The 243,793-nt window shown below is 40.7% G+C and overlaps 1 protein-coding gene across 12 annotated transcripts; it reads left to right on the forward strand.

Annotated features, from left to right (window-relative positions):
* The first annotated feature begins 31,920 nt into the window (after nucleotides 1-31,920).
* pard3bb (par-3 family cell polarity regulator beta b) lies at nucleotides 31,921-239,282 on the forward strand. 12 transcript variants are annotated; one of them, XM_037108816.1, is made up of 27 exons: nucleotides 31,921-32,904; nucleotides 33,156-33,386; nucleotides 44,910-45,011; nucleotides 73,612-73,765; nucleotides 80,161-80,255; nucleotides 88,215-88,285; nucleotides 95,191-95,274; nucleotides 96,631-96,756; nucleotides 100,967-101,225; nucleotides 102,817-102,925; nucleotides 104,235-104,374; nucleotides 104,554-104,682; nucleotides 118,801-118,989; nucleotides 120,094-120,252; nucleotides 123,649-123,802; nucleotides 128,840-128,945; nucleotides 129,604-129,740; nucleotides 134,620-134,664; nucleotides 145,462-145,677; nucleotides 148,571-148,811; nucleotides 160,132-160,242; nucleotides 160,651-160,995; nucleotides 181,503-181,620; nucleotides 217,732-217,808; nucleotides 237,720-237,935; nucleotides 238,195-238,305; nucleotides 238,443-239,282. In XM_037108816.1, exons 1-27 carry the CDS (start codon nucleotides 32,878-32,880, stop codon nucleotides 238,555-238,557), a joined length of 3,867 nt encoding a protein of 1,288 aa, XP_036964711.1. In that variant the 5' UTR covers nucleotides 31,921-32,877; the 3' UTR covers nucleotides 238,558-239,282. The 12 variants fall into 12 exon arrangements, with proteins under 12 accessions (XP_036964711.1, XP_036964710.1, XP_036964713.1 ...); XM_037108815.1 differs by having other exon boundaries at nucleotides 31,923-32,904; nucleotides 118,798-118,989; XM_037108818.1 differs by having other exon boundaries at nucleotides 31,924-32,904; nucleotides 118,798-118,989; nucleotides 238,195-238,338.
* The last annotated feature ends 4,511 nt before the right edge of the window (nucleotides 239,283-243,793 follow it).

A 243,793-nucleotide genomic window follows, 5' to 3' on the forward strand; every position in this document is an offset into this window, starting at 1 on the left:
TTTCAGGGCCGAGTAGTTTTTCAGTTCTATGTACACACACACAGGTGTGACGGCCCGACACACTCACAGTTTGACATTGCACAGCGCATGTGAGTGAGCACATGCAGATCGACACTCTCTGCTTCAGCAATCATGCGTGAATATTTGATACTGTTATTAAAAAGTCACAATGTGATTAAAAATATCTCACTCACTCAGATTTTATTTTAAGTCCAAAGACAAGAGACCATATTTACACGGCAGCCATTTCTCTCTGAGATCAGGCTCGGGGGGGTTTAAATGTTGTAGCGCTGTGTTTCCAGGATAATCTGACAAAGTGTTAACATTTCGGAGTGATCAGTAACTGAGAAGATCGTAAGGTGGAATTTGAGAAGGAACTTTGGGCTGCATGTCAAGGTAAAACGCTGTATATGATGACTTGTTGGTTAACAGCCTTCAACCACGTCTAGCAAATGTGACCTTTTTGTTGTGTTACGTGACACAATAGGAAAGGTGTAAATTAATTCTGAAATACCAACACACATCTTGAAAAACACTGGATGTAATCGAATGGTAACGTTAGCTAGGAAGTGGTTGAATGCTAATGTTTTACCCTGAAATGTGGCCCGATGTTCCACCAGTCTTTCATTATCCATCACCTTCTTAGTTACCGATTGACCAGATTCGCTTTCATCAGAACTTCATCCTAGCGTTTGGGCTTCCTATCCTGAGCGTGATGTCAGAGGAAAATGTCCGCTGTGTGAAAAATGTTCTGCAGAGCGCGTCTATGTTCAAACTTAAACATCTCATACCTCCAATATTGACGTTTCTAAAATACATGTAATATCAAAAGCGATCTTTTCCGAACCTTGGCCTCAAATAAAACTAAATTTGCAACACGCTGCCGTGTAAAGGTCCACCCTCTCTCCTGCCGAATGCAAAGATTTGTGAGTATTTTGTCACAAAAAGTGTGAATTATAGCTGACAGATTTAAGTCCAGTCAGATTTCCTAGTGAGAGTGTGTAGCCGGCTGCGCCATCCTGGTCTAATGCAGCAGACAGCTCAGGGGGAGAGAGGCATGCTGTGGCATTGTCTGGTCCATTTCACTTTCTAATGTTGCAATACTGTGGCACCATGAGGATTTCCTATGTGTCCTTTTGGGACATGTCTATATGTGTGAGAAGGCAAAGATGATAATGAGGAAACCTGTGTGTGAAAAGAGTAGGACTGATCGGACTGGTGAGGCGATCTGTTTTCACGGTGGCACAAAACTAGTAAAAAGGGAAGTCTGCAGCGAGATCAAGGCTCAGCAGACCGTCCACTTAAATCCCTTCAGCCCCCTGTAGGACGCCAGATAAGTGCACAGCAGGTCCAAATGTATGAGCAACCGATGTGTGATTGTAGAACACCTAATTCCAACATCACTGGCATTGATATACTGCTAAAGCTATATGCTATAGCTAGCTAGTTCACCTCTTTGACACCAGACAAAGAAAACCATCTCACTGACCTCACTTTGTGCATGAGGGCAATGCCATGTTGCAGCGGTGGACTCTGAGGGGGTAGGGGCAAAAAAACAGACCCAAGAGGGTATTGTATCACTCCCTATACGACACTCACCGTGTTTTCTCTATTGGAAAGGGACCTGAGAGGGCACCTTATCTTATTTTTACCACTGGAAGGAACCCAAGAGATCACAATCAAGTTTTCTCCACTGAGCGCCAACTGACAGAGCACTTGATATGTTTCCTTCCCTGGAAAAGTTGCACCTTGATGGCACTTCATCACATTTTCCCCAGTGATGGGGCATCCAAGAGGGCACTTGATCATATTTCTGCCATCCCTAAATAGTACCTGATCATGCTTTCTTCCCCAGGAAGACTCCCTAGAGAGAACTTTATCACATTTTCTCCACTGGAGGGCCATCCCAGGGGGCTCTCATACATCAAGTCCCACCAGGATATGTTTTCATGTTTTGCATACCAAAGGGAACTCCGGGGAAAAAACTCCCAATTTGAGTCCTGAGTTTAATCAAACGTTGACTCATTTGTGAGTTACATGACTTATGTAATGTTGCATAACTTCCGTAACTGAATTTATGATTTTTTTCATATCTGCCAAGTAGTTAAACTGGACCGAACTGCGACATTTTCAAAAACATTAATAGCCCAAAAGCTTTTTTTTAGCATGCTGTGTTTTAAAGGTGTAACCAGAAGCAGCATATTTATTACTGCTAACTTGACTGTACATGCAAAACTGGTGCCAGACCCGTAAGTAGAGCGTCGTAGCTTGAAGCATAAAATTCACAGACCAAAGCTGCCGTGTTTGATGAGTTGACGGCGAGAGCATGTCGGTTCTTTTGTGTGTGTTCTGGTCATAATAACCTAGTTCTGGATTATTAAACACAGACACACACAGGCATGCACACACACTTTCAGTCAGAATGATATTTGCCAATACATATTCACAATCTGGAAGACACACATGTGCACATACGGAGTGTGTGGGAAAGAGACGCAGAGCATGAATTTAATATCCTCCATTACTGAGGTTATATTTCACTGTGGAAAACAATAAATGCAACAAATTCTCAGCATTGTGAAATTCAAATATGTTATTCAGTATGTGTATATACTTACCGGTTAGTAGGCAGTCTTTTCCCGTATACCGTGAAATTCTTGACTCTGATTAGCTGGCAGGAGTCCATTCATTTCAAGTTACCAAACAGAATAATGAGAATCTTCTGACACAGGTGCTCTAGATGAACGCACAAGCCTTAAACTGACGGTAATAAAAGCAACAGTTTGGGTTCCAGCCGAGTTTGATGTGAGGAGTTTGTAAAATCAATTTCAAACCCGTGCGGCGCTCCCAAGAATCTGCATGTCCAAAATCGACTAATGTTGAGAGGAGGTCATAGAAAGGAAGGGAGGAACAGCGTTACCCACGATGACGCTGGTCACCTGTGGTTTTGAGGGACAGCTTCAGGGGAAGTAAGAAAATAAGCGTGAAAATGAGTGTGAGAGTTAAGAGAGGAGTGTCTCGGGGCCTCCTGTTCAGCAGGGCCCTCATCATTTCAGCTTGTTTTGTGTTCTGCCGGTGCATACAGCCAAACAAAGGTGCAATTAATCAAATGACGGCGGACTAATGACCACCCAGTGAACCCTGGAGCCTGGGGCCTGAGGGCAGTTGTCCACTTTGTCTGGTTCAGCCTTGTGTGTGTTCATATTTACCGCTGTGAAGGTTAATAATAATGTCTTGCATGCTGAATGCAGTGCTGTATTCTGTTCTCTTGTAATGTGCGTGATTTGGGAGCAATCAGTGAAATGAGTCTTTGTGTCCAATGGAACTAGACTGTCACCCACTGTGGATCACAATTGGAATGGATTGCAGAGGTGGAGAACCACCTGACACTGACAATTAAAATCACAAAACATGGACCTCATGTGGTCTTAAACTTTTCTGAATGGCCGAAAACAATGATTTAAAACAACAATATGTAGTAATTTGTGTTCTGTGCGATAGACGTAGACCAATTGTTGACCCTGGATGATTATATTCTGCATTTTCTGATTTCAAAAGTTCTATTTTGCCTCGGATGCCGAATCGTCTCAGACAATGTACGAAGCAAAACAGTCTTATCGGTAAGATGCCAGAATTGATAGCATGTAAACACTGAAAACTGCTAGTTCACATGAGGAGTCATATCAATCCCCCTTCAAACAGCAGCACATCACACAGAATCTATTTATTATTCTGGTTATTATTTAGACTTCTTCCCTAGCTGTAGACTCTATAGTTTAACTAAAGCACATCTGTATCTCTGGTATTATTCGGGTGCCGACTGTTTCTGACTCACACACTGTGAAAGTAACACGGATTGAGCTGACCTCCAGACTGCGCTCACAAACATTTGCTTCCCTTTGTGGAAAGACACAATGGGAAGATAAATGTTTCAAGAGAAAAAGGAGGGGGGAAAAAATCCCAGGGTCAGTGCATTTTCCAGCCCAAACTTGTTATATTCCCTGTTTCCATGACATGCAGAAGTGCTGTACAATAGCCTGAGTGCCTGCGGTATATTTTTAGTAAGAACAGGGCTGCAGGAATTGTGCCATGACCCGCTACACAGGACCAGTGCTCTTAGTCTCATGCAGCAGGAGGTACTCAGTGAGCTCTCGTGTGACTTCAGTGGCATGTGGTGGTCCAAAGTGTTTTACAGTAGCATGTGTGCTATAAATGAACCTGCATCTGCTAACTTTTCATTTGTTTTCATGCTTTTAGGAGTACTTTTCTGTCAGAAGCATACAGTACGTCCTCAATCTAAAAGCTCCGGCTGGTAAGATGGTGATACTGACGTTGTAGGCGTGCTATGTACATGTAGGTCGGGTCAGTCGTCATCTGAAAGCGCCAGTATTTGGCGAGCTGGGCAAACCTGAAGCGTCAGTATTTGAGGAGTCGGGAATAAGACGTAAAAATCAACTTTATCATCTTTAACTGGCAGGACCTTGAAGATGATACTGAATCAATATTCCAGGTCAACAAACACAATTAAAAAGTTAAATTAAATGAAAGAAGTTTCATTCTTCACTTCGCTTTATAGCGGGTGTTTGTGGGCTGCCGCGGTCTTCTCGCAAAAAAAAAAAAAACATTGTTACCCCCCTCCACACCGCTACAGTAAAAATTTCTGGGGAGAACCCTGTGTAGTTTTTTTGTTTTTTCTCCACAAACTTGCAACAACCACGGCTCTTGATCGCTAACGAAACACAGATACCACGTGACACCAACAAGGTTTTATTATTGGATGACAAATCTTGTTAGAATCCGTAATGAACCCTTGAGAATTCTTACACAGATTTAAACAAAACAATCATTTTCGGCCCAACAAACGTTTTTGTTGTTACCAATTTGACCTTTAATCACCGTTATCAGTCCATTATCCTGCAGGACTGTGCCGTAGATGCAGCAGTCAAAACATAGCAGCTTCCACAGCAGACATCTATTCCTTCAACTACATCCTCGAGCTTCGTTTAGGGGCATTTTTTTCAGACATTTCCATTCCCAGTGGGACATGAAATCCCTCTGGTGTGTTCTGGTTCTGCGCTGTGGATCTCTTCCCAGTTGTACCTGCCCAGAATACCTCCACAGGGAGGCGTCAAGGAGGCATCGTAATCTGGTTTTAACAGGCTTGTTTTAACCCAAAGATAACTTCTAGCTCTAGCTATGATTTCTTTGTTTGTAATGTGAATAAGGCTGCAGGCATAAAGTAAATAAAGCATTTATTACAATCATACTAAGATGGTATAGATAAATGAGTGTTAATTTTACTGTTAAGTGGACGAGCGTGGGTCAGAGTATAGGCGCACTCAGAAGCATCACAATAAAGCTACACAAACTGCAACCGTAGGGATACTCGTCGTCTTTGCTAATTAGCCCGGCGCTAAACTCTGCTAGTCACATGCCAACGCGAGAAGACAAAACATAATAAGGGCAAATAAAAAAGTTGTTTTTCCTTTTGTGCTTTTCACAGCTGAACAGATTAAGTGACACGTTCTTTCCTCGAGCGAGTTGACCGGTTTGTTGAACGTGTGATTAATTAGACAGATTGTGCACGGGAGTTTTTACTTTGATGGTGTTGATGATGCAGAACATGTACTGTACCGACAGATACATGTGATTGTTTTTACCTCCCCCCTCGTGAAAATATGTTTTCTGAATCCCTCAGGGGATTTTTACTTGTGTATGATTATTTTTGAAATGTTTATGTGTAGGACTATATGTGTGTGTGTTTGTGCTCCATCTTGTGTGTGTGTGTGTGTCTGTCAGACAGGCTCATTAGCTGGTGGAGTCACAGCGGTAGGTAGTGAGGGGGTCCACGGTCCCTCAAGAGAGAGCGGCTGAACATGTGTTTACTGTGAAGAAATGGTACAACAGGACAGGACACACAGCTGAAAACGACACACTCCGACACGTACGCGCACATCATACACATCATACACCTCTGCACACAAAGAAGCTCTGAGGAGCCGCACAAGCACATGTTTTAATCGAGCAGAGCTGACACGCAAGCTGTCTCTCTCACACGTACGATGCACAACCAAACCGACACGAACAGTCACAGTTAAACACTTTGGTTTGTATTCTCACCTTGAAGAATGCAAAATGATATAAACTGTGAGTTGTTAGCTGCTTTTGTTCGGGAAAATGTCCTTACATGCGGTCAGTGAGGCTTTCTTTGGAGATGGAAAGGCAGCGATCATAAGAATGAGGACAAGTTTCCACAGCAGGTAATGATCATGTAATTTGATTCCTAAACACATGTGGGGAGGGGAAGTGAAGCTCCAGACTTTTTCAGTTACAGAAAAAGCAACAAGCATTACAACAAGATCTCGATGTCCAGTGATGAACGTTTAAAATCTGCAAAGACGATGCAAAATCAATGTTGACGCTGGAAATGAAGGCAAGAATGGCAGCCATGACTGTTTGCCAAGCACCATTTGGACATGACGACTGATCGGACCAAGCTGGACCTGGACTTTTCCCGTTTGTGTCAGTCAGAAGATAAAAATCATACAGAGTGCAGAAGGGATGATGTATCTTTGTAGGCTAACCCAGAGGTTAGCATCGGCCTGGTTCCCTTGACAAAAAGCCCTATGGGACAGAAAATAAGCTCTGTGGTAAACACAAGTGTATGACACTTGCACATTTTGCTTGGCGATAAATTCAGCAAACGGCAACCCAATCACCAGGACAGATGTCAACTTTACATTTGTTTATGTTCAGATCTCTTGTCATGACACACGATTATACTCTGGTTAGTTTTAGACCCAAAAACACCCAGAAACTATCATGGTTTTGCTTAAAAAAGCCTCTTGTGGTTGCCACAAACATGGCGACTAGCTCGGTCGCCACAAACACAGCTGGCAATTTGCCTGACATCTCATGAAAAATATCCAACTTTTGTCGCCTCAAACATGGTTGGAAATGTCCCCAGGTCATCTTAAAACCATCTTACAGTCATCATAGTGCAGACTTAAAGTGCAGTCGCCCGTTTGGCACATCCCCTATAACCTGAACGAAACCTGCCACGAGAGCAGAAAGTTTCAAGGTTTAGTGCAAAACTCACGATGGACTTAATTACCACATTATCAGGCCACATAACTGTGAGGCTCATCACAATGAGGAGACAGTAAAATTAAAACTTTGTTAGCAATTTGAGATAATTAAAAGTCATGCATGCTGGGTCATGGCAAGAGCCAGTCCTTTGTGCTCTGATTGACTTAATTAGCTTTAAGTAGGAAATTACTCCTTCAATGAGATTGTGTGATTTCTGAGAGTGTGAGGAGAATGACTTAATCAAATGTAATCAGGACGGAATAATTAGGACTTCTCTACAGCATAACGATACAATGGAAAATTCTTTACAATGAGAAATGGGAAACTTATGGATCTGCAGATAGCTCTGAGGCTTGATTGAAGCCTCTAATGTGCAGGAATACGATATATAAGCCCTTTTAATCCACATCTTGAGCACTGTATCTGCAGGCTCTTGCGAAATTTGAGCCTTCCCCCAGATTTAAATCAAAGAAATGATTCTGAGGGTCCTGCTGCGGAGGCTCTTCCAACCGTTACTTCCAACAGGAACATACCCGCTGAGTCTATGAAGATGCGGCTTGTCGGGACTGGCAGGAACAGTGACTTCACGACAATGGAAGGCGCCAAATGTAGGTCTCTGTCTCCGAAACCCATTTCAACATCCTACCGGCGGGTAATGACAGCCACAGTTGCAGAGGAACAGTTGTCATGGGTACCCAGCCGACTAAAATAACTGCTGCTCTTTGTTCAAACACCTGTACCTCGACATCTCTCTTTTTTCTTTTGCTTTGTTTACTTTTTCTCAAGCATCCATCTTTAGACTTAACCCATCATCAGTTGGACTCACAAGCTGCCCTCCTCCTCCTCCTCCTCCTCCTCCTCCTCCCTTCCTCCCTCCTGCTTCTTCTTCTTCTAAATGTCTTCAACCTACAGCGAACTCTGCTTCCTCCCTTTGTTTCGTTTTTTTTCAGTCCCGACTTTTTTCCCTTTTGCAACTGTACCTCGCTCATCGAACTGGAGTCACCTATTTTTCTGAACACACATGCAGCGTGTACACACATTTTAAACACAGAAAACGGACACACACACTCACACACACACACGCACAAAGAGCACACACAGAGCACGCACAGTGCCAATCCACTTAACCAAACCACTCTCTTCCTGAAAACGGCTGATTTGAGCCCCCGCAGCCCCTAATCATCCAATCAGGGACAGAGCAATCTCCTCCCCACTGGGCCTATCAGAGCCCTTCGTTCAGGTTCCACTGTTCCCGCGGCGATGGCAAGACGGAGTCGTGTTCAGAGCGCCCTGCCACTCATTCTGGGCACGTTCAGAGGGGCTTTCCCTCGCAAGGACTTTGCAGTTCATCTCTGCAGTTCTCTGCGGCGCTCCGGACCGCTGTGAAAAGTGCACAGCGCCGGCGTCCGAGCAAGATCGCATATCTCCCATTTTGCCTTTTTTTCTTTTTTCTTTTTTTCGCTGCAAAGCTGAAGGCCACCAAAATATAGCCCTCACTAGAGTTACTCCATTATCTCTAGATGGATGGATAGATGACCTCGTTTGAGCTGAAAAAAGTTACCCGCCGAATATGAGGTTATTTTGGGAAACATAAATCACCTTGCAAAAAGAAAAGATGGAGTGAAAATTAAACTTTGTGAGCAATTTTTGGGTGCTCAAATGTAGTACACGCTGGGTCATGGCTACAGCCAGTCCTTTGTGCCTCTGATTGGCTTAATTAGCTTTTGAAGTAGGAAAATTACCCCTTCAATGAGATTGTGTGATTTCTGAGGGTGCGGGGAGAAAGACTTAATCAAATATAATCAGAACGGAATAATTAGGACTTTTTATCTGTGGCATAAAGTTCCGATATAATATGCTTTTTAATAAGAAATGCTCCAATTGCTGATGTATGGCGGCGAGATTACACTTTATACTTTATTCAAGCATGTAAATGAAGTGGTGCGTGCATTTGCATTTTTGATATCTCTCATCTTTACATTGTGCTCCTGGCTGCTTTTTAGTCCATCCCTTTAAAGAGCCGTCACCTTTTTCTACGCGAGCAGCATTGTGCGGACTATTCAATTTTAAGACCCGCTCAGGCAGTGTGATGGGCTTCAATAGCCGCCGCTGATTATGCCCGCGGATATCAAAGAGAGTCTGAGGGTGACGAGAGTCAGATGAATGGACGGGTGGAGGTAGCCCAAGAGGGAGATGGAGCTTTGCCTCCGACGGGAACAGAAGCAAAGTGCATTGTGCGGGTGGTTGAGGGGGTTGTCGTCACCGGTAATAGCGACCGCAAAATGTCTCTTTTGTGAGGGCTGATATTGGCGTCTGTTCATTTCGGTGTCATGAAAACAGCCTCTAACACGCTTCATGTGAAAGGGGGTAAAGAAAACGAGTGCGGGCTTTTAGAAAAAGCGGGAATGAGAAGGAGGGCAGGTGGAATTAGCTTTATATCCATCTCTCTGACGGTGAAAGGGGACATAATTAGAGAAAAAGCAATCTCCCTTCCATCTCTCTCTCTGTCTTTCTCTACCTGTACTTTCACTCAGCTCCCATCTCAATCACACTTTCTCTCTCTCTCTCTCTCTCTCTCTACCCATCTCTGATTTTCTCTTTTTCATGCTCCATAATGGCATATTGAGAAACCTCCATCCACCCTCATACCCATCCTCCTCTTCTCGTCCATTATCCCCCTTTTTGTCCTTTACTCTCCTCCCCCTCCTCCTCCTCCTCCTCCTCCTCTTCCTCCTCGTCCACTTCCTTCCCTTGTCCGCCCTGTCTCTCACTTTCCACTTCTCTCTATCTCATTACTCCAAGGGGGCCACCATGCTGTGATCCTGGCCATCGGTAATGGCTCATGGCCTCAGCGGATGGGAGATTGCAAATGTAGCACAGATGAAATATTAGGTGGTGACTGGGATTGTGTAAATCAATGGCTTATGAAGGCTGACCGGGCTCCCTCATCCCCCTCGTACAAGCACATCAGAGACTTGGCCTGTCCTTCCTATTATCTCCCGCTCCATAGGCGACCCTCACTTTCTTATTGTTGGTAAATCACTCCTCCTCTGTTCTTTCTCTGTCTCAGTTTACCATTAACATCCCGCTATTCCCTCCCTCATTGGATTTACAAACACACACACACACACCCTCACCCCTCTTCCTACCTCTATCTCCCCCTCACACTGTCCCCCCACCTCCCACCATTGATGGGATTTGATAATGAGGGGCCGTGACTTGGTCCTCATTTTTAGCCTCTTTCCTCTCCTCTTCCTCCTCCTCCTCCTCCTCCTCCCCCTCTTATCTGCCTCTCTGTGCAGCAGAAGGTAGATAATGGGGATCAGAGAGTGTGTGTCTCTTCCATTAAAGCCTCTGCAGGTTCATAAACCAAATCACAAATCAAACAAAAGTGCAGAGCTGGAGCAGGAAGGACTCCAGATTATGGCAGCCAAGTCTCCAAACAGCGTTTGGTAATGTCTCGATGAAAATAGTGACGGAATCATTAAAAAAAAAAAAAAAAACTACAAGGGGCTTGCAGAAGATTTTAATGTGGCTGTTGGAGGTCCAACAGTATTTTTGCACAGACTGCAGCTACATTTATGGACCAAATAACTGGAGCAAAGTTCAGCAAATAAGCATGTATTTAGTCTGCACACAATGTGTATATGCTGCCATTTATGATCAGCTGAGTCGCCAAGATAAAATGTTAGCAGTAACATGGTTAGTAAGCAAACACCATATTGACATTCCTGCAAAATGTGTCATATCCAATTCCATTCCATGTTTTTGACCTGACTGTCATGTCAGGAGGTGGAGAGGATGGTGGTGGAGTTACAGGCGAGTCACTGCCAACCCATGTTCAAGACTGCTTTTCAACATCTATAAGTGTGACACCACTTTATATTTTTAAGGAGACATTGGGACAATTCTCCTGTTGTATTTGTGGTGACAAAAAAAAGCTTTAAAGGTGCTATATGTAAGAATTAGCAACCTGCCAAATTTACTCTAAACAGCTCCAACTAACTGTTGCTAACGGTAGCTGCTGTTAGCTGGTAAGCTTAGTTAGCTGTGCAGCTATTGAGTGATCCTATTAGCCGACTCTACCTGATCCGAGGGCAGTGTTGGTGTTCTTTACATTCGGCATATCATCTGTTGAGATACAAATTCTTTGGGGGCTAGCTGGTTAGCATGCTAACTTCAATGGATGTCTCTGCAACCCAATGCATAGTTAAAGATAAATATATAAATATATTATTTATTCATTCATACATTGTTTAAAAGTTTTTGAACAAAAACTTTTTACGTATTGCACCATTAAGCCAAAATATGCTTTTTTCCTAAACCTAACCACATCATAAGCACAGTGTCATCAGGTAAATTGAACACTGAACCTGCAGAAATGTAAAGTTGCAACTTAGCTGCTGGAATGCAACATATGTCAAATATGTCAAAATGTGGCTCTGTCATGTACACATCAGAAAAAAACAACGTATGTGCAGTTACTAGCTAGTTAGCTACCAAGACATAATCAAACTAGTAGAGATTGTCTTTATGCTTGTTATATAGTTAAATCCCATCATAGACCTCCTTTTAAAGTGTGCCTCTCACCTCCGTTTTGGGGACCACGTAGTCCTGACATTACCTACCCTGAAGCGTGGGCATGGAAATCTGAGGGATAGGGCGAAATCAAATGCAGCCGTTTTTCATCTAATAAGCCCTGAATGGGAACCAAGCAAACGAGCAACATGTCAGAAAACACCAGCAATTAGTCTGGATGCTGTAGGCCACTCATGCTGAAGTTGGGTTAAACAACTCATTTAATAGAAATGAAAGAAATACTAAAAAAATTTAAATTCTGACTGACTTTGCTCTGCCTCTCTTTGGAAACCATGCAGTCATGGTTAATCATACAGTGGACTGTGCTCTGCATAGTGATGTAGTTGTGGAAATACACATATTGGGGTCACCAGAGTTCCTGTCTGTCCCCTTTTTTTAAATAACATGTTCAAATGCAGAATTGGTGGCTCACAGCATACAGTGATGTAGATGACTCGGGCTGGAAGGATGCTGGAGTGTGAAGCTCCTGCGCTCAACAAAACTACCTTTACACTATGGCAAAACTGATTGCTCGAAGGAGAGGGAACCACTTGTATGACTCCTAATATTCAGTAGTTTTGTAGCTCCTGCCAAACACATGCATCCATCACTGGGATTTGAATATTATAAGTTCGACAGTACCTGCCAGACAAGAGCCTCGCTCTTTGTTTGCTCGGGATGTTAGCGCTAAAGTGAAAGTGTTAATTTACAGTTAAATCAACCTCAACACCTTCTACAGCTGGTTCACAGTTAGAGCCTGACACTGGCAAAACACAGACTTTATAATTCAGTAAATTACTTTTAAACATTGGTAAACATTCAAAAGTATCTTCTTCCTTGTGCTAGCGTGTGTGTGTGTGTGTGTCTGTGTAGACTAAAATTAAACACCAAGATCATGTTTATGTTAACTGCTTTAACTTTATAATGTGATTTTTTAACACACACACACACACACACACACACACCCCCTTTCATAATATTCCCATTTCATTTCCAAGTAACAATCAATTATGTCCTTATCCTGAGGAGGCAAAACTCTAACAAACTCTGCGTAAATATAACGATGAAATGTCATTGGACGAAAATAACTTTGACTGTCGCGTTCTCAAATGTCACTGTATACTCAGATGAGTATTGCTCTGGTTTTGAATCGGGTATAAAAAGCCTCGATGCTTTGTGAAGCTAATAAGCCCCTGGTTCCCTGTCTTTATGAAAAGTGTTGCACTTTAGGCTATTCACAAAAATTCCAGGCGCATGTTATTATTGATTGCCTGGAAATGTCAAGAAAAAGGCTATTACGATTGCATCCGATGCTTCAGCGAAACACAAAGAGCCTGTAGCCAAGGAGAAATTTTCAAAAAACAGCTGATACGCCCTTTTTGAGTTCGATTTTTTTTGGATGGATGTCGATTCTTTCAACTGCGGTGGATCATTTCCTAGAAAATATTCATTTGAGTTTATCTCAGAAGCTTAGATAAACACCCCTTTTTTCTAGCTTGAGAGGGATGACGGTTATCTACAGCAGGTAATAGACCATCTAGGGATAAGTACCTCATACGACCCCACATCTAAAGACCCAAACGATCCCTTTAACGCTTCTGAAAACCACAGGTATGTCCAAGCTTGTACATGTCATAGGCTACGACTACATTGACATTTGTACAAAACCCGCCATATCATGCTCACATTATGTATTTATTAGCTGACTTTCACATCCTGGTGGAGTAAATGGTAAATGGTCTTGCATTTCTATAGTGCTTTTCCAGTCTTCTGACAGCTCAAGGCGCTTTACAACAGTTGTCACACACAGATTCATACAGTGATGGCAGAGGCTGCCACGCACAGTGCCAACATCAGGAGCAATTTGGGGCTCAGCAGGATACTTCGACATGCAGCCAGGGAGAGCCGATATTAGAACCAGTGACCCTCCGATTACTAGACGACCCGCTCTACATCCTGAGCTACAGTCATAGGTGTCATGGCTGCTAACATGCCTGCAACAACTGGACATTTTTGAGGAGCCCATGGGACGATCGTGCAGACTGAAACAGGTATTTAAGCCAAGCCATCATGTTTTCCTGACCAAGTGGCTTTTGTGCCTAAACCTAACCAGAGCTTAACAGCGTTGCATCAAGAAGAAGTTGAAAGTTGAACACCAAACAAAGTTGCAACACAGAGAAAGTTTTAACGTATCTGTGACGGCTGATGGGTTGCAGTATTTTAATTTTAGTCAGCTTTTAATTGCAGACTTTTGGCTCCGTCATGGTGGTGCTCCGCAAAACTTCCGAGGCTGTCAAACTGCATGAAGCGCTTTCTGATGCACCGCTGACGTTTAAAGCCTGGGACTTCATCAGTCATGTTGTATTCTTCATTTGACAGGAGCTCTAAAAGCAGGACTGAAACAAGCTCCCGGTAACATCCGCCCATCTCTGCTTTGAGAATACCTTCGGCGCGTATGATTTTAGCTCTGCTGTATTACACTGGGACTTCTTTTTTCTTTTGTCAGCTGAGAACGGGGATCAACATGTGAAACCATAAGGATCATCTTTAGAGATGTAATTATCACAGTGAGACAGATGTAGCCATTTTATGAGACACAGCTTTGCAAGCGTGTTGCACTGTTGCAGTGCTGTTAGGAGTCCCAGGAGGTCGCAACATCTGAGTCGCCGTCATACTTTCCAACGGCACAGTGTTCTCAGAAGTGATTAAATGAGTATGAATAGTTAATCCGGAGAAAAGTGCGGTGGAAACGCAGAGTTTTTAAAAGAAACACCTCTGCTGCACTGATCTCTCCCACCCTCCCATTTTGTCTCCCTCCATCATTCTCTGTCTTCTCTCTCTCCTCCTCTTTGTCTTCCAATCTCTCCCTCCCTCCCTTCCTGTCCCGAGTGTTCATTGCCACACTGAGCTTTCACAGGAATTTGAGCATGAATTAATAATTAGCAACAGCTGCTGTTTCTTGTGTGCGCGTCTTCATGTGTGTGTTTATGCGAGCGGCTCTGTGTGTGTGTGGCTTGGTGGATGCTAACTATTCTCGCGGGCTCACTGTCACCTCAATCACAGTTTCACACGCCGAGCAGTCTGCCAAACAGCAAGCACACACACACACACACACAGAAACACACACACACTCACACGTATCATGCACGCGTGCACATGCAAACTTAAGCGTCCAAATTCACATATATGCACGCCCACACAAGAATGCACATGACACTTGCATCCATCATCCCTCTCCACACACACACACACACACACACACACACTTTGTCCATGTATATTTTTCAGCCTCCTTGGCCCTCTTTCTTTTTTGTCCGCGTCCGTCTCTTCCCTTCTCCTCTATTTCTCTCTCTTTGTCCTCATTTGCTCAGCTGTTGGCTATGAATTATGTATTATATCCTTATGGAGTGAGAAAAGTTAGCTCGGGGCTATCATTCCCCACTTAACGATCATTAGTTGTGTCTTTGCACCAATTAGAGCTTGATGGCGAATCAGGTCCTATTCGCAGCCGTCCAACTCCTGCATAATGCAGCTCGTCGCACCTGTTACTGTTGCAGATTTAGTCGTGAAAATGACGGGCGAAACTGAACCGCAGAGTTTTGATTCACTTAGGGGCATCCGAGAATAACTGTTCTTGTCGAGATTTACTCTTGAGCTTTGTTGATGAAGTCTGGAACAAACGAAACAAAAAGAAAATAGCTACAGGTGAAGATGAGGGTGTCAACATATCTGTAAATATAGATGAGCTGCGATGAAGCTACGGGGGAAAACAAATTAGGAGATTCATCATTGCCTCTCTCACTATGTCTTGTCAGTAAGTTTCAGTTGCAAACATTCACAGGCTTCTCTAGTGGGGGAAATGGTCACCAACATCAACAGACAACTCAGCTCAAATGTATTAGTTTGTACAATTTTAAGCCACCACAGATGGTTTAAGGAATGGTCACGTCAGTCATTCCACAACTTTGGTCCTGACCATCTACTTGAACAGACGTTTGGTCGCTAATGGGCTTCACTGGTGACCCCTTGACTTTTTGCTCTAATGCTAAGATGAGATTGACTTCTGCAGCCTATTGTGAAATTTCACCAAAACTACTAGATAGAGCTGTCAAGAAAATCGGCACTGACAAGTTAGAATTTACCACCTGTTGAATTCAAACAAATAGAGGGCAGCATATCACTAAACTAACTGCTAACTGTAGCTGGCAACGGCTTGTAAGTTCAGTTAGCCATGCAGCTAGCAGTCAGGACTGGGAGTTAGGTGAACTGGGGGGAGTGTAATTAGACCGGGAGGAGTTGGGGCAAGACTAATAGCGTTGCAAAGTCAGTTGATATCTTTACAGTACAATACATAGAGGCCATAACGTCAAAACTGTCTCGTCATATTCTGTTGATACATTTAATTTTTGGATGTAATAAGATAAAACTCTTACACGTAGACCAAAACAAGATCATTTCCTAGCCCTGATCAATTGATTTTGTGCCTAACCCTAACCAGATCATAAGCACAGTGTCATCAACATGAAACAAAAACAAAAAAAAAACATTTAATCAGATGATTGGGTTGTGTCGGATGTACTTTTTGTTACGTTTTGATTCGCAAACGTTGGCATACGTGCTTGTACCAGAGGTGAATGCAGCCTTCTTGGTAAGTCATACATGCGTCACACATACGTATCACGTCATCCTCTTGGCTGCTCTCTTGTGTTTCATTTGGAGGAAGGTTGAGAACAATCATTCCAGGTGTGTCTAAATGAAAGGCTTTCGAACAAAGACAGCGATCGGGGGATCTTTGGTGGACAAATGCAACCAGTGCAAGAGTGTCACTCTTTGAAGTCTGTCAGAACAGGCTCAAACCAACCACTGCGGGGCCATGATATCCGTAACACCTAACACCTCTGTGATCCTGCGGTCATAGTCGAATAGCTTGTATGAGGCTTTCTGCTGCCGACATACATACTGATCCCTGCACAGGAGGCCTTCAGGAGTGTGTGGATACATTTCTAACCACCATGCCACCTCTCCAACTGTGAAAACAAGCTGTTCCCTTTGTCATTAAGCCTTTACAACAACCATTCTTCATTTTATTTTTCCAGCGTGTTGCCTCCTCCTCCTTCTCCTCTGTCCTCTCCCAGAACCCTCTCTCCTTCACCAGACGGCCTCTCTTGCCAGGGCCGGATTTTATTTTGCTGACTTCAAGGCAATTTGTGGGATAAATGTCATCCTTTCCATTATGCTAACATCGCTGCCCTTCTTGCCTTACGCTGCATAAAAACCCACGTTCACAGACACAGGCACACACTGACAAACACATCCAACGCTGGGTTTGTGTGAGCCCGTTCCCTCTTTGCACCCTGGCCAGCTGTACAGTGGGTGTCACCGCGGTGCCATGGTAACCAAGCATAACCCGAGACTCGCGTCTTGCCTGTGCTACTGACACAGTGCAGCGGAGAGTCCCTTTCTTCTCTGCTGGCCACGCAGTCCAGCATATTCCTTTTGAAACACGAATCACAGGAGAAGACTGTGATTCTGAATCATATCAAAGACACTTTACTGCTGCAACCATCTCATATTTCGTGATATACTACTGTGGGACTGTTTGCACGCAGCGGGGAATCCGCAGTGACAGTCCTCCGTCGTTAAAAGACAAATGCCATCCTCGCCTTTATGGCATCATCCTCCGAGCCGCTCTCCGTGTGTCCACGCCGTCCGCACTTCAGGCTTACAGGCTTAGGGGCTCAGCTCATTTCACACCAAACCCTCCAATGAAACCCCCTCTTCCGTCCTCTGGGCACAGAGGATAAAAAAGGTGGATGAAGGTGTGGAGGGAAGGGAGTAAGAAAAGGAAAATGTGAAGGAGGAAGGAGAGATTACGCAGCGTGACAAGATGCTGTGATTACAAGCTCACAGCGATGGAGATGAGATGAAGTAAAGGAGGGCTGGACGGAGAGAGAGAAAAAGCGATGGAGAGAAGAAGAGGTGGAACGAGGAGCGGAGGGTGAAAGAAAATGTAAACAGTCTGAAAGGTCACGGAGAGGCTAGAAATCGTTCCCCTGCGAAGACAAAAGGGGGAACAAACCCTCTTCAAAGGAAAAGACCTGATACTAAAACAACACACACGTAAGGCTTAGGTTTCCATCAGGCTTTGCGGGTGTTGTCATATCTCTCCTCGAGGAATCTAAAGCACATCTTGTTTATCTCTTATCTTTTTCACTCGTCTCTTATTTATCTGCTTCCTCGTACCCTGCTTCTTCTTCTTCTTCTCCCCGTTTGATTCCCCTCCCCGGGATTTATTTTACCGGGGATCAACAGAGCGTTACGTACGCCGAGAGGAAGTTCACCTCCGAGAAGGGGGAGCGAAATACAACAATATTTAAAAAGTCATAAACTCAGATTAACTGGGCAGAAAAGAGTTTAGCATGGAGATGAAAGGGCAGAGAGAGAGAGAGGAGGGGAGTGCGAGAAGACAAACAAGCAAGGGGGCTGTGGGAAACAAAGATGAGTAGAGATGAGGGAAGAAGAAAAGAAAAAAGGTCTTTGTTCTCCTTAGAAGCATGCACAGGTCATGTGAGCATGACTCCGGTGCAAGACCATCAAACACGCCAACACACAAGCAATCACACACGCTCACAAATAGAAGTGACGCCGGGGGCAGGTAGCTGCTAAACACTAATTTCAGGTCAAACTGGGGCTTTCTCTCTGGAAAAACATCCAGTTATCTGGTTAAAAAAAGATACTCAGTACTCAGTTCATGCAGTTCAATGCAGCTAGCAATGTACAGATTTGTACACTGGAGGGACAAAACAACCTCTCCATAAACGGATGACACAACACAGGAAGGCCAGCTCCTCAGGTCAAGACTCTGCTGTCCACGTACATCTGAAGAAGAAGAAAAAAACATTACTTTGGGGACGACAATGAGTAAACATCTTGGCTGTGGAAGACCGATGGTTTGAAAGAGGAGAAAAACAATCCATATATGTCAAACTGGAATGACCATCTTTGAACAGAGGAGGTGGCCTACGACATCACTTACCACCCACCTATAATGCTGTATTGAGCTCTCTCCCCAGACAGCCATTCACACCTGGGCTCACCTGGCCTTAGAATTCCACACAAAGGCTGGTTTGACCAACGACCGACATAAATCTGTAAGGACACTCCCACACAGAGAACTGAAGAAGCCCCACCTAGAACTAGAAAGCAAGCATGGATCTGTACAGAGGCAGTTTATGATGAATTCTAGTAGCTGTTGAAAAAAATGGCGATGCAAAACAGTAAAAACTAAACTGTGAGAATGAAGGTCTTGTGTGCCTGTTGCTGGTGGGTTGCACACCCTTTTGGGAGCAGTGATGCGTGTCGTTGTGGGAGCGGTAGGCCATCAAACTATTCAGTCTTTTAATGCCACACAATTTCTTTAAAAGTATAAGAAAGTTTGAACAGATGTGGAGCTACAGATTTCCTGTAAGAGGTCAATGATCTAAGATTAATGTTTGAATGATGCACACCATCATCCACTAAATGTTGAGGGGGAAATGTCAATTCAATTTGCTTTACAGAAAACACAGTACCTCTGTTTCTTCCAGAAGGTTAAAGGGTCAGACTCTCAGGGACGCTATTGATCGGACGGAGCATTAACATTCATGCTGATGTCTTTAAAATGCAGTACCTGTCAGTGGAGTATATGTCAGGAGGCTGAAGGCTGGAACACCAGCTCATGGGCTCAGAATTACAATAGACGAGTGGGACGACTTCTGCTGCGCCATCGTCATCGTCTGTACGACAGTCTGAAGAGCTGTTACAACATGGAACCTTTCTTTCTTTCTTTCTTTCTTTCTTTCTTTCTTTCTTTCTTTCTTTCCTTCCTTCTGTCATTCTTTCTTTCTTTCTTTCTTTTTTCCTTCCTCGTTGATATATTCCCTCCTTTCTTTCTTTCTTTCTTTCTTTCTTTCTGTCTGTCTGTCTGTCTGTCTGTCTGTCTGTCTGTCTTTCTTTCTTTCTTTTTTCCTTCCTTGTTGATGTATTCCCTCCTTTCTTTCCTTCCTTCTGTCATTCTGTCATTCTTTCTTCCTTTTTCCTTCCTTGTTGATGTATACCCTCCTTTCTTTCTTTCTTTCTTTCTTTCTTTCTTTCTTTCTTTCTCTTCTTGCTTGCCTTTTTTCATCACTGTGCTTTTGGAAGTGATTTAACGAAAATGACCCTTAGCCGTAATGAAAGGAAAGGAGGCGAAAAGAACAGGTTATCAAAAAAATGTGGTGAAAGCTTTGAAAGGTCAGTGTGTGTGTGTGTGTGTGTGTGTGTGTGTGTGTGTGTGCACGTGCGTGCACGGGTGTGTTTGTGTTTATGTGGCAGCTATCATACTTGAATGCCAAATAAAATAGACTTTTCTCTTTTCCTTTCTCCTTCTTTCATTCTTCTCACAATACACTACAATCCGTCTTTTTACACACTGTTACTCTGCCGCGCTCACAATTTCTTTTCCACTCTCCCTCTCTCGGCCCTGTGACCCGCTCCGACCGCGGCCCGTTGAAAATTCAATTTCGGAGTGCTGTGATGTCCACCTCCCTCCCTGCCCCCACTGTTACAGGCTAAGAAGTTCACTGACCAGCCGCCTCGACACTCCACACACACTCCAAACAGGAACCACAGAAGAAGAAGAAAAGAAGGAAATAATGAAAAAAAAGGAGTGTGAAGAAGAGGGATATGATTTCCTGTGGTTTCAGGAGCTCAACGCTCTCAGGACAATCATATATTATTCATTTTCACGAGGCACACAGTGATATCTCATACTCCGTTGGCTTCTATTTTGCCAAAGTGAAAAGAGGAATGGAATTTTATATGAGGGAGGACTATGAAAATATTGTTCCTAATAAATAGATCTGTCGGTGTTTTCTAAGCTAGCTGTGAACAGAGCATGAAGTCGAATACACAGTCCCACCCCCCGAAATAAATTCACTTCTTCTCACAGTCAGAACTGAATATTTTCACTTTCTTTTCATCTCTCCGAATCCTTTCTCTCCCTTTTGGGTGTCTCCGTCTTTTTTTTCTTCTTCTGTTTTCTTCCATTTCTATCTCAGTTTCTCTCTATTAACTTCACGTGCAGGTTCTGACTTTCTTTTCACCGTGCAGGATAGAAACATAACATTAACTCTGCAATGGCAGGCGTTGGATTGATTTAGACATTTAACGATGGCATAATCTGGTACGCACACACACACACACACACACACACACACACACAAGACGTCAGGTCTTCTTCTGTGGCTGTTTTTCAGGAAAACATTTATTTTGGAAGGACAGGAGCAAAGAGAAGCAGACTGTATATGAGGAAGTGTAGCAGACAATGACAGACCGACATTAAAGAGCTAAACACCATCTGCAAACTAAGACAGACTTCTCTACAAGGTATGAGCCAATTTGAGAAGCTGTGTCAAAGATGGAAATGTACCACAGAAGTGTGGAGGGAGCGTTTAATCTCAAGCTTGAAAAATCAAGTCAAATGCTTACAGTTTAGTCCTGAAGTCTTCTAGTCTTTTCTAGTAGGGTTAAGGATGAAGGAAGGTGGTATGTAACAGGTGACAGGTCGGGTAGAGACCTGAATCATATACTAATTTTAAACACATGAATAAACCACTGAATCAGTGCAAATTAACAGTCTTTACAAAGGCTGGAAGTCTTTGAATGAAAATGAAAATGAATGTTGAAACTTTTTCAGTGGTGGTTGAGACACACCCAGACTGATTTTCTTAGAAATGAGTTGGATAAATCCTAAATAAAACTGTAGTCACCATTGTCATAATGTCTGTTTACATCTTTGCATATTCTCTTGAGTGTGCGTTTATGCATTTCTTAATTTATTTATTTACAAAATGTGTCATCTCTTTACTATTTAACATAGTTTAGGGTAATTTTTGACCTGAAGACAAAAACCAAAACACTGAGCTGAAAGACATTAAATACTCCATCACGCACCAACGCTGAGGTGAACCTGCAGAGTCGGGTGATCACGAGCCTCCCCTTTCACGTTACATACAGACATTTAATCCATTGTCGATTCTGCATGCAGCTGAAATGATAATCAATAAGCACATACTGAGATGAGGCTAACTTACTTGTGTGTTTAACTTGTGCTTTTTAGGAAAAAACACGAGGCGCAGGCAGCAGTGCCTGCAGCAGCAGCAGCATCACTGTACACACTCCTGTCGACGATGCATGACTTGTCTTTTTTTTATTGTCCTCATCTTCAGCGGCGCACTTGAAAAGGGGAGCGTGCCATTTGCATACAGGAAGCGCACACAATGAAACGATTCTCTGCGAGCGCTGCCATCACTAAGACAGCTTAAGAGTTTGCACTCTTACAGTAGGTGGATAGCTGGAAGTGCACATACATATTATTCTCCAGCTTAGGGGCATGGACACATCGCATTCTGTGTAAAAAAAAAAAATTCTTTGAACTGCTCGGAGGATTAATCCAAAGCGAGAGTCTATGTCAATCTCCGCTATTATTCGCGATGACAATGTTAGGGAGAATAAAGGAGGCCAAGACATTTCCAATGAGCCGGCGTGTTTAACATAACAAAAGGGTGTTTTTCCCAGCATCTTATTCTGTTTTCTGAAAAACCTTGATTTCATTCAGGCAGTCAGTCAGTCAGTCCACTATCGTCTTCGCTTTTCATCGTCTTGTTGTTTAAGCCCCTCGTAAGCCCCCCATCTTTCTCTTACCCTTCAACATTTCTTTCTTTCCGTCTCTCTTTCTGCCCTTTTTTCCCCCCGTTATTTTTCCAGCCCTTTCTCATCTCTCTGTTTCTCACATTCCTCTCTGAGGATTTGCCCCAGACATAAAATGCTTGTATATGCAATTATTTATTTATTTGTTTCTCATTTGCATGAGGGCAGGGGCTGTGATAGTGTGTGTGTGTGTGTGTGTGTGTGTGTGTGTGTGGGCTGGATAAGAGAGGTCAGAGTATGAGGATGATGTAGTTATGGGTTTGCAATTAATGAATTTACATACGGTAATGGGGAATGTTTGGCTGGCAGAATGCTGCTCCCAGATGGGAACAAGTCTGACCTCTGACAAATGGACTGATCACAGAAGCAGAGGAAGAAGGAGGACGGAGGGAGGGAGGGAGGGAGAGAGACTGACCTCAGAGAAAACAGAACGATCCCCCACTTAATTTCACAGACACTCATTTACAGACGTTTTCATAAGAGAGAGAGCGCGGGGGGAAAGAGATTAAATTGCTTCATGCATTGATAATATCTTATATTTTGTATTAGAGGGAGACGGGACGGAGCCAAAGAGAGAAGAGAGGCAGGGAGATCGACGGACTGACCAATCTTCTGGGCGATCTCCTTAATTTCACAGACGCTCATTTACAGGCGTTTTCATACGAGAGAGAGAGAGATTAAATTGCTTCATGCATTGAAAATGTCATATTTTTTGTAAAAGAGGGAGGAAGGAGATGGAGGGCGTGAACCCGCTGGTCCTTTGGTCGGCAATTTCTCTGAATCCAATTCTCAGCTGGACCGTTTCCCCCGTTCTGTCGCCCTATTCATCAGCCCGCATCAAATTCTCACTGCACTGAAAAGGCAAATATAACCAACTGTATTGATTTAAAGGACCCAGCTGGTGATATTCAACATTTCTCTTACCACTCTTTGAATCCCGTGAAATGCTCAAATCCAGCGATGAATTGAATCAAACTAAGTATTGTCTGTGTCGACACAAAGCACTGCTCGAAAGGGGAATCCAGGTGATTTAGAAATGACCTCATTTCACCTCATTTCATTTGGCGCATTTGCACAACATAAGTGAGGTCTGTGTTTTAATCATGTTCACTGACAGTATCTGCTCTTCAGCACCCACATGGTTACTGGAGCTTAGAGTTGAACTGCCCACTTCCTTGATGTGTAACAAACATATTGAATACACATTTTCAGCTCATTTAGACCAAGTGACAGACGCTTGTGACTCTATTGTGTCTCTAGACATACCACGATCAGATTTCTTACTTGTTTGGTTGTTGAACAATGAAAGAAAGATGTTTCTGAAGAAATACAACCACAAATCATCCAAACGCTGACCAATATACTCACATGACATCCGCGTTTGGCAATATATGGCAGGCCATATGCGCCGGAATTTTAACATAACAATTTGCAAAGGAGTCAGATCGCAGACAAACTCCACAATCATTGCCAATAACTAAAGGTCCTCAGGTGGTTCTAGTCCAGTGAAAATAGGACTCCAGATATTAGTATTTTTCTTACCACTGGTTAAACAAACAGGATCTGATTCTTTAGCAAAAAGGTAAATCTCTGTAGGGATCTTATAATATTGTAAAACCTGTCAGAGGCAAAAACAAGATTTTCAACTTGGATGTAACTGTGACTTGAAGTGGCCCCTCAGAAATACATCGCAACTTCTGCATTCTATTTTGTGAGATTATCTATTGGACCTACTCCAAAACTTTTAGCAGCTATTAGTCATTTTCACATTATGTGATTATGTGAACACAGGGCTTCGGGTTTAAAAGTGCCGGGATTCCCCCTTTGAGGGAAATCACAATGTCACAGGAGAGGATTTGTGTAATTTGCTGAAATTTAGTTAAAGAAATCATCAAAAATGTTCATTACATGTCAGACGTTATCTCTGCTCGTGATCACAAAAGCTTTTTCAGTCGTCTTGGTTTCTTTTCCCCGTAGCTGTAAAATCATATCTGTTTGATTTGCATGATTACCCCGCACTTCCTTAATCCAATTCAAGCCAGCCTCTCCCCCAAAAACATGCCTCAAAAAGCCACTTTAACTCAATCCTGAGCCACTTTTCCTCTTGATTGTCGACTAACTGTGTATTTCTCGGAGTAAATTGCATAGAAATGAAATAAAGATCGGCTTCCAAGTTTTCGCTTCCCCAGCTGCGTCACGGTCCGCCTTGCAAGTTTGTTCTGTGACATCAGCGGTGAATGGAGCGATCGCAGTACAGTCACATGATAAGACACACACACACACACACACACGCCTCAATCCCCAATGCTAATAGGTTTCAGGAGCTGTCGGAATAATTCTCTGCTTGTTATACACACATAATTAGTTTTTCAAAGTAGCTTTTCCGTGAATATAGTATCAATTACCTCCTCTCTCTTCGCCATCCTCCTCGGAGACACGTGGATTTAGCGCGCTCACATTTTCTGACGTGACAGTGTGTTAATTGAGCCATTAGCCAGAGGTGTGTGTGTGTGTGTGTGTGTGTGTTTAAGTTCGGATCGTGGTATATGTGAGTGTGTGCGTCCTCCTCGCAGGTGTTTTGCTGTATTTTCTGTCTCTCATTAACACCTGCTGACAATACCAGACGAGAGAGGTGTCAAATAAAGAAACTGTCTCGTGTTTTTTCACTAGTTAGTCTATTTCTGTGCCGGAAGGGAAAGACTATGAATGTGTCTGTCACAGGGAGTGTAGAAAGGTGATATTAAAGAGGAGAAGAAGTGGCTTTTGACGAGTCAGAGCGTAAAATAAACAGGTTACACCGAGATCAGTTTGCTCTGATCTTGCTTAGCTTGACTAGCTGCTCCTCTTGTATGTTCCTCTGCTGTGCAATGAAGAAAATATCATCCAAATGTTTGGCAGCGTGTACCTACAGTAAACAGAGAAACACAGCGATGTTCATGGGAAACGATGCTCCTGACGTTCGCACTTCATGCTGCCCGTAATGTAAATACGAGTGAAATAGAAGTCTTCAGGGCTTTTGAGTCATCGCTGTTGTTCCCCTCCTTATTCAGCATTTTGAACCCCTCTCGAACGGAGGAGCTGTGTTTCCTCAAACTCTCTGTGGTGTTCACACCAAGAAATGTTTTCTCTTTCTCGTTTTTCTGTTTTCTTTTGCATCATTTTGCCGCTTCCCCTGTGGTGAAACTTAAGTCATTGTTTTATTTTACCCAAGTTTTTTCAAGTATCCAAGCCAAACACTGTGCCTTTTTTTTGTTTTTCTCCGGTCCATGAAACCTCTCCTTCACTGCTGCTATCTACTGAGGTTTACAGTCAGCCAGTGCCTCACAGGCCCCAGTCTTGATTCCCTCGTCAGTCAAGAAATTTGGGGTTATTTCTTTGTCTGTTGTTTTATGGCAACCTGGCTCCCTAAAGGATAAAATTCACCCAAAAATGAAAATTCAGTCATTATCTTTTGATGGAAGGCCGAGCCAAGTTTCTCCGCCCACAGCACATTTGCAGAACTTTACAGCAAAACACACCAACACACGTTTATCAGTGTTTGTGCCATCACCAATCAGTCATGTTTCTCTTCCTCGTTCATAGTCATTTCTGTAGCTAAACAACCGAAAATTACTGTATCCGATCTACGATGTTATGCACCTGCCCAGTGTATGTGAATGGGCATGGGATATGCTAAAACGCTTGCCTAGAGGGAGAATTTTAAATGAATAAGTTTCGGAAAACATCACGTATGTGTGGACCAGGCCCAAGTCTTGGGAAGCCCAGTGCTCCCAAACTGATTTGAAAAGACTTTATTTACACCGCTGACATGCAGTCGAGCTCATGCACGCACGTCAGACTGGGTGCACACTAATGCTTTTAGCTTGGCAGCTGAAGATTTTGGCTCTAAAATGGATGTAAATAGCGTATTTTCAAATCAATTTGGGATCTCGGGGCTTCTGGAGACCTGGATTACACCGGGGGAGCTGTACTGAGCCATTTTATGTTTTGTTCAAATTATTATTATTCTTTTAAGTCCCCGGCTACTTCAGTTGTTTAGGAGAATGCTGCCTTGGTCCAGGACCATTTTATAGACCAAGAAATTCACCCACCTCTCCATCGACATGGGGTAAAAACAAGATCTATAGATTAAACACTTTGGACTGTAAGTTAAAAGTAGTATTAGTTGTATCGCACAGATTTATTGAATTTATTGAGTCACAAGGAAAGGCTGAAAGTCATCGAATCCCTTTTAAATCACTTAATCTTTAATTCTTCTCAGATACAAAATATCGTCCAAGCCATTTCACAGCCGGCACATGAAAGCACAGGACAGATTTTTAAAAATTAAATGTAGATCCATTTCTGAATTAACAAAAAACAGGCACTACATCACAAACATAAACACGTTTAATTTGCTGTTGAGATTCATGGTGTTATCCTGTTTGAAACATCCATCCATCCATCTATAATAAGTCCAGGTTTCCCAGTGGTGCTATAAATGGTTTTTACTCTGCCCTGGATAGTGGGACGGCCAGTACATGACACATTGAAGATCTTTGCAGGGACAACGGATGATCGACGGGGGTACTATTACTAGTGTGTGTGTGTGTGTGTTAGAGCGTGTAGTGGAAGGTCTATTGACAGCCTGCTATTTTTTTCACTGTGGAGTGGGATACGGGGTGTGACTGCATGTGTGTCTGTGTGAGTATGGGGGGGCTGATGGTTTAGGGGTGTGGACTGATCGAAATCTCCCCGCTGACAAGTCCTAACATCGATCCATCTCTATCTGCGGCCAGCACAGGGCCCGACACACACACACACACACACACACACACACACACACACACACACACACACACACACACACACACACACACACACACGCACACACACACACACACACACATTCTCACAAGTCTGCAGGGTGCAGGAAAAATCTTTCAGTAACATATAACATGTTGAGCACCAGGCCATGTCATTCTGTCTGGGCTGGATTTATTTTGTTAATTTAATCTATTGATGAGGTGCGAGGTAGAAGTTATGTGAGCAGAATGCAGAGAAACAAATAAGCACAAAGCAAAAGTAAAAGCATTAACATGAAGAAGACAGTGATGGAGGATCACATGACGTGCATTCTTTATCCCACAAAAAGGCCATTTACTATGAAAGTTTATTCTTTCGTCGACCATTATTCAACGTCTGTAATGAATTTCAGGACCATCAAGGCTGAAGAAGTCTATGGGTTGTATGCACACGATGAAAAATGTGGTAGGAGGGACCATATGACTGAGATTAGTTGATGGCTTAACTATGAAGTCCTGGGTTGGAATCCTTAATATGACTTCACAATAAATGTTATATTTTTTACTGTGTGCAACTACAATAGATAATAGAAATAACAAAATAAAGTGACATTATCTGCTTAAAAAAATCTGCAAACAACATTGCAAACTTGTTAAGATTATAAATAATAATTGAATAGATAATATTAAATAACGTTCACTCTTTTCTCCTTAATATGGTTAAACTCAGGGATTTAGCATATAAAATACAGAATGATCTGTTAACTTCCAAACAACACTTGCCATATCAATCAGATAGAATATTATAAAGGTGAAAAGTACGTGTTAATTCACATGAGCCCTCTCTTTGTTCTGCCTGGAATGATTTGGAGGAAAAAGTGGGATTCACAGGCCTGAAGGATGGAGTTATATTATATTGGGGGGGAGCAGCTAGTGCTCTAATCCAGAGTGACAGTCTATGCAGTGATGCAGGTAAGATACATACTTGTGATTTAACACAGCCTTGGTTCTGTAAACAATGCAGATGAAAGCGTTGAGGCTAAATTGAAACAGTCAGGTTATGGGCTGTGAAGCAAAAAAATGAGCTGAAAGACACTAAAAGATTTTGTCAAAACTCAGTCTTGAACTGCGGTCACTGGCTTGGCAGCCTTCTTGGTTTGATTAGTTAATGTTGAAAAGTTGGGCTTCTTGGAGTTGTACAGAGCAGCAAACAGTACTGGACTGTACTTATTAGGCATACTATAATTATGTCGAGATGATATCTTACAGGCATATATCTGACTGTGTGTATTTGTGCTCAGCTGAGAACTGGCTGTAACTATGAATACAGAAAAAGAAAAAAAAAGCTACACGGTTGGATACAAACCCTAAAGAAGGGGGGGGTGTTACATTATGCCTAATGGCTGAACCGATTTTAAAAAATGTGTTTGTAGGTATTATTGTGAATGTGGCCCCCTGTTGTTTGGTGCCAGATGTGCCTCCCTCTGAATGATCCGAGGCTGCTTGGGGGGAATTTAGAAGACTGATGGATGATGCAAGTGGAAATAGGTATATGATTTTCTACATTATTATTCTGTGTTATTTCAGTAGCAGGGGGTGATGGAGAGGCTGCATGAAGGACAAATGATGATGTGTCCATGTAATTAAGTGCTTTCATGTACAGTAGGCACTGTATGTGTGCTCTGTGTGTGTGTGTGTGTGTGTGTGTGTGTGTGTGTGTGTGTGTGTGTGTTTCTCCATTGTGCATGTGTTACCCCGGCGTCTTATAATGTTCTCCTCTCTCCCACTGTGCACTTTCATTTTCCTCCTCTTTTTTCGCAAAGCAGAACATGTTCTCCCCCACATATTGATTTGTTTGCCGGGGTCTGGATGCACCTGGCCCAGCAGCAGGGTGCCATTCACATCCTAGCATGTTCGCCGTGGTTCATACCAGTTCATAATGGAGGAGGCGCGACGCCAGAACACTGCTGAAGTTAGGATTTTGCCATGTAGGGTGAGGAGAGGGAATGAGCAGCCATATGGATCAACTGGGCGAGGCCCGAATACAAGTGTGTGCGTCTCTGCGGGGGAAAAATTAAACCAAAGTGGAAGCTGTTTTTAGCAGCTGGGTTGAGATTGTGCGTAAGGGTTGGTGTTTATGTCATGCAGCGACTACTTTTTCAAAATTTCAAACTGCTTTCCAAAACCCCAACCCTGCGACATCTCTTTGTGCCTTAATCAAATCTTTACCTTACCCTTTTTTCCTTTGTAAAAAAATGTTGTTTTTCAACAGAAAGGACAGACAAATGAATAAATACGTCAGGTCTAAAAGAAGCATGTGCCTTTCTGGAGTTTGTAGGAATGTGCTGCTGGTTTTGTTGGTTGTCATTGGTAAGCAAGCTCAGAGACACTGCAGCTACGTCAGACAAATTTTCGGTGTGCCACAGTTGCCCCACTGGTAAACACACTGTCACTTCGGCTGTCGTAACTGTAGAGGCTGAAGAGGTCGGTGTGTTTGATCCATAACGAAGCCACAGAGTAGGAATGGAAGGGTGCTATTTCACCAGTCACTCAATAAGCTAACAATGTTTTCTGCCTAGTAAGTGAAGCAAATCTGCCATCCACTTGCATATTTTTCCAGCATTCATCTGATGGCTGGTGCTTATTTTGTGCCCTGTAAGTTATTATAATTTGTTATATTTAATTCAATTAGGTAACCTTCACAGTAACGGAAGAATTATTGTTGTTTGTTATGTTAGTCTTCTATTTATGATCTCGTGAAAACAAACACATCACATAATTTGTCTCTGTGGATTTGTCTTTTCACGTGCTGTTTCTTGGCTCCCTAGACATGGCAGAAGACTATATTTATCCACCGTTGTGTGGCTCAAACCTCAGTTGTAGGACTCTTTCACAGCAGACAGTCTGACTTATCATAGCAGGAAAAGCACAGGTGCCACTCACCACAGTTAAGGAGAGTTAACTGGTGCTGACAAGTCAACTGCGCTAGATTCTTTGAGATTATATTGGAGGATATTAAAACAGCTAAAACTCAGTCCCCTAATCTTAATTTAGTTTGTTTACTGTGAATTTTTACTGTTTATGACTGTAAATATTTCAAACATCTTCATTAGCATGATATACTTATTTATAGAATTATATGTCCAAAAATATGAAATCCAAAGAGACAAGTTATGTAAAAAGGGATTTTTTTAAAAAAAAGGTATTTTCCTGTTACTCTTCAACTCCCCGGTTAATTCAAACATTTCAAAATTCACATCTTATAAAATTATTCAAGCGTACGTCTAACTTTCAAACTTTCACCAAAGAAAGAAAGAAAGAAGAAGAAGAAGAAAAGAAATGCATGCATGCACAATGTTCCTCCTCCCATGGGGTTCATTAGTAGCAATGGAATTCAGTGACCCAGAAACTAAACCTAGCCCAAATCAATTAGCAGACATACACTTGCATTCATTTGAGCTGCTAATTACAAAACCAAACTCCACCTCTCGGGGAGGGGATTCCTCTTTGAAGATGAATCAGACTGTGAGAAGTCAAAATGTTTGGAAAATACAGTGTTTTGGCTGGCTGCTGAGCTGGTGTCAGCCAGATGTTTGGAGGTTCGGGAGATGCAAATTTGACTGTCTGCTGTATTAATATGGATCCTTTATAGCTTTGACGGTTATTTAATCCTAAGAATTGTGCCAAGTCTCGAGATTTAACAAAGGCAAAACAATTATTACTATTTATGGTAATTTAAAAAATAATTCAGTCAGTTTTGTGGCCTTTTTTTCCTGTAATTTTGCATGATTATTTTGTTTTTTTATGTCTAAGTTTTTGCGATTTTGCCTTTTAATAATGATGAGAAAACAAGCCAAACAGATAAACAAATTCATATAATATTATTGATGCATGAACGAAATTAGAACCCCAAAACTGAAGCAGCTGAATGGAATTTTTTTTTTTTTTTTTTTACTGTTTATAGTCAAAATCAAAATGTCTTCTTGGACAGTGTCTATATGCCCACTATTTGCCAAATGTGGTAGTTATTTGTGATATTATGATGACTGTAAACATGGCTACACTAAAGCTCAAATCCATATTTTCTTAACAATGGAATGTTGAAATGGCTGAATGTAACTTAAAATGGTCACTTGTGATTATTTTTCTGGGTTAGGGTTAGCAGCATCCTTGTTTTTTTTCAATCTGATAAAATACAGTAAATAAATTAAAAATTGTGCTACTCTGTCTCTGACGCAGCATGAATGCTTAAAAGTAACTAGTGACAGAATTTTGCAAATAACTGTAGAGAGTAAAAAGTACAGTATTAGCCCACAAAATGTATCAGAGTGGAGGTATAAAGTAGCAAAAAATGGAAATACTTAAGTATGTCAAAATCTCCCTGAAAGGGGCACTGTGTAGATTTAGACAGTAAATTCAAACTCTGAATTTTGACACTTTACGTATGTTATAACATTACTTTCATCAGATATCCTGTCAGTGCAGTTTGAGATTAGTGATTATATTATTCTGTTCTGTACATGTGACATCTATTGCATTTTGATTTTGGGGCTCTACAAATAAAATGTATTTGATTTTATGCATCAATGAATATATGAATAACACATTGTAACGCTCCTGGATTAGAGCCTCTTATCTCAAGTCTGTTTGTTTGTCACTACCAGCAACTTTTCATTGGATCTATTGACAATAATGAAAACATCAGCAGCTTTATCCTTTAACCTGCTGTGTGTGTGTGTGTGGCTTACTTCAGTCTACTTTGAGGGGTCTGCAGACTGGAAAAGAATAAAAGTTTTAGAAATACAAACACATTTACCATTAAAGTTATGAACTGATGGGGACTGTTCCTTCTTTGCCTGGTGGTCTGAGAATGAGGATCCATGACCTGCACGTTGTCCCTCTGCAGGCTTTCAGCCGACAGCAATTGGAGCACTTCCCCTTTAAGAAAGTGACAGTGAGCAGCGGTGGAGGAGCTGCTGGTCAGGAACTGGCCGGGAGGAGCGGACGGCTGTGGAGGAATCCCAAAAACTTTTTTTCCCCCCCAACACACTGTGGTCCGCTCGCTGCTTTTAACTTCGCCTCAAGCTCGTCCAGGAATTTACAAATAATAATAACAGTAATAAAATAAAGGCGACGTGGCTTCACTTGAGCGTGTCGGTGATGAAGTGGATGCTCGGAAGAAAAGGAAAACTTGCGAGAGGAAGGAAAAAAAAACCAAACAAACTCGCGGAGTGATGCCCGTGCGACTGCATCCCTCACTCCCTCCAAAGTTCAGCTAAGGTGGCTAACGTTAGCTTAGCGCGGGAGTCAGCTCGTAAAAAAAAACAAACTTTGGATAAACTTTTAACACACATGTCAAAACGAGTAGTAACAAGTCGCCCCGTGTAGCGCGGGGGTTACTTCACGCTCGTCCCTCGGCTTGTTAGCCCCTCAGCCCGGACCGGGTTTTTCCAGCATCAAGCTAACCATCTTTAGCCCTAACTGGAGCTAGCTCGACAAGGCTAGCCGTCTCGTGTCAAGTGGAGTCAAGTTAACGGTAACTAACTCTCAGGGGAGAGACTGTCATGACAACGGCTAACGGCTCTGCTCCAGCGTTCTAAAGGTCTGTCCGGAAACTGAAGTTTATACTGAAGTTATACATGGACGAACTGGAGTAGTGTGAACACTTGTTGGATGATGCCACTGGAGATGTGAGGTGATGAGGAAAAAGGGAGTGATGACCCAGGTGACTGTAGCATGAGGCAGTGTTAACAGAACTGGATGTAATTACTCGTTCTTTACTGTAACTTGGTGGGTAACTTAGTGATGGGACGGACAGACAGTAAACACACCCTGGCAGTCTGATTAAGGAGCTCTTTTGACTTTAAAAACACTTTGACAGGCTGTGTGACTTTTTAAATGAGTTGTCTTGAGTGATGTAAGTGTCTTTAACCTCAAGCCACCCACTATCATTTTTTATATATATTTTTTTTATTGTGGTCACATCCACTTGCCTCTTTGATCGAGTCTTTCTGGAGACTTCCTGCATTACCCCAGTCGCCTCCACATCCAGAGGGGCCCGGCGTCTTGGATGAAGCGGAAGGTGTTGTAATGAAGGTGACCGTGACATTTGGGCAGACAGGTGTGGTGGTGCCCTGCAAGGAGGGCTGGACCGTGAGGGACCTCATCCAGCAAGCCACGCAGAGATACAGAAAACTCCTGGAGCAGGTACAGATCATACATCTCAAACCGCACCTTTCTTCACAGTTGGCCTCGACTTTCTGACATGTTTTGGTTTGTCTGCTCCGAGGGTCAGGTATTATTATGAGTATCAGCTACAGCAATTCTTATTAACAACACTAGAGCCATAGAAGTTCATACTAGAGCATGTCCGATACTGGATTTTTGGGGCAGATGGCGACGCTGATACCAATTTTAGGACATAAATAGAGACAGGTTATCTGATTTTTTCATTTTGTTTTTGGTCCCCAAAAATAATGCAACACACGGTTATTTGACTGTTATTGCATACCCAGACACACGCCTGTATCCACCGCGATCCCAATGTCCTCAGTAGTAATATTGTAAATGCAGCTGTAGATATTACTGCTATTCTAACATTCACAAAATATATACATAAACACATTTTTTACAGTGATCCGGCAAATGTGGTTATGGAACACCTAAAGAGATATTTATGTAATGGAGACAGAAGAGTCACAGAGAAGGACTATGCTTTGAAAGTAGCTCCAAGCAGATAATATGGCAGGTACATCTCAATGTGCACTCACCTTCTAAATCCCCTACAAAACCCATGCTGGAAATCACTGTAGCTGTAGAGTCATGTTTAATTTTCATTGATACCAAATAGTTCAGTGTGCCGAAGAACATGAAGAAAGAACGTTAAACAAATGTGACTTTAACTCTTCTGAGGCTGTTTGACTTTTCAGTCATCAGTTAGCGACAATATTCATTTGTCAGAAGTAGTTTTGTAATAATGTGTGAAGATCTTTATGAACTCCTGAAAGAGGCAAGATAACTTTTTATGAAACAGCTCTTTCATAACATTTGAGATTTTTCCCTGAAGTCATAAAAGAATAATCGAAAGCTCTGTCATTTTTACACCATGAAAGGGGCCATATGATTTTCACATCTCAAAGTCTTGGGAAATTAGACAAAGCCATGGAGGTCCAGTTTTCCATTATTGCTGTATAAAAAATTAAAAGCATGTCTGATATGAGTTGTGATGGTGCAGACAGGAGCAGAAATGAGTCGTTTCCACTTTAGTTGTGAGTGTAAAATGCAAATGACTCCCTCTGGTGATTCCTTTATGACTGCTGTTGATTCCCCGGGCTGCTCTCAGGGCGGGAACCCTGTGACCCCCATCAGACGACCAAATCTTCTCAGTGACTCGCTTCATATTGGCTCCATTATTCAAAGAGCACACCAGTCATATAGATAGATGGCCGTGGTTGTGATTGAAGGGGAGATGTCGAAGCTGTGTGTGTGTGTGTGTGTGTGTGTGTGTGTGTGTGTGTGTGTGTGTGTTTGTGTTTGTCTGAGACAGACACAGAGACATCACTCAGTTTTTCCACCCTCCTCTTTATATCTCTCTCCCTACCTGTTTTGCCTCTTAATGTGCTTTGATCTACCTGTACATCAGCCCTCCCTGCCTTGTGTTCATATCATATATCATCCTCTTCTTCACACAAGTACATGGCCTCTTCACCTTCCACATCGCTCTCCACAAAGCTGGAAACCTCTGGCTTCCCTTTCATGTAAACTCTTATTCCTGTTTCAACACTTCCCCCTTCCTCCAGTTCTCTTTTCGTGAGATAACTCTGTTCCGCTAGAAGTAGAGATCAATAGCGTGCAATTTATTCATTTAAATCACAACTGCATTTGATAACAACTGCAGGAGCAGTGTACACTTCTTTTGTAGTCAATTACATTTTAAATCTTCTCACTTGTTTGTGTCACGAAATATAAACTGTGGTGATATTGCCTCTCTTTTTCTGACATTTAGTTGCTGCTGTAGTAGGTCAAACACAGGAAAAATTGATACTGCATTCCAATTTGGTGAGCTAGTTCCAGGGTCGTGTTGTGCATACTGGCTCACGTGCATTGCTTTCCTGAGACATGTGATGGAACAGAGCCATCATGAGTGAAATTTGTTCCACCTGCGCTCATCAGCTAGGCAAACACTTTGAAAACAGACGCTAGTTGTGATAACAACTTGGCGTAACTCTTGTTTACTCAATTTGCTTCTGCTAATTCACCGACAGATCCTGTGTACACTCGTGCTCCTCCTGCATTATAGAAAAAAGGGAGTCTATCTGGCTTTTCTTTCATGTGTCCAGTTCTGATGATCAGACTTTAACATCAATGTTCTGTTAGGTTACACGGTGCTTACAGTCACTGCTAATGATTAATTCTATTATCAACTTATCTGCTGATTATCTTCACTATGAATCAATAAATTGTTAGTCTATAAAATGTCAAACAAGTTGGAAAAAAAGTGCTCATCACCATTTGTCAGAGACCAAGTGATGACTTCAGATTCCTTCCTGTCCGACCAACAGTTCAAAACCCAATGTTTTTTTCTCCTACTGCAGATCCTCACATTTAGAAGACTGGATTTAATATTTTTCTTGAAAAATGACTGACATGATGAATTGATTATCAAAATAGTTCTTTTAGCAAATAATGGTTGGAACTCTACTTATGATTGCGCCATCACATGGTCAGTGGAGATGCAGAGTTATGTGGAGTTTACTAAAATAACAGATCGGACTGAGCAACGTTTAACAAGTCGCAACTTCTATCACCTACCTTTGAAATTGAAATAATAGTACAAAGAATATTGCTAACTGCCTACACAGGTGTTAATCTGGACAAATAGTTTGAGCCAGCCTGAACAACACTGATGTAAGAAATGCTGTTCTTGAGTTATTACAGTTTTGACTTACTAAGCAGGTAAGTTAAAGAAAAACATCAGGGGGATATACTTTATACTGCACTTTCTGAAGACAAATTATTTTTAATTCAGACTTAAGAAATAAGAAACAAAATATTAATAAGCACAATGCTGCAGTGATGTTTATATCAGCTCTAACAGCAGAGCAGCAGCATATGAGGTGTTGTTAATGTTCACTGAGAGGTAGAGTGAGTGCTCCAGGTGTTTTCCTTGAGCTACGATGTGTGCAATGATGCACCTCCCTGCTATATCGATTAGGCTTTGGAGTGTATAAATACTTTGTTTCTTGTATGCGTAAATGCAGTGGCTTGTTAAGCATATTCTCTCCCACGGCTCTTCTTCTTCTGTTTTATTTCGCTCTTCCTACTCTCTCCCACACCTTTGTCAGCATTTTGTAATCTCCTTTTGTAATTTCTGTTTTTACTTCTCCTTTTGCCATCATTGTCTTCCCACATTTTGATTGTTTTGGCCACTTTCTCCTCTCCTTTTTTATTGTTTAATACGCTCCTTTTGTTTGTGTTCACTTTTGTCTCCCCTTTTTACCTTCTTTGACTGCCTCCTCCTGAATTTCCTTCTCCTTTTCCTTTCTGGGATGTAGAATATGTATTTTCCTTAACTCCTCACCCGCTCCTCTCCCTTTTTTATTTGTTTCCGTGTATTTTTCTCACTCTCTTCCCATCACTCAGTCATTTTGATGCAACACTAATCTGTTGTAGCTGTGTAATTATGGCTGTTAATGTGTCCCAGGATTAGAAAAGGCAGGGCAGGATATGTGTGTGCTGTAGAGCAGTCCAGTCCCTAATCCTCCCTCCCAGTGCTAGGCAAATGATGTTTTTAAATTGTCACAGAGACAGCTCGCTGTCTGTACGTCTCTCCCTCTCTTCCCCTCCCCCGATCCGCTTCCTCCTAATCAGAAAGTATGCTGCTAATATTAAAAACATTTTTTTTTATCTTGTGTGTTCCTGTGTGCATCCATTGTAGCCAACTCATTCTTATCAGTTACTTTGCTGGCGTTCCCACAGCAGTGCTTAAGAGGCACTAACACTCAGAATAGGCATTAACATTACGTTTTAGTGAGGGGATCCTTGAGGTTTAGTCTTATGTTCAGTTTCAGAGAGGATTTGTTTTGTTTTTGTAGTTGCTTTGGTTTTTATTTTGAGTTTCACATTGATCACAGCCCAATTATTAGAATTTGTGTACCCCTTTGTGTTACCAAGCATGGAATCAAACCAGGGATAAAAGAGACACATGGGATAGGAAAATAAAAGACATCAAGAGAGAGCTGAGGATACACCAGACTTTCATCATACTAGTTCTGCATTAAAAAGTCTCTTCTAAGTATTTTGTAGACTCAGCTCATGTTAAGCCCAACAAACAGCTGGAAATTGTTCTCAGCGCTCCATAAAAATATCAAGTGGTGTCTTATTTACAAATGTTGAAATGCCATGGTCCCTTATTAGAAGTATCCAGTTGTGTCACACTTACAAATGTTGAAACAGAGGCTTAATCACTGGCAGCCTTCTGGTGTAGCTGTAACTCCACCACCATCACCTCCACCTCCTGGTAGTCAGGATAGTCGGCTCATATATATGTACTGTGAGCATGATAATACATACATGTATGTCAATCTGGTATGACACGTACAACGACATTTTGGCTGCCTGGTTACTTTTTAAAATGTATTTCTTATTGGCCAAAAATTGAGCTAAGGTTAATAACAATATCAATTTATAGATAATTAGAGGGCACTAGAACGAAAATGAATTTAGCTGGATTTAATATAGCCAATACCAACCTACTGAGGTGTGCCCTGGTACCTGGTTCCATTACAACCACTGAGACAGATTCTAGACACGTGTAGTAGTTAGTATGCAGAGTTTGGGGTTATGCTGTTGAAGGGAGTCAGTCAGTAGGCTTGTCACTCAGCAAGTGTTTGATTATGAGGTTAATTGCTATTCACCTCACTCATTAAATCAGGTAACATGCATCATATTCTGTAATATTTTGTTATAAAAATCAAGAGGCATAAACAGCTTGCTGACAGCTATAATATCGAGCTATCACTCTTGATGGATGAACAGGGAAGCAAGGCAGAAATTGTGGCATGGGAAAAGGAGAAATGATAGTATCTAATAGCAAGTAAAACAATAGTGCACAAGGTTCTTGTAAGGAGGTAACAGGGAGGAAATGAATGAACCTTCTGAAGTAATCAGAACAAAGATGATGAATGTAAAAAGGGAGATAAGTGGCATAGCAGGGTGAAGAGGAAGCATGGACAGAGAAAGAGACGAGAGGGAGGGGAGCGGAGGTCTGTTTTTGTGGGGAGTTGTCAGGAAGTTATCAGCTTGTTGACGGACCTCTTAATTACCTTTGGCAAAATAGACAAGTGTGTAGTTGTGTGTTTATGGATGCCTGTTTGTGTGGTTCAGGTTCAATCTGCTGTATTCTGTATACTATCAAACTGGACAATCACATCAGTGTATCGATGCATTATTTATGTTGAAAATGGAATAAATTGTGTTTCTCAAATATAAATATATTCAGTACATGTTTCTGTTATTGGACTCTGTCTCTATAAGCCTCCATGTTAGTGCTACGAGTTTCATGGTTGTGGTCCAAAAATGGACCACAGTATTGAAACAAGTACCATTTGTAAGGTTGTGTACACTTTCGTATGTTTGTACTTGCACATGTACATTGTAAGGTGGATGTGTAACAAAGGGTCCCAGCCTATGTGGGTGTGTGCTGTATTTTCATTAGCTAGGGAAAGGAATGCTGATGAGGCGTGGCCAAACAAGCTGATAAAACCGTAAAACATTCTGGCGTCATGCCAGAGCACAGGCAATTATTTCTGAGGAGGGGAGGGAGGAGAAGGGAGGAGACACGTGCCGCTGTGTTTGCAGACATACTGCAGGAATGTGTTTATGCAGCCTGATAACTATTCTATTCTATTCTATTCTATTCTATTCTATTCTATTCTATTCTATTAGTCCCAAACTGTCCCAAAATCTAAATGTTGTTTCTTTACTTTGTTATATTCATTTATAGTTGTTAGTTAAAAGTACATCTCTCAATCCTGCTGTGCGTTTACCTTCGTTAACTGTTAGCTCAGGCAGTGGACATCAGCTTCATTAGCTGTTAGCTCTGTTATCTCTGTTTGCTGCTAACAGGTAGCAACTAATTAGCTCTACTCTTTCTGTTTACAAAAACAGACTCACAATGTTGCATTGTCAAGGAAAATATAGGGTGTGTTCCCCATGGATAGTGAGTTTCCTGCCAACTTTTGGATTTGAAAGTGCCAACCAATTATAGTATTAATGTGACAGTAAGACATATAGCGCCAAAATGTCTTTTCTCCTTGAGGTTACCCAGGGAAGATCTATGTCTCCCTTTTAAGTTGTTCTATTCCATTCTATTCTTGCTTGCCATAGCTAAGCCATTATAATACAAGAATGAATGCCCTTATATACACATCATCCTGGCTGGTAAATGTAATCATTGATTAATTTGAATGTTTTACATGCCACTGTGGATTGCAGCTCATCAGACAGTGCTTAAAAAAACATTAACATTCATGAATTCTGACTGGTAGTTACTAACATTCCGATGAAATCTGACTTTGAACGATCAAGATACACTTTGCCTCATTAGATGAGTGAGAAATCGGCTTTTGCACAGCTTAAATTTGGCATGCTGAAATGTTAACATGGTGAGTAATGGTTGCCATGGCATTTCCTCCGGCAGTTTTCTTGTGTTGACTGTCAGAGAAGACAAGCTTTGTTACTGCGTGGTATCAAGATGGGTCAAGAGACAATCTCACTCGGATTCCGTTTTTTTTCCACTGCATCAGTACTCCCTGCCTCTATAAACCAATACGTCCCAGCATTAATGACATAACTGAATCAACGTATTACAGTATTCAGCTGCAAGTGTGGGCAGTGGATGGATGAATTTATAGAGGGAGCACAAGAGTTCATTAAAATGACCTACATCAGTATCATGTGATGTGACCAAGTCCATTTATTTGCACTGCCTGTATTCTTGACGACAGCATGCATACCAAACTCTTGTGTCAGTGCCCGAATAGAAAGGCCTACTGTTGAGAGATAAAGATTGGGGGAGAGGTGGGAGGTTAAACACATACCTAACACTGACAGATCTATATGGTGTTTTAACTCTGGTGGGATTTTTACCACAACTTCATAATAATTTCTAGATCATACCCTGAAAGTCAAGAACATAAAATTGCCCAATATTATCTGTAATAGTATCAGGCAAAAAGCTGTATTAAATGCTAATCCCCTTGATTTGAGATTATATCAGTGTGTTTACAACTCTTATCTTTAGTCCTACAATATCTAAATGTCCCTGTAGGTTCTTAAACTGCCAGACATGGAGGCATGGGGTTTCTGCAGTTCAGAAAAAATATGTAACACATTATCCCTGCACTCCCCCTGAATATCAGATTAGATCAGTGTGCTCACTGCTCTTATCTCTCCAGCTTTCCATTTCTCGTCTCTTTAGCTGTACGGCTTTCCTATTGTAAAATGAGATCAAAGATGGTTTTTGACCTAAAAACAAGCACAGGTCTCACATTCCTTCTATAATCAAGACTTTAATTTCAATTGTGATACATGTGTCCTGGCTTACATCTGCAGTGGCCAGTTTTAAATATCTCAAATAATCATTCACAAATTGATTAAGTGTTACAACTAAGGATAATTGTGAGAATTTGCTTGGAGAAGCTTGGAGAATTTTGCTCATCTGCCTGCTCATTGTCCTCACAAAGGTATTTTTGAGAAGTGTTTCCATTCTAAATGAAGGCAATTTGAAGGCACAGAGATACCATGACAACATCCTGAGGCCCATCGTTATGCCATTTATCCACACAAAATTCTTGGAAGCTGAAATTTTCCCAATTATGGCGTGCATACTCACCTGACTTTGAGTTTGTTTTACTGCTCTGGATTGGTTTGTACAACATGTTCTAAGTTACAACAACTGTGAAAAAGATGTGACCCACATTTCCATAGGCCACAGTTGACAATCTGATCAGCTCAATGCAAAAGAGATTTGTCACACAGCATGAGGCAAATGGTGGTCACATCACTAAAGATAGTGTCCTGAGTCATGTGAAGTCCATACTTCTGTGCCTAATAAATGTCTTGATGTCTTTATCCAAGGTATAACTGAATATATTAGGGTGACCTTTATGTGTGACCTTGGATCAGTTAGATCCAGTCACAACATTATTTTCAGAACAGTCAATAAAACAGTGCAACTTCAACTTCAAATAGCATCACTTTAACAGATGAGTTAAGCCAACAATTTTGCCTTAACTCCATGTCTGAATATGGCTTCTAATAACAGGGAATGCTGAAAGGCAAGCAGCTTTGCTTTTGTGATCGTATGACATCAAATGACCAACAAATTATGTTGTTTTCTCTTGATAAATTACTAATATGGTTTTAATAATTTCTAGTGCTTATGCGGGAGAACCACATAATAACAGAAGAAAAAGATTCACTCCAGCTCAAATAAAACATAAAACCCTGCACAGAGAGCTACATTACTAGCTAAGTGAGCAGAGCGAGCAAACTGCCCTGAGGCCCCGGATCTCCAGGGTATCTGAAAGCTCAGTGTTTACGATGTGTCATTTGGCCTTTTGTAATTTGATGAATTACTAATTTGTTTGGGACCCTGCACATCTAAAGCCGAATATTAACTGAAATGAAAAATGAAATGTATAGTCGGATGTGTGAACTGTACTGCAGGTCAGCAGGGGCCCCCAGGCACCCCGAGGGCAACCTTTACAGGATGAGGAAGGTGGGCTTTGTTGACATAAAAGATTAGCAAACTAATGAAAATGTCACCTTCATACTTCTCTGGAGCTGTGTTTTCTAAAAGAAGGTAAAACATGGAGTTAATCTTCTCTTTTTGTCAAGGCCTCAGTGAAGTTGTTTGTGCAGTGACTCACTGTTTTTATTTGCATGATGGACTAAGGACTTCCCATTAAACTAGCATAGACAACATGTTAAACTATTGTAACTCATCGAGTGGCAACACTGGTCTGTTATATGCAAAGCAGAGCAGCATTTTCCCTAGTAATAATTAAAAAAAGCCAAAAAAACATTCAGGTTGAACTGGAGTAAATATGCCCCAAAACTCTGACTGATAGTGCTCAAGGAAGATAAATGCTTTCCAAAAGAGAGAGAATAAACAATGTAATCACCATGTCTGAAAACCTCTCTCCCTCTCTCTCATACATCTGGCCTGGGTGTCGCCCAAGTCAGTGTTACAATGGAGTCATACAATGAATTCCAGCAGGGAGGGAGCGAGGGAGGGAGATACAATTTAACAGTATAAACACCCACAACGTCAGAGTCTTATGTCACAAAACCAACTACCATTCAACCATTACTGTTACACAATAGAAAAAGAAATGTGTTTTTCTATGGACCCAGGGTATGTTTTACTTGGGATAAACTCTTTATCTTGAGAACGCAAACAACCACGTTTGTTAGTTACGTGTCCATTTTATCAGCAGTTGCCAGGTGACAGAGAAGAATGACCAAACTCACTATCAAACTTTGTATGTTTTGCATAACACATACATATCTCAGTCGACTTATGAATGAGCTATGGTGTAATAGCAGTGTTTTTGCTATAGAATGAGCATGTCACACCATTTACTTTCTTGTAGCCTTACTACACAAATCATTTTAAACTGTTATTTGTTTTAAATCCTGCTTTCTGTGTTTTTTCCAACCCATTAGGGAAAGTTGGAAGAACAACTGGGACAGTCATGACATATTTTCAAAGCAGAACAACTGTGTAGTAATTCTTACCAAAGTCTTTTAACTGAAATATTTCACCAATTAAAGAACTTGCTATTCCAAGGTACCAAGGTTCAGTGGGTGGATGTGTCACAGTCTCTGAATGCACAGCAGGCCACAGATTCTAAAGATTATTTTTCTAACATATTATTTCAGTTTTGCTAGTTTGTTACAATTGCCTTGATATTGGAAAAAACAATTGTTTATCATCCCTTCATTTGTTAATATGATCCCCTCGCCAGGTGACATATTCCCAATTATCATCAAAAGCGTAAATTATTTAAAAGTAATTTATTGCTGTAGTGCCAGGTTTAGTGCAGGAACTGGTATTGACAGTGCGACTCAGTGATATCCAGGGACACAGAGCACCTTGCTCTGTCTTGCCCTCTCCCTGATGGGAGTTTTTGAGAGGCATTGACAAGCACCTGACCCTGAAAAAGTGATTTAATGGAGCAGCCCCATGTAACATTTTGAGTCATACCTCTCCTAAGGCTGTTTGTGTGTTTCTGTGTGTACTTGCGCGTGTGGATGTGAGTGTTGTCTCAATATGTTGTTCAACAACCAGCTCTATGTAGTCAGCTGTCCAGTGCAGTGTCGATGTCATTAATCACAGACCCAACACAGCGGAGAGCGGGTGTGAGGAGGGAGAGAGAAAGAGCCAGGCTGGAGTTGTAATCTGAACGAGGCACAGAGGGAAAAATGGGGAAGATCTAAGGAGGAAGGAAACAAAGAACAGGGCAGGGCTAGAGGGAGTGGGGAGGTGGAGATGTGGAGTTAAACAAGGAGAGGTATATATTGTAAATCAGGGGATAAGGAGGGAATGGGTGACCCGTCGGTAGGCACTGATTTTGTTTTTATAGTGAGTTTACAAATTATTGTATCAGAAAATCCAAAATGAATTTTTCTATTTGACTGTTTGGGAAATAGTCCTTGTAAGTGTTTGTTTATCATGTATCCACTGGGATGAATACAATCCCAAACTATGTTTTAAATGAACTGAAAATACCTTTCTCCTTTATGCATTTTCAATGATCCCCTCATCCGGCATGCCTTTTTTGTAAGAAATTCGAGAGCAATTTTTTTGTTTATATTTGTTGCAAATAATGGCATTTGAATGTTCCTTTTGCACTTGAAACCAGAACTGGACAATGCGACATTCACTCGCATGAACACAGGCACTCTGGCACTATTTTAGAGACCATGGCAAATTAAGTTGTGCGACTGTAAGGTGAAAAGTTTGACAACATAACAAATGAATGTGCAAAGTGATTCAACAGACAAAGAACCAGAGGAATCTGAACTAAGAACAACAATAAAATTTGTGAAGCCTTGGGCGGTGAAATACCCTGCCAGCTTCGAGCTGTACAGAAAATTATACTGCATGTACAGCATACACCTCAATAAGTGACACATTGATTACACTCCACTTGACAAGCTACACAGATGTTTTTTGCTCTTTAATGTCACATCTTATTAATCTGATGCTAAACTGCATAACATCTTAAATACTCAAAATATAAAGTGACTAAAAATTGCAGCCATATTTTAACTTTGGCAACTACTTTAAAAAGTTATTGTTGAACCCTGACTGAGGAAATCAGATGGTGCACTGTTGATGTGGAGGTGTAGACACAAGATAGAATATAAAGAGTGAGTAGACCTTTTCAAGTCGGTGAGGGTTTCCACCAGGCTGAATGATATCCATATTTCTGATTAAAAACATGCAACACACTCTGGATTGTTTATAAATTACAGTGAACCATTAACTTAATTAGAAGGTGATTTAATTAGAAGGGCCTTTATGGTGACTGACGCCTGCAGCCACCGTTAAAAGATCATTCAGATACATATGTGCGTATTCTGGGGATATTGGTCAGTAAGTGTAAGGTTTATTCCCATATAGTTGTTTATTCACATTACTTGTGTCTTATGTTACAGGAAGGAGATTTTCTGGTTCGGACTCATCATGTTGAATATTGTGATGGGGGTATTCTGGACCCAGATGACATACTCAGTGATCTGGTGGAGGACAAGGACAAGGTAAGAATGACTTAATCTGTTTGCTATTGCTTTAAATCTGAAAAAGTAATCGACAAAATTGGTGGGAGAGTTTTACGTTGTTTAATTCCACTTCCTTTAATATAAAAGAACAGAAACTCTGAACAAGGAATTCAGTGGTTTTATGTGACTTTAGGCTGTCCACAAACAGCCATGTCACATTTATCTTCTTAATTAATACCCGTGAAGTGAAACTAACTCGTGTGAGGTTAGACTTTAATAGCCTTTAATTAAAATGGCCTGTTTCCTGACTGACCAGCAGTAAGCAGAGTACACAGACACGCATGATGTGACTCACCAAATATCCGGCCAGGCAGTCCACAAAGGAAGAACAAGTGGTGGGCAGCTCTTGTTCTCTACACAGAGTCACAAAATCAACCATCTTTAACCCTTCCAACCTTTTGATATCTGTCACATAATGCACAAGATCCTTTTGATTTATACCTATTAATTAGTCTCATAACCCAGTGTGTGTGCATGTGCTCATACAAAAAAAGTGGGTATCTTTTGTGTGTGTTCCCACTCAAGAGTATTGAGCTGCAGTGGCCTATAAGCCACTCCTTGGATGGAATATTGCCTCACAAGCAAAATTCAAAGGGAAAAGGTTTTAACTTGCCTTCAGCGTTAGGCAGTGTCATTAGCAATTCACTTTTGGAGACTTAGCAAACTCAATCCATATATTCCCCATTCTTTTTTTCGTCAGTCCCCTGAGGAACGTGTCATTTTTCATTTTCCCCTTTGGAGAATCGACTTTTATTTCATATATTTCATTTCATAGACATCGGTCTACATTAAGGGCTTTTTGAACCATGACATAGGACCTTAGATGAGTCTTAAACTTTCTCTTGGTGCCTCTCGCACATTAAAACAGTATCAACATGTTTTAATGAGCCTGTGTCCTATGGTGTACTGAATATTTCATTTAGGTCACAGCTTAAAAAAAAGTTAAAGAGGAAGCTACTGGCTTGAAAATATAATGTACAGTATATTTCCCTGTCCTCGGCTCGTACTGTATGCCTTTAAGGGTGTATAAATACTGCAGGATGTGTTGGAGGTTCTCTGAACTAATTAAGAACAAAGTTGCATTAGTTGGCAGTTTCTCTCCGGGCTAAAAGAACCTTTGGGAAGTAGTGAAGTGATCCCTCTCTCTCGCTCTCTAAACAGGACTCAGGCCTCTGTTCAGATCCTGGCTTTTTGATCTTGTGGCCAAAATAACTTTCATAGCCCGAGTCTAGCAAAATTGAAGTGTTATCATTGGCGTTATTGCTTTGACCACGTTAACACAGACCTGCTGTAGTAATGTGTCGAATGAGAACTAAACAGATATCACATTTTGGAAATGTTTACATCCTTGATTGTTTTCTCTGCTGGATGAGTTTTTCCTGATGAGCTTTAAGTGTGTGTTGGGGGTTGTTACATGTCACACTAAGCTGCAGCCCAGCAGCACTATGACTCCTCTGTGACAGGAGTAATAACAGAGTCAGGAGACCAGGAACTGACCCAAGGGATTACTATTATGAGAGCCTGTTGCCATGGTTTTGTGGAGACTTGGAGAGCAGCATGCATTGGTCTGACTGGTGCAAATTTACCCTTTGCCACCCAAAAGTTCCACAGTGGAAGGAAACAGTGTTGTCTGGTATCTACACTACTGTCTGCTCACAATCTCACAATGCAGCACTCTGTATTTTATAGATGCCAATTAACAGTCGTGCGATGTAGTACGTTCCTGCTCTACACCTTTAAGGGTTTCCAGGGCAGTAGGGCAAAAAGTTGGCTCAAAGCCAAATGCCCCTGCTTCCAGAAGGTACTTACTTGTGCTGTTACTAATGAGATAAAGTGTTACAGACATGCCAGTAAAAGTTATTTATAGCCCTTTTCAGACATGCACACCTTTACTTTAATGTGGCAGCAGTTCAGCTGAGTCACCAGCATAAAATGGTTCTGCAAACCACTGATATGTTCACCTTTGTACATGTCATAGGCTACATACCATATTGACTTTTCTACATCATGTATCGGAAGATAAATGGGATGACGGTGCAGTTACAGGTGAGAAGGCTGTCAAGCCATTCACTGCAGTTTGATACTGAATTTCAATTTTCAAGCGTAACACTACTGGTGTCCATTTCTAGCCGGGTGTTTTAATAAGACCTTCAAGAACATCTTGTGCTTTGTTTGTGTTGACCCAAACAGATGATTTAAACCAAAACATGATTTTCCTAACCTCAACTAAGTGGGTTTTGTTCCTTAACCTAATCATATCATAAGCACAGCATTGTCTCAACCCAAAATAGAAAATTCAAGCCAAAAACATGTTAAGTTGCCACGTAAGGAAATTTTAGATCTGTGGTTTGCATTTTAACATGTTGAACTCATATGGCAATGTGTTCTGTGGTGGCTTTCCGTAAATGTCTCAGCAGCAGTCTCACTTGGTCAGACCTAGTAACATTTTTGCATCATATCCTTGCATCACTACACACAAATCTGAAACGAATGTTGTCAGATGATTGAAAGTGCTGTAGCAGTCTATGGTAAAACGTCCAGAGAGTAATGGAAATGTGCATCTTGTAACAATACCGCCTCCTCAGGTCATGTAATAAACAAATGATCTCAAGCTTCATATGCAAGGGGAAAACAGTCCCTTCACTCAGATTAGTTTGTGTCATTTAAAATGCATTTCAGTAGGTGTATCTGTAAATTGAAGTATCACTAGTAACACAGGATGTAGTTCAGCAATGACAGGGATTTTTTTCAATTTAGTAGTACATCCAGTCTGATGTTAGCAGGTTGCTAGTCGTTTGATTGATCAGATCGAATGTCTCTTTGGCAGTTACTCTCATTTAGTATGACTATTACGAGGTAGTAACAAATGTGGATCACAGCCAAGCTGACTGAGCTAAATGCTACTTTGTTCAGTGATGGTGGTGATTTGGTGTAGTCAGTTCACTTTGAACATTTTTTGAGGAAACATTAAGTTGTTATCAGAGAAGGGGAAGTACATCAGTCTGGCTTGAAGTAAAATGATCAGATAAGCGTTGGATCATTTGTATATTGGATCCAGACTTGAAGCTGGTTTAGCAGGTTTATGCATCGAGGGATGGGTTAAAATGACTGTCAGCCTAAGTTTGTGTGTGTGTAGGAGGGCTGTTTGTCTCTATGTTTTGAACGCTCTCCTCATATTCTCTCAAAAAGGATAGTAATGCTTTTTGTTAATATCCTTTGAATGCAGTGAAGCTGTACAAAACTAAAATACGTTTGCAAAAATGTAATATAAAAGCACACACATATTACAAAATACACATTTCAATACTGAGATCAAATAAAGTGCCACACAATCATTCCCCAAACACACATGCAGTGGGAGACACACACACAGAAAAATAAACCGCCCAGAATGATACCCAGAAACACACACTTCTGAGCACAGAGATTGCATATGAAATGAAAGTGTGAAATATTCATTGGATTCTGAAGCGAGGCTCTCATAGCATTACTGAGCTGAGATTAATAAATGGCTCATAATCCCAGATGAGTGTTTTACTGTAGGCAGACTCAGACTGCCTGGCTTTAGGTTTATAGCCACAAAGAAAACAGAGAAGATTTTTAAAGGTCTGCTGAAGACGAAGGTCAAAAAATACAGTTTCAAAAATCCACAGCTAAAATATACCCGAGTGAGACATTTTAAGATGAGAAGGCTTGAATTTATGAATGGTATGAGGAAAATCTGTACGTGTGTGCTGTTTAAATTGAGGGCGTGCCTGTATATCCCTGTATACTTGGTATACGTCAGTCTATCTAGGATAGACAGAAAAATGCTGTAGTGTATAAAAGTAATATGTCAGTATAAGGAAAACAACTATACCATTCAAAACAGCTTGAAGTGTTATGCCAGCAAACAAAAGGACAGCAGCACAGCATGTTTATACAACACTGTTATTTTGGGAAGCAAACTTACAATTATCTTATCCTTTGTTTAATGAGAGGACTCATGGTAATTTTATCTCTGTATCCTTTTTCTCTGTATTTCCAGAACAGAGCTTAACTCACAGACTACAAGTATCCAAAGTCAGGTTTAAAAAAATACATAATATTTCCAACATTAAGTCAGCATGTAAAATAATCATGATCTCAATATTGTCCAAAATTGTTGAACCAAGCAGCATAATCGTGCAGCCCTACTCTTACCTCAAGGAAAATGATACGACTATAGCAGGTGAAAAATATTGTGGAGAAAATAGTTTTGTGTGTGGTGTGCATGCAAGTTTACCTTTAGACCATCACCACCACCCACACCCCCACCTTTTTTCTCCATTACCCTAATGTCTCCCTTGCACGTTGTTTTTCAAACCTGCTCACAGCTTTATGCCAAAGAAAATGAAAAGTAAGCAGGAAGTATGGATTCCCATCAGCATTTTCTGTGTTGCTGGATGTGTAATTCCTAATGTATTTTTCCAATCTTGTAGGTATTGCAGAAACAGCCTCACAGAGACGAGGGTTTGTTTAAAAGGTTAGCTGGTAATGGAGTGAGAGGGGAGAAACACTGTTACCATGTGTGATATTGATGTTTGTTGTGGGACATTAATAACACATACTCTTGATGAAATGCACACACACACACACACACTCACACACACACAGCATGTGTCCCTTTGCACACATCAGTGTTAAACATAAGTATATTTTTTTCTAGTACGCATACACATGATGACAGCGAGCATCCATTTACGCTTTTCGCAACCCATACCGTGAGAATATTAGTATGCTGTCTGTGAATTTGTGTGTTCGTATGGAGTGTATTTGCTTCACACACACAGCAGGCTTCATGTTATCAAGTAATGTGAAGGAGACTAATTAAAAGCTTCCAATCATCACACACTGTGAAACTGCTTCAGTTGAACTTTGTCTTCTTAACGCTTACTTTAACACATTCATTTAAGTGGTCACTGACACAATACTCAGCAATAAATGTCTCTACTACCTTCATTAGTTTCAGGCAACAGATCTGTTAATAAGTGCTGTGGACAAAGTGACAAATAAATATCATAATATTGATATGTTTTTTTCATATATCTGATAGAAAAACTTTCCACTGTGGAAAGACACAAAGCTTCATGGGTAATGTGCCAGTCATTGTTAATCCCATTGATAGGTAAATTTAAATAGGTAGCCACACACACAGCGAACTTAGCAAACTGTTTGAATCACATCCTCACTGAGATTAATATACCTTAAGCCTTCAGCAGGTTTTCCTTTTGGTTCTGCTTCTAGCAAAATGGTAACATTCATGAGTGAATGAGCTGCGTTTACTTCAAAGGCATCCTTCCCACTGCATCAATATTCATGTTCGAGGATACACCATTTATTAGGATTAAAGATAGATCTTCTTATTAAATACTCGATCAGAAACAGTTTAGGGGAGCTTCATATATTCTTGTCATATTTTAATGATTGATACTGTACTGCACTGTAACTTTCTCGTATCCCTCCCTCGATCTGTGCATCAATAATGTCGTCACAGATTAATTTCTTATGCTAACTAATCTGGCATGAACATCAAGAAAGAAGGGACTGATCTCTGATTGTTCCTGTTGCTCTCCAGTGGGCACCTTCTCAGTGATGCTGAACTCAGTTAAGCCCAACAATCCCACAATAGTGCGATTTCCTGTAGAACTGTTTGTAAATTACCTTGTTAATCCTGTTAAAATGCTCTTTGAATTGATCAAAGTTGAAGTACGTCTGGCGATTATACTGTCTGGCTGGCTGATGAGACGAAACGACCTTAAAAAGTCTGACTTGGAGACGTTAAGATGGACAGTTGGTGGACTCGAGCCAACTCAGTGGGGAGTGCTGTGCGTGTGTGTGTGTGTGTGTCCAGTTTTCCAGTCAGCCAAAACCATTTGCTGGATAAGACAAAGAGGCCAACAGTTCATCTCTCAGTGTTATTAACATTTAATTAATGCTGCCATTTTCTTTCCGTCTTTACTTTCTTTTTTGTCAATCTGATTTCCTTCCTTCCTTTTTTTTTCCTGGCCCATGTTGCCATCACACTGGGGGGTAGGAGAGCACAGTGGGGACAGACAGACAACCAGACTGGCATTCATATAGACGGCCCCTGTGGTGTTGGCATACTGACCAAACAAGTAATATGGCTTTAAAATGTGAAAGAAGATAAACTTTATGTTTTATGATAATCTGACTTGGGGATTTATTCGGTTCTAAATAAAGTTATTTCATTTGGAACGTCTTACTCTATCCTAAATTTTAATCAAAGGTGAGAAATGGATCCAAAAATTGGCAGTTGTTCATATCTGAATATCTTTATTATTCTGTTTTGATTAAAAAAATCTCCTTTACCTCTTTAACAACTCTAATCCTCTCTTCGGAATGATTTAAACCTATATAATTAAAGCAGTTAAAGGTCACTACAATACCAGAATCATTATCAGAGAAGCCAAATCTCTAAAAATGAGGAAATTATTCGGAGCAAGTTCCTTGTTATAGGCCGACTCTTCTGTCCCTTCTTTGCTCTCTAATTCTGCAGTTTTCCTTCCCCATGATCATCAAAACTGTGCTGATCGCTGTGAATAACACAAGCTGCTGCTGCTAACAGATGCAGCTCTCTCAAACTTGCTAATTTGTTTCTGTCTCTGTGTCTAAGCGCTGCCTTTCTAACGTACAGCATGCATGCACATTAATGCTATATTTGCTCAGCGTGATGGTTCTTGCTACTAATCAATCAGTTAAGGGCTCACAAAAAATATTCATTTAGCAAGTGTAAGTGAGAACTGTTAACGACATCTACACACACATACACGAATAAACACACACACAGCAAAAGTAATTTGGCCGAGATAATGTATGTGTCGCATCATTTACGGATTGATTGCTGTCATCACTGAGCGTGTGAACTCGTTAAAAGCATTTACAACGGAGCTGGAATGTAATCGTTTAGGCATTCATCATTATGGATAGTTTTAGTTTAACTTTTTATAAGGCAATTAACTATGGTGCTAATGACACAGCTTCATTTGGTTGAAAACACATCTATGAAGTTCTAATACAGTTTTTTGTTTTGTATGGGAAGTATTTTAGCCAACTAATTTAATGTTTCAAGTGCTAGTATTTCGACATATTCCTCAGCTATGTATGCATATATATATTTCATTGTATCCTGGAGCGAGGATAAGCTTGAGAGTAGTATGATAATGGAAATGATGTGAACCAAAAAGCTAAATAAAGGAAAGAAGTAAAGGAGAGTAAACTGTAAGATTTGGAGTGGTAGGCTTGGGGAAATGTTGTTGCTCCGAGAGGCTTATTACATTGCAGTTTCACGCTTCAAGTCTGTTTTCTTCCATTTTATGTGCACATTTACACGCATGTATTGGACCCTGAGTGCTGCCAAAACACAGGTGACCTACACTCAGTGCTTTGTCTGATTGCGTCCTGCGTGGACACAGGGGCTGCTGCTGCTATGCTGATAACATGCTGTTCAAATTTTGCCTCCTGTGTCGGGGTGATGTCAGTTACCTCAGCAGGTATGCCTGGTTGAAGAAATGACTGACCTCTTTCTGGTATTGTAACAGAGGTATGAAATTTTACACAGTCAGCAGATATTGTTGAAGAGTGAAGAGAAGAAGGTTTTGAAAGGCCCTGTAAATGCATGAGACATATAAGAATGACCAGTGTTTTTGATTGAACTTGTCAAAAAATTGTATATACAACCCTGAGTCCAATTCAACAACATTTACGTGGTTGAAAAGGTAGTGAATCTCGCCCTTGTCTTACTTGTGAAAGACTGAGCCTTCTGAATGGAGTGTCACAATCCATCAATCCGATTTGTCGATGAAATGATTTACGATTTTACGTAAAAATATCGATCCACATCATCATGTCTGGATTATGCTATCATTTTGAAATTCCCCAGGTAGGTCTGCATCATCTTTTCTAACTAAGCACACCTCCTCCCTAAATGTTTTATCAGTGGTAGTGCCAGGCAGGTAGTGGCAAGCTGCCAAAAAAGATGATGAGGATATTTACTCCCCTCTCTGGAATAAATCATCAGTATGAAACTGCTACGTGTTCTTGTTGTTGAGTTGTGTTTTATGTGTGTCAGTGGAGTTAGTTTAAAGTAAACTTTATTACACATAGCTGCATCTAATTATTTACTTGGTGTTATTTTCTTTGTGGCCAAAAGCAAAAATGAAAGTGGTGGCAGCTTCTTCTGTAACTGATAAACGGGTATATGATATTGTCTCACCTAAATTTTTATTGAATCAAATGGTATATTGATAGACTTTGTGACAAATTACACTGTCATGCTTAATTATCAACTGCTGCCAATAAATCTGTTTACTTGTGGAATATTCTAAACAGGTGTTATCATGTTGCCTATATCAAAGCCATGGTAAGCACATATTTGTAAAAGTCAATGAAGGTTTTACTCTTTTGGAAATTGGGGTTGTGCATGTATGTTGTTTAAACAGTGACTAGATGGGTGAGCATAAACATGAGGAGTATAGAGATGAATGGATGAGCAATGAACACTGATAAGCAAGGATGGCTGAAGCAATGGAGTTCAGGTAAAGACAGAAATGCAAGAAAAGGAAAGCACCGGTAGAGATGGGGAGGGTGGGTTTTGGTATTCAAAGTACCAAAAGAGGCCCTTATGCAGTGAAAGTGAATAATAGAAAAAGCTTGTACTGTATCTGAGCCTGCTCTCCAGCTTTCAAACCTTTTTTCAGTTCTCCTCCTCCTCAACTCTTCATCCAGCTCTCCCACGACTCTACACGCCTGTCCTCTTGTTCTCTCTCCTGCCTTTTCTCTCTTTCTCCTTCTCTTTTCTTTCCCCTTTCCCCTACTCACCTGCCTCACTCTGTCATTTCGAGGAGCAAAACACGAGCTGGTGAGAATGAGGCAATTATGACCCTGTTGGAAGGGTTATTATGCATAATGCCCCATAATCCTCCTCTACAGTTTTCATCATAAATGACATGTACATTAAGTCAGTGCAGTATATATACGTGCTGACAGACACGTCCTGACATTGTGTGAAGAACACCAGCTTCAGCCACTCACAGACATACACGCACGCACACACACATGCACAAAGCTGTTTTTAAAGCATTGATTAGTAAAGATGGTGCAGTTGTAATGTGATTATTTATAGCTGCTTATTCTGGCATGACATGATAATGAAGACAATAGACACCAGACAGTATTTGATTGGATTCTACAGCATACTGTATAAGTTACACATTTGTGCATTGGGGTAGTTGATGATAATGTACTGCAGGGCTTTAAATGTGTGCGTGCGTGTTGCCGGTTAACACGTCGATATTAATTGAACCATGACCCAGATCAAAACAATTAGACATGAAAGGGATTTGGAAAAAAAAATACATGCAGACATATTGAGGAGCAGCAGTTTGTGTGCCTCTGACACAGTCCACATTTAATCACAACATTTTAATCCCAGGCAGTTTAACAAACCACGCAGACAGGCATCCAACAAATCTCTTTGTTCACCTTGAAGCTATGTCTTGAGCTTAATAATTACATTAGTTGTGTGTTAAGTATTTAATAAATGCTGATTATTTGTTTGTAGCCTTGCCAGTATCTTGAAGTCTTGCTGGCATTATTTTCCTGAGCAGCTTTTGATTCAGGTTTTGTTATAATACCAATTTTAGCATGCTGCTGCGGTTTTAAGTTTATGTTTACATGGAAAGCAAATAGTTGGCACCATATGTCTGTAATGGGCCCTTCTGTATTACTGTCTTCATATACTACTGAGAGTGTGTCCCTTCTTACCTCTTCTTTGAGTGGCTGCTTTGTTATCTCAAGCTCCTGGGGTTGACAGGGCTTGACCCCAGGCTTAGTCTATCTAATGAAAAGCTTTTCTATTCAAGTGTGTGTTCGAGTGGGTTCTCTGTTGATGTTTTATTTGGCCGGCACCTTTATTTTGCTTTGATTATAGATTACAGTTGAATGAAATGGAAAAAAAACACATCAGCCACTTGCAACTACGAGTCGATCTTAAAAGGGGCTTGTGTATGTGCCTGAACTTGAATCTCACCACCAGCTTTGAACTAAATAATGTTTTTTAAAATCTGCTTTGCTGATAGAAAAGAATATTATATACGTGTGCCGACTACATTCTGTGTTTTGTTTTTATTAATTTAGGATAAGAATGTTATTGTATTTTAAATAAGAGATAAGTGTTGGCAATCCTTTGAATGCATATTGTATTCTTAGTAACCATTTTATCTATGTAACTATTTTATTCTTTAAGAATATATCTTATTATCTTATATCATAGATCATAAGTGAGGGTGATGCTTCGCTGTTTTGTTATATCAAACATTGACATTAAAGTCTTAACTCATTAAATCAATAAAAATGTAGAGGCATGCTGCTTTTCTTTAAATGTATGTTTATTGGACCGTAAGTTTAATTGAGGTGTATAAACTACATGGAACTTGACTGGACCTATGAGTAATAAATGAATATGCATTGAAAATAGATGGTCAAAACACTCTCTCTGTCTGATTCTCTTTTTACAGGTTTTCCTAATCATATTTATCAGTAGATCTTTCAGGGCAACTAAATTCAGACATATTTACCTTTAAAAGTGTGCAGACATTGCAGCTTGCAAGGGTTAAGTGAATGAGCAGGAAGGACAAACATACACAGTATGACACATGCCCACACACACACACACACTATGGTCATGTTATACTAACAGTATTATAGCCACCTTTGCCCCTTCAGCCTTCCATATGAAGTGGCCAACATGGGGAGAATAATATTGACCTTCCACCAAAGAAAGCAGTGCTGCTTATTGCTTTCACACATAGCACTGGTTTTCTTTACTGGATTTCTCGGTGTGTAGGTGTGTGCATGGTGGGGAATGTGTGTATATGTCTTGTTTCTTGGGGTGTAGCCTTGGTTGCAATTGAAAAGGTGGGTATGTGTGAATTGTTTGCTGATCTTGGACTGTCTCTGAGAGGGTTATTCTGGTCATTTCAAACCTGGACCCTCTTTTTTACAGGTTTTGGTGTGTAAATGATTCATATTTACAGATGGTTTTGAAATCAGACTGGTAAATCATCTTAGCTGGTAGTGGTTAGATGGCTGTAATGGCAGCAATGTTATCCTTTGGGGCAACTGGAATTCCCTGTTAAAGGGATAACATTTTGGCTTTAAAGAAACGATACATGTCATTTACAAACATTCAGACGGGGAATGCAGAGCAACAGAACTAAGGTTGAACTTTCTAGCCGACACTTTTTTAAAGCTGATCCTATAGTGCCAATGTGGACACACATGTTGTTCTCAGGACTGAATTTATTTGATCAAGGCCAAAAAAAAAGTTCCACATAGCATTTTCTCTTCATTTGAATTTGACCAACATCATTTTAGCAGGGTTGTAAACCAATGTCAGCCAGCATCATACAGCCCTAAGATTTTAGTTTTTGTGACCACTGTTTTATTTCCTAACGTAGGTATGAACATGTGCACTTGCTTTTCCTAGTCCTTCAAAAGGGTACAAGAGCTATAAAGTGTCCTGCCCGTCCACTGTACGTGTGACTCAGGTGTCATTCCTTTGTCATTTTCCTTATGTTGCCTGACATTTATCATTATATAATAATCACATGTTTTAGCTTTCATTGATGGTAACGTGTATATGGCAGTCCTTGAGAAGGGTAGTGGGACCATAAACCCTAGCTTTCTGTAGGAGCTGTGATATCTGCTATCAACTGAATTGTGAATTATATTTGATGAGGCTATGGCCTCATTGGTAAATTGCAGTGCACTGACACATATATCAGTCTCCAGTGACAGTCAACATATATTATAATAGCACCCTTTCCTGTATGTGCTACTATATGTATGTGTGTCGCTGAATTATCAGCTTTTAGTGATATGTGACTCACTAGGTTATATCTTCAGAATTGATTTATCACGTCAGTCTGTGTCATGAATGTCCTCCTCTGTGTTTTTGAAAGGATAAAAGGGTATATATTCGTTATTGTGGATTGAACAGGGATCCATTATGAAACATAAAACAATGTCTGTGATTGTGAGTGTTCCAGGGTGTGGGATGCAGTCAGAGCAAGGTAGTGCCAATCTTAATTGCTACTAAACTCTATTTGAGATTTCACCATGTGTCCCTTTAATCATGCGTGTATTTTAGGTGTGGCTATTGGTGTGTGCAATGAACTCTTTATGTGTGTTCCAAGTGTATCATCTGTCAAAATGCTGCTGACAGCAGCATTTTCCATCTGTATGTCTGTCTGTTTTACACAAAGACACCCAGTCGGACGTAACTCATCAAGAACACAAAGACTGCAAGCGTAGCCTTTAATGCTGCACAGCTTCATATGTTACAGACATGTCACGTTTCACTTGATCACACACACAGATGGGTAATTCAATATTATAACTTGTGTGGCACATTGTGAATAGGTTCGTAATGTTCCATTAGTTTGATTGCTTACAACCTGTCACACATGATGAGTAGAAACAATAAAATCGGAATAGAGCTAAATGCAATTAAAGGGTTGTTTTTATGTTGTAATTTAATGGTTTAATTTTAATATTGCTCGTTTACGGCACAAGTGACGTGAGTAGATTGTTTCACTTAGATACAGATACATGGAGATGAAAATGTCCACACACAAATATACTTCCACTACTACCACACACACACACACACACACACACACACACACACACACACACACACACACACACACACACACACCCTCTCACACTCTTTAAAAGCAGTGAAGTGGAATAATGGACAAGGCGATGGAAAAGTGGGGAGATTTTATCATTCACACTCTCTTAACCACAAGCCATCTGCTAAATGCATGCATTCTTGTCTTTGTTTCTGTGGGTGTGTGTATGCATGTCTACTTTTGCACACACAAAGGCATGTGAATGGATCAGCCTGATTTCTTGAAGGCTTGGAAGAACACTCATCACGTTAAACTGGCTGATGCAGTCAGTTAGTCAGCGCGGTCTCGCAATTAGCAATTATTGTCAGTATTGAATATTTTTTTTTACAAATGTTCAATCAGTTGTTTAGTCTATGAAATGGTCATTGCAATTTCCCAGAGGCCAAAGTGACATCTTTAAATTGCTTCTTTTGTCCAACCAACAGTCCAAATTCTAAAGACTTTTCATTTACTGACATCAATCACAAAGAAAACTAGGAAGTCCTTACACTTAAGGACAGCTGTTATCTCAGAATTGTATATCTTCTCTTTGACTAAGTAATAGAAAACAGAAAACATGCAAGATATATAATTTATACCTTAAGATGGTTGATAACAATCAGTGAGGAGTGGTATTCGTTGCAGGAAACATCAACATTCTTGTTAATTTCTCAGGGATTTCATTTCAGGAATGGAAATGAATGAAAAATAGCCTTAAACATCACATGAACCAGTGTTTAGGATACATGGGGCTTTACTACAAGAGTTCCTAATTGATTGAACTTTTTCCTAAAGCTCCACCGGACATGGCTCATTTATCATTATCTCTGTTATGTGGAGAGGTTGTTCATTATGACAGGATAAAGAAGAGACGACATCGAGAGCTCGCCATGATGAACCTAAATGCTTCCTCTCACCTTCACCTCATCCCTGTGCTCCACCTCAACTCTCCTTATTGACAGCAGTTACCGTCTCTATACTCATTCACGCTGTCTGCCATGTCTTTGCTTTCCTGGCTGTGCTGCTTTAGCTTCTCTCTTTCATACATTTTCATCGGGCACAGCTCTTCTTTCAACATGTCTGTTTACCTCTACTAGTACTTAGTGATGGCGTGGCCTCCACCCCTCCGATTCCTTTCGCCCCCTTCCTTCCCCTCCACCACGCGCCTCTTTCTTTGGCTCTTTTCTCTAATGAATCCAATCATTTTTGAGTCACACCTCAGTGTGCACATGTGTTTGTGTGTGTGTGGACTCATGGCAGATACAGACGTGATCCAGACCTGATACATATGTTGACCCTTAGCCAAGAACCAGGGGGGTTAATTGAGCAATGGCTTTGGAGAGAGAGAGAGAGAGAGGGAGAGAGAAAGAGAGAGAAAGGGGGGGATACAGGGAGGGAGGATGAAACAAAAAACCAGGATTAGATAGAGAGAGAGAGATGACGGGAATGAGAGTGTTAACAGGCGGATAGGTGCAATTTGTGAGAGCGTACGAAAAGAGGAGAAGCAGGAGGGTGCAAAGAGAAAGGGGTTAATTGCGGGAGTGAATAAAATGAAAGACAGGAGGAGGCTGGTAATTAAAGAATTGAGGAAGCTCCTGTGAAATAAAGACAAATGTGGGGTTAATGGTGACGGTGTGTGAGATGGGCACGAGGTGACAGCATGAGGCAGCCGACCAGCAGGATACGGAAGATTGATTTTAAGTGATAGTGAAGGGGTTAACGGAGTGATTGAAATGAAACAAAGGGAGAGGCAGAGAGGGTGAAATAGAAAGGGTTAATTATGAATATGATAAACGATGAAGCCTGTAGTCTTCATGGACCTTGGCTGTTAATTAAGAAAACACAGCTGCACCTGGGACCCACCTAGAATAGATGGATACACGGTACAGCATGAAAGTGTGTGTGTGTGTGTGTGTGTCTGTGTGTGTATGTTACTAATTGTTATTGTTATGAAGTCCACCTCCTCATGGATTCATTGTGCTGATGAATTATCTTAATGAAGTGCCTGAATGTGGGGTTCGTAAGGGATGTGCTGACTAAATGACCAGATGACTACGAATCAGTCCGTGTGTGGGCACACGCAGGAAAATCAAGTGTAATGGACGGAAAGAGAAAAGCAGAAAAGTGGAGTAGGAGCTGACATTTTGAGCACCCATTCAGTGCTCTTTATTTCCAGCCTGTCCGTTCCCTGTTTGGTTCTCTCTTCTCTGCTTACAAGAAGTTTGACAAACCTGTAGGACTTAATCGCATTTTTAGGGATTTAGAAAAGAAGCTTTGTGTTCAGATTGATGGTTTGGCATTACTCATACTGTATTAGACATTTTAGAGGGTTTGGAAAATACAGTGTGGGCTCGGAATCACGAGGCCGAGTCAGCACATCAATCTGTGCCATTGCTTTTAGTCAGAGAAAAATTGTTTATTATTATTATTATTGAATATGTACACGGAGATAAGGAAGGAATATGAAATGAAAAGCTTCTTCACAAAAGGTTTACTGTCAAATACCTACATAGAGCATTCATTCAAGTGTAACTACACTATGACATGAGTAAATAAATTTCACAATGCAGCAATAAAAAATTATGATGGGTGATGACTTGGTTGGGGAACGTCTGTGTTTGTGATTTTGAGCTACCAGTGTCACCAAGCGTCTTGGGTTTGCCTAGGTGGGCAGGTTCAATCTGAAAATAACAAACAGGACATGGTGACATAATGTTAGTACACTGAGCAGCAGCAAATGTATTTATATCTAACTTTTTTTTTGCTCTCCAGTGGGATGCTTTTTACATCAGCTTGTTACGATGGTAACAATAATGACAGCATTCAAAGTTCTTCATAGATAGGTCAAAGAACTGCTTTTTAAATGAGAAGAAATCGTTTGATAATAATTATTTGGTGTTTGAGAAAAGTCAAATCAAATGAGAATATGACCGCAAAGAGATTTGTTCAGATACAAAACAGCCTTACGTGGAACCTCTGATGCCCTGCCCGTTTCATCCTGTAGTCCATTGTGGTTACACTGAGACAGCATAATTTGATGCTTGATCTAATGACTTGAAAGCCTCAAGTCATAGCCATGCAAGCGTTTGAACATAATTTGCATTTCGCTACAGCAGACCTCATGAAACTTCATCTAGAGACTTTTGCAGCTGTGATTTTGGCAGTGTGAAATGTGTATTACGGTGGATTGTCCCTTTAAGTACACATCGTTTAGTGTCAAGATGGATTTGATTCATGGTCTTGTGAATAGAAGATATGATCTGTTAGGAAGATTAATGTAATCACTCTGTGTTGGCTATGAGCTTTACTCTTCACCTCAATCATAGAAGTGTTAGAAGGACCACCTCTCGTGTCAACCTTTTTAAAAAGAGAAGCAGTCTGTGATGTGTGTGTGCGCTTTGTAGGCACTGCGTGTGCATGTGTTCGGATGTGTTCAGATTTATGTGTGTTTTCATCACACGCACACAAAGCTAGCTGTTGGCAGCAAGATTTACATACATTGACAGAGTAATGCGCTGGGCGGTGAGAGCTTTATAAAGAGTGAACCTGTCCCTGAATGTGTGTGAGTGATGATAACAGGCTCATTTAATTGCCCAACCTCTACACACACACACACATATACATGCGCGTACACAGATCATCAGTTCCCTGCGTAGGCGTCACATTATATCTGTCATGCACATTGAGGAGGTGGAGGTAAGACAGTGTGATGGAAAGGGTCGGAGGAAGGAAGTAAAAGAGTACAAAATCAGTCAACGAGAGAGAGAAATGGAGCCAAGAGGTCAGAGGCTGTTGGCATTAACTTTTTAATAGCTTTCACTTTCGGTAAACAGTTGGAAATTCATTTAAAGAAGTATTTCACCGCAGGAAAGATGGCCCTAAAACTCGGCTGTTTCGTAGAAGAAAGATGCCAAATAAGATTAAAAACTGGTTCAACATGACCAAAAAAAAGCATAGACAAAGTTCTATGGTATTCGCTTTTGCTAAAAAATTTAGAAAACCTACAACAACCAGAATGCAATGTGCCGCACCAATGAACACTCCTGCTGATTGGTGATGGCCTGAGAGTTGGGCAGTGCATGGTTTTGGCTCGTCGTCTGGTTTGAAACAGGAAATATCAAGGTGGCTGACTGATAACAAACAAAATAGTGCATGAGTGAAACACAACAATATGTTTCTGAAAACATTTTAGGCAAGAAATAGACAATGAAGAGTTTTTTCAGCCTCTGTTTTCACAATACAGTGATAATATGGCAGCCAGCACCAGATCACAGACACTTTTTCTTGCAGCTAAATGGTATGCTTACATATATTTGTGATAAATTTTAAGATGAGAAGTAGAAAGTGCAGTGACAGAATATTGGTTTATAGTTCATCAGCGCTGTGTAGTTTGAAAGTTTGATGGGAGTTTGGTGAGATGCCCCCCTCTCTCTTGACTCTCTGACTGTACTCTGTGTGTCTGTGGATGTGGACATACAAAAGCGGAAGTGCAATTTGTACATCTGCCATATGACCCGTTTATATCAGTTAGGGGATTTTTTGAAAATCCATTGTATATCTTTGTTCTGTTGCATATACTACCAACATAGTGGAGATAAAAATCTGGTTGAGGGTCCCCTAGTTTTACACTTGTATGTATGAATCCATATCGAAATCAGAACATCTTTAATTTGGGTCCTTAGCAGATGCTTTGGAACCTGGTTGTATTTTATTTCTGCAGAAACCATGCCTGACTCTGTTGTTGGACACACTGAACTGCAACATCTGTCCATCGGAAATCAGACATAGAAGTAAAGGTTGTGTTTTGTGGACTTAAGGACCACTTAAGAAATAACATTAGTTTTCTATGACGACTCACGATCCAGAAATACTCCAAAACAGTGAATGAGGTTCATTTTTGACTCAGGCTTTCAAGGAGGTGAGCTATATAGCTTTTTAAATTACAGTCAGATATTAAAACTGGGCTCATGTATAGAGCTTATAGTTGTCGGTAATACGTGTCAAGTTTAATTAACATAATCTATCTCCTTGCAAGCAAAGTGATACAGAAACAACTGTTTTTGGTTGAACAAGCATAGAGAAAGAAATGTTTTCAGTGTGTTAGTATATTTGTTTAATAGAAATTATAGCGTGTTATACATGTGCAGGAAGTGACTCACATTACCATTAAACCTTACCTCCCTCTTTCTCTTTCCTCGCACTGAGTCACAGACACACACGCTTTATAATGGGAGCATCTGCAGACACTAATGAATGGACTGAGTGAAGCTACACAGCCCCACATAGGAAGAGATCCTTCCAATCAGGAAGATAATTTAGGTCAAACTTAAGGTCAGAAAATTGTTGCCAACAGCCTATAATTCTCATCGTGAAACACTTCATTTTGTAATTGCCCCATCTGCACAATTTATTTTGATGCCAAGTCATCCTATTTAGCTTTGGCAGAAAAAAAAAAAACATTTGCTTGAGATGTGAACCCCACACAAATTCAAAGATGTAAAAGACTGGAATTCTTCACTTAACATACATTACAATTTAAAGGTTAAAAAGAACACAATGGTCAGAGGGAGTTTAGTTTAGTTAGACACACCACTCTACATTGTAAAACGATTAGTTTGGCTTGTCCGTCCGCTCCAGTATGTCAAAAATGATGTTGCATAGTGAAACTAGAGGACTGGTAGTTTCACAAATCTGTGATAAATCCTAACATGCAGTAAGTCACATGTCTGTATTCTGGCTGATGTTGAACAATTAGAACAGCATAGTTAGTTGTGTGTCATTAATCAAATAGCTGTGGTGTAAAGATATGATAATAACTGACATCATCCAACACATTGAACAGACAATATTGACTCTAATGTGATGCCCTTATAATAAATCCTGTCTTTATAAACTAAATAATGTTCGACATAGCTTCACAAGATCAGCCTCTGTTTACAAGACACAGATTAAACAGGAAGCTGCTCAGGATGATGATTAAAGTTGTCGTTTTCAGTTTTTCAATTCACAGAAATGGTTGATTTGATTGATAAAGTTATTCCTTTCTTAAGTAGAAATAGTTGTAATGTTTTTATCAGTAAATGTTTTTTGTGTGCTGGTTTATTATTCTCATTCATCTCTGAAGCAGAGAAGCTGACTTGGGGTCAGGAAACAAGCTTCAACAATTAACCCCATAATCCCCAAAGTGGTCACAGATTATAGGCATGTCAACGGTTGAAGAGGCAATCCTCTGTTCTAAAAAGGGGACAGAAACCTTCCACCAAACATGTTTTAAGTTTTTTAAAACTATAAAGTTACAAGTAACGGGATTATTAAGGATTAATAAAAAAAAAAAAAATCAAAAAATGTTTTTGTTTCCCCACTTCAAAAGAACGAATGAAGTGTGTACCAGAAGATGTGATACAATCGATTCTCTTAATTCTTCTGTGGGTGTGTGTGCACTGATCCAGGTTCAGGATTGTCAGCTGACAGTTATTACTGCTAAGCATTTTGACATGTTAATCCTCCGATAATCACCATCAGTGTGAAACTGCGTGCACGTATGTGAGAGAGCCCGTGGTGTGTATGGGTGTGTGTGTAGCCTAATCAGTCACATCTGACAGACAGCAAATCCTACTTCAAAAGCCACTCAGACATCCATTGTTATGTGGAGAGCCAATTGAATGAGATAAGATGTTGGAGAGAAAGGAGAGGAGGAACGAGAGCAAGGCTGGATAAATGAGCCATCAGGGGATGTGAGAGACTAAACCTTGACAACGGTTGGAACACTATCAACTTCTAAAGGTTATATGCATTGTGCCTTGTCATCAATAAATCATTAACATTTTAGACTGTTATTATGCACAAAGATGAATATCCTATTCCTTTTAAATATGACAGTAGCCTCATGTGCAGTGCAGGGTCTGTAAAAGATGTTTTTTCTGAGTTTAGTGGTGGGAATGCTTTCAGAATACCAAAGCCTGCTGTTTTGGAATGACAGATTCAGCAATCCCATATTGGTGTAACACTGGGCGGCCTGCTTCACCAGGTGAGCTGACAGGGCAACCCATCTTTTCATTTTAAATGTATATGACAATTAGAGTGCTTAAAATGTTAATGCAACAATATGACTGACACCCAGATTGGCAAAGGGCACAGATTTGCGAAACTTCGACATAAAAAAATCTGTTATCTTTCCTCCCTCTTTCCAGAGAGCAGTGTACAAAACATTCAGGTAGCTCTAAGCTGGTACTGACTCCTACTTTCGCTGGTTTTATGTGTGTTTTTGTGCAGTAATCAGAAAAACTCCACTCAGGTTTTGGATGATGAAGCTTTTGAAAGATAAGGTGTGCCAAATTCTGTAGGCTGTAGTTGTTATTTCAATACATCTGACACATTTGAATCAACATTTAGGGGAATATAATTAGATACTTATAAATACTCAGATCATGTCAATCCATCCCTAGTTTCTGATGTTTGGTCTAATCCATAAATGTGTGTACACTAAGTATTAGCACCTTGTGGTTGTCCAGAAATTTCCACATCAAGGTAATGGTGATCAGACAGTCTTACTGAGCCACTATATGTGGAAACTGGCAGAACTTAAAACTTCGGCCAAATTTTTGTGATATCCATTTTTTTAAGAGAAGATTACGTTAGCTGAAGAGAATGAATCCAAATGCCTTTTCCTTTCACCCCTTTGCCTGAATTTGTGAATAATATGTCCACCAAAAACTGATTTAAGACTCCCTTCCTCCCAGTGGGTGGATCCTCTGCAGTTTCCTTTTGGTTAATAGGCTCCCCTGGTTTATGAGTAGTGTCGTTCAGGCTGCTACTGGTGGATCATTGAGAATATGGCCTGCACAGAATGTGTCCATCTGTGCCACTGTGTGTCTCCATAATGCTGTTCCATATGGCCAAGTGTGGTCTACACACAGCCTCAGGGAGGTTTGTGGTAGATGGTTAACGCACACACGCTTGAAGAAACAGATATTCTTCCTCACGCACAAGCATACATACATACTGTATATGTGTGAAGGACATGCACACGCATGCAAATATGAATGCAGGCCAGTACACACACTATCTGCATGACTGAGGAAACAGAAGTTGTCATTATACTTTGGCCGAGCGACAAACACTGAAGTGTCTGAAGTTCACAAAGTCACTGAACAGTTGCACCGCTGCTGCTGCTGAAGGATGTGCAAGTTTTGACCGCTGAAATCATTTCTGCTTTCTCTATCTCTCAAAATACGTTTATATGATGTCTTTCTTATCTTTTTCTCTGCTGTGTGTGTGTGGCAGTGTGTACTGTATGCCTGTGACTCTCTCTCTGTCGTTCTGTCTTTATGTCTGTGTTTCTCATTCTTCACAGTATTTCTGTCCCCCATTAATCTTTTTCCTTCTGTCTGTCTTGTCTGGATTTCTCATGCTCTACTGAGAGGTGCGGTGACTGGAGATCAATAGAGGGTCACACACACACAAACACTTCAAACTGCTGAGCAGGTGAATTTCATTCATCCATATTCTCCATACGGAGACAACACCGTCCTGATTATCGATTACCACGGCAATGGATCGATTGCAGCAGAGGTCATAGTCAGAGATGTGTGGGTTTTTGTGTGAAAATTTTTGTCCCTGTCCTTTTGTGCAGTGTATATTGGAATGCTTTAATAGTGTGTCATTTTTCATAAATCTATTGTTGTTGATGTTTGAGTCTGTGGAGATTGCAAAACAGAATAGAACAAGAGGGAAAGGCATAGAAAAGACATGAAGGGATAAAATAGCGAGATAAAAAGTATCGAGACTGAGAGAGTGAGCGCGGGTGTATCACATTCATGTTTTAATCGATAAGCCCTTTGTTGCTTTGTGGGTGTATCCAATAGAGCAAAGTGCTGGAACATGATGATTTACATCAGCTGATTTGTAAGGAACCACTGCAACTCAGAGGGGAGAGGAGGACAAAGAGGAGAAGGAAGAGCAGGTGCAGGAGAGAAAATAGATGCAAAAGGAGGAAAGGTAAATGGGAGGAAGCAGAATACGAAGACAGGAGGCAAGCGGAGAGGAGGAAACGCAGGAGAAGGGAGGGAAAACGAGAGGAAGCTAAAGAGAGGACGCAAAGTGAAGCCAGAGGGGAAAACAGGGCTAAGCAGGAATATTTGCTGATGAAAGATGAAAAGGCCAACTTTTCCATAGCCTAGCAGAGAAGAGTTGACCTGCCTCGGGGTTCATTCAAATTCTCTTTGTGATCTGCACAATTATTTTTATAGGCATCACACAGAAATGTGCAAGGCTTTTTAGAAATTACTCCCCATGCTGGCCTTACAGAGTGCCTGTGTGCCTGCCTGAGTGACCTTATCTTACTAGCCCTGCGCTGACTTCTTTTATGGCCTCACCACAAAGAGCTGCTTTAAAATTATGTCATGAGACATAAAAATGCCTTTTTCTTACTCTGGCATTACATCAAAAGGGAGAGGGGAGTGATGACATGCTCATAGAAGGCGTCTCATTGGGCTTGTGTAGTGTAGAAACATAGTTCAAAAACACACAATGGACGGAGTTCAAATCATTCTGCATACCACCGGGCATGCATTCATTGTTTTTTTCCATATAGCTTTTCTTCCCTGTGAGCTGAAAGAGACAGATAATAACAAAGTAATTGAAGCACTTTGTCTTCTGCTTTCTTTGCTTCTCATAGGCAGAACACTGTTCTTTTGTTAAGATAGGAAACACATCTATGACACATAACAGTATGTTAAGGGGCCAAGTGGAGGAGCTGCAGGGGGAGGGGGGGCACTTCAGATGCAGCTTCTGTTGTGTAGAGCTAGGTGGTGCTGTCAGTCTATGCACTGTCATAGTGTGTGTGTGTGTGTTTGTGTGTGTGTGTGTGTGTGTGTGTGTGTGTCACTGAGTGATCAAACCTGGTCCCTTTCTTATGAGGAACAGTTGCTTTGTGATTTTGAACCTGGAAGACACATGTATTAATCCTGAATTTATTGTCGTACTCAGATCATTGGATATCATTAATAACATTCCTCTTTAATGAAAAAGCAACACGAAATGCTGAAATAGCACAGTTGGCAGTAAATTAGCATATTTGCAGGGAGAAAAATAGAAAACTCTTATTTTAGCACACCATCTTGCCTTCCCCCCGTCTGCCAGTGTATCACTTAGAACCAACTGAACCAGTTGTAAAATAATCTACATTAGACGTCATGACCTGCACACCCATTCCACATATGATGAACAGCTGCCTTAATGTGTGGCCACCTCACCTAAGAGTATGGTGACGGATTGATCATCGTGAGGGATGTTGCTGACTGGATAAGATGCTGAAGTACACACATGGACACACACACGTACACAAACTTGAACACCATTGATTTTTTTATGGTAAGTGGTCATGAGTGGAAATCAAAGTTCAGTGGTGAATAGATAGATTAAGCATATTTAAAGATTGTTTTTTGTGTATGTGAGAGAGAAAGTGTGTGTGTGAGAGCAGTGTATATGCTCATGCATTTGGCTGATTGTTGCTTTTTATTGATCCCCTCTGAGCTAATCAATCAGAACCTAATCGACCCGATTAAAAAGGGTATGATGTGCGAAAAGCTGGTTGTGTACGTGCGTGTGTGTCTGTGTGTGCACGCTGTTATGCACTTAGATCCTGAACTGCAATTAATCTACCTACCAATTTCATGCGCTCTTTTAATTTTAATAAAAGGAAAGAGACCACCTCCGCACTTCTGCCATCCACTCTCACACACAAATAGAGGCACACACACACTTTCTGAGATGCTGAGCTGTGTACCATGCACATGCTGTTGTGTATTATTTTGTGTAGTTAATGTTTATTGGTGTGTAAGCCTGGATTGAAGATTTGAATGGCCATGTGGTCTTTATGCCACTTTAAAATCAACTGCAAAATGAGTGCTGTTTGCAGACTTCTCATGTTTAGATTTGAGCAGCGGGAGTTAATTAATGTTAATTAAGTGAATTAGCTAAACTTCAAAAATAACGGGGGGCTCTGATAAATCGCGTTGGCATTTCTAAAGATAGCAACTGGATTATGTCTTTTTTGCCATTCAGAGAAACCAGCAGTATGGTGAGTTGCTGTAGATAAAAAAAAATCTAACATTAAGTGTTTGCACGTGTCATTCTTTTTGTCCCATATGTTCATATTTGGTAATGCATTTATGCTTTTCTCATGTTCAAATGAAATTTTGAATCATAGGTGACAGTTCTAGCGATGACCCCATGAAAAAGTCAAGCCTTAAAGAATGGATATTTCATTCTTGATACTTGATTTTACAACATTCGAGACTGACAACACTGCCAGAAGAATTGGCATATTTGTTTTGGTGGAACTGTTTGATTTTAGCTTGTTGGATCTGGCCTTTCATAGATCCACGCTCTCAGGTCAGGTAGTCACACACGAGGGAGTTACTTCCACTAGCCTTCACTCGTCTTAGCTAACTTGTGTAATCCGTGTATTGACCACATGTTATTGACAAATATAGGTAGCAGAAAAGGGATGAAGAGAAGGAGCTTAGAGTTAACCTTTGGAGCAAAGATATGAACCTCTGTGTGTGCTTTTTAATTAGCGATGAACCAAATGCTCCTTTGTGGCGTTTTTCTGAATACCTGCTTGAATAAAAATCATCAAGGGAACTGCATGCATCTGCAGCCCACTTGTCAAATGTGGCTGATATCTCCCCTCTGTTTCTTGTCTCTCATCAGACTCAACTACCTGAAATACTAAAACACTGCACATTATATGGGTACATAACAACCCCACCTCCACACTGTTGAAGCTTTAGATATTTGCATTTTATTCTCATTGAAGCTTTGAAGCCCCCAGTTGATATTTGAGACAGCTCTAGTTTTCATGAAATTACTCTATACATGACAACCAAATAGGTCATGGACATATGTGTAAGTTGGTAAAGCATACAGAGACTCAATTAGTCCAAAACTTTCTTAGATTAGGACTCATTTGTTGTGTATTTATAACAATGTTTTGATGCTGTGAGTATGGACATCTTTACAAGCTGTGGTCAACCCCAAGGATGTCATGTTTACTGCAGAGGTATCTTAAAGCTAAACACTCAAAGTCACGTGGCTACAGAATTATCAGTTGTGCTTGAACCTAACCTCTGACCTTACTAAGGGTATGGGAAAGAAACACATCACAACAAAATGACACAACAACACACACTTTAATAGGATTTGTAGAATTGTCAGTCAAACCCAAGTGAAGAGAAAATGCTGCCCGATTTCGTCAGATGATTAAGTCAGATGCATTTATGAGCTCAAGTGTTCAGGCTCTCTCATAGATAAAGGCATTTCCTCATGAAGTTGTCAGTAACACGATCAAAGTAAAATGTGTGTTTTGACAGGAAGCTGAAACTGAAAAACAGAAAACAAAATCAGACGTTTATTAGCATCTCTGTGTCTGTCGAGATTGTTGACAGGATAGCTGATGAGAAGGTTGAATGTTAGATATAATAACATGATGGAGACGTACATTGGTGTGAGTGCTTAATCGAAAAAGTAACAATTAATTTATGCCTCTAAGACTGAATAACATTTGCTGTCTACTATACCTATAAACGTCTCGTACACTGACAATAAGCTTTGTCAGACTAAATAGGTTGTGGTGCAAGAGGGACAGAGACAGAAATTGGCAGCATTTAACTTTATTTGGCTGAAAATGGACACATCACTGCACTGCCACTTGTTACTGTGACACTCTCAGACAATCTCGAGTCTCAGGTTTGCTTTTTGCTCTTACTCTCTGACGAAGGTTTTTTACAGTACAGCACATCTGTCAGTCCCCCTCATTATTATCATTATAATCCTCTCCGAGCTTCTGTCTCTCACATGCTCAATGGTCGTGTCTCGCCTTTTCTCTCCCTATGCAGTCTCACCTTTTATGTCTCTATCACCCCTCTCTTCCCTCTCCCTCTCATGCTCAGGCTGCGGTGTCATTTTGTTTGGCAGGTCTTTGAGTTCCCTGTCGAAGAGAACAGAGGCAAAGTCCTCCCCTCTCTCATCTGGCTGTCTTTCCTTGTCTTTCCACCTCTGCTTTTGAAGAGACTCAGCAAGCCTATGTTGAATTTGTCTACCCATTTTTCTTCCTGTCATTCTTTCAGATGTTCTTTTTAAAGAATCTCTGCCAACCCTGTGTGTGTGTGTGTGTGTTTATCCCAAAGCTATTAGTCTTGTTCTGCTCGTCCTAACTGGCAGATCTTACTGAAACTGGTTAAGAATGTAAGCTGTTTTTTTTTTTTTTTTAATTTTGTATGTTTTTATCATCATCCCATCTCTGGCTGCTGGACAGTAGTATTAAAACGTTTTCACTAAAGCAGCTTGACAGAAAAGTGACAAATGCTAATTATCAAATTAAAAGCGCTGCCATTACGTAACTAAACCAAGGTTTTAAACCCAGAAAGGTGTAAATCCCTGCTGAGACAGAAGAGGGGGTAGGGGATGTGAAGAGGGTAGAGAAACAAGCAGGCAGTAAAAATAGTAGCACTAGAGAAGGAGAAAGTTGTGTGTTGATGGAAGACGGGAGTGTGAGAGAACATGAGCATGTGAGAGGGACATTGGTTGTGCTGAATAGTTGGTGAGATATAGATGTGTTGAAAGGTGTGATATAGTGATACTGTTCTGCTCTCTGCTTGGAGGGCTAGGCTGGAAAGACAGCTCACATGGTGTTCAGTGTACCCATTAATAAACAGGCTTGTGTACTTTTGAAAATTAAAGTGATGGCCCTATAGGATTTATTCACTCTGTTGGCATTTTCCTCCAGTGTCAATCTCAACATTTTGTCAGATTGTATCCATTTTATTGGACTTGCACCGTAGAGCTGCCATGTGATATGGTTACTGTAGGTTACAGTATATGGTCAGTTACTATAATTTTTCGGAAGAGCTGAGAAAAACTATAAAGACAATATGTTGTGTATAAATTGATATTTGTTGCATACTTGTTGCTTATTCCTAAAGCTGCTACGATATTGCTCACAGGATTAATTCATAAACATAACTCTTATAACAAATATAGGTCAAAAGTTACAACCTATTACCATTTTACAAATTACATGTGAACAATAAAACCATACTCAGTACGTGTGCGTACGTGTTACTTGTTTCCTACGATCATCCAAACCTTTCATATTTAACATTTAAATCTAAACACTGGCATATAATCTGACGTTCTCGTCAGTCGTCCCAGTTGGAAACTGTTTTTCCAGTTATCCCAACACTACATGAATATGCTATAAGTGAAAAACAAATCAGAGGTATATAAAAGGAAATAGTTATGTACCAATACAACAAAAAAGATGGGACACAAAGGCTGTATTAATGTTAAAAGTCTATGCAGCTAATATATTAAGTTTATTTATGTAATCATCTTGCAAACCTAAATGTTTCAGTCCCACTGGGGATCCTTTACATTTACATGTGTTCATTTGGCAGCTGCTTTTGTCCAAAGAGTACAAATGAGGTACAACCCCAGTCACAGTAGATCAAGGAGAAACCTTCGAGAATAAGTGCCTCAACACTCAATTACGTCTGACACAAGTGCCACAGGGCCTTTTCTTTGTAGGAAGAGTCAGAGAAGGTCTAGGAGTGAGAGAGAGGGCAGGGAGAAAGCAATGAGAGCCTAATTTATCAAAAACTCAATGAAGAAATTTCCAGTGAAAACCTGCTTTAATCATCACATTGGCTTTAAAAGAACAAATGCCGTCGCTGGGCTTCTCTATACGAGCACCTGCATAAGGTTTTAGTCCAAATGTTGGCATCACTTTGCGTTTTAGAATGACATTTTTATAATGCTGGCTGTGTTGTTTTTTGTTCTCCTGTGCAGAGAGACAGCCAGCAAATCACAGTGGCACCGACAGAACTGTGCACACCTTAGTTAGTTGTGCCTTTTAGTAGCCTGCATACGCTCATGTCTGTATGTTCCACACTTGTGGGTTCCAGTGAAGCAGGAAGCCTCTGGCTTTACTGGTAAAGTCCCCTTTCTTTGCTCTTGGCCACTATAGACACCAAACACACACGTATGGATACACGCACACACACAGAGGTCTATTCAGCCTTTACGTCGAGGCCCCTAGAACACTGTGTTGACACGCTGTGTGCTATGTTAGGCTAAACGCAGACTCAGTGCAATGCTCAATAGACAGGGATTCCACTATATAACACAGTTAGAGCTAGCAGGGCTACACACGAATGGAGGCAGCTGTTAAACAGTAGACACACACTCTGTCGCAGGAATGCTGGGCTCCTTGGATGTCCTTTATGGCGCCCTCATCCACAAGGTAACACGGAACTGTACAAATAAAGCAATGCATAATTTTCTTAACACAGTGTTATCTTCAGCATTACTTGTTTTATTTAAAGAAACCTGATCAGTTGGGTGTATTGTCATCATTGTCTTCTCAAAGCTTTGTCTTGTCTATGCACAGCGACTGTAGTACAATCAAACATCTTTTGATAAATGCAATATGGTTCAAGTTTGAACCTTTTTAAGTACAGATAAGACATCTGGTCACTTCTGTTTGGCTTTTTTTGTCTGTACTGTGTTTGCATTTATGTTAATTCAAGATTTTGTTTAATATGGTACTATTCAGTGCAACAGAATGGATCAAATTGGAGTGGCGTTGCTTTCAGTGTGAGTGGAGCATGAGTAGAGGGTAGCAAATAGAAAACCTGGAGTGACTGTGAGTGCAGTCATAATCTCTGTAATCCTTGAACATAATTACTGCCGCTCCACTCCGATCAAATATTGAGTTCATAATGGATGAAAAGAATAGAAGTAAATTAAACAAATAATAATAACAAGCTACGTTGTGTGTTTTTTTTTTGTCTTTTTTCTAGCTGATGGCGGTGTATGAGGAACAGGAAGCCCAGCAAAGGGGCGTGGCTAACACAAGCCTAGCCCCCAGCCCAGACATCTACCAGTCTGAGCTCTCTGTCTTCCAGCCAATCACAGGAGGCGAGATTGAAGTCAATTCCTCAGCCCTCAAATCCAGTAAGTACTTTTTCATTTATTTAACTGTATATTTCTGTTGGTAGTGCGCAGCGTCACCTTTGACATGTGGCATTTTCGCTTCTTTGTGCACAAAACCCACACCCCTAAAATCAAATCAAAGGAGATCTTTATGATTGCAGACAGACGTTTGAAGTGAGGTTTGACATTCAGAGCTACATTTTAACATTTGTGTGATTTACATGTTGACATTTGGCAGCTCTTCTTTATCGACCCACATGCTTTGCAGAAAGTTCACTTTTAGAATCTTTTAAGACCTAAAGAACATAGAGTAAATATGCTTTGCAGAGTTTTGCAGATTGTACCAATAAAGATTGTTTTGCCCAACCGTATGTGTAGAGATGTGTGCTGATAGTTGACTTGTTGATAAAATATTGTTACCCTCACCAGCCAGGAACAGGTTTAAATTATTATTTTGTTGATGTATATATTCAATGATCATAGTACAGCTTGGCTATTAAAGAACAATTAAATTTTTTTGGACAATGTTTATCCTAATAAACAGTATTCATTTGTGCTCAATTTTGACAGCCTTTTGGGTGTCTTGTTACTTTTAGACTCGTACCTCTAGGAAATAAGTAATTCCGAGCATCCCTACTTGGATGTAATATAGATATTAATCCCAGCCACAGTTTTGTGCTCAAAGATACAAAGCCACAAAGCCATTGCTCTCTAGAAGGCAATGACAAGAACATCAGTTAGGCTCCGGCATTTGTCTTCACATTACACATTTTGTCTGAAGTAGACAGAGTATTGTGCCTGTGGAGATAAGGCAGTCTATATTGACTCTGGCAACCACAACTGCCCCCCCCCCATGTTCTGACTTTTTTCCCCACACCATGCACCTTGGAAGTATGAGAAGTAATCCCTACATTGCTTCTGGAACTTGGGAATTCCAAGGTTTAGTGACAAATGTCCTTTAGGGAATCCCTAGTCTTACATTTTAGGTGTGACCTGTAGGCTCGTGTGTAAGCAGGTCAATGCCACAACTGATGTTTGATGAGAAACAGGTTCAGCGGGGCTGAAATTTGATGTGACTGACTGCAGGGCCAAGTCAGTAAGTCCCAAAACAGTGGTGGATTTATAGCTAAACTGAGAAACATAAAAGAAAAGAAAATAAGGAATAATAAAGAACACATTTGACATGGAATAATGGTTTATTGGTCAAAGAATATGCATAGTCTAGAAACCAACATGTGTTTTATGAGCGATAGGAATGATGTTAACTTTGAATCCCAGTGCAGATAAAGGTCAGGATGTGATGGGCATTTTTCTACAGGACAGTGATGAAAACAAGATGAGGGCAGCTGAATCGTTGGCAGCACCGTCTCTGAGATGCAGCATAAGATAGGGATGAATGAGACGGGAAGTGTATGTGTAATGTCAGGCGGCAGACTGAACTCTGATGTTTGTGTCTGCTTACTGTTACCTGGAATAGACCTATCTGGATGACCTGTCTTCCTCTCTTTCCTGGTCCCTCTTTCTCTCCCTTACTTCATCTCTTTTCTGTCTTACTTCAAGTCAAGTGGCAGTTCAGGAGAGGTGCTGTAGATGTGAGTGTGAGAGGGCTTAGAGCTGTCACAGCAGCTTGTCCAAATTTAATTTCACTTTAACATAACAAACCATGCGGATGATGGATTGTGTGTAGCTACAGTTTGCCAAGACCTATGCATCACTTCCAGTTGCCTCCTGCTGCCAGCTAATCACAGATTCCACTTCCTTTAGTTATGAATTGTAGACTCTGTATCTGCTTTGTTGCACAGGCGGCACCATCCATCCATTCGAGCGCTTGACATTTAAACATAATCCGTCATGGTTGTTTTCAAAATGTCATTATATGTCAAATGAAGTGTGATAATTCTCCTCCGTCTATTATAAGTTGAATTCTAGCTTTCATTATTTTTTCATTCTTGTTGTTTTTGGTGATAATATTAAAATTCCTCAGTCAAGGTGAAGGATGTTAAGCAGTTTATTGACCTCAAGGACTCCCACGCTGAAACTAAAAATCGTAATGTTGTACAGTAGATTGTTGCAGTCATATTCCGTTCGTCTTTCCTTCTAATATTGCAAACTGTATATATTACAATACTGTACTGCTGAGGGGAGAATTGAAATTTCAGCTTGTTTGACCTTCCTGAGTCGTGAAGGGGCCTTAGCTCTATGATCCAGACACTGTTAAGACAGGAAGTTTAGTCTGTTTCAGTATGGTCCCCTGTCAGCAGAGATTTGCAGTAATGTGTGACTGTCATGGTAGATTAGAGGTAACGGAGCTCTGGAGACTATCAGTGTCAGTGTGAGAGGGCCAGAGTTAGGCCTCTATCACTGTCTAATGTTTTGCCTCTGACTCTAACCACTTGATTCTCTCTCACTGTCGGTGTCTCTCGCTCATTGTTCCTGCCTCAGTATGTTTTTTCTTTGTCTCTCCAAATCTTCTTTTGTCTTCTCTCATCTTTTTCTCTACACCACTTTCCTTTGTGTAATCACCTTCATTCTTTTCCATTATACTTGTTTTTTGAACTTCTTTCATCGCCTTTTTTTGAATTGCCTGTCCCACTTTTCTTGTATCCTTTGTCTCTCTACTTCAGAGGTTTTCTTTACTTGTCCCTTTTATCTACAAGCTCATGTGATGTTTCACAATCAAATCTCCATGAAGGACTCAAAAACAGAGGTAGAGTAGTGCTGTTGAGCGCCTCTGTTCATAATTAAGAATCAAAGTGAAGTGAAGTGATTGGTCAGGATACATGATCAGCATTACAATAGATATGAAAGGCCTTCTCACTGTAGTCAAAGATCACTGATCATATTGGTTTTTAGAGTTTTACATTTCCCGTGACAGAAATGTCAAGTGTCAAATACATTGCGTATACAATGGCTGCAATTTGAGTATTCTGACTAGGAAATGCACAGGTAGAAATAATAAAATCAAAGATTCTATTAAAATATTTTTTTCTTGGCCTGGGCAATATGGCTGGTGTAGTTGTTTGTGACTTTGAACATATTATATACTCAAGTGGAAGCAACGAATGCCATACCGGCGAGCTGACCTGTCCTTTTTCTGTCTACATGTTCCTCTCAGCTCTCATTTTCTCACTCGCTCTGTTGTTGTCAGTAGTTCAGCCGAACTACAGAGCTGCTTGCGTGTCACTCACGGCACCTAGGGATATGACAGTCTATTAAACGACCCAGGGAGGGAGCACGCTTGGGAATTGTCTGTTAAAATTAGTGGCTGTTCATCTGTCAATAGTAGCACACTCCATTATCAAGGGTATATGACGTCGTATTTGTTGTTTGCTTTCATTATGGTTTGCCTGTGATGCATACACATGAAGCTATCGAGCATTTTATGCAGCTACTGTCTTATTGCTATTAACGACGTGTCTATTGCCAATACATGTTACTGTCATTTTATCGCCTAGCCTATTTTATCCCTGTTCAAGTTAGCCAGGTGTTACACTGGAAGTTAGCTGGCCTGACTAGAAGAAATCTCTTGTGCGAAGTCTCTGGCCCTTCGGAAACCTATGGCATCGTGACATCGTAGTCTGTCCACTATTTCTACAGCCAGTGACTAGAATGGAGCCTCCTTAATCCAGGGAAAAACAGCATTTAAGCTATTTGCTGATATTCCAATAACAAGAATACAAGACAATATCCAGTCGCACATCATGCTAGCAGTACTATATTAGCTTCCATAGTCTAGCTCTATATAGTCATATTACTGCAGGGAAACAGAGGATAATGGGGATCACAAGGTGATGTAAAATTGATATTGCATTCTCCAAGACCTATCTGGTAAAAACAGTATTGATCACTAAATGCCTACAGGCTAGGCTTGTCCCAAGGTAGCCGTTGATATCTATCTTAATGTGCCACTGGAAATGTACAGCATGTACCCTAACACAATGGAACATTTTCCCCAGATGACCTCTGGATTTGTGTCTTGACAGACCTGCTTTATTCTCAAACTGGGAAAGGTGTAACACTAAAGCGAAATATAAAAGCATAGAATTTCATTATATTGGAAGGCTTCTTTAATTGTTGTCTTAGCAATTGCTCAGACTTTTGTTGTTTTGTCTTAATTTTTATTATGCTTACCAACAGCACTTTTTTCTCACTGATTATCTTGTCCTATGTTAGTCCCTTAATATATTTATATATTCTTATGTGTCATCTTTATGTCTTTTGTCCTCTATCCATTTACCCATCATTCATTGCTTTCCTTTTGAAGAGATGAATTAATTAAAAGGTTTCATGTAATCCATACCCCCCAGCCAGTCTTAAGAGCACCAAGGGTCCATTTTGTGACAATCAATATATGACCCTACAAATATCATTTGGCATGTGTTCTGAGTAGTCCACTCATCTAGAGGTTTCCTCCCCCCTCATCCCCACCTTTCTCATTTTATTCCCAGTGGAACTATAGAGGCTAACATGACAATGTTCTTAATGTATATATGGATTGATGGACTCTATAAATGGGGATTGGTGGAATTGAGGATTGGCATCTTGCATCAGATCATTATAATACTTCAACTGATATATGTTATTTTATTTCCAGAGCTTTCTGCAGTGTTGACTTTTCTCACCATTTTACTAGTTCTTCAAGCTCCAGCAGCCACACAGGCAATAGTGCGGTGTGCGTCATCCATCAGCTTCTGTTAAATGATGATTTTATGCAGTGGGCTGGTGAGATGTGAAGAGGAAGACACTATCATATGTTACCTACATGCACACCGTGATGTGCAAATCAGCCGCTTATTGGCCGTTTGGACGCATAAACACCAGTGCGTTCACTGAAGGGATATGAAAGGAAGGGAGGCATACATTAACTTCTCGCATACTCACGCCTTTCAGATCTGCTCCCTACAGACCAAATGAGAACATGGAGCGATGTGCACAGAAATATCTCAGGCTATGCTGTCTGATGAGTTCAGATGATTAAGGGAAGGAACAATGGAACCCATAGGTTTTACTTAATGTACATGGTGAATATGTTGGATTCACACTGTCTTTCTCATTATTTCTGTCTTCTTTTCCTCGACCACTGGTCATGACAGAGGATCACACTTTCTTTCCCTGTTACAAGCCAAAACTGCCGGATTTATCTGAGTTTTCATGGAGCTGGCAGTGAGCCAGTTTTGGCATCTGTTTGACAAAACATGTTCTGCTGATGTCTTCATTGGCATTTAGACACAGAAAAAAGATTAGAAAAAAAACACATTTATATGTCTTAAGTTTTAGATACTGTAGCAGTGAAAAGCTTGTCTGTTGAAGATCTGGGGCTGTTCCAAAATATGCATTTGAAGACACATTTAAACAATCAATTTTAATGTATTTGGATAATTTTTTGATAAGCATTGTTTTTCCTCAAAACCAGCCTGCTAGTTTATTGCACTGAATATCGGGATGTTCTTTTTTTACTTTGAAAACATGCTTTGACTTGGACTGATGGTGGAGGCACTTTGCAGTGACAGAGCGGAAATTCAGTTTGTCAACCTAACAACATAGAAATATTCATCTTTTCTCTCTTTCTTCCTCATCGTGCTTTGACACTCGCAAAGGAACACACACAAACTCCTCTCTGTAGTGTGGCTCAGGGTCTGTATCTTGTCATCCGAAAGATTATTATTAGACATGAAATTTGCTGAACTGTGACTCCATCAAAATAGCATTAGCAATTTTAAGGCAGTCACGTGTGTGTTTGTGTGTGGCTGTAGATTCTGAAGCAGTGCAGACGCAGACTTTCTCTGTTCTCACCATTTTTGCTTTATTCTTTCCTTTCCTTCATATCTCCTGTTCCATTAGCTGTCTGGTAGGAAGCAGTCACACTGTGTCATTTTGGATTGACAGAGAGCCAGGTGCCTCTGCTTTTAACAGAGGAAACTGGAAGGAAAAAGAGCACAGCTGGAGGAAAGTAGCAGTCGTAAAAAACACGAAATTATGTTTTAGAATATTTTTGTAGGTCAAGTTATTTTCCTTCTACTAAAATTGCTCTTAAGTTCGTGTCTGGTGGTCAATTCCTCCTGCGGATAGCTTCTATAAACAGAAATAAGGAAAAGTGGTTGATTAACAGGTTGTAGACATCTACATTTTCACAGTTTTCCAGTGCATGCAGATGTATAAACATGCTTATCTCTGCTTTTGCATGGAGCAGTTTCTTCAACTTGTCCGGCTGCAAAACTGTATGAGGCTGTAACGATCCAATCTTAACTTTTCATTACCTTTGTAGGTGTAGATTTTGCTGCAGAGTACACATAATCACCTCGGCATTGATTGATTTAGGTTTCCACCTAAGTCTTTCCGAGCGGGCTGCAGTAAAAAAAATAAATAAATAAAAACTACCTGCGCATATCAGTGGTGTGTCTCTGTGTTTTCCACAGACACCCCCCTGTTGGTGAGAAGCAGCAGTGACTCTGCCCTCGGCCCCCAGCCAACAGAGACCGAACCCTCCCTCAATGAGGACACCGCCGTGATGGTAAGACCCCGAGGCACTTAGACAGCAGGACAGCATCACAAAAACAGTTTGAAAGACTCCATACACAGATTTTACACACTAAACATACAGAGCAATTGCAACACATATAGTAAGAATATATATCCCATGAACTTCCCTGAAGTGTTAACAAGTCTCTAAATGTGAGAAACATACAGTATGTCACACTGATTCCTACACATAATCATTTACTGCTATAGTTGCTTAGCAATGCAAAAGGAGCATCATGCATTTGTATTAAAGACATTGATTTAATTTGATACGACCTAGTATATTGAATTCTCATTAACATTAGTCAGATAATACATTTGATCTGTTTTTGTGAGATATTGATTTAGTGATGAATCCTCACCTTTCCTCTGTGCTGTAACCTTATAAGCAGATCACCATGAAGAATACTAACCACATTAAAACTCCTAAGGGGACAAACACTTTTAGCCTTTCTTCTATTAGGATTCTGAAGAGACCCGCTGCTGGTAATGCTCAGAAAATAGCAAATTGTTGATATACCAGGAGTCTTTTCAAGTTTGACTACCACCTATGCATTTCTTATTAGACTGACCAAACTTATCTGTAAGAATCAATAAAAAAACATTATTTCTTGTGTTGGAGGCATAAATAAAAGGCACCTCCCAAAGTAAAACCTTAAAAGTAAAAAGCTAGCCAAAATAAATTAAGAACAATTGGATTCTAATTTGTGTCTGGCTCTGTTCTGTACTTACAGTATAAAGTACAGATATGACAACTTTTACACGATAATCATTCAGCATATGACTTGAGTCACTTGTCTATTTTATTACAACTTAGTACAAGTACTGATAAAGCAAATAAGAAATACCTTTTTTGTCTTTTTGCCCCAACTTGAGTTCTGATATAAGCCAGCAGTGGGTTTCTGAGTGCAGTCGGTGTACTAGATATGTTTAGGGGTTGAAGGTGAGTGGTGGCCAGAGGTTTCTACATGTTCTTTCTAATCCAGACATGCTTTGTTCCATCAAACTCCACTAAAATAGATGGATGAATCTCCCTAGCCTTTCATCCTTTATTTCCCACTCTCGAAAGGGCAGAGGGCAAACTCCTTCTTTCTCCTCATTTTCATCTGCTTCCTTCTCCTATTCTGCTGCTTCCTTACTTTTGCTGGTCCTGCCAAAATTAATAATTTGGTTCCATATAGCAACACAAAAATCAACTTCTGTTAAATTTCAAGACTTGACTTTCTTTTGTTCATCATGAGTCATGTACATTTGCAATATAACAATAACTTTCTTGATCCAGTTCAGTCTAATACGTAATATATTTATTAATTAATTAAACATTTAGATAAAGCTTTAATGACTAAAACCTTTTGACTAAAACTTTTGGAGCTGCTCAGTCTCTTTAAATTCCCAACACTCTCTAATCTTTACATTCTCTGATGTTGTCTGTGTTTATTCTGATTTTAAATTTTCATGTTATAAGTGGTAGAAGATCACATAATCACCAGCCCAAAATGTGACTCTGTTCTCCCTGTCAGAGTAAAACAGCAGATACGCTCCTAGTCCATCCTTTGTTTTCCTCTTCTACTCCTTCATCTGTGACGTGATGCTTGTTATTTGCATTTATTATACACAAATACACAGCCTGTCACTTACTTATTCACACTACAGTCTTGCACACAGATAAGCATTGACTTTGCCCTTGATGCCAGCAAAGATATCGTTTTCTTTGGTTGTTATGATAGTGTAACAGTCTCATGCTCCCCATAGACGGGTGGACACGGTTAATCCCTCAGGTTCACTGGTTAAAGTGACTCCTCGGCTGATTGGACTCATGAGTGGTGTGGCCTGTTCCCTTGAGATTGCTCACTGGACAAACATCATTTTATAGCTCTGCTGTATTCCCTGTAGAACGACCTGTTTGCAAGGTTCAGTTCTTTGGGGGAATGTGGTTCTCAACGGTAGACAGTCTTGCTGCTTAACCTGGCTGAGGCTGGTGAAGTAGAGGTAGAATTAGAAGAGAATGTTTTTTATAGGCGATGTAAAGAGGGGCTTCAGAGAGAGGGATGTAAACTTTGTACAAATAATATTTCATGTGACTACATTTGACAACAAAATGCTGGTTGTACTGTCTTGTTATCTATTTATTCAACCACACGGAGTCTAATTTAGCAGAAATCAAACCTGCATGCACTTGACACTAATGAATGTGGAATACCATCACTAATGTAGGTACTTTTCCTTGTGAAATTTAAGCCAAAGTTTAGGAATGTAGATCCTGTTGTGCTGAACCCACGTTCCACCACTTCTAACGTCTCAGCTCTGTTTTCACCGCTCCTGTGGCTGTTCCATATGAAATATGCCTTAGTCTCAATTACACAGTAGGCCTGTCCAGACTGTGCATGTCTGGGTGTTTATCTGATGCGCCTGCATGGTAGCATGCATATATGTGACCTAAACCACACCAGCTGTGGACTCAGTCTCTTTATTACACCTCATGCTAGCTTCCCAGATTTCCCTGTTGTTTCATTTTACCCGTGACGTCTACACTTTGATCAGAACAATAGCTCTCTAACTTACATTAGCCACACAATGTTATGTTAAATGGCTATCACAGTTGACTGAAACTTAAACCGTCATAGCTTTGTAATAAAATGGGTCAACTGTGTGTCCAGCATAGCAGTTAGGACATTGCTAACATTCAAGGAACAGAGGAGACCCAAAATTGAATAAACTATCTAGTTTCACATAACTCTGCTACCTTGGACTTTCAAATAGTCCTCAAAAGAAATGTGGAATGGTTATTGTCTGTCGAGACAAAGACCAAAGAATGTAAAAAGCAATTTCAAATTTCTGAAAACTTCTAACATCATGAGTGTCAACAATCTCCCTCAACCATTTGCGCCATCACATCCTTCTCTCTGCTTGATGCTCGTCAGCGCCTTGCATCTCTCCTCCGTCTATGCTTTTCTGTCTCACACCTACTGTTTCTGCAATAACTACCACCTGAGTGCTGAAGTGGTAAATGACTCTGTGACTCCTGTAAATACAGGAATTCTCTTTCTGTTTTTCTCTCTCCTCTTCATCATACATCATTTTCTCAGTCAGTGACAGTCATTTTTTGTGTTCTTCACTGTGGCTTGCTCATTCACACACACGGATACACACACACACACACACACACACACACACACACACACACACGCACACAGTCACTCACTCACTCACTCTCACACTCTGCTTGCTCATTGGTCTGTCTCTTCTCAACCAGCCAGGTTCAGATAGAGGTAATGGCTCCGGGTAATTGTTCAAATTGTCACTTGGCCTTTTGGTGAGAGCGATGAGGGGAAGACAGTACTCTTCTAGCAGTAATTCTCTGTCTTTCTTCTCTCTCTGTCTTTTCTCCTACTCTCTGTCCCCTCCCTTTATTTAATTTCAATCCAGAAAGATTTACTGGTGCAGCTCTTCCGTTCTAAAAGTCAGCCACAAATGAGTACAGTCATCCACAAAATGTGTCTCTCCCTCTGTAGCTTACAACACACACACACACACACACACACACACACACACACACACACACGCGCACACACACACTCACACACACAGGGTTGCAGGTTAATCACAATGCGCTAATCAGACTGGGAGTATTTGTTGTTGCCCAGAATGCTACTGGGGCTAATAAGGCAGTACAACGCTTATTTATCGCACTACACCTGGGTGTGTATGTGTGCGTGTGTGTGTCATGGCTCATGTGCAGTCTGCTTTTATCTTTGTCAGTGAGGCCATTTTGTATGCCTGTACATGTGTATTTGTGCAGCTTTTTATGTGAATGTGCTTGCTCTTTCGTGTTTGTATCTTTCCTTTTCCCTGTTTGTGCCTTACCCATGTCCTGTGTGTACAGTGAGAGAACTGAACTTACATCATTGAGACAGCCAAATTCATCTGACAACTATGTCATTACATAAAAGGAATTTACTATTGTGCTCATGATGTGGTGTTGTTTGATTTCTACTTAACTAATTCATCTGTTCACTCCAACTACATTGTTTGAACACAAAAATAGAACGTGGAGATAAATCATTATATATGTAATGTTATATATATCATTATAAATGTTATAAATGATAAATTGATAAACATTTTTGAATTAGGCACATTTATATTTCCATCAACCGGCAATTGGTTTGGAGCAAATAAACTAGTCCAAGAAAGGGTAGCTTCACCAGATTTTGGTAGAAGTATAGTAGAAGTAGAGGTTGCCTACTAGAAAGCCAGTTGTATACCAATGTCAGATAAACCTCACTTGTTTTGGCAGATTTTGTAAAGTTGAATATAGCTGCTGGACTGTGGACTTTGTTTGGATTTTACGCAGGCTGCGACTTGACGCACAAGTGTCTCAGTCCTCTCCGCTAACAGAGAACTACAGCTAAGATAAGGTTAGGAACAGAGTCTGCTCATGTAAACTAATGATCGGCTTCAAGGAATTTACAGAAGTTCCACAAAGCCCCTTTAAGTTTGTTACAGGTAAATAACAGATATTTGAACCCTGTAAAGAATTTGGACATTTTAGAGTGTTAGCTATTATCATTCCAATCGAATTGACCATATATATACAATAGAACGATCATTGCTTTTGTTTATGTCCCTATTTAGACCTCTGGCCATCTGACTAGTATTCATTGAAACCCACACTCTTTTCCATTCATCAGCTACATCCTCAAAGAGATATTTCAAGAAAGATTACCTTAGGTCTATCACTTTACTAAAGACACACACACACACACACACACACACACACACACACACACACAGGCAGATATACCCAAACTTTCTTACATGCATTACTAGTAATTTATCATACTCACTCCAGGGAACACTTAGCTTGATTGGTTATTCTGTAATTAGTAATAGCACTAATAGTTCACTGTTTTTATCCACTTTTAGCAATTATTAGATTGGACAGAGAAGACCCATTTATTATAAGCATAGTTGTTCAAGGTAGGATTATCCATCATTGAGTTAAAATGGAAATTCTGCTTCTCTGTTCTCCAGTTTTTGGAGGGCCACTAATGCTCACAAGTATCGATTAAACTGTCCGAGGTCGACAGACTAATGCATTATTATTTTCCCCTGCATTTATCCTCAATGTATTTGTAATAAATCTTTGTCATTTAAATGTGGGAAGTTTTCTCTATTAAATCATCCAGATTTAAATAATTGTTTCTGGTGAGCTTTTCCCTCTTATGCAGAAAACTTCTTGATGGTACTTTGTTTGTGGTACATTTAAATGCAGCATAATTATTAATTTCTAAAAGCATGTTTAGCTGACAGAGCTGATCAACGTTGAAACACATTTGTGTTTAAGAATTTTGCAGCAGCCTCAATTATCATTTTTTATAAAAGGTGCACAATGGTGCTAGTGTTGAAATAAAGGTTATAATGTAATTATGTGAAAATGACAGCCATAATTGCAGTATTTGAAATGTGTAATTGATGGTCACACGAGTAGGTTGACACGTTGCCAAGGAGATGAAAAAAAGGTTTTAGCTCTTTCAGGCAAAAACAATAAAGAGCAAGGAACTTACCATTCAGTGAATGTGTCTTTTGCCATAATTCTGTATCTTTGATATTATAAGGTTAATATGAACAATGAGATGCATTAATTCGTTCAGATTCATTTGCTTGTTCTAAATTACCCTTTGATAAGTGACATACGTTGCTGGCCTGTAATTAATATGCTGCTCTTCCAAAGAGAGGGAGACTATTTCTAGTAGCAGTTATTAAATGAGACGTACAATTAAGCACCAAAGACTTTCCAATTAATGTGCGAGTGGCTGTTGTTATGACAAAGAGGTTAGGATAATTAATGTTACCTGTCATCTTGCTGTAATTAAGCTCACATGTCAGCATCTGCAGCTAGGCCAGACTAATTGATTTCCAAGCTAACAAATCCCAAACATATGGTTACAGTGTCTGCAGTCTGTCATTCACTGTCGAGCCTCAGCTCACCTTCATCCCACTCCTCTTATAAGTCTGTCTCTGATTTTTTTTCATCCTTTTTGTTTTTTCACATCTTCAACCATCGTTTCTTGACCCTTCTCTGACATCTTGCCCACATTTTCTCTCTACATTATTCATCTGTGTTGCTCTCAGCTTCCTTGCTCTGACTTTCCTTCCCTCCGCCCTTCTCTGACAGGTGGCGTAGGTCAGATGGCAATAGGGTGAGAGGGCAAAGGTGAAAGGTCATGTTAAGAGTCCATTAGGGCCTACTATGAACATTGAGCCTTATTGACCTGTGTACATTTGTCTGCATCTGGTCACGCAAACACACACAAACTCAGAACATGCCTGAGCTCAGAAACCCAAATCTGAACATAAACATGCATACGCAGATAAGGCTTGGGCGATATGAAATTTTATATCACATCAATTGTCCCATCCAAATATTGCAACAGACAATATTATCACCTATCGGTTAGATAATATATATATTTTTGTGGTTTGATTCACACTTTATTTCATTTTATTTCTATTCTGTGTATGAGTAGTATGAACAGTCTCCATGATTTAGTTCTTGTCATAGTTCTCAGTCGTAGTTTGTAGTTTTAAAAAGTAAATCCACCAATTTTACACATTGAAATGCAAAAGTACTCAAAAAGAAGTATAGTAATTTGGTTCCAGAGATAGCTGAATGTAATTTGATAAATTGCCTCCAGTGCAGTCACTGTGGAAACTTGCATTGTGGGTAATGTAGGCCCTGTTTTTTTTTTTTGTTTGTTTTTTTTTTTGTTTGTTTTGTTTTGCTGTTACAATTTGTGAATAATGAGTAAATCGGTGTTACAGAAGTGCAATGCTAGACCAGTGGTGTATATTTCAAAACCTGGTGCCTACATTACCCACAATGCAACTCAAACACTGACAGTAAAATCAACATTTACAATGATGATGATGTGCTAAAAAATACAATGTAGATGTAGTCTTTTTGTATGTTAAAGTAATGATCAGGAACATGTTTTTTTTTCTTTTTCTAAAGGATAAAAGCTCTCCTCAATTATTTGCTTTGAAACTCGATAGCAAATACAACAGCAGCCGGCCTAAAGGGGACACCTTGAATCTCTGTAGACCAATTAAATTAATACTTCTTGGCTGTGTCTGAAAACTGAAAAAACTATGAACTAACTGTCTGAAAGCATTATAAGCTTATCAAGGATTCCTGATACAGTGTTAACTTTGTGGACTCACATATGTCGCAGTGGTAGGTTGTTGCAGAAGCATGTTTACTGTCATCCACTCAGGAATGCCGCTGTCACGTTTCGAGTATTAGATGATTCATCACCTCTATACCGTTGGGCATGTCACCTCGTCCCTGTGGAGCTCACCTCTCTGTCTTTAACACAAACGCACACACAGAAACACACTTCACACGAGCCATATGTCACTGTATAAAGTAATTATTACATCTCCCTTGGCTCACATTTACACTCTTCTTTCTCACACCTCTCCCTCTCTTTCTCTCTGTTCCCATGCCCATTGACAGTGTTATTTATTACTGCTTGACAACACTGTCTTCTTGCCTCACATATTAATTGCTATTTGTACATCATCCATCCATCAATTTAGCAGCTCCTCCACTTGTCACCTCACTCATCAATTCACTCATTCCCTTGATGTGTTCCCATGTCTTTTGACATTGATTGCTATGACATACATGTTGAGCTCAGGATTTCAGATTGAGCGTAGTTCTTTGAATCTACCACTAAGTTGCTCACTCATAGCCTTTTGTTAATTCACATTAACAATATACATTTCATTAAGCCTGTCCTTTTTTCTTCTGTCCATCCTTTAGAATCTCCACTTCTTGACAGCGTGAAAGTGCTGTTGGAGCTTTTTGTTCTGCTCCTTTTATCGTCTCTCCTCCAAGTGCCACTCACCGACTAACAGGAAGTTGTTCTGTGTGTTTTCTCCGCAGGCAGCCAGTCCCGCTGTGGCGAGGCCAGCAGGGGTAGACCTAACCCAAATCAAACACACCTTCGCTGGCAGGTCAGTTTGTTTGTGTGTTTGTGTATGACTGTAAGTCTTCCGCTGCAGGCCATCTTATGTATTTTATGAAATTGTGCATGCATGTGTTTGTCTTAGTTCATGTTTATTGATGTTCTTGTGTCCTACTTTCCCTTCATTAAAAGTCGGATTCTAATTCAGATGAAGGCCCTTACAGATATAGTTAGTTTAAAGTAGCTCCATCATTAGCCCAGTACAAAAGACAGCCAGAACGCGGTCACGGTCACACACACACAACCATACACACATACGCACCCATGTGTCGACCGCCATACACACATGGCCTCAAAAATAAACGGCTTTAAACACGCTTGCATCGCTTCTTCATCTTTTTTTCACAGCCAAACCCAACTGAACGCACAACACACATGCATACGCTAATGAGCTCTGCTTAATTAAGTGTTAGGGCTGCTGCATGCCCATCTCTCCTTTGGGGCCGTTAAGCATGCGTGTGTATACTTATTTTTTCACTCCGTGGGGCTGGGGGCTCATGCATTGTAACAGAGCAAGGACATACAGTTATCATACATGTTACAAACATGCAGAACAATATGCTAGGCTCCTCTGATAGTGGGTATGAATAAACAGAGTAGGGCATTACATCTGCTGCTTCTGTGATCAATCTATTAACAATCCTTTTTCCATGTGAGCATAGTCCTAATTGAGATTTAGACACCTCCTAGAAAATAATTACACATCCAAATTATAGATGAGAACGTAAAAGAAAAGTAAAAGTGAAAGAAAGAAACTGCCCTCACCTGATACAGACATTAAAACTGTAGTAATGCAACAGCTACACATGCACCCAGTGTTTCCAGGCTGTTAGGGTTGCAGCGGTATACTGGGACACAAAACGTGACGACTATAACATTGTGTATATTTTCTGCCTTATTAAACTCTACCGTGTTAGTGTTCTTAAAAAAAATAATGGTAGGATTTTGTGGAATTATAATAGGCGATGGTTTTTGCCCTGCTCGCCATAGCCAAGAAAATGCTTTAGAATTATAATAACTGTGGTTTGACCCCTTGAGTATTTTGGCCCAACCACCCTGATTATTCCATCAGTAGCCTTTGTGCAATTAAAAGCAACTAAATATAATTTAGATTTTCATTTATTTTTGTTTGTTCACTTGATTGTCCCTGACAAAATATTAACAATACAAATCAAAGGAAACCAAGGAAGTGAATGGGGGTCCATTGTGAATTTAACATTTCAATTTAAAGTGGCTTACATCATGTTACATCATTGATCAATGAGCTGCTCTGTCCGACAACACTGACCTCTGTTAATGGACCGTGTATTACTTCTGAAATCAACAGGTCAGTCTGGTTGTGTAATTAACCCGCAGTTAAATCATAAATACTGAAGCAAAAATAATGTGTAGTTAACCTGTAAAGAGGACATTTTAGGAAAGAGAGCTATGAGAGAGCTCTGTGCAGAGAATAATGTGTGACCTCCGCCTGAGCTGTTTTAGCCTCTCCCCATGGCAACCAGCTGCACCCACAGAGCACAGACTGAGATTAGATCACACGCACACACAAACACGTACACGGATAAACTCATGTATTCTCAAGTTCATTGTGCACTTCATACAGATGCTCTTCATGCAAGGTCTGAGCGATAATTGTCATTTTGTTGTCTTTATAATGAGTTATCTCTGATCAAATTATGACGTGGAGTCTCGAGAAAAGATATTCTGATAAGAATAAGTAAATGTGAACAAAGACAGTGAATCAACAACAATGTTTGATTATTTTTAGTTGAGAGGTTGAGTTAAATTCATCGCAGTGAATATGTTTTGCACACATGCACACACACTTGCGCACACACAAGCCATCTCAGCTGTGAGTAATGTAAAAGTGATGTAATGGTTTTTGTGGTCGCCGGGGAAACGATCCTTGAAATTGCAAAAAAGTCCAAAATGAGCAGAGAAACGCAGCCATAAATATTGGAACAGTAAAGCAAACGTTAAGTGTGTGTGTGTGTGTGTGTGTGTGTGTGTGTGTGTGTGTGTGTGTGTGTGTGTGTATGTTTTGATGCAAGTCGTGGCTCTCTTTGTGTCTGTCTTTTTGAACCTTTGATTGTGAAGCTATACCTATAAATACAGTAATGGCTCGTCATAACTTTAACCACACAGCACGGTCACTGGAAACTCATTACCTTCGAATCAAAATGTGCTTTTTACACAGGCAAACAGATTTACTGTAAATTGGTTTATTGAAATAACTTGGCAGGTGTATTATATTTCTATGTGAAATAAGGCACTGTGTTGGAGGTGTTTTAGAAGCTACTGTTAGGTGTGAAAAGGTAAATAGGTTCCACAGGATGCACAGGACGAACTGGAGGGGAAATGGGTTTTCCAATGTTAACAGAGTCTATTCGTATGTTTTTATGGGACCTAACACTGCTATTCATCAATAGTGAGGATCCCTGTTGTGATCGTTTTGAGATACTCCAGTCTGGATCCATTCATCTCTCCCTCTCCTGCTCTTCTCTTTTGTTTCTTCCCCTTTAGTTTTTGCCTATGTTCCTCTTGATCTCTCTATTTGTACTTCTCCAACCTCATGAAGTGTCTTTATTCATATTTACAGTCATATTAACATAATGCAGCACTTGCACAATTTCCAATTGTAACCAAGATACTCTTTATACCTCAGCTTTTTAAAAATAATTTCCCAGTCTGGGATCATTAAAGTAATTCTATTCTATTCTATTCTTTTTACATAGGAAACACTGATGCTGTCTGCATATGTCGAAATGAATAAGATGATGTAATGATTCAAAAAATCATCTATTTATTAAAACAACGCTGTAGTTAAAGAACAAGAAAGGAATGACAGACCTATGCACTTTAACAAAGGAATATTGGAAGATAAAATAAATGTTATTCCCATAATTCCTTGTGCAGTCATGTGAGCAAACTAACCAAATGCAGAAGAATGTATGGCACTCATCCATAACGGCGATACTCATCAGCTAACTACCTATTACTGAATGACATTGGCCAGTTAGCTGTATTATTTTCCCAAGTGCATCACACAAGCCACAATGGATTGTTTTGTAACTTATCAAACAAGAGACTCCACCAAACTCTCCATCTCAGAAAGCTCTGGAGAAATTGCTAAGAGGTGCCTGACATTAGTTGTGCTACACCAGCTGTTGACTTTTTCATGTTTGGCACTATAAGCCACCTTACTAATTTTAGTAGGCCCAGTTGAACATAATTGTATTCAGTATATGTAGTAGGGGGTCCCTGCTGCGTCTCTTCATCAGCTAAGGGGTCCTTGGTCTACAAACATTGAAGACTCCTGATTAAGTGTGTTGTACTTTCATATGTTAATGTGTATACTCGTGTATTTACATACATTAACCTTTAGCAGTATTAAACATTTTTTGCTGGTTTGGTTACACTTTACTTTCAACATCTGTCTACTTTGAATGAGAAAAAAAGAGACAGAAAGGGAGGTGATAACTAAGAAGAGGGTGAAATGTAGTGAGGGGAAGAGAGTGGTTTGGTAATGCACATCCTCCTTTTTTTTTGTTATTTCTCCTCTGTGTTTCTGTCTTTCATAGTGAGGATCAGTGAAGTGGCAGGTGGATAAAGAGAACACCTGCTCTCTTCATCTCTCTCTGCTTCTCTCTCCCACTCTGTGAGTTTGGCTCTTTTTCTCCATCTCTTGTTCTCTCATTGCGCTCGCTCTCTCTTTTCTCAAGTCTCACCCATTTTGTCTCTCTCTCACCCCCCACTTCAGTTTTTAGCAGTGATGCAGCCTGTCAAACATCTCACACAAAAAAAATCAAAAAAGGAAACGCAAATGGATCTCAAGTGCTTGTGTGCTTTCTGTGTGTGTGTGTGAGAGAGAGAGTGTGAGTGTGTTTGTGTGTTCTACTGGGAGTGTTAGAGATCAGAGGCACAGCAGCAGGAAGGGATAGAGGGAGGGGTGGATGTTATTTTTCCTCTCATATTAATGCTATTCATTAGCCTTGTCTAATTAATTCAGTGCCTCCTCCTCCCTTCATTTCACTATTTCTTCCTTCCAGAGCTCCCTTGCTTCCTACCTTTTTATTCCTTTCTCTTTCTTCCTGATTTAATCTTTCCTTCTTTGGGTTTCTCTCTTTATCAGTTTTTTCTGCTCTCCTGTTTTTCGACGTGAAAAAGTGGCAGATTGAAACGCTCTTCTCATCGCTTCTTACAGATCTGATGTAATCTTCCCCAAATTAATACATGGGACACACTATCCATCATGTTTTCTATTGTTTTTCACCATTTGAGGCTCGACTGACCTCCCCCACCTTCTGCTTATCTCGATGAACCAACTCCAAAGAAGTGGTAATGTTTCCTTGAAATTCCTCACGATAAATGAATGGAAACCCCATCGATGTTCCTCTGGCTGTTAGTTGTTCTCAACCATTAGGACCAAATGCTTTGGCATAAAACCAGAACTAATGAAATTAACCTTGTCTATACTTTGCATCGACTGCTTCTTGGCAAATGTTGCCATTCTTACACACTAAACTAAGATGCTGAATATTATTAAAAAGGATAAACATTTCCCACTTTAGCATCAGTGTTAACATTTAGCTCTTAGCAATGCTCTGGGCTGAAAGTGTATCCATATAGTCTATAAACTGCACTATACTAATATTTCTTAAAAGTCAACATACTTAATTATTCATACTAACAGGAAACAAAAATTAGAAATTCTCCCGTTTCTCTTTTTCGAACTTAAAGAAAGGTAAGTAAATGTAATTCTAAGGTAAAGGTTAAGGTTACTTATTGTGTCCCAAGGGAGAAACTTTTCTTGGTGTAAGGGAGCTGTTCATCAGACTAGACATTACAATAAAAGCACATGAGAGCACATGGGCAAAGATGGCCAGAGATATTAAAAAAAAAAAAAAAAAAAAAAAAAAAAAAAAGCAAGTCAAAACACATTGTTAAAATGCAAAAACTACTTGTCAGACATCTTTATACATTAATTACACTCAACGCAACTCACTTCAAATGCTTACAAAACAATAGGTGGAACCTGCACTTAACTTGAACTTAAGTCTGAATTCTGCCTGCTCTCCAGGACCTGTACATCAATACATTTAATTAACAGAGGGACTGATCAATGTTTTTAACATGTGCCTCTGAAGGGCACAGAATTCATTAGAATATACAGTACTCAGAGTTCAACACATTGAATATACAGTACTCGGAGTTCAACACATTGAATATACAGCACTCAGAGTTCAACACATTGACAGGACCATGGAATTGGGGCACCATTTTAGTCATTTTTTTTTCACCTAACTCCATTCTTTTATCCCTCCATCTCTTCTTATAATGTCTTTCTCTTCTCTTTCCATTCCAGCTTTCCTACCATTAATCCCCTCCCCTGCTTTCCACCTTCCTCCCCATATCCTTCCCCATACTTTTTACCCTCCCTCTGTCCTTGCCTTCCTCTCTCTCTCCCCTTGTCTTGTGGTCCCTTGTTTCCCACTGTCTGGATTAACTCAAATGTGCTGAGTGACGATGAGACAGCACCATTTTTTGTGTATGTGTGAGAGTGTGCTTGTGAGGGAGAGAGAGAGAGACAGTGACAAAGAGAGATGAAGAACTTGTTTTTGCACTTTGCATCTCTCCCCTGTTGCCACCCACCATCATCAACAACCACCCTCTCTCTGGAGTTTATCAGCATCTGTACCGCTATCAGTTCATGGGGGTTTAGGGATGGATGGTTGGTCCAGAGAGAGAGGAAGACAAAACGAGCAGACAGAGAGAGAGCGAGAGGAGGGTGAAATGAAAGCGTACAAAACTAAGTTCAGACAAACTCACTCACAGAACACACACACATACACAGAGCAGGGAGAAGGTCAGGGGAGGATTAATGGCTGTGCTCTGATAGATAAACTAATCAAACAAACAAAGACTTCAACACGCACACACATTAAAAACACAGACAGAATGTAAATCAGACACACATTTTAATAATCCAAACTAGACTGAGTCATTGAGAAACTGAAAGAGAGGAAGAAACCCGTATAGATGAACGGCACAAATATGTTTTGGCACACACACACACACACACACACACACACACACACACACACACACACACACACACACACACACACACACACACACACACACACACACACACACAGGGAGCAGTCTGTAGTTTTGTTGACTTTGAATAGAGTGTCAGTATTCCCTTCTCTAAGGGTCGCCTTCACAGTCATGGATTAAGTCCTTGACAAAAACATATTTAGCACAATGAATGCATTCCTGAAAAGTGATGTGTCAATCTAGGAGGGTGCTTTTCAAATTTTTCCTCAGGAGAGGCACACTTTTGAATTTTGGTTCCCACAGCACCTTGCCTATACATTTTTTCTTTCCTCACGTTGTCTGTGCATTAGTTTTCTGTCTTGTTCATGTGTGTATATGCAAGGTTCGATTGGACGTCTTTATGTTCATATTGTTTGTTTTCCAGTTAATGATAGCTTGTGTGATACTTTTGTCTCTGGCTGGTCAAGTGTTGCATCTAGGATTCAACATTTTTAAAGTGGGGATGTTTATAGTCACTCTTTCTGCTGCCCTTTATTTTAGTTATAAGTATTATGAATTCATTGGTAAGATTAATGAGTAGTAAGCAGTAACTGGATCTTTACAAATGCTGGTGCTGCATTTATGTAAGAATAACTTATATAACTTGTTTAGAACTGTTCATTAATGATTAATAAAGTCTTAAAAGCATAATTATAAACATTTATAAATCCTTGATAAGAGCAGTTTCATCATGAAGTGGTACCAATTTGTACTATCCAAATATAACTTATCATCTTTTTTTTCTTCCTACTGGTTTGTTTGTGTTTATTTATGTGTGTGTGTGTTTAATTGTAGCCTGACGAGAACAGTGGAGATTGCGGGAGAGGACAGTCCTCTGGGAATCCACGTGGTCCCTTACTGCTCATCACTCAGTGGACGGTGAGTTTTGTGCACGCAGACAAACACACACTCACCCAAAATACCTGTCTGTGTGAGCCAGTGAATGATTGTGACTAAGTGCATTTACTCAAACACTGTGCTCACGTTTGCTTTTGAGGTTTACGTGAGTATTTCCTTTATAAGTAATTTCTTTTACTGGCAAATTGGATCAAAAGATTTGCTGAACATCAGATCTGATAATTGGCCAGGTGGCGAGTCAACCCATAGTGTAAGTGTATAAACATGTAAATAGGCATTTAAATGTATGTAAAGTTGACTCTTGCTTGTACTTTTGGTACTTCACATTACATTCAGTATCAGATATTTACTTGAACACTGTCTATATGGCTGACTTTGACTTTTACCAAGGTAATGTTTTGACATGATATGTTTACTTAACTCAGGTTAGACTATAAGTTACTTTTTACGACACTTGTATCCACCCAAATCCTTTAACCTTAGAAAGTATTGACCCTCCTGGAGTAATCCAGATATGCTCTTAAATTCTGGCCTGGCACGCCTGGCACAAACATTCACAAACATACTCACAAACACACGATGGGAAAACGATAAAAAAGAATAATTGTACAGCTTTGGGTTTTCTTTGGGTGTGTGACAGTCGGACAGTGGATGGGGATTTCCTAAAGGAAACGCAGGATGAGTTTTTATGACTGTTCTCACGACTCACCTGACCTTGCTAATCTCCTCCTTGAATTCCTCTCCGTGTTTGTGTCTGTCTTCTCTTTTCCCTCTCTTCCCTGTCTTCCTGTCCTTTCCTGAGCACCTCCTCCATCTCTTTCCACCATTTACCAGCATCCCTTTCACCTCTTAACCTAGTTTCATCCTTTTGCAGCTGACATCTTTTGTGTGTCAGTGTCCTTGCCTCCTCTTTGTTAAGCTGTGTGTTGAGGACAGATGGTACTGACATTGTCTTTTTTGCTCATTCTTACCATCTCACTGTCTTTAAATTTGAAAGCCTTTATATGTGTGTCATCATCACATGTTTTTCTACATGTCTGCTCCCCTTTACATCTTCTTTTTGCTTGTCCTTATATGTTAAGTTGTCTGTTGCTCTACTTCTCTGTATTGTTATTTACAAGTGCAACCATAGTGCTCCCAGGTTGGCTTTTATCAGGCAAAGGTGGATCATATAAGCACTGATGGAAATCCACAGTGGGACACAGATAGACAGTAAGGAGGTACAGTATGTCTGACATAGCCGTGTCTAAGTGAAACATATGGATGCTCTGTGGGATACACCATCCGGCATTTCAGTCTCTTGGGGAACACACTGAGAGTCACTCAGTGATAGGAACATGCCTTAATCCTTCCTCTCCTTGCTCACTCTCCTGTCAGGGCCCTCGGTCTGTACATTCGAGGAGTGGAGGAGGAGAGTCGCTCCCGGAAGGAGGGCTTGTTCCAAGAAGATGAGTGCATCGTCATGATCAACAACACTGAACTCATGGACAAGACATTTAGCCAGTGAGTGAATCTCTGTTTGTGTGTGTCGACTCTCAGGCGTCAGATCATTCCTCTGAGATCAGTTTAATAGCTGCAAAAGCACATCCCATATTAGAGGATATTAGAGAGCAAAAATAAATGTGGCTGTCTCTACAATATTTAATGTAACATGTTACAGTGTGATGCTTGTATTCTCACGTTTTGCTTTTCTGATGAATATGAATATATTGCATATACATAGTGCAAATTGGAAGAGGCGTGAGTGCAGATAAAACACAGATTCATAAAAAGCTGGGATACTGTGTCAGGCGTAAATGAAAACAGAATACATTGTGGGAAAAATAACTTTGTTTGGTATTAAACCAAAAATGTATAAAGCAGTTAGTATAGTATCAGGGTGGAAATAGCAATAAAAGTTACAATAGTGTAATGTGCAGTAGCAGTATTGCAAAAAAAAAGAAAAAGGAAAACTTTTTTGATAAAAAATGTGTCCTTTACATAAAAGCGAATGACAATAGAAAGTCTGTTGTAGTCTATATGTATATCGGTAGAAGTGTTTCATGTCTTAGACCACTTGAAGTCAGGTCTTGTCTGTATTTTCTTCCCCTTTCCTTGGTGGATTTGCTCCTGTGTGTCTTGTTTCTCTTTCCATTGTCAGAGGGCTTATATCACTGTTGCACTGCCATCATAGAGAAGAGCAGAAAAGACACTTGGCAGATGTTTGGAGAGCGTTGCTTCCAAATTCATCTATGTTTGTGTCTGAGCGTCTCTGCTACAGCTGGCCTTTGAGTTTCTCCGTAGAATTTGTTTACTGTACCGCCGAAGCAGCAGAGAAGAAGCACATTAAACACAAGAATTTGGGGACGTAACGCGATTATGGAGCATTAAAATGACAAAAGACACACCTGTAAAAACCATTGCAACAGATTACATGGGCTGATTTGGATGTTGTAATGATTACAGTGACTATACAGTCTGCACAGTGGTCCTTGTCCAGCGTTCAGTGTGGTAATGAGATTATAAGAGAGGTATTTTATGCTGCACTGTAGGTAAATGGATTATCACTGGAGGGGGGCTTGCACCTATTGTTCAAAGACATGTGTATAGTCCTGTGTGCACTCAGTCACACACACACGCACACACACACACAGTTTTCAACCCATACACACTGAACTTAAAAAACAAACAGCATATCCATATGCATGTAAACAAACACAGACATATGTCAGTATGAATAAAACAAGCTAGTCTTCAATCTTGCCTAAAGCCATTTCTTAACATTGACAGGCTTGAGTGTGATCGCATGCACACACACACACACACACACACACACACACACACACACACACACACACACACACACACACACACACACACACACACACACACACACACACACACACACACACGCGCACACTCTTGCCAGTATTGTTCTGTCATGGCAGGTGTATTGAGATGTGTAGCTTGGTCCAGTGAAATATGTGTAAGTAGGCCACTGAAAGTCCACTGATCCTTGTGAGTGCCTCGCACAAAATCCCCCACAAACACACACGCACACACACAAACACTTACACACCTCTATTGTCCTGGCTTGGCAGCTGTATTGAGGTAGCCTGCTTAATTAGAATATCTCTTTTACACAAATGTGCCTGCACACGTTGTCCAATCAGGAACAATAATGATATCATCTGTGCACAATGGTCCCTGTACAGACATCAACACACACGGCTTTCACATCTTGTTTCATTGTCCTGTATTGTGGTCTTAATACAATAGAAATCACCACAAGTGTCATGCAGCAAGGTGTGACACAAGGACTCGCTAAGACTGCCTTGTGTGCTTAACGGTTTGAATATGCAAATCCTTTCTGAGTAGAATGAATGAAGAGCTGGCCGCACACATTCACACTTACTTTCAAACTCTTCTTACTTAGTGCATCATTCACAGAAGTTGGTGCAGCACAATATAAATGGGTCTCTTAGTACTTTAAGATTGCTGACAGGTGTAAGTGGTACAATTATTTTTATTCTTTTTGGCAACAGATTTGTAAGTTTTACCCGAGAATTCATAATTTGCACAAAATATTCACTTAATTTGCTTCCAGAGTTTGGTGCATGAAATTACAAGCCTCTCTTACTTCCACCTCCTAGATGACTTTCAGGTACATTTAATTGGCCACTAAGCCTCATGCTAAAGAAAGACTCAGTGGTTAAATATTTAATACATAGATACACCCACACATTGAATTGATTGTATAAGTACGGTATTCATACTTAAGCGCAGTTGCTATCCTCTTGTGATTAATGAAATAATTGGATAAAAGGGAAAGTTCCCCACAGCGCCAAATTATCACCAGCATCATGCCCGCAATCGTTTCTCTTATATTTAATACAACATTAAAGTATTACTATTGCATACCTAATGTATTAAAATGTGTATATACTTTATACACAACTCTAAACACAGTCTCTCATTACTGAAACATTATCATCATTGTGCATCTAATAATAATCTAGCCGGGAAAATAATAGGAGCGTAACCCAATAAAATTAAAATAAACTTGATTTTCTCTGTCGGTTATCTGAGGTGAATGATGGTGTGCACCGATCGCCCCTGACACAATGGTCCCTCTAATTTACTTAGCATAATCTGATATGAACTAATTCTCTGCAAAAATTGTCTCTTTTGGAGATCATGAGATTATAATGGCCTGCCACACAGGTGTCATGGTTCTCTGTTGCATCTCCTGCTCTGTCTTTCTTTCAGTTTATGCTGATAAATGAACAGCAACAGCAAAACACAAGTAGCCACTGATAAATTGAGAAATCACTGAAATACACAGACTTATACAGATTTAAGTGAAAATGTACAATATAATGTATCTTAGATGGTAATCAACAGTGGTTAACAAATGATTACACAACTTGACATTATCAATCAAGAAAAAATTTGAAATTACAATGCTTCATGCTGGCCACTAGTGAGCTGTGTAGGCTAACATTAGCAACCTGTGCATCTTTCCTACCTGTCTGCACTGATATAAGAGGAGCTGTACCAACTTCAGTAACCACTCAAATGGATTTGAGTTCATTTTCAGGCATCATGCACCGTCAGAAGGGGGGATGCAACATTGAAAAAACTTCAAAATGTTGAACTATCGTGAGATAACAATGTAATGTTAGCTAACTAAGTAGTTAGTTGTCAAGACATCAGCAGTTTAGTAACAAGTTGTTTCATACTTGTAATAAATAAAAGGACTGTAATACATTTAAACAACCATAGTTTTCACAAGACTCCGTTTTAAGTGCCACTAGACATGAACACACAAAATGTATAGTATGTATTAGGATTGTATTATGTATTAGGATTAGGACTTAATTATGTGATTCCACTGAAATGTATCTTGCATCACAATGATCACTGCAAACACATTATTGACTTCAGACATTAGGAATAAATGCCTACAGTACTGTCAGTTTCATTGCCTGAGTTCACATTTGCTGCTTGGTCTTCACAGGTAAAAAATATCTAAAAGAAAGAGATTACAGAACCCCAAATTAAAGTTCTGGTACACTGTGAAAACAACATTTTATCACAAGATTTATATAGGTTAGATGAAGTCGTCTGTTTGGTTCCGGCCTCTGAAATGTTAACATTTTCTAATCATCTAGTTTCATTTGAATGTAAATTCAAAATGGGAGTCTTGTATGTTTAATCATTTCTGTCATTTAAGAGACTATATAATTAGTTGGGTTCCTTAAAAAACAAAGTTTCCAATTAAAACAGTTGTTAGCTACTGCAGGACTCATCAGTTTTGGAATTGACGATCACTTAGAATCAGTTTAGTTAAGATATATGAGCCTAAGATTTGCTACGGTGTATTACAGGTTTTTAAATTCTTACAACTCATTTATAATAATTAGAAACTGGTTGAAACTCTTCCAGTTTGTCATCTGTAATCAGATTTATAATCTCATTGTTTTTTTTCTCCTAATTGAGTTATATGTCCTTTGATAATTACTTTTCTTGTCAGATATTAATAACTGCACACCATTTATAATTGTGATTAATGGAGGGATTAGTTTTAATGATAAATGCACTATGTGGTGCCTAAAATTCCACCCACTTGTTAGAAAAATAACATTTTCTCTACTCTCTGTTATTTGGACCAATAACTCACCCCACTTTCTCCCTCTGTCTTTTCTCTTCTTACCTCTCCTCGTCCTCCCAGAGCCCAGGAAGTGTTCCGTCAGGCAATGCGTTTCCCACTTGTCCGTTTGGAAGTAGTTCCCTCCTCCAACAGAGAACGCTACGAGAAGAGTTTGATTGGTCAGCTGTTTGGCAACGGTGCCGGTCCCGACAGCAGCCCCAGAGTTGCCAAATCCAAAGAGCCCCCTCCGCCTGTCAAAGCCAAACCCGTGTTTAAGCCTTCAGAGAATCCAGCCACGCGATTGGCAGAGGAAGCTGTCTCTATGGAAGCTGCTGTTAGCGTAAGTTGCTCTGCTTCAAGTTTAAACATCTTGAGATTGTTAACTTTCTGAGTTTTAAAATCTCACTTAGTTTATATAAACATCCAGTTTCGGTTCTTTATTACATTAATTTGCAACAGCAAGAAAACAGCTTCCTGAACAACTTTATTGATCACCATATAAACTTATAAACTTATATAAACTAATACCTCCTTCCTCCAGCATTCAGAGGTGTTAATTAACAGAATTTTTAAATTATTAAATGTCATTAATTTAGTTTATGGCAATTAATCTCGGTCTGTACATACTCTACACATACTCTAAGCATACTGTGTCCATATATTTTTTTTGCTTCTTTTATGACTTATTGCAGCCCACGCTATTTTAACTTGGTCCCTGCTTCTGTCCTAGAACTATCAAATCTTTCTATTTCAAACACATGTATTGTGTCGTCAACATCACCATGGTGACATGGATGACATTTGAAAAACAGCTGGCATAGAGATAACAGTTACTTAGCAACAGCTGATTATCATCTTATTTTAACCCCCCCCCCCCCCAAATAAATAAATGAGTTTATCTTTGGCTCTGTAATACAGTTTCTGGAGCACTATTTCATTAACTTTTAGCAAAGCCTTCACGTTATTTTCCCTACATTGTAGTACACATTGTCCAGGTTTTTTTTTTTTATACACTTTATCCGATACTTCCTTTTCGCTTTTAATGAAGTGTGTTTGGATCATTTTCAAACACCCTGAACATTTCCGACTATAACAAATTAAAAGCTTGTTAAGAAAACATTCTATAAGCAAAACTTAATAAGTTGAAGTCATTGACAGTGACTCATAGGTTTTTAAATATCACCTCAGTGTAAGATTTTTAAATTATGTTTTAATAAGGATGCCGAACCAGTCGTGATGGGTAATTTTACTTGGAGATGGTATGTGTTCACATGGCAACATGCATTGCATTTAGTGGGCCCAAATTAAAGGTTATTATAGGTTATTATAGTTGAAATAGACAGTGATTCTTATAACTTCTCCATAGAACCAGTGGTTCCTGGACAGTGACATGTAGCCAGCAATTAGGCTTCCTGACATTTACATGTGCCTGATAGGTCAGATTCCTTGTTGAATCCATTTGTACAGTCAATGTCTAAACAGTTGTTTTCACTTTAATTCTGTTTTTTTTTGCCTTTTAGTGAAAGATCTTTAGTCTCCCTGATTTTTAGTTAAGATCAAGCTCACATTCAGTGTCTGTACGATCTGCTTCCCCAAATGGCCCTTTCAATCACCATTATGTCTGATAAAACTCAGGATAGACAGACATGGCCAGAACAAGCTTCCCCACCATATTTTTGGTTACCAGGATGATAGATAACAAGTCCCACCTAAGTTATTATATGATTGGTTGCCTGAAAAGCCGTGACATTGATGATCCCAGTGGCTTTCTGAAATGTTGAAAGAGCTAAAACCGCTTGGAGCAGCTGCGCAATAAACGTGAAGCGCCCTGAAAAAAAGATGTTGGCTGCAGTGCTTTTCTCTTGGCGGTAGCACGCTGCTGCTTGAACTTATGACAAGATTTATTTAAATGCTCTGCATTCTCCACCTAGACACCCAAGGGAAGAAGTGAGAGTCCCCTTCTGAAGAAAAGTCCAGGCCTCTCCAGCTTGGTGGCCAATAAGAAAGGAGGACGGAGGCTAAGAATCGATCTAAAGAAAGGTGAGGAACAACTGGCTACAGAACAGAGACTCATAGAGTCAGTCGATTTCTTAGAGGTCTCAGATCAGAATTGGTCTGCAAATGTTACTTACCCTAACCATACTTCACTGACAAGTGGAAATATTTCAGAAGATTCCTGATCTTTTGATCCAATATGTCCTTTGAATTCATTGTTCATTTTTAACACTTGAACATTTTTTGTATGATGACTGTTTTGGAGCCATTTTGATTTCTTATAGGTTGTCCAGAATGCCCTGTCAAACTGTTAATACTTTAAATTCAAATGCTCAGAGTGTAAATTAGATCAACACTCTTGTTTTTATAGATCAGGTATAGCTGAAAAGATTTCTAGAGTCACATTTGTTGTAATTTTTAAAGATATATTTGCCAATCTTTAGCTCTTCTCTCAGTGTAATTTTCAAGTATAAATTATTAATCCTCTTCATTTCTTTTCAATTTTCTAAATGTATAATATTGACTCCCTTTATTTCTCCTGCTTTTTGCCTAGTATTGTGCTCATTTTTATAAAGCTTCCTTTCTCTGTTCCTTGGCTGCCTCTCCTTCCTCACACCCTTCCTCTCTCCATCTTCCTGATTCCCTCTCTTCAGGGTCTATTAAGTCTTTATTGATCTGTTCATTTCTGCTGATATGAATTCATACTGGACCAAACTGCTGACTTGGCTCTGCTAAAGAGACCAGACTAAATGAAGTCTATAAAACACACAGCTAGCCTCTCTGTCTGTGTGTGGTCCGGTTTTGTTCATGCATGCGTGTTTATGAGCACTTTCACACACGATTGTGTTTGCACGTGTTTTTCCGCTGATTACTATTTTAATCTTCATCACTTCTCTTTCCAGAACATTCACTCCCTATTTCCGCTGCGTTACACTCTCTTTTACCTTTACCTCGTCTCTTTCTCATTTTCTTTTCCTCTTCTCTGCCCCACACCTGAACCCATCTCTAAAACCCTCACACCTGCAGATACTGTAGCACCAGCTATAGCTAAAGGGTTTAAAGAGACACACACAGAATATCTCCAAAAGGCTTTAAATTATCACACTTGCAGTGTGTTGTCGGGAGCTGAGTCAACAACACTGTGTTGAAGTTCTCAGAAGTGGTTTAAGGTGTGTGTGGGCTGACAGATACGAGATATACTCTCCAAGCCAGTGGAAGACAAATATAGAGGCAGGGAGTAAACAGCTATACAGGATATTTTTGTGTTGAGATAGGCCTAGGATTGTTACTTACACACCTCACCTCTCTGTTCACATTTCTTTGTGTGTTTGTATATCTGTGCATGTGTGTCTAGGTTCAGAGGGTCTTGGTTTTACTGTAGTAACCAGAGATTCTTCAGTCCACGGTCCCGGTCCCATTCTTGTCAAAAACATTCTGCCACGTGGAGCCGCTGTCAAAGATGGACGCCTGCAGTCTGGAGACCGCATACTTGAGGTAGAGACAATTCAGTCATTTAAAAACAGACATCTGTGTCTTGCCTTTTGGAAGAATTCTAAATATGTGAGGCATTGAAATGAAGATTAGAAACAAGGATGATAGGTTAAGTGTAGTGGAGGCAAAGAAAAATGATGGTAATGCTGATAATGGTGGTGTTTGACTTGGTGTGTGTTTAGGTCAACGGTGTGGATATCACGGGTGTGGGCCAAGAAGAGTTGGTGTGTATGCTGCGCAGCACGCGACAGGGAGAGAATGTGTGTCTTGTGGTTCTACGGCAGGAAGACATGTTCCTACCCCGAGAGATGGTAAGAACCAATCACGGTGCATGTTTTTCTCGGTCATTATGACATGTTCTTCTGGTTGGGTCAGTCGCCAGCTTTAAGAATTATGATTTTTCAAACAAAGCAGTCAGAAAGAAAGGCATACACGTGACTACGTCACCAGTTTTTATTTTCAAATTTCAACTCTAATTGTGCAATTTTTGGTCCAATCAACAGGCTTGCCTGGATGATGCACAGCTCAGCAGCCTGTAAGAAGGCTTTGTTTTTTAGACATGAACCACAAATGTCATTAGATAATAAGAAACATGATACACTTCCCTGTCCAATAATGTTCACTCTGTGAACCTACCAAGAAATTGTGTAATCATGTAATCATGTGTTGGTAAATCGATTCTGAGTGAAAGCTTTGTACTTAAATTAGTACTATTTTAGGCCTGTCATTATCTGCTGCATTGTTGCTGCTGAATTCCGACACTGTTTTGATTAATAAACACTTTTTTTTTCATCTTTGCTCTTTTTGCATGCTTTTCTCATTCATTCTGACTCTGCATGATCAAATGCTGTGCCTGCATTCATAGCTTTTCCAACTAGAAGTGCCAATGATATCTATTTTTCTAAATCTTGTGATTTCATGGCTTTACTTGTTGCTATTGCTCTTCAACACAAAGACTAATTTTCCTAATTGAAATCTTTTCTTTATTTCCATTTGCTTTCACATACATTTTTTTCTTTAAAAGAAGTGGGTGCTGTGGACGGTCAACACTGCTGCAAGATTTAACATGTCATTATTTATGAATTGTGCTATTATTTCATAATCTCTCACCATATAGAAAAAAACTGCAATATTTACATTAACTACATTATATGATACATCTTTAAATATATCAAAACAGAGAAGCAATAATATTCTAGTCATGATTTCAAAAACAAAAGTGCTGCTGCAACTAAAGACATGACATGGTTGCCATTTGTCAAAAAACAGAACACACTTTGAACCTAGGGGTTCAGCAGTCAGAAAACACCGCCAAGGTTAACACAGCTCAAAGAAATGCAGGTACATCTAAACCTCTCAACACAGTCTAGTGTCACTTTGCCTCACATGTCCGTGCTAGCACAAACAGTCTTACTTTATCATAATATTATAAGACCTGAATCTTGTCTCCACCCATCACTCCTGTGCATTTTTCCATCTCTTTCTGTATTTTATTATTTTTATGTTGCCTTTTGTGTCTCTCTTGTCTTTGTGTCTCTTTTCCGCTCTTATCGACTGATGTTTCCTCAACGGCTGCCAGGAAGTTCCCAGCACACACGTGCATGTGACCCTGAGCCCCATAGGAAATTCTGTTTCTGCAGACAGGAAAAGGAGCACTGTGCAGGAGTGTGTTAACATTTAGGAACATTTATAAGTATTGTAACTGGTCCACAGTTTCTCCATGTACGCATGTCTGAACTCCATGACATGTGGATACCTCTGCACATCACACTGTTACATGTGTTCACTCAATACTTTTCTTTTCTAGCAGTGCTCCTCACACTTCTCTACAACCATACTGTTACACAGCAACCTGCGTCAGAAACTCCCCTGGTAGCCAATTCATCACAATGCTCTATAACTCCCCAGATGGATGGTTGCTATAAAATGGTGAAAGACTTTTCTAAAAGTGTTCACAAAGTAGAATACAAGCACAGCAAATTTCAGTTTAAACTTCTTATGACTGACATATTGATCACAGATAAAACAACTGCAGAAGAGTGTACATGTTTTAGAGCCTGTATGGCTCAGAAGATTGCCCCCTGAACAGTTCACAGTTAACAAATGTATTTAGTTGTTTAGCTTTTGAGAAGTTGCAGCTCTTGTCTAGTTTAACTTTGAGCCTCATCCACTACAACTTAACCACAAGGGTTATAGACCGAAAATGTCAGTCACCAAGTCACGAAAACTGTTCTCCCTTTGGTCCAGTGTTATTCATAACCATGCTCACTCTATCACACTCAGAAGAAAAGAAATGTCTGAGCATTGTCCTCCTGCATAGAAAACTACGCACCAAAACGTCTCTCATAGGAAAAGTTTTGTTCTGTGAATTGTCTCAGTCTATTTGGAGGGCTGCTTAAACCAAGCAACGATTCAAGGACACTGCTGGTGTTTGCATGTGTTTATGGCTGTGTGCCTGCAATTGTGTGTGTGTGTGTGTGAGAGACATCTATTGAATATTAACTTCCTGCTCCTGATGTACACAGTAACACACGCAAATTGACCCGTCCCTTTGTCCTGGTCCGCATTTACAGTTAATGGGGTCTATTCTGTTACAAAATCCATCTGAGTTTCACAGAAAACCATTCAGTATTTTGTTGTGACCAACTATACAACCAACAAGCAAACCAACAAACTAGCAAACAGTCAAAGCAACCAACTACAGAACCAACAAACAAACCAACGAATGAACAAACAGCCAAACCATAACACAAACCTCCTTGGTGGAGTTAAAATCAGTTCTTTGGTCAGATACTGTTGACTTTGACTAAGTGCGTTTTGGGTATATTGAGTAATCAGAGGGAAGCAAGTACTTGAAGTGCAACCACATGCCATGAACTATGGCGCCAATGCAAAGGCAGGCTTACTGGAGTTTACCCTATCATGAAGCCTAGCTTAAGCCATCAGCTTAATTTCTTTGCTGAAATATTCACAAATGTTTTTTTTTAATTTTTTTTATTAATGTTTTGTCTGTAATTGTGAATTTTAGTTTATTGTCCCTGGTGTAGACATCCAGAGTTCTGAGGCAGAGTGTCATAAATGTAATTTCGGGCATTATGTACTGCATTGTTAACAGCTGATGCCACAGGTAAGAAGGTGGTGGGGATGTCCCATTTTGCTCTTTAATTGTGATAATTGGTATTTCTGCTGTTGTGGCTGAATTTGAATGAATATGGATGCAAATTATGTCGTGGGCAACATGGAAGAGATGCAGTTTAAAGATGTATAATGATGTATTGGTTGAAAGGCAGACTGATTAGGCTCCAGGCCCATCACCCTGACATGAAGAATGAGCATGAAGAATGGATGGTTTGACTCGTCATTGCAGTTAGGTGTAAAAACTGATAAATGACATGGGTAAGCTGCAGTTTCTCATAGGCACGCTGAGCTCAGTTTAAATACATCATTCTAGGTAGATGATGAGTGTGTGTGTGTGTGTGTGTGTGTGTGTGTGTGTGTGGATGGATGATGATGATAATTAAGACTGGGGAATATGTGGGCTGGCAAACAGGAAATTGAACAAGGAGTCCACTCTGACTTTGTGGTGTTTTGATAAAAGAAACAACAGAACATTGATTATTAGACACACTTATTAACACCCCTGCTATAATTCATTTATGCATGTAAAGGATGAGTGAGTTTGATGTGATTGTCACAATTTTTTTTTTTTTTTTTTGTGCAGTATTTCAATCAACAGACTTTTCTCTACCCTAGTGTCTCTCTCTTGCCCTCAGCCTCTCTTCCTGACTGACAGTACGCCCTTACAGAAGTCACTTCTATCTAATTAACAGCTGAGGGTGTTTGTTCAGCAGTCATTCAACAGTGTTCAGAAACAAATGCAATCAGAGTTTTGCACAGGGTAGCTCTGAACACACGCAGCAGAACATTTCAAATGTGTTAGAGTGTGGTTACAATAACTGTGTGTGTGTTACCACCTCAAGTTGATCTCAGGGAGATGGGAGAAACATGATAATCAGTTTTTCAATCTTCTATTGCCAGACATGGAAGCTTAAATTTAGTGTCAGGGGAAATCCCTAACCAAAGTAAGAAACAACCCATCCCTGAATAGAAATAAAATCCTAATGTTAAAATCTAACTCCCATTGAAGTAACTTAATTAAATTACAAATAAGGAAATTAAACAGAAATTGCTGTTGCCATTTGGGCCTCCTTGGCAAGAAGTTAAAGGTTATTTAGACTGGTATTATTAACTTAGAATAATAATGTAAATAATTGATTATTCTTGCAGCAAAATCCCTACCATTCTGACCTTACCCTGACAACTGCATACAAAAGAGCTGCAGACTAAGACCTGACAACATACACAGTACAGTTATACAGCAGTATAAGTGACCCAGAGGCCCAGAGGTGCAGCTCCTCATCCTTTTTTCTCCTCCTCACTGACCATTATTTCTTTGTTTCTTACTCATCCAATGACAGTATCTCTGGAACACTGTGAGAGAAAATCGTCAAATTTGGCACCAAAAATCCACTCTGACTCAAAGATGAACTGGAACTGATTAGGTTTTGTTGGTCATATGTCAAAGGTCAAAGTAACTGTGACCTCACAAAACACATTCATTAACAGGATAAAATGATAAAGTTGTTTGATTTGATATCCAAAAGGTCACCTTGACTTTGTAACATCATGATGTTATGCAGACTGTGGGATCACCAGCTGTTTTAGTCATGAGTATTTGCTCCTTTGTTAGCTTTCTTCAACTCTCGCTCTAACACTTTTCTGAGATAGGAAAATGATAAAGGAAGCTTAACATTACAACCAACCATGGGGATAGGTGAGGATTAAAGTCAGTTTTTGGTTCCTACTTTTTTTGGTAAATAGTGTAAATAAAGAGTATTCAGATTGAACAATGAACTTCACACCATGTTTGTATATTCACACCTCAAAATCAAGCATAAGCCTGGTAGTATTATCACACCTCACCAACCAGCATGGCTTCCAATCTCTGCACTGTGTGTTTCACATAAACAGCATTCATATAAACCTAAACAAAACTGTGCCAATTTTGCTGTAGATCTCTAGTTTCTGCAGACAGAAATGTCTGTCTGAGTAACATCCCTGTATTCTTGAACTCCATCATCTTGGTGCAGTAACATGGCATCAACCACAACAAGAACATTAGAGCCTTGGATTTGATACTGACCCTCATCCAAACTACTTCGCATTTGGCAGAAAACCAACATTAAACCACACTCACTTTGCTGTTCTTTTTTGACATGAGCCTCTCTGATGACTTTCATTTGTTATGAATATTGAACAGAAATTAGGGTATAAAGATAGAACTTTCAAATCCAAATCCTCACATAATGTGGTCACTCTTAAGCCGGGTGTGTTTACATGGTAAATCTTTGCTAGGGACAAAATTGCACATCTCATTATCCCAATATTTGTTAAATACTGAAATGTGTTTCTTAAGTAACACAGAACAAAGCTGTATGACCACCGAGAGCTGAAAAACAAGTTGTGTTATTTTGAAGTTTTTCGGTAGATAATGTCAGGATGCAGATGGGAACGGCTGTGAGGGTTAATGTCGTTAAATATGCATAGTTCCGAAAAATTTTACACCGTGTTCCCAAGCAGACTTTTAACTGTCAAATGGTTACAGTTTCAGAGTTGTGTTTTTTGTTTTTTTTTTCTTTCTCATGTGCACTTGTTTGTGTTAACGGAGAGGAAACAGAAGAAGGATGATGATGAAATGATGGAAGGATCTTGTCTATCTTCTCCACCCCCTCTTCCGTTGTCTCATTTTAGCCCACCATCTGGTGCTGTCTGCTAATGTCTGTGCTTGCTGTAGAACAAAGACATTACACCACCTCTACACACACGCACACACGCACACACACACACACACACACACACACACACACACACACCACACACACACACACACACACTTACTCAAAGTCACTTTTTCTGTGACATACAAACATACTCGTACAAATCCCACAATATAACAAGTATACATCCACCTGCTGTGTTGGCTCTGTGCAAAGGCATTTTTGTGCACACATACACACACAATCACTCACACATGCAACATAAAAAGACATTTTTCAGTCCTTTTCTTCACACACGAACAAGCATACGCCTGCTGAGTTGGCCGGTGCCTTGAAACTAATGTTTGAAACAAAGATGCTCTTTTCTGCTTCCAGACATTTCACACCTCTCCTTCTCCCTCTCCCTCCCATTTTCTCTTGTTCTTCCACAGAGTCCAATTCCTCTTGCATGTCACTGACAACTCCCTTGTTTTACCCCTTTGGCTTTTTATGTCAGTGTGCAAGGGGTTCTAATCAACATTCAGTCCGACGCCCAGGGGGAGGGGAAAAAAAAGAAAAGATTGTTTGGACAAGTGTTCTGTTCAGTGTCACATCACCTAAATTTAAACCTGTGGGCCGTTTTCTGCGAAAGCTCTCTGTCTTTTTCTGTACATCTCCTGGCATTTTTTTTTCAGTCCTATCAAAATAAAGCAGATTGCAGATCTCAGCAAATCAGAAGAGTTTACCATACAAGGATGTTTTTAAGACACTTAGAAAATAAACAAGGGTCCATGATCTTAGGACAGAATATTTTAACTTTCAAAACAACAACACAACAAAAATAGGGATTTTATTTTGTTTTAAACCTTGAAATAGAGAATAGAAAATTCTCAGAGGGGATTCTAGACAATAACCTCACAAACTGTTGTCTAATGTGTATCTACTGTGGCGGTCCTTGACATGAAAAAAGTCTGTGAACCCCAATCCAGCTTTTGGTTTCTCATCAAGTTGCAGTGTCACTAAACCACACTTTCTTAACTGAGATCTGAGAGGCCTTGAGTATAAAAGCAACCCTCAGGTGTTGAACTCTTTTTCCTTCTGCTGGAGTTATGGATGAACAAAAAAATGGGAATAAACTTGATGAAAACAGAGCAGATTCAGGGCATGATGGGATTTCTGTCAGTCCATTCATCACCATCTTCCTCACCTTAAACGCAAAAGCATAAATAATAAAAAGTAATGTAAAGCAATGGATGAGGATACGAATATAAACCATCCGGTAACACACTCTGACTACTAATAAAGAGGCTTGAATGAAAGGTTGAACTGTGATTCCATCAAGCTATTTGTGTAGCTTTTAGCATCCAGTGCGTAATGAGCTGCATGACAATCTTCTGTCCTTTTCCTCCTTTTTTTATTTTTTTATTCCTACAACAGGAAACATTCTCCTTAGCGCCAGATGCTCCTCACACACACACTGACGTATTAAATCAGTAAACAGTTGGCAGCTGGTGACAGAGCACATTCAAAACAAAACAACTTTATTGAACAGTTTCTTCATTCTGATTATCCCTCATCCATCACCTCTGCAGCGTTGTGTGTGTGCAAGTGTGTGCGTCTGTGCACGTCTTTGCAGTCTGTTGTCTATTTTCGTTTGTGTGTGTGCATGTGTGTTGCATCTCACTGATATCGTCACCAATGTGACCTCACAGAATCACTACAGTAGATCCCCCATCTGTTACGCCCTCAGAGACCTGTGTATTCACGCACATACACACACACACACACACACACACACACACACACACACACACACACACACACACACACACACACACACACACACACACACACACACACACACACACACAAACTCTTTGGCAGCTTGGTGTCTCTGCAGGAGCTGCCATCATCCCAGTGGAGAGCAGCCGAGAAGGGTATCATGTCTCTCTTCTCTCTCCCTCTCTCTGGCTCTGCCTCATCTCACATCTCTCCGCTGTTTATCGAAGGTTTATCTGCTCCTCCATCAGCCTATCATCTAAAGTCGCTGCTGTGTCTTAAAGCCCTCAGCACACACGTGTCACACACACACACACACATGTCAGATGTGGGTTCAAGACGCAGGAGATCAACGTCGGTGTTGTCACAGCAAGACGTTGCTCTCACTTTTACCAACAAAACCTTTTGTTTTATTGGAACTAACAGCAGCAGTTTTGTTGAGAAAACAAAAAATGGATATATACAAATCTCCTGATTTCAAGTGGACGTTTGAGGAGATACGCTTTTTTGCTTATCAAGAATTAGATGAGATGAGGGTAAAGAAGCTAAATATGATGCTACGGCCAACAACCGACTTACCACAAAGAATGGAAACATCTCTTCCTAACTCACTAATTAACTATTTATCTTTATATTAAGCTTTATAGCAAGCCTATTTGAAGCATAAAAAAATACAAACTGCTGTTTTAAGAGCTAGGAGACAGAGGTATAAATGTCAACACTGGTTGAAATAAGCAAAATAGACAGCTAACAGTCTGTTTCTTCACTGGCACGAACAGTTTCAAAGATCAAAGGTCTGATGTTGCCATGGCTATGTGAATAGGAATAAAATATGTATTTTGACTCCAAACCCACATCAGTGAAAACACTGTGGGTGTAGAGTCAGGATTTCAGGCTGATTGAATAAACAGTATAACACTTCCTCTACCAATATCACACACATAAAGAGAACGTTTTTATCACACCAAGCAGGGGTTTGCACAGTGTCTTTGGAGGCTGTACCCGCTTTCTTCTTCGGAGTTTTGCACCACATGCTCTTTCAAACATTTCTGCTTATGCTCCCACAACTCATTGTTACCACACCCACTCATCAGTCTCAATCAAATCTCATCAAATCATCCAGTCCTGCCTGGCATTCTCTGTAAAAAAGATTCCCTTTAATGTTTCATCATGTAGAAGAACAGCAGCTATGATCTTTTTACAAACTGTTGCCAAGTAGCAATTCGGTGTCCGTGTGGGGAGCTTCGGCACATGAACAGAAGGCTGCCCAGCGCGCACCGTGACCCCATATTACAACGTGACCGCCCAAGAACACTTGTGGCCTTGAAAAACGAACCCCGTGCCGCTAACATCTGCTGTGGGTTCCTCAAGAACTGCAGGCCGGCATGCCCTGCATACACAGACCTCTAATATGCAACTCCAGGGGAGATTGTACACTGACGGCATTAGAGCTGTGCTTGACAAAAAGGCTGTAGACATCAGTAAGTCAGAATATGCAGCACTGTATCTGTATTCCTCCATATCACGCCCACAGAGACATTTATTCATGTCAACCAGTTCCTTTATTCAAAAAAGGTCTTTTCATCACCTCGATATAGACACTTGTCACTCATAATGGATCACTTTCTCCGTGGCCAATTTACATTACATTTAGCTGACAATTTACTACAGTAAAGATGCACAATATGGATTGCTTTCTGCAGATATTGATAACTGAAAATTGCCAGCTTCTCACTGCCCATACTGATAAGATAACTGATTGAACATTAGTTTTGCTTTTTAAAAAGAAGTTCATGCCCTGTAGTTTGAGTGTAAGAAAGGCTGAGATTCAGTGAGCAGAGATGGATGATTTAATATTCCACAGCGCTAATAAGATTTGTTTAAACTCGCAGACTTGATGAAAGCAGCCACAGACTGGATCAGAGTAGTAAATGCTGCTTTTGTTAAGTCAATGAAAGCAATTTAGCTTCATGTAATTGGCTCTATTTAACAGCTTTAATTTCACTCATAGCAGAAAATAGCAGATGATATACATTTCTAAATATCTGGCTGGTAATGTATTGGTCTAATACATATTGTGCATCCTAAACAATAATAATAATCAAGTTGATTTAACCCAAATATTGCATCAGATATGCTGAACAGCTACTTTAAGAAAGTGTTAATACTATTTTTACATAAACATTCAGAATTCAAGATTCATCTGGATTTTTTAAAAGCATGTAATCACGCTGAAAATAGGCGATTTGATCCTTTGTCATTGGCCAAAGATGGGTAGAAAGCAGCATGTAGGCCATTGAGAACGTTACAACCGTCACTTTTCAGTATCTCTTCCTTCAGTCTTTCTTTAAAGCTTAACAACAACGGAATCTTGTCGAGTGCGGCCGGAATGGAGACAGATGGAAAATGATGCGCCAACATATGCACCAGATGAAAATTAGCATGTCCACCCAGGTGTCCACCCCACTGCTGATCAATGCTGTAGACAATAAATACTAGTGACTACCGCAGAGTCCTTTGATGCTGGTATGAACGACAGTTGCACCCTTTACCACTGAAGACAAAAGCCAGATGTTAGTGGGTGTTTGCAGGGTTTTTGGTCAGTGTGTCAGAAAATGAGAAAGAGAGAACGTTTTTCTTTCTTTTGTTAGCCGTAACGACCACTGTCGATTGCACCCCCCTCTCTCTCCATCTTTTTCTATTTGTCTCCCCGTCCTCTTCCTTTTCTCTGTGGGGTCGTGAATGTTCCTTAGTCACACTAAGATTGTGGACTGTTGGTCTCCCCCCACAGCATTTATTGTGACCATTAGAGGATAGTGGGCGACGAAGGTGTTTGGGATTGGACGACGGGGGCCCATCCTGAGTGGTCAGAGATGGGACAGTTATTTTCATAAGTCAAAAGCATAGCCCATAATGTCAGGGGTTTTTTTTTCCTCCCAGGGAGTACTTACCTCAGCCATTTGTGTGTCTCTATGGGTGTGGGTGTGTTATCACACCTATCACCGCATTTAAGCACAGCGGTTACTGTTGTTTGGCCTTGTAAAATGGATCCTTGGGCAGTCATTTCCACTGCATGGGGCTTTATGCACACACACACACACACACACACGTACGCTCACACACGTGTACACCCACACACACGCAGTTTCTCTGCATGGCTGGGCAGAAGGGCATCTGCATGCAGCTCTCATTAAAAGACCATGACCAGGTGTCCTTAAACACAAACACACAAATAACACAGGGACAATAAATTGCAGAGCAGAGTATTATTAAAGTCAGCGTCTAATATTACCCATACAACTGATAAGTAAAATTATGATCATCACTCTTCTTATCTTCTCCCCCATTTTATCTTTTTTATCTTTCCCCGTTTCTCTCCCTCACACTTAATCTCTGCCTTTAGGTGCGAGTTAGAGGCATTTTTAAAAAAAAAAAAAATCTGTGTTTGTGTGTTTTTAGTTTACCGCTCTCAGCTCATTCGAACATAATGTGTCTTTCCATCTTTTCTCCCACACACTGCCTCGGTTTAATAAAGCGACACACACAACCTCATCCGCACACAACGCCGACAGACACTGAGCTGTCTTTTTTAATGGCGTGTCCTCCCGTTTGATCCATCATTGTGGCAAACCCATTTAAATGTTAAACGACCGGCGTGAGGAGGTTCATCTATGCAAACAGCTTTTTCTATAACCGGATGGATTTGATAGAGTTCACGGAGCAAAGATACAAACACCTTTTTTATAGCGGCAAGCAGAAAGCGCACACATGAGTGCACACCACTGTTTATTATTTTAGTATTACACACACACAGAGATATAACCACCGATCATTGCTATGAGGCTGAGATAATAGAAATGTTCCATGAAATTGCAGCGTGCACTTACAATTTGTTTGTGGCCTTGTCCACTCCTGTGTGTGTTTGTGTGTGTTTAAAGCAATTTTGGTTAATGAAAAAGAGAAGCCTTGTTTAATTTCGTGTTTTTTCTCAGCTCACCCACTGAATAGAAGCACTTTGTTTCTCTACTCAGCGTGTTGTAAGAACCCACAAAACAGTCAGGTTTGACACCGAAATTATGATTTTTTTTCCCCCAAATTTTCCTCACGGGCTGTTTGTTTGTTTGGTAAATTATCGGAGCAAACCCAGAGGCCGTGCTTATTCATTGTTTTACAGGGAAATTGAATTCATCACCCAGATAAACAACTTTACATACATTTGCATATTTTTGTCAGATTCCATAAAACATCTCGCAGGCCTGTGGGTGGTCCTGACCCCAAATGCTGAGAACTGCTGTTTCAAACTTTTCCGCAGTGGAACAGCAGCCGTCCTCTGCTCTAAATTCTTTCTGGCATTGGTTCTGTCCCATGCTGACTGAGCGCAAGAAAAACGAAAATCATAAATTAACAAAGCAGGGAAAGTTAAATCGGATGAATAAAGAATGTAGAGGTGGCTGAAAAACTGAAAAGTTGCCAAAATCATGAACATTACTTAGGACAGAATCCCAGAGACTAATAAATTCTCACTGTAATTATGTGCAGAAAGCAGCTAACATTTCTCTTCTGGGTGTTTTGAAGTTCTTTCCAAGGTCGATGGAGCTTCGTATCAGGTCCGGACAGTCAGTCTGATGTGGGGAGTTTTTCCAGCAGGGAAAACAGTTTTCTGCAGAGTAGAGGACTTTGTGTCGGCTTAACGCTGTTAAACCTACAATCCCCGCAGACAAACACTGTCTAAACCTGACACTGCTGACCCACGCAATCATACACACACTCACACACAGAAACACACATGCTTTCACTGAATTCATGCATATACATAGACCGGCACATGAAAACTAAAGCTTGGCACATGCGCACAGACATGGACTTGCAATGCACGCACAAACAATTATTCATGGATTTTTGCAGGCACACAGCACTGTACATGAACTTAAACACACACTCACTGACAGACTAACATTGAAAACTACATTTACAAACAGAATTGACACACAGCTCCTCCTTTACCTGCCTAGGCTCCGTTTACATGCTTTTCCTCTGTCTAAAAAAACACCTTTTTAGCCTGAAACACTTGATGAATATTCATTAGAAAACACTTCTGGATGCTTTGCAGTCCGGTCCAAGAATGATCAGAAACAATAAATATGCAGCACACTCTTTGTCCAATATTCTGCGCCTTCCTTTAATGGTCTAGTGGGGAGGATTTAGTGGGATCTAGAGCTTTTTTTTCAAGCTGCAGCCAGTAGAAGACGATAACCCAAAACACGAATTGACTATGTCAGAAATACTGTCATAGACACTTGAGAAGAAAGCTCAGGATTTGGATTCAGAGTGAACAGCAACTTTTGGACCATCCATGAAAAGAGCCAAGCTAAACCAGGTTGGACTTAAGGCTGCTCCTGGCTAATGTCCGGTCACAGGCCAATTAAATGGTTAAATGCGGCCCAGGCTGCCCAAGTGATAGGAAATCACAGTGTTGTGCCCACATCTTTACAGAGATCTGTATCCAGCACAACATCCTGGAACAAGCTAGTACGCTTGGCAGGTGGATCATGTTCAACAGAGCGACTACGGAAGAGTTGGACTCTGTGTTTATCTCATTGATGCTTAGTGCTCAAACTCAGTCAAACGTTTATGGACAGTGTTTCCCAGATGTGGAACTTATAACGAGAAGATGCCGACCATATTATTATCATCATCTTATTGTTGATGTTTACAGTCTCCAAACTCAAACCCCCCCCCCCAAAAAACCAAACACATCACATGTATTTGTACATAAATAACTGTAAACTGACTATTACATATTTAGAATTAACCATAACCACATCCAAACTTGGATGTCATATAAATATATAATGCTGTAATGAAAGTTGGCATTCAGTTTTCATAAAATATCTCAGTTTTGGCAAAGCTTCATGTTCTGTGGGATGCATGAACAGTCATATAAAGAATTTCTTACATGAAGCTCACTTTTTGTTACTTTTTATTTAGTCAATTCTTTATTCACTTGATCTAATAATACAACTAGATAATATTTCAGAAATATAGACTGAACTTTTCTGTCCAAAGTTTCACATATAAATGTTCGACTATTTGAAAACAAAGTACTACTATTTGACAAATGGGGTTCAGGGGTGATTACATCATGAAAACAAGTATAATCCAACAGTCCTACCTCACCTCATGATCTCATCACAGGCTTCAAACTAGCTTTCATCTGGCAGGATCCACTTCCCTTCCTTTCTGGTGTTTTTCCCACTCACTCTGTCTCAGACTTGGTCATTACTGCCGTACCTCCATGCTGATAATATGTTGTTTTTCACCATCCCTGTGGGTTTATAATAGTCATCTTTATCTATACAGTCAGTCCTTGGTTCTTGTTCCTCTGTCTGGTGTACAATCTTTCCTTCCTCTCCATTTTCCGTCAGCTCCCACCACTTTTGTCTCTCCAGCCTGCCGTGTTTGCCGTATTCTCCAATTACCTCTTGAAAATGCACAGGTCATTTTATTGATATTGCTGAGCTGAGTGAAGAAAAAAAAAAAAAAGATGCGTATATAAAAGCAGACCGTCCAAATGGCTTTTTTTCTTTTTCCTTTTTTTCCCCTTTGAAAATAGACTCTGGACACAATTCTTCACTCACAGAGAAATTTAGCTGAAAAGCTCCTTCTGATGGTTTCACTCAAATGGAAAAGCTTTTAGTTTAGCTTTTGGAGACTATTCAAGCCCAATGAGTTGACCTCTGTCTCCTCACCCTCACCCTGTCCCCACCCCGCTCTCTCCTTCATCGATGTCTCCCCACTTCTACCTCCATTACTCTCTCTCATCCCTCCCAGAAGGACGAGGTGCCCCGCGGGCCAGTCTTTGTGTCTGAGAATGGGAAGGAGCAGCTTATGTTCGAGGTGCCGCTTAATGACAGCGGCTCTGCGGGGCTCGGCATCAGCCTCAAAGGAAACAAATCCAGGGAGACGGGAGAGGACCTGGGGATCTTCATCAAATCCATCATACATGGAGGTGCTGCATACAAGGTGACATCATGTTCTCATACATACAATAAAAGACAGAGTGTCCTAGAAAACACTAATTGATTATTTGGGAAAGCTTCTGAAGTTGGTGCCCAAATATTTTTGTGGTAAAAGGAGGCAAAAAAATATCCTCCAGAGGGAGTCAATGAGAGTTCAACTCATCAATGATCAGAGAGCGATGCAGTATGGGAAGTGATAAATGACGCAGCACATTATTTATGAGACAGTCTTCTGAAGAGTGCTGTAGCCACTTCAGCTGTCTCTGCTGCCATGTGCTCCTGTTCTGTTAACCTCTGACCTCTTACTCGCCGGGACACAGTTCACATGTCATAGACTGCAGCAAGACAGACAAGCAAACACATGCACAAACACACTCCCACACACAGGTGCACGGCTTTTATCTCTGCGCTGACAGGAATAAATGGAAACAGGTCTGCTGTGAAGGCTTTGTAACACACCTGGGAAGTCAGACATATGGAGCTGTTGGTGCGATTTAGTGTGTATCATGGCCAGTTTTTGGTATTTAAGATAAAGCTACAACAATTAGTCGATGAATTGGTCAGAAGACCAAAAGAAAAATTAAAGGACAATCACAATTTCAGTCATTATCTAATCACCCCCACGCTGATTGAAAGTCAGGTGAGGTTTCAAAAAGGACAAAGCAACTCAAAAAAACGTTAAATGGCTTCATACAGCTCATCCAGTGTAACTCACCTCAGACAGGGTCAGTGATAAAACTTTTAGCTTGGAAGCTACACTGAAGATTTCAGCTCAAGATGAGCTATTAGCTTAGTTTCAGTCATTTTCTAGTGTCGTAAATGTAAGGATTTTCTGTTTAACTGTCGTCTATGATGTTAAATGAAGACTATTCTTTCACTAAAGGATAAAGCTGAGCGTTTGTTGCTATACATCAGCTCTCTATGAATAGCTCTGTCACATTATGAATCAATCACATGTTCTTCCGTCGTTCAAAGGAGATAAGATTAACATAAGAAACCATGAATGTACCGGAACAACATTCGACATCCTGCTATCAGTAACATAAAGACAAATGCATGAGTGCACACAAGGTCACATGATCCAACTCCTCTTCTGTGTTTTTTCCAGGATGGGCGTCTGCGTGTCAATGACCAGCTGGTGGCGGTTAACGGAGAGTCGCTGGTTGGATGCTCCAATCATGTGGCCATGGAGACTCTCCGTCGCTCTATGTCACAGGAGGGGAACGTACGAGGAATGATCCAACTAGTGGTGCTAAGAATTCTCAAGGTACAAACACACATGTGCACAAAGTTAGACATGCAGCTGTACTCTACTTCTAATGTGTATGTGATTAAATGCATGTGCACAGAGCCTAATGTGGGCATGTGTGGTCGGAGCAGCTTTAGATACAAAGGTGAAACATAGGTTGCATTGAGTTTATTCATAATATACATACATGTCTGTTTTTATTGTCAGAGAAATGCAGAATGTAGGTCAGGACACCTGCTGTGAGAAGCAGAGCGCTTGTATGCCATGTCAGCAAACATACATGCTTCTTTTATCTTCGATCTGTAGCTCCTGTCCTCGCTGACTGACTTAAAACATCTTTTTCAGTCAGTCTATTGCATCTCTGCTTCTCTTTTCTACACACACTGACTTTTTGGCCCTTCCATCCATTCTTCAGATACTTGACACTAGTCTCCCTGCTCTTACCAGCAGTGGCAAAAAGAGCATTTACACTCCAGCTATTCAGATTTTGTGTCTGTGTGCCAGAGTGTTCTTCACTCAGCTCTATCTCTTTTCTGTACGAGTTAAAAAAAAAAAAAAAAAAAAAAGATGCTTTTCATCTCGGCTGCTTTCAGCTGATGCCTTTTACACGGCTCTGTGGAACGTCTGCACAAACCTTTTTGCACACACAAAGCTGGGCTGTTGGCTCAAGTGTGAATGGCCTTTTGCCGACCTGCTGTTAATGGGAAAAAAAGGAACATATAGCATACACCCAGCATGATGTACTCCCACACAAGCTCAAAAAACAAACAGATAAATAGATCAGCACAAAAACAAATGCACATAAAAAAGTTTCGGTACTGAGTCATAACACACACACACACACACACACACACGTTACAGTTCAGAAACACAAGCTACAATACATTTGAATAAACAGATTTCTAAGGATGGATCTTAATAACCCTCGTGCAGTAGGATTTATTGCAGCTCAAGCTCCATTAGTTTTCAGTAAATGTGCTTAATAATGATGAGTCTACGTGTGGTGTGCTGGGCTCAGGGCACCCCCTGTCAATAGCTTGACGGTGAAAGCTGTTAGCAACATCAAAGAGTTGCATCCATGTTTCCCTCTTTGTCTTAAGAGTGGAAAAGAAAGGATAAAAAAAGGAAGATAAAGGCAGATAGATAAGAGACTGTGCCTTTAAAAGCCTTTTTTGGGCTTTGGTATTGATGCTTTTAACATTACTGAAGTGGACCACTCTACTCTTTTCCCCCTCTGATCTTTTTTTCCTCCATTTTCTAGCCTGTGTCCTTTACTCTTTCTCTCACTCGGGCCTTCCTGCTGTATTCATCTCCTGCCAGTCCTCTCTAATCTCTCATTTTATTCAGCTGCACTTTTTATTCAGTAACTGTCCAAACACCCACTGTCTCCAAGATAAATAAGTGGTAACCCTGCACAGGTTACATGGACGTAATCTGGGGCTGTTTTTTAACATCGGCACTGTGGTTGTCACAATATCTGAATCTCAGTACAACTTAGAGTTGTTCTAATGTACTACTTTTGCTGATAGTTTACAGTGATTAATTTCACATTATGGAGTCTTTACCTAACTTTGTCTTGTAATAGTTATATTTATAAAACAGTTGTCCGAACAGTTGTTTGGATTCTGGTGGGTTTTTTTTAGATTTGTTTGTTGTCCTGACCATTGACTATTTAAAACATGGAAACGTTGTGCTTTTCATTTGAAGTCGGAAGTTGGATTTTCTGAGTTCCCAGTCAGTGCTTTAAATTGAAACACACCCTGGAATAAGATTTCGTACGTTGCTTTGGTGCTTTTGTGCACAAAACACTGCATAATGCATTGCCTATCAGCCGGTATTGTTAATGATAGCTACCAATCTCTAACCTAGCTAGAAGTTTTCCAACTTGGTTATGACTTCTGAGAAAATGGAACACAACAAGAGCTTCCATGTGAAGTGAAGGCAATATGAGGTGCCTTACAACTGCATTATTTCTAATTGTCAGCAGGGAGTGACTGCTGGTTTCAAAAAAATCTGATGGTATGTAAACATATGAGAAAATACCCCTACTTCTCTCTTGATTTATTACTGTAGTAAACAGTTTCCTAATGAGTTTATGGTCTCAATCATTAGTCTTCTTTTCAGAATGATGTTCACATTGTAAAATATGTTCCCATTTAGAGTAAAATAATAACAATAAAGCAGGGTATGCGTTTGGACATGGCTATCATGGTGATTGACAAGTCGCCACCACGTTGTGTCTTTTGGTTATCAGTCAGAACCAATCAGCATATCCTCCCAAGCTCCACCCTCTCATTCAAATATGATCACAGTATGGTCACAAAAAAAACAACTAAGCGACGGCCATAATGCTGTACTTGAGGCCTCGAAATGATGGTACACAAGCAAACAGGTTAACGTTGTTTCATAGGAAAATATGACAAATGCAATGTATAACTCCAGCTGGAGCTTACAACCCTGCCTTTCATAAGACTGTTTTATTACAGAGAATAACAGATGGAGGGTAATATATTGCAGAAATGAAACATGTTTAGCTGTGACTAAAAACAATGTTTTTGTACCTCAGTAACCTCCTTCGGCTGCCTGAAAAAGCGTTTGTTTGTGGAGAGTAATCTGATTGCACTATGACACCAGCTAATGGGATGTGTGCTCAGAGAGAGCCGGGGATGGGAGGGGGCCCGCAGGACCTCTAACACACTGAAGAGTGATGTGTCCTGGGTGGGAACTGGAGGGAAGCTGGGGCGACGGGCGGTAGCTGGTGCTAGGCGGGGGGTCAAGAGGAAGATGACAAGAAGGATTTATTATGCACACAAAGTAATTTTATGTCTTCTTTGTTGTTTGAGTGGAGGGCCTGGTCTGTACAGAGAAGACACACAGCCAAGATTGCATACATATGTATACATGTTAATTGATACATACATTCTTCTACACACAGAAGACAAACAGATGCAAATTTAATGCCTGAAAGAAATAACACACTGAAAAGACACGCATCAACACGGGGATGAGTGCTTTGTTTGACTGTTGCAGAGCCCCATGAGGGCCATCCCTCGAGGGGATAGGTGTCAGTGTGACTGTCATTACCTCACACAAACACAGAAAACCGAGGCAGCGCCGTAGACAGCTACAAGCCTACAGGCCATGGGAAACAGCGTCCCCTCTATCACCTTGATCCTCCACCGTCTTTTCGAGTGTCTCCCTCTTCCTCTCTTTATCCTGCCTCCTTGAAATCTAATTGTGTTTGAATAGACTGCTACAAAGCCCCTCACTCACTCCTCTGGTCATCACTCAGTTTGAATGCAAACTGCATTCCAGACACTAACATCACAGAGGTTTAATGAATAAAGAAGATCTGTTTCTATCCGTCCGTCTGTATGGGATGTGTTTAGTACTATCGTTTACTCCGTGTTTCAGGATCAACATGGGGTGTCACCCAATCGCTCATTTGACGGCTCCTCTGGCCTGTCAGGAATGGGGAGCCCAGTGAACGGACCGACAGGATTGGTCAGTCCGACAAACGGCTCTGTGCATCCTCCCATGGTGAACAACAATCTCTATGCATTTAATGGTGAGTGGATTTTCTTTCTCAGCTGAGTTCTGTCAGGCTAACAGACTTGACACTTTTCATGCAGCATGATCTTAACGGAATAACCATTTTCTTGGTCTTCCTTTCTGTATTGTGCCTCTCTTGGTCCTTGTTTATCAGGTCACCTCAAACACTGTGTAGCACAGCAGAGTACAGTTTATGTAAAGCTGGTTTGTCCAAACGTCCCTTAGATGGCCAAAGTGTAAACCTCATGATAGGCCTCAGGCCAAAAGCAATCACCTATTGTATTTTATTATATTGTATTATTAAGAGGAAGTTTATAGGACCCCAAGTTCATGTAATTGAATGACTTCATTCACAAGGTGTCACCATACCCTGCGTGCCCAGATTATGAAAATAAAGTTAACTGTTCTTTGTTTTCTTTTTTTTTTTTCTGGTGGGCCGAAGTGAACTTGCAGGCCCCACTTTGGGCAGCCCCAACTTAAAATGACCAAAAACCTTTTTGCACAGTATCAAAACTGCAAGAAAGGGAAACCAGAGGCCTCCGTCATGGAAACTTTAAAGACGTTGTCACAATGCTTGATTAGATTCTTAGGGTTGTTCTTTCCAGTATTTTTGTGATTCAAAGCTGAAAACATATTTGCTAATTTGAGGCTGACTGAAAAAACTAAGAGGAAACACTGTGCACAGTCATTTATTCATGTGTGCTCTTAGGAGAGGGACAAGTGGATCAAAAGTTGCAAACAAGCATGTGCTTACTGTTACTTGCAATCATTTTATTTATATGCAGTGTGCGGGAAAATGTTTGCATATTTTGTAAAATGGTAAAAGAATTATAAAAAAAAACACGTTTATATTTCTGAGAATAAGATATAAACAAATGATCTGTCTCTGTATTTGATGTAATTTGACATAACCCAAGGAGGAATTTACAGTTATTTGAATTAGTGGTTATATTGTACAACTGATTACATTTAATGAAATTCAATTGCTATTTGCGTAAACAGTGTTTGAACTAAGACAACAGATCCATCGTTTTCTACTTCGTAACTGCAGTGTAGTATTAACATTTAACATTAAGCACAGCCTCCCTTGTGTATCTATGTTCATTAAAAACCTATAGAGCCATGACTTAGTTGTAGTAATCCACAATGAGCATTATTCCCTTATATTGAAGAAAATTGCCCATTTGCAGCCATTCATGTGAGCCATGGTTATTGGATTTGGAGAAATTCGGCCATACACACCGACGTTAATTGGACCATTTGGACTGTTTGCACTTGATGTATACCCAAATGCTTTTACTACCTCCACTCTCCCTGTTTCCATTCGAGGCAGTGGCAGAGCTGGCAGGAGTTTACTGAGGGGAACCCGGCGTGCTTTTATAAATCCGCTCTCCGCTGATTGCTTACTTTTGATACATTTTCCTCCAATAAAACAACTCCTCTGGAACACTGCTCAGCCCCGACTTTTTTCCCTCCTGAAACAGTGTTCGGTCTGACCCGTTTTTAATTTTAGCTGAACTTTATTCACTTTGCCATTATTTTGTTTTTCTACTCTATTTGTGTGCCAGTGAAGCCTCATCAAAGGTGGGCACATCATTTGCCATGAATTCAGTGAAGTTTAATGATGGTGAGAAAATAAACAATGACTCCAAGATAAAACAAACTAAAAACAAACATAAACAAAACAGATATTGCCATCTACGCTGCAGCCTTAATTAGAGATTATTCTCCCCCTTTCTTCTCTTTCATTTCTCAGCCCTCGTGCTCTCTCTCTCTCGCTGCTTTTGTTTTTCTCCCATGTTTCTCAAGGTTGTTCTGCTTGTTTGTTCATGATGGTTCGGCCTCTTCTAAAGAGCTATTTTAGTTCTCTGTGCTTCGTAGCACTCTTGCTAACTGTATCTGCTACCACCCCTATGTTATCTGTATGTCTCTGTGTATGATCTGTGCGAGTGTGTTTGCTCTCTGTCTCGTAGCCTGTGTGTGTGCCTGTTTGTCAAAAAGTGTGTGTTTGTTTCTAAATGATATCTGTGCCTGGTTAGAAGTGTGTTAATGGCTGCTGTTTGTGTGTGTGTGTGTGTTCAGTGATTGTTGGCCAGTATAAAACAGTGTTGATTTTGTGTGTTGACACTGACTCTGGTAAACAGCTCTGACCTTGAACACACTCCGCTGTTCAAATTCACCTCAGCTATGGTGTCATTTACATACACACATTAGATTGTGTGTTTGTGTGTGTGTGTGTGTGTGTGTGTGTGTGTGTGTGTGTGTGTTACAGTAAGCACATTTCTCAGGCTTTATGAATTGTTGAGTGTGCTGATGTTATCGGCTGGTGTGTATCTGTGTGCACGTGCCAGTATTTTACTCTCCTAATGAACAATTTCACATACTGAATCCATTTTATTTAGCATTGAAGTCTGGATGAAAATGAGGATTTCTTGCACTGATGTGTGCTCTAGCGGAATAATAAATTGAGTTTAATGATTCTCTCCATATGTATTTATGCAGATGTGTTATTTTTGCATTTATAGATTTTTCTCTTTATCTCTTATCCGTCGTTGCATCTCATTCTGTCTGGAACCGTCATTCTTTCTCACTTTTTTTCCCCGTTTTTTTCTGCACTTTGTCTCTTTGTATTCTCTCCATTCTCTCTGGAGAGTTAATCTACTTGATGGGATGAACTAAATACAAAAAAACGGTTTTAGTTGAGCTTTGAATATTACGCCGTCTTCCCCAATTTTGTCACATTGAAGAACTGTTCACTTGCCAGAGTTAGTGCTGCTCAGCTTGAGCAAACGGTGGTTCAGTCTTCTGTGAGTCTGGAAGAACTTTTGTCAGGTTTGACAAATTGATCACATGCCATCAGTGTTTAATGTCATTACCTATATTACAAACCTGAGGTATACGGTTTGAGGCAGGTAGAGTGTAATTAAGGATGCTATCAGGTTGCATTATGGGACATGGAGGATCCAGTGACTTTAGAAGAAAGGTTTCTGCTGTAACATGATACTGATCCATTTTTCCTTTTTTGCATGACAACAGTAAGCTGTCTTACACGTCAGACCATGTTTGATTTGCTAAACATCTAATCATTGCATCAAAAATAGTGAAATATCAAAACTTGTCAATTTTGAATTTATGAAATTGTTTCAAATCTCTTATTTCACAGTATCAATACATCAATACAAGCTGCGTAACTTCACTCTCCTCTCAGGTAGTTGACACAATCAACGCTGTGTTACCCACATAGACCAGCCGCATCCAGAAGTGAATAAACTTAAATGCTGAACACACAGTACACAACCCTGGATATATTAATATTTTATTAAATATAGAATTGTATGCTGTTAATGTAGTGTCAGTTTTCCCTGTGATTTCAAACACATTATCGAATACCAATATTTTGAAGTTAGAAATTACACTGTGACAACATAAGTAATCAGCAATCAGTGAAGGATAATGTCCTGTGAAGCTCTATAAATCCAGTCCCAGTTCATCATTCTTGTCAGTCTAAGATTGATGTTAAAATACAAGATCATACAAGAACATAAATGTGACTGGAGGTTTTTAGCATCTTTTCTGATAGAAAAAAAAAATCTTTGTCTTTAAGATTTAATTTAAAAAAATGGAAAGGGAATTCTTCTAAACCAGTCGATTAATGTTTAAAACTGTTGACACACTCGTTTCCCCCACAGAGGGGAGGAAGAAGATGGAAGAGTTGGACTGCGAGAGAGAGAGAGATGATTAGACCGGCATGTTGTAGACAAACAGACGGAGGGAAGGAAAAAAAGTTGAGTGCAAATGAAGTGAATTCATATATCTGCTGCTGGAGCAAACTGCTATTGATCCGTCATCCACACAGCAAATGCCTTTTTCACTTCAAAGAGTGGGAGTCAGTGAGAAGATCCGTGTGTGTGTGCTTGTGTGTGTGCCTGTGTGTGTGTGTGTGTGCGTGTGCGTGTGCGTGTGTGTGCGTGTACGTGTGTGTGCGTGTACGTGTGTGTGCGTGTATGTGTGTGTGTGTGTGTGTGTGTGAGGTGAAAGAAGAATGAGTTTTTGACAGTTCAGCTGATTAAGGTGCTTGCGGTGAGGAGGAGGGAGGAAGTTTAGTGGGGGGGGAACGGGCAGAAAACTGAGTGGGAGATAAAATGATTTATGGGAGATCTGAAAGGAGAGATAAATGACAGCCAAAATATCAGATTGCAAGAATGGGACCAGAAGAAACACTAAAGCAGGTGATTAGTGTGGAGAGAGTGAGAGATAGAGATGAGAGGATGTGATATCTTCAGACGCTGCTGTGTTTCTTCTCCAGCAACTCTTCTTCCAGTCACATGTGCGGATGCAAGCACAGCGAAGATTGTGCAATAGTCCCGGCATGTGTTGTGTGACAGCTACGCACTCTGAGAAGTGATGACTGTATGTAAATTGTGCTTGGGTGGATTGTGCGTCTGTGTATCAAGTTGTCATAAACTCGTTTATCAAGCAGATGCAGCCGTATCGCTGAGCTACATCTGCAGCAAAAACTCGCAGTTTTTTATCCTCGTTCTTTTTCCCCTTGTTTTTTTTTCCCTCATCCAACTGCTTATCTTTCTCTCTGTCTCACTCCACATTTCTTTTGTCTGTCGGTTTTTATTCTCAAGACATTTTGTCTGTGAAGCTCTTGAATGAGTTTGGATGTAACCCTCTTTTTTTTTTTTTTTTTTTTTTACCATGAATGGAGTTACGCCTTGTCGACCTTAACAGTGAGCATTCAGTCACCTATTGAGGAGAAAAAGTGATCATGATGTCCTTGTAGGGTTTCTGTGTCATGCTCTTTAGCATTAATGTCACATAACAGATGGGAATCTTCTGCTCAGCTGTGTTTTGTCTGTAGAAAGGACAGGGGAGTTTTGCTGAGTTACCCACTAACACGCTCATCAGTGTCACGCTACATTGAGAAGGAAGTGTGTTGTATTGTATTTCAGTTGTAGCCAAAATTAACTCGATCAAGTCTCATTCTTGGTGCATCATACCACCACTACTATCGTCTAAAATGCAGATGTGTTCCTTTGCTTTTCAGTGACCAATGGGAGCTATTCTCACATGGACGAGGAAGAGGATGGGGAGCTGTACGGACATGAAGCGGACTTCAGCAGCTCGACCCAACACTCCTATCTACAGGAAAGGTCTGCGGTGGTGTATCTTTATCTTTATATTAAGCTACAGCAATAAGAACAATGAAACATAGAAAACAATCAATAGACAAAGCAGTAATACCGTAAAGCAACCTTTTTTATCTAGTAAACACTTATAATTACCTATTTATCTGAGGGAATTCGAGGGACGGGAATTCTTTGGAGCCAGTGGTATTTAGTTTACATGTTCTGTAGATGAGGGTCACACAAAATGATTGAATATAGAAGAAATTTCATATCAATTTTTAAATTTTAAAGATATAGTAACTCAGGAAAAAGCCCCCTGCACACAGTCCACTTCTCTTGCAATTAAGTTTATTGACAGCAACGTGCCGGTACGTAAACCTTCATCAGGTTATCTCTAGAAAGCCTGATCAGGTTAACATTGTTGTCACAAACTTAATTGCATGTGAAGTAGACAGTGTACTGGAGTCATTCTCCTGATTATGTTGGCCCTCGGTCCTCTCCTGCGTACTTGTTGACCTCAAGATGTGCAAAAGTTGCACTCTGTAAAGATATAGTAGCAAAAACTGATCACGAGGGTTGAAAAGAAGGCTTACTAAGTACGTAATTTACACAAGAAATAATCAGATCCAAAGCTCGACCAGCAATATTGTCTGTAGTGACCATCTAATCAATTTTGTTCCAGGGAAACCTCTCACATCTCTAACCCAGCTCAGCCACAGTCTCCCACCCAGAGCCAGAGCCAGAACCAGCGGCAGTTCCAGCATGTTAAAGCCTCGAAGAGCATGGACCTGGGTACGACTCAGAACCAGCAGCACACTGGTGGGGAGACCTTACTGTTTTACCAGCTCTGCATGGTGTCTGCATGCATCTTACCCTCACTGGAAATGTGAACGTTCCCGCTGATGCATGGCTGCTGCACCAACGGCATGCTCCTCAAAACCACCTGCAGGCTGACGACTCTGCAGACATAAAACACCTGCAGACTGTCCAGCTACTTATCATCACCGTTGCATGATTAGGGGGAGAATGTGTTATCTGAATGGTCATCCAGGGATTGTTTCATGGGCACATTTTTGTCCATGATTGTTTGTATGAAAGCACATATGTTATACAGTCATACAGCCTGGTTGGTCTGCTGATATCAGAAGACAATTCCTAAATGAATAAGATTTGTGGGTACTACTCGAGAGCAGGTTACACATCTACACTCTGAACTAGATGTTTATCAGCATGAATATTAGCAGCAGATTGGCTGTTTATCAGTCATTATAAACACATATTAAATCCATTTAGGTACAATTTTAAAGGACTTGTTCTTGAGTATTTTATGTTCTCTGCCAGTTTGTCTCACTCCACTACATTTTGGAGGGAAGTAATGTTGTTTCCACTAAATCTATTTAATTATCCTTCTTTCAAGTAACTTTGCAAATTGCAGCCTGCATCTGAGCCAAAATACCATATTTTTAGTGTAAATAGTTTATTCCATGGGCAATTGCTCTCAATCGCCTTTTGTTATATAACACAACACAAAGCTACAAGTGTCGTTTTTTCACTGAATATGTTCCCAATTCTCAGTGAGATCTTGCTTAGAATCAATTTACTGGGTCTTGTTAACAAGACCCAAGCTAACATGAAATCTAATAAGCAACTAGGTGGTGAATTTGGGGGCCTTAGCATGAAGTGTTACCACTTCTCTGGCAGAATAAGAAGCTAACAGAAGACAGGTGAGACGGAGGAAATGCGTGTTAACACAAAGACTGAGGAAGTGGGAGAAAGTGGAGAAACAGCTGGTTGTTGTTGCCTTGCAGTGATTTTGTGACCAACATTCTGTGGAAACAAATCTACGTGGCATCGACTCTCTGCCTGCCCCTGTACAACAGAGTTTTAATTCAGCTTCATTATGATTTATTTATTTATGTAAAATAAGGCAGGGACGTCAACCTCTGCTGCTGCCACTGTGATCCCCCTTTCCACGTCAGCTTCGTCACCTGTTGCTCCCTGACTGCCGATGTTCCGACGCGTGGGTTCACTGACATTTGTGCAATCATTAGAAAGTCAACTTTAGAGATAGGTGCAGGCGTGTAGTTGTGTCTGTGCTCATGCATACATCTGTGTAATATGACAGTGGATGGTGCAGCACAACAAAAGCTTATTGTTTCAAATGTCACTTCCCTCAGTCCTCCTCCTCATGCTGGCTCCACTGCCAGCCGTTTGCATGTTTGTGTGTATGTTAGAGACAGGGAGTGAGACAAAAGAACAGGGGAGTTTGAAAAGCACATACATCCATTTCTACATAAATTACAGACTGATGGTATGTACGATATGGACATGTACGTTACCTCCTTTGTATTTTTGACGTGCTTGCTCTTTACTCGATCTTTGACAAACGCTTGGATGGCGTGATGTGTTTTTCAATGCAGCTGAACTATCAAGCAGCAGGAATAACAGCTCATGAACAAACATGTCTTTTTTTCCCCCGACAGGAGGGGAACAGGATTTGTCTAAGATTAAGATGTTGTTTAATATCCAGAAATAGTGTAAACGGGAGGATCTTCCATCTTTCAGAATACATATGATCCCTGTGGACTAGCCTGAAATCCTTCTAGATCCCCCCCTGCTGTTTTTTTCTTATTCCCATCATGCCCTCTGTCTAAATCAAGTCCAGTAGAGCAGCTTGCTCACATGTCTCAAAAAAAAACCCCAAAAAACAATGCTTCTGCTAAGATTTCAATTTCAGACCTTGGAGACAAACATACTTCCCTGTTAACAGGTCAATCAAAAGATCATGGAAATCCATGAAGGTTGAGTATGTTCAGGTTTAAACAGAATAGGGAGAATGTTTTGGAAACATAAAAAAAAGGACACCTACATCAAGAGACACTCGGTCCTCTTGAAGTCCACAACATATTTACCATAACCAGGTTGTTAATGAGCTATTAAAATCAGCTAACAAGTTCTTAAATTAGCAAGTAGTTCTTTGTCAGCATACTTTGCTGTTGTGTAATCATATGGAAATAGGATTTTACTCATTAGTAGTCTATGTAAATTGTCTAAAAGTAAAAAAATATCTGCTCCGTAGGGGCACATGTGGTTTAAACATGAAGTTCTGTTCATGTGCAGTTTTTAAGTAACAGATTTATTTGTTGCTTTTTTTACAGAGAGATTGGTGTAGTGGTATATTAACCTTTGTGTCACCCCTTTTCCAGTGCATTACACTGGGATGTAAGAGTGGCACAAGTTTGTGGCCGATTAAAGATTCCAACTCGTAAACTTTTGGCACATTCATTGACCCCGATTTTCGTGAGGGAGCAGCTGTCTGATGTCGCACTACAATGGCAGCAAGTGATGGAATATTTAGGTCTGTTTCCAAGTAAAAGTGCGGTAAATGTCAGATGGTGTGTGTTACCCCATGTGTTCTTCATTTTGAACGCTTGGAGGTCAACTAGGGAAATTTCTGACTGGCGTGCAGCATTGATGTCCCTCGAAATACTAATTAAACAGTTTCAAATCTGGCTATATCACAAATTTTAGGCTACTTTACCATCATGGATCACAATCATCCTTGATTTGAGTACTGATTATTAGTGACTCTGGCCCTTTTAGAGTCTTTCCTTACCACTGATAGAGCCGGACTGACAAACAGTGGAGGCTGGAACAGAATACTCTGCCTCTGTACGAGCTCTTAGGTTTATACATGTGTATACGTATGCATATGAGTGGTTGATTACCTCCGCTAAGAAGGTTATGTATTCACCCATGTCCATTAGTTGGTTAGTATGTCAGCAGGAATATGCAAAAACAACTGAATGGGTTTCCATGAAATCTGAATGGAGGATGGGTCTCAGCCCACAATGGACACCATTCACTGTCGGCGGATGAAGGAACCGATCCAGGAACCTTTTCTGTCTTACATTTTTGTCAAATTCTTAAAGAATAATGTGTGACTCTTGTTTAATCAATGGAATATTTAGGTTGCTGGTAACCTTGAGTGAGTCCAATCTGATGTCTGATGAGCACAGATTGTGGTTAAGTTAAGTTATAGGTGACACTGTCAGGCTTGATATTGGGTTAGGCTTGATTGAAGACTGTTGGGACTTTGTGGAGGTATGCTCTCTACAGAGTGCCATTCTAGTTATTTTGTGGAAACATCACTTTGTATTTCTTTCTCTCTTCTTTCTCGCTCAAACTAATAAAGACCCTATTTTGTTTAGTTTTAAAAGTTCCACCATATACAGTTTTTAAGTACTTGTCGCCTCGCTCATCAGCATTACTCACCAGTAGTTTTTGAGTGCGAGTCAATGCTGTGTTTTGGCTGTTATGTTTATGTAAAGAAAAGAAAAAGAGAGCCAGAAAACATTCATGGGTCAGTTACGTAAGTTCATTTCTTATTTAATTTGTCCTGATCTCATTTGCCAACCAGGCCCAATTAAAAAATTAAGACCAGTTTAGGATCCGTTCCAAATGATGAATTCCCTCCCTGCTTCTCACTGTCCTTCACACTTTTTCTCTCGGTCTTCTCTGTTGGTGTTTTTTTTATTTTTTTTATTCCCTCTCCTTGCCTTTAGGTTTTGTTCTTTGTTTTCTTTCACTGCAGTTACAAACAGAGAAAAAAAAACTATCAGTTTGTCTAACTCGTTTTAGGATGAGGCTGTGTAGGTTGAGTTTAAAGCAATCAGAATGAAATTACATGTTAGCTCAAACTTGATTTTTTTTTTTTTTAAGTGACAGCCGCAGTATGTACAGTCTGAGTGTGCCTCTGTGTGCGTCACACACGTGGCATCTGCAGATTTGCTGAAGTAGGCATACACACACACACACACACACACACACACACACACACACACACTGTTATGCACAAACTACTGTGCTGCTGTAGCAGTCCTGTTGTTTCACCGCAGACAGATGCCCTCAGACACACACACACACAGCTAGAATTACGCTTTAGGCTTGGTTTTCATTAGAAAAGTATTTGCTGGGAGAAGCCGTAATACTGCTTGGTTTTTGTGGTTAGTGTGTGTGTGCGTGTGTGTTTGAGTGCTACCAGTCAATGTGTTCCTTGTTGGCACTGGCCAGCTTTGTGGCTTTAGGAAGGAGGGTGTAAAAGCAAAAGAAAGACCGGGGGAGAGGTTGAAATTGAAAGGAGGATCAACAAGGAGCAATGATGGAGAGGGTGGTGATCAAAGGAGGGGAAAGAAGGAGGACTACACCGCTGGATGATGTCAGTGTAACTTAAGAAAAAATGAAAACACAGGGAAGAGAAGTGAGGGTAAAGGGCAGGAGGTGAAAGGGATAGGTTGAGGAGTATTACAGACTGATGGAGAGAAGGGAGGGTGGAAGACAAATGGAGTGAGAGAGACAGGAGGAAGGGAAATGACTTCAGTAGCAGCGAAACTGAGTTAACATCACAGGACAAAAAGAGAGCTGCTACGCCGCCAACTTGTAAAACAAGACAGAAAGAATAATAGAAATTGAAGGAGCGGCTGAGGAGAGGACAGGAAGAAGAAGTGTGATAAGATTACAACAGGTTTTAGGGATAAGGAACATGTGGTCAGCGGTTTGACTTTTGACACTTGGTGAGATAGGCACAACATTTTTAAAAAAAAAAGCAGAAGACAAGGGAGGGAAGTCTAATCTATACAGCAAAAGAAAAAAAAAGTGTACATATGTTAACATGTGTTTTTTTGCTTGTTTGTTTCAGTGGCAGATGAGAGCAATGTTGGATCGCTGGCTGGAACCACTGCAGGTGAGACAACTGCACAGTGTCATCGACAGAAAGACTGAAACAGACACATATACACTTTTCCTTGAGTCACTTGTTGGAGACCGGTTCTAAGATGAAATGTGACGCCATGTGAAGATCCAGTGGTGAAGGACAGCATGGCTCCCTTGTCCTTACAGATAACCAGGCTGGATCGATTGAGCGAAAATTGCTGCCTTATTCTAAAGAAAACAAACAGTTTTATCTTAAGACGGCAAGAAACTGAGCAAAGGAAGTAAAGAGACCTTTCTCCAAAATTAAGGTGTATATGTTCAAATATATTTTAAACTTGGGTAAACCCTCAAAAATAGGTGCTTGACTTTTTTACATTTACATTGCTTTTTTACTTGCTTCATATCATTGTGCCTGAAAGAGGGAGAAATTGACGTCTTCACCTGGGAGTTGTGTTTATATCACAGCCTATTGGAGCTGGAACTGATAAATACTTGTGACTATTGTGGAGTCAGCTGGCGTGGGAGTTAATTACAATTACACATTGGCGTCAAGCGGGTGACAGTGGGTTTTGTGTTGCTTGGGAAGGGTGAAAAGGGTCAAAGCCCCAGATTAAAACTATATATATATTTACAAAAGTGAGAAAGAGAAGCAAAAAAATTTTTGAAATTTGATATAAAAAAAAAAAAGAGGTAAATGATGAACACGAAACACAAACACGATTGTTCACTTCAGACTCAATCCAACCAAACCTGAAGATTACAGGAGATGATGTCTGTCGGTGTGTCTGTTTTGTTGGAAATAGAAGAATCTGAGTTTCTAATCAGAATAAATAGCCTTGTTTGACTGCACTGACCAACCAAGGATTGTTCACTAGAATAGAATTATAAAATACATAAACAAGATATGGATGATATATTTCACATTTATTTTGTTCCGTGAGCGATCAGAACAACTTCACCTAACCTCCATCTCCACCCGACCCGATCTTCACTCTGGGTTTGAAGTCAATACATACCATGTTCCCCTCTGTTATCTTCCCCCTCTCCAGTTGCATTTACTTGCCACTTCAACTATACTCTCGCATCCTCTTGTGTCTCCTACACACTAGACTACTGTCTGCCTTCACCTGGAAATACCTCCTTGATTTGTCAAGTGCAGTTGAAAAAAAAAAAAAATCAAGAATGGCAGAAGAGAGAAGTGAAGGGGGGCGAGACTTCGGCCACTTCTTAAAGACACATATGTGAGCTTGTTCGGGTATGAGAGAGAAAGGAGATGGGATGTGAGAGGACACATTGATGAACACGCGTCTTTTTAATAGTTCGATGTCAAACTTTTCTTTTTCACTTTGCCTTGAAGTCTCCCCCATTTCATTTGCAGCTACTCGAATGTAAGAGCACTCTACTTCATACCACTATATGTGCGTCTCTCTTGCTGTCTGCCACTTTATTGTTGTCAATCAACCCTTTTTTCCACATCTCACAGTCCCTCAGTTTTATACATGCTGGTATGGACGTTTATGTACTGGGTTTGTGACCGCTCTATAGTGGAGCGAGCAAGGCGATATAAGGAGCATAAAAGACAAGAGTGAAACTCTGATATATAAAAAAAAATGACTTTCCTCTTCATCTATCAGCTGAAAGTCGGAGGAAAACATATTTGTCTGTTTTTAGTTTTCAGTTTCTCCTCTTGAAATCGAAGCTTCAGTCCACCTGTAGTCCAGGCGGCTTGCTGTATGAGCCAGAACGAGGGACAGTGTGTTAAATGTGTTCTGGACAAGATATACTGTTGTAAAAAGAGAGGCAGAGGAACATCTTGTACAGGAAAAGAGGATTACTTCACAGGAATTGAAATGGTAAACATGGAGAGGTAAGGCTTTGTTGCAAGAAAAGAAACACAGAACCGAGATACTGCACAACCCTGGTGTCACACTCTGTTTGCATATTGCCTGTAGGTTTGCAAAACAAAGCTTTTCATTCTTAGAAACCCGATCTGATGTTTTCTTGTCAGCTTTTTAGTAGCCGTGGTTGTGTTTACGTCGACTTATTTTATGCACATTTTGAATTATCGAATTAGGAGAGGTTGATGGCCCGGGGCAAAATTCCTAAAATCCTCAATTACTCTTGCAGTGGTTTCTGCCTTCGTTTGAACTTGCGACCTGCCGGGCACAAACTCGCTTCTTTCACCTTTAGGCCTCCACTGCCCCAGATGAATATGAGGCCAATTTGGTTCATGACTGTATTTTCTTCAATTTTCAGTATTTTCTTCAGTTCGCTCTCCTTTATTGGCTTTGGCTTGTTTTTGATGGACTTATCTAGAAAATATGCTGCAGAACAGAAATTGTTTACTCTGTCTTATAACTCTGTTTTTATTGACTGAAATCTCGGACAGGGACAAACAGCAGGGCAATTTCAACAAGTTCAGCCGAGTTTACTGTTGCCTTCCCTGTTCCAGCTGAACCTAAATGTACCTGAATTGATATGTTTCCAAATAAAACCCGATATAATCTTAGAATCTGACCTCAGTCTCAAACCGTTCTAGTTTTAGCTCTGTTCCTTCCAGTAATAAGCCTGTTGAATGAGTAAAAAAACCTTTAAGGGCCTCTGTCTTGTAAGATTTCCAGACATGTTTTTTTACTCAAGCCTATTTACACGTTCCCTTTACCTGTTGCTTGTCGACGTGTCTGCTGTTTTATAATGCCACACAGCCCAGAGAGCCGTTAAAGAGAGTGTTTGTCTGGCAAGCGTGGCAGTTTTTTCCAACCCACTTCCCCTCGCTCTAATGTAGTTTTTATAACCGAAATGCTTCCAACAACCTTTTTGCCGAGACGTCAGACAGCTGCATGGACTTGAGAAAGGGAGAGAAGGGGGGGAGGTGGGGTCCTGCGAAGTGAGGAGTTTAAAGACAATGACTTCTGGGAATGCTGTTTTTCACTTCCAGCAATGGTCTTTCCCTCCACACCCCGAGAAACCACTGGGCACCACACACACGCAACTATTACCGTTATGGTAATGTTATGGTAATGGAAAGTCTCCGTCATCTTGTGGAAAATGTGAACCTTGGAAGATTCATATTATATTATAATTTCACAGAATCTCAGATGCAAAATGACGGAAATGGGAGACCTTATTATGACGTGTGTGTGTGTGCATGTGTGTGTGCATGTGTGTGTGCATGTGTGAAAACCTCAGAAGTGAATAGGTGTGTGTGACTCAATGTGCCATCCCGTCCCGTGCGGAGGCTTCAGCTCTGCAGATTTATTAAGTTTCCCTCAGTAAACTGTAGAAAATACTTGTCATTAACAAACATCCTGCTGGGTCAAAAAGTCCTCAATTCAGTATTCTGCTGTTATAAATATTAAGATAGAATAACAAATGTAAACTTACTTATGAATGTGCGTGCGTGTGCGTGTGTGTGTGTGTGTCTTTGTGGTGAGACAGGCCTGCAGTCTTTGCGGTGGCACAGACACAGGAGCTCAATCATTCCAATAATAAATCAAATCAGCTGTGGAAGAGGAAAAGCATGAAAGTACAGTAACTCAGACGGACGGGATGCTTCAAAATAAATCATAATTAGATTCATTCATGTCACGCTCATGATGCAGAGAGACTATAGCCATACAGGCGAGATCAGTGTCAGGGTGGAAAAACTGAATGTATGAGTCCATATTTAGCCTGATTCTCTCCTGAAGCCACTTTAAATAGGACAGAAGAGTGAAACTCTCTGCTGACGGGACGTAAAGCAAACGATTGCAGCTGTGTTTCTCTCACCAAGTTTTCCTTTGGTGATGGGGACAGCCTGGAGCTCTGTGTGTGTGTGTGTGTGTGTGTGTGTGTGTGTGTGTCCCAGGAGCAGTGCATTAGAGGTGTTTCCTTGTGAAAATAAACGGTGAGCAACAAAATTCCACCGGAATGATGAAAATCTTGTCGATAAAAGAAATAAAATGAGTGCATCTGTGTGCGGGTGCATGTGCACAAACGTCTGCAGTCACACGCGTCTTAGAAATGGTTCTTAAACGTATGACACTGTTTTCACCCGCTGCCTCTCCCTCTCCCTCCTTTCCTGATATTTTCACATCTGAAACAGTAAATTGCAGGAAGCAGAAAAAACAAACCAAACAAATTTAGCGAGTTTCCTTTTATTTCTGTCAGGTTTCAATTGTGTTCAACGATGAGCAAATTACTGTTAGTGTGAATGGAGTCTGGTGTATTTGGTGAGAACGATATTGGCTTGTTTTTGGTCAAACAAAAAGCACCTCATTCTTTAACAGAAAGGTCTACCTCTGTGGGGATCCTTTGTTAGACACTTAATGTAACAATCTAAGCCTGTCAGTGGCAACAACAATCATCAAATGATCATCAAAATTGCGGTCAAGGATCACATTGCAGCAACTGCAGCCTGTCAGCTGAAACCAGTTCCAAAACATTTGTTAACGATTAGTCACTTAAACACCAAAATATGTAAAAGCTCAGGTTTAAAAAAATACCAGAATTCCCCTTTAAAGAAGCAACAACTGCTAACGCTGTATTTTGGTAATTAATTCTCATTTGACTAGACTAGAACACGGACTCACTACTCAAACACACCATAAGACTAGCTTTTCAAGTAGTAGATTCAAATTTTAGAAATACTCATTACCCAGAATGCTTGTCTGCTTTCACTGTAGTTTCCTGATGTGACATATTGCCTTATTTTGGTCCCTCCATCCGTCGCCAGATTTCAGTCACCCTCTCCCCCGCTCTCTCCCGCACACTCTCTTCCTTGCCAACGCCATTCAGGCTTAGAGGCTGACAAACAGGCAGAGGAGCTTAGGCCCAACAACATCCCTTCGAAAATGTGTGTGCGTCTGTGTCAGGGGACCAGTGTGATGCTGAGGGAGACTGGTGCGGTCCATTGTCTGAATCTCTCCCCGGTGGAACTTTGACTTTGACTACGACAGTCACACACTGACAAGCTTCTGCCAAAACTGCATCTTTAGAGAGCCGCTTCTCCCCGTATCCCCCGCCGTGATTGTCTCTTCATTTCTGTCTCTTTCTCATTCTCCTTCGCTCCCTTTTCCCCATTGTTGCCCGGTCTCTCTGGCTCTTTCAGACTTTGCTGTGGACTTAACCTGAAAGCCACCTTGTTAGACTGATGTGGATTGATGGATTAATTTGTCACAGGCAGAGTAGAACATCCTCGGAGTGTCTGGGCCGCCGTGTGCGAATGCTTCTCAGACGTGGAATTCAAACAGCTGAACTAAGCAATCGCTGCTCCTCCAATCGTTTTTACCATTATCCTTCACTTTGTGTGTTCGCTTGTGCGTGTTTTTTTTTTCTTTTTTGCTTCTGTCTGATGCGTTTAGCACACATTGATGTTTCATTGTATTCTCTGTGTACTCTCGGCTGCCTCTCTGTATATTGAATGCCCTCTGACCCCTCTCCATCTCCCGTGGTAAGCCAATAAAGGTGAGCAGTAATCAGGAGATGGTCAGCACTGTCGTTTCCCGCTGGTGCAGCCATTCATCTCTATCAGGCTCTGCGCGCTGATCACTGGCATTGGCTGTACTGTATATTGTATGATGCTTGAGACAGAGAGAGGGAAGCCATTTGTTTCTGTCCTGGACTAATCAGTTACATTCCCTGTGATGGATTCATGTTGAAGCAGTTTTATGTGCGCTTGAGAACAATAGATGCAATCTCTTTTAACTCTCGTCTCTACCTGGAACTACATTTATGTTGGCTAAATTGCTGTCATTGTCCACAGGATAATGCAGAAAATACATTGTTACATTTTTCCAGCGACAGAGATTTTTTTGATGTTTAAATGTTGTCAAAAGTTCAAAGTGATCGGCTGACTTTGAAAAGGAGTTGTTCGGGAAAATAAAACAACCAACACAACCAGTAAATAATGACATGAGGCTGATGATGTGGATGATGTCACATGTTTTTATGGTTTATGATGCCACTTCAAGTCTTATGGAGCCCAGCGGGATAGCAAAACTTCATTTCATTTGCTGGGAGATTGAACCACATTATAAAACACACATATAACATGTTGGGAAATGTTGCTTCCAGGAAAGAGCTTCTCTTAGCAGCTTAGAGAACACACGACAGGGCACGGACCACACCTCCTACGAGTGCTCAGACGCATAAGAGAGTTTTTTCACAGTCCACTGCTGCGGCACCTCTATTCATCCTCTGTATGAAATGCTCTGACATCACAAACTCATAGAATTTGTGATGACTCGTTGTGACCGCAGTGTTTCCGAATACCGGCTGTAGGTTGAGGTTTTTGAAAATATTGCAGTATTCATGAAGTAGAAGTAGTTGTGATGAAAGAAGACAGGGAAGTCTCACTTTATACAATATGGGACCTTTAATTTACGTGAGTCACAAAAACATACATAGCACTTACACTTGAATGCACTGTCATCTGTCAGTGTGGCTTCTGTCATCTGTCAACGAGCTGTCGTCTGCCTGGGCTCTTTCAGCTGCTCAGTCGATGTGACGTATCATATTCACTGCAGAGGATTGTTGGTCAAAACAGCTAAAAAAAGCATGCATGCTGCAAAATGCGATCAGATGCAGCAGAACATCCTGGTGTCTTTGGCAGGCTGCATTTGTATTTGGACAGATACAGATGGTAGTTTGGCTGTTGGAAAGCAGCTATTCTCTGACTGGATAAAATAAAACAGTTTCATAATGCTTTTCCTTAAATCACTCCATGTTCTATATAGTCAACTATTTCAGCTGTGATGTAACATTTTTTTCTTCAACTCTGTGTTTGAACACGAGGGAACTTCCACTGGCAGAACAGCGAGAAAAGTTGAATTCCCTTTTTACCAAAAAAAATAAAAAATAGGGCCCGGGTGTGTAATACAGAGACAGAAAGCAGAAATTGAGTTGTCTCTCCTTATGAGAGCTTCTAAAGTGTGATGTGGTGTCCTAGAAGTTGGTGCTGCTGCTGAGTCCTGCTGGCTTTGTTGCTGCAGCGTGCTGCTAAGCCGCTCCTTGGTGTAATTTTGACTTTGAAAGTAGCCCATTGCTGTCCTGCCAACAAAATAGCCTTGGGATAGCTTGGCGTTCTCTCTCTTTGTGTTTTGTTTTTCTTTTTTTTTTTCATTTCTTGCTTTCTTGTCTCCTACACTCTCTCTCTCTCTCTCTCTCCCCCTCTCGTTGTCATTCCCATCCTCTCTCTTTCATTCCCAGACTCGGTGTCTTTGTTTCTCTTTCTATAGCATCCTCTCACAGTGTCTGTTTTTCTCTGCCAACCCCCCCCACTCTCGCATCCTCTCCCTCAAACCACTTTGCTACTCTTGTCTTGCTTGTCATCCCCCTCTCTCTCTCTCTCTCTCTCTCTATCTCACTCCCTCTCTCTCTCTCTCTCTCTATCTCACTCGCTCTCTTGCTCGCTCTCTCTCTTTAAAAGCAGCTTAATTCTATCATCTTACAGTTGGACAGCAGTAATTACATTTATGACACAAATCCTGCTACTCACAGCAAAATACTTGCTGTGTGTGTGAGAGACCGTGTGTGTGTGTGTGTGTGTGTATGTGTGCGTGCATGCATGCATGCTCATCACCCAATGTGTTTGTGTGTGCTTGTGTATATATATGCATTTTTGTGCATGTGTGTGTGTGTGCTGTTCATTCCCTGATAACCCCAGCCCAACATCACTAAGCTATTTATATTACTGTTTATTTCATCCTATGACCCGGCCCTCTGCAAACAGACACGTTTGGACTCAGAGGTCACAGTCTGTGTACAAACTGTGTGTGTGTCTTCTGTGTTTAACTTCTTAAACTATCTGCATCCGCCCTCAAACTTTGCAGTAGAGGATGACCCTCGACCCTGCTGTCTTCACACTGAATTTAAATGAGGAACATCACAAGCATATTTCGTGTGTACAATTTAGTAATCTATAGAAGGGCAAGCGTGACTAAATGACTGGCGTGACTGAAACGCACAAATCTAGACGTGTCTTTTGAGCCCAAGTGTGCCGGATTATGAATTTCATTGTAACTGAAAAAAAAAACAAAAAAACGTCAGACGTCGGTTTTAACTTTGAGGCCGTTTGTGTTATGAGAATGTTGCTGGCAACTGCAAACATGTTGGCTTTCAGGACTCTGATTAGAGAGTGAATAAAAGGAATAATACATCAAATATCCTGGACAATTCATGTTGAGTTTACTCATGCTTTTGTGGTGGCCTTGGTTCAAATGTTACTGGCAGCTCTAATCCGCAGTCCTTAGAGTTTTCAAGCTGTGGATTATCTAGTGAAATGAGCAAATGCAACCTTTTTTTTTTTTTTTCTTTCTGAATACACAGCACTCTCAGCCCTAGAACAGATGTGTTTTGGCATATGATACGTCTCTTTTAAGAATAGTGTTCCATATTTCTTTTTAAGATCGGACACTCTGATGTGCTTTTTGGCCAAGGATCTGAGAAAGTTTTTGCTGTAGTTTGCTTTAGGCTGGTGGCCAAAGGTACGCAGGCTTCTGGAAATAAAGTTTATCAAACAGATCCAGATGCTTCAGATTCATGAGATGTATTAAATGTTATAATTAAAGCACTTAACATCCTATTAGACTATTCTGGTTTAGGTTTTTGATCAAGATGGCTTCAACAGAAGAGTGCATCGCTACAAAGAAGAAAGCAGACCATGAATTTTAGTAATATGCCGTGTTTCCCACAGAATGGCTGTGTACGTGTAGCAGGGGAACGTCTTACGTAGGCCCACATTTTACAGAAGAGGTTGCACCACGATCAGTGTGTTTACATGAGGGATGTAATACCAGAGAGTCTATGTCTCCCTGCAGAGCATGTGACTGACAGTCGACAGGAGGAGGAGAGTGCGGACAGATTGTTACTAGTTCATTGTTGTCATTCTCTCAGACAGATATAACATATTTATGTATAAAAATAAAGGTATAATATGCTAAAACAGGTCGCTGAATATACCTGGGCAGACCGCCCAAAGTAAAATACATGTGTGGGAAACACTGACACGGACAAAAGTGATACAGCCATACTAAAATAACATTATGCTTCCAAGGTGGCATGACGTGGAGAGTCATCAGGGTCAGAGATGCTTGAAAACTGTGGAGGCTTTACAATACACTAGGCTTGAATTTGATTACACTGCCTCAACTTTTGACATGCAGTGGGCGGAAAGTTTTGTGCTCAGGAACAAAAGTTTTTTTTTTTTTATTTCACTTAGGGCTCTTTATTCTTATTTGATCTTTTTGCCTAAAGAAAGTTCCCGTTGTTTTACAGGACTATAGGTCGAGAAACAGTCACGGAAACGTCATGTTGCGCAGTCCTCTAATGAATCTCACAGAATGCAAAGTTTGGAAAGTTCTCCCTGCTTAATCCAGATATGATTTACACATGCATAGTGGGCGGGTGGGATAAGGAAACTTTGCGTTATCGGTGTCATTTCATCCATCTCAAAAAAAGCACACAACACTTGTTTACTACTTCAGTATGCATCTGAATGTCATGTGGACTGTGTTTATGGATGCGAGGTGTTGTGCTTTATGGCCCTTGTCCGTCTCGTCTCCGAGCGGCCGCCTTACATTATGCATGTGCATACATCCTGCGTGTGTTATTACTCTTTGTGTGTTTGGCTAATGGTTGTTTAAATAGATGTGGAAGTCACATCAGCCCTCTCATCTCCCGCTTTTAGAAAAAAATAAACACACAAACAAGCATACACACACACACACACAAAGAGCAGTGGTGTGTATAGGGAATCATTAGCTAAAGTGATGCAGGTTTAGCTATCATGAATCACAGTGGCATCATATCGACAAGCCAGAGCCAGCAAGGAATCCAAAATGTGTGTGTGCGTGTGTGTGTATGTGTGTGTAAGGATTACCAGTATTTTGAGCTGGCAGCGAGCCCAGCCTTTCTCCCTCCTTCCCCATTTTTCTCTGTCTTCCTCTCTGCCACCGTGGTATTCCCCAGGGGAAACTCAATTTGCTCTCTCCCCGTCTCTTTTCCCTCCACATCTCGCCCACCATCAGCGTCTCCCTGTTTTGGGTGGCAGTCAGCTCACATCACCTCCTCTCCCTCTTTTGTTTTACAAGCAGCAAATTCTCACAGGTTGTGGGAAAATCACAGTGGGATTAAGGCTGAACATGGTCCAACTTCAGGGTTTTCTGTAGCAGGGTAGTAACAATTACTGGATTGTGCGCTTAAAGGGAGTACACGCGGAGTTGGCGTCTCTCGCTTTTTGTTTTCATCTTCGCAACATGTCTGGTCCACACCTCCGTCTTCCTTGAACGCTCGCACCATTGCTCCGTCTTCTCATCCATCGCTCTGCTCTTCATCATCCTTTCTGCTGGATCCCTCCCTCCCTCAGTAATATCTCTCACAGTATACTTGTGATGATGGATGAAGAACCGGTAACAGTGAAGCAGACCTCGCATCCATCACAAACTCAACAACAGCATGGTTAACTGCATCACTGTTTCTTTTTCCTGGCTCTGCTCTCCAGAGTTCAGCCGTGTCGCAGTCCTTCTGGCTCCGAGCCAGCACCTCTACAGGCTTTTTAACCAATCGGAACGCGGCACACCCATTAGATGGCCTGTACTATATACATGAGGGTGTTTGTTGATTGTAGCAGTTATTTCCATGGCAATTCTATTTGAATTGTACTGAAACTATTATCCAAAAGAAAAATGTCTTGTTCCCTGAAATGTTATGGTATCAATCACATGGTCTCAACTGAGGAACCAAAACCAAACCAAGTCCCCTGTTGTCCATCTAAACTACGGTAACCAGGATCACTATAACACTTCTTCTACCATTTATCTGTCGTTCTCTGTTCTCTCTGTCCCCTCAGCTCCATCAACTCCTGTAGAACTTGGACCTACTCTGGGCTTGAAGAAGTCCAGTTCCTTGGAGAGTCTCCAGACGGCCATGTCTGAGGTGAACAGGAAAAACGAATTCCTCCCATTCCACCGACCTCGCCAGAATATGGTCAGGGGGAGAGGCTGCAACGAGAGCTTCAGAGCAGCTATTGATAAATCCTACGACGGGCCAGCTGAAGATGACGATGGTAAGGGATGTGTGTTGTTCTTTTGTTCCTTGTATGTATGTGTTGTTAATGAGTTTGTAAATTGTATCTACATTGAAGAAACGTGGAGAGAGCAAGGAGATTGTTATCAATATTGTCCATTATTTGTTTGCGTCATTTTTCAGGCAAAAATGTCAAACATTTTCTGGTTCCACCCTCTTAAATGTTAGAATTTGCTACTTCTTGTTGTCATTTATGACAGTAAACAAAGAGTCTTTGACTGCTGATTAGACAAAAGAAGCAAATCGAAGACATCACTTTGTGCTCTGCGAAATTATGATAAGCATTTTTCATGTTTTTCCCACAACATTATAGACTAATCAGTCATTGTAATTCTAATCGTCAGGAAGAAAAACAATTTAAGATATGTTTTGAGTTGCAGGTCATGTCTCCCCAATAAAACAGCTCTTTTATTTTGAAACACCATGAGTGAACTCATCGCATTCAGGTCTCTAGATGTCAAGTCTGATTAGTTTATCAGACGCTTGCCTGCAAAGCAATACAAGGACATTACCAGAAGACCACCATACCTCAAAGTGTCAGCACATACGAAGCAGAGCGGCAGCATCGTCTCGCGGTATTCTGATCCGGACTTCAGCTTTAAATATTTATCCAGGAGCTGAATGGTAGCTTGGTTAGTTTCAACGGAAGGTGCGTTTCAATTCCCAGCTGTGTTATTAGCAGCACACTCTTATCAGTCACCACCAGAGTAATGAGTCGGGCTGTTACAGATCACCACGCTCACACAGGATACGACTAATAGGGCATGTCAACAGCACACACACGCAGTGGCCACATCTGTCACTATCTTTCTAGATGTTCAACACTTTGAGAGCTGCTGTTAATTGACAGAGAACAGTTCTCTGAAGAGCTTGCTTGCTTTCTTTCTTTCTTTTTTTCTTTCTTTCTTTCTTTCTTTCTTTCTTTCTTTCTTTCTTTCTTTCTTTCTTTCTTTCTTTCTTTCTTTCTTTCTTTCTTTCTTTCTTTCTTTGTGGTCTTCACTTCACAGTCTAATGTAAATGCTTGTCAGTTTATCAGGTTGGTTTAGAGAGGTGGATTACAATGCTAACAATGTGACACTATAGTGAATATTTAGTCAGAGTTCATGTGCAGCTGAAGGACTGTGAGTTAATGCTTCACAGTTTCCAGTGAATGTAGTTGTCAGGACTATTCAACCGAGGCTTTGAGTCATTGACTTTGATGTTTCTCATCAGCTGGGATGGATTATAGTGCTGAATATTTGGTTCTGTCATTCTCTGTCTTTTTCCTTTGTATAATTATTATGTGTCCTTCACACGGCATCCCTGTGAGCGGTAGGAATCCGAGGTGAACAAAACAAATCCATATTATGACGGTGTGAAATGAGTATAAATGTAACAGTGTCACTGTCAGTTACATTTGTTCTGAGTTTTCACTACACCACTTCATTAGGAGAAAAATGTTCTTACAGCCCAAATCCAATTTTAACTCAACCAACCTTCACCAAATTTTCCAAGTGGGTCAGAAGAAATCAGTGGTCTGCTCGCATTCTGTAAAACAGATGTGAGATTTTCCTGACTTTGCACTTTGCTTAAGAGAAAAAAATAAAAGTCTTTGTAAATGAGGTTTTGTGTTTAAACTTAGTAACTCTTTAAATATGTAAATATACACAGAGTTGATGACTATAAACTGATTAAAGCCTAAAAGATATCTGCTGTGGTCACTTTCAGTTTTAAAACTAACTTTAGACTAAAGGTCCCTGCATAAGCATGACATGGTGCATCTGCAGACACACACACACATACACGCGCACACACACACACACAGACACACAAACATGCACACACACACACACACACACATACAATTATATTTCCATTCTGTTACAAGACAGTCTTTGTAATTAAGGCTGAAGTGAATATCCATAGAGTTAAATCTCAATTGAAGTAAGTAATTATGTTTGGTTATCTTATAAAATCTGACAAGTATTCTGTGTGTGTGTGTGTGTGCGTGTATGTGTGTGTGTGTCAGAGAGAGAGAGATCATTGTAATTCAAGCCCAGGCCTCGAGTCCGTCGAAGAAGTAATGAGGCATCGCAGTTTGAACATTTTTGCTTTCTTATTTCTAAGAGTTAATTAATTCACTGTAAGGTTAATAAATCTGCCGTGGACATGTCGAGTAGGGACAGTTTAACATGTAGCTGTGTGTATGTGGGCTGCTCATCTGTGAATTTGTACATTGTTGTGTAATTGTTTTTGTTGGGATGCTTGCATTTGTGTCTCAACCTGATATGTTATGCTGCAGGATTTCGCTAATGTTACTTGATATTTCTGCCATGAGTCACTTTGGCAGAGAATAACTCCACGGTTATGTACCCGCGGACCTCACATTTTACAGGACAGACTTCTTCTTCATGTTAACTCGACGTTTGTTGCCTCAAACCATCATGAAGTGATTTGCTTCAGACAAAAGTGTCAGCCAAACGCAAGAATGAAAGAGAATTTAGAGTCTGTTATATTAGGCGTCGATCAAGCCTGTGGTTTGCTTGGTCGTGGTTAACACATGGTAAATCCTAATGCCACCATCATTACTCACTGTTGTCATTTAATCATATTTGATGAACACTGTTGCATGAACTATTTTATGAGAGTAACTCATTTTAATCTGTGCTAAATCTTATTTTATTAATTTAAATCTCATCAAGGTTTATTACTTCAGCTTACTGTCATGACGTCTATCTGCTGTTGTTTAAACATTCACTTTAATTGATCTAAATCTAGCTAAATGATGAAAGCAGAAGCAGCCCAGTGCAATTGTTTTCTTTTTACACTGTCCTACTTCCCTCACACTCCCTCCAATTCCCACCTTTCTCCTTTTCATCTTCTGTTCCCTGCAGATGACGGCTCGGAGCTGAGTTCAGGAAGGGACACCCCTGCAAGTAATTCATCGCGCCAGGGAGCGGGGGATCGCACTGAGGAGAAAGGCAAAAAAGACAAGAAAAAGAAAGCCAAAACAAAGAAGAAGGAAAAGAACAAGGGGAAGGCGAAAGAGAAGGATAAGGAGAAGGAGAAAAAGAAAACAGAGGAGCCTGAGGAGACGGAGAAGAAGAGCAAGAAAATAGGCTTTGGCCTGCTGAGGTAAGAAACTGTGTGTGTGGAAGAGAGAGAAAGAGGACAGGAAGTTGAGATGATTGTTTTTTTTTAAATAGTGGGTCTTAAGCATCAGGCTTGCCGCAGTAGAAATTGTTCCTGTTGTTCCTCGGACAAACATCGATTTCCTTCCCTGCCTGCTGCCCCCAGGCATCTGTTCTGTGCAGCAGCGCGGCCATCGGCAGAGTAACAGGAGGTAACACAGAGTAACAGGAATCACATTTCACAGCTGACAAGACGATGGCAGAGGATTTGTTGTCAAAGCCAACGTGCAAAAGAAGGGAAAAGAAGTGACCTCACTGAGAAGTTAGTGGGTAGCCTGTTGCACCTGGGAAACCCTCGTGTAATGTTAAATCAGCAGTCATGTCTTTTCTGGTCATTTGCATTCTGGATACCACATCCAGGTACACACATATGTCAACACTTGTCTTAATCAATGTATACTACAGCCTGTTTTAACATTCAGACTTGTTAGGTGACCTGTTTACATGAGGTCAGGGTCTGTTTCACTGCAGTAACCAGTGCGTATGTGACAGAAATCATGTCTTAATTTAATGTAGAAAAAGTCAGATTGATATTCCGTCATCCACAAACGTCTTTTCATGTTTTCCTGTCAACAGGAGCACATGAGCACATTCTCTGCACTCATCATGCTTTCATACTATATCAGACAAAAATCCCTTAAAATGCTTAATAACATGAACACTGGGGTCTTTTTTCCTTCCTCATGAAACACTATCACATGCTCGCAGGCACACAAAGACCACTCTAAGAGCAGTGCCCCAATTTCCTTAAGAGGTGTAGAAAATTATCTGCTGGAACTATTTCATGTGATTAACTTCAACACTATATCTTCCAGTTTGAATGGGGGCGTAGGTAGGAAGGCGGCATGAATGGGGCGAAGTGTTTTCAGTGAACAATTTGTACTCTCTACCATCCCCGCTAATATCGTGTTTTTCACCATGGTTGTTTCTGAAAACAGGATTTCACATGACCATTACAAAGATACAGATCTGAAGTAAAACACTTGCACTGCAATCTCAGCTACAATACACAGACGAAGCCTTTCAAAATACACTTAGAAAAGGAGTCTGTGTAAACCAAAACACAGAAAAACACTTCCAGATTCAAAGTCAGATTTTATCACAGTGATTAAATCTGCTATTTAAAGTGAAATATTAGGCAATTAGACTAATATGTACCAATTTTACTTGATTGAGCAGGTTCAACGCTCTTTCTTTGAAAGTCTCCACCTTTTTCTTCACCTCCTCGCCACCTTGTTTTCCTCATTTTCACTTCAGTGTGCTTTCACTCTCTCACACAGTAAGTATAGTATTTGGTCAGTAGCAATAGGCCTTTTTATGGTGAGCAGACATATTCCTTGATGTTAAGATGCTGTTTTTGTCATGCGGTTGAATGTCTAAAAGTCCTTTTATACCTGGATGGCAGTGTGGTTAGAAAAAGGTATGTAGAAGATTTTGGATAACAGCTTTATAATGCAGCTCTTCAAGCTTCAAATGAAGGAGAGACCTTGCAACAGAGACGCCCCGGTTGCTCAGGTTGCTTGATAAAGGGTCAGTTCACCGTGAACCTTGGTCGCGGTATTTTTTTTCACTGAAATCTGTTTTCTTCCCGCAATGAATATAGTGAAAACCATCAATAGCAAGGTCGCTGGACAATTCCTGGTTTCTTTGAAGAGACATGGCTGTTGAGCTTTTCCAGACAAACATCCCATACACCTGCATTTTGTCTTATAAAAAAAAAAAAACGTGTCCATGGCCACATAATCAGTTATAAGTTGGACTCTTGATTAATATCAGATCCATTCAAATTTAGTGATGTGATATATTCTCAAAATATCTGCATTTTACCATCAGGTCTAAATCATGCCTGTTTCGTAATAAGCAGTTCCAGCAGTTCTCGTGTAGATTCTGAATCAGTCTTCTTCTTGGTGGTCTTCTTCATTTTGTATTTTATGCTGTTCACATGGTCTGTGTATAACCAGTGGATCATTGTTGGCACAATGTGATACATTCCTATAAATTCACAGATTACACACTAGAAAATCTCCTTCACTCCGTCTCAGCCGCCATCTTTCCCACAAACCTCTATTGCTCCTTTTCCGTTACAGCTCCAAGGCAATTCATGACACACCTAAAGATATTTTCCCTTCACCTCCTTCACCCCTCGCTCTTTTTTACCAACTTAGCAATGTTTTAAGTGCTTCAGGGTTCAGGGAAGGTTGCACCCAATCCCTTCTTTCTGTGTTATCCCATCTCTCATCATCTCATACGCCTATCTAGCGCTCCGTTTGATTATGGTCTGGACAGCCTACGCAGCACACCCGAGAATATCTCCAACCGCTTTTCCTCTACGCACCTATCCCTCCAACCATCCTTTCAACTAACCACCAATTTCCTCTTGCCTTGAGTGCCTTAAGAAACCATATAATACAACCAAGGACGTATTAGACCTTTCCTCTACACCCTAACTCTCATCACTATAAGAGGGCCTTGATTAGAGCCCAGTGATAATTTCACCCTTTCTCTCCTTCCGCTCTTTTCTTTGCCATATTTCTGTAACCTCTCTCCCTCTCTCTCTCTCGCCCATAATCTTCGGATCATTCCAATTTTGCCTCTCAGTCTGCTCCCTCCAGCTCCAGCTCCCTATCTGCATTTGATTGCATGTAATGGTGGTAGACTGAGAAGGCAAATTGGTGCTATTCAGTACAGTTCAATCTGGGCCGAGCTGCTGATTTGTCACATTCATCTAAGGCCAGCTTTGATTGGCCTAATGGTCTGGAGGAGAGGTAGTGTGAGATACTCAACCCTCACTCCGCGGTCTGTGGTTTTACAGTAGGAAATGTGAATGTTCATCATTGGTTGGTTTTCACATTTGTCCCACAAAATCACCTGAGTATGTACTGCTTTATGTTTCTGTCCATGTCCATTTGTGTTGTTGCTAAAATGCTCCAATACTGCAAAATCCTCAAACACCTCAATATGTAGTCTGCACACTAACCTGTGAAGACTGACATAGACTGATTTTTTTATGCTTAAAGAAACTGAATAAGCAAACTCTCATTGTTTTCTTTTTCTATTTTTTAGTCTTCAGTTAGAATTGCTGTATCGTGATACCGACGTTATCATGGGCAGCACATTGTGAATTGTATTGTACTTTGAGTTACTCTGTGATTCCCACCCCAATCATTAACCCTATTACAAGACAGTTTACCATCAAAATGATTTTGAAGCTTTATTTTAAGGTAAAAAAAACAGTTGCTTTAATTTAAATCAGAATTTAGCCATAAAGAAAAGAGGGTGTAAAGGTGTCCAGAGGTTCAAGATAATTACTGAAATGTTTCATTCACATTTTTAACTCAAACATTAAAACCAGACTCTGAATGTTTGTCTGAATTGCCCTTTAAAGTGGACAGCTGGCTCCATCATCTGAACTGCTGCCACCTGCCAATCAGACATGCCAATCATCTGTGTATGTGTGTAGCCATCCCGCCATCATGAATATTCATGCGGTGATAAAACATGATTGGTCACACAGTCAGATGGTCGTCATACATTTGGCACACATGGCTGCTATGAATCTTCCTCAGAGGCCATCATGTGTCCGTGTTGTCTCCAAATTCTCTGCAGTTGTGTGACTCTTTTGTTTCTCTCTGATCTGTTTGTCTTTTCTCTGCTCACACTGTTAAGGACACTCAAACAAACCTGGCAACCCTGTGAACGTTCAAAATGCACACACACACACACACACACACACACACGCACACACACTAACCCAGGACCATAACTACAAGCTCTACAAACATAATTAACATGGGTTGAGAGTATGGTTCTACGAGCTGTTATGTCATCTGTCTCTGCATGTGTGTGCATGTAAGTGTGTGCGTGTCTAGTTGTGAGACGGCCTGTACAAATGAAAATATGGTAATCTATTAGGTGAGACCGGGAATGTACAAGATCTATCAGAACCACAGAGAGACCGGTGCCAGTGCATCATGTTTATGTGATGGGTGATTTGTGTATGTGTGCGTGCTGTTCATTTTTCAGATTGACGACGGTGTGAATTTATGAGAATCTATGATAATAAATGCACGATTGCCTGTTTGGTTTTAATCGTGCGCTGCTGCACTGGCCACTGTCTAGCCTCTGTCGCTCCGATTCTTGTGTTTTTGCATGTATATGTTTGCTTTGTAAGTGAATAACTACCTTCATGAAAATGTTTTTTTCAGAGGGTTTGTTTACCTTCAAACTTAAAGAGCGACATAATTGGAGAAGGTGTCCACCAACCAAAATCTGTCTGAACAGGAAAAAAAGAAAAGCACAAAACCTTAAGGTCACAATTATACCACCTCCTTTTCTCTTTGAGCATTCAGTATGCTTCCTTTCTTTTCTACCTCTCATTCATGCCTATAATTACACTCCATATTTGCCCTTTCTCTCCCTTTCTCCTCTGTCTGCAGGTGATCATAATGCAGCACCTCCGTTAGACTTAAAGTGCCCCTTCGCTGCAACTATTATCACATCTCGAAGGTGGGGGTGCTTTTATCGGCCATTGCTCGATAGCTAAAATAGCTTTTTTTTTTGCATATATATTTGCAGAACAAGATGATTACTATTATAAAGATCATACAGCATTGAAACAGTGTCTAACACAGTTTGGCAGCGTGACAGAGGGCAAAAAGTAGTGAGTGGAAAAGAAGCTGCACGTTGGTTTTGATTGATATTTGCTCACGGAGGACTGACTGTACAGCTAATGACAAACTAATGATGAGTAGGTTGATAATCTTCTCCCACAAATGGGCTTTTCTGTCTCTGTTCTGGAGTGCAGTGCCTCAAAGTTTCTATGTGATAAACCTCAAGGTGGATGAACAAAGCGAGAACAAGCTTCTTCTCCATTTTCTTGGTTACCAGGATGGCCCGTCTGATCTAACATATAGCATGATCGATTGCCTGAAATAGAGCAACGGTGACAACCCCAGCGCCCTTCTGCAAAGTTCATATATAGAAGCGCTTAGAGCAGCCTGCTGAAAAAAGACAATGGGGGCGGCACCTTCTGTCTAGTCAGGCACATGCTGCTGCCCTCTTCTCAATGGGAACGATTAAAAAAGGTCCTGGCATTCAGAATATAATAGTATGTGGACAAAGGGCCTAATACAGGTCAGAAGAAAATTGTCGTCTTCCAGGAATTTCACAAAGCTAAAGAAAAAAACATTTTCAGATAAGTGTCCTATGCACTTAATTGCTCTTTTGATTTTAATGTCTAAATGCTATGTCAGATTTTCACCTACAGTATGCTGCAGAGAGAGCAAAGGCAACATGAAAACGTGTGCCAAGAGGCTGATTCAAGTCCTTTACGCAGGAGAACTCTGTCCTTTGCCTGTCATTGTTTCATAATTAGACAGCACATGCTTGAAAGAGGGGGAAGGGCCCACCAGCTGCCAATCACACATCATGACAGGAAGTCATTGGACTGTCACGGACTTATGTCATGCCTGCCAGTCATCTGTGGGTGTGTGTGTGTGTGTTTGAAAGTGTGCTCTCTTACACTGTGTCTATCTGCTTACATGCACTTTTGTTTGTGTGTGTGTGTGTGTGTGTGTGTGTGTGTGTGTGTGTGTGCTCGTTATCACTGCACACTTGTCAATCATCGATTCCCTCGGGGATCCGTTTTCCAATGATAGCAAAGGGAGGCGTGTCCGTGGCGTGACAGAGGGAGGGAGTGAGACAGGAGCGGAAGAATAGAGAGAATAGGTGAAGTGAGATTCACAGATGTTTGCACTCGTTTTCTGCTCGTTTGTCAGCAGCTTTTCTCCTCGTGGACCGTTCAGAGGCACAAGTGTGGAACAGCCCTCTGAACACTCCCTGTTCATCATTCAAAGGAGCATGTCTGTGTGCATGTGAATGACTTGTGTGCGTGTGTGTGTCAGTCTTATAGTCGTTTGTTGTTATGACTTGTTTTAGTTTTGGCCATCTGAGGTCAAGATTAGTACATTTGCTTTCTATTTATGATTCCCATTTTGTTCCTTTCTTCTGATCTTTCTCCTTTGCCTCCCATCAGTAAATGTGTGACTGTGAGTAAGGAATACTTTCTAGTTCTTTCTTTTAGCAGAAATCAAGCAACATGAGGCAGTGGAATAAAATTCATATCTTAAACAAGAAAGCACGAAAATGATGAAGATTCTGTCTCTGGTAAACTAAACCCTAAATTTGTGAAATGTTCAAGTACATTCAAGGATACAGACGGCCAACAGAGTGAGCAAAGTTTATTTCTCTCATCAGAGGAAATTATGAGGATATATTTTTATTATTATAGATATTACTGTGTACAACAGACTGTTTGGTAGCTCTACAAAATCAACCATGACAAGAAACAATAATTCCCCTAGAAACCTGTTTGTCCTAGATCTGACATCTGATTGAATGGTTGAATGTACTTTTTTTTTTTTTTTTACACAGATGGAAGCTTAAAGAAACCTGTCCATATACTTCTAATTAAATCGTTCACGCATGCAAATGAGTATAGCTATACACTTTCCATACCGATCGTGGTGTTAGGTCATGAATATTCATGAGTCATCGTTCTGTTCCCACTAATGACAGAACAAGAGGTAATTTATTCATCCTAACTGGCTGCTAATCAGCTGTTCTTACTCTGATATTCCTTGTGAAATCGTGCTCAAGCCATAATGTCACAACTCGTCAATTTTAGAACATGTTCTGGATGCTGAGACTGCTGCGTGTGTTTGTGCAGCGTGTCCTGGTGTGTATTAGGCATGTTTAACTTACAAGTTTCAGCCAGTTGTATTCTCTGTTTTCTACTTCACAGTAATTTACGTAGAAAAAGAAGTACAAATAAATCATCAAGCAAAAATATGAGGAAATTCGCCTTACGTCCAGCACTTCTTGTGTTGTGGTAATGATGTACGATTTAAGTGATGACTCATGTTGGACAGAAGACATTTTAAATGCACTCGCATGAAAACAAAGTCGCTTCCTGCAGAGGTCATACCTAGAAAAATGAAAGAAAATAAAAAAAATAATGCTTTTCAACACATAGGTACAGATGTAGGAAAAAGTCAAAGGTTAGTGTTGTGACATCGTGACACATTTACTTTACATGTTGCGTTTTCTTCTGACCTATGGCTGCATGTACAAAGAGTCTCAGCCCAGAAGACGGTGGCTGGAGAAGGACTTCTCTCTTTAATTATATTCTTTTCATTCTTTATTTCTCCTTTTATGCTGTAGCATCAATTATGCCCCGGAGCCTTCTATTTCTATTACCTCCTCCCTCACTTGCACACTTTCTTATTTAATTGTTGTATATCCACGGCCTCTGTATGCTTCCGGTTATATTTTATGTGTGTGTCTTCATTCAGCTGTGTGTGTGAGTGTGTGTATCTGTTTGTGCATCCATGCATGTTGCCTCCGACGATAGCCGAGTAATAATAATATCAAGAGGGGCTGGAGATAAGAGAGTCAGCCCAATTAAGCGGTAGCTGTCCATTATCTTGGTACATCTTTCTCCTCCCTCACTCTTCTTTTCCCTTCCATTTGTTTCAAACTGTAGGTAGATCAAACATATTAGAAGTGGTTGCTTGTTTATTGTAATCAGTCTTCTTCATCTTCACAATGAAACCTGATCTCATGAGGAGAACGCCTTTACAAATGATGACAGAGATGTAGGGATGGAGCGAGAGGAGTAAGGAAACTAGTGCATCCAGAAGGCGTAGAGCACCATGTAATGTATAGATGGATCCAGAACTATATGCAGTATTTTGTCCACTGCTGTTATGTTTTTTTTCACAGCAGTTCTTAATGCTCAGAAATCAGTTAAAGTCCATATTTTTCTTGGTAACCAATGTGATTTACAAAGTTTTTCAGGAATTTTACTCTATTTTTGTCACATTTTAGTTGATTATGTCCTCAAAGTAGCACAATGTAGATTCAGACATTTCTTTATAATTTGTATTTCTTTCTGTCTTTGTTTGTTTGTTTGTTTGTTTGTTTGTTTGTTTGTTTTTATGTTTAAGCAAGTAGGACTTTTCCATCATTTATTTAAATGTCCTATGAAATAACTAACATATATTGCTATGGGGCAGAATTGGTCTGTAAGATCAACACTGAAAACATAAAAACCAAAATGTTTGGTTAATCTTGGTGTGTAAAGTTCTTGACAATATAAATAGGAGTATAAATGTTTTGTCAAGCTCCTCATCCTTCAGAGGTTCATATCTTGTCATTTTGTGTCGAAGAACAAATGAGAGCTATGCTACATAAGAAAGAAACAAATAGAGTGAAGTGCTGAGGATGAATTCAAGAGTCTTACAGCCTCAGGAAAGAAGCTGCCCCGTTGTCTGGTGGTACAGCAGAGGATATCTTTGGCATCTTTTGCCAGATGGCAGCAGGGTTGACAGAAGGTTGATGGGGTGGGTGTTGTCTTTTAGTATCCTTTGGGCTCTGCAGACACCTCACCACTCACCAATATCAATAGTGCCTGGTAGATGGGTGACAGTGTTGTTCAGGGCGACACTCCTGGGGGGGTCCGAGCACTAACATAGAGGAGGTGTGACTGCCAATCAGAACTGTTTGAGGTCTGTTTGTGAGGAAGTCCAACATCCAGTTGCAGAGGGTTGTACTCAGTTCCTCATAAATAACAGTAGATTATGGCCCTTTTACGATTAAATTTACTATGATGTGTTTGATTACTACATTTGTCATTACATGTAACAGAGAACGCTTGAAGGGGGGAACCAATTTCAAGACAGTCTAATAGAGGCTTGTCTTATCTATCTCATCAATTTATGTGTTTCGTGGGTGGGCTCCTCTCTGTGAGCTTTCCAACTTGACAATGATGACTATTTGAGGCTGGGTATGAAGACATTTTAAGTTCCAAAAGACACAAATTATAAGAAATGCCTTGCTTCTCCTTTTCCTTTTGTAAAAGCCATGGCAGGAGAGGAAATGGGAATGACAGCCTAGTGGAGAGGAGGGGATGAGAGAGGTTAAGTGCTGTGAGAGAAGTGTTTGATACCAAGGGGGCGACATGACGAGAGCGATGGCGAGATGAAGGGTTGACGGCGAGGTAGGCTACGGAGAGAAAGAAACCGAAATGAGGGTAATGAGAGAGAAGGAGGAGAGCGCTGAGGTAAAAAAAATAGATAAATAAAAGCAGAGGTGAGGGAGGAGTAAGTGGGGGGACGAGAGAGAGTTGAATTGAAGGGTAAGTCTCTTTCTCTGTAGGTAGCAGTAATTAGAGCGAGGCTTGTCCCCTGTGAGGCAAATACACGCTGTTAATGCGCACACACGGTTATAGCCCTTCACTGCCCATCCAGCCCCCCTCTGTGGGCGGCGAATGGGCTTCTTTATGCCCCCACCCAGTCCATATTAAGCATTTCAACGAGCCATATTAACTCAGTGCACGTGCACTAAAACGACGGCGATGCAAACAATCGCAAACAAAATCACGCACTTTAGAATGATGATGTTGGGTTAAATAATGCACAGGCAGGTTTATAGTGATACTTCAAAAACATCAGCAGCAGCAGCAGCAGTGGGTAGAGGAAGTGTAGACAAAAGAATAGTACATCAATAAATGCAGCAGATAAATAAAACATAAGGCATGCTTTAAGGTCACAGTTTGCATGTTGGAGATATTAACTATTTAGCAGGTTTGACTGGCTCAATTAACAATGACTTGCTCACTGTATTGCTGCTGGGGTATAAAGTTTAATGAGTGCTTTTTTTCACTTCCCCCTTTTTTTTTTTATTTTCATCAGCATGCGAGCAGGGCTCTGAATGGCTCCTGATGACTAAATATCAATCAGACCTTCGTTCAGCATAAAAGTTAACTTCATTCCAACTATTCTTTCTTTCACCAAGAAGAAAAAGAACAGTTTCGTTCATTCATTGTACGTTGTTTCACATCGTGTAGCTATCACCTGATTTGTCTAAATGGTTTGTTTCTCTCATTTCATTCACAAGCTAAATGCCAGCGAGTTGGCAAAGCCTGAAGCTGTCATTGTTCATTCACATTTATGAAGTTGAGTTGGGTGTGTGTGATTGTGTGTGCGTGCGCGATACCTCCTCAGGTAATGACTTGTCCAGTGTCCAGTAGTGCTGAGTGTGCTGTTGATGCTGACCACACACAAACTGTATTGACTGGTGTGGTTTGAGTATTGATATGTGGCCACTTAAAACAGGCCTTTAAGTCTATCGTGTGTATGCCGTCTTTTAATTTAGATGAAGCTGTGTAGAGCACATACTTACAGTGTTAAGCAATAGCGTTGCATCCGGTCTCCCTCTGTTCTAATTTATTGAACTATTCTGCTGGTAGTCTGTTTATTCCAGAGTTCATTGTGTAACTGTTAGAGCCCGACTGATACTGGATGTTTGGGGGCTGATGCCCACACAAAAAAAACCCCCAAAACCCTCAGATATCGCTATATGGGCGTATTTTACGGTTTACACAGAACATACTGTCAACGCGAACACTCATTTTTTGCAATGATCCTTCAAATGTGGTTATCAAACACAAACATACAAATCTATGTTTTCTAAAAAAAAATTAAAAAGCCTTACATCAACACATATAGGGCAGCCAGTGTTTCCCACACATAGACTTTACTTGAGCTGGCCACCCAGGTATATTAATGGCCGCCCAAGTGTATTTGGTGACCCATTTTAGCATTTTTTTTACTGTTTACTTCTTATCCATCTGAAAGGGCGGTGGCTTATGAGATTGATTAACTGGTCGACAGTCTGCCCTCGCTCTTGTCCTCACGTCTGCTGTCAGTCACACATGCTCTGCAGCCGGACAGCGAGATGCTCTCTGGAATCACATTCCTCCTGTGAATGCACTGATTGTGATGTGGCCTCTCCTATTTAATGTTCTTCACCTTATGCTGTTGTTTTGTGCAAACTTGTACATACTTGTGTTGCCATATGCTGCAAGTTGGTTTTGATCGGAATGCACTCACGGTTGAAAAATTCCCAGGCTATGTGTTTTTTGATCAACTTTATAAAACGCTTTGCTGATAGGGAAAGCAGAAGACATTGCTGGGAAAGAGAAAACTCTGTGTGTGTATCTGTGGTAATGTCACTGTGTACTGTGTGTGCATGATTACAGTCGTGGGATTGTAAGTGTGTGGTAATTTGAAGTTTATTGCTCATCAGCTTCCATTCCTTCATCACCACATTCTGATGAAAGACCTATTAAATTATATGATGATGTGTTTCTCCCTAACTTTCTGTATTGTTTCTGACTTCTGTCTGTGTTGTCTTTTGTCCAGATTCGGGAAGAAAAAAGAGGAGAAAAAGGAGGCGAAAGCAGCTCTGCAGCGACAGAAGTCAGAAATTCTGAGTGATCACGAGTTGGAGAGGATGAAAGATGAGCGTGAAAGGTGAGAAGATTTTACGTTCTTCATATTTGTTGTCATACAGACTTAGATGTGTATTCAATGAAAGTCTTCTTGTCTTTTCTCATTGAGGAAAATTCCATAACCATCTTTGGATTTGCTCCTTGGATGCAAATGGTTGTTGACTAATTATTCTCATGGAACACATTGAAACCACTTCATTACCATCTCTGCCATTCCTTTCTTTTATTGCTTCTCATTCTTTCCGTTCTCTCTATTCTCTCGACTCCATTCTTATCATTCCTGAGCTCTATTGTAATGGCCTGCCTCTATGTGGTTTGTTTTGAGATGTTTCTCTGTGGTAGCCCCTGCTGTAACTCAGTCATCGTTATTCTTCTTACAAAGTCGTCATTGTTGTCATATTTCTAAACTGTCTTTTCATCTGTCTTTTAGAATCGAGGCAGGGCACCCTGAGCTGAGAGACGTTCGGCAGCAAGTTGGCAGTGGGCAGGCATATCCAGATGTTGAGGATGACGACGCAGACCCCAATTATGCCCGAATACAATCGTTCAGGGACAGAAACATGCCTTCAATGCCTCAGTCGCCTCCCTACAGTACAATTCAGCACGCACATGCCCGCACACCTTCCCCCCAAGGCCCTTCTGCCTTCCCAGGACATGCTAACAGCCCAGCAGCCACACCTGATGATGATCCCCTTGATAGGCTGTATGCCAAGGTCAATAAACCAAGGGGAGCTGGAACTGCTTCGCCTCCTGTCCCTGCTCCTCCCAATGACAGGTAAGACCTTCTCAGAATATACTCTGAAGAATCTGAAAGAAACCTCTGATGTCCTCTGTCTTACATTATCTGTACCTTTAACTGTACCTGTAAAAGATCTTATAAAGTCTTTTTGCATCCTGTGGATAAACCTGGACCACCTTCCTGGAGTTACACCCGGGGGGGGGGGGAGCTCTCCCAGCTCCCAGCTCTCTTCTCTCACATCCCTCTTCTGTTGCAAAGAGCAATATTATCTTGCTGATGCTTCATATTTCTCCCTCTCCTTTCCACTCACCTGTCTAAATCAGGTTTATCTGCCACAAGCAACTTAGTGTGTGTGTGTCTGCATGCTTGTGTTTGTGTTCGAGAGCAGAAGAGAGAGAGATGGAGACAGACAGACAAAAAAAAGGATTGAATTGTTTGTGCTTGCTCTGAGCTTCAGAGTGAGCGCCTGTGTACTCACGTTCCCACTGACAATACATATTGTGTGTGTGTGTGTGTGTGTGTGTGTGTGTGTGTGTGTGTGTGTGTGTGTGTGTGTGTGTGTGTGCATCCCAGCAAAAAGAAAACAAAAAAGAAATCACCGCAGGGCTCAGTGTGTTCCTCTCAGCTCCACAATCCTTACTTCTCACCTTTATTATGTCAGTCACAGCTCACTTGCTTCTGAATATATCTACCAGCGCAGATATTCTCACACACATCCACCTTATTCCTCCTGCGTTTCTTCATTTGGGGAAGTAAACCTGTTTGATGGACAGTTCCAGGCTTCGTAGACTTGTTTTCAGACACTATGTCTCCTTAGTATTGTCTCCTCCATGCATAAACAGTGTCAAGGTGATTATTGGACGCTGGCTTCTAGGGTGGATGTATTAACAGTGAATTGCTTAAATCATTCTTCATGGCAAAGAATGTTTTAAAACCTTAGTTTTTAAACTATACTCAGGTCAGGAATCTTCTTCAAGTAAATATAATCAGATGCTCCTTAAATTGAGTGTCGAAAATGTTTTATCTATATTTGTATTGATATATATGAAAGTATACTTTTAACCCTGAAGTGCAGGTTTCAGAATCAGAATCAGGTCTAGGATCAGCATCTAAATGTTCTCACTCATAGATACCAGCCTGCTTATCCATCAAGATCTATGCATTATTATGGATCCGACCCTTTATCCAGATCCATGGAATACAAACCCAAGACCTGTGCTGTGATGCAACAGTGTCAACGACTGTTACCAGTTGTGTAATAATGTTGCTTTAGATGAAAGAGTTGCACAAGAAAATGTAAAATGTTCCAGGGTCCAATATCTTTCAGTTAATGTAACAAATGGCCCAGGTGTTTAGACTTTACTTTGCATGCAGTTTGGATTATGTAAAAATACATATTCCACTCGGCAATGCATGATTATATGCACAACTAAATATGTTATCCACAGTACACGTAATATTAAACCTCATGTTTTTAATTTAAGACACTACATAACTAACTCATCATTGAGATGAGTTAATAAGTCCCAGGAATACTGCTGCTCTAGTTTAATTTGTTTTGGTTTAATTCATCCAGTATTTTTTGCTTTGAGTATAAGAATGTCTTGATTTCAGAGCCCTCTGTACTTTATATCCATGGCTACAGCAGTCCAGCCAGACAGTGCTGTTCATTTATCATCACTTCCTGAAACCTGATGATGCAGACAGGAGGAAGTCCAGGTAGTGGTTCAAAGCAATCGATGGTACCAAAAAAAGAAGGTGGCGTGTCAGCGTTGATTGTGTGTGCCGACTCTTTGTTACTGCATTTCAAGGGGAGGGAGGCAAGAGCCGCGGTACGCATGTGAGACGGAGATAAACAAAATCAGGATGGGCTCACACACACACACACACACCAAAACAGTACAGCTCACAAACACAACGTTGTGTGTGCATGCAGACTAAGTATAAGATTAAGATATAAAGCCATCTGTTAAAAAAAAGCAAGTTGTGGATGTAAAAAAATCCAGACAGCGAAAGCGGAGCAGCCTCGTCCTTGATAATGTTGGATAATGATGATAATTTGAGGGATATAAAACACCATCGGCTGAAATTAGTCTGCCCTGTCTGACTTGCAGCCACCCGTGGAAAAGTGTTGTAGCTGTCGAAATTAACCAGTTGGCTCAGTCAGTGGAAATAATATTAACATTTAGTAGGGTCCTGATTCAAAAGTCAGGATGAGCTGGAGTATCTGGCGAAGAATTGCTTAAATGCAAATAGTGTTGCATTATGATGTTTTGTATTCTTAATGGAAGAATCATTTAGAGAAGTATACATCATATTAAATTCTCTGTACTTTGCCTCAATAGGGTTGAGTAATACTTCGATATTATATCTTCATCTAGATGAGAGACTTTATATCGTCCTAAACAATATTATTCTTATATCTTTATATGGCATAAGTGTCGTCTCTTCCTGGTTTTAAAGGCTGCATTACAGTAATGTGTTGTAGGTTATTAACCTATCAGACTGTTCCACTTGTTCTAATATTTGTCTTTTCCCACTTAGCCATTGTAGCCACATTAATGATGATTTATTATCAAACATGTCATTTTGTTGATATCATGTTATATATGTAAGACAAAAATATTGTGCTTGTATATTTTGTCACCCAGTTCTAGCATGTATGAAGCTCTTTTGAGATTTCAATACATCAATACATATATTGTGTGTCACAATAACACCTCAAAGAAACCAGTTTTCACAAAATTGTCTTTGCAGGAGTTTAAACACCACCTTTGTTTGACAAAGGCAGCCGTGTGTGGCAATTTATATAGGTCTTAAAATAGAGTCAATTATATCCCCCAGCACACATTGATGTGCCCGGCTGCCTGTGTGCATTTGTGTCTGTGTTTTTTATCAGTGGTTTGCCTTAAACACCTCTATTATGGAGGGACAGTTATTTAACCACAGCGCACAGCGGTATATCACACTGTCTGCCTCACTGCCAGCCCAACACCTTTAATTCTAAAGGCCAGATCCAGCTCAATTCCTTATGCATGGCAGAGTTTAATGGAGACTCGTTTAGTAAACTCATTACACACACAGGCAGACACCACACATTTGGTGAAGATTATACAAAAAGGGACGAGAGTGTTTTGGAGAGGAAGCACACACACTCACAAACACAGGCCCAAATAATCTACTGTATCACGAGTGTAGCAGAGGTATTTATCTCGTCAACATCGTTTATACGAGAAAACATTAAAAACATGAGGCGTAATTTTGAAAATGTAACTGAAAAGTACTTTTTCAGGAGTTGAAAAGCAATCTCAAGTGTAGCTGCAGGACTAAATTGGACTGGAACAAAGAGCAATTTCCAGATTTAGTCAGCTCAGTGTGGATGTACAGTCGTTCTCCTGGTGTCCACCCTCCTGCAGCTCCTCTGCCTCTCTTCCATCTCAGTACACAGATGGACAGATTGGAGGGTCTGAGTGGCTCACATTGGGAAAGAAGTAGCCGGGAACCGGGGTGGGAGAAAAAAAAAAAAAAGGATTCAAGCAAAGGAGCTCTTAGAAGATTTTCAAGTGGCAAGCGGGATTCTTTACCCACCATCTGAATGCACACACACACACACACACATCCACATTTTGTGCGCTCACACACTCAGCTGCTTTTGCTAAACTGAGGCAGTTAGGATGTCAAACACACACACACAGTCCATTTTCTGAAGTGACCACCCAAGCCTCGCATGAGTGCTGCCCTCCGTTTTCTTGAGTGGGTGCCCCCTCCCGCCCTCGCCCAACCACCACCGTCTCACCCTTTCCAAGTGCCCCTCGCAGGTTACCATAACAACCACGACCTCTGGCACTCCACCAATTAGAAAACAATCAGTCTGGAGAGACCGGAGTGGAGTGAGAGGGAGAGGGAGATGTACTGTTGTGCACGAGTGAAAGATAAGTAGAGAGTGAATAACACCAAGAATAAAAAAGAAATGTAAAAAAAAAAAGAAACAACTGACATTTAATTTTTTTTAACAAGGAGAAAGCTCAGCTCCTAATAATTTAAGACATATTACAGTGATATTTGTCTCCGGGCATCTTCTTGATAACCACAAGTCCACCAGCTCTATAGAACCTCCATCACAATTAGTGTGCAGAAACATAAACTTTGCAAGTATATACTTTCACAAGATAACGGAGCACATATACACTACTTCTTCCATCAGTTTGACCAATTTAATATGAAATAACCACCAATCTGCCAAACTGAGAACATTCACAAACTGTTTCCACTTTTTGAATTAAGACAAACTTCCTGCTCCTCCATAGCGTCGCTCCACTTTGTGTTTGTGTTGGAGTTTGCTCGACTAAAGAGGATAAACATGTTTGAAGTGATTTCTCCGTTGGCTTTCACTTGTCCCACCATCTGCCGTCAATACAAAACTTTAGCGTTGTTTGTGCCGGAAGAGCAGCCGTCCTCTTACTGCACTTTCCCTCTGCATCGCAATCCATCAGAGTGGGAAGTGTGAGGCAATGATTTAGATGGAGCGTAGGCCATATACTGCACTTTACCTGACATATTTGAGCTTGTATATATATATATATATATATATATATATAGATTGTCACTTGTCTTACTTCAGAGAGTACATTAACTGAAACAGCATACACTCACCAAAATGTGTTCTGTGAGTCAGAATGATGAAACAGAGACGGAGAATAGAGGAAGCTCGTATAGGAGAGATGAGCTTTTAGCGTTGCTTGGTTGGTCACTGGAGAGGCTTTCTTTCCTTCATATTAATTAATCAGACATTCTCTCAGCTCAATGAGTGCCACACACACACACACACACACACACACACGATAATACGTACTGTCGTTGTCTTGCACATTTCTCACACACACACACACAATGTGGAGGGAGCTTTTAGACGATGCCAGGTTGGTCTGTGCGAGTGCTGTTTTCCACATCACTCTCTTCTTGTAGGTAATTAGTTTTGCTGAGGCGGCGGGTGTTTGTTGTCTGTATCTTTTTTAGCTTTGGGTAGTGACACGATTTTCCCGCTAATGAGCATTAAAGGAGAAGTTTGTCCTAAAATTAGGATTCAGTCATTATCTGCTCGCCCCCTGCACCGATGGGGGTGAGTTCTGTAGTCCACAAAACAAATCTGGAGGTTTCACCGCAAAACAGCGTTGCGGCTTTCTCCTGAATAACTGAGGGTCTTGTTTTAAACATGGCTCGAAACAGCTAATCATCTCACCAGAAAGCCAGAGATCCCGAAGTGATTTGAAAAGATGTTATTTACACTCTTTTAAGAAGCAGAAAACACATCAACCCTGTCTAAAGAAAAACATCTTTCAAAAATATATTGGGTTTTACGTTTTAAAGCAAGTCCACATATACTTCTGTAGTTAGGGAGGAATTCTGCAACACTGTTTTGGCGTTAAGCTCCACAAGTGTTTCATGGACTACAGAACTTCACCCAGCTTTCCACTAACATGGGGGTGAGAAGATAATGACTAAATTTCCATTCTTTTTTTAACTCATCCTTTCCACAGTCACAAAATGCTCTGGAATATAGCTGTGAAAAGGTTTCAAACACATCTCAGTCAATTCTGCAAGGATCTAGTACATATTCTTCTGTCTCTTTGTGATGTCTGCACATGCAAGAAAGTGTTTCAGTGACAAACTAGTGTTACTTGTCTAAACTTTAAAACAGGACTGCAGACAGCATTTTTCCCACAGTTGGGTGTGGGGGATGTTCAAAATGCTGTTATGGGTTCTTTAGAAGACCAGTTGTAGACCTTGGAGACATCAAATGAAAAGTGCATCTTTTATGAAATCTCTTTGGAAAGAAATGTGAAAATTTAAGCTAATTTAAAAACTGATAAAAGCAGGTGGATTAGAGGACCACAACGGATATATGAGAGAGAGGTTTGGAGTGTTTTTTCGAACTAAAGGGAGCTAGAATGGAAGGTTAAGTGGGATTAGGAATAAAGAAGAAGGGGCGCTAAAGAAAAGGGAGCGGGAAATGGGGTGAAACAGACGAGATGTATGGAAAGGAAAGAGTCTGATTGAGTGTTTGGAGCTGAAGGAACAAATTAGCAGAAGGAAGTGTTGAAGAAAAGGGTGGGAAGAAGGAAACAGGGAAGAGAAAGGTGAGGGAGGAAATGGAAAACACACAAATAAATAGAATGAAAAGAGACGAGGAGAAATTTGGATAAAATGATTAAGGGTCAGCGCATGTTTAGAGCTAGAAAAAAAAAACAGAAAGTGAAGAGGACGATTTGGAAGGAGATCTAAATTCTGTGGACTGAAAGGAGACGTGAGTGGACCCAAATAATTGCAGGAATGAGAAAAGTGGATCAACTTGTGAAGTGAATGGAAGAAAAGAGGCAGGCAGCGAGGGATTCAGGGGGAAAGAGAGGCTAAGTGGATGTTTTGGGATAATTCAACAGATGAGACGGGAAACGAGGCGCTTGGAGTGAGGACATGCAAGGAGAATGAAGGGGGGGGTCAGTGAATGTCCGGGGCTAAAAGGTCAAATTAGACCGAGAAAGGGAGATGGGAAAGTAGAAAATATGAAGTAAGGGATGGACTGAGCTGCTTGGAGTAGAGAATGTGAAGAAGACTGAAAGAGAGGAATGAGAAGAGGTGGTGGGGGGGCAGCAAGTGATGGAGAGCAGACAGAAAAAAAAAAGGGGCAGAGTGTGTGTTTTCCGGACTCAAAGCCTGCGATTCAGCCCGGCTAATAAGGAAAAGCTCTCAAGAGGCACTCGTCCGCTCCATCCCTTCCTCCCCCTGTGCTCTCTTTCCTTCAATATACCCTTTCTAGGTCTCTCTTCGCCCTGTTGCACTCTCCCCCTCTCATTTATGATTTCCGCCGCTCGTATTTGCACAAGTAGTTCTCAATGAAAAATAAATTCCACGCAAAGGACATCCTCCCCGCAGTGGAGCACGTCCACAGTGAAAAGGACACATGGGCACATAGACTCGGGCTTTTTAAAGGACACACACAAACACATGAGTGCACTCAAAGTTTTGATACACAAAGAGGGTTATACGCTTCGTACATCTCTCATGTTGTTTTCCATCCGTATAGATGTCTGTTGTTGCTGTTCTCAACCTAATACCTTCTTTTTCATTTAATTTCAGTGGTGGCTACCTGTAGCTAAGCAACATGCACACTCTATTTTTGTGGTTTTTGTGTGTATATCTTATGTTTCAGACTCTATTTGGTGCATTTGTATTTTTTATTTGTATGATTTGTGTACAGAACATGGCTCGATTTCTGTGCTTTGGTAGGTGTGTCACCTTTGTCACCATGTGTGAGATGGTTAGTGGATGTTTATTGTGAGATAATTATTTTAGCAGAAAGTGAAAACCAAATATATGTATAGTATATGTTTGTTTTTGTGTCATGTACTCAGTGTGAAACTACATTTGTAATCGCAGTGATTCCAATTGAAAACATATTCACATGGCTATAATTAGCCAATCTTTTTTTACTCAATGCGGACATGTTTTTCACTGCAGTGTGTCCTGGACCTACTATGGAAACAGTAAGTCATGCTTGGAAGTAAGGACGACTCAAGGATGGCTTTAGTGTAGTTTGACTAATTGAATAAGATTAAATCTGTGTATAAGACATTTCTTTCCAAGTTTGCTGTGGTGTTACCAATATTGACTAAAGTGAAGTTATCGCCACATACTTTAAGAAAAATGTTAACAGGGGAATCTGATATATATACCAGGAATTGTTTTTCCAGTATATATTATTCTGTTAGCAATATTGGAAAAACTATGACATGTTTTTAATATCTACTCTCTTGTCCTCTTGTCCTCTTGTCTCTCGTGACTCCTTCTCTTGCAGTTTTCAGTCAAATTATCATTGAATTTTTGTCACTGTTGGACGAGTCACTCAGAGCTCATTCAGACTTGAAGAATGTTTGTCACAAGTTCCGGCTCGTGCAAATGCTTAAAAGCAGACAAAATTTTAAACGAGATGTGAAGTATCCCTATTTTAAGCTTAGATTCTGTCATTTTTTCTGACAGAAGCATTTGTCACACATGATGTGCTCAAGGACTTTGGGAAATCTGAAAACGTGACAATATTTTTTTATTTGTATCGGTTTCTAGCCATGATAAATGATGTGACTTTGGCAATTGTTAATAATGGGACTGTGCCTCTCTAACCTGCCAGTGAGTTGCTGGGCTCAGAGACTTAAGCTTGATTCGTAAAATACATTGTGACCATATATTATTGCCATATCATCTGAATAATCCTGAAGGTTTGGGTTTGCACCATATTAACTGAAGTTATCATCACACATTTCTAATCAAGTAAAAACCTTAAATGAAAATTTGCCACCAAAAATGGAGAAAGATTATGGTTTCATGGTGCAGTTTCTATGAATGGTTGAGGATAAGGCTGCTTATTTCCATCTAATAAAACTGCCCTGGTTGAGTCCACATGGCCAGCAAATGTTTCTTCTAACAAGCAAAGCAGATTTGACAGAGTGCACTGGGGGAGATGAGGTCATGTGAAGTAAAGGTCAGTTGGAGCGACTTCTCAAACTTCTCCGGAGAGGTTAGAGAGACTCTTAATCAAGCTGGGATCAAGTGTAAAACAGCCTAAGGGTATGCTTTACATTTATTTCAAATAATGAGAAAAGTCACAACATTGTTCTTCAGCTTTTGCCAAAGATTGACCTCAACCACCTGTCGCTTTTCCAGTCTTTGTGAGCCTGAAACTGCACCGTTCTTATTGAAGTTCTCCTCTTTTTTTCTGTTTACATAAATCTGATAAATGGCTTTGATACAGCCAAAGATCTCTGTTTATCTTTATATATTATCCTTTGTTATACTCTTCCCTGAACGTTAACCAAGTAATTTTTTGTGCCCAGATCTTAACACCTCTGTCGGTCATTCAAATAGATCAGCTTGTATGGATCATATTAATATTGGTTTAGTGAAGGCGCCGACAAACAATGTTGTACTGCCAAATGGGGCATGAAAATCTTACAGCCTTTTTATTCATCATTTTAAAGGCAATGACAGACAGCCTTCATTCGTTTAACTGGGACTTGGAAGACAATGGAGTACTGGAAGCATTAAAAGAGGTGTGGAGAAGACTGGGCTGTGTTGCTGGTAGAGATGACTGAGAGTGAAGACGACAGCTCAAGTCACACCTGTGCAGTAATGATGCTGTTAAATCAGCTTGTTGATCCACCACACCTGTCAGGTGGATAGATTATCTCGGCAACAGAGAAGCGCTCACGAACAGGGATTTCACAGAATCTGTTTAAAACAAAATTTGAGAGAAATAAACCTTTTGTGTGCAGCGAAATAGTCTTGTAGGTGTTTTGTTTTCAACTTGTGACAAAAGTGAGCAAAAACAAAAGTGCTGCATTTGTGTTTTTGTTCTGTGTGAATGTAGCAGTGACATCTCAACTGCAGATCTTCAGATTGTTGTGACTGTCACTCTGTCACCGTGAGTAAAAGAACATAATCAGTCTGTAACAAGGCAATCAGTGATGAGACGAGGCGAACCCTCCCATCGTTGTTCAAATACAAGATTTAAACAGAAGTGCTGGAGGTTAATATGAATGAAAACATACGACATGACCATGTACACTAAAGTACATCTTTTAGTTGCTTCACGATTCTCTCTTGAAAGATTATGTCTCGATGTAGAAAAGTCAATAATCAAAAGAAACCACCACCACCCTCATCCCTCCAGTGCATTTGAGCAATGGTGTGTTAAATGTCTAATGTTTGAATGACCACACCTTTCTTGGTCACAATGTGCATTAGCTTGATATCTGTCCATCTGGATCAGGACCGAAATAGCTGAAAAGGCAGGAATCTCAATATGAGCTTTCATCAGTGCAACCACACGATCAGCTGATGTGTTTTCTAGTTTGACTGTGATAAGTTTGTTAAGAATGAAGGTACATTCATCCATCTGTTATCACTATGGATCATTGTAAACAGTGAGTCTCACAATGTGAAAAAACTAATCACAAAATCAAATGTTGATGGATGTTTTTATAATCAAATCGTCGCCCTCTGAACTTGAATCTAATCAAAATTATAAGGCATCTCATGATTCCCACCTCAGGTACATCTGTCTGACATTGCTTTCTCCAGTCAGCCACTTAAAACGCTGAATAATAAAATCCAAACCCACGCTGTAGGTAACCACTTTAATCCAGCTTTAGTGAGTTGCCATTCACAGCTATTGTGCTTGGCAGATTTATTAAGCAAATAGGCCTCCTGCCACACACATGGCTGTTAAAGTCAAAAGGGAACGCGGGGCCAGACATCCTGCCTTCATGATTTTATGCCAGCCAGTTTACCACCTGTAGCACTCCCCCTCTCCCTCTCTGTCTGTCTCTCTCTCACACACACACACACACACACACACACACAGAAGGCTTGTCTAAATAATGTTATGCCAGACAAATTTTCAATCTGTACAATACACACACACGCACTGATCGTCATGACGATCCGATGCCAGCCCTCCTCTTACACTCGCAGGCATTTAGACAGCTCGTCTGATTGATGTCATGGCAGTCGATAGAGCGCTAATTACTCCCCGTGCTTCCACGGCGCCGCGTAAGGAGCAGTGTCATATCCTGTCAGCTGCATTTTAAAAACACGTGTCACTTCCTGTTAGCCCGCAGAAGAAAAGAGGGCAACAGAGAAACCTGACAGCACGTACACTCCACAGAAACTCTCTTTCCCCCTGTCTCTCTATTCTCGCCCCTTTCATTTTCTTCCATCTGACCCACCTGCCAGCAGCGGTGATCTTTTGTTGTCAAACTTCATTAGCGGAGACGTCAGCTAATTAGAGCCCTAGCACGAGCTCGGGAGATTAGGAGGAAGAAGATGATGAAGAGCGAGGCGAGGGAGATGGAGATGGGAGGAAGGAGGGGAGGCAGGGCCGGGCAGAGGCGATTGGAGATGTGCAGATGATGAAGAGATTAAGATGGAGTGGGAGGGAGGGAGAGATGGATGGTATCAAGGTAGGGATGGAAATGACAGCAGAGATGATTACCTGCATAAACTGTGGAGGGAAGAGAGAGAGAAAGAGAGAGTGAGGAAAAGGATGAATGGAGGTGTGGGGAATTCAAAGTAGACTGTGGAGAGAGGCTGACAGAATTGTGAATATTTACCGCTCTAAATGAGTCACAGCGAAGAAAAATGTGAAGGGAAAATTGAATACATCATGGAAATGTCAAAATGGCAGAACATATAATATAAAGAAAGCTCATATCCATGTCAACACCAGAGGAAGAGTCACACACATTGATTAAGTTGTTTTTCGTACTAGCAGGTGATCCTGTGTGTGTGTGTGTGTGTGTGTGTGTGTGTGTGTGTGTGTGTGTGTGTGTGTGTGTGTGTGTGTGTGTGTGTGTGTGTGTGTGTGTGTGTGTGTGTGTGTGTGTGTGAGAGAGAGCAAGCAGCTGAGTGAAAGAGATACGAGATACAGGCAAACAGTGAGGTAATGCATTGACCTGTGTGTGCTGCTGGGATCTAGTTGATCCTTGTAAAACACAGCTGATAACGATCCTCTACAACTAGACGCCGGGGAGAGCGCACACACACACACACACACACACACACACACACACACACACACACACACACACAGATCAGCACACACTTGTGGACCCATGAAAAAGGGAAAAAAAGTCTACAACTCCCTCTTGTCATCATCAGTCAATATTAAACTACATTTCTTCTGTTGTGCTCCCTCACAGTTATCGACTGCTCTTTGAGTCTTGTCATTTGTACAAGCCTAAAAATGCTTTTTTTTTTTAAAAATGTATGTACAGCTGCAACAATTACTGGATTAGTTGATCAAAAGTTAACATATTCTCATCTATGCATCATTCATGCAGAAATGTCAGTCAGTCACTGGTACCACCTTCTTAAATGTAAGGATTTGCTGCTTTGCTTTGTCATTTGCGATAGTAAATACTCTCATTTCTCGTGTGTTTGTACATACATATAATTTTTGTCCCCCTTCTGTAAGCATCCACGCAGTGTATATTGTTGTATCCATGACTCTTATTGTGAAAGGTATAAACAGGAGGAGTGTGTCTGGAAGTGCGCTGCAATTGAAATGTAAACAGAAAAGAAATTGCCTTTCTGGTTCAGACAACGGATCCTTGTCCTCGCAGTAAAATGCACAATTCTTCAGCTGCAGTGCTCGACTTTCCACTAAGAAAATGAGTGAAACAGATCACAACACATCCTGTTGTCAACTTGAATACCTACTCTGCTTCCTGCTCCAGGGGACGAAAGCATCAGAGAGCATGACTTTAACTCAGTAGAGACTGTCACATCAATGTGAAGAAGAAACAAGTGCACATATGTTGAGTAACTAACATCAGATATCTAGTTTCTTTCTTTCAGTTTGAACTGGCGGTTCTGTTGTGTGTAAATGTGACGTTGTATGAAGATGATCTGACACTCAGCCAGTCGACGGTCATGCTGAAAACTGGCTGATTCCGGCCCCTGCCCGGTCGATCGATGCATCTTTAGAAATAATTGTTATTTGCAGGCCTGTTAATGTGTTCAGACTGTTCTCTTTAAGAGTTAAAATAGGTACAGTACTTGTTTGTGTTTTGTAACGACATAAAGTTGTATTGAATTTAACTCAGTGATTATATAATTAAGGTAATTTATGTAATTTGTATCATTAGCTGAAAAGGTTTTTGGGTTCCTGTTTTATTACATCTCATTTGATCAGGCAGTCGATGTTCATTTGCTGGTTGCGTTGAAAAGGGCGATGGAGTCATCTGTAACGCTGACATTTCAAAGCTCAAAAGAACAGCTTTTTGCTGTATTGATCAGTATCAGCAGGATGCAAAGTCACACATTTCCTACTTTCCTTGAAGTGGGTGAAGGAGCCATTTATATACCATGTGTACCATCTCTTAAGCTTCTGAATCAATCGCAGTTCATGTTTTCAAGCTTTATAGATTTTTCCAGACGGCTATCGTGACGTTGTGTTTGTGTTAATAAAAGGAAATCTAACTTTGCTTCTTGAGGTTTTCTTTTCAGAAGGTCAACAGCTCTGCTGGCATTTTTATCCTTTTCTTGTCTTGCGAGAATCCAAGACCGACACTCACTCGGTGTCCCTCACACACACGTGACATTTGGAAAGTGAAGTACAATTTTACTCTCTGTCTATATTGTACAAAGAGGGTTTTTCTCAGGATCTTGTACATATTTTTGTGTAGCTTCTCAGTTTTCTACGGTACACACATACGAACACACACTCTCACGTGCTCGCATTTGCCAACATGTGATGTATCAGACTGAGCCCAGAGTCTGAATGACATATTCCCCCAGAGACAAAAAGAGGAGACCATACGTCACCTGTGTGTTCGTCCATCCCTGTATGTGTCTGTCTGTGAGCTTACTTGTAGTCTGCGGTGCTTTAGTGTGTGTGTTGCAGCATGTCTGGCAGATCACACCATAGTCCTTCATCCATTTTGTGTCAGATTTATGAAGACTTGAGCTCAAAGTCACCTGTTGGAGAGCACTTAAAAACATTTGCTTCACCTCTTATTTTTCTCTGTCTTTGTCTGACCTTTTTCCTGTTGTATCTGTCTTCATCCTCATCTTTACCTATTTTTTCTCTTTATAGCGCGTTTTTTAATTATTAATGCTGTTACTAAGTCTACTTTAAAGTGCACTAGGCTGATAATGCCTTTTCAAAGTGTTTACACTTAATGTGGACATTAAAATTTAATTAAAAAAGTATAATAGTATAGTAAGTATCTTTAAAGGGAATTTATACCAAGGCATAGCAGATTTTTCCTGAATGAATTATATTTGACAGATTTCACATCGTCATTAAAATGAATCAGTGTTTCCCGCTAATAGACTTTGCTTGGGCCCAGGTTTATAAATGGCTGGCCGAATATATGTGGCGACCCATTTTAGCATTTTATACTTTTATTATTTGTGTCTGTCCAAGAACGACGCCATCCGCGATCGATTAACTAGTGGACGATCTACCCTCGCTGTCCCGTCTACTGTCAATCACACACGCTCTGCAGACAGTGAGACGCTCTCTGGTATAACATCCCTCCTGACGTGCCGATTGTGATGCAACCTCTCCCATCTGATGTGGGCCGACTTATGCCATTGTTTTGCGCAAACTACTCCGGGTTGTCACAGCGTTGTTCGGTGCACGCTGGTTTTGATCGGCTACGTAATTAACAACAAGTTTCCTCTTGCGGCTCACCTGCTGTTATGATGGTGGGTTCCTTCTGAGCAGCTATAGAATGACACTAGAAAATGTTGCTCGTAGAGAGAAATCAGAAAGAGAGGCAAGCCTGTGTGTTTGCATTGAGGTTGTCACTCAAAGCAACACTATGTAATATTAATGCAGGAAAACTCTTAAATCTCTTGTACCTTTCTGAAAAAGGTAGTTGACATATGAGCCTCATTCTCACGTTGTCATAAACCAACGACCCCCCTCCTCCTGCCACAACTACACAGCCAGTCTGTGGGAAATGCTGTTATGTTGAATATACATGATCGATGATTACGTGTCAATGGGTTCAACACTGGAGACGCACATTTGGATGGCTTACACAAACATCCCAAAACCGATTAAAAAGCAAGCCAGAAAACGCATTTTAAAGGTGTAACTTTAAGAAATTGCACCTTCTATAAGCAGACCTGTAAATATTTATAGGCTGTACTGTGGACAGTGATATATTTAAGGGCGTCTCCCAGCATGTTATTAATGGAACAGGAGTCTTAATTATTAATAGAAGCATTATTAACAGCTGTGCCGAGATTCCGATTCTGATTTTAAACATTTATGGAATTATTATTGGTGTGACAGAGCGGGAGCAAGAGATTGATCTCCCTTGGCTTTCGTGTGTGTGTGTGTGTGTGTGTGTGTGTGTGTGTGTGTGTGTGTGTGTGTGTACAGGAAAGAGCGGAAAAGGAAGCAAGAACAGTATGTTGCTGGACTGAAACTCAGACCTGTGCTTTTATTTCAAAACTCTTATAGTGGGGGGAGTACGATTGTAGAAACCAACAAGCGCAAGCTGAACTTTGAGATTATCCAATATGAAAAATCACAACCGCTCCCCAACGACTTGAACTGCCCTGTTGCTCTCACTGGCCAGCAGGGAAATGTGTTAGCGGGTAGTTTGCTAAGATCAACAAGCTCCCTTGGCTCCTTTTGATCTAATGAATACATAAATAAACAACTCCCAAATGCCAAAATGCCACAGTCATATTAACACAAGCGAGACAGCTGTCATGAACATTCCTCAGTCTGAAAAGGCTACCCAGCACAACACTCCTTACTGCTGTCGATGTGTGCTTTGTGCTAATTGGGTTAGCTTGGCTCTGAGGCTGTATGCTTTGTGCCCAACCCTTTCCATGTTCTTTGGCCTAGGAGCTCTGTGCTTTATGCTTCATGTTCGCTGCTACAGGACCACACTGCAGCCACCGAGACTCTTGTATGGGTTACGGGGTTGTGTGCTTTGTGCTACTTGGTTAGCAAGCTGCTAACAACAGGCCCAGATGCTGTGTACTGTGAAGGCTGGGGATCATTCTAATTGTTAAACAAATCCAACTCACTCGCTTCTAACTCACATGTGAGAAAACACAGAACATTATCACAATGGACTTAAACAACCAACATGCCTGTTGCTAGGACTTACCGCTGTCGAGCTATTTTGGCTACACTTTCTTTGCTAATACTGTGCCACTAGCTCACTGATAGCATTAGCAATACATCCGCCAGGCCTCGCGTAAGACTCTGGTCATACAGGCAGAGTGAAACAATTGGATGGGCTTATTAGAGACCTGTGAGAGCCAGTTACTGGATTCTGTTCCTTTTGTTTTTCAGAGAGTTTGATTTATTGATTGCTGTCAGGATATAGAGAGAGTTTCGAGAAACGTAACAAAAAAATGCTCCTAGAATAACTTGCCAACACCCGCCTTAAGCTTTATATTTGACTTATTTAAAGTGTCAACGGACAACTTTTACCCCTGCAGTGTTTCCAAGTGGTATTATTGTTGGCGCAGGTGTCGCAAATAACAACAACTCAGGACAAAATGTGAGTTTATTCAGTAATTTAGTCTGTAAGAGAAATGGATTGCCAGTCAACCTTCCTTTCCCCGGGTGACTGTGTGCCCGGTGGCAGACACACTTGCATATTGATAGCGAGGTTTATAGGGCACCACTGTTAACGCAGATGGTTTCATTATTCTAAATCCATGACATTGTGCAATCAACATTTACTTCATAATGATCCGTTGAAGCATGAAACGTGTCTATTGCCAGTTTATGTGATTAAAGAAATAAAGATTTCAGCTGCAGACATGTTTTCGGTGCAGACTCATGTGTCATCATGCGCAAGCTATGAACAGTGCTTCGCTTTGTGAACCAATCTCATTGGTGTTTAATGACCGCAAGCTCGTTAAACAGTGAAGTCATACAAGTCTGCTGATTTTTGTGGCTTACTTGTTTCTCTAAAGCTAATCAATGACTTCCTCAGTCTGTGGTCATAGAAATGTTTGCATAAATGTGTGTGTGTGTGTTAGTGTGAGTGTTTCCTTATGTCTTTGTTTATCATGTTTATTTCTTCTCGAGCCCACCCTCTTCCTTTTATGTGAGCTCATAAATCGTATAAAGTACCCTTTGTGTGTGTGTGTGTGTGTGTGTGTGTGTGTGTGTGTGTGTGTGTGTGTGTCTGTGTGTGTGTGTCTGTGTGTGTGTGTGTGTGTGTGTGTGTGCATGCGTAATGTATGCTGTGTGCATTTTACCACCCTGTCCTCCCGGGTCCCCTGTCAATAAAATGGTGCAGAGGGTGTGTATGTGTGTGTGTGTGTGTGTGTGTGTGTGTGTGTGAGAATGAGGTGTGTATCATCTGGAGCTCTTTGTGACACAAATCATTTCTACTGTGATGCATAAACATAAAACAGCAAAAAAACAGAACAGAGCAGAGCCTGCAGAGGAACAGAATGAAGTTGAATACATTTGACCATCATCCTTCAGGATAAGAGCACATTTTTTTTGCCGACTTGCACGTCTTTTTGAATCCTCCCACGTGTTTCCTTTGACCTTATCTGCAATCATGCCAGTTTAAATTTAAATACATTAAAATTCACCTCAAGTTTTGTTTGAACAAACCTCAAGCTTTTTTTCTATTTCTCACATTTAACCCCCCTACGCATTAAAAATGCATCCAAAGTGGCTAAATTAAAGAGCGTGGGACATCACTCATGACTCTTAAGAATCGAACAGTGGAACATAAGCGACATTAAAAATGTTGACAATAAGTGTTTTGAGAGACATCCAGTTTATAAAGAAAACGTTTTGAATGATAGTGAAAAGTTTAATAGTCAGTAGAAATCAGGGTAATCCAAGTCATCCACTGCAGTTATTTTGGTGAAAGTAAGAAAGGAAACATACTACTTTCAAATGATAGTAACTACTAATGCACTGTATAATACATTACATTGTTTGCATTACAGTTTGTACCATAATTGAGAGTGTTTATCTCTGTCTGTTTGATTCTCTTGTGATGAGCTAGCAGCTTGCCTAAAGAAGTTCTCTGCCTTCTGTATTCTGGTGTGCTGAAGTCCCAATCATGATGAGAAAGGTGTGGATGAACGTGATGATACTTTTTGAACGGTAAAACACAAGGCAGACATTTTTGTATTTAGTTTAAAATAAATGTCACCTCAGTAAAACTAATAAAGAGAATTTAAGGACACTTAATTGCAATTGAGGCACATGACTTAAACAGAGTAAAACGAAACAATGTAATACATTGGAGACTAAGAAAATGTGTTTTTCTCAGCAGTGAAATGCATTTAGCATCTGATTTCACTTTACTCCAAATCTACTCTTAGCACAGGAGGTGTTGTGTGTTGCTGCTGACACAGCTACTCTGCTGTCCTCGGTGTGTACAAATACACACACACACACACACACACACACACACACACACACACACACACACACACACACACACACACACACTTGAGACTAGATTGTGTTTCACAATGCATTTCTGTATACTATGCATAAATAGCTTCTCTCTCAATCTACACTTTTCACTCCTGTAGCTCCAGTGGAGTTTAAATGATAAAAGAGAATAGATAAATGAATATTAATAATCACAAATTAACAGTAGAGCCTGAAAAGTTAAACATGTTAACAAAAAGTAGGACACTAAAGTGTATTATGTTCTGTGCGGGTGGTGTAGATGCGGCAGCCGTGATTTGAGATGTGAGATCTGCAGTAATGTGTGTTCAGCACTGGAGCTATTATAGTAATTCACACAGCAGTCTGGATTTATGCTATTAAAGAGAGGAAAGAAAATACAAGGGCGAGAGCAAATTAAGGAAATGGGTGAAGAAAAGATATAGAGAATTAGAAACCTGGAGTCTGCATTTTGAAAAACTAACTATGAGTTTCAACTTTATTGTAAAGGCAGATGTCAAACTGCATTTAGATTTGTTTTTTTGATGAGGTTTTTGTTCTCAGGATAGTAGGCTTATCATTTTGTCAGATTTCTTTAGGTTGGAACATTGCAGTTGGTCCTTTTCTGTGATAGTTATAATTCTAGTAATTAAATCTAGTAATTCTAGCATTTTGCCAAGCCTTTATTAGCATACTTCTGGTATATAAGTGTAAAGTTGCATTCAAGTGCTCATCAGATGGTCTCATTTCCAGCATTAGGAAGTCGTTCTCCTGACTTTGGTGCATGCTGTCAGAATATGGGAGAAACATGGAAAGCCAAGAGGAAGTTGTTTTGCATTTAATCAACATGGTGACACCTGTTTGGACTATTTGAAAGACTTTACAGAGCAGGACTTTGGTAAAAGTTTCTTAACATCAACCCAGTGTTAACTTTCATCCTTCATGCTTCAGCGTCACATGGCGTCAGCTCATCAACTGCGGTGCCAAAATCTTAATTTTGACTTTCTGTGTTGTTGCTCCAAATTGAGCGGGTATTCGTGACAATTTTCCCTGTCTCCAAAAAGTTATTCCGATAATTTCAACATCACATGAATGCACTGTCAGAGTCCTGCGAGTCCGCCTCTCTGTTTACACATCTGCACTTATAGTAAGTCTGTGTGTGGTTGGGGCCTGATTGTGTTTTCTCTACTCCACCATCATCACTAACAAATGTCTCTGTCTCTGACTGCCAGACATCTGTGGACATATTCTTCTCCAGTCAGAGATAAACTCTGCTAATGGTATCTCTAAATCTGAGAGAAGATCAGGTTAAACGTGTTCGTTACATTATGTTCAGTTCTGAGTTGGCGGGTTAAACACACAATTGTGCTGAGATCATTTTTTTAATTTTTAGGTTAGTAGAGTGCTCGGGTTTGATCGGGGAAGTGGAACAAAGACTGAGTACAAAACCAGCATAGTTTTGTTCACAGACTACCTCGGAGTGTGTTGCTGTGTTTCTGGCTTTTCATTAATCGCCTGATGGTGCAGCGACGTGTTTTTCCTTCTTCCATCAACTTGGTGCATGAAATTGCATGTTGCATTCCTAATGGTGCATATGGCTCCATACTGTATGTGTATAATATGACTTCCATATTTCCATTACATCTGGGTGTGTTTACATGTGTGTGTGCATGACTCACACGGGTTCCCAGGGTTCAGTGTTGATATGCTGCGTATTTTGTTGACAGAGAAAGAATATTCATATGATTGATGTTTTTGTTTTCTTGCCTTTTGCAAACAGAAAAAAAAAAGAAAATGTGGAAACACAGATATAGATGCAGGCAGTCAGAAGGATCAAGAGATTGATCTTTGTGTGTGTGGTATGCGTTTGCATACGTGTGTGTGTGTGTGGGTTCACAGGTGGGCCTGACTAGTCATTATCTCTACAGTCAAACTTCTGCAGGCTGCTGTCAGGGAAAAAAATTTGAATAAACAGCTGGGTTTTATTAGCTGGCTCATCAGTGATGTCAGAGTTCTCCAGTTGTTTTACATCTTGATCGATCTTGAAAGGCGTCCAGTTTCTGTGTTTAGAGATCACTGGATTTAATGTCCTCTCACATCTGTTTCGAAACTTCACATACTTCATTAACTACTATTAACTGACGTAGCCAACTAGAGGGCTGTGCTGTTTGAACAGTTTACTTCAGATGGCTCTTACTTAGCTGACATATTGTTAGTAATGCAACCTGGGTTCTAGCAAATGTTGTGGCTGATAAGGCGCTCATGCCAGCTCATGCAGCAGTTCTTTGTTGCTGCACTTGGAGAAATTCATGGAAAAGTACTAGAGGTAGACATGTCTCCATTACTGCTGTTGTGTCACCCTACAAACCAACATGATTATATGCAATCTGTCCTAATAAGTGAACAAAATGAACTTTATCTTCTGTATGCAGTGTTACTTTTGACAACAATGTCTCGGAAATTGTGAAGAACCTGTGCTCAGTGGCTTGAATTGTCGTGTCAAGCTCCAACAATCTAATCTAAGCTTTTTGTATTTTTTGCTTTTCTTCCTGTGTGTGTGTGTGTGTGTGTGTGGCAGTATTGACAGGATCCAGCAGCTAAGAAGAGAATATCAGCAGGCAAGGAGAGAAGGAATTGTGCCGCCTTATGAAGAACTGGACCCACGACGCAGAGGACATGAAAACGACACTCACAGGGTAAGAGGCTCAGACACAAACACACACACACACACACACTTACATGCATATAGAAAAGCAAGTTCACATGCATGCTGTTCAGTCTGTGCAGTAAACCAAGTGTACATGCCAGCGTCTCTGTGCAGTGTGCAGGTGTGTATGGGAGGTTTCTTCAGAACAGTCGCTGCTTTTCCTGCGTTCGTCTCGTGATCAAGGCCCTTTAGTTGTCAGTCGCCAGGTGCTCTTTGACGTGAATGGCTCCTGCAGGCACTGAGCTGATAGGACTTGATACGATCCACTTTTCACTGAGGATGAGACACAGAGGAGATAAGTAGAGATTTTACTCACTTGTCATCTTGCAGGCACTTTTTTTTTTTTTTTTTTTTTTCCTCCAATCGCAGAATCATAATCACGTCTTCACAGATCCACGTCTGAGCTCAGGCTGAGTCACGCTGGAAGAAGCTCAGAAACACATCTGTGATGCCGTAATGACGGGTAAATTATCAATGTGCTCAGAAGAAGTCACCTCCCACGCTGGCACCAGGTGTCACCCTGCTATGACTTTGTTTGCTGTCGTTGCTAGGCAAATTTAAGTCCTGCGAGTGTAAATACATCTCTGGATACAGATTTTATTATATATATATTTATATATCAGATTTTATCTTTTTCTTGTAGCTCTTCACACAGTATGTCAAAGCTAACATTTATAGCATGTTTCCTTAGTTTAGTTTCCATGGTTTTTTATGGGTTACATTGTCAGTAGAGCGGTTGCATAAAATGATATCAGATGTTGTCAGCTTGGCATCAGCTCAGTGATTTATTCCAGGTTTTTTAAGAGGCAATTTGTAACATAAGGCCCAGTTAGACCCAACTCGCCTTGTTTCGTTCTACCACTTTGTATCTCGAGAGGCGATAGTGTTGCCAGGCGACATGTTTCACAAGCTCTCTTAGCTTTTAAGTCTATTAGATTAACAAAATAAACTCTCACAATGTCATGCTTATATTTTCCTCACTAAACAGAAATACAACCGTACACCTTCTGAATACAAGTTTCTCTTTTTTACCAAACTAAAACTCACCAAGACCATATTTGCTTGTCTTTCCACTGTTTCCAAAATAACCAACTCTGGTTTGGTCAAAATAAAGTTTTGATGTATTGTGAAATATTCAGGCTTGTCGCATCAACTCTGTAGAGATTCACAGTAAATCCAGCGACTTCAGTCTCCTTATATAGGCACATAACAACTTTTGATTGTTCTTCCCTTTCTGAAACCATTAACAACAACAAATCCCAGTCAGTACCCTTTCAGGCAGGCAGTAAAGGTATCATCAAGTACAGTTTGTCTTTGGTCTCTTTAAGTCTCGCTTCCAAATTTTACTGCTGTAAAGTCAGGTGCCTCCTGAATTTCACCCTGTCTCTTCTCAGCACCATGACATTTAAGCTTCCATGGCTTTTTGATGAAGAAAGAAAATCACCCTGAGCAACCAAAATGAGTTCTTCGTGATGGAGCTAAAATTAATCTGCTATGACAAATGGACAGGTTTATTGCGGCACATCACAGTTTCACCACTGCGGCGTGATCTTCAGTCAGTCTTTGTACCAGGATACCGTCAAACCTCATCACGCTGCAGTTAGAAGGAGGAATAAACAAATGAATGTGGTCTTTGTTAAGTAATGAAAAATCCACTTTGGGGCTTTTATGTGCTTGGATGACACTTAGCTTGGCTTTATGTTTGTGTTACATTAATGTGCATTAACAATTCAGTGTTGCATGTGTGAAAACACTGTTTGCACTTTCATCAGGAGGGACAAAAACCACAGCATGTTGTGCTGACAGGTGCAGTCACTCACTACAAAACATTACAATTCTGACGTCCTGCATGTGAAATGTTGGCGTTCAGTTCCTTTATAAATCTGCCGTAATATCAGAGTTTTCTATATTTGGTTATTTCTGAATGATTTACAGCAATGATATGAAACCAATCTGGAATCAGAGCTAACTAAAATTAGACAGAGCTATTTGATAAAAGTGAGATCTCCTCGAGAAAATCGTTCCGGGGCATAAAGGCAGAAAAAGGACGGGGTTTGGTCACAGCTGGTCTTCAGCTTCCACTGTGAGGGATCGCCGAAAGGGCATCTCAGGACCTCCGACTCCTTGGTTCAATAATGTAGCCATGCGCCAGGCAATGCAGTGCTCTAATAGCTTGTGATATAATTTAAAAATCAATTCTGAAATGAACTAATTAAAGAGGTTACAAGAGGTTTAATATGCTCCCATTATGTATTTTTAGTTTCAAAAAAGCCTTTTAGCTGAGTTTTATGTGGCGTTTCTAAGGATTTATGATTGAGCAGGTGAAAGGAGAATTACATTATTATCACGGTCCTGTCATTTTAGTTTCATTGTATGTGTTTTATATGTGTTCTCTGGGTTTTTGTCCTTTTTCCCTCCTGTTTTCTTGTGCTCTATACCTGCCTTGTATCTGTCTAATTAGCCCTGTTACCTGAGCTGTTCTCCAGTCTGCTTTGCCTCCACACCTGCACTGCATCTCCTTGCTTCCAGTATTTTTCCAGGTTTTCCAGCCTATCAGCTCCTTCCCTGTTCATAGTTTTTTTCTGTTCATTTCCCTCACCTTTGTCTCCACCTGCATCCCATCCCCTCCTTAGCTTAGTTTGTATTTAAGTCCAGTCTTTTTTTCAGTCATTTGAGTATCTGTTCAGTATCTGTGATCCTACTGTTGAGTTTCCCTCGTCATGCCCATTGTGGTTGCCTGTTCCTTCATACAATGGTCTTCCTGCCTGACATTCGCTGTGTTTAGGTCCACCTTTCATTTCATAACGACAGATACAATTACATGAAGGCATGTATAACAGTCTCAGTGTAAAAGTAAACAGTACCTCAATCTTCAATTCAGTGACACGGCAGTGAATCAACTATTTCACTGATGTCACAAAAAATCTGTGGCTGAGTTTGGTTGGACACAGTGAGAAGCTTACTTAGCTGTACATATGATCAGTAAATGAATTAATTAGCTGATCATCAGAAAATTTAACATTCTATGTCAAACATTCTCTGACTCTCACTTCTTAGTTTTGAGCATTTTCTTCCTTTTGGTCATGTCTTGTCATGCTTAAAATTATATCTTTCAGACCATTTGTTCAACAAAAATAGCAAGTCACAGCCTCTCTTAGGTTTCCCATATTTTATTGACTGACTGATTAAATGAAAATGATCTTAAATTGCTGCCCTACTTAGTAGTATTTATAATGTATTTGCATTCTGGTATTAAGTATTGCATCTCTTTTATGTGACACAAACTTACATTGAATGACTCAGAGATGTTAGCCCTCCATCACTGTATGCACACAGTGTGTTTAACCACAGTTATACCTGGCCTACTTTAATTCAGATCTTAAAGTCATTTTGGTGTGTGACCAGCCAGGGGCAACCTCCTTTCCCCCTGCGATCGATAGCCTCGCATTACTCCCCCTCTCTCTGCGCCTCCAAATGAGAAAACTTAGCTGTTGTTTATGAAGCTGAGAAGGGAGAGCAATTAGCATGCTTCAGAGGTGGAAATTAAGTTTGAAGTTTGAAAGTAAAAAAAATAAAAAAAAAATCAAAAGAAAAACAAACCAGTAGCAGTTGCCACAGCGCCTAACAAGCCTCTCTCATTAAGGATGATGCATTTATTAATTAAAGCAGAGGCGATTATTTACCTGACTGGCTTTCTGTGCGAAGGGGGTAGAGGGAGAAGTAATGGTTATGGTGGTGAGCCAATGGCAAACTAATTCAATTTCACTTTTATTGGTTTGTTTGTTTCTCCTTAAGACATTTTTATTTTTTTGTATAGGATTCGCTGAATGACTATGAAAAGTGAACGCCATGGAAACCTAAGTGTAGAAGAGAGAGTGAGACAAAATGAAGCTAGAGAGAGTTCCTCATGCAGCAGTGCCACAGTATACTGAGTGTGTGTGTGTGTGTGTTTTTATTTTTTTCCCCCTATGGCTCCATTACCATCTCATTGATTCATGGTTATGGGTTAGCTGTCTCTGCTAGCAAAATTATGTTCGCCTAAAAACAATTATCAAGCAACAAAAGCCACACCACAAGTTTGTTTCCAAGTGAGTGCATTGTGTGCTTGTGGGTGGGTGTGTGTGTGTGTTTGTGTGTGTGTGTGTGTGTGTGTATTTTGGAAGACAACAACAGACTTTCTCCCTAAGGAGAGGGGGAACTAAATCAACAGGGCGCTGTTGCTGTTGTCACACACACTCACACACATTCACACACAGTCCTACACAGAGGGTATGGAAGCCAATTGTTATTGTGGGCGGTGTGACACAGACATTATTATAGAATTTAATTATAATAAGAAGCTTTCATCTAGTTTTTCCTCTACTTTCTCCGACTTAAATATGTGTGTTCATTTGCAGTTAGATGTTTAATTACCAATGGCATTTTTGTAGAGTGATGCAGAATGAAAACAGCACAGAAGTGTCAGATTTAAAACATACTGAGGTGGCGCTACTGTCGGCTGACTGCGCTGTTTTTTGATTCCTGTCCAGATTTATGATTTTTTCATCTACTTTATTTAATGAGATGAAGGTCTGGGGAAAGTGTGGATTTTTAAAAAAAAACTGAAATGAAAGATTAATGTTCCCAGCTGATGAACCTCGCAGGTTCCTCAGATGATCCCACTTCCTGTGTCGGGAGGTCATTTATCAAACCGCTGTGTGTTCACTAGCTTTAAGTCATGTTGGAACTATGTGGATTGGAGGTTGACCGATTATCAGATCTGACCTATTATCTAACTGATATTTAGTGTTTTCTGATTATCGGTATTGGGGATTTTTCCGTCAGATTGCCGATAAAAATTGTCTCATCAATAACTTTACTGCGTTTTTGCTGTATTTCAAAGGTGGTGCCTCAACAGTAAAATACCCTTGTCTTGTTGAAAGTTCATACAGTTTGTTGCCGCCAATATAGATTCCTTCATTTTACCACAGAGAAACAAGGGGTTGTTTATTTGTACAGTGTAAATCAAACATTCACTCACCGGTGATCATTTTCATTTGTATTATTGTTGCCAGTTGCATTTGGTAACAGTCTGTTTTTAAAAACAAGTCGGAAAGTGCGTCCAACTTCCTGCATGTGGCTTGGAAGCATTAGATAGATTCAGACTATTAATCCCCATTCTCTGTCTTATTTGTCAATTTTTTCAAAACTCCCTCCTTTCATAGTGCACTTGACAGTTGAAGTTTAAAAGAGGCATTTAGCTGCCAAGGTCCCAGTCAAAACCACCCCCGCAATTATTGGCTGACAAACAGAAAGAAATGTGTCAACTTGTCTGGCAGGTGTTTTTATTCCAGTTCTAACCAATAGAAGTCAAAGTTAAGATGAGACAGTGATTCATCTGTTTATCTACCAACCCCTTTAATTCACATCCTTTATCTTTGTTCTTGTCTTTATGTCCATGTCATCCTCATCTTATATTTTACTGCTGGAAAACTAAAGTAGAGTGATGTTGGTGTTGTTGACCACGGAGCAAAGTTTTGATTGAGTTCTACCATATTATTGTATTTTTTTTTTGATTTAGAGTTTGTAGTTTTGTGTTGCTATGCCGACTCAGGACAACTTCAAGATTGTATTTTGATGTAGATCGAGCCATCGGAGGAACATATTGTTCAAACATTGTCACTAGACCAGCAGCATGTAATTGACAAACTGAAAAATAATGTCACTTTTTGACTGTACATAACTGCAAAATTCAATCAATTTCTGTTGGTTTGCTTTTTAATTAAGATTAATTTAAGATTTTTTTTTAACTTCAAGAATGATGATATGCCATTGTTGTCATGGTTTAAACAAAAAGGGAACCCAAACAGAAGACACAAAGGCTGACAAGTAACTAAACAAAAAGCAAGCGTTAATGACAAAAAAGCTGGAAATCCAAATCAATAAAATCCCAAACCCTAAAACAGAAGAAACTAAAGGCAGACAGCAAAACTCAAAAGGAAAGAAATCCAAGAGCAAACAACTACAAACCATAAAGTAATGTACAAACCAAGATTAGCACGAGGAATCAGGAACGAAGAAAACCGCATTCTCACAGGGACACAGGTACACAAAGGTGAAACGGAACACAGGTGAGGAGCAAAAAAGGGCGGGAAAACAGACAAAGGGAGGAAGTAGAAAGTTTGAGACATGACACAGGAGGATATAACTATGTGATGAAACAGGAAATAACAGAACCTCAACCTAAACCATAACAAATGACCTATGCTAACAGCTAATTAAACATGTATCATTGCATATTGTTATTAATTTGTAATACCAGGAAATATTTATCACTGTAATTTAATCCAAATAATGCTGAAATAATCATGGGCGACCCCTGAAGCTTCATGCTGAGTCCTCAAAAACAAAATATAATCATCAGGAGCACAGCGTTCTAATTAAGTAAATCATTTCATTTTTATGCTAACAAACATGTTGTCTTACTTTTATTTATGTTATACATCACACCTGTGTTGTTCTCACTTTGTCAGTTTGAACACTGAGGAAAGACATCTGCTCGCAAAGTTAGTGCTTCAATACATCATTTAATTAGACTGTTGACTACTGATGTCTTTCCTTTTTTATATACATCCCTCCATCTGTTTTCTGTATCCATTAATATAGTTGAGTATCAGGGGCCTTTGACTCAATCCCAGCATGCATTAGGAGAGGAGGGAGGTACAGCCCGGTCAGGTCGACAGTCTATCAGAGGGCTAACACTTACTGAGGCCCGAGAATACATTCAGTCTCATGTCCTTGCGCACAGGGAATTTACATTTAATTTAATATTCATATCTTTTGACTGTGGAAAGACGCCCACACAGACACCAAACAGAAAGATCATAGCGAACCAGCCAGCAGATCACAAGTCTCAGATCTGGGATTCTTGGCTTTGGTAAAAATAAAACTTTGCTGTCTGAAGAGTTTTAAATGTTATGTCTGTGTGTGTGTGTGTCTGTGTATAATCAGCTGTTCCCTGCAGTCTTTAATTGTATCAATTCAGTATAATGTTCTCTCCATCTAGCGAATCTTTGAAAGTAGACAGTCAGAAGGTTTTTATTTACTAATTTGATATTCAGTTTCTCCTGCTGCCTCATAAAGCCATGCAAGCACACACTGCAGTGCTTGTGCAAAGTAATACGGTTAAAATGTGGCCATTACCTTGTTAAGTTGTTTCTCTCAATAACAATTTATTTAGTTTGAATGAATATAAACTCACTGCTGTCATACATGATAAGTTCACCATTTTGTTACTAAATCAATCTGCCAATAATGTAATACAGATGAGTTCAAGTTAAGAGAACTTAAGGTTTGTTGTGCAGTCGACTTTATCAGTGTTCGAGTTCAGCATAGCAACAACCTTTTTTGGGATATTTTGGTAGATGGTTGGACTTTTACAATATGTGCCTTTGTGATTGTTGCCCATGGCTTGATAAACTTGCCCTCAACCTTTCTTGTTCTAAGAAATGATATTGTAATTTCAGTAACAGTCCCTTCTTTTACTTTCCATTGAAGATAATCATGGCTTGGCAACATTTAAAAGCAGTGGCCACTGTTGCCTCCAACAAGACCGGGAAAACATATGAAATAGATTTCAGTTTGGTTGTTATTGGCAGTGAATATAAAAAAGAAATGCTCCTGGACATGAAACTGGCAGCATTGCTCATCTGTGCTGCCTCCAAATGTTGCCCATGTGTGGTTATGAGAGGATCTTGTATCATATCCTGTTGATCGAGACCGAATTCCCTGTACTGTCAGAACTATGTCCGGTCCGGAGCCATATGTAGAGGGTCGTGCTTTTGTGTGTGTGTGTGTGTGTGTGTGTGTGTGTGTGTGTTTCTGGGATTTCTCTTTGTCTTTTGGTTCAAGGTTGCAATCCTCTGAACTGTGTCCAGTGTTCTTTCTAACCTTGTCACCGTTCAGACACAGCTATTGTCTGATTCACAATAGAATTTGGGAAAATCCCAGAGTGTGATTCCCATAACCTTTCTTATTTTTACATTAATGGTTTTTGGCCCATTTGCACAATTTCTTTCTCTTTATTTATTCACTTTTGTTCCATCAATGTGACACCTTCGACATGCGCACATTGTGTGAAAGATTGTGAATTGAAATAAAAGCCTAATGTTATCTCAAAGGCTCATTTATGGTCAACGTTAGATACACAAATGGATGCAAACCAGCCTTACGGATAGGTTACAGACACGAACCAGCAGATCAGTACCTCCTGTAGTTGTGGGGAGCATTGTAGCGGTGTAGCCAACAGCTCGAGCAAGACACGACCCCAGGAAGAAGAGGAAGAAGTTTTGAAAATTGAAGTACTTTTACGGCGTTACCCGACACAGACTCTCAGACGGCTCCTTCTCGTGGTTGTATTGCCTAACCTTCATAGCATGAAGGTTAGGCAAGGTTAGGCACTTGATGCATGGAAACAGACATGTTTTTGTATGAAAAGGGCGCTTAAATGTGACTTCAGTATCTTTCAGCTTAGTTGAGAATAACTTAATTGACCCGTATAATGAAAAACATTATTTCTACAACTTACCTTTTAATGATCTTGACATCTTGAATGAAAACCAGTACTTTAGACACAATTTAAAAAAAAAAGGGAAAGACACGCTGGGACACTGTCACTGAGTGTTGACCTTGGCAAAAACAGAGAGCCTTTATACAACGATAACACAATTTGCTGCCATGAACTGTCTGTATGTGGGTACATTAGTCATGAGTATCACCCACTGAGACCCATGACTAACAATGAACACAGTTTTTCCACCCTGCAGAAGCAGAATTAAACAGTGCCATTAACTGCATATCTCTGTGTTAGGAGTGCAGGGTGAATTCAAGTTAGGTTTCTCCAGGGGACACTTTCTCCAAATATTTCTCACTCTGTGTCTACAGGCGAGAGTTGTGTGTCCTGTGAAAGAATCATCTCATTGTGTTGCCCAAGTTTGACCATAAGTTAACCTTTTGCGGTGCCATTTTGTGGTAATCCCCATCCAGCTAAGCGAAGCCCTCTAAACTTGTGACGTCTTATAATGTAGTAATAACCTGGTATTGAAGTTCATCAGTTCATATTCGATTTCCAAGAGCCATTATCAACAGAAATGCCTCAGACACCAGACCGGACACGTGACCTAAATCAATTAGTTCAAGTCACAAGTCAAGATTCTTTTTCCCCTACCCAGAAACTGCAGTCTTACCTGCAGTATACAGACTTTTATAAGGAGAAAAGACCTGTCAAATAATGCAGCCTGTTCGAAAGGTGTAGCAATACACTGAATTTGTTTAAAGAGATGCAGTTAAATGTGTACAATCAAACAAAAATCTTCATAAAAGCTTTCTTAATTTCTCCTCTGCCAAAAAAATTACATCACTACCATCACTTTTAATGAGTGAAATACTGACAGCCACACGACTAAAACATTAGCTGAAAACCTTAAATGAACACGGAGAAGTCATTCAACTCAGGTCAAGTCAGGAGTCTTTAACATCCAAGCTGAAGTCGGGTCTCAATAAGTTATTTTCTTCCCAGTGTAAGTCAACAGAACAGTGCTTCATGTTCTGCTGTTTCAGAACTTGTGTCCAGTTTCTGCTGGTGAAAATACATTTCCAGATTTTGGTGCCTCATTATAAAAGATTTTAATTCACAAAATGTAAAGGAAGTAAGGAATGAGGAATGTGTTTATCACTGAATTAACTGAGCATTGTCAGTGGCAATTCGACAGCCACTCCTGAGGACTTAAGCCAGATGTTGACTACAAGGGATTTAGGTTTGTTTAGTTGTCCAAATTGTTTAAATTACTTTGTTTACCACACATGAAAAGTACTTTAATTCAAGCACGTTTTACACTAAGCTGAGAATTAGTACCCTCTCATGTCATAGTCTTTCTTCCCCCCTTTAAATCCATGAGATGCAATACAGTCAGAGCAACAACAACACAAATATGTCCTCTTTCTTACTGAAGGTGGCAGTTAGTAGTGCGCATAAATCTGACTTCACCAGTAACAATTTCAAATAACAGCTTCTGCTTGGATAAAAACATGTTATGTCGTAACAGTGCTATAAAGTAAAGCCTTTAAAAATGTGCCACAAATCTCTAAAATGAGATATTTTGTCCGTAGCACGGAGCCGCACTTGGCAGATCTTCGTATTTGTCATTTTATAGCAATGCTCTGGAGAATAAAACCTCCTTACCCTCCCTCTCTCCACTCTCTGTCTCAGACATAACACACATAGCCCTTTCCTCTGTGACCTCGAAACTGCTCATGTGATTTCAGCCATTATAAAATAGAAGGAGCACTGCTACCTTGGGTGTTTTTTATAGGCAGACGGGCGGATGGGATCGAACCCCAACTCTACATTAGAAGGAAGGGACGGCAGTAAACCTTGTAGCTGTGTGTGGCTCTTTGTTATAACAGACAGGGTTAAGAGAGCTGTTTGTGCTCTACATACAAACTGTTTTTCTACTCTCTCTCTCTCTCTCTCTCTCTCTCCCCATTTTAATCTAGTTTTCCTTCACATTCAATTTGGTTCATGTTCTTTCACCGTTTTGTCTCTTTACAGACATCCATTCCCATTGCCCATTCCTTTCTCTCTTAAGAGGCACATTGTTATTTTCTTATTAAATGTGACATTGAGGGATAAAATGTTGCTGTTCTTTGGGTTGAGATGATTGATAGATCCGCCCATTCACAAATACTATATCCTCGTGTCCCAGAGTTCAAGCACTTAGACGGAGAGGATGATGATGAAATTGAAATAAAAAGCAGCATTTATGTTCATTGTACAGTTCACCACAGCATGTAGTTGGAGCGTGTGCGATGAGAAAAGCAGAATTTAAGAAATAAAAAGAGCGAAAGAGAAAAAGTAGAGAGTTTTGCTCTTCAGCACAACGTCTGTACCAAGTAAGGCCATATTTCTCCTGTCTCCATTATTAATGCCAGCTCTGGGTGACCATAAATCCAGTGGAATATACTGTACCACATCACCCAATCACTAAAGACTGCACTGCTGGCAGCAGACACACACACACACACACGCACACGTACCACCGCACTCTCAGACTGCATTTCTAATCTGATGATTTGAAGAGGATGCATTTCAAAGGGGTCTTATATGTCATTTTTTGCACAATCAGCACACACACACACAAAATCAAGTATATACACACAGATGGAGGTGGCAAAAGCACACACATTTTTCACTCAAGTACAAGTACAGATACAGTGTATAAAGATACCCTGGTAAGAGTACTGATTCAACTTCATACTTCATTTACCATCCATTTCTGTGCAAAGCTAGCTTTATTCATATATTTCAAAGACTACTAAACTTGAAGGTAAAATCCGTAGGATTTGTCCAAGCTGTTCGTAAACCCAACACACACCAGCTAGTTGATCGCTGAACCTCATTCTCAGGATGTAAAAAAACGACACATTGAGTCATCAAAGTGTCCAGGCAGAGCAGAGGGCTGCAGGGTCTCTGCAGACATGAGACACTAACACAACTTTTCTACCCATTCCAGTCTCTCTCTATCTGTTTCGGTGATGTTACGCATTTCCTGTGTGACCTCTCACTAAATCTGATGTGTGATATGCACTAATACATTGAAATCAGATTCATGATGATGGGAAGGTGCCACGCAATGACACAAAATGGAAATAATCGATAAATCCCCTCAGACGCATTAAAACTAAAGTGACCAGCCGGTAGACCTACTTTAAGAAAAGACACTGATGCAAGAACACACTTAGAACACACATGCATATTTTCACACCCAAACGCACTCTCACATGTATGCTGCCAAGTTTAAACATTAAGCCACAGGTTTTCTCATGGAAAAACACATTAGCGCTGCTAAAACCCGCTGCTCGGATCATATTCTCACCGTCTGAATGCGGCTTGAGTGTAATTAACTTATATTTAACTGCAGCTCAGTTGTGTGAAAGAGACTTTTCAGCTGTGGGAACTTTCTTAGCACTAAGCATTTTTGCAGAAAAAAGGCTCTTTATTTACTTTGCTGACAGATTCGACCAAGAAATTGAATCACATTACAGATTTTACCCATTGCACAGATTGGATAGGGTTCAGTGTTTGGCATCTCTGGAGACCTCTAATGTAAATTTATCATCTGACAAATCAGCATTATTCCAGAAACAGCATGGTAAGACCTGCACTCCCTTGTTGGCTTCGGTGAATACGAGAATGACTGAGTGGATAAAGAGGCGAATGCTAATAAAGAAGCGATGTCAGACTGTTGCTGAGCAGACATCTGAGTGACTAAGATAAGCTGGTTTGCAAAGGTTACGTGTCGCCAGAGTGACATGGACAGCGTCGCCCTGAGAAACACTCACAGTTTTTTTTTTTTATGCAAACACGTTATCCTACACACACGTCACGCATTTGCAGACAAATACATGCTTTGCAGGCAGACAGTGGTGTTTCATGTGCGATCATGGGATTGAGCGCGATGCAGTTACTCACCCTGGCCTTATAAGGACAAGTAGGGCGCTGGAACGGTATAAAAGTGCTGAATCCAATGGAACAGAAAGGAAACTGGGCTTACGCTGATGGTCCAGAACGACTGCAGGACAGAGAATGAAGGGAGAAGCAAATGCAAAGCAATTAGAGAATAGTTTTTCTATATTACAGTGTGTGGCAGTTTCTTTTAGCAAAGCTTTACTGTGCATTTTATAAAGTTTCCCCCAGTAAAATGTTCTGCAAAGGACAAAAGTCAGGGAAGAACTAATTTACTGTGATTATTCTGGAACATTCCTCCTTATTATGGTCGTCGCTACCCTCCTCAGCTCCCTCTTTCATCTATATCCCATTGCTCTATCTGCGTGTGTTGATGTATGTGAGCACGCCCAGCAGCAGGTCAGGAGGTTGTAATCCCCAAGTCAGACAAGATGGGATCAGTGCCGACTCAGTGGACCCAGACACATCGCTGCGTCCGCTGGGACCGGCGTAGACACACTCAGTCAGAGACTACAGATATGATATACATCCTCTCGCTGTCTCAGTCAATAATGGAGATACGTTCATACTCAGACGTTTATTGTTCCCTTGCTCTCCTACATTCTCCTTCTGTCTCTTTTCTGTCCCCGTGGACCAATGCACCAGCTTAACACACACACACGCACACACGCACACACACACACACACACACACTGAGTCATGAGGTAATCTTAAGCAAGGTTCGGTGGTTATGACTGACTGGAGCAATTAACGACTGAGTCATTCAAAGAGATTTTGAGCCATTAACAGTTAAATCATTCACACCAGCCGGCCGAGTAAGATAGTGTGTGTGTGTGTGTGTGTGTGTGTGTGTGTGTGTGTGTGTGTGTGTGTGTGTGTGTGGGCGTGTGCATTAATGTGTGCGTGGGTGTGTGCTGGAGTGGGGCAGTGTAATGGCACATGTAGTAACTGAGAAAATGTAGAAAAATCTCAGAAGGGATTCCAGTTAGAAGAATACAAGAACGCCAAATGAGGAGAGTCTGCAGGCTTGTTTTTCTGTATTTGCGGGGTCCCAAAACTGGGAGAACTAATAAAGAGTTGTCCTGTTGTAGAGGGGAGATTTCAATTACTACCTCTTGTAACTCTGTTTTGAGGGGCAAGGGGGTACTCACAAGTAAAGAGTTGGGGTAAAAGCTGGACATGGGATTATTAAATAGGTCTATGCCCCCATAAGTCAAGAAAACAAGGATTTGTGTGAGTGTTTGTGCGGTGAGGAGTTAACTTCAGCCTCATATGAGAACAGCTAGAGCCCATGCAGAACATCAAGCCAAATGCATTACCATCTTGAGTCAGACTGGTCGAAGCCAAGTCACACAGCCACCATTTGATTTGGCTGGAGAACAGTAGAAGCAAACCGCGTGTTGATAGAGATCCACACACACACACACACACACACACACACACATATACACACATTATCCAAGCAAGATTAAATACCAAGAACAACACAGGGCTGACCTATCGTAATCATACTTCTGTCACACTCTTGCAACACGCTGCAACAGTGAGACTCACCGCACTGATGGGATCACAGCCGTCTTTTGCGAGAATTTGGTCCAGAAAATCTTGGAGCTCACATCTGACAGTCAACCATGTTGTTCTTTTCTCACCAAAGAAATGAAAATCATAACCGCAGAGCTCGGCTCCTTCTTAGGATCATAAATGGATGTTTATCTAACAAGGGGAAATGTTTTGACTCCGTCGGGATGAATCTCTGAATGAAAGTCCGTCCACTTCTGGAGCGACATGAGCACAGTTTTTATCCTTCCTTAACTTGTGTCTTTGTCAAATTCACCAAGTTAGTTTAAACACAAATCCAATCAACTATGTTGTAAACCACGGCATTAGATTATATCACCATCATCACCAGATTAAAGATGCAGTCTGTGCCACGACTGGGGCTACAACTAAAGATCGTTCTTGTTACCGATACATCTGCAGATTACCGTCTCAGTTCACTGATGACTTGCTTGTGATCCATCAAAGCTTCAAGTCAAGTTATTCATATAGCACATTTCATACATTTGGCTTTTTTTAATTTTCAATTTTTTAGTTCAACAATACGCGCTCGACTGCAATCATCATCCAAATAATTCCACGATATCACTGCATATACTGAAAGAAACATTTAACTCTAAGTTAGTACAAAGAAAAAGTATTAATCAACTTTATGATCCTTCTCATTTGATCTTGATATAAATGTCTTCTGTAGGTTTTCTGGTAACATTGTATTTCTGGCCTCACACATGAATTACTGTTTGTAATCTTTACATCTGAGCACATGTGACTTTATAAACAGTCTGTGCTCTCACATCCATTTAGTTCATAAATTATGACCCAGAGTTAATGTGGTTTCCTCAAGGACCAATCAGTAAGAAATGTCATCTTGTTTAAGTATTTGTGGTTCCCCACTTTGTGGTAATAAAGGACACCTAAAATAAAGTTTGCCAAAGTCCTGGTGTGAATTTAAAAAAACAAAAAGAAAAGAAAGAAAAAGTGAATACAGATGAAATAATCCTGTATAATCTACCAGCAAATGGTTGGAGTCAATTTTTTCTCCAGATTAAAAAAGTTAAGACAGAAAAAAACACAAAGTGAAATTAAAACTTTGAACAAAATAGATACAGCAAAGAGCTTTTCTCCACAGTTGAACTGCGTTTTTGCCAGATTTTCTGATGATGAAATGAAACAGATTGTAGTCACAATATTGAGTAAACATAACGTTGTACAAGGTGCTGATCATCTTTTCCCTCACAATCAATTTAGGGACCTGTTGGCGGATCAGACACTGGAAGAGAAGATGAAGGGGGAATGGATGTAATTAGAGGAAATGAGAGGAAAGCTGGAAGAGGGTGAGAGGTAGAATCTGTGAAGGGGAAAACGAGAAGGGAGGGAAACATACAGGAGTAAAGTCAACACATGAGTGAATTGATGGAGGCCAGAGATGGACAGAATGGCTGAAACAAAGGAGACAGGAAGAATGAGGTGATGAGATAAAAATCAAAGAACTATAGACGGTGAATAAGAGGGGGTGAAATGGAAAGCATGAGTAAGGGCAGATGGAGGGAGGGAGAGGAAAAGACTGAAAAGGGAGAGTTATGCATTGGGTCATTATGGAGGAATGTTAATATGATTAGTGAATGACTCTGACCTCGCTGTCTGGATCTGGTGCCTGGCTGGTCTGATGACGACTGGATGTCTGTTACGCACACGCACGCACACACACACACACAATAGAATGGAAGGATGAAAACATACATCAAACACATATACTAACAAGCACGCACACGCTCACACAAAACACATGCAAGAATGAACGCATGCTCTCACATTAACTCTCAGGAAGCATGTCTGAATGCACATATTCTCTTTTAAACACACACACACACACACACACACACAGACCTACACAGACTCCCTCAGTGGCATGTGTGATTTATGTCTTCTTTCTGCCAGCAGGGCAGAATGAGTCAACATGTCATGACTTATTATCTGTTTTTAACATGCACGATTCCCTACAGTCTGGCCTCGTGAAGTTTGGGTCAACTTCCAGAACGGTTCATGGATCAGTGACTTTTGGGTCCACACATGACTACTTCAGTAATCTATTTGAGAAGCCAGGGTCAGAGGCAAAACTTAACACATAGTCCCTGACATGAAAAACTGAAGGAGCCTTTATTCCATTATTTAATTGTCTGTATGAGCCGGCGGCCCTGTCAAAGTTCACTTTGGGCTACTAGCTTTGAAAACATTGAGTCATCAGTGTTGCACACCACAGGAAGGAGTTTCTGGTTCTTTTAATTGTCATTTAAGAAGCGATAACTTCTCGGCCATTCCTCTCTTGCAATATAACACCTGATCCACGGATGAAAAGGAGGTCGGTCTCAGGGCGAATGGACTGTGTGGGCGTTTCCAAGTGCACCTGCTATTTAGGTTCATTCTTAAAGTGCCAAATGGGTGCAGTAGAGTCTAAATCAGAGGTTGTGGTGATAAATGGATTCATTCATTCAAGACATAGCTGTAAAGCGCCTGTGCCAGTAGGCTTGACAGCCGCAACTTACAAATGGAAAGACGCTCTTCAGGAAATTATAGTATTGTTCTTAGAGCAGAGTAACTCGGGCACACAAGTGCAACAAGTCTGCAGCCAGAGGCAGATGTTATGGGTTTTTATTTACTTTGTACAATGAGGATATAAATAAAAACATTTGAAAATGTTGAAGAAGCGGTTTCTGTATCAGTTGAAGGTGGAATATTTTGCCCTTTCATATCAATAAGGCCCTGGGTTTGCATGTTCTGTCTGTGCTTTTTTTTTTTTTTCCTCCCACAGTCCAAAGAGGTTAAGTCAGTTGGCAGCTCTGAGTTTCCCGTCAGTCTGAAGCAGAACGTAAAAGGTTGTCTGGGCTGTATGTTTTCACCCTGTGGTCGACTACCCTTGTCCAGGTGGTGCCCTGTCTCATGACTCTAGGCTAAAGGTTAAGAATAGATGTGAACAGGATAAGTGAGGCTCTGTTTAATACAGTATGGGACACGGATAGAATACAGTTTCTCAATCTTTTTTTTTTTTTTTTATGCCTTTGTCTCCATACGCCATCCCATTCTTGTGAACATGAAAATGTCAAGAAAGCATTGAGTGAATTTCTCTCTATTTGGCACAAATATCTACTTGATCTCAAGGATGAACTGATTAGATTTTGTTGGTCAGAGGTACCGGTCACTGTGACCTCGTGATGTCACGGTCTCACGAAGGCTATTTCAATCCTCAGAGAAAATATTACAGCAGATGATATGTGACAATGACTCTTATCAGGGAGATTTAGTGTTCAAAGCTTGTCTGACCTGAGCACCAGCAGCAAGAACAATCCCCCCCATGGAGTCCAGACACAGGTGGTGGCTGATGGCTCTTCTGAGACAGACAGGCTGACGAAAACGCTGAAGCTGGCGAATCTGCTGTCCACAGACAGTCCCAGAGAATGACGGGCAATTACGAGTGAGCATGATTGAGAGGAGTAGTTGAAGGGATGGTATTATATATGAACTAAGGACTGAGCATGCAAGGGAGTCTGCATCGAAGGGATTTCTTCACATTTGGGACAAAAATCCACTTAGACTTAAGGATGAACAGGTGTCCCATTCTCTGAGTGCCGTATCTCAGGAACACCTCGAGGGACTTACTTCAAATTTCTGTTTTAAGATTGCTGTGACTTCACAAAACACATGTTCTATTACTCCAAAATTCATGTGATAATTATGATTTTACACGAATGTCTAACATGATGAAATGATGAAGAGCATTTTTCTGCACCATAGGCTAGATACAGCAACGTAGGTGGTGCGTGGAGGCATACAACTGCAAGGCAGCAATTCTAGTTCAGTATGCATTGGTAGAAATATATGTGGGAACAGGGTCAGAGTAAGCCAAGAAAAATAAATATGTATGGTTATGAATTCTATTTATTTGAATAGAATAGAACCACATGGAAAGATAACATTAAACCTGACTTTTGCCCAAAAACAAGCCCAATAAATGAAGATTCCTTTGTTTAAAATGGCACAGTGCTGTCTATATGTGTCTAAACAAGGCCATGTAAAGTACACATTTTTCAAGGCATATGCACACAAAGATTGAATCCCTGCCTGTGTTTTCATCTGGTTCTTATGCATATTCAGCAAAGGGCCATATCAATATCACATGCAGAAATAGAAAATAGCCTTTAATCTAGCGTGAAAGCCTCTCTTGTTGCAGCGCTGTTGGCAGAAATGGTTGAAGTAATACAGTTTACTGTGCAGAGGTCACATTCTTGGAAAACCTATTTGTGGTTGCGGTCATGGTTGTGTGTTTCGCTCTGTGTGTGCATCTGTGTGTCTGTGTGTGTGTGTGTGTGTGTGTGTGTGTGTGTGTGTGTGTGTGTGTGTGTGTGTGTCTGTGTCTGTGTTGTTCCTTTCAGGTTTAGCTCATGTGTCTTGATGTCGTTAAGTTTGATCAAATCTAGATTTCTATTTAGCTCTCATGACTTCTATTGAGGCTTTGATAAAGATACCAACAGACTCACACACTCACACACACACACACACAAATCTATGTCCAGGTTATATGTGTAAAGAGTGATGAGTTTTGGTCCAGTGGAGAGTGTTATCAACAGTGGCCACTGCGCTGTGGACGGGACAGATAGCCAACTGCAGCGCACACGCGTGTGTGTGTGAGTGTGTGTGTGTTTGCCCGTGTGCGCGTTGTTCTTGATTGTTGGCTCAGCTGTGTTGTCGAGGACATACACACCTCTAAGTGTCAAATGTGTGTACCTGTGAGCACACTGTATACACATTTGTCAGCGCGTGAGCAAGCGAGGATAAAGTGCGTGCGTATGTGTGTGTATTTGGAGATTGTCAGCAATTCTTACAGCGGCGTGCAGTGCTTGAGCTTCTGAGAGAAAATATCTGACGTTGAAATATGGTGAGTCATCTGGTAGATAAGCAATACTGAGACATGGAGAGGAGAGGACAGGAGGGAAAGACAGGGGAGAGATTGAGAGCCGGTGAGTTCCTCCATGAGAGCATGTTTAGGAAAGTCTGGATGTCACAGAAGACTGAGCGAGGGAGTCAGAGTCACCTGAAAGTCATTCAGAGGAGAGAGAGTTTTCTGGAAAGCCAGTGGGAGGAAGATCAGGGACACAAACATGCACCTTTCAGCCTCCTGTTGAGCACTATAATGCTGCAGTACCGTAGCTGTCAGTTTTGTATATGACATGTAAGTTTATGAAAATATATTCTAACATAAACTGGCTGTGGTGACTGTTGGAAGCACAATATAAAACTTAACCTGTAACGAAAGATCGCCCCAATACTGTAGATTCTCCATCGAGAGTTTAAACTGCATAGAATAGATTCACAACTAAAACTCTGTTAGGTTTCTGAAAAGGTCTCATATAAAGTGACTCACTCAGATAATGCTGTGATGTCTCATTTTGAATTCAATATTAAACATCCCTGGTTGAAACATATCAGTCATCTGTTTGCTGGTGTCTTTGCAAAGCTTGAGTCGCCGCCATGATTGAAATCTAACAGCTTTTTGGGCAGGTAGTGCGAATGCTGCACGAACACCGTTATCAAAAGGATAGTGTTGTCGTACATGTAGGCAATCTGACAAGTTGTTATCATTTAGAGGGATATTGGAGCCACATTTCAAGGTGAAACAACATGTTGATGATCCTTTAGCTACCAGTAGACTACAACTAGGATTAGTCAACTATTAGCTAACATTGAATAAATGAGTTGAGTTGATAATTGAGAATTTACAGTTATATTGTAGCATGTAACACCATCAAACGGTGATGTTAGCAAGAAAAGGGTTGAAGTCAATTTCTAACTTGGATGACAGTTCTGTTGCATTATTCCATATCAGAGGCTGTTTTTTCCGGGTTCTGAGTACACTGCATCAGCCCTGTGGTGACGTGCTAATGGCTTCCCCTCACTTCTTGCCCAGTGTTACTGAGATAGGCAACCCTGTGCAGGATCAGCGTGTTCCTAGAGTAGTTCAGGTATAGGTCACAGGTCTTGATGTTGTTACATTTGATCAAATGTGATCTTGATTTATTTAGTTCTCATGACTTGAATTTAATTTTGCAAAAGATGCCACCGAACCAAACCTAAACACACGCACAGACTTAAACATTTTGTTTGTGGTGCATTTCTGTAAAACACAACACTATGTACAGAGATGAAAGTACTCATACGAACATATTACTCGTGTTTTTCTGTGCGTATTTTTGTTTTATTTATCACTTTTCTCCTGATTTCCCCCGTCAGCACCAGTGAGCTTTCACACCATCCCAATAAAGCAAAGCGAAATCGCAATTGAGAGAGACGTAGAGGAAGAAAGTGTTATCTTTAAACACGGGGAAGAGAGTGTGTCGGGGACAGATTCAGTAAGAGTTGCACAGAAATGGAGAAAATTCAAGTCACATGCTGAGATACTAAGAGAGGAGGGAGCTTATGTAACTGTGGCATTTCAATACAGCTGTCCAAAATGCTGACTGAAAGAAAGTCAGTTTCACTTAATGTTTTTCCGTGATAAAAAAATAGACATACTGCTAAAACGCTGGGCGAATTTTCACTCCATATCAGTGTAACTAGTGAGGCAAGGAGAGCTTTTCAAGTTCCACTCTGCACTTTTGTGGTATTTTCTGCATACGGCTTTCTGAATTTCCTTCCAACCCCGTAACATTCAGACCTTTTGTGTTTAATACTGAAAACTTCACCAGTTGCCAACTTCACTTTTGAGTGCTCTTCATTAAATCAGGCTTAATGGATTAAGAAAATAAAGTACTTTAAGTTAGAGCTGAAGCTCTTCTACGTGTAATGCATCTGTATTAACAGTTACAGCTACAAACTCCTGTAGCACATGAAAACCTGCATGTAGATCAACAAAAACTAAAATGCTCAAAAACCTTCATCAGATTGAAATGAAATTGTGCACACTGTCAACTTTTAAGATAGTTAAGGTTTTGTTTTCATCTTTAAATCTAGCAGTTTGCAGTTTCCTTTGTATTACTCATACTGGCAATGAGATTCTCCCATTGGTCGCTTTTAAATGGAGAGATTTGTCTCCAACTGCTAACTCAGAACTAGCCAACCTCTTCAGTGAAGATGTCTCAATAGTGTTTGGAAATTCAGGCCAAGTCCCTCACACCCTCACACACACACGTACACACACTTCCTCTTTCCCTCTCTGTCCTCCCATCTGTGAGTTCAGATGAACAGAAGTCTCCCGGGGCTTTCCATTGGCCGAGCTCCACACTAAGAGGCGAGCTAATTGGCCAGCTGGGGCCCAGCCGGTTGTTGAAGACAGGGCATTGGCCGAGAGAAGGGTCAAGTGACATGTCATTGGTCAGATTGGCCGGTAACCTGGCAACACTTCAGGCTTTCCCTCTTGAGAAAAGCCTGGTGAGAGAAAAACAACAGTGAAAGACTGTTGAGCATAATTTGGCAACTGAAAAATTGTCAGTTAATTTGCAGCTTTTTAGTGATGTGAAAGTGTGTGTTTGTGGGAGCTGCAAATCCTCGCAGTCCTTGTGCGAATTTGGGTATAACCCTCAATCATGAGGTCCCAAATTGTTGGAGGCACTGTGTCACCTTCAGCTCTACCAAAGTATCAATCCAAACAGGCAAGACGACGCAGCCAACTGGTTACCATGACGAGGAACAGTGTGTGTGTGCGCTCATCTGCTGGTAGATATTGACGGTTGATAAGCAGAACTGAATGAAGTTTTCTTGTTGTGCCATCTTCATTTTTCTTTCTTTTTCAATGTGATTTAAATCTAACTACACTAACACTGTTTATCTTCTGTCTCTCTATTCTTTGCCTTTTCTTTCAGGGTCCTTATGTTTTCCCCTGGTGTTCCACCTTTTTCACTTGTCCTTGTCCCTGTGTACAGCACACATATTTAACTTCCCTTCCTTCAGTGGTGGATTGTTACAGACCAACTTGTCCGTTAGCATCAAAATATATCTGATCTGCCATGTCTATGGTCATGTTTTGGTTCGGTTTAAGCCCAAAAATTACTAGGCTAAGGAAAGATCGTGGTCATGGTCAAAGATTTTGGTAATGGTCAAAAGTTTCCTTGCAAGTCCGGCTGAGTTGTGAGATCAGGTCGTAATCTGAGCCGCAAGCTATGTGCTTGTGTCAGAAGCACAGTGGTTCAGACCGATCAACAACCGGCAGCTATCACTGTGGTTTTGGAGTGACGACACTGAGAGAAGCAACTGTCGGATTGAAAAAAACAATGGCTGCTCCTAAAGCGGTTGGCGTAGATGCTGCTATTGCATCAGTTCAATTAAAACCTGTGGGTATATTTGATTTGACATCTTCTCAATGGAAAACACATATTCAATCTTTGACCAACTGGCTTCAGAGAGAGTTTGATTTACCAGCTGGTTTTCCTGGTAGCTGGCTGCTACTACGTCATATGGTTCTTTGATCTGATGGTTTAAAAGTTCGCCTGTGATGGACAAATGATGCTTTATGAAAGCGCTCACCCTTTTTCCTGTTACAAACTGCGACTTCTTTGATGGTTTAGTGAAATGAAACTGGCATCTCTGGTCAGGTCAAAAGTGTTGTTGAATTTCAATCAACATGTGATTAATTTCAGTCAATTCGAATGAAACACACATAACTTAGTTTTAGAATCAAAGCCTTTAAGTTCATATCTGCGCAGCTTGTTGGTTTTTGTCCATTTTGTGTTGTAGAAGAAAGTAACAACAATAACTTAGTTTCTGACGTGCAGCTCCTGATTTGAACAAATCATTACAGATCAGATTAGGTAACGGGTGACAGCCCTACTTAAGGTTAGAGAATGTTTGTGGTCGTTGTTGAAAAAAAATCCTGTAATGACATTTGGGAGAAGATGATTTGCAAACAGCAGTCTTGTGTGTTAAAGTCACACCCGGTGTCTTCGCCTGCCAAGGTTTCTTGGCACAACAAGACCATCATCCCTCTGGATACCTCCACATTTGCTTCTCAGAAACAACAGTCATTACTTACAAAGCCACAATTGGTTCTTGTCAGAAAAACACATAGTAAACCCAAAATATTGGAACAAGTGACAAATGTAGTCATTTCCTAGTGAGGAGAGTCTGCACAGTCAGAGAGAGATAGACACAATCTTCCTCTCTTTCTCTGTGGGTTAATATCCATCCACCTCCACCTTTTCTTATTAAGTAGCAGAGTGAGCTAATCCAGAGGAAATGAGAGGTGGAGGTTAGTCACCAAGATTAGTCTGGTCCCAGGACATCAAACGTTCCATTCCCACCCAGGAGATAATCATAGCCAGGTTGGCCAGGAAATTAAGTGACTGCCTTTCAGAGGGTTCCTAATCCCCGTCCTGCTCTCTCCTTACATTTCTCTTTCTTTCCCACCCATCCTGCTTTCTCTAATTCTGTCCTCCTCCTCCTCGTCCTCCTCCGCTGCCCATCCCCCTCCTTATACCCCACCTGAGTCCGCGTCCCCGGCCTATCTGCAACAGACTGCTTGTGTCTGCAAGAAAAACTTCCATCTCCGTTTCTTGGAGGGTATTTGATAGATGGCACTATCCAGCCTCGTTCTGAAGGTAATATCTGACCCTTCAGCCAAGTCAGAGCTTTCAGACAAATTGAAAACGGCTCAGTGACGTTTCTCATCTCTTTGGCGGGATTTAGAGAAATTTGTGCTTAAGTCAGTTGCTTGGAGAATATGGTTCTCTTACTCATCATCACTTCTTATCAAGCGCAGCCATTTGACAGAAATCGTGAAATAGGTAAAGTGTGCGTTAAACGAGCAGCAAAAAAATGTCTGCTGATGACTAGAGAGGGTTTCTCAGGGGTCATGGGATATAGGTCAGAAAAGACTAAAGCTTGAGAGACTTTATAGTTGTGTGGGTTGTTTTTTTATGCCCATTTCTTTTCACGGAAGACCCCCAGGAAGGACAACCCCTGGGAGGCTTTTTGTGTCTGTACATGTTGTACACATCTGTTCATGGATTCAGGTCCACATGCCGAACAAAAGCTCAGCGTAGCAAGTGGATTTCTGCCTCCTTCCACTGCATGTCATCCAGCACAAAAGCAAATATTGCCTCAATTTTCCACACTTCTTTGTCCAATTTTTTTTTCTTGTTGTACCAAGTGTGCCTCATCCTTTCACATGTACACAGTCGCACTTATCACATAAACACTAGAACAAATATTACACAGAGGCACATGCACAAATGCTCAATATTGGATAAATGTGCTGTGGTTTATATATTTATGTGTACATTAGGGCCAGAAAACAAACATCAAAATATAATTGTAATTCCAATGTGGAACAGTAACCGCTGCAATTTTTGATTAAGTTGTAGTATGTGACCAAACCACATCCTAATGAAGTGCTGTAGTGCTGCAGAGACGTCCTGGTCTGCAAACCTTCACATCTAAGAAAATCTAAAAATCACAAATCATCTGGATTTCAGCCATTTTATTAGTTCAGTATCTGTAAAATAACTGCAATTTTTCCCATATCCTGCAGACCTGAGATAAATAATATATTTGTATACATTTCATACGGTCTGAGGTAAATTCACTGACTAGCTGGATCTTCAACAGGGCATCAGAGTTACTGTAGGAGGGCTGCCAAATTATTGTTGTGTGATTATTGTTAATCAGTTATTGTGTGAGTAAGCTAACCTTACTACTAAACCACTGTGCAGCACCTATCGATAACAGTCAACTGTTGGAACTACTTTATTGAAACACACTGGCCTGGTATGTATCTCTGTTTACCCATTATTGATGTCAAAATCATCATTGAATCGTGGGTCTGGATTCTATATCATTGCTGTAAAGTAAGTCACGCTACAGATTACATTTTTATAGACCTATATTGGCTGGTGAGAGAATGTTAACATAACCATACTTACCTGAAACCTACACTTCTGACTGGAGGGATGACAGGAGAACCAGAAGAGAGAAAAACAATGGAGCCGGGAAGCCAAAAGAGCAAAGTAGAAAATGTAGCGGACGAGATATAAAACATGTCCAGACTAGAGCAGTGTGACACGGGGAGACAATAGGAGAGAAGAGGTCAAGACTTTGGTGAGATTAGAAGGGATAAGAAATATAGGAAATACTCAAAAAGACACGTCGACCATCACTTCCCCCCTCCGACTGGAGCCAATCATCTGAAAGAGCGAGAGAGTGTGTGAGGGGGAGCCAGAAAGAGAAAGTGTCACTTTCATCCTATTACAGCTCCATCTAACCTGCCACTGTAGCCACCTGCTCCCACTGTCATGCAATCACACACAGCCACCCAAGAAAAATGTGTATTTCCAGACTTTTATTCAGATTTTGAGCATGCACCAGCACATGCATACATTGGCGGCGGTGCATGGGCGTTTATGCTAAGTCCTGCTCCTGAGATATCATGGAGAAAAATATAAATATTATGAGAATCCACACGTACAAAAAATCCAGCAGAGATTTTCCTATCTAAGGGGGTAGAAATGCACCCCGCTCCCATCATTCTCTGTCCTCCCCTCCATCATCCCTTACGTCTCTGGCAGGTAAATTGTCTCCCCTTTAACCTCCACGTCTTTTCACTCCCGCTCTCTCTCTCCCCCTCAGTCTTCCTTGGAATTCACCTTTCTTTGTTCCCCCCTTAATCCTCAAAGGGGAACTTTTTTAAGTCTGGAAGTTTGGGGTAGAGAGTAGGAGCGAAGAGACACAGATGGAGAGCGGTGGGGGTGGCAGAGGTAGAGGGATAGACTATCTGGGTGGCAGGGAGGGGGCTTAGAGGAAACCAAATTATCTTCCTTCACTTTTTTCCGTCTCCCTCTTCTCCTCATCCGTCTCTCTGTCCCTCTATATTTGCCATCACCCCCTGACACTCTCTTTCTCTCTCTGTCCCCTTATCAACTCCCCACCTTGCACTTTCAAGGACAAGCTTAACTGTTAAGAACACTAAGGACTGGATAAATGTGTGTGTGTGTGTGTGTGTGTGTGTGTGTGTGTGTGTGTGTGTGTGTGTGTGTGTGTGTGTGTGTGTGTTTCTGTGCTAGTTTTAGATATATGTGTTATTTTGTGTGTCTCCAGTATTTTATTTTATTTTTAACTGCATGTAGAATATGTGTCAATGCCACTGTGTGTGTGTGTGTGTGTGTGTGTGTGTGTGTGTGTGTGTGTGTGTGTGTGTGTGTGTGTGTGTGTGTGTGTGTGGTGTGTGTGGTGTGTGTGTATTCCTCCAAAGGCTTTGCAGCAGAGACTAATCCTATCCTCTCTGCTATCGCCTTACCTTCCTTCTTACTATCATTTATTTATCCCCATCTCTCTCTCTCTCCCTCTCTCTCTCCCACCACACTTGCTTCCTCCCTTCTTCTCTCGCTCTCTTTTATTTCTGTCCCTCTCTTTCCTCACTCTCTCCTCCTAAAATAGGTATTTATAACAATATACACACACTTTCCATTTTCTCCATTTTTAACTGGAAAAGGTGTAAAGCTTTAGGATCAGATTTTATGCATTTTATGTCTATGTGTGTTTTAGTAATCTTGTCGCAGTGAATGAAATATCTTAACCTATTTTACGTTAAATGGACAAAAAAGTCCGTCCACACACCGAATGTTTTTGCCTCCATTCAAACAAACTTGTTAGTTGTCTTGTTTTCCCATTAGTGCAGTGTGTTCGCTGGTGTGAAAGCTGTCGGTTGAACTCTAATGCGTGCTAAACAACCGGAGGCAGCCTTGGTCCACTTCCAAAATTTGTTTGTGGCATGAAGGAAAAGCAGACCAACCACGGAACTGTGTTTAGATAGATATGTGCTTTTAGTATGAACTCAAAAGATATTAACATCATTTCGGGTAGACAACTGGTGGTTGATTTATGTTGCATATAATTGAATATATATAGTTGGGCACGGTGATTTGAACAATCTAAATAAAAAGTTAAAAAAGTGAAACATCTGTTGCTCTTTATGATGAAAGTTCATCATAAAGAGCAACAGACTCAAATATATATTGTGTTTAATATAGATAATATTTATCATAATCAGTTGTTCCTTGGAGCTCTTTGTGAAATCAGAGAAGATAACTTCATGCATGTTTGATCTCACAGCAGAGCAAAGCATGATGTGCATTCATTTTCCACACTTTGATCTTTGACAAGTGTGACCGTGGATTGATGACACGCGATGACAGTCAAAATGCTCATTGAATGAGTTACCAGTCTTTCAGTGTGACTTCAAGTCGACTTCTCTTGGTTACTTGAGTAGAATACCACTCTAAACTCAGAGGAGATGGCGTCTTAATCCTGGCCAAACTTACCAAACTGCAGGTGTGAAAGCACCTTCAGTTTTTACTTTTAAAACTTGGTGTCTGGGAACAGAAAGAGTTCCCTCTGCTCTGCGGTAGAATTTGAATACAGTACTCACAATGTCAGGTCAGAACATTTTGACATTAGGTATACCTCCTGTTCATGCTGAACAAACGGCTCAGATACTGTGCACAGAAAGAATGAGCTCCCAAAAAATATGATTTTTTTCATTTTAAAAGGTTGTACTTATATATTTGGGTTTAGTCACGCGTCGGTTGCTGTAAAGGCAATTCTGCAGGTAATTATATAGTTAAAGGATGACTACAAAAACATGTGTGTGTGTGTGTGTGTGTGTACATGTCAGTGTTTCCCTCACTGCCTGATGCAAGGTTGTTGTTATGCCACCTGCCTGATAACTTTTAAATGCCATTTTTAAGAAAAGGGATTTAATTTGATTGATAGCTCTGCATACTGATATGCATACAAACACACACACAAACCACTAAGTAAACAGGATATGCTGTATTAATCGCTGCATTCATGAGAGACGCTTCAAACTGCGTGCTTTGGGGAAAATTGACCTTCTGTGGTCTTAATTGTATGAGAGGCTCAACAGCGCTGTGACATTTAACTGTGCACCAGTCTTAATTCTTAGCCCTTTATTCTAGTGCTTCGCTGACATTTTAGTCGGAGGAGGTTTGTGAATAAAGATGCCTTGTGCCTCTTTGGTGTTGTAAACAAATAAGGCAAATTTGCCAATGATTATTTTATTCTTTCACTATCTTCCTCCGCCTCTCATACAGTTAAGAGACTTTGACTAATGTTGTCAATCACCGTGCCTCCGTTGGTAGCCATGTCTCTCAGCGGGGCCCGGTGAGATTTTCACAGCCCAACAGCACAAAGTGACCAAAATGGTGTATGACTGCAGAGGTTTCACCGGGGTGGTCGATCAATAGCAATGACTCAGCGGCTGCTTTGCCAGGTGCTGAGATTTTTGGGTTTCGAAACTTCACTTCCCAGCCCACAGCTTTTCAATGTGTTTTGTAAACACACACAGCTATACCACCCACATGCACAAGACACATTTTCATTTTCTCAAAGACCAATCACAGTGATACAAGCAGTTGAATAACAGTCATGGATATTTTGAGATAGAAGAAGAAAAGCCAAAGCGTTATTATTAGAACTGCATCGTGTTATGTCATCACTAAACTTTTCTTATTCATTCTGAGCTAGCTTACTCATGTAGTATAAGAATATACTGTATATCTGATTCAGACTCACACAGGAAGGTAGGAGACAGGTCCACCGGTGCTTACAGTCGTCAGAAAAAGCTTAAACTTCACCGAAACAGCTAGTTTGTTCTGTCTGGAGGTAACAGAACCCACCTATGTTAGCACTGAGCTAACCAGCTGCTGGCCGTAACTTCATATCTAATTCTGGGAAAGCAAAGCTAATTTCCCAAAATGTCTTAAACTATCTGATTATCTTTTATGCTAGCTACTATCCTACCATGATGAACAGATGAAGTTGACTTTGTTTGAGCAGCTTTCTCTCTCTGTGTCTGTGTAACGATGAACTGTAGAAAGGCCTCATCAGAATAGCTGAGTGTGTGTGCAGAGATGAACTTGTGTGTGAATGTGAATACGCATGTTCCTCTGAGTGAACTCTCTGTTCTTTAGTGCTACTTTGTTAAGAGGGTGTAGTAATTAGCCTGAGAAAATGGATGGCTTTTCACCAGCAGCGGCAATTACGGCGTCCCCAGAATGAATGGGGCGGATGGACGAATGGAGGGACGGTATATAGTGTTAAAATGAATGGATGGAGAGTTCTAATGGCGAGAATAAATAAAAGACTGGGATGCATGTGATGGAGAGCGGGGATGAATGAATGAACGGAAGGAAGTGTGTATGGTTGGCGAGCAGTGGGGGGGAGAGAGGAAAGATCAAGTGTGTGTGATGGAGAACAGGCTGAATGAGCTTGTTTTACCGCGTCTTCTTGTTTCTTACTGCTCGAGTGGAAGCGGAGGGCATCACAACTCATTGCATGTGGTGGAAAGGAAATGAGGGAGAAGGAATCGCAAATTGAAATCTGGTACCAACGAAATAGATGAAATAAAAAAGACTGCTGTTAAATTTGGTGTGTGCCGCTTAAAAAGCCGATGCACTGCTCACTTCCTACACAGGAGACGGGTGTAATGTGATTCTCCCTCACTAGAGAGCAAGAAAACATTTTATCATCTATCAATAGATTCAATAGACAAGATACATGGATTTCCTTTTTGTGTGTACTGTGTGTGTCTGTATTTGTATTCTTTCTCCAGACCCCCTGAAATACTAAAAGCACCACAGAGAACGACCTTCAATATGAAGCGTCTGCAATATCCAAGTAATAACACACAGCCAGGTGTTTCTAAAAACCTTGAGCAGTTCTGACACAGTCACCAAACCTGAGTGAAAGCTGGAAGGCATTTCCCCCCCCAAAAAAATGACATTAGTAAGACGAGTGCAGATATTTTTATAGTATATCATTGTAAACGTGCTGCATAAATTGTATTATGAACTAGAGAAGGCGAGTTCTGAAGAATCATGCTGTTAAAAGTTATTCAGGTCAGCGAATGAGGTTTCTGTCTACATGCTTCGCATTTAAAGTTCAGACATACAGTATACCGAGCCACATTTATAATTTTAGAACTGACCTGAGGCATCATTGCTATTGTAAAATGCACATTACATTGTAAAAAAAAAAAAAATGTTGAAGTTAAGAAAGCTCAATAAGGCAACCAGCTGAAAAGTTTTATATGAGATTATTCAACTTTAGGGCAGCAACCTGAGATAACCTGTTTCCACCATCACTGAGGTTGGTTCAGATCCCATTCTTGAACCCAATGTTTGATACAATAGAACTATTTTCAACCCAAAAATGAATTGGTTTGGAAACTGTTGGTTCCAAGATGGACCAAAACACAGCAGGTGTTCCTTGAACAGCAACAACATCAGTGTTTGTGTCATATTCTTTATCCACTCAAGTGGACACCTGTCTTAAATATCAAGTTTGTAAGAAAGCAGATGTATGAGTCTCATTCCTTACTCAGCTAATACTGACACTTTGGGATGATGGCTGACCCGACTTACAGTCTCAAAGCGTCAGTATCCACCATCTTACAAATTGGACTTTTAATCACGGTTTGCTTTATTTTACTGTCGATCACAGAGAAGATTCTGCTGCTCATCTGAGACTCCTTTTATGTTACGACTAAGTGACTTTTGCTGAAGCGAGCTGTTGGTTTTGTTACATTTAAAAGCAGATCATTTATATTGTCACATCCAAAAAACCTGTAATAAGTATTTATGTCAAAGAATATACATTCTAACAGTGTGTGACTGGAATGATCCCTCAGCTCTTCTTGCTGTTTGCAGTCGCAAACAATCTTCTTCAGGTGGCTTTTTTCCAAAGCACAGGCATTAGGTGTATCACAGTCAGCCGATACCACACACCCTCTCACACACACACACACACACACACACACACACACACACACACACACACAGAAATCGCAGCCTCTTCGGAGCTGTGTTTTAATTGAGTCAGCCCAAAGTGCTGGCTGTGCAGAACAATATGACTGATGCGGATTAAAACCAGCCTTCCCTTATTCATCGATTTCTACATGGGTGGGAGGCAGGGTGAGGGGCATGATGGAGGGATGATAGAAAGGGAGCAGAATCCTTTCCTATCGATTTAGGGAAGGAGAAAAGGACACGGGGAGTAAAAGACAGATGGACTGAGAGTAGAGGAAACGTATGGCAGGAGGAAGGTAAGGGATTGTTGCAAAGGGATCCACCCCCCTCCTCTCTCTCTCTGTCGGATGTACGGAAGAAAAGAAGAAGAACAGTAGGGGGTTTAGGAAGGGGGTGAGCATTGAATGGAACAGAAGGGACTAATAGACATTATACTGTTCCTCTTTGTCATCATTGATTATAGGAAGGGACGGGGTAGCGAATGACAATAGAGGATGGGATGAGGGAGAGGGATGGAATTAAATTGGAGCAGAGGGAGAGTTGTAAATTCAGGGATAAGTGATGGATGGACACATGTGGAAAGGAGAACGATGGTTGGAGGAAGACAACAGAGAAAAAAAAAAGAGACCTTAAGTAAGAGTTAAAGGTTGGCGAGGAGGATTCAACAGTACTCGCAGGGACCCTTTATTTCACTTACGGAGAGCTGCTTAATGAAGGAAAAAGATGGGGTGCGAGGGGAAAGGGAGGATAAAAAGGAGGAGGTGAGGAAGAGTCCGAGGAGGAGGAGTAGAGAGACGAATCAGAAGAGCACAGAAGGAGTTTGAAGGGAGACGTGGAAGAAGAGACACTTCACATTTTGCCTAAGAAGTCTCATCAACCAAATACACCAAGTCTATCAGAATCCCTTTGAAATCCTTGAAACAGCTCGAGTGAAAAGGGTGTGTGTGTGTGTGTGTGTGTGTGTGTGTGTGTTTGTGTCCGACCAAGTAAAACAACTAGAAGATGTGTGTGTGTGTGTGTGTGTCAGTGTTGAAAGTGATGGGGTGGTCTGTTTTATGGGTAAATTGAAGGGTCTGTTGAAAGGAGAGAGATGAGCCCCTCTTATAGTGTGTGTGTGTGTGTGTGTGTGTGTGTGTGTGCACGTGTGCATGTGTGTGTGCGCGCTCTCTCTCCCTTCAGTATCAGTCTCTTCTGCTTGATTTCCGCGCTCTCCTCTCTGCCTCTCCTCTGCCCGCCATGCCGTGAAATGGTTTTTCACCAGACCATTACCCCAACCAGTGCGCTACACTACTGCCACAGCCCTCCTTGAGCGAAAGGGGAGTGTGTTTAAGTGTGTGCGTGTGTGTGTATGTGTGTGCACCTGAGGAGAGAGAGAGAGAGAGAGAGAGAGAGAGAGAGAGAGAGAGAGTATACATGGGTGTGTGTACAGTAGCTCCACTTGAAAGAGAGAGATTGTGCATGGTTTGGGAAAGATGGATTTTGTACACATGCTGGTACCGGTGTGTTCATTTAACTGTGTGTGTGTCTGTGTGAGTCTGTGTGAGTTTGTGTGTATGCATGCAAGCGGTGTTTGTCCCACGGAAGCTCAGCCATCATTGTGTTTGCCCTGCTCTGTACTCCTGTCACTGTTGCGAATGCTTACTGTCTACTAACATCTCCCACCTCTCCTTCTCTTTCTGTTCCCCCCTCTCGACACACACTAGCATATAGCTGCAGACACAAAATAAACTCTGGGATCTTTAAGCTCCAGCTGAGTTGACTTTGTGGATTGTGTTTTCCAGCTACGACTATCTTTCTGTTGAGCCTTGTGTACCCTACTGCTCAAAAGTTTCAGGTCACCTCAAAAATTCCCTCTTAACTGGGAAAACTCAAACTGAAATTCATCAACTGAGCTGACAAATCAATAGTGTACCAATCAGCAGTTGGAGCACAGAAATGATGTTCGCTGCTCCAGCTAGAATAGTAAATTACCACACTAATACATTAATAATATCAATAATCAATCCATATGATGTTACTTTAATTGAAAGAAAATTGTGCTTTCTTTTAAAAAGTCTGTAAATTTCTAAGTGACCCCCAACTTTTGAGCAGTTGTGTATACATTTAATACAAGATGTTCATTTCGTAAATGATGGTCCCCTTTAGACTGAAATATGTTTCAGGCTGTGGCTTCCTTGAGATCTGATAAGTCAGTAGCCTGATGTGTCTTTGGGTTCTCAGTCAGATCCAGTCAGTTTATCCTCCCCGGCTCTATCTCCTCATCCAGATACAGTCCCTCAACAAAAAAACAACATGCCAAACTTGAGTCATCTAAACAGTAGCCCACAAACGTGTGTGACGTCATGGCGGGTCTGTGTCAGGTCCTCATTGGTTTGTGGGCTGCGTGCATCACCAGGCTTCTTGTGAATCATAAACTATCCAGTTCTTTAATTTATTCCGAACTGATTTTGCTTCTTCTATAATCAAATCTGTAACAGCAGACAGACGGTAACACACTCAGAGACTGAACGAGCAGAACCTGTTGGAGTAATAGTTACCAGTCCTCCAACAACCTCACTACATGCCACTTTGTGTGCGGTCAGATATTGTTTGCTTTCTATACACTCCCTCACTTCTCATGCACATTCACCACACACTCATCTGTCTGTGTTTACACAGCCTGTGGCATCACACAGTAATCTCCTCCCCCTAATCCATGTGTATGGAAACACACAGAGACATGCACACTTGAGCAGAAGAGCAGCAAACCATATACTGTCCGTCTGTCCGTCTATACCAAGGCACCTTATAGGTCGGGTGATTTGCTGCCTTCCAAAGGACAGAGCTAGCATCATTTGTGTAGTTTTCCTTATTCACTAATCCCATAAAACATCAGAAACCAGTGATCCTGTTAACAAGTGATGTCTGTGGAGCCAAAGCCTGAGATTTGTCTTATTCGTCTATGTGATAGACCTCCATTGTTGTCCAAAAATAACATGCTCATCCCAAGAACCAACACCATGAGATGTGGTTTATTTAAAGTAAATCCCTCACACCATTGCCATAGATACTGCATCAAATACATATAAAATCCCCCACACGAATGCACTATTTACTCCTGTTAAAGTTGTGTCTACTAAAAACTACCATCCCCATCTGTGAAAGGAAATTACTGGGTATGTTTTTTAAAAGTGAGACTATATACTTTAACCCAGTTTTTATAGATGTATGGCTTCATTGGCTCTCTGTTTTTTTTTTTTTTTCAAAGTGATCTGTGGCTAAGTGGCATTGTGGGTAATGTAGGCAACATGTTTTGAAAAGGAAGAAGTTGAAAAAAGTTGATATTTCTGGCTCTGTCGTGTCAATTCGATCAAAACTATCGTTCACCTGCTTACCTCCCTCCATCTCTCGGACTCCTGCCTCCCTCTTTCATTCATTTTCTCCTCCCTCCTCCATTCGGGACTCTTTGCTTGTTGCACACTGCTCCCCCTTGTCTCTCACCCCTCTCTCTCTCTCTCTCACTCCCTCTTTTAACGTCTTGTTTAAATCGTGTCGTCCGCGTTCCTTTCACCCCTCCGTTCTGTCGTCCCCGGCTTCACCTCATTCACTCCCTTGTTTTATAATTCACCTCTCATCCCCTTCTCTTTCCCTGCCACTTCGCAATGGCTTCATAATATCCCCCCTCCTCCCCTCTGTATCTCCCTCGCCCGCTGCTCTCTCTAACTCATTTACTTCTCATTCACTCTATCTCTCTTTCCTCCTTTCTTCTCCGTCTAATGCCTTTTCATTCTTTCGCTCCACCTCTCTATTCCCACCTAATATCCCACCCTCTCTCTTTCTCTCCCTCTCCCTCTACCTGAGATATTGAAGCTATAAAGACAGGTGTTCAAAAGAAAGCAGGACCAGCAAATCTGTTTTATATGCCTCCTGGCGTCGTTCCTTGAATGCAGAGAGAGAAGAAAAAAAGCCGGCGTCTGTAATATCTAATTCTCAGCACCTTTCTGCATTGAAGATATTACCTCGAGTCGACGAGAACAGAGCTTAGTTTTTCTATAAAAACCTTCAACCTTTTGTCTCCACCGCTTGGGACACACAAACACACTTCACCCTCTCTCCATTATGTTTCTGATTTAATGGCACTCTTTAGCTTTTTCCTCCACACGTCCTGCTTCTGTAGGACACCGTGGCACCAAAATATGCAGATGACATACAGTATCGCCCTGATGTCTGACAGTGTAAGTGAAGAAACAGTCCTGCGTTATGCAATTTTGCGAGATAGCAGCGTGCGTTATCAACAAAAGCACCATTTGACGAGCTGTTTTCAGAGAGTCAGCATTACGCCGACCCTGAAGCGACTTCACAATGCTGCGATTAAGTCACAAATGCTCAATCACCTGAATCATATCTTGCTCTCTCACCCCACATTATGTTGAATTCATGAATGTATGTATGAATGTATGTTACATTCATCTACAATATTCAGCGTGTCAAACAGAGAAGATGGCTTGTATGTGTGTGTGTCTGTGTCTGCGTCAGCGCGCATGTGTGTGTTTGTGGAGCTTGTTGACGTTTGGGGTTTAGTCTGCTTCTTTAAGGAGCGCCGCCGCGGCTGGAATCTCCCTGCTGAATAGACCGGGATAATCTCCAAGAGAGGGAGCGTGTGTGTGTACATGTGTGTTTGTGTGTGTGTGAGCGAGAGAGGGAGAGAGTGGGGGGTGTTTAGAAAGGGGAATAAGTAGAGGAAGAGAAAAACTGCGATGTGAGGGTGAGAGAGAGAACCAGTGAGATGAAGAGTAAGAGAGGAAGCAGGAGAGATTGAACTGTCAGCAGCTTGACTTAATCTTTTTTTTTTTTTTTTTTGCTCAAGATGGAGATGAGACTCGACTGTGTGTGTTTGTGTGTGTGTGTGTGTGTGTGTGTGTGTGTGTGTGTGTGTGTTTGTGTGCGTGTGTGTGTGTGAGCAGGACGACTCCATCCTGTCTTGAAGTAACCTAATCTAGGATGGAGACCCTGTCCACCCCCACCCTCAGAAGACCGAAACTCTAAATCCCTAATAACTAGCCTTTGTCAGCCCTAAATTACCCCTGTATTCACAAACACACACAGAAACACACTCACAGACACACTTTGAAGGAGCACGAGGCGGCTTACGGGTGCACGCTGCACATGCTCAGCCTCACAGTTTTCGCAGTTTATTAGTCATGGAGGCAGGAAAATAGAGGCCGTAAACTAAGCAGTTGTCTCTTCTCTCCACCAGATGCCGGGCAGAGGGGCAGATCATCGGATGGCACCGCGTTATGAAGAGGTGGAGCGTCAGTACGCCTCCCTGCCAAGGTACTGCCTCTTCCCTTTCTCCTTGTTCTTGTGTGAGGAGATCTGAAAAGTAAATGTTTCACCGCAGGAATCACTGTTCTCTCCACTCTTTTCTCTCCGTTTTTTTTTTTTTCCTTCTCTTTGAAGCCTCTAATTAGTCTGTGTGTCTTTTCCGAGGGTCTCTGGAGGCCTCGGTCTCAGCCAGGAAACTCACCTTATCCTCTCCCCAGGGAACACACACTCAGACAGGGGTTGAAAACTGATCCCTGACTCCCCCCACCAAAACACACTTTGGCTTATGTGCATCAGAATTTGGGAAGAGTGGATTCTTTGGGGGGGGTGTTAATTTATTTTACTTTCAATTACAACTGCATGTTGTAAGTGAACATGTTTGCATCCTTAACAGATAAACAATTAAAGATATCGTTTAAATTCATATTTCTCAACAGATCAGCCTTTTAATGAAAATATTGATTGAACCTCTACTTGTGGTTCATGTTCATTTGAGAGATTTATGGGATGAAGATTGTTTGGTTAGTAGCTGTGGTTCCATCAGTGTGTTTGTATGCACATTTTTAGGTACTACATGAGAAGAGGTGGAAGGAAACAACAAAATGTGGTTTTTGCAACTTTTCGGAACCGAGTTAATGCAGTAAGTTAGAGACTGACACACCTTTTCCAAATAGGCTCTGGCACAGCAAACATTTAACTGATGTGACAGATTTCCGTTTTGAGAGGAGAAGAAAAAGGGGAATGCTTCTTTATCTACTTCTTGTCTTTTCTTCTTTATCATTTGCTGTTTCGAACAACAAGTTTTGTTCCCAGTTTGTGACATCTACAACTTCTACACTGTTTACTACAGCCATGTGTAATGTAGCGTATATCATCAACTTCTAGACTTTGCACTTATTTTATTTGTTTATTATATTGTTTCATTTTATTTTACAGTTTTTCAACATCAGTTTCAATTAGACTAATCATTATACATACGTATTTTAAAAATTTGTAATGTTTTTTTATACCTACTCTACCAGTTAAAAAGCCAGAAAGCAGAGAACTTACCTCCTGGACTATCTCTGTGCTGCATGTGTTAGCCTGTGCCTGGTACATTTTGTCGCGGGGCTCCCTGAATAGCATGAAATACCACTGACATTAGCCAACACAAGAGCACTAACAGCTTCTTGAGTGTACTAATTAAGTCTTGAAGGATTCTTTCCATTAAGTTCTTGTGATCAGTTTCATGGTGTAACCAGACAAATATTCAGCTCCTTAGCTGTTTAAAAGATTGTTTAATTTGTGTGTGAAACCACAGCTGTTCCCTCACTATTAAAAACATCTCAATGTGAAACGCAGTCGAAGACATACTATATTCTCCAACCATCATCAGTCACTCCCCGTCTTTCAGCATCTCATTTTTCATTTGCAACCTTTCCACTTTCACTGCCTGAGAGGCCTCAACTTTAATTCTCTTCTCCTTCGTCACTGCCTTTACATCTCCATTTTCTTTTCCTTCTCCTGAACTCTTTTTCCACAGTGCAATTTCTTGCATTATGTTCTGAAGATGAACAATACTGTGGTAACACGCTTAAGTAAAGCCCCACAAAATGCCCGATGTCACTGCACTGTCATCTCCCACTGTACCAAAAAAACACGACGTAATCGTCTAGAAATAGAAGTGTAAACTTTAACGGGGAAAGCTCAGAGTAGTTGTTACTAGCTTTTTCTCACCTCGTTTTATGTTGCCTCTAAGAGCCGACACCTCGGCAGACTAACAAGCCAACAACAAATGTTTGTTTGTGTGCGTATGTGAGAGAGAGACAGGGAGAGAGAGAGAGCCTGTGAGCGGACTGAAAGACAGAAGTTAAGAACGTTAGAAAGTTTATAGCCAGGTTCCCACCCCTGTTAAAACGGTGAGGGACGGCTATTTCACACCTCTTTCGTGTGTGTGTGTGTGTGTGTGTGTGTGTGAGAGAGAGTGTGTGTGTGCGTGTGTGTGTGCGCGAGAAAGAGAGGGAGAGAGAGTGTCTGTGTGTGGGTGATGACTTTGGCAGATGGGAGTGAGAACAGTGATGATAGTTTTGAGGTCTGGCTGTGGTATCTGAAAAGCCTTGGGAAATTGGACACACACACACACACACACACACACACACACACACACACTCGCCTGCAGTACACCCTGTCTCTGTTTCCACTTTCAGACATGCACTGTAATCCGAAAAATGCTGCGCCAATTTTACATGTAGGCCTCGTGTTTGAAAGGGACCCCAGTGATTTTTCCATAAAAGTCGCTCCTGACAGCCCGCCTGCTTACAACCTGGTAACACTTCTGAAACATTTTTCTCCACGGCTGATTTAAAACAGACACTTGGCCAATACTACTAAATTGGACACACCTGAAACAGTGGTAAAGAGGTTTATCGTTTGGATTTGTACAGATTTGTAGTTGCTTTTGTTTTATTGTTTGTCTTTTAGATGGAGTATTGTATGTGTGTGTTGTGTAGGTGAGTTAATAAACAAATTGAATAGATATATAAGTCAAAAAAGAAAAGTTAAAAAACAAACATATCTGCACACATGTAACAGTTTCAATAAGAGTAATGACAGCTTTGGTTTTGCAGGGATTCAGTGCATGTAGGGTGAAGGCATCCAGGAAGGAGGAGCATCATCCACCCTCTTTACCTTTTTTGCTTTTTTTTTTTTTTTTTTTTAACATAGCTGTTTTGGCAAGATTCTTCAAATGCTCCAGTGCCTGGGTCACTAATAGGCAGACCTCGATCCAGGTCTGGATCCAGACATTGTCCCATCTAGTTTTGGCCATATAACCAAGAAATGACTGAAAAACAAAACAAAACAAAACTGTATTAACTTTAAAATAGTTTATATCTTTCAGGAGCTCTATGTTATGTTTGTATTAGATTTAAAACTTAGCCCTTAATGTTTCAGAGATGACAAAAAAAACATTCATGCTGACAATATTCCTTGTGTGTACTTTATTTGACAGTTTTTGGTATACATACCTTGACTACAGACCTCAAGGCAAATTAAATATACTGTTATAGCGCTGAATTCCAGTGCAAGGTGGACACGATGTTCTGGACTTTGGCCTGAGGAAATGTTCTCATACTGAACCTCTTTGAATGTTAAAAGAAAAAAAACTGCTGTAGACTTAAAGCAGCAGGTTTTTCAGCGTTCCACAAGCTAAACTTTTTCATGAAATAAATAGCTGGATGTTGATCTGACCTCTAAACTAAACAACTTGCTTGTGGATGAGATTCTAGTCTTATTCATACATGTTTATAACACCAGTCTCGTATGGCTGATGCGAGCGTTGCTGTTCTATCTATCTGACAAGTGAGTCAACAATAAACACACAAATGTGAAAGCCAAAAAGCCGTTACTAAATAGGTAGATTAACCCAGAAATGGTTCTCCCTCCTCCTTCTCTATTTACTTATCTTCCTCCTCTGCATCTCCGTCTGCACATTTCTCCTGCTGTCAATTAACTCAAGAGATATTTCAGCGTCCAGAGACTCAGAGCTCATGTTTGGAAACCACATCCCGACTGTTGACCTTATCAAAACATGTTATTTCGCCACTGGTCTAGAAATAGCTTGCAGGCTGCGTGTATCTAGTGTCCGCATGCCCATATACCTGTATGTATGTGTGGGAGGTGACCATGTTTGTGTATGTGCACGAGTGTGTTTGTGAGTCTGTGTTTATATTATTCTGAGAGAGTCCAAAAATAGCTGTAGGGTCGCTTAGTCAGGTACTGTACGTTTGACTCAAAGTCAGTTAACAGGAGTGCCGGGTACGCTGTCTGAGTGTGTGCGTGTGTGTGTGTGTGTGTGTGTGCGCGCGTGAGTGTGTGTGTGTGTGTGTGTGTGTGCATCACTGCGAGACAAGATTTTGATGGCTCTAAAATTAAAACATGACCCAGCAGTGGATGATGTTTCCCTGCCTAAAGCGCAAACATACCGAACAAACTGTCAGCAAATATCACCAGATGAAATACACAGGAGTGTGTTGAGGGAATATTTTAGATTTTGCAGCTGCACTAAAGTGTTTTGACATCATTATCAGTCACAGTAATTAAACCTGGTGTTAAATGTTGCAACCATTTTATATAATGCAAACATATAGTTGTTGAATAATCCTATAATGGTATGATAAACAAGTTCGATGCAGCTTGTGACCCATTCAAACATGCTCCATGGTCTATCACCTTTGTTCAAACTAGCATTTTTCACTCTCCAACTCCTTTAAAGTACTTTTACTTTAACAGCTGAGACTTGGAAAGGGAGCACTGTGAACACAGAAAAAGGAAAGAGGGGAGGACGCAACAGCGCATGTCCTTTCGCTTCATATCCCCCAAGGTCTCGTCTCACAGCCATTTTCTTGAAATTACCTCTCCATCCTCTTCACCCCCCGTCCTCCACACCTCACCTTGTCTCTGTATTTCACCACTTTCATGCACCTCTCCCCTTCCATCTCACTTTCCTCTCAGTGGGGTTATTATACTGAAACAAGGGACCCCTGTTGAGAGCATATGTCCCCATACCTCTGTACCCATGTGAGAGCCAGTTTTGAATTTTAAACATAGGAGGGCATTTGTTGAGGACTGTGGCTTATTTTATGGAATAGTTGGGAGAGTCAAGAGACTGACTGAGACAAAGACAGTGAGGAGTGTGACATTCAGACATTCCTGCCTGGAATAAAACCCAGAAGTTTATGGTTACGTATTACATCAGAATAATCAGATTACTTTCTTTGTTGGAAAGAAAGTAATATGTTATTTAGTTACGTTTTCAAATATGTCATCCTTTCTTGTAAGAATTTCTCCATATTCCCTGTTAGTTTTGTTACCACAGAATCTTCTTACTATGCAGCCGCCTGCAGATGTGTAAGGGCGGTTGTGTTGTATCAGTGCGCAGGTGTTACTCAGTTGGCAAGGTGACCAGAGCAGAGAGGCCGAGCTCTGGTTTCCTGTAGGCTATACAAGCCCATGGTCTTATATTCTCAGAGGCAGCTGCTTAAACTGCATGTCCTGGTTAATTCTGCTGTCTGATCGTCGGAAGCCAAAAAGCTGCGCAGCTGCTACCTCTCAGATACTCTCAATATCCCTTACTTCAAATAATTCAGCCTTTTTGATTGCAATTGATCTGCAAAAATGTTTAATGTTGTATAAACTTGTCTGGCTTCTGGCGCCCTGTACCCACTCAGTTTTATGTTTTCTTACCAGATATAAAATATTGATAAAGATCTAGGAATGGAGAAATAACGTCTGTCATTCCTGTCATTATAGGCCTGCAAAGTTACAGATTATTTTTTCTAGAATATGGTATGTTCAGCATCTGTAGAGTCTGTAAATTTAAAGGAAGACCAGAATACTCTGGACAATATAAGCAGTAACATGCGTAAGGAATCACAAAGGGGTTTTTCATTTTTGGTAACACAAAAACACTTTGACGAGTTACTGTCCCAGTAGGCAATGTTACAACATAACAATGAATCTGAACAACTTCACGTATTCGTATGCATTCGTCCGTATAATGTGTTATGCACCTGTAATTGTGTGCATGTGTGTGTGTGTGAGTGAGTTTCGGTCATTCTGAGGTCAGTAGATTGCCATCAGAGAGTGTGTATGGTCAACATTAGCAGGTTGCGCCCCCACCATGTGTGCACCATTAATGCCCCATTTACATACTCCCTTTGTTTTCTCTCTCTCTCAGACACACACACACACACACACACACACACACACACACACACACACACACACACACACACACACACACACACACACACACACACACACACACGGTGTCTCCTATATGATCTATAATACGTATATTAAAGAACGAAAAACAAAGCCAAAAGAGAAAGAAAGAACCTGTATGAAGGAGGCAATAACTACAAGAACTAATAATGAAAATCTATAAACTCACAAACTGAAGCTCCTCTTTGTGTTTTCTTGCTGTTTGTGTGGCACCACTGTATTCTGTGCACCCACATTTCTTTTGATGACTGTTTTTTTAATGTGTCAGTCCTGTGAATATGAGTATCAAAGCAGACAGGACAGGTCTGGAGTCAACCTTGATTAAAAACATGATTTTGCTCCCCGGGGAAGTTTTGTTGATAACAGCGATCAGTTGTCTGAAACACAGCCTTGACCCAATTGGATTAGCCAAACACCCTCTCCCATTTGTCCTTGTTATTACTCTTATTAGATTAAAAGAGCCAATCAGAATTGCTGTGCAGGTTTCTGGGAAGGCTGTCACTTCCTCACTGTAATGATAATTGGATGATTAGTAATTAGAAAAAGCAGATGTTGTGTCCTGTGTCTTGCGCTCTGTCTCTGTGTGTCTCTCTTTAGTTGTATGTCTTCATTTAATTCTCTCCACTTTGTTCCATTTTTCACTCATTCAGCCTCTCCCCTTCCTTCCTCATTCTCTCTGAACTCGGGGTGAAAAGGACATTGTTGAATATTGTGTCACTCTGCTGAGAAGGGAAATGAAATGGGAATGCCTCTCATTTTCTCTTTCTTTCTCTCTCTCCCTCGATCTCTCTCTTGAGAAGACCTCCCAACCAGGCCCGAGGGTTTCCCAGACCACTTTACAACCGCTGCACAATCCGCCCCATTGTCCACTTGTTATCCTGTGTCTCTGCACTCGAGTCTCTGCTTGTTTGTCAGCCATGTAGGGGATCCCAAGAAAGACCAGCCCCCCCTTCTCCCCCCTCTTTCTTTCTCTCTTTTTCCTCTCTTGACCCGATCTTGTTCCAAGCTTCTAGTATTTCTGATGTGTTCACCCGTTGCCACTTTAAAGAGTTCTGGTCACAGCTTTGATCTTGATCGTGGACCCCCAAAAAAAAGTTGGGTTACAAACGATAATGTGTTGCAGAACCAGTGGGCTCCTGGCTGACAAGGGTATGATATGCTTTCATATGTGTGGACCCCGGGGTGAGGGAGGAAATTTTTCTTTCAGGTTCCAGCTGCTGGATCTTAAACAGGTCTTTGGGTCTGCTGGAGTTGAACTGGTGTTAAGTGATACTAAGCTTATGTGGAGGGAAGGAGACCTGCCACAAACTGTGAAATCCTCACTCCTACACATTTTGCATTGTAGCTGCAACTACAGACTATTTTCATTATTGATAAATCTGCAGATTATTGTCCCGATTTTTAAAAATGCTAATCACAACTTCCCAGAACCCAAAGTGATGTGTTAAAATGGCTTATTTTATTCAATCAGCAGTTAAAACCCCAGACGTTTTCACCTGCTTTTATAAATGACAGAGAAAATCAGCAGATCCTTTCATTTAAGACACTAGCATTTGTATGTAAAGCAGGATTTGCTTTGATACACTGTTTCCTTCATCTGTTTATTGGAAAAAAAAAAAAGAAAAAAAAGAGACTGGTCTAGGCCAGTGTCTGACAATTATTCACAAAATAAAACAGTTAGAGATAACATTTTCTCGACTGACTAATTGATAAATTGCCTGATCTTTGTAGCTCTATTTTGCATAGTGTTAGAATAACACCCTGGAGAAGCTTAGCCCTCAGATTCAAATGAATGTAAAATAACATTGTCACGTCATCAGTATCTGCCAAGAAAAGATTTAAAAAATACAGGTAACATTAATTTATTTGTTATTTTACGACAACAGGGCTGTAGAATGAGTTTGGTCCATTTATGCCACATAACAGAAAATACTGGAAAAAAACACACTGCTCCATGCTTCTTGTATCTCAGAACAATCCTCAAAGTTGTGTAAGATTGTTAAATGATCACTAAGATTGTTCCTGCAAACATGTAACATTCTTTATCCTGACTGCCTAAACTATGAACAGCAACATGATGCACATGTGCAAAAACTGAGCTCACATCACATTTCGATGCCAGATGGAACGTACCTAAAATTGTTATGATGATTTATGAATCTGCTGAGACAGGAAGCGGCTCATATTACTGCAACAGGCAGGGGGTTGACGTTCAAACAAAGCAGTGAGGCCGCGGTGGTCACGTTACTGAATGGACATACTCATTTACCTGGAGTTCCAGTGACCCACATTCATTACTAAAGGTCCAGATACACTTTGTGTTTCATTAACTCTAAAAACACATTTGGGCCTGTGTCTTTCTGCGTGTATCCTACATTTAAAGTCACTTCACATGAATTCAAGATCACTCTTCTGCTTGTGCAGGAGCTTTAAAAATCCCTCCTCTCTCTGTTGAAAGTACTATTTCAGAACGCCTCTTCATGTACAAAATTAGCGTCTATTGCAGGATCGTAATTTTGTCAGCAATTTGTATCCTGTGGTCATACTTAGAGCAAAATGTCCCCAGCTTGAAACTATTACATCTGGCTGTGGGGGAAGCGTATTGGCTCAAGATGTGAAATAATGGAAGCCATTATGAATGGGATATATCTGTAATGGATTTTGCGACGTTTCAGGAAGTCAACCACTGCACTGCCTTTAAGTAGGTATGTATGATACTGCCATAACTAAATGTCATCCTCAGTTTGAATCATTTCAGCTGGTATAGATGAACATGACCCATTATGGTACTTTACAAGGTGCAGCCAGTTCCCTGCCAGTGTGATCAATCTGTCTTTATGGCTGGTGTGCATTCAGCTATCTAAAAGTTGATATGGCTAGTATCTTGGTTTGCACCATTTAACATGACTTATGGCTTTATTTGATGTTGCCAATATCTAGAGGTTCACCCTCCATTTTCTCTCATATTACAGCATGTGGAGATATATAGTTGTAATTATACACACACACGTATGTATGTATGTAGTTTTCCAGGAACCTTAAACTGTTCACCTGCTCCACCTCAGCTCTACTATTGTAGACAGGGGTGTGTGTTTTTGCCACCTTTTTTCCAAAATCATCATCTTTTTGGTTTTGCTGATTTTGAGCAACAGATTGTTCTCTGCAACACTCTGCAAGATTGTCAATTTCCTCTATATAATAAGTCCCATCATTGATTATAATGCGGCTGATGATGGTGGTGTTGTCTGCATACTTCACGATAGAGTTCTCCTGTTGTCTGGGGGCAGTCATGTGTCTACAGTGTGAACAGGAAGGGGGCTAAGCTCACAGCCCTGGGGGGCTCCGGTGGTGGAGCACTGAAGTGGAGGAGGCGCGACTGCCAATCCATTCTCTCTGGGGTCTGTTTGTGATGAAGTCCAGTAACCAGTTGCAGAGTCTGGTACTGAAGCCCAGAGTGTTTTTTGTTAGATGTTTTCTTGAATAAAATTTGTGTCTTCTTTGGCTGATGATACGACGGGTTCCTACTTCTATCAAACCTACTTTGAGAAAAAGATCAGCGTGTTAGGTCAACGTCAACATGCTTTTAATGCTTTTTAACAGTAGATTAAATGAGTGACAGGCAAAGTGAGAAAAAAATGCATGGATAACATGTTAGAAATTAATGAACATCAGTTTTGAAGTACATTTGAAGGTCCAATATTTATGATAGTAGATTGTTGAGTTTATTCGGGCTAGCCACCAAACCAAAGAGTGTTTTGATGAATCAGGAAACTCAAGGTGTTCGCACTTGTCGAGCCTGGAAGGTTTTTCCACAATTAACTAACTAATTAGACCTTTGACCCATGATGTGGTCGTACAAAGCATGTTGATACGTTCGTTGATGTGTCATCTCTCACGTGTAATGTTGATCAGAGATGTATTTTTTTATGTAGCTGCATGCAGCAAATTTTCAGTCCCTGCAGTGTTTTTCTTTTCTTTTTGGCTGTAGCTTCATTGCTCAGTTTCCAAATGGCATGGCCGTATTATGATGGGATGCGAAACACCACTCCAAATCCCCATTGTTCTGCCCTCTCTGTGTTTCCGCGGCAACAGTCTCCCACCATCTGGAAGGCCCTCATCCCTCAGTTCCTCTCACTTTCCTCTAATGGGTTTCTCCACTGTCTTTCTCCCATCTCATTTTCTTTCTGTACTGTTTCTTTTTATTCTCTGACTTTTTTTTTTCTTTACCTTTTTGTGCTCTGATTTTATTCTCTCTTTCTGGCAGTAGCCTTTTTCTCTTACTTTTCACTTAAGTACTTACCGTATTACTGTACTCTTTCATTCATTCTCTAATATCCTTTTTTTTTAAATCCTCCTGTGGTCATTTTCATCTCATTCTGGCTTTTTTTTTTTTTTTTTTTCGTCTTTGAAACACTTTGGCTGTTTTCTTTTAATACGAGCACCCTGTATTAATGCAGCCTCACACATTCACATTCATACCCTGACACACACACACACACACACACACACACTTACATACACGGGGGAATGTAATCACGTTAGTTTCCTGGACTGGTCAGTTTTGTAATTCATGATATCCAGGTGGATTAATCATATTTGACAGAACTTTATTGACAAAGACATATAGGAGCCCCTGAAAGGTGTTTAGTTTCATTGGGACGTGAACTGTATGAGTAAGCATCCGGGCCTGTGTGTGTGTGTGTTCGTGTCCGTGCATGTGCGCTCGTGCACGTTCCTCTAAAGTAGGGCCCATTATTCTCAGCAGATGCTGACCTTCAGCATGCCAGTTCTCTGGAGGGCACCACTTGTTTCTCTGCCTTTTTTCCTCTCCTCCTCTCCATTCTTCCCCCTCCCCTCCATTACTTTTTCTTTGTTGTTCCTCCCTTCTCATTTTCTGCTCCTTTCTTCCTTCTCCTTCTTTCATGTCTTTTTATTCTCAGGCTCACTCAGAAGACATCCATCAGGGAGCCTCCATCTCTCTTACTTGTAGCCCTATTTGTCATTTCTTCTTCTTCTTCTTCTTCTTCTTCTTCTTCTTCTTCTTCTTCTTCTTCTTCTTCTTCTTCTTCTTCTTCTTCTTCAGCTTTCAGATGTAAAATTTGCTCTCTCTTCTTCCATCTTCATTTTGCTCCACCTTATTGTCTTCCCTCTCAACTTTTTTGCCCATTGTCTCCTTTTTCACTAGACTGTCAGAACCCTGTCAGAATCTTTTTTACTTGTTCTGAGCTTAATGGCTTCTCTGGCTATAGCTGATTTATGAACACCCTTCTTGTCTACATCTCAATATTAAGAGACAAGCCAGGTCTCTCCCTCTCTGCATTTCTTCTCCTGATCATGGGCTGTGTCCGAAGCGTTATTATGAGCCCACTGCTTTTTTTGGCAAGGCCCAACCTACTCTGCTTCTGAGTGGTTGCTTTCGTTCATTGGGTGGGTGAGTTTTAGGCACGGCGAGTCAGACAGGGTATGAATATCAGCACTAGCTCTTCTTCTTGCTCTAGTTCTTCTTCTTCCCTTTTTATTGTATTGTTTATTTTTCACCATTGTTATTGTTTGTCATTCTGAATTGTCCTTTGGCTGCTGTATTGCACAAATTTCCTATTTTGCAGGACCAATAAAGGATTTTTCTGATTCTGATTCTGTAAGCTAGTCAGATGCTTTGTGACTCATTCTTAATTCCATATAAAATGTTGAATCAGTATCTTACTCAGCAGTAAATTGAGATATCAGACATTAATTATCATAATTTGGCATCAACACTAGCAGCTGTAGAGACACACAACAGTAATCTTTGTATCCAAAAATGCAGGGCATTTAATTTGAGGAATGTTGGCAGAAAGCATCGATACTGCTGTTTTGCTCCATTTTATTGGCACTGTAAATTGGATAGATTTTCAGATAGTAAATGTTTGCACTCTGTGATAAATAAGAAGGGATTCTGGACACATTCCTTGTCTTTTTCCATCCTCCTCCTCCTCCTCCTGTCTGGCTCAGCCCTCTGCGGTCACATCTTTTCGTCTCCTGTTTATGCTAACTTCCTATTCTCTTTGCATTCATCTGCCTGCTCTCTGTCCTTTGCTCTTTGGTTGTTTTAAGGAATACAGATGAAGATTGTATTCTTTAGTGGGTTGCTCTTTGCCTGGAAACCCATTTACGGCCTGAAGTCTTCAGTAATTATATCTTTGGCTCGCAGTCTAAAACACAAAATTAATACAAGTAAAAAAAAGAGGAAAAAAAACACACAACAAAGGATTGCATCTTTATCCTAAATTTGAATAGTTCCAAATGAAATACCAATGAATCTTTCTGCAGCTCTTAACCCTTCATTCAACCAGTGTCACCAACTATATTTTACTCAAAAGTGTATAGTATTCTGTTTACCTTTTGTAAAGGAGGTTATGCCTTCACCTGTGTCCATTTCACCGTCTGTGCTCAGTTGGATGGGTGGTTTGTCAGCATGATCACACACAATCTACTGAACATATTTCCTTGAAACTGGGATTGAGGATGGGTGTCAGCCCCTTACAAGTTTAGCCACAAAATACACTTACTGGAGTACTAGAAAATCAGCGGTCTGGGAGCCAAAGTGCTATTGTAGCGTTCAGTGTTTACATGACCATAGCAGCCCTGTGCTGTTCCTGAATTTGGTTTGGGCAAAGTTAGACTCAAGGAACTCCAGTCAAACTTGCTGTAGATACTTTCACTGTTGCCAAACTTGTCAGATATTCCTTGTCCTCAAATTCTATTCTATCTATATAGGAAAAAAAATGAATATGAAAACATAAATCTCTCTGGTATGTTGCTTGTCAAAGTATGTTTTTGTTCATGGATTGCCATGGAACTAGTAACATTTGAATTACATTCTTACTAAGGCCTTAACTCTGCCATACTAAAGGGGCCAGCTTTCTATACCCTGTCAGCTTTTAGCCTTAGTCTTTTGTACACAGCCTTCATGAGCATAGTTAAGATCCATTTCTAACAACTCAGCTGGAAACATTTAAAACTCAGCCAGAGGCAGAGTCCTCAACCAACACACGCTTTAACATGAACATTAGGTCACAACAGCTGGCTACGGCTGCTTTTGTTTACTACTGGATAAAATTAAAGGCCCATTGTTTCATAAAAAGTGTTTGAATTTTGAAAGATAAACTTGAAACTGATCATTGTAAATATGCATAATGTCCATATGTGAGGTGCCAAATTGGAGAGCTTGACAGGTGTAGTAACCACAACAAAGGGGGGCAACAGGCTCAGCGAATGGTCAATTTATTCTTTCTAAAATAAAAAAAAAAAGTCTAATTTACAAAAGCCAAAACACGCCTAGTACTGTAACCCCCCCAAAATCCAACAGTATTTAAGTGTCTTATTAGTGATGTCCATGAAAATAAAAACATTAAGTCAGCATTGCCCTGTTGCAGGTTATCAGCGCTCCAGTCCTCGACCAAATGGTTGTTATCTCTACCAAATGGTGTTGAGGGTTTGAATGTTATGTCTATGTATTTGGATTTGGTATGCCCCCTAATCCTGGTTGATAATTCCCTTCCTTAGCCTTTGACCCCACCTTCTAAGTGTTTGGTGGGAACTGATGGAATATCATGTGACTTTTAGGGGTCAGGAGTCGAGGGAGGTTTAGTCGTCTCGAACACACACACACACACACACACACACACACACACAAGGACCAACACAAACCACATCGACAGCTGAACCAACAGAATACCATCTCTGACACACACACACACACACACACACACACACACACACACACACACACACACACACTCACACATATGCACTCAGACACACAGTATGTAACCACTTAAGCATAAGTAGGAAAACAGCTTAGTGTCTCATTGGCCTTCCCCTAATAAAACAGAAAAGGCTCTCACTGCTGCTTCAGGCGTCAGTCTTTAATGACTGGGCTCTGTTCTGTTAAGAGTTTGTTTTCTCACTATACTCACAGTTAATACAGTCCCAGATGTCTTATACTGTACCTCAGCAGTGTGGTTTAACTAAGTCAAACAAAGACAACTGCCAGTCACACTGAAAGCCCTCACTCACTGCATAAAGCCTGAAAATCCTGGTGAACTGCCTGACTGACGTCTCTGGACACCAACGATTTAAGTTGTCATGATCTTTGCCACCACTGTTGTACACAGCACACAGGGCGTTGTGTACTCATGTTGGCACGTGTGTTTCTGTATGTGGATATGTCGCACACCTAGTAACTGTCTATACATGGCAGAAACTTCATAATTACATCTCAGGATCCCCCCTGAGGATCAGATGATATGATTTGATTTTGAAGCAGCATAAATATGCATGTTCATAAGAAACACCTGATTCCCAAGAGGTTGATTTGTTGGTTGGTTGGTTGGAACTACTGAATGGATTTTCACAAAACTTGGACTGAAAGTAGGTCTCGGCCCAGAGCAGGCCCCGTTACCTTTTGATAAGAGGACAGATCCAGGAATGTTTTACTCTCACTTTCTTTAATATTGAGAGATAAGGCATTTTTGACATTTTCATTTCATGGGTGGTTTAAACTTTACAGTGGTACAGAACTATCGACTTTGACATTACATAAGCCTTGACTGAATTTAAGGGGACTGTTGGGCCCACTGGATGCCAGTCTAGATATTCATATCCATTAATCTGCTTTATATATATTCATGATAAAGCGCTCAATAAAATGTCCCAAAAATAATAACAATGCTCATCATAATTTCCCAGAGTCCAAACAACTTTTGTCCAACCAGCAGTCCAAAGCCCAACGTCTCTTTGTTTACAATCATAAAGGACCAAGAAAAGCAGCAAATCCTGACATTTAAGAACATTTTTATTTTATACAATAGTTGTAGATTGATAGTCTTTTAAAAGATTATTGGCTGTTTGTTGCAGCTCTATGAAGACACTTGAACTACTATCACTTCCATTAAACATGCGTCAGGTCTTCCTTTCATTCCTTGGCAAACTTTGTTTTAACTTTCACCACATGATTTTGATGATTATCTTTCATAACTTGTGTTGTAATATCTTGTGCTCTAATCTGCCGTATATCAATGTACTAAACTTAATTTGATTTACTAAGCAGTTCAAAACCAACATTAAATAATATGCCAAAAGAAGAAAACACGATGTGGCGCATGTTTCATTTTCATTCCAGTGAAGTCTTCCCTTTAACAGACTTTCCTCTCTTTTTTCCTCCCCATCCTCAGATAGAAGATGAAATATTTATCCACCCTTCATTATTTCTCACTTAAGCTTATATTGCCTCATTGTTTGGACTGTGATGCCTCTGTGATTAAAGCCTCATAATGAAGTATCGCATTAAGAAGATGGAGCTGAGCTAAACTTAGTTTTAACTCGGGGGACATTATACCGCAGCCGCTCCGTTTTCACCGCGGCTCACCAAATGACATTACGACAGCAGTTGTGGAACAATTTGAGCTATTAATCTATTTTATTACCGCGCTGTCAAAATATCGTGACTCTCATTGACAAAGAATCTGACACTGTTGAATGCAATTTGAATATATGAAGTGCTCTCCCAAGCTCGAGCCTAAAATCAGTTTTAAATGGATGCCAACACAAGGTGGGCGCCGTGAAGACTCATAAAGAAATAAATGAATTAATGCCGCAGTAGTTTTTCTCCTCGTCGTTTCATATCACTCTTCGCTCTGTCCCTCACCTTCTCCGAGCCTCCCTCTCCTCATCTGGAACTTTTCCTCCCTCTTTCATTTTGAGGCGGTGTTGTTGGTGTTTGTGCGTCACTGTTTTATTGAGACGATCCATCTGACATGTGGCTGTCATTGGCTCTCAGGAGTTTTTTAATGTGTTGTGTCACACTGCCGCGTCTTGTCTCTTTTTCTTAAAGGTATTTGTGTCTCTCTAAGACAGGCCGGGATGATCGATGGCGGTGAATGTGTGTGAGAATTTGTGTGTGTGTGTGTGTGTGTGTGTGTGTGTGTGTGTGTGTGTGTGTGTGTGTTCATACTAACATAACAGCTGTATCCAGCCCCTGTTAGAAAGAGTAAGTGAAAGTGTGTTTATGAGAGAGAGGGGCAGGTGCTGAGGACATAGAACAACTCGTTGTTTCCCCCAAAATCCATCTGAAATCCCTTAAATACCAGGAAATTAGAAAGGCTCACATTACTCTCAATTACTGTCACACATGGGGAGAAATCTTTCCAATTATCCTTTTCAGTTATCTAACCTATGCACTATCCACGTTGAAAGAAGTCATCCGTGAGCAGGTAGCTGGATCTCCTCCCACACTGAGACATTTTCTGCTCTGCCTGGGATGTTTTCAATTCTTTCATTTTGCTTTGATTACTCTCTCAATTATGTTAAACTAGTTGTTGCATGTGCCAGGAAGCTGTTCTCATTCATTACATCTGTTTCTATCTTTCTCTGTGTTCCTCTCACTCTCTCTCTCTCTCTCTCTCTCTCTCTCACACATGCACACACACACACACACACACACACACACACACACACACACACACACACACACACACAGACCATCAGCCTCCTCATTTGGTCTTAACTCCTCTCCAGCTGTGTGCCAATTTGCCTCCTCCAGAGTACGTGGGGTTTGGAAGGGGGTGATTAGGAACTAGCACTGTATTTAAACTAAGGTTTGCACTGTGTGTGTGTGTGTGTGTGTGTGTGTGTGTGTGTGTGTGTGTGTGTGTGTGTGTGTGTGTGCCAGTAATGGGTTCCATCCTCATTACCCCATAATCCCCAGCTGCTGTGCAGTGCTGACTGGGTTCCTGGAGGGAGAAATTCCAAACTTGCCACCGGATTTACAGTGAATTCCCTGAAGATCCCCGCTGGATTTCCACTCTGTTTCCAATATGGAAACTCTCAGAAGATTCTAAGGCTGCAACTAATGATTATTTTTTTTCATTATCAATTAATCCGTCTGGTTCATTTTTGACTTGACAACAGGATTAATCCTTTTTGTCTGCAAAATGTCCATTGCATTTACAGAGCCACTTTGTTCTGACTTGTTCTGGCTTGAGGATAATGTAAAATTTAAACTACAAAAAGCAAATTCGAGATTTGGCCCCAATTATTTTTCCTTTACTGCTTACATGTGTGATTCTCCTTTTGTTTTCCTTTTTATAATATTTCCAGCTTCATCCAGCACCTGTTAAACCCCCAAACTCCAATAAACTGATCTAACATGTTCCATATGTTTTCCATTCAACTTTCATTAGATCTGTTACATTCCCTTAAGGCGGTGACAGAGGTTTGGAGATCGCATTGAAATCCAAGCACCCCAACCGAGAACAACAAATTCTTTAGTCAGAGCAGCACCAGCATTTGCAGTGGTTTATAACTGTAACCACTGAAAGATCACAGAGTTGAATATAGTCATGACTTGGAAACAAAGTTGATCTTTTTAGGCGTCTGATCCACAAAATTGTCTTCTAAAATAATGGAAGGAATACCAGCCTGTCAGTCCTTCGGCCTTTTATCCTCATCCAAACCAGTCAGCACAATAAATGTTGGCAATGAATGTTAAATGTAAAACACAGATATGACGAAACTTAACTTTTCTGAAAAAAGTTCACATTTTGGCTTAAAAATACCTGTTTGGTCACCACAAATGTGTCTGAAAATTTCCCCGAGGTCTCCTTAAAGATATCTTGTGGTTTCTCACTTACAAATATTGAAACACCTTGTGCAAAATCAGAATGTTGAAATGCAGACGTGAACTGCCATCACTGGATTGGCAGCCTTGTCTAGTTTGACTCCTCCACATCCTGGTATGAGAGTTCGGTCATGGATATGTACACATGATAGACATGTGTAGTAGAAAGGTCAGTTTGGTACGTACAACACCTCAAAATGTGAACATAGTCCTGATTCACAGAAATGTTAACTGCCAAGATTTTATGCTGGTGACTGACCTGGCCCATCTTGTTTCGTTTTTCTTCACTATGTATTTTTATATTTTCTGTCTTCCCATCTTCAATAGATCATCAATTTCATGGCTGTTTAATTTCTCTCTATTTACACGTTTGTTGATATGAATTGTTCGTCTTTCACAGGCCATAGTTACGCAGTTTGTTCACACAAGCTGCTGATGACTCTTAATTAACTGTAAACTTTACTGATGGTAACTTTTTCTTACTGCTTCTTCTTCACACTTCTCTCTTTCTCCTCTTATCTTTGTCTTATCTTCATCTCTCCCTCATGTCTCCCCCTACACCTCTCCTGCCCTCCCCTCCTTCCTTTCCATCTTATCTCCCTCTGTCCCCTCTCTGTCAAGCCTTCTTCACCTCCCCGTCACCTCTCAGCCGCTCTTATCTCTGCCTTGGTGACATTGATGTGGCCGAAGGGGCAGAACGCTGAGTGACGGATTGACCCACTGATATGGGCACAGGTATACAGAGATGGATAGCAGGCCATGCGGATTGGCTGGCAGCCAGACTTGTAGCTGTAAACCATCTAAAGAGAGAGACAGAGAGGCAGTCAGACACATGGACAGACGGGGCAGCTGGCCGACTCGACGCGTTTGGTAGGCTTTCTAACCGGAGAGACGCAGACAAAACGGCTGCGGCTCTCAGGAAGGGAGACATCTGAGACATGCAGCCGATATACTCACCCAGTGAGTGACTTACAATAACTGTAGCAGAATAAGTCGAAAAAGTAGGAGACAGACAAGGGATGGGTTGACAGAGAAGCAGAAATGCAATGTGTGTGTGTGTGTGTGTGTGCGCGCGTGTGTGTGTGTGTGTGTGTGTGTGCGCGCCTGGCTCCATATCTCACGGCAGATATGGAGCCAGGCGGGGCAGCAGCAGACATCCCAAACATGACGGGCATGTAGTTAGTTAGACACTTTCCACTGCTGACCACCCAAATTGACACACACAGGCGTCAGCATGGAGACCACCAGCGCGCCATGAGTGTGTGCTCACTCTCTGCAAGTATTCATGTTCAAATCTGCGTGTGTGTCTCCGCGGTCGTGTCCATATTAACATTATCGCCAGGCAACAGGCGACGGGTCACCTTTGTGATTGGCTGGAGGCTGCAGAGCTCCACCCACTCAATTATGCATATTAATCAATCTCTCAGTGAGAGTTACATGTGACCACATTTTAACAAGTGCATGCTTCACTACACATTAGTTTGAAGTACATTAATATCCTAAACGGTGCAGACTTTATTAATATATGCACACACCTAACATGCATTAATACAGGTACAAAAAAATCAATCTGATTATATTTAGCACCGTTCAAACATATCAAAATGTGATTCAAAGTGCTTAACAAGTGACAAAAACATGGGATGTTAAAAAAAACAAACTTAGAGACTAATGCACTCCAAGACAGCCATAAAATATGAGTAATATATCTGAAATACTACACATGATAATTATTTTGAATTAAAAAAGGTTAAAAGAATACAATATTAATAATATAATCATAATAACTTCATTTTTATCGCACTTATCATAACCAAAATAAACACAAAAACACAATGATAAACTATGAAGTAATAAAAGAGAATTAAAACTAATAACAGTGGAAGATAAAACCAACCAGAAAACACAGATGAAAATAATGTTTAATTAAGCAGTTGGCACATACAAATAGAATAAAGTTTAGTGGAATTAAAAAGATACAAAGAATATAAACTTAAAAACACCTTTATTAGAAAACCTTTTTAGAGGACACTGACACACTGAAAGAGAAATGAGTCGGGTTGAGAAACGAACGCAGACGTATGAAGAGACAGAAAGACAGAGAGATAAAATGTAATACCTGATAATGTGAGCTATGTGGATGACACATGTTTGTGTACTCGCTATCCACTGGGCACAGGACATCGATATCTATTAACAGGACTGGACTGGATTACCACAGCTGTGTGTGTGTGTGTGTGTGTTAGCGTGCATGTTAACTGAGCCCCAGCCTACTTAAAACTGTCACATGTCACTTATATTCTGCTGCTATGTGATCTTTGGCTGGGATGGGCTGTGTGTGTGTGTGTGTGTGTGTGTTTGACTCTTCCTTTATACATATATATATATATATATATATATATATATATATCCTCCCTTTTGATTGGTCAAAGAACTATAAGCTCACTCACTATATTTCTTCATCATTTCTGTAACAGTTCTGTCTTTCTTTTCTCCAGACGAGGTCCAATGGATCCGGCTGACTACCCCATGCAGCCCTGGTCAGGTCATTACCCCGGACCTCCCCAGCCCCCACAGGGGTACCCTCAATCCCCGTCCTACCCGAACCCCAACTCCCAGTCTGGACCGTCTTACTCTGGATACCCACCCAGCCAACCGTACTCACGGCCAGGTGACCCGCGGGGCGTCGACCCTGGGTACTACCCCCACCCCAGGTAATGAAATGCATGGAGGTTGCTTTATGTCACATGATTCATAATAATGTACGTAGAGTTCTAGTCTTACATGAGTGGTCTGACTGTAGTCCACAACTCTTTTATTCATTTTTTTCTTGTATTAGGATGGAAAGAATTGTTTGTGTCCGTCCTACTGTTAAATCTTGTATTGTTTTGTACTCCTTTCATTGTGAAGGAGCACACCTGTCCTCACCTGTCCTTTCTGACATTGTGATCATGCTTGTTTTTCTGCTCCTAGCTCCCAGCAGAGAGGCCCCCTGCGGCAGGATGTGCCCCCCTCTCCCACCCCTCCCCTTCGTGGACTACGGTACGACACTATGACGCGTGGAGCCGGGGGTGGAGCTTACAGGTAGGGCCGATTTGTGGATGAAGATTATCCCAGGTAAATTCTGAGATCTGCCATCCTCATTTGTTTTTGTTTTCTTTTACAAATAATTCAGTTAATCTGCTTTGAAACCTGAATAGAGAATGTTTGATGGGTTACAGGCACCACGTGGATTCCGGTCCAGAACAATACGGCTATCCTGGGGAGGGAGGAAGACAGCATCAGCAACACCAAACCAACCCGAGACAGAAGAACGCCATGACTGCAGCTGTGTAGACGAACCAGGTCCAGAAATGAAAAACGAGCAGAAAGCCAACTGCTTTGTGTCGTGCAGCTCTCGGTACTCCTGTGATACAGAGTTGAAGCCACTTTAATGTTGTGATTTCAATCACCGTCATTATCAAACATTGTCTTGGCTGTTTGAAGTATATGGTAATACACAGACAAGCAAGGTAAAGGAGGTTAATTATAGAGTCGCCCGTGTGTGATGCATAATGTCTCATTGTTTGAAGTCACTTAAATTGCTTTGAGTCTTCCAGGAGTATAAAATTAGCAGGATTTGGTCTTTTCGCGATAGTCTGATTAAGTCTTCTCTTTCAACAAGCAGTCCGAGCCACAAAGGTAATTGGATCCATTTAAATTAAGATGTACGTACAGCTCGATGCTGCCTCACATCGCACCCGACAGTTTCACTTCTAAAAACGTGCCAAACAGCTGATTAGCAAACATCATTGTAATGTTTTTAGTCTCCTTTTGAGGGCAACTTGTAAAACATCAAGATGTTCCTGCGATCCAAACCTGTGAGAACAAATAACTCTGAAGACATCATCATAATTCTGCTGTCACAAGGCAGCATATGCATACATGCCATGTTATGTATTTTAAATTTGAAAGACAGTTACATTGTTATGAAGTGAAGTGCATTTTGATTCCTTTTGTCTCAATTTTCCAAACAGGGAGAACGCCACTAGACCAATCTTTATAAAAATACGACAAATATACTTGCAACTAGTCTGATTTATCTACATAGGTTTCTGAATTAATTATGGAAACATTTGAACAATTGCAGTGCACTAAATCACTACAGTGCACTGAATGAATTAACTTTACGTGTAATAATATGTTTTTAACGATGATTGCCTGGAAGATATTTCTCTCGGTGGAGATGACTGAATATGTTTTTTTAGTCCAGGACCACTCAAGGCTGTTGCTTTACAGCACTTACTGATGACCCTGATCCGTCTTTTAAATAATCCCATGATGACATTTCAAACCACAAATTAATATTCATTCATATTCAGGTCGGGACATATTAGCATTGTTTGACCTACATTTATCTTTGAAAAGTTAACTTTATTTAAAATGACCTCAACTTGAATGTATGAAAACTTTGTGGATTACGTTTTCATAGTCATTTGATTCATGAAATCAATCTGTGGTTAATGAACCATTCCAGTGTGACAAGAGTTTTTGCTTATTTTGTTTTCTATCAGACATCTACTCGACCAAACCGTAGTTACTGTTGTTAGATTAGACATGCTCGACAATGAGAAACCTGGCAACACCGGTCTGGATTAGCCGGCTGCAGCAGTGTTAAGTAGTTTGTTTCTGGGAGTCAGGCAATATAACTTCAAGAAGTCGACAGCAAGGATAGAAGGATATATTCTTGATGTTAAGTTTAATGAACACAGAAAAACCATGTGCATTGGGGCCAAATCGCTCCAGTCTGAAGAAAAACACGGGAAGCCACAAATTCTTAGTGCCAAACATACTTTTCATAGAGGCCGAGGACCACGAGATTGGTGCTGACCGTTATACGTTAGCTAGCCAGTCAGCCAACATGGGCGGGGCTTAGGAAGGGTCACCTGAGAGATAATCCTCTGTTTTAAAAAAAGAAGACAAATTTTTCACCGGGATGCTAATCAACCTGGGAACGTTACATTCTGGCAGAAACTCTATTCTGAGATTCTAATCAAGACGATTCCAACACTTTATTTCATATTGTTACAGCTGCCTTCTCCTCGACTCCTAGTCGTTTGTTCCAGAGCTTATACTCTTCCAGATTTGTCAGGGAAGATCACCTATCTGATAACGGTGCTTAAAACAAGATAGACAGCAATTTAAAATACATTTGGGAATGAAAAAAATGAGCAAAACTCCAATAATGTTGGAATAGTTTATTTCATATAATATATAAAATCACTACTCTACTCTGTACTAATTTTGTGTTACTTTCATGTGCTGGAGCCGAGTGAAGCCTCACAAATGTCCATACTAGTGAGCAAACCAGCTAGAAAAGGCTTTTTTTTTTCCCTTTCTGGGTTTAATTGACCACTCTGTGTTACTTAGCTGCCTCTTTTTCTCTGCGCTGTCTGTGTATTTCATGTACTGTAGTTTGGACGTGATGGATGTTCATGGCACATCTCTGTGACCCGGTGGTGTGGGCGTCACTGCCCGCTGAAGTGCACACGAGTCCCCGTTGAAACGTGAATTGAGATTCAGAGTGCTCTTCTCAGCGCTGCGCCGTAGTGTGTATCCATTTAGCCACTTACTAAACCATCAATTAAGTGAAACTAAGAGTTAGAGTCTAGCTTAACGTTTCTGCGCTTCCCTCCACAAAGCTCAGCAGTATTAAAGTCAGCGGGGATTAAACGTTAAAAATGACATTTCAGGATTAGGTGAATTGCGTCTCTGTGAGGGTCAACGTTGAGAGGGAAAACTGATGGAAACTAAACCAGGAAGGATCTAAACCATCTCATCAGCCTGTTTGTTTGACAAAGTAGGATCTCGAATGGAATGAAGAAAGTAGGAAAGAGGAGTTTTGACAAAAGGAAAACACTGAAAGGAGGGAAGGAAGGATTAGAAATGACCTAAGTAGAGAAGCAATGAAGGAAAAGAACGTAGAGAAGGAAGAGGGATTAAAGGAACAAGTAAAAGACTGAAAGTATTGATGGATGGAGGGAGATGGAAGAAATGTGAGCAGATGCAGTGCAAGGACCCCGAACGCCTCTGTGAGTCACAATGGTTTGATTCAGAGAGTTTCTGAAGAACAACAGAGCAGAAGAAAGAATGAAAGTTCATAAGAATCTGGGCGGCAGTTGATCTGCAGTAGGCGGAGGGCAGCAGGAGTGGGCTCGTATCGACTGAATGTAATAACTTTGGGGAATTACTTCCAAATATTTTTTTTTTTTCTTTTTCATACTATTATCACTTTTCTGCACCAGTTTAGAAATCAAACTTCCAGATAAAGCTGTCAGAGTTTTAAGGAAATGACAATAGTGAAAGAGTTTGTCTTGGTACTTGTCACCTGTCAAGTATATCGAGAATCAACACCAAAATAAAACACGTGCCCCAGTAGATCATTTTCTCAGTGATAACAAGAGCCGTCGAGGGTATTTTTAAGCAGAAATGGAAAAAGGAAAGAAAATGAAGTGTCTCGTCAACATTTTCATCAGAAGTTGATGGTATAGGCGATTCACTACAGGTGTCAACAGAGTAGACAAAGTAGAGGTCACAAAAAATAAACAAAAAAATGAAAATGGAAAGAAGAAACAAGACCAAGAAGAAGAAACAAAACGAGTCACCCGGACCATCGACAAGAGAAAAATGGGCCGAAGTCTTGGGAGATATTTAGAATAATGGCGCTAACGTCAGTGAAGACTCCGGCAGCAGAAACAGCTGATCATTAAGCTACATTAAAACTTATTTAGAAGGAGATGAATCACCGGAGAAAATGATCTGCTGGGGCCGCGTGGACACATGTTGTGCTTCTTTAAGACGGAATGATCAGAATGCAAAACTGGAAGAAGTTTTCTGAACTGTGTGTATCTGAATGCTGAGTCGGTGTCTGGTGAAGCTTTATGGAGCTACAGTACGCTGAGATGTGAACATTACATGAAGGTGTATTATTGTTACTCCTCTTGATACTAGCACGCAAATAACACGTATGTAACTCTTCACAAGCATTTATTTTTTCGTACGTAATTGTTTTTTTAATGGTAGTCTGTGTTGTTGGTTGAGTCTGTCAGAGCCACGGAGCGTTTGGATGCTGTTACCATGCTACTGTCAGAGAGAGGTACACTGATGGCTTCAGTTCTTGGTGGTTTTTATCACTTTTATACGCAATTTACATTGACATAATTAGCGGTAATTATGATAGTAACCAATTTTCAACCTTGTTTTTAACTATGTGACTATGAAAACACAGAAAAACCATGTGCATTGGGGCCAAATCGCTCCAGTCTGAAGAAAAACACGGGAAGCCACAAATTCTTAGTGCCAAACATACTTTTCATAGAGGCCGAGGACCATGAGATTGGTGCTGACCTTTATACGTTAGCTAGCCAGTCAGCCAACATGGGCGGGGCTTAGGAAGGGTCACCTGAGAGATAATCCTCTGTTTTAAAAAAAGAAGACAAATTTTTCATACTAGCACGCAAATAACCAATTTTCAACCTTGTTTTTTTCAAAACATTAGAAGAAAAATACAGAAAAAAAGGAGAATGAAGTCAGTTTGCGTAGCGTGGTCAGCATGTCAGACATTCTGTGAGTACGGCAGATGTGATTGTTTTTGGCAGTATAATGTGAGTTGCACAAGCTGAAGGTACAAACCAGAGTCTTCTATATGAGGAGTTCTGGTCCTGGTTCTCCCTGTACAGAGACCAGAACACGAAGGAGTCCACTATACAGTACGACCTCTCTGTCTTAGATATATAGCGTTTTTGTATTAAACATCTTATATCCAAAAATCCACCCAAAAAAACAAATCTCATTTTATAAAGCTGTAACAATAACGATGATTGTTTTTCCTACATTTTATATTTATGTATATAACACTTTGTTTTGATTTGTTTTGCATTAAAATATACAATTTAAGACGGGATGTGCCCGAGATGTCATCTGTTAAATGTTTTAAACATGTGCCTCGTCTTTTTTTTTTTTTCAAGCTACAGTGCATGCCCAGCACATCTGCTAAGGTTAATTAAATATGAGTCAGGAGAAATTATTTCCCTCATGTCCCCCATACACTGCAAGGTGAGTCATTAACATTGCCAACCCAATTTAGTCCATCGTTTAAGCTGCAGATAAATTGTACCTTTGTGATAAGAGATAGATGTTGGCCCCAAATTAATGCAAGACTAATTATCAATTAGAAAAAGAAGATAAGGTGCGCTGATTGTGGCAGAAAGTTTTTCTGAGTTCCTCTGGCATGGTGCCATCAAACTACTAGGTCATATCCCTGCGCTTAATAAGTATTTAGTCCCAGCCTGTCGCTTCAGGTGCTTTTTTTTGTATTTATCACACACTATGGGTGCTGGACTCAGGGCTGCAATCACAGAAGTTAGTAGTAATGAGACAGAGAGGCCATGGGAGCATTTTATCAGTCAAGGCTTAATTAGCATATCCCAGACCTCTCGTCCAATGGGGGAGCGGGAGAGGAAGTAATTAAATTCTCCCGAGTCACTGCCAAGGTTCATTTTGTGCACAGTGTTCAACATAGATCTAGAAAATG

The sequence above is a fragment of the Acanthopagrus latus genome, chromosome 9 (assembly GCF_904848185.1).
Source record: "Acanthopagrus latus isolate v.2019 chromosome 9, fAcaLat1.1, whole genome shotgun sequence".
Taxonomy (NCBI): Eukaryota; Metazoa; Chordata; class Actinopteri; order Spariformes; family Sparidae; genus Acanthopagrus; species Acanthopagrus latus.

What these genes read in the sequence shown, in the direction of transcription:
- pard3bb (XM_037108815.1), top strand. Translation starts at nt 32,878, where the DNA reads ATGAGGAAAAAGGGAGTGATGACCCAG. An exon ending in ATGGACAAGACATTTAGCCA is followed by an intron (nt 96,757 to 100,966) that starts GTGAGTGAATCT and finishes TCGTCCTCCCAG; the next exon opens with AGCCCAGGAAGTGTTCCGTC. An exon ending in AAGAATCGATCTAAAGAAAG is followed by an intron (nt 102,926 to 104,234) that starts GTGAGGAACAAC and finishes ATGTGTGTCTAG; the next exon opens with GTTCAGAGGGTCTTGGTTTT.